The sequence below is a fragment of the Rhineura floridana genome, chromosome 15 (genome assembly GCF_030035675.1).
Source record: "Rhineura floridana isolate rRhiFlo1 chromosome 15, rRhiFlo1.hap2, whole genome shotgun sequence".
NCBI classification, from domain to species: domain Eukaryota; kingdom Metazoa; phylum Chordata; class Lepidosauria; order Squamata; family Rhineuridae; genus Rhineura; species Rhineura floridana.
Window position 1 is genome coordinate 17,553,755 of NC_084494.1, and position 288,358 is coordinate 17,842,112.

The window sequence follows — 288,358 nt, forward strand, 5'->3', positions numbered from 1 at the left end:
TTCTGCCATCCCCTTTTTTGCACTCTGCCACCCACTTTCTCTCTCGTTCTGCCACCTTCTGGCCCCACCCCCCACAGCCTGCTGGAAGACAGACAGATCACTCTTTCCATAGGTCCGATCGGTTGCAGGGGGCTTTTCTTTTCCTCCACCACTCTGTTTACATATGCGCTCCCCATCACCACCTCCTTCATAGCTCTCCCCACCTACATGAAATGAGGGTGAACTTACCCATCCAGCATTGCATGCGCCTGGCCTCTCATTTAAACTAGGGATTCAGCTTCCCCCCAGTTCCATGTATAAAAGCTGACCAGACTGGCGATGGAAACTTACTTCAACATGGACAACTGGGCCACATCCTCCAGCGCACCCGAGGGCAGCAGGCTAGCTTAGGGGGTGCAGGCCAGGCCATGACGTACACACTGCTCTGTGCCTATCAGCATCTGCTGCCCAAGGAAGCCACCTCACTCTTCTAATGACAGGGCTGGCCTTGCCTCAGCTGTTGCACATGTAATGTGGGCCTGCCAATGCCAAGGGTTTGGGTTCTTGGTACACTAATGCTGCACGTGCAAATGAGGGGACCTGGTTTATCGTAGAATCACAGAACAGTAGAGTTGGAAGGGGCCTATAAGGCCATCGAGTCCACCCCCCTATTCAATGCAGGAATCCAAGTTAAAGCATACTCAACAAGTGGCTGGACCTTGCCACACTGCATGGGCAAATTTTCCTTGCTTCTCTGCCATCATATTTTACATTGGACTTTGAGCGTGGTGTATGGAGGTGGGCGAAGGCATCAGCACAGTGTAGGGATGGGCAAATGTGTCAGTTTTGGTTTCTCTCTGTTTCTCATGTTCCTAGTCTTAAATTCAGTTCTCCACTTTTCTGCATCAGTTCGTGATTTTTCCCCTGAAGTCCTCATGAAAATTCATCAGAGATTTTTGTGTACATTTCTCCAAATACAAACATTTTTGTATGCAATTGTGCCAGATGCTTCTCACACAACATTTCCCCTGACAGAATACATGTGCCTTTTAAATTAAAACCTTCTCCCAATAGATGCATTTTTGTACACATTTTTGGGTAGGAGAACAGCATTGCAAAATTCAGAGAAGTGCGAATTTCAAAAGATAGCCGTGCTTTTGTACGTTTCAGGGAAGTGCAAATCAGGCAGGCTCATATTAAAACGTGAAGTGAATTTCTCCCCCATTCCTACCGTAGTATAAACACCTGTGTTTGGTTGGAAGAAGTTAGCTATGCATTCATTGCCTCTCTCTCTCTCTTCTCCACTTGCACGTGTTGTGCAGTTTCTGCAACATGTTGGGCCCGTGGTAACTCCTGTCTGATTACAGAGCATATTCCCTGTGGAGACTAGCTGATGGCTGAGCATTTTCCAGAAGCACCGTTCTATTTTGGGGCTGACAATGGGTGGGGGTGGGGTATGAGAATGAAGCTTGTAGCATGTGCCTTCTGCGCTGGTCTCTGCTGCTTGTTGGGCAGTGCAATCGTATTTCATATATATACTGGGCAGTGAGTCCTGCTGAGTTTAAGGGGACTCACCCTCAAGTTAGTGTGCATCTTGCAGCCTGAATCCCTTGTAAATGCAAGCTGTTGCTACCTAGGGGAGAGCAAATGGAAAGGATAAAAGGATCCAAGAGGCAAATGAATAAATGGCCAGCATCTCCAGAACCTCCTTTGAGGGTTTTACAGTGGAGGAAAATATTGTAACTGTGAAGGAGTCTAAAATATTGCTTCAGACTTGGGAATGCAGACTGAGGAAACCAACATGCTTTCAGGAAATGATTCTATCCCCGTCTGATCATTGCCCAATGAGATTCATCCATGCTGAGGAAGCCAATGAGGAAGGAGCTAATCAGCAGGGCAAATGTTAATCCCTGTTGTTGTACCATTGCTTTACCTTGCTGCCAATCACAGATTAAGGTCCTATGCTCCTATTCACAATGGTCTGGTTCATGTGATACCATGGCTTACTGGAACTGCTAAGTGTGCAAGCTTCCAGAGAGGAGCTCGCAACCACTTTGTTCCTCTCTGGTCCTCTTACTGCTGCACTGTGCTGAGCTAAGCCAAGGTTTGCCTTAGGGTATCATCCAAATGGAATAAACCTTGGCTACAGCCTGGGTCCAGATGACACTCTGAACCAAACTTTGACTTAGTTCAGAGTGGCACAAGAGCACAGTGGACCGTAGAGAAGCAAAACAGCTTTAAGCTCCTCTCTGAGAGTCTGCATGCTTGTGTTATCCCAGTAAGCCTTAGTCTGGCTTCCTGTGTCATGTGAACAAGGTCACTGTGTTGCAAACAGCCTCCATCCCAGGCTTTGCCCTGCTGTGCAAGCAACCTTTGGTAATGCCTAAATACCCCCGATGGGTAAGGCAGATGTAACATTTGAAGAACAGAAGAGCATAAGAAGAGCCTGCTGAATCAGGCCAATGGCCCATCTAGTCCAGCATCCTGTTCTCACAGTGGTCAACCACATGCCTCTTATGGGAAGCCTGCAAGCAGAATCGAGGCACAGGAGCACTCTTCCCTTCTGTGGATTCCAGCAACTGGTATTCAGAAGCATATACCATGGCCAGTTGGGAAGCAACCTCATCCCATGCAACACAAATGTACATCTTTATGTCTCAACACAAAGTCTGAAAATCCAGCTCTGGAATGTTTGTTGTTAGGGTTCAGTATGGATCTAGGAAAAGCTAATCATGGAGGGCACATGTTGGGCAGTGCCACAGTATCAACAGTGGTACAGCACATGCTTTGCATGTAGAGAGCCCAGCTTCAGTCCTTGGCATTTCTAGGGAGGGATAGGAAAAACTCTTGTCTGAAACTCTGGAGAGCCACCACCAATCAGGGTGGACCAGAGAAGGAGAATCTGTGGTCCTCCACTTGGTGGCTGGATCACAACCCCTACCATCCCTATAGGCCATGACTGGGACTGATGGGTTTGGGGAGTGCAACACTTGAAGGCCTATAGGTTCCCCATCCCTAGTAGAGACAAAGCTGAGCTTGGTAAACCAGTGGCCTCAGTAGAAGGCAAATTCCTGTGTTCTGACCCATATTGCTAGTGTTTTTGGGCCGTATGTGTGTAAACTGAAGGTGACCAAAGACGCTTCTGAATAGATGTGACATGTCTGATTTTAAAAAAAACCAGCCTGACACAGGAGAGGCAAAACTGATGGCTGAACCAGTTTGTGAGCATGTAAGACAAGTTTGGATCCAGGCTTGTGATATGTTTTCTTCCTTTGGAGGGGAACAGATATGCTTGCCATAGTTATTCCACACCTTACGATAAAGGAATTGGGCCTTTTGTGTGGTGGCACCTACTCTTTAGAACTCCCTACCGTCACACATCAGACATGCGTCATCTCAAATGCCTTTTTGTGTCTGTTGAAGTGGTGATCTTTATCCCAGTCTTTATCTGCATTGGATTTGAATCTGATTTTAATATATTGTTTTTGATTGTTTGTATATATGGAATTTATACATATGGAATTGTTTTGTTTACATATATGGAATTGTTTTTATTGTGAGTTTGCTTTGAGATATTTTATAAGAAGCAATTAATAAATGGTGCTTTATAAATAAAGCCTGTCCTGAAGAGTGCATCTGCTGACAACTCTTTGCTGCACCAGTGCCCTGCTTGCCTGTCAGCCCACATAGCAGGCACTGACATATGAAAATCCACAGAGAAAATCTGCTGGCAGCCACTGTGAATTGCAATAGCACAAGCAACAAAGGCTACCTGTGCGTTGTGAAGACTCTGGATTAGCACAAAAATGCTGGACTGTGTGTGTGTGTATGCTGCCATCTTGAAGTGCCCTTCAGTTTCCTCCCAACAGCAAAGCATTTTTTAGGGCACCTTGTCTTCCAACCACAGTGGGAGCAATGGCAGATGAAGTTGCACAGACAAGGCTTCCTGCTTTGAAATGCAGGCCAGAATAAATCTCATCCACCCCGCCAAACTTATTCTGGTGCAGAGGCCTCTCAGTCGAGAAAAACAAGCGAGCTATTTTCATGCCGCCAACAGAGAGGCTGGCAGCCTCGAGCCAAGTGCCAGCAAGCTGGAAATCAGGATCCTACAGAGCTACAAAGAGCAAAAGCTTATTCTCTCAATCTGATGATGTCCTTTGTTTGCAGCCCAAATGTCAGGATGGCAGCCTTTGGAACCCATTATGTCTGGATTTGGCTTTAGAAGTGCCCCTCCCACCCCCACGCATAACTTAGCACAGCCATCTTGAGCACATGAGCTAAGCATTAGTTCCAACCCCTCCCCTCCCGAATCCCCAAGTGCTGGCAACAGACTCTCCCTAGATACCCCAGGCATCCATTCAATTGCCAACAGAAGCACACAAAGCAGCCTCGTCACTCAATATATAGGTTTCTTTTAATATAAAAAGTGTCTATTAAAAATTCCTTCCTAAATACACAAAAAGACCAGTTGGGGAACAGGGAAGGTGGGGGGAAGCAAAAAAGGGGGGGTCTTTAGGGGTGTGTAGATGAAGGCAACGTGGCCTGGGGGTAGGAATCAAGCAAGCAGGAGCTTATATTAGCTGTGTTCTGTCTCCAATCGAGTACCAAGTCTGGTATATTTAGTTGCACAGTTCAGATCAGTAATGGATTACACAGAACAGGGATGGTGAGTCTTCCTTTTTTTTCTTTCTTTTTTTTGTTTTGCACAATCCACAAAGCTGTACATAAATTTCCAAATGCAGGAACAGGAGGGAAGAGGGCAGGGCAAAGGTGAAAGAGAAGTCACACGCACGCACGCACGCACGCACACACACACCCTGAGCTCAGCACTGGCGCAATGGGGCACACACGGAAGAAATACTAGTTTCGGTTTACAAGTGGCCAATGAGAACTCAGAAAATGCCATTGCTCCTCTCCCTCTCCCCAACAAAAGAGGGTGTATTTGCTTGTCTTTAATCTTTTTCCCCCTAGTTTTTCTTTTTAATACAAATTTGGATCTTTGGGTGCGTACTGCCAAAAAAAAACAAAAAAAAACATTTTTTTTTAAAAAAAAATCCCCCCCACATAAAAAAAGCAACTTAAAACCTCAATGAAACCCATGCTGAAATTTGCACATCACAAAACCACAGCAGATGTACAGATGCAATATACAATACACGATTTATAATAAAACATTATATACAATAAATAGCTTGTTACTTTTTGTCAATCAATCTGCAAATAGATTTCTCAGTGCATATCTGACACAATTAGCTTCTCTCCTGCTTTGACTCTCTCTGGACTTTTTTGTCTCCTCTCAACACTTGTTTCTGATTTTGAAAACGTGCGTGTGTGTTTTCATTGTGTTTGCTCTTTTGTTTTTTATTTTTATTTTTAATATTTTTGAAAAGTATTTACAATTGCTGGTTTTGTGCAGAAAGAAAAGCCCCATTACTCCCCCCCCCCGCTTCTCAACAAAGGAGGCGCAAGCATCTCAGTGACAACCCTGGGACTGGGACAGCAGGGCAAGGGAGGAAGGAACATAGAGGGCTACAGTAATATGGGGGGGTGTAGGGGGCGAGGACAGGGAAGGAAAGGCAACATGAGGCTTCCGTCTTCTTGCTGGGATTTCTCCGTAGATGAGAATTTTTCTAGGGGAACTCCACCTTCTCCCCCCTCCCCCGAAGAGAAGTAACGTCAAGAGGAGCCGAGGAGGATGGCTGTCAGTTCCTTGCAAGAGCATAGCCAGTGTGGTTGGGGGAGGATCTTCCTGTTGGTGGTGGGAACTGGAAACAAAAACAAAGGGAAAGAATTAACAACGTGAAATGTGAGCCAGTGTCAGGGAACATGGTGCTGCTCTGATGCTGCTGGAATTCCAACTCCCATCAGCCCCAACCAGCATGGCGCAATTTTCAGTAATGATGGGAGCTGTAGTCCAGCAACATCTGGAGGCTCACCACCCTGATGCAAGTAGTATCAGTGTGACAGCAACTGGCCAATGCAACCAAGTGGCTCCCAAATACCAGTTTCTCAAAACTAACCTCAGATTCAGAATATGAGGTCATTTTAGGGGGGCCCTAAACATATATGGAGCATTTGCTTTGAACATGGAAAGCTTCCTTATACCAAGTCAGTCCACCTGGCTCAATATTGTCTCCTCTGATTAGCAGTGACCCTCTGAGTGTTGCGCAAAGGCCTTTCCTAGCCCTGTGACCCAAGATCCTTTTAACTGGGGCTTCCAGGGATTGAACCGAGGGCCTTCTGCATGCAGGGCATGTGCTCTACCACTGAGCTAGGGTATCTCCCTATTGTGTCTGGTCTGTCTTTCTTTCTAGAGTTATCTGTAAGCATCTTTTGGCCATAGATCTGCTATCCATTTTTAAAAACCCTTTCCCCCTGGGGTGTTCCCAGTCTGGATTAGACTCTCACACTGACTGTTTACATTGCAAAAAGAGAGAGGTCACATTTATTAATGGGATATCTTTTGGGGTTTTTTGCAAATCAAGTTGTCAGTGCAGGGCCTCTAGTTCAGATCAGGATTGCAAAAGGAGAAAGGGTTAACAACACCCTACCCCTTACAACAATCTGGAATGGGGTCTCCACACTGGCAATTTGTGTGTGTGTGAGGAATACTGCACTCAAAGTCAGAACTATATAGTTAAGGTCACATAGTTTAAACACATACAATTTGGCCCTGAAAACAAATGGGAGGCAAGAGACTTTACTGGACCTTGGGTGGATTGGTAGAGTGCACTGCAGAGTGGGCCACCTTCCTTTTGAAGGAGGGCTTACCTGAATGTTTGCATAGGGGTAGAAGGGTTGACATACACAGAAGTTGGCCTTGCAGCTCTGCACCTTAAAATCTGAAAATACATTCAAACTGATTGTCATTACTCAGTACTGAACAGGGCTGGCATCAAGGATTGGCATGGTTGGGCACCTGCCAAGGGCCCACACCCCAGCAAGGGGCTAGCAAGAGTCCTCTGGGTCTGTTGCAGCGAGGAGGTAAATTCATGGAGGGTGTTTTGCCCAAGGATCCTCCAAAACATGGAGCCAACACTGGTACTGCAGTCACTCGTGATTAGAGACTTAGATTATGTTTTTCAGAGGTGTTAATATACATATTTTGGGACTGAATCCAGGCTCAATATTTAGTCCTGGTCACACCATGAAGGACTTTCACTCCATGACTAAACAAAAGCAGACAGGAGCTCCTCCTGGGCCCAAAGGGCCTGGCTTTGTAGTTCCAGAGGCCAACCCACGTGGGGATCAAGAGACATAAAAATGCAGAGGAATTGGGTGCTTAACCCTCCCAAGAAAGATGTTGGAGGCCCTCAGGCAGAAGAAACAGAGTGACAGGCATCCTAGGGAAGCAAAGGATGAGGAGAGTTAAGGGATCAGTTGTCATAGAGACTGTGACTGCTAGACTTGTTCAGCTTAGTTAGCATGGGAGAGCAGTAAAAGGTGCCCATTGGACAGCTATTGTTGAGAGGCTCTCAGAAGTGGCATCAAAATGGATGCCAGTAGATAAAGTCTGAAGAGGAAGAGGAAAGGGAGTGGATGTGCTGGTCACATCTGTCCTAGTAACACAGGTTTAAAGGTGGGGAAAGGGGGGAATGCCCTGGTTAAGGCCTGCTTCTGAAATCTTTCTCTCAACTCTGCCTTTTTTATTTTAAAAAATCTTGGTCCTGGGCAGGAGTAGAACCCTGGTGGGTTCTGACAGAAGCTGTGCTTTTTTGTATTGCAAACCCAACCATGACAACCTTTGATACCAGCCGTTTAGTACAGCAGCGCTTCCCAACTAGTGAGCCACCAGATGTTGTTGGACCACAATTCCCACCTTTCCTGACCATTGGCAATGCTGGCTGAGGCTGATGGGAGTTGTGGTCCAACAACATCTGGTGGCCCACTAGTTGGGAAAGGCTGGTACAGAGTAATGATAGCCACTCTGAACACAGCTTGAGACTTTAAGGTGCAGAACTGACAGGCCAGCTTCTGCATATGTCAGTCCTCCCACCCTAACATGCTCAAGCATCTAGGTATTCCCCTCTAAGTCTTCCTTTCTGTCAAAAGGATGTTGACCACCGCCTCCCACTCTGCAGTGCAAAAGAGCTTTCAGTTTGGTCCTGTGGCTGCTGCCAGATCATATGGCGAGCAGTGTCTGTGCCTGGATTTGCATGTGGGATGAACAAGCTGTTTATGGAAGTGGATGTGGGAGCAAGCCCACAGTGGCCACACGCCAGTCACCATTTTGCTTTGCCATCACCAACTTGGCCTCTCTCAGAGAAAGGGAACTTGGGTGGCAGGGACAACTAAAGAGGAAACTCTCTCTCACTGCCAAGACCCAGCTTGCTACCTGGCTCCCGGAGTAGATATCAGGGATCAGCACTGTTGGGACCCTGCTGAGGCCCATATACTAAAAGGGGCCCCACTGCCTGCTGGCCTCTGGAACCTGCAGGCCTTGCTGAAACTCTTCCTCTTTGCATGTCTAAGCATGCAAGCAATGTCAGGAGAAGATAGAGCAGCATCCCCCACTTGTCTTATGCTCTCAGCACCCAGAAGGCCAGAGCAAGCAAATGGGTCTCAGTGAAGAGCAGCAAAGAGGAAGTGAGCCCACTCATAGAGTGGCCCTATGATGGCAACTTGCCCCAAAGTACCCTCCCACCTTTGAGCCTGCCCTGTACAGTATACCCTGTGGGGGTGGTTCTCTCTGCAGCATAGACATGCTTGACTGCTCGTTATTTTGATGCTACAATGAAGCCATATAGGGAAAGGGGACAAATCTCCAATGAGCTGCAAGCCTCCCATGTTCCTCTCAGGGCCCTCAACTGTCACATACTGGTTCATTGTTATATCACTGTTATATCATTGTCAAATAATCATTGTTTCCTTCCTACTGTCCAACTAGAGACATGAAAAGCTGGGATGAGGAACAGGAAAATGAGTTAAGGAACGATGCCCTAGAGCCAATGCAAACAGTGCAGGAAAAGTGCATGATTTGTGCAGTGTTCTGGGATTTTCTAAATTAAGAGTGGCCTATAATAAATCAATCAATCAATATTCAGAATGTGCCACTTCAGAGTGTTGACGGAAGGCTCATTTGTATGTTCACCTAGGTCCAAAACGTCTTTCACATGGAAAGCTAGCATGTCCAGGAGAAAGACAGGCCAAAATCCTTCTCTGTGACTTGCACAGTTTATACAAATTAAGCAATTTGTATGTATACCCTTATTTTGCATCATTTGTCCTACTGCATGATTAGGAGCACAGAGCTATGCAGGCTGCAGAAACCATGTGCCCTGACCACTGGGAATCTGATTCAGCAGGCTCCCCTCTGGCTTTTGAGCTTTGCTCAGCCCACACATTTTCCATATAATCTTCACAGCCTTGAGGGATACATAAACATGCTCTTACAAAAAGAGAAGGAAAAGAGTGGAGATTCTCTGAGTGCTGAATTCTACATCCAATGCCAGTTTCTGCATTTGCACTGATGGTGTCATGGAATATACTTCCCCCTTCCCCAATTGATTATTTGGTGGTTTATATCAACTGGAAATGTATTTAGGCAGGGCCTGTCCATGTGTTCTGTACAGTGCCTAGGTCTGTGAGGAGGGGTTATAGCTCAGTGGGAGAGCACCTGCTTCACATGCAGATCCCAGGTTCAGTCCCCAACATCTCCTGGTTGAGCTGGAAAAGACCCCTGTCAGAAACTCTAAATAGCCATTGCCAATCAATATAGACTATACTGAGCTAGGTATACCAATGGTGGTCTTAAGACCTATATGGTCTGCTCTTAAGCAACAACCTACTTCCCTGATTTTTTTTTTTAACATCACATTTTCAATAAATAGTGTTCCGTGGATTCCTGAAAACTCAGTCCCAGAGATAAAGGGATAAACATTAAGGAAAGGGTTAAAGAAGTACACAGACCCATCTCTCCCCCACCCTTTCCACTGAATGGGTTTAAATGAGCACTTAATGTGACTTTAATATGGCTGTTTCAGTATGCTAATCCAATATCGATTGATTGTAAAAAGGGAAGCCCCTCTCTGAAATTGAACAAGCCAGTGAGAAACAAACCTGGCATGCAATTAGTGCCAAATTACCCAGCCCCTGATGGCTTTTGAGTACATCCTGATTAGAGCTGGAAACTCATGAAGAAAGGGGCAAATTCCAGACAGACACCTGCACTCCAGAAAAACACTTTCTGATGGTGGCAAACTCTCTGCAGGGAGGTGTGCAAAAGGTGTAGCAGGCTAATCAAGAGGATTAAAGTCACAGGTGTGTGCCTAGACATGGCACAGCCAGAGGAAAAACTGAACAAGGGTTGAGTGGAATGGGAGTTCAGGATGACCAGAGGCTGGAGACGGACAATCATTTTTAAGAGATAAAGGTGGTGGCAAGACAGTGGCAAACTTGCTTGTGTGAGTATTCAGCCATTAATTTTTGTTCCGATATAGCCTTGGATTCAATGCAAGGCTATCTTTAGGTAGAGTAAGGTGGCTGCTCAGACAATGAGTGCTGAGGGCAGTGGCAGCAACTATCCTGACCTTTCTTCCTGACCTCCCCCCGATGTTCTCCTCTGCTGGAGAATATACCTAGGTGTGGCACATAGCCTCCTCTACCCCCTAAACTAGCTTGTGGTCTTCAAGGTGGTAGGGAATGTTATGCCATTTCTGGTGTTGTTGAAGTCAGACTCAACTGCCAGCTTAGTCAGCTTTTGTATGTAGAAGCTTCTTGCCCTTCACTTCAAGAAGAAAAAAAAGTCTCAGGCTGGCCAAATGGGTTTTTGAAACACTAGAGAAAAATTACGAAAAACACTGGAACAAGGGGTTGATCAGTTGGGGTGATATTCTTTCCCAGTCCTACTCAGAACAGACTCAGTGAAATTAATAGAGATTTAGGTTCATTTATTTCAGTGGGTCTGCTCTGAGTAGAACTAAGTTGAGACAATGCTTGGTCCCAATGCTACACAATCATTGCTCTTCCAGTATATGTTGCATATAAAACTGCAGTTGAATTTCCACTTTGCTATGTTCTGTCCACACTAGTGGTTGCAATAGCTGTATGACCTGGGGAGACACTACTCACCTAGTAAAAACCGTATTTTAAATCATATCTTAAAAATCATTTTTAAAATCAATTTTTAACATTGGTACTAATGTACTTTTCACTAAAATTAATGAAGCCAGTCTTGTCCATCCATTTCAATGGGTCTGTGTTGCGTAGGATTAACATTGGACACAAACTTTAAGCATTTTTGAATGATTACTCCAGGAACATAAAAAAAGTTTTAAAATTTTACAGACTGTTTTAACACAAAATCTGGAGCTTCGAAAAGGCTAAAATTATGGTGACAGAAATAAAAATTTAAATCAGCACTATAACACTATTTCTTTTAAGCACTGTTTTGCTAATGTTTTACCTTTTTACAAAAATTCTAGCCACCCAAACCACTTTTAGCATTAATTAAAAGATTGATTAAAACAATTAAAAATATTGATAAAATGGTACAAAACAGAAAAGTAATAGTTAAGGCATGTCAGTGAAGCTCACCTGCACAAAATGTCATTGCAGATGTCAAAAACCACATCTCCAGTAAAAGGACAGAAGTCAACATATACCTCCAAGTGACTGTGCTGCTGGTCCATTATTTCTAAACCCGCCCCCCAAACTCTCAGATTTTCTGTGATCTCAAAAATGAAGGAAGCAGCATGGGAAAAACAGAATGACAGCAATTGGATGTTGATGCCACATAGGACCCCCAAACCCTGGATCTTGTACTTGTGGGTGGGCACTAGTTACACGATTAGAGCATGTTCAGTATGTAAAAATAATGATGCTGTTATTTAAATTCTGGCAGCTGACCCAGATATTTTAAGAGAACAGCCTGGTGAAGTTTTTTTCTGGTCACTCAGCAACCTTACTTATCCCTCCTGGGATTAGGGCATTCCATTTCCTATCTTCTTTATGGGACAAACTCCAAGCAAAGGCAGATTTCAGGCTTTGGAGATCTATTTTTGAAAGTCCACCAACTAGAGACAGGTCATGGTGCAAAACAGTGAAATGGGGAAGAGCCAGATGCAAAACAGAGGGTAGCAGCTGTTGTGACTCTAGCACTCCGAGAGTGGCCACCACCGACACCTATCCTGAACTCGCTTTAGTTTCCCCCCATAATTGCTGGCATTCTCATCAGTACTCAGTGTGCCATTTTAATTTCCCACAAGGCCCTGAAGGGATGTTACTCTGGTGGTGTTGCGGAAAACTGAAATGGTGGCTCCTAGCCACTTGGTTCCAGTTCAGAGTGCTGCAGCTGATTTCTGCCATTGCCAAGGTCTGGTAAAGTAGAATGGACTGACGCAAGGGCCCTTTGTTGAGGACTACTCTCAGAACTGGAGCTGGCCCTGCCTTTTGGCAATTTCCAATATGTTATCACTATATTATGAATAAGGGAGCAATGAAAGGCATTGGGGGTCAAAAATGCCAATGAGACAGAGATTGTTACTTACTGGGAGATGATGGTATCTCCAAGGCCCATTCACAGATTTGTAAAATTTTCTGGGCTCTCCAAAGAAATTAAGCAACAACAACAAAAAATTTTTTTTAAAAAAATGCAAACGACTTGGGAGAAAAATAATAATAATAACAAAAAAACTGCACAAAAGGGGGGGGGAGAAAGAGGAGGAGGAAAATGCTGACTCTCCAGTCTTCATTACTGAGTTTTGAGTTCACAGATTAGACGGTTCTCTTTTCCCTCTCCCGAAAAGAAGCAAAAATAAATTTCCCCTTCCCGTGGCTATCCATGTATGTTGTCCATTGCCTTCCGGTGTGTTTCTTATACGCATGCTGTAGGTGGATGATGGCGGGCTTCACGGGAATCCCCCTGGCTCTCACACTCCACGTGGACAGTGGCTGTGACTGTTCGATTGTCTTTTAGCTGGACTGCAGGTTGGGAGGAGAGGAGGGCTGATGACATGGTCTGGTTCAAAGATCGTCTCCACGCCATTCTCAAAGAAAGCAAGTTTTATTTTTTTTTAATATATTTTCTTTTTTTTAAAAAAAGAGGGTATTTATCTCTCTCATTTTCCCCTCTTTTCCTTTTTCTCTTTTATTTTTTTTTAGAAAAAAAACCCAAAAGAACCAACCAACAAACAAAAAGATCAGTTTTTGATTTCCATTAAATACAGAACTTGAAAAGTGTCCCAGAAAAAGTGCTGGCTAAAGTAGCTCTGAAAGAGAGAGAGAGAGAGATGGAGAGAAAGGAAACAAGATAAAAGAGACATGTATCAAAACATCGCCCATTCCATCAAAGCCTGTGTATTCATTTTGGAGCATGGAGCCCAAGGGACCAATAGCCTTTTGTCCGACAAATCTCCTTATTAGAATCTGCAGTTTAGTAGCCCTTTAAAAGCACCTGTTGTTGTTGTTATATGCCTTCAAGTCAATTATGACTTATGGCAACCCTATGAATCTTTCTGGACATATCTATAGGGTTTTCTTGGTAAGAGGTATTCAGAGGTGGTTTACCATTGCCTTCCTCTTTAAAAGCACCTACTAAACATTATTTGGTATATCCATGCTGCCTTTATAACAGAGGTGGATAACTCTTTGTCTATACCAGCAGGGAGTGGGATGGGGCGGGGGGAGAGACTTTGGTCTTCCAGATGTTACTGGACTTCAGCCAGTGTGGCCAATGATCAGGGATGACGGGAGTTGTAGTCCAGCATCATCTAGAGGGCCAGAGGTTCCCTATCCTGGTACTAGATATTATGGTGGAGAGGAGAAGATGCGGAGTCATTGCTTTTGGTAGCAGACACCACTGCAACATCAGTTTCCAGTCTCTCACTGCATATTTTGTCAGCAACAGCCAGGCTGACATATATTCAAGAATTTTCTCTCTGAGGTGGCAAACTTATGTGTTCCCTATATCACGTTAGACTGCAGGAGAAGACTTACATGACCGAATCTTCTTGCATATATCAGGTGTGGGGAACCTTTGTCCCTCTAGATGTCGCTGAACTACAACTCCCATCATCCCTGGCCATGGAGCATAATTTTTATGTGCAGGGTTTTTTTAAAAAAGAAATTGGGATAGAGAAGTATGTGAGCTTCAGTCTTCAGTATGAAGTGCTGGTCTTCTTGCAGAGGTTTACCACCGCAATAAAAACAAGACCAAGGATGGCATTATAGAGCAGGATCACGAGCAAAACAAGACTTCTGAGCTGTAGACCACTGTCTGGAAAACAGAGAGAGCCCTGAAAACAGAGAAGTTGGCTGTTGCTGATTTAATAGATAGGAAGCTCACACAGAGGCTTGCTCCTCATTTGCAGCCACACAATTAAAATCAAAACAAAGCAAAACGAAGAAGGCAAAGGGGGGGATTCAGATCTCACATTATTGCCCTTCAGTGTTGGCAACCACCACCAAATAAATGAGATGTATTTGCTACCAGCTCAGTGAACAATGCACCTCTCAGAAAAAAAACAAATCTGTCTGGTTTTCCTGGTCTTCTGTCTGGTGACAACCATTGGCACAAACTGCTAGACCAGAGAGAAGGGAATAGACCTGCCAAAATGTGGAATAGCTTCTAGCTCTGTGTGTGCGTGTGCACGTTTCTTTATTGTGTTGTGCAAAGAGATATACACTCACAATCATGCTGTATCCCAATGAGATTTGCAAGTGAAAACCTTCTACCCTCATTGCACAATGCTTTGAGCAAAACAGAAGCATCCTACACTTGTGTTCCAGAGCCCTGCCCTTGCTTACGTTAGCCTTTGGTGACAACCTATCCAGCACTAAAACATTATTTATTTCAGCTTACATCCTAACTTTCTGCATATAGCACCCAAGGTGGCTAACACAGTAATAACCAGCCTCCTCCCTAACATCACCCCCCCATCTTCTGTTAACAATTTGCACCTAAAGAGCTTGAAGAAAGGCATTCTCAAGAGCTGTCCCACATATATGGAGCTTCTTTCCCCTGGAGGTTCTCCAGAGCTCTGGTCGAAGCATATTTCAGTAGTGAAAGACTATTCAAGTTTGAGCATGCATCTGGAATCTGAAGCTAGGTACACATAATTCCTATATTTGTAGTATTTGACTTTTTTCCAATTTGAGGGCTGATTCACAAGTTGTAGTGAAACACAGGTTGCTATATTTCTACTCCAGCATGACTGCTTCTTTTATGTAATATCCGAAGGGTGTTTGTGTGTCTGAAAATGTGTGTCCAGGAGCCTCTGCTGACCATGGCTTCCTGGAGACAGATACATGAGCAGAAAAAGAGCCTGGTGGATCAGGCCCATCTAATCTAGCATCCTGTTCTCAGAATGGCCAACCAGATGCCTATGGGAAGCCTGCAAAAAGAAACTGAGGGCAACAGCACTCTCCCCACCTGCGGTTTCCACCAACAGGCATTCAGAAGCATACTGCCTCTGACAGTGAAGGAAGAGCACCCTTCAGAAGTGGAGATGGTGGAACACCCTTCAGAACTTAACAGAAATAATGAAACCAAAGTGGAGCAAAGACACAGGGAACTGCATTTTGCTGTTACAAATCAAGCAAGAACAGTAGGGCCCCGCTGCTCGGCGTCCCGCTTTTCGGCGTTCCGCTAATACGGTGCCAGCGGGGCGATCAGCTGGAGCGGGGCCTGGAGCTCCCCGCTCTCCAGCTGATCTCGCCGGAGGAGGGGAAGATCAGCTGTAGAGCGCTACAGCCGATCTCCTCTTCTGGAGCAATCAGACTTCCATGCTCAATCTGATCGCGCCGGAGGAGGGGAAGATCGGCTGTAGAGCGCTACAGCTGATCTCCTTTTCTGGTGCAATCACGCTACAGCTGATCGGCTTTTTGATGGGGGTCTGGGACCTAACCTGCCGTATGAGTGGGGCCCTACTACATTCACATTGCTATCCACCCCAAATCCTGCAGAATATATGCCTGTTTACATTAATACAATTGCATGGAGTTGTAACATGTGTATCAGTGTCATACTAAGGTCCCATCTCTATTTGGGAATTGCTTGCAAGCAGACACTTTTTAAAGGCAACTTTGTACCTCCCTTTGCCTACAATCTGGGGCTTCAAGATCTGAAAGTCACATCTTTCTCCCCTCCCATAATGCATCCTGCCTTTGATATCCCCCCATGGCATAATGTGCCATGAAGCCCTTTCCAGCCACCCTCTCTCCCCAAAGCTTGCCCCCTCCCCCTCCTAGCTTTCCTTTTTGTACCTACCCTGAAACAAACCCTCGTTGTCTGGTTGGCACTTCAGATGACACTACAATGAGGTGACTGTGAATGTGTCCTCGGGATGTTGCTCTAGCATTGGACCCAAAAACCCACTCTTCTGGGCTGCAGCCATGATGGGATGCCCTTGTGGTGCAAAGCTGGGGTACCTATAGTTGTCCTGCAGGGGCAGCATAGAGTCTCTTGGGACTGGGGAGATATTCAAGTCGTTCATCAAGGGGCAAATGTAAGCCCCTCGGTGGTGGGCCCTCGCCATGTCCATAGGCTCCTTCTCGCTCTTGCAAGGGTTGGTGCTGGGGGGGCTGGTCAGATGGGGGTTGAGGCAGGCGGCATCTGGGCTTCTCCCCATGAAGTCCACTAGCATCCCAACCCCGGCTTTGTTGTCGTAGGGAGGGCTGCGAGTGCTGGAGGTGGGGGAGTACCAATAGCTGGGATTTTTGCAGCTGGGTGAGTCATAGTGTGGCTGGGACATGGGCAGGTCCCGGCAAGTCACGTGTGCAGCTGAGTGGGGCATGCCGCCGGCCCCTTGCATGCTGTGTTTGAGTGAGTCGCAGGCCGGAAGCTTCCGGATATCGCTGGGCCGTAAGTCCTCTTTGAAGGCCAGGGTCGGGGAGCAGTTGGGCGAGAAAGCTTTCTGTAAGCTTGCTTCAAACACAGCCTGCTGAGGGGGAGGGGCAGCAAGCTGGTGGGGCAGGGCAGGGAAATGCTTGCTTTCCAGGTCTGTCTGCCCTAGGCCAGGGGAGTCACTCTGGAATCCTTGCCCAAAGGTGCCGTCCGAAGGGGTGGAAGGGTTCATAGAGTAGGGCCCGGCATAGTCACAGGGGTCTCTTTCACTGAGCCCAAAGCCCCGGGACTGGGAGGGCAGTGGGGACATGCTGCTGTCTCCACTATAATAGTCCAGGCCCAAATCTGTACTGTCTTGAAACATTGGGTTCACCGGTTGGGATTTGGTAGGGAACTTGGTTTTGCCAGTGCCTCTCTCCTTCTTGGAGGCACAGGCACCTCGGGAGCCCCGTGGCTGCCTGGCCCCTGTGCCCCTCTTGGAGGGATATGCACCCGTTGAGAAATTCAGGTGGGCAGCGTCAAATATGTCCACTTTCTTCCGCCTGCCACGTCCTGGCTTGGAGCTGCTCTGGAATAAGACACTCTGGTTCCAGTTGTAACCTGGGGCCGAAGATGCCTCGTTCCAGTCCATCATCAGCTTCTCCAGGCTAGAGAGGCTGGACTGGCCCTCACTCGACGAGGCCTCGCTGTTGGCTCTCCGGTAGCCAGTTGGCTGGTTGAACTGGGTACTGTCTGATGAGGATTCAGAAAAGGTCTCAGAGACTGTCTGCTGTTTGGCCTTCTGGGGTGTGTAGTTGGAGATATCCAGGATGACGTTGGGCTCATTGATATGGCAGTCAAAGCCTGGGTTGTAAAGCTGGCTGAAGGCCTCAGAGTTCCAGTCCAGATTGTTGTAGCCTTGCCGGAAAGCCCACTGGGAGGCACTGGGAAACTGCCGACAGTTCTCAGGGGAGGGCTGAAAGGAGACAGAACCCTTAGGAACCATGTAACCACCTGGGGACACAGTGCTTGCCCGGCTGTCACACCTCATGGGCGTGTGGGAGGAGGTGGAGAACTGGCTGGGATCTGAGCTGTTGAAGAAGGAGGCCTTATTCAATGGCAAGCTGGGCCCCGAAGTCTGCTGGGCATAGCTGGCACTATGGGCACTGCCTGGTGATGAGGGCAAGCTGTTGCCACTGCCGTAGGTGAAGCTGCAGTCTTTGTTGTTGGAGCAGTCCTGCGTGGCATGGTATGGCTTCCCTTGCTGGAACAAGCTGGAAGGTGTCACGCTCTGGCCACCGCTGCTGCTGAAGCTGCCATACTGTGCATAGCTGGAGGCTGCTGTGGAGTGAGCAGTGGGCGACCTGGAGACAGCTGAGAGTGGCGCCAGCTTCTGGAAGGCATCTGTGCTGCGGCATTCTGAAGAAGCCTGAGAAAGGCTGTATCCTACTGACCTGCTAGGAGGGAATGACTGCCTATTTGTCATGACTGTGTGGAAAGGTGCCTCAGTAGTAGCAACAGTGGTGGTGGAGGAAGGCGTGACTTTACCCCCTCTGCTTGGGTAAGATGCCATGCCCCTCTGGGTGGCAATGGCATTGGGAGGGGCTGTGTAGGAAGTAGCGGATTTCCGTGACTCAGAGCGTGTATTTGAGAGGGCAAAGTCTAGCAGGTCAGAGGAGTCATCTGAATCTAGCAGGGACCGGAAGTAGCCAGTGAAAAGGCTCTGTCTTTCCTGGCTTAGCTCAGACTGTGATGATGGATTGCTTCCACCATAAAAACCAGTCCTGCTGGATGAACTCGTCTCCAGTGTTGAAGAGTGGAAGGTCCGAGAGTCTTGGTAACTGCAGTTCCTGTTGGCTTGGCTGGAGAGGTGTCCATGATGGGACATCCAAAGACTCTCCTTGTCTCCGCACCATTCAAAGATGCCATCACTGAAGTTCTGGCCGAGGTTTTGCTCTGGAAACAGTACCCCATTTTTGCGGGATCGCCTCTTTCTCTTCGGCTTGTCCATGGAGTCTGGCTCTGGCCGGCCCCTTTTCCGTGGGTGAACAGGGTCAGCATGCATCGCTGTTCCTGGGGCTGCCTTCTTCTTCTTGCCAATGCCCTCAAAGAAATCACTAAAGGAGCAGCGAGACGACCGGGCAGAGTGGCCCCCTCCCCGCCCAAACCCACCTCCTTTGCCACCACGCCTGCGGAAGCCTTGGACCCGATGCAAAAAGTGGGAGATGCTTTGAGTGTCAGGAGCTTGGTGGATGGAGTCAGGCTCGGTTGGGGTCCAGCAGCGAGGCGGGGAACAACGAGCTGAGCACTGGCTCTGGCGGTTTAGAAAGGCTAGTTTTGCTAGGACATCAGAGTAGTCAGCTTTACTGTCATTGGTGTCAGCAACATAAGAGGGCTGTGGTGATGCTAGTTTCTGTTTCCTCCTCCTCCGTTTTTTCACTTCTGGGGTGGGCTCCTTGGGTTTGCAGGGTCCCAGCATCAGGTTTTTGGGGGGTCTTCCCCGCTTACGCTTCAGGATAATGGGCATTTCACCTGGAGGGAAGACCACTACCACGTTACGACCATTGTTCTTCATCTTCAGCAGCGGAGTGGGCTCCATTGAGGTGCAGGATATCAGCTCTTTACCTTCCAGGTTCAAATTGCTGTTGAGGGAGGATACTTTGTATGTAGTCTTATTCCTCCTCCCAAGGGAGACGGGGATCTTGGCCATCTTCACTACCATCCTGCGCACTCCACGGCACTTGGGCTTTGGGGCCTGCGGGTTGGTGGCAGGTTTCTGTCCATCCTCAGGCTCCAGTGGAGAAATGATGGGATCCACCACTTCTTCCGGTGCCACGGCTGCCACTGGCATTCTGGGCTCATCTGGTTGTGCCATCACCACCTCCACTGGTGCAGCCATGGGGAGGATTCTGGTCTCAGCTACTATCTCTACGCGCCGACCCCGGCCTCCCCTCCGCCGGCGGCAGAGCATCTTTGGTTTATCTGTTCTACGCAGAGCGTATTTCCTATGATCATCCCTTCCCCGCCCTGCCCCTCGCCTGACTACTCCTCTCAGGGAGCAGCCTCCAAGACTGGGTTCGGGTTGTAGTGAATGTGACCCTAGGGACTCCTCTGTCCCCAGCTGGGGCTGGGAGTCTAACAACTTCGGTAGGGAGCCTAGCAGCTGGGCCTCTGGATCCAGAAGCTGGGCTTGGGAGTCGAGCAACTGGTGATCTAGGGTCCCTAAAGACTGGAGCCCTAGCGGCTCAGAAAGAGGTTCCAAGGATTGAAGTGATAGTGATTCAGACAAGGGCTCCAGGTTCTGCAGCTCCAGATGCTCTAGTGTCTGCAGCCCCAGCGGTGCGGGCAGTGGCTCTACAGTCTGTAGCGCCAGCGGTTCTGGAGGAGGCTCCAGAGACTTAGAGTCTACTAGCTGAGGCTGGTGTTCCAGAGACTGTGAACCAATTAACTGGGGCCTGGAATCTAGACTCTGGCTTTGTAGCAACTGGGAGTGGGGCTCCAGATGTTGATGATCTAGCAACTGGGGGCCTGGGCATGCCAAAGAAGCCAGTTCACTCAGGATATCTGTATCAGCCAGCTCGGTATAATCAGTGGTATCAGACTCTGAGCTGCTGGCTTCATCTACACTGCTGGGTGCCTTCAAAGCAGGGCTACTTTGGCAGGGTGGGTACTGGGCACCTTGGGTGTCCCCCTCTGACTCTCCTACACCAAGAGCAGTGGGCTGGGTCTGCTTGGGAAGCTCAGGTTTGGTGCTACTCTGTGCCGCTAGCTCCTCAGGGCTACAGATGCTGTTGGCCAGCATGGGTGAGGAGTAGAAGCTGTACTGCAGGCCCTGATCCTGGCCTTCCTCGCTGAGTGATGGGGGACTGTTCAGCTGTAGGCCGCTGCAGTCCAGGTGAACGCCACAGCTCTTCAGGTCCTGGGAGAGGCGGTTAATATCCTTCATGATGTCTATGAGCTGTACTACAGGGTAGAGGTTGATCCGACCATTTCCACACTTGCTCTTTAGCAGGGAGATGATGTTGTCAATGTTGCACCTCCCTGAGGCCAGAGTGGCATTGGAGAAGGTCTTGGCAGCTCTATCGTGCGTGGCAGTCTCATCCAGGCCCTGGGCATCAACAGGGCAACCCAGAACATTGGCTGGCGGCAAATCCTCTGCCTTGGTGCTGCCCTGGATGTGAAAGCTCTTGTACCGGTCCGCTGTCTCAGAATGTCGCAGTGAGCCAGACTTGTGCTCACGGCCTAATGCTGAACAAGAACCTTCAGGAAAGCTGAGCATGCTGAACGACAAGGCTTTCTCTGCCAGACACGCCGAATCCTTTTGACCAGGATGCCCTGCCTGGTAGAAATTTGGCTCTTGGGAGTAATCAAGAGAGCTGTGGATGGCGCCTCCTGTTGGTGGGACCGGCGGGCCCTGGGATTTCAGGCGTTTCCTCACTTCATCCTCACTGGCATGCCTCTTGGCAGAACAGTTGCTGGGATGGACTTCTGCAAATGTGGAACCTGGACCTGGAACAGGCAAAGAGGAGATGTTAAGTTTCTCCTTTGCAGTTAAAGAAGTGTGCGATGGGATTCAAAGATGGCACTCACTTTTGGGGCTCCATAGGAAAATCTCTTACGATACAATGACAGGTTAGTAGTGACACAGAAATGCCACCAAGGACAGCATACTCACATAGAGTTTTCCTCCTTTCTATGTAAAGTGAATAAACTCTTGCCTCATGTTGGGCTGTCACCCCCATGGGGTGCTCCCATGCCCTTACTTTACCTTATTAGCTGCTGCTGTGGGGGCACAAAACACAACAAGGGATGACATCATAAGACAGGGTTATTGTTCCTACACTTTATAAGGGGAAAAAGAAAAACTCAACACAGGGACACAGCCAAAAAAAGAATCCCCCCTGTTCTCCATAATATATAGGAGCCTGACACAGGAGTGCTGGTTTTGGCAGCATCCTCGTGCCACGCATAGTCTAATTCTAGTTTTTCATGGCGAGACTGATAACGGGTTTTTTTTGTGGCTGGTGCTAGGCTGATTTATCCCCATCTTGCAGGAAAGGAAGGGAAAGCAACATCCTGGCAATTGTTACTCCTCCAGCCAGTGACTGGGGCCCTTTATAACCACTGGGAAAGTGAAGACATCTGAAGTTTCTCATTGGGCAAAGGTGACAGGCCTTTCCAAATGCTGTTATCCTCTCCAAGAAGACTTGTGCAGCAGTCTCAGATGATGCTACCTAAGCAAGCACTTCCGTTTATAGTGCTAAAATGTAAATGGCTGGAAAACTTGCAAGTCTTGCCCCAGAGAGAGCAAGCAGCACACACAAATTCTGCACTAGTGCCAGTGATATTACTGTGAAGCATGTCACACATTTTTCCACCCCCAACTCCCCGCAAGTATGAAATAAATGAAATAAAACCCAGCTGGAAATAAAGTCCAGGTTTTCCCTGGCAAAGCAAAACTGATGGAACTTGAGCCTGCAGTAGGGCTCAAACTGGTGATTTGATGCCAGATGGGCATTTAGCCTGTGCGCCACCTCCCAGCTATGGCCAAAGGAGGGAACTGCAGGGAGACCAGCTCCACTAGCCAAGGAAGCCTTAGGCCAGAGCTGGTCAGGTGATACTTCATGACCTCTATAAAAACTTCCGGGTTGGGCTTGATCACTGATCTGAGCAACTAGGAGGCTTGTTTTGGTTGGCCTCATGTCGTCTTCATCCTTCCCTCAAATTTATCTGTAATGGCTTCTAACCTATAGAATGCTCTGCCAATTGAGGCTCCCCAGGCTCTTGTCTCTTTATAGCTGTAGGAGGCTAGTTAAAAACTTGATTATTTAAGAAAGCCTTTGGCTGAATATTTCCAATTTATTTTTTAAGTGTTTTCATTTTTTTGTCTCCTACCCCTAGGTATTGTTTGTTGTTGTTATTGTGCTTATATGGATGTTTTTATTATTGTTTTAGCTTTCCTTGATTTATTAGCTGCCTTGGATTCCCCCCCCCCAATTATGTGGCAAGGAAGAAGACACTTCATGTGGCTCAATCTGCTAAACTATATGAAAAGAGAGAGAGAGAGAGGGTAATGCAAACATAGCCTTGTGATCTGTCAAAATGAAGTTCAAGCACATTCTGCATTCAAGACTCCCACGTGTCCTTAATCAATGCCAACCAGAGGTGGCCTTGCCATGAAGCATGGTAAAGTGGATTATGGGTGTCTTTGAGGGTGACAAACACAGCTTTGAGGGTGACAACACAGCTTTGAGGGTGACAGCACAGCTAGTCATGGCCAGTATTGGAGACAGTATGTCTCTGCAGAGATTCCCTGCGGAACATGATTGCTTTTGGGCTTCTCATAGAATTCTGGAAGGCCACGGTGAGGACAGGATGCTGGACTAGATGGGCCTTTGGTCTGCTCTAGCAGGATTACTACTACTACTACTACTACTACTACCAACAACAACAACTCTACTGATATTACAAAATGGTACAGGGTTCAAAGGGGCAGTTGTGTGACTAGTCACTAATCAGATCACAAGAGATCCAAAATGTGCCCATGATTCTTGCACAACTGCACTCCACAAAGCATTCCCCACAGCAATGGACCACTGTTTTAAAAAAGAAAAAATATATACGCTACAATTCCCTCAAGTATAAAGGTTTGAGTGCTGAGAAAATTTGATCTCTCCACAACAAAAAATGCAACAAAGCCCAATGCAGGAGAACAAATGTGCATTTATTGCACACACACAAATGGACTGTTCAGAGGGGTCGTGAGGCCCTTTTCTTTCACTGCTGCCTTGCAAGGGAAGAGTGGGATGGAAACACAAAGTCTACAGTGCACAACTCACCTTCTGCTTTGCTGTTCCTGCTGTTACACTTGAGTTCTCTGTGGAGAAAGGGGGAAAGGGGGAGTTTAGCCTGGAGAACAAACAGAGCCACCCTTTGCAGTCCTTCCTGCTAGTGGCTCAGTCAAGAGCAATATGCCAATCTGTATCAAGAGTCTCCAATCTGCAGCTGAAAGCATCATCACACAGTCACTTGGTTGTACAAATATCCCCTTAGTTCTCTGCTTCCCCAGTTCTCTGCATACAAGCAGAGTGGGGGTGTGAAGGTGAATGAATGAAATAAAATAAGGCATGGCTGGCTGGCTGGCTGGCACCCTGGACAGGAGCACTCCACACTGCAACATTCTCTTGCAGGTCTCACCAATGTTTCTGATTAGTATCCCATCTCTGCAGGGAACTCTGCTGGCTGTTTGACTCATTGCCCCTCTGCCTTTTTACCTAAAACCAAAGCACTCTTCTGAGAGGGTCATTCTCACTGGTGTATTTAGGCCATGACAGACAACAAATTGCTGTAACATCTTTATTCTTCACCAAAACCTCTTGAGGACAAAAACAGATGTGACGTGGGAGACCTGTGACTGTTTGGACTGGAGCGGACATGCTCAGGGAGGGAGAACTGAACCCTCCTATCTGCTGTTTTCCCGATCGAAACATCCTCCCAAACCTGCTATTCACACTACAGTAAAATAACGAAACAAAAACAAGACCAGCTCAACACAGGGATCTGTATTTTTGTTCTGCTGTAGTGCTAACAGATGCTTGGAGGGGAGGATGCTATTTAGATTGAGAAAACAGCACTGAGGAGAGGGTTAAACACCCAATTATCCCATGGCTGCTCTTTAGACCAATAAAGAAAAAAGTTGGAAGATCTGGTCATGAAAGTCATACATTATGCCTATTTTGATCCTGATTCTCACAGGGAACAAAACAGGCCATTGTCAGATTCCACACTGTTCCCACGCAAGGCTGTTTCACATTGTGAAGATTTTGACATTTGTTATGTCCCATTGAGCTCAATGGGGCTTACTCCCTGGTAAGTGTGTCTAGGGCTGCACTCTTAATGTGGGTTAGGTATCTCTTATGACCTTGGTTGCACTCACATTCAGGCTGGTTAAAGAGTTGGAGGGTAGGGAGAGGAAAGGATGCTCCTGTTTCCCCGAACAGAGGCCCTGTACCAAGCTACTGACAGGCAGAAATTCAGCAGGTGCAGTCACGGGAGGAAGGGAATCGTTTCCATTTCTGTCTGTCATGTAAAGGCTCAGAGCCTCTGTCCAGGGTTGTAGTGGGTAACTCTGACCAAGAAAAATGTGGATATTTCAGATGCATGCCAATAGGTGAAATGGGAACTATAAAAAGGGATTGTATGAAACTGGAGGATAGCAGATATTCCAGATGTATTAACAAGAAGTAACCAGAGTGTCTTGTGTATTAGTGCAAGTCACCTTTGGCTACAGGCTCTTGCAGCCACATCTCCACTAGGTGTCCCTGATGAGCTACAGATCCCACTTTGAAGCCGCCATGTCTGCTAAATGGTTAAAAACCCCTCCCAAAATTATTCCCACTTTCCGTTTAAACTTTCTGACCCGGCTGTGCTACTTGCCTGACAAAAAGCCCCCTTTGTGCAGGTCCCCTTTTTGTGCGACAGTAGCCGAGCACTTTCCTTGACGAAAGCCAGGTAAGGGAACGCGCACCTGGCACGAAAAACTTTTTTAAATGTATCAGTGACACCGTCTGTGCCTCCCCTCATCCTGGGCCTAAAAAAGAAGGCTGAAGGAAGGAATTCCTTTGTCAGGGGAATTGGGGGTCTTCTAACAACTCTCAGCATCCTTCACAAACTACAGTTCCCAGGATTCTTTGGGGGAAGCCATGACTGTTGAAAGTGGGATAACAGTGCTTTTAAATGTATAGTGCAGATGAGGCCTCAGTCTGAGGCATCTCTAGGCTAGCTGGGAGAAGCCTTCCCTAAGAGTGGCCGGACTGATAATTGGCCTAGGGTGAGACTAAGGGAGCAATGAGTACATGTGAGGCAGAACATGTGCATTGTCCAAGAGATTTTGCTGCCGGAGGCAAGCAGCAAATGGTGTTTCTGTTCTCTGCCCCAACCCCCCAACCCCACATCAAGATGCAGAGCACCCAACGCCAGTCAAACAATTGTTGCACCTGAGGCAGAAAACCTCACAAGTGCCTCTCCCCGGCAGTAAAATAATTTAAATAACAATTTGCTGTCCTGTCAGTTACACCAAAAACCAGCTGCTGCACACTGCCTAATGGTAAGGACGGGGGCCCTAGTTCTCTCTGAGGTGGTCAGCATTTTGGCTTCCCAGAGGCATCAGGTTGGCCACTGTGAGAACAGAATGCTGGACTGGATTGACCTTTGGTCTCATTCAGCGAAGCTCTTCTTTTGTGTGGACTGTATCATTTTAAGCGACAGGCAAATGCTCATATGATGGTATGTTCCTTCGTACAAAAGCATTCCCTGCTGATAGAAACCTAGCATATCAGGGCGATTCTTATCTAGCCTGCTGCTTGACAGCTACTTATCTGTGCACAGAGGGTTGTTTTATATGGAGGAGCATTCAGTCATCTCTATTTGGAGTTTGAAGATATACAATCCAGACTCCTAAAGGAAACTTGATCTGGTTCTAACCAAGCTATGTGGTACGTGTGTTACAGACCCTATACACAGAGACTGCCCCCCCCCGTCCCATCTTGCCAGACAAATAAAGCTCTTGTGTTGCTTGGGAGATAACTTGTTTTTTAATGTGACAAACACTGTTTTTATCTGCTGAGCTTGTCTCCATTTTATACTGTTTTTATATTTTGTTGAGATTGTGATTTTTGATTGTTTTAAGACACCCTGAGTCATGCACATGCATTAGAAGGGTGGAATATCATTTTCAAATATATTTATATATTTCTATTTCTATCTATGGATAGATAGAAATATGAAGAAAGAATATCATGTTATAGTCTAAGGTCAATAAAGACACCTGTTTCAAACACATTGTATAGCATCCATGAGCTTATGTGTAGGAATGGGAGGGATGGGCCATAGCTCAGTGGCAGAGCATCTACTTTGCATGCAGAAGGTCCCAGGTGCAATCCCCAGCATCTGCAGTAGGCCTGGGAAGCCTCCTGCCTGAAACCCTGGAGAACTGCTGCTAGTCAGTGTAGACCAGGGGTGGTGAACCTTTGGCACTCCAGATGTTGCTGAACCACACTCCCATCATCCTTGCCCATGGGCCATGCTTGCTGGGGATGATGGGGATTGTAGTTCAGCAACATCTGGAGTCCCAAAGGTTCGCCACCCCTAGTGTAGACAGTACTGAGCTAGATGAACTGATGGTCTGACTCAATATAAGGCAGCTTCCTATGTTCTTAACATGTGGGGTCACCAGTGGATTTGTGACTGGTGAGGATCATGTAGACAGAAGCATCCATTTTATGATCATGTAGGGCAGGTGTGGGGAACCTTTGGCTCTCCAGATGTTGCTGAACTACAACTCCCAACAGCCCCAACAAACGTAGTAAATAGCCAGGGATGTCAAGAGCTGTAGTTCAGCAACATTTGGAGAGCCAAAGGTTCCCCAAACATGATATATGAACTATGCACTGAAATATGTGTGATCAGTCACAGTTGCTCTTTTTCAGATTGTCTATTGTGCAAATCATGGTCACACTGCGACCCTCCTTTCGGCGCCACACACTCCTTCAGATGAACGTGTGGGTGCTGCTGAACATTTGCTCTTGCCCTAAGAAGTGCCTCATGTATTTTTTTTTAACAGATGCAAACTAGTTTATGTTGGCTTGGAAAAAAGCATGTATGTATGCAGTAAATATTTTATCTAGTAGATTTATCATACAGGTATTTATGTAAGGAAGCCGAAATTAGCCATAGCTCCCTGTTGCACGCAAACACTGCTGCCACATGATGCATCCCTTAATGTGCCCCCAGCAGCAGTCAGACGTGTCTTGCTCGCCAAACTCTGGAACTCCTTTCCTTATGAATGTTTACCAAAGTCTCTGGATCTTCCAGAGGCAATGTAAGAGCGGTTTGGTAAGTATAGGAAAACAGGAAGCTTTCTTACACTGGTCCAGGTTATTTAGCCATATTGCCCAATATTGCCTACTCTGGCTGGTAGCAGCTCTCCAGGGGCTCAGAAAGATAGAGGTCTTTCATATCACCTGGGCCTGATCCTTTTAACGAAAGATTCTGGGACCTTCTGCATGCAGAGCAGATGCTTTATCACTGAGCTACAGTCCCTCCCCACTTATTTAAGTGTCCAGAGGAAAAAAAACCCCAAAGGTTTATTATAGCAGCACAATCAACTTTAGCAAAACTTTTAACAAAACAGTACACGTTGAATGAATAAAAACACATTTTAAAAACTTACTGTTTTATAAGTGAGGAGTTTATGTAGCAATATCTATCCTTAAAAACACACACCAAGGGTGGCATATTGAGCTCTTATGGGCAGGACAGATTATGAATAAAAATCAGATGGTATAAAATGTAAAATAAAAGATTGCACAAGGTATGCAATGCATACCTACAATGGCAGACTGAGCCATTAGGGTTTTTAACCCTCCCCCTTGAATATTGACATGGCAGATGACCAGGAAAAGGAGGAGTTGGCAGTGAGGATATAAGCTGCTCAGTCTCTTCTCTGGCAGATGACCCTTGCTGGGTTAACAGCTGAGCTCCTTAGTGTCCAACTCACTTACTTAGCTCCAGAAATCCCTGGCTGACCTTCTGCTCCCATCTGTAGGTGCTGGTCATAGACAACAGCACAGTCTATAGATCAGCCTTTGTCAACCTGGTGCCATCTGGATGTTTTGGACTGTAACTCCCATCAGCCCCAGCCAGCACAAGGTTGCTAAAGATCTTCTTCCCTAGTCACCCATTGTGTGGACATACACACACGCCAATGAAGAACTAGATGCTTTGCTAGGGAACCTTGCTTCCAGCTTCCAGGACCATGAACCCATTTTACTTCCCCATTTATAAGGCAATTGAATATCATCAGGGTAAGAGTAACACTGGAAGCACTTTGTTGTTGTTGCTAGATTTATATTAGCGGCAAGGGAAGCAAACCAGGAGCCCAAGTTTCTGATGGCATATAATGGTTAAGAATGCAACTGGTTAGATTACTTCCAGTGATAATCAAAGTTTGGCTGCTTAGGCCTTAGCTTTCACACACTGCCACAAACCACTCTACACATGTGATGCTAGTAGTATTCCAAAAGCCAGATCAAGACTGAGTCCCACATGTGCCAGCTGGATCTTTTCACAGAGTTGCTACAAATGTGGCTGGAAGTCGCAGAGGTTGGCTGAGATGTCTGAGACTTCTCTTTCAATTCATACGGTCAGAATGCACAAAGGAAGCACATTCCCCCTTTGCCCTTTCAAATGTATGTTTCCATTTTTAAAAACCAGCTCATGCATACTTATTTGCTTTTACATCCATTCTCCACCTTCACCTGCCCCCCGCATTCATAAAATATTATTAAAATCTGCAATACTGTTGGGGGAACTGGGGTGACAAAGGTGTGTTGGCCATGTTATAGGTGTTAGCCAATAGGCACCTTCTGCAGCTTCCTTCTCCCCAGTCTAAATTCACCATGCTGGAAATTTGCAGAGCCAGTTTTGCGGAGGTCATCCCTCTTCCAAAAGAGGAAGTGGTGTCTTTGGAATGAACGGGGTATGTGTGTGTTTTATCCACAGTGTTAGATCTGTCCTCATCCTGAAATAATAACCAGCTTAAGTTATCTTCCACATTTCCCATTCGCTTCTAAGGAGGTTGTGTAGAACAAGTCCCTAGTGCTCCTTGAACAAGAAGGTGCTTAAATCTGCATCTCACCCCCCGCTCCCCGCAAAATGTGTCTGACTTCTCCCACCTTTACAATTCGATCCACAGATGTACATACCACCAGTTCAAATACTGATTTGTTATTTGTTTTTCCCCTCTCCCCATATTTCAGACTATCCACCTTTTTATATAAAGTCCAATTTGTATGTTTATACTAGGAAACTTCATTCAAGTTTTTCTTTTTTTTAAAATAGCAGAACTATTTTGGGAGGATAGGAAGGTAGATTCATATTGTCACAAACACTGGACAATCAATGTTGTGCACAGCCCACTTCTGCTGCAAAGTGGCAGAACTAATTTCACCTAGGTTTGACCTGGGAGAAAATGGGTTTTGTTTAAAACCAGCTGTGGCAAGTGTGATTCCAGAGTGGTCCTACTGCTCGAGCAATGGTTCATTATTATGCACTCTGTGTTTTAAAGGCAACTAGCCCTGTGTGCACCCTTGTAAGATTATTTAACCCTGCTTCCCAAAAGCGGATAGTTTCTCTTAAAGCCTCAATGAGTGAAATGAGGAACATACTGGCTTTCATTTTTAACAAGGTATGTTTCCAGTCCAGAGACTTCCAACTGGTGGGTCAAGATTCCACCAGATTTGTAGTCGTGCATGGTTCCCCAGGAACCTCATTTAATGAGTTCGGGTATTTATACTTTACTCTGTATATTACACAGCTAACAGCATATATTTTAACTCCAATTCTTTTGTGTGGTTCTATCATTTCTTTTATTTGTTAAAAATGGAATAGAACAAAGAATCCACCAGTTCAATGTGTTGCAGAGACTTTCTGTAGCAGCATTCACAGTGGTAGGCATTGGGACGTTTGCCCCATAAGTGCTGCAGGAACAACTTGTGATTCCCCACGTGGAGCAAATGCACACAGATCCAGCAGTTCTTATCAGTTGGGGACTTCTAGTAGGGGTTTTGCAGTGTTAAATTATGGAATTAGCTCCCACAGGATGTAGTGATGACCACCAACTTTGATGGCTTTAGAAGATGATGAGATAAATTCATGGCAGATAAAGCTACTAATTACTGCTAGCTATGATGGCTATGTTCTGTCTTCAGTGTTAGAGGCAATAAGCCCCTGAATACTAGTTGCTGGGACTCACAAGTGGAGAGAGTGCTGTTGCACCTGGATCCTGTTTGAGGGCTTCCCATTGACATCCCACTGTGGGAACAGGATGCTGGACCAGATAGGCCTTTCGCCTGATTCAGCAGGGCTCTTGATATGTTCTAATTTTCTTGTCAAGTCTTCCAGAATTTAAATCAGGAACCTAGTGGAGTGAGCCAGGATATGTTCTCAGGACTTAAGGGTCCTGCAATGTCAAATCCTGCAATTGGTAGGTAGTACAAAGCCTCTGAACTGGCCAGTCCTGATATAAATAATGGCCTCCTACCCTTGCCTGGTGAATTTTAGCTCCTACCTAGCAAGTGACCTCAGGGGTCCTAGGCTGGAGAATTAATTATCCAGGCCTACATTCAGATAGATTCACTAAGCCAGCCCTGCCTTGATGCTTCCCATTGATACTGTGGTTCAATATTGTAGTGCACAATTGGGAAATATAGGGAAGTATTGAAGAAGAGGTTATCTTATGGCAAACATGAGTAGACTATGTGGGCTAAGAGACAACAACCATCTAGTGGACCCTGTGCACAAAGGGTTACTGGGTCAACACTTTGCACTCCTTGGAAGCAGTTGAGTGACTTAGGATAAATATTAACATAGCACCAGCCTCAAATACAGATGACCTGATTGGAAAGCCCATTCTCACCCACTCTTCTAGCTGAGATTTGTTGGGTTCTAAAGAAGCTGCTTTCATTCCTTTTCCCACTCTCACAGACCCACCAGCCAGCTAATCACCCACCAAGTGATTGGTCTATTTGCAAGTCTGTTCCACGCCATGCTTCTTGGTAAACTGTGGTTTCCATTACGTTGCTACTCACCTTGCTCACACCCCACCCTAACACCTGGCTCAGCTGACTCTTGACTGCATTCCCCCTGCCCTCCACCACAGCTTGGGCCACCAGGCTTTTGCCTTTCCCTTCCTGTAAGCATCAAGGACGTTCCTCTTTCCTTCCTTTGAAACCTGCTATTTTGAAGATGCAGAAACATTTGCTCCAAAGCAATGCTGGGAATGAGAAATCCCATTTGTTGTTGTAGCATAAACTATGGTCCCTGTTCGGTGTTGTTCATGACCATAACCTTATTGAAAAAAGGTGAACCTTACAAGCACACCTGGTCATGAAAATGCACCTTGAAACTTGTGTTTCCAGCAGACCCATAATGAATTTGCTTCCAGAAAAAGAAATGCAACTCGCCATTGTGTCTGACACTAGTAAAAATGAGCATATAATTCAACAGGTTGATGGAAGGTGGGACTATCAGTAGTTATTAACCATAATCACAGCTAAGACTGGGACTGCCCTTGAACTTGCTACATAGTTTTCATGACCAGATGATGGGGAAGAATAACAGGAGATGGCTCTCTCTCTCTGACATATCTTGCTTGTGGTGTTCCCAGGACCATATGGCTGACTATGGATGCAGACAAGAGTGCTGGACCAGATAGACCTTTGGTGTGATCCAGTCTAGGCAGGTCTTACTTGTCAAACAAAACAGCTTGATTCTTAAGAGGACTGCAGAAACCTTGGAACTGGAATTATGATCTATGCCTCTCACCAGAGTCCAGCATTCCACCAGAGAACAGTGCGACCAAGCAATGGAGAATAAGGCTATCAATAGCTACAAGCCAGGATGGCTATGTTCTACCTCCATTGTCAGAGGCAGTATGCTTCTGAATACCAATTGCTGGGAATCACAAGTGGGGAAAGCACTGCTGCACTCAGGTCAAGTTTACAGATCATTTTTCTGGGTGGATTGTGCCAGTTGCAGAGACTGAATGATGCCCCCTACCCTGCAAAGTCTGTGATATAGACAAATGGGGGATTGGCACAGTTGCCATTCTGAATGAGTGCATCCGAGCCCTGACAGACAATTGCCATGTGGTCATGCCCCGAGGCTCCAGTCTAACGGGAAGCAGCTCCAGGCTTGCAGGCTGTGCTTAAAGAAGGCTGAGGGGGTTCCAGGCCTGGTGCTGGAGAAAGAGGCTGAGCCACAGCAAGGGCAGAAGGGCAGGGGCTTTCCCTTGAGAACAGCCCAGCCCAGCTCAATAGTGTGTTCCCCTCCCCTGATCTCTGCAGTCTGAAAAGTTTGCAATGCACATCATTATCTGTTTTTAATTTACTGCCGCCTTCTGTGTTATGAAGTTTTAGTTTTGCATGCTGCTCTGCAGGTAGAAGATGCAATGTGCAAATATTTTAAAGAAATAAAATTGTCAGATATATCCTATATACCAGGCTGAGGAACTTGTGGATCTGTAGATCTTGTTGGGACTCCATCAACCCAGACAGCATGGTCAGTGGTCAGGGATGATGCGAGTTGCAGTCAGCAACATCTGGAGGGCAGATTCCATGCTCCTGCTGAATACTAAGAGCAAACTCATTCTCCAAGTGCTTATCCTTTTGTAGCCAAAATGGCTCCACCACCCCCCCAAAAAAGAGAAGTGTGAACAAAAAGTGCAGATGTACAAAAAACCTAAAAGAAAAAGAAAAATCTGCCTCCAGGGGAGGGGAGGAACTTCCAGCAACATTTCAGTGAGGACTGAGCATGTTGCGTGGGCTGATGGGACGGTATGGGAAACTAGCAGGGAGGGGAAATAGAGAATTCTGGAAAAGGCTATCATAAGGCTATTAATGGCTACTAGCCATGATGGCTATGCTTTGTAATATGCTTCCAAATACCAGTTGCTGGAAACCAGAAGAGAAGAGGGTGCTCTTTGCAGGCTTCCCATGGGCAAATGGTTGGCCACCGTGAGAACAGGATGCTGGATTGGTCTCCTCCAGCAGGCTCTTCTTATGTTCTTATGTTATGTTCTTTAGGACATGGGTGGCGGGCATTTTGAACAAGAGCACACTGCAACATTTTCTTGTAACTCCCACTTGAAAAAAAGAATAACCAGAATAGTAGTTGAGCACAGCTCAACAATAACATATTTGCATCGTGATACAAATATTGACCAAAACATATGGATGCATGGGCAAATAATCAGGTGCAACCTATCTTGATTCCCCCCCCAAAACAAAAAACTTAATCTGTACAACGGGGCACAACCCAGCATAGTTAAGCATATTTTCAAGTCCCATGTCTTTCAATATGGGGATTAAAGTGTGTGCTGTTGAAATCTCAGGACTTTACAAAAAAATGCTTAACTTCTGCTGGATCATGCCCATAGTTTTCAAAATAAACCTCAGCCATCATGCTAGGCGATGGGCAATCTGAAATACAGTAGGGCCCCGCTTTTTGGTGTCCCGCTTTTCAGAGTTCCGCTAATACGGTGGTGCCAGCAGGGAGATCAGCTGGAGCATGGGGAGCTCTAGCTGTCATGTTCCAGCTGACAGCAATTAGCACAGGGAGCTCGCGCGCTCCAGCTGATCGCTGTCAGCTGGAATGTGGCAGCTGGAATACAGTAGGGCCCCACTTTTCGGCAGGGGCCTGGAACATAACCTGCTGTATGAGTGGGGCCCTACTGTATTTCTTTATATTCAGAAGGATGCATCTGTTAAAAGGGAGTAACGCACTTCTGCTCATTTATCCAGGATGTCTGCACATGGAAGGGGGAACACATTAATGGCTTCAGCTGTGCACTAATCCTTATGAAACATGAGGCATAAAGAAATGAAGGCAGGATCCGTATTGTTACTCAGAGAGGCTCGCATCATGTTTGGAAGTGGGGAAGTCAGGGTCAGCATGAGTCTCTTCAACCGGGAGTTTGGGAAGGAGATGGCCCAGGCACCTTCCACATTCTCTTCCTCAGGGATTGGGCTCGTGGGAGTTGTAGTTCAAAAAAGTAACTTTTCCAAGCTCTGGATTCACGTGGTGGTGATGAAATGCCTTGTGCTACCATTTTACTACAGTAAATTTGTTATTACTAGTTAATATACATTTGCCATTTGTGAAGGAGTCAGAGTCGGAGTCGGACAGTAGAAAAATAGAGGAGTCGGAGTCGGAGTTGAAGGTCTGGCGTACAGACTCCACAGCCCTGCTTCCCATGCCTGCACGCTCAACCCCACACACCCCATCTTTCACATGTTGTTTCAGTGAGGTCCAGCCTCTTCTTTCTCCCCTTCCCCCCCAGGCTTGGCACCGATATGTTTTCCATTGCAGGCTCCAGCCAGCCAGCCAGCCAGCCAGCGCGACAAGGCCCTCCCTCCCTCTTGTTCAGTTCCAGGAGGGCTCTGTGGCTCAGAGAACTGCTGCAGGAAGTGACCTCAGTTCTTTGGCAGGCTCTACTGTGTTGCACACCTTCAGGAGCCATCTGCACCATTCAGCAGGCTCCTCTCCTCCTCCTCCTCCCCCCTCCCTACCGTTTGCAAAGGATCATCACCCTTGCATCCTTGACGTCCGCTCGGATCTTTTCAAAAGGGCTGTTTTTGTTTCATTCACTAAATTCTCTGGCCATTCCATTCTCTGACCCCAAACTTCCTGACACTGTCCAGATAGGGTAAGAAGGAAGGCCTCCAATGTCTGCTGCAGACCTGGCTTTCCTCCTGACTTTCCCTGCACTCCCACCCTGTTCCTGTGAGAACACTCCTCCCTTCCCTTCGCTCCTCTGCCTCATGCTGCTGTTTCTAAGCAACTCTTGGCCAGATGTGGAGTAAGGAGGGTCAGAGAAGCAGTAGTAGCACACAGCAAGGAGGGAGGGTGTCGGAGGAACCAAGATCTCTTTCTCTCTCTCTAGCACTTCCTCGGTTCCCTCCCACTTTCTATCTAATACGGCTGAAGATAACAGGAGGGAACTGGTGATCCTTGGCAAAAACAGGGCTGTGTGTGTGTGTGTTCCACAACTGCACTATAAAAGTAATAAAGCTAGTACTACTGAGCATTCAGAATCGTCAGACTCTGCTCGCTTTTTCAAAACAGCAACATGCTTCTAGTCCTTAAGGCAGGCAGGAGAGACCTAAAAAAGCATGGGGCCATGGATGGGGAAATTTCTTAGCTGAAGCCACACCAGGGGCAATGCAGGACTTCTAGTGGTCACAGCACAGGGTTCAGTGCCATGTATAGCTATGTGACCCTTGATTAGCAGCAGCAGAATAAATTATGCATGCAAATGAGTGGGCTCCTACTGGGAAGAAGGGCAGGATATAAATAAAATAATAAATAAATAAATATTTATATATGCACACTCCCACATCCAAATGCATAAACATGCCAGAATCTGACTTCTCTTGGTGCAGAATCCGATTTAAAAACAGAGACTTTACAGCCCTGGCTACAGAAATTCCATACACTCATTGCTCAGGATCAGCGTAGGAAAACTCTAGATGCCCAGATGCCAGTGTCATTCAAAATCCTTCTCCTCCCTCCAGTGAGACAAAGTTCCTCCTCACTCTGGCATGTTATTTTCACAACCAGCCTGTGAGGTAGGTTATGCTACAACTGCCCCAAGGTCGCCCAGTCAGTTTTGTGGCTGAGTCGGCATTAGAGTCTCCCCAGTCTAACACTCAATGTAGAGCTAAGGCAAAGTCACTTAGTGGTGTACTAGTTGCGCTAGCAGAATGGCTTGTACCAGAGGAACATCCTTGTGCAAGAGCAGGCACAGGAAGCCTATTGGGTTCTGATGAGGTTGTCGTGCAACAGAGTGTTGTAGCCCCACTAGTCCCTGTAGCGCAATCTGTTACACAACAAGCTTTTGCTAGCACAAATGCTGCACTGGATTTTGTGCTGCAAAACCTTTAAATTTGTCCTTACACCAGCATAACAGCCCTTGTGCTGACAGAGACTTTTGCACAACATATTGATCTACAGGAACATATTGAGCTACAGTTGGCACCTACAACCCTTTATTTTCTGCAGTGCCTTATTCTGATACCTCTTTGCCCTCCAACCTCTCTTGTGCTCCTTTTTTCCCCTTCTTCCCCGCCCCTTCTCTTTTATTATTATTAGATTTATTTATTGTTTGATTGTGCTGGGGTTGTTTTCTGCCACTGTTGGACATTATGCCTGTCACTATATGTATTTGAAAACTTTTACAATACAGGCGGGCCCCGCTTACACAGCAGGTTCCGTTCCGGACTGCCGCTGTAAAGCGGAAATCGCAGTAAAGCGAAACCCATTGAAAATAATGGGCCACGTCATGCAAAAATGATGTGAAAATGTCACAAAAGCACAAAAACGGCCTTAAAACGGGGAATTTCCCCTCGTTGAAAGCCGCTGCATGAGCGGAACGCCGGAAAACGGAACGCCGGTAAGCGGAGCCCTACTGTAACCATATTTTTTTTGTTTTTATAAAAAGTAGGCACCTACAAATACGATAATGACAACACAGGAATTAAAACATATTCCCTGCCCTGAAGGAGAACCAGGGAATTAAGAATGTGTGTGTGTGTGTGCGCATGTGCACGCTTATTTCTCTGCAGTGCTTCCACTTCTGGTATTCCTTCACCTGGTCTGGTTAAGGGTCAACTGATGTGAGCAAACTGGCATGGCGAATCGTGCAGAGAGGCAGTGGCACAGTGGCTTTTCAACAACATACACAAGCCTTCAATCAAGTCAATATTCGCTTATGCCGTGGCAAGGCAAACACAGGGCCAAGTCATGAGATGGCTGTGTGGTGAAAGCACCATGATGTCACTGCTTTGCCCCGGGCTGAGGATTGGTCTACGCATATTTGCAAAACAAAGAAATGGCAACATATTGAGGTGGTTGGATGCATCGCACCACTTCAGACAGCAGGCAAGAGGGACGCCTTTTTGTTTGTTTCTGTACACTAAGATAAAAAAAAACAACCTTCTTTATGCACAGAAGACTAGCATAGCAGGCAAAGGGATAGACGAAACATCTCTCTCTGATCTACTAGCTTTCTGTGTTCAGGAAACTTTGCATGTACATGTGGGTGTTTTAAGTGCTGGGGAAGGCCATTCAAATGGGCATCCCTCCCTGCAGTCTGGAAGCGGGAGAGCCCAGTCTACCACCTCCACATTAAGCCACTGCTGCAGGTTTAGACTGAGCCTGAGTTTAGGCCTCGTCTACTGAGCCACATTCTCCACATATCCATTCGGCTGGCCTGCCCAACTTAATCTAAAGTTTTCAAAAAGTGGGTGGGGACCTCGGGGTCTGGGGTTGAACGCAGCCCTTCAAGCCTCTCTACCTGACCCGTGGGACTCCCTAAGCCACACCCCCTAACGGTCCTGCTTCACACCCTCCTTGAGCGCTTTTGCCTGGCTGGAAAGTATCCTTGAACTCTGATCGTGCCTCTTGCTTCCCTGGATGAAGGACAGAAAGGAATATGTGAGTGCGTGTAGTAACTTAACCTACTGCGCAAAAGTGACATTTACGTTTCATCTGCGCAAAAGTGACATTTACATTTCATTGCTCCACCTACTTTTGCCTTTGCCCCCACCCACCACCGGTGTGTGGCCCCTGGACGGTCGCCCAGGAGAGAATTGGGTAACAAATGATTCCCTCTCCCCCTCCCCCCATTTCAGAGGCACACAAGACCATAATCCGCATACCGGAAGGGGACAAACAGAAAGGGGCAATGGGCCACTCTCACAACCTTACCTGGGCCGGCCGTGCTTGCAGTGGAGGTTCACCCTGCAGTTTCTCTCGCCCCCATCCGCCTCACTGTTAGACAGCCGCAGCCCTGGGCCCTGACTGCGTGGGAACCATTCAGCTGGAGGGTTGCCTCCGTTTTCCAGGCCAGTGGGCTGGCAGGCAATGGAGCTCCCATCTGTAAAATGGAAGCACAAAGGCCCGGGCGTGAGAAGCAATGACAGAGCAGGCAGAAAGCAGAAGGCAGAGAGGGGGACAGATTAAAAAAATTAATCTAGGAAATTCAGGTTCAACGGGAGTGGTGGGCAGTGAGCCTGCAAAGGCCAAACAGCGCTTTGGCCATGAATGGATGTGGATGTGTGGATGCGTGAGTGTGTCTGGCTGCAGGCAGGGCAGAGGTGGTTGGGTTAGGGAAGAAGGGTGGTGGTCACCCTCCAGTCTTGTAGGCTTTTAGTAAGCTGATGCTGTCTCTGTTTTCCTTGTGTATGGGGGGGGGCTGGAGGAAGGGGAGGTATGTAGATGGCATCTCTAAGTGCAGGAAGACATTTTGCTGAATTGTACTGTGCCCTGCCATCCTACGAAAAGCAATGACACATATACAGGACGTTTGGGGGTTATTCAGTGTGTGTGCGCACATGTACATTGGTAGGCATGGACAGTAACATGCAAATTCATGCATCTCTCCTTCACCCTGAACCCACAATGTCCCAACTTTGATTTGAAACCAGTTTGCACCAGGGATGCAGCCATGAGGTGAGGGGAGGGGGGTGAATCTTGTATCTCTGTCCAAGGCTTGACGGTTCTTGCTCAAGGTCACCAAAAAAGCAAAGGAGAGGGAGAAAGGCTTGGCTTTGGTCTAGAACAGATGTGCACAAGGAGTCTGGCACCTGGAGAATGCAATCCCACCTCGCCCCTGAGGAATTACCCTGTGGGTCAGATATCTCTGCAGCCCTGATAAACAAACAGACAAAATGTCTGTTACATGCCAGGCCCAGCTGTCACTCATCAGATCTGCCTCATCTCCAGCCCAGGCTCTCTTGGCCTTTCCTTCCTTGTCTGGCTCCCCTCCCCTCTCTCTCTTCCCTTTTTGTCCATCTCATCATAGCCCTGCAGGGGGATCGGCCAAACTCTATTAGCTACAGTCATCCTGCTGTCTCAAGCTGTGTTTGTGAGTGTGTGTGTGGGAGAGGGGGAGGCAGTCATGCTCTGTGCATGTTATCTGTTTCAGTGACTAAATGCTGATGGTATGTAGCTTTGCACCTTTACTTGCATGCTTTGATGGATGCTATTTTGTAGGCACACATTTGTTTATCAAACAAGCCATAAAACTCTAACTTGCTCTGCTCCACGACTACCCTGCAAGGTAGATCAGGAATGACCTGGGGGCCAGATTCAGCCCCCAAATCGATGTTATCATGCCTCTGATAACTGTACCAAATATTGAATCAAGATGTGGTATGAACTTTGGCCAAGAGTTTGATGTATGGAGGAAATGACAACTGATCTCAGAAGTTGTAAGATATATAGACATTCTACGCATGACATGAAACATTCCATTCTTTTGTACACACTGTCTTAGCTAAACTTGAGTTTATATGCTCTATATAACCTTAGTGTTTATAACGTAAAACAAACTCCCAAATCAATGAGCTGAGGTTATAAAGACCAGTTGTCTTCAACCTTTTCAGATCCAGGGTCCACCTGTAAACCCACAATACATCATGGAACTCCATTTTTGTTTTTGATTTTTTACATTTTTTGTTTGCCATGTAGTTCACTTTTGTGCTTCTGCAGATGCAGATAATGCCCCTGTATCTTTCACTGATTTATAGAACAGGGAATCTTTGCAATTGCAACTTCTTATGGAGCAATGTCAAAATTATTTCATCTGCACAAGTATTAAAGGTAATGGAATTCATCCATCCATCACTTCTGATCCCCCCCAATTCCTTTCCCTATTTCCTTCTTCTCTTAAAAGATAAACAAAATCCAAAATAGCAAGAAAGAAAAATGTTGGTGGTGCCATTGGGATGACCCACCTTGGGTGCTATCAGGCACCCGCTCAGCAGAATGACAGGAGGGCCAGAAACACAGCCATGCTGGCTTACCATATTTTGAAGTAAGTATAGTAATGCACATTACCATCTAAAGAGCCCACCCTATAAGACCATTCCAAGTAATTTAATACGCACCACCATCTGAAGCAGGGATGGCTAACTTACGTGCCTCCAAAATGTTGCTGAACTATAACTCCCTTCATGCCTGGCTATTAGACATGTTGGCTGGAGCTCATGGGAGCTGTAGTTGTGGCAACATCTGGAGGGCTGAAGGTTCCCCACTCCTAATCTCAAGCAAGGATGGGGAACGTGTGGTTCTCTAGATGTTGTTGGACTACAACTCCCATCAGCCCCAGGAAGCATGGTCAACGGTCAGGGATGGTGGGACTGTAATCCCAACACCATGAGGAGAACCAGAGGGCTTTCCATTTCTTATCTAAACAAAGGGTCCTGGCACATTATTAAATTACCTAAGTGCACCACTGTCCTGACCCATCAGTTGAAAGTCCATTACTTAGACCCCTAAAACTACCACAGTTTGCCACAGGTTTCCTATTAAATCCAGGAAGGAAGTCCAACCTGAAACAAGGTGCATCTTGGTAGTGTGTCCAGCAGTATTATAAAGCTTACAGATGTGGGGAATCTCCCTCTCACACACACACTTACAAAGAAAATAAAAACCCATTTTTTTCAGAGAGTGAATATAGCATGGAGTTACAGATGCAATTCTAAAAAAGAAAGTATCTGCATATCATTTCCTTGTTCTCTGGCATTTGGCCAAAGCAGAGGTCTGACTTGTTTTGACAGTTCCAGGTTTTAGGTCATAAAGCAGCACCTTTGGCACAATCAGATGCAATACCCTAAACAGTGTTGTGCTAGAATATTCGAAGGATCACCTTCCCTCACATGAGCCTGTCTGATCCACTGTGTTCTTCAACTGGTTGTGAGACTGAATCAGCCTTGGTCACCCTGATGGATGACCTTTATCGGGAGGAGGACAGGGGAAGTGCGACCCTGTTCCTCTCAATCTCTCAGCAGCTTTTGATACCATTGACCATGGTATCCTTCTGGGTCGACTTGGTGAGATGGGTATTGGAGGTACTGTTTTAGAGTGGCTCCGATCCTACCTCCAAGGTTGGTTTCAGAGAATAGCATTGGGTGATTGTCTTTCGGCCCCCTAGCAATTGTACTCTGGGGTGCTGCAGGGTACCATCATGTCCCCCATGCCATTTAACATCTAAATGAAGCCCTTGGGGGTGGTCATCAGGAGATTTGGGGCAAGGTGTCAGCAGTACACTGACGATACCCAGTTCTATTTCTCTGTAACATCTGAATTGAGAGAGGCCATGCAAGCCCTGGACCGGTGCCTGAACTCAGTGGTGGGCTGGATGAGGGCCAATAAACTGAGTCTGCCTGGGCCTTATCAGGAGGAGCTGCAGGCTGAGTCGTGCTGCTGCAGGGATGAGACTGTGCTGGGACCTTCAAGGGGCAAGCATTTCTACCTGCCTTGCCCCCCACCCCTGCTCTTAGTGACATTTGTTTGGGGACTGCCCTTTACCAGGAAGATGAATGTTTTTGGTTTGCTGTTCCTGTTTTTTTAGCTTTTCCGTTATTGTTAGTTTTTATTGTTAGTCTCTTAATGTTTTGATGGTTGCATGTTCTGCTTTGTACGTCGCTTAGAGTGGCTGACAATTCAGCCAGATAAGCGACTAATAAGTCGAATAAATAAATAAATAAGTCTGAATTCTAGCAAGATGGAGGCACTGTGGGTTGGTGGTTCCTGAGTTCAGATAATTGGTCAGTTGCTTGCTTTGGATGGGGTTGTACTCCCTCTGAAAGAGCAGGTCCGTAGTCTGGGGATGCTCCTGGATCCATCTTTGTCACTAGAAGCCCAGGTGTCTTCAGTGGCTAGGAGTGACTTTTACCAGCTTTGGCTGGTAAGACAGCTGTGGCCATTTCTGGACCGGGATAGCCTGTCCACTGTTGTCTATGCACTGGTAACCTCCAAGTTGGATTACTGTAATGCGCTCTATGTGGGGCTGCCCTTCAGGCTGGTCTGGAAGCTGCAGCTGGTGCAAAATGTGGCAGTGAGACTGCTCACTGTGGCAGGGTATCGCCAACATGTCACCCCACTGCTGAAAGAATTGCACTGGCTGCCTATTAGCTACCAGGTCAAGTTCAAGGTTCTAGTTTTGGGACCAAGATACTGAAAGACCGTCTTATCCCTTATATACCCATTCAATCACTACGCTCTGCAGGTGAGGGACTCCTGCAGATACCATCTTATCAGGAGTTCCGTTCTGCACAACACAGAAGCGGACCTTTAGTGTAGTGGCACCTACCCTTTGGAATTCCCTCCCCTTAAATATTAGACAGGCATCTCTTTTATCTTTATGGCTCCTACTGAAGACCTTCCTCTTTCAACAAGCCTTTTAAGTAGAGACCTTGTCCCAGTCTGCATCTGTGTTGGAATTGCTTTTTAATATGTTTTTAAACCTTCTTTTTTAAAAAAAAATGTTTTCAAACTTTTTTAAAGATGTTTTTGAAGCTTTTAGAAATGTTTTAAAGATCTTTTCTTTTAATATATTCTAAAGCCTGTTTTTATGATCTTTTAAAGTATTTTTAGTGCTTTTGTTTGCCTCCCTGGGCTTCTATTGGGAGGAAGGGCCGGATATAAATCAAATAATAAACAAACAAACAGACAGACAGACAGATAAACGGAGGCTTTCTTCTGTGTCCTGCAGTCATGTGAAGCCCAGATGGGTGGGGCATAGGACAAGGTCTTTCCGATTGTGGCACCCACAATGGCTGATGGCTTTTCAGTGTTAAGACCTCTATTTTTTGCCAGTTCTTGGGACTGATGTACAAATTTTCCACTCATCTACTGCTGGGAGTTGTTTTAGTTGATTAGTTTCTAGTTAGTTCTTTTTATTCTTATTATTGTATTGTTTCACTAGAAAAGACAATTAATGCTGGAAAAAACAGAAGGGAGTAGAAAAAGAGGAAGACCAAACAAGAGATGAATTGATTCCATAAAGGAAGCCTCAGACTGGAACTTACAAGATCTGAACAGGGTGGTTTACAATAGATGCTAGGAGGTCGCTGATTCATAGGATTGCAGTAAGTCGAAATCAACTTGAAGGCACATAACAACAAACATTGTATTGTAATATATTAATATTCATTATTTATTTTGAGGACCTCCAGGATCACACGTTCCCTCCTCCTGTGCACAATTCCAAGATACTGGCTTGAGGCAAACCACAGTTTAAGGATACTTGAGGATTTCATTAGTTGTGAGTTGCAGTATGAACTGATCTGGATGAATGTGCAGATCAGAACAGTCACCCTTCCATACTTCTGTGAGTTTGTGATGTAGTTATTGCTCATAAAATGCATATTTTAGGATAAAATACATTTAGAAATGTGTACTTTGAGTGAAAATACATTTAGAGATCTGTTTTTCTTAAACAAAATTATAAACATGCAAACAACAAAATCATACAAAGTACACAAGAAATTTAAAAAATATTTTGTGAGGAAAAACTATTTAAATAATAATTTTCATGAGGATTTAAAAAAAACACAGAAATGAATGAACACATGTGAAATTGACACAGACCAGAAATAAGACTGATCCGTCCATCCCACCACAGTTTGCCCCTAACCCAGCAAGTTATGGCTTGCAGTGGTCCTCTGAGCTAGGATCAATACCCGCCCCCCCAAAAAAACACCCTAGTTTGTGATCCTGGCTCACAGGTGAGCACAACCATGATATGACTGCTTGGATGAAAAGGCAAACTATGGTTTGTCCCACACTAGGTTTGGGAGGCAGGTAATTACTGCACACAAGTCTGGAAAGTCTCAAGGCTCGTTCACCTAGAACCAAATTATGGTTGAGCACAACATCTGAATAAACCCTTTGGGAGCAAAGAATCCAAAGTTCCTTAATTTGAAGGAATATAGCCTTCAAAAGATAGCTTCCACGTATCTATACAAACCAACGTCTCCATTCTTCCTTTGTCTTTCCTATTTGCCATCATAAACTTCCACGCTCAGGAAAGGTGGGTGACCTCACAAATAAATGAGGGGGCTTCCTGAGCCAGCGTTGAACAGATTCTCGTGGTCAGGGTGGATAGCAAAATGAATTTCCTCCAACACTAAAACCCAATTACTATGTAGATCTCAAAACATAAATCCCTTAGGAAAAACTACAATTCTAACGAGATCTCTTGGCACTTCAAAGAAATAGGTGAGACATCAAGATAAGCTGGGGGTGAAGTGCCTGATATAAACGTTCATTTACATTTGACAAACATATCTTAGAGTCCTCTGTCACGTGACATCTCAGACAAAAGGAAAGTTGGCATTTCCACAGCACCTACCACCCAACAGAGTTAAAGAAAATCACAGTGCTTAATTTCTATTATTAGGATTTCTCCCTGCATTGAGAAAAAACCCCACAATCATCTTATAGCTACTGTATCATGGCAGTAATGTATAAAACATTGTAAAGTACTTTATACTTTCTAAGTGTTACCGTTTATAGAGCAGGCTACCTGTAAAGTGCCAAGTTGGTATGCACTGGTGGTTACTGCTCATTGGGACTGGCAGGGCAGAAAGCAGGGAAACCAGCAATAGGTGAAGCCAGAGCCAATGACAGGCACAGCCAGTCCCTGACTGGCTGTAAGAAGGCAGGCAGGTGGGGGCTGGCTGAGGGCAGAATGAGGTTGGAGGGGCAATGCCCAGTTTGCCCTCATGGGCCAGCCTCCACTGTAGGTGTGTCTCTTGAATCAGGGTTTCCAACAGCCAGGCCCCTGTGCCTTGGCAGATGGAGGAGGAATACTTGGGGGACTAACTAGGAGTGATGTGGGACATCTGTGAACAGGCTCTTTCACTGTTCCTCTTTTAGATCAAAGCAGCTAGGGGAGGGGGGGAGTCTAGATCTGGCGGATGGCAGTGGAAGGGGTGTGTGTGTGTTTGTTAACCCTGGACTCCAGCCCTGAGGTCCAACCCTAGTTGCACCACTGAGCTGGCTGTCCCTAAAGCAGACCAAACAGATTCCCATTTTATAGATGGAGAACTAAGGTTAAGATGTAGCAATCGAGGCCACATGTACAACTATTTGTTTTTAGAAGCTAGCTGTGCTTGTGCAACGTGCCTAATGCAGGCTGGTCCACAGAGGCTATGGCATACATCAGCGCTGCCCTTCTGTGTGACTGAAGGGGGCAAGAACAGAGCTAGTGCAGATATTGAGGTCTGCAGAGCTGGCTCTTTGTGTTTGGCACTGGGGAGTCCTGGGAGGAGAGGTCCCTGCTTTTCCCCCCAGAGAGAAGTCCTCTCTTTCCAGCTGAATGACATGGCACCAAACCAGGAGTGTGAGTAGCTGCTATGCAGATGTGTATCCTTACATGCCAAGGCCACCCAGTAAGCCTTGGCCGAAGCAAGGTTTTGATCCCACACCTCCCAGGTTCAAAAGCCAATGCGAACTCTGATGCAAATCATGAGCCACAATCCAGACAAAAAGTTAAGCATTTCTAACCCTTGTGGATGTCATTGGGGCTCTGAAATATAATTGTAGGATTTTACAGTGCTGAATTTTGACAGATTATGCCCTTAGGATTTTGGAGGGTTTTGTTTTTTGTGGCGGCATTCGACATTTTGGACAGCTCATGTGGAAAAAAAATCTGAAGCCGTTTCAGGTATTTTGCTGCCAGCTGAACCGGATGTTTATATGACTGGTACGTTGGAAAGATTCTGTCAGGAGAAGAGGAAGCAAACTGGCTTAAAATTTATTAACAGCTGCAAAAATGGGTGGCAGATTCTGCAAACAAGAAATTAGCACCATCTGTTGCACTTTGGGGGCTGATGCGGGTATGGGAAATTATTGTTATTAATAAACAAAAACCTTCCTCCCAAAGAGTTTAGGGAGGCTAACATAGTTCTTCCTAATTTTATCTTTATAACAGTCGGGTGAGGTAATTAGGATGAGAGATAGCAACTGGCCCTAGATCACCTAGTGAGTTTCATGGCTCAATGGGGATCTAAATTTGAATTTCTCTGCTTTAATCACTACGTCACACTGGCTCTCTGATCATAATTGTTATAGGGTCACACTGGCATATTCTGCCGAGTGTTTAAAGATGGCCAACAGAATTCTGTCAGGTTTAAAATACAAATGGTTGTTCTTGTTCTTTAGTCTGGTTGGGAGGAGGAGAAGGAAGAACTTAAGGGAACTTCCTGAACATTGCCAAAACCAACGCAAAATTATGAAAATCACAGGCCCTGTCTGATAATCCAGCCCTAATCAAACAGCCTCAGTTTCTGTCAGGGAAAAAAAAAAACATGTGCAGGGCCACCAGCTAAAGATATTTGACTGAGCTGCAACTTTCCATGAACCACCTGAATGGCATTCACAGACCACCAGTGGTCCATGGACCACAGTTTGAGATCTTTGGGTCTACCCTCACTGGAAATAGCTCTCCAGGATCTAAGGGAGAGAGGCTTATTTCACATTTCTTGTTACTAAGATCCTTTTAGCTCAGAGGTGGGGAACCTCAGGCCTGGAAGCCAAATGCGGCCCTTTTGGCCTCTCTATCTGGCTCTTGGGATTCTCCCCAGGCCATACCCCTCATTAGCCCTACTTTATACCCACCTTGAGTGTTTTTGCCTGGCTGGAATGTGTCCTTGAACTCTGATCATGCTTTTTACTTGCCTTATGTGTGTGTGTGTGCAAAATTTACACTTGTTGCTTCACCCAATTTTGCCTCTGGTCCCACACACCACTGGAATGTAGTTCAGATAAGAAAGTGGCCCTTGGGGTGAAAAGGGTTCCTTGCCCTTATCCTTACTGGAGCTGGCCAGGAATTGAACCGGAGACCTTCTGTGTGCAAAGCACATGCTCTGCCATTAAGCTGTGGTTCTTTCCATAACAGAGGAACCCGGCAGCCTGCTATTAATAAGAGAATCTGAGCTTAACCAGACCTTGGCCTGACCCAGGTAAGTGGTTCTACATTTGTGTGTGGTCAGGGATAGGGAACCTGTGACCCTGCAGATGTTGCTGGACTACAACTCCCACCATTCCTGACTACTGGCTGGGTCTGACGGGCGTTGGAGGCCAACAACATCTGGAGGGCACCAGATTCTCCATCCTGGCTTAGGTGATTTTGGGTCAGCAGTTCTAGTAAAATTGTTGCCATGTTCTGTTCTCTTAAATTACTATTTAAATCCTTCCTGAACTGAGCAAGGGTCTCTTCTCGCCTTCTTCTCTTCTGCCACACCCAATGAGCTTTCGTGCCACTGTACTGAACTGAAGCCATCGCTCTGGATCCATGTGTGGATTTGTCATGACAACCTCCTCTTTATTCTGGCGTGCATTCACCCTTTTGTACCCCACCGCCTCTGCCTTACTGTCAGAATGGCCCTGCTTCTACCAATGCGCTTGTGTTGTTGTGTGCCTCTGTCCGTCTCCTAGCTCGCCTCCCTGCGCACCTCAAATCCCACGAGTCAGCCTGTTCTGTGTGCCCAGATTAGCATGGCAACTTATCAACAACGCAGGGAAGAAGAATTCAGAGCTGTCAGTTGTGGAGCCCACCTCCCATCCACCCCCCTTCCCTCTCCCTGCAGGCTGGCAAGAAAATGCAGGCACACCATTCCCCACCCCCAGCATCCGTGGGGAGCTGCTGTTGCAGGCTGGGAGGGTGTAGAGTTACACCAAAGGGCAATGTGGAACAAGGAAATAGTGCTAGAAAGCCCAGTCTAGTCTCAGCTATATCTGCTCATGTGCCCAGAGCTGGAAAGAGACAGACAGACAACAGAGGCAGGCAAACTCACAGAAGACTTTTCATTAAAGTCTGTGGATCCTCAACACCCCCCTTCCCTCCCTCCCAACTTCCCTTTTAATTCAAGTGGAACGTGGAAAGACTGAAAAAACAGTCCAGACCCCAGGAGTCTTCCTTTCTATGGGACGAAGGCATATGGGACGAAAGCAAGGGAAGGATAGCAAGTCTGCAGAGAGCCTTTTGGCTTCAACTCACTCAGTGCCTGTTTACATGGGCGGGGGGGGGGAGCTTGCAGAATCTAAACAGTGTTCAAATGTATACCAGCTACCCAGAGACTGGCACACACATGTGCATCCAGAAAAACACACACATTCAGAAACATCCCTGCCCTGTTCTCCTCAAGGTGCACAGTCCACAGTGATGTTACAGTTGCAAGCGTATACTCACACATACTGAAAGCCTTGCACAGGTATATGCATGCGTGTCTGCAGAAGCATGCACCTGGCACCTATATAATAGACTAACACACAAAAAGAGAGATACATAAGGCTCTGCTGGAAGGTTGGCATGCACTGGTGTGAAGAAATGGAATTGGGGGTGGCATGTCCAAAGGGGGTGCATCACAACTACAACACCATATGCCCATAGAGAGACTGCGCACACAGGACATGCGTGAAAAGATTCACACTCAAACTGTACACACATTTTTGCACTCACTCATGGACCCAAATTCTCTCCCTCTCTCTCTCTCCCTCCGTCTCTCTCTCTCACACACACACACGCACGCACAAACGAAAAACAGTGTGCGAGTACATAACCACACAGAAGCATTCATTCACAAACACAGACCCCATACAATTACAACTGTCCACTGTTCTGGCTGCCCCTCATAATTTACAGCAGGGGTGGGGGATTTTTTCAGCCTGACAGCTGCCTTCTCTCATGGGCAGTGTTCAAATTTGGGGTGGCCATGCAGAGCTTGGAAAAGTTACTTTTTTGAACTACAACTCCCATCAGCCCCAGCCAGCATGGCCACTGGATTGGGCTGATGGGCGTTGTAGTTCAAAAAAGTAACTTTTCCAAGCTCTGGGTAGGACTAGAGCCGAAAGGGGATGGGGCAATGGATCATGTGACTCTTACCTTTGTCCAGTCAGCTATACTCTCCAGCCATGCAAAAGTAAGCGGTATTTATACGCATCCCTCCTTCCAGGCAAACAAGAGGCATTATAACATTTCAAGGACACAGGCCAGCCAGACAAAAGCACTCATGGAGGGTGTGTGTGCAGGACCAATGAGGGGTGTGGCCTGGTGAAAAGACTGAGGGCCACACAGAGAGGCCTGGAGGGCCACATTCGGCCCTCGGGCTAGAGGTTTCCCACCTCTGGGTTCAGCTTGGGCTCCTTCCTTGCCCACTTCCTCTGATGTTGCAACAAGCTTATATCCCTGTTGGGTAGCTTGTAACTCCCAGCTCCTCTGCTGCTTGCTTCTAAAGCCATGCACTCTGCAAGGCAGCCTCAGCAACTATGAACACACAGAGGGGTGAAGAAAGCACCCCTGCTTTCTCCAGCCCCAGAAGACAGCATGAGTTTTGCAACAGTGTGGGGTGGAGTGAGTGAGGATTCAAAGAAGGGAAACTAGGGCTGTTGACCCCAGTGCACAGCAAGGACCTTGAAGGAAATGGGGGGAGGGGGAGGGAGCTGTTAGTCAGGGTGCCAAATCCAAGATGCTTCTCCCCACCCCGTCTTCAAAAATTGTCTCCTACATCCTGAACTGGCTTAATAGTGCCTGTAACCTCACATACATTTGGGGCTTGGGCTAGTCATTCCTTCAGCATAGACTTCACAGTGAACAAGGAAGAAGCAATAGTTCAGTCCAAGAGGGCACTCCGGGCAGGCCCAAGACATTTCTTGTTCTTTAGGTGAAGAATTCAAACACACACAAATTCCCAACAGATCCACTGGGAAACTCTCCTGGAGAAAAATGGAAATGGACTGCCTTCAAGTCGATTCCGACTTATGGCGACCCTATGAATAGGGTTTTCATGGTAAGCGGCATTCAGAGGGGTTTTTACCATTGCCTCTCTCTGAGGCTGAGAGGCAGTGACTGGCCCAAGGTCACCCGGCGAGCTTCAGGGCTGTGTGGGGATTTGAACCCTGGTCTCCCAGGTCATAGTCCAGCACCTTAACCACTACGCCACAGTGGCTCTCTCTCTCCTGGAGAAGCCTCACTGAAATGCCTTGTGCAACTCTGCTCTTCTTCCTGGAAAATTGTGCCTCAGGGGTCAGACCTGTCTGTCTCCCATTAAATGCCCTTAACCATGAGAAAAATCTGACACATCACCTTGCCACCTGGGGAGGAGGATGAAAGCAGTGAGACTACCCCATGATGTGTGATGATATAAGAAGAGCCCTGCTGGATCAGGCCAAAGGCCCATCTACTCCAGTGTCCTGATCTCATACTGGACAAGAGCCCTCCCCCCACTTTGATTCTCAGCAAACTGGTATGGTAACTTTCCCCAACCTGGTGCCCTCCAGGTGTTTGGAATACACCTCCCATCACCTTTAGCAGTAGGGCTAATGGGTGATGGAGGTTGGGAGTTGTAGTCCAACAACATCTGGATGGCAATGTATTGGAGAAGGCTGTGCTATGGTGTGGCCCTAAGACTCAGAGGGCCCAGCCTTTCTGTGAAGCTGTGAGCTTCTCTGGAGCAAGATTAACCTTGTATAATATGACTGGGCTAAGTTCAAGGTGCTGGTTTTGGTTTATAAAGCCCTATACAGCTTGGGACCAGGATACCAGCTCTGCAAGTGAGGGCCTCCTGCAGATACCATCAGGATATCCATTCCACACAACATAGGGATCGGGCCTTTAGTGTTGTGGAACCTACCCTTTGAAATTCCCTTAAATACTAGACACACACTGTTCTCTTTTCGGCACGTACTGGAGACTTTCCTCTTTCAACAAGCCTTTTAAGTAGATACCTTTATCCCAGTCTGCATCTGTATTGGAATCGGTTTTTAAGTTTTGTTTTTAAGATGCTTTAGCGCTTTATCATTTGTTTGCTACCCTGGGCTCCCTTTGGGAGGAAAAGCGCAATATAAATTTAAATAAATCAATAAAATACTTCATACCACAGAGCACATGTATGCCTTCCCTGTACTTTGGGACCTCCTTCTACTGCACCTTAACACTTCAGCAGGTGAACAGCAAGGCACAGACAGACCCTGCTCCTACTTCCACCAGCCTAAATGCAGCCATGTTTGGTAGCAAAAAGGCCTTCTGCGAACCAGGCAAGAGCCAAGCCTACAGAATAGGCCAGTGACACTCTCCTGCCTCGTGGAATGGTCCTTGTGTGTGGAATTAGGGGGCCAGGCTGATCCCTCTTCCTCCAAGCCCATGCATGGTTTGCTTGCTCCAAGGGAGGAGCTGGAATGATGGGCTGCCATTCTGCCCCTGAAGCCCAGCCTGGGATGGCCCTAACTCCCTCCATCCGCCCACTCCTTTGATGGGAACTGCCAGGACCCAAGTCCTCCACTTCCCAACCGCCGGAACCCAGTTGTGCCAAGCATTCACTTGCTTGGCCCCAGAAAGGGAGGGGTGGAAGAGGACCACAGCAGAGGGAGGGAGGAAGGGAAGGCAGTGGGTGGCAGGGTGGGCCAGCCGACAAGCACTCTCGCTCTGCACTGCATCCACTTTCACCTCCCCTGCTCAGCCGCAAGCAGCTGCCACATGTTTCACATCAGGACCGCTGGACTTCACCATTCTTGGGGTGTTAGTCAGGGGTATTTCTTTCTCTCCCCGCACCCCAAGCCCAGTCACAAGACTCTAGCAGAGACCACACAAGAGATGGGAAAGATGCTTGTGGAAGGGGGGGGAGAAAAGGATATGGTGGGGGTGAGAATTAGGGAGGGAAAGACTTAAAAGGAGAGTGGGCAGCAATGCAGCTTACATGAGATTGCAAGGGAGATGGGTAGGCACAGGCAAGAGCAAAGCAACAGATACAGCAGGAGTTGTGTGTATGAGTGTGTGTGTGTGAGAGAGAGAGAGAGAGAAAGATTGCAGTCACCTCTCCTTGCTACGGCCTGACCCCTGGAGCCTTGGAAAGATAACAGCCCCCAAAGAGTGCTGACTTGCCTTTCAGAAATCCAATATCCTCGCCTGGTGAACTAATCGACTACCTGGGCTCGCAATAACCACCCTGCAAAAGGATTAATCCTGGCGCTGAAAATCTTTAATTAGTTTAACAGTTTCAGGCTCTGTAGAGGCAGCAAATGGCAGACAGACACAGGCGCCCCTGCCTCCCCCACCCCTTCTCCTCTCCCCCACAACTCAAGAACCGGACCTCCTGGGAGGCTGCTTCATTCCCTGGTTGAGACAGGAGGAAGAGGCAAGAATTTCCCACTCAGAAGGGGAGAGGCGCTGGAGAGGGCAAAGAAGGGCAGATTCTTGTTTGCTCTCTGCTTTTTAAAAAATATAAAAGAGAGGGCGTACTCCATTGGAGCACTACCACCATGGGTGGTAGATATGATCAAGAAATCTCAATCTATTATTAAATGGCAAGAGGAGGAGGACAGTGCAATACAGAGCTGACTTCTTTTTGCACATTATAGCTAGAGGGACTGGGTACTGCACAAGTGCGGAACCTGGTACTAGGTATAGACTCCAGCATTGTGAGACTCTCAGCTTTTGCTCTATATAATTCAAGTTTCTAGTTATTAAGATTCTGAAGCTTAGGGTAGAAAATGTTTTGGCAGCGCTGAAACAGCAGGCAAACCAAGGGGCAATAGGCAGCGCTGAGCCTAAGAACCTTTATTGAGCAGGATTTCCACATCCAAATTCTTCGTGGTTTCTTTTGCCAGGGTAAGGGTGAGGGGATTTTATTGTGCCACCTTTGCCCTCTGGGGATCCATGCCCCTCCTTGGAAATAAAAGGGGAACAATGTTGGAGTATGATACAAAGTCAGACACAGGTGCTGGAACAGATTCTAGTGTCTGGAGACCCATGAGGCCCTTGGCTTAGTAGGAACCAGCACAGCCAGTTCTAAGATTGAAAACTACCCCCTCTCAGTACCTTGCAGCAAAATTGTCCTGCATCCTTCACACTGCTTGGACTTATCCTGCTATTTAATCAAGAGGAAATGTCCATTAAACAGTCCTTGATGACATTATAAGAACATGAGATGAGCCCTGCTGGATCAGGCCAAAGACCATCTTGTCCAACATCCTGATCTCATGGTGGCCAACTAGGTCCCTATGGAAAACCCACAAGCAGGACCTGAGTGCAACAGTGCAAGTCCCCACTTGCAAGTCCCAGCAACTGGTATTCAGAAGCATACTACCTCTGACAGTGGAGGTAGAACATAGCCATTGTGGCTAGTAACCACTGATAGCCTTATCCTCCATTATCTTTCCACCAAACGTCTCTCTCTCCGACCGTGCATCAGCAAACAAGTAGAGAGGTGATGGGGAGGGTGCCAGCTTCTTTAAATGGAAGACTGTGGAGTAAGGCAGCAGCTACAGAAGGAGGTGGTGGTGTGCCAATACAGTGTGGCTCAGAGAAGAAATAGCTTTTGTGGCAAAGAGAGCCATGCACCTGAATGGCAGAATCCAGAGTGGTATGAGGATACCCTAGAAGGTGTGGTGCAGGACAGCCAGAGAAATGCCAAGGGGTCAAAGATGCATCACTGCTAAGAAGCAAAAATAAATAGGGCATAAACCAATAAGGGGGTCATAAGCCAGCAAGTTCTTCCCAAGCTCGGAGGGCTGCAGGATGGGATAAAAAGGTCAAAGAGTGAAGATAAGGTCAAGTGATAAGGCCGCAGGAACACTTTGGCAAAAGAGATACTTGTGCACTGGGATCATGGCAATAACAAGCAAATCAAGCCCAACTGCACAGAGAGGAGGTTTGCTGGGGTCAGGAAGTTCATATCCAGGCAGTAACCAATATATTGGAAGGCTGATGCTCACATGCAACAAGGAAGCACAGAGCTGCACAGTAAACAGAAATCCTCAGAACCAACCAAGGTGCTCACTTCCTTCCGGTTCATCAACAACAACACGCATATCAGAATCCATCAAACACAGTGATAACCAGATAATTGGATCATTTGCATTACAGTTGTTGTGCAATGGATAATGGGGTACAGTCTCCAGTAGTGTATTCAAAATCTTGAAAAAGTAAAACATTCAGGCTTTCTTTTAAAGCCAAAGTTTCTAGTCCTCAAGAGGTGTGTGTACATGTAATATAATTTCCAGATGCTATGCAGAGATTGATTTTATTATCAGATCCCAAAGTGTGATATCCCTAGAGGAAGAGGGAATATCTTGATAGAGAATAACTCTTCTGCTGTTTACTATTTTTGGAGGTAGGCGAGTGTTAGTGGATCTCAGTGAGCAGTACATACCTACTTTTCATAGCAGGAGAACATCCAGCCAACCTTAAGAAAAGTTTCTTGAAATGATGGACTAGTATGGTGTGGGGAATTTAGCCTTGCTTCTTTTCCAGGGTGTTTAACACAAAACAAAACAGACGCAGGAGAATGATTATAGACTGGGGGTACACATGCTTTAAAAGAGAGCGATGGGATTGAAGACAGAGTATAGGATTCCTTCTCTAAGCATAGGAACATAGGAAGCTGCCTTATACTGAGTCAGACCACTGATCCATCCAGCTCAGTACTGTCTGCACTGACCAGCAGCAGCTTTCCAGGATTTCAGACGGGACTGAAACACGGTAGAAGTGGTTTCAACATGCATTCTCTGCCATTTCAATGCATTTTTGTCTGCCTGTTGCACACCCTAAGACACCTAGCCTTCCTTAATCCTGAAGCTGTGCTTTATATATGGAACCTGGACACTGACACTGGTAGATGCAAGATAATACAATCCATTAAGCTTGGACCACCCGAGTAAAGCCTTTAGAAGCAATCCCCCACAGGTCTTGCCTTTCTTACTGCTCTTCCACACTCACCCCTTTCTTTGCTATTCCCTTCATTTGCTCCTTACTACTTGCCAGAATAACTCTTGTTTTGCATTTATAATTAGGAGACAAAACAGATGGCAAGTGATTCATCTTAGGTAATAGGTCCATGAGAGTCCCCTAAGCTGCTGGGTTTCCTTTGCTGAAGCCTAGAACTTTAGGCTGGTGTTTCTGTGGTGTGTGCATATTTCTCTCCCACCCACCCCCAAGTCAAGAACTGCTACCTGGCAAACATAAATCCAGCAGCTGTTTGGGGAGGCTCTCCAAAACAGAGACCACAGTTCTGTTTGACTGGTGGCAGCAAATGATGCAGAGAGACACAAAGCGTGGGAGATGCCCATGGAGCAAAAGAGGGGGGCTGGGCTTCTGGAAATTCTGTGGTTGACAAAAAGCCATTTTTGACACTGTTCTCAGACCCAAAGCTTCATTTGGCATGGCGTGCTGTGGTGCATTCTAGGATAACAATACAGGTAACCCAGTTACATCCCTATCAATGTACAAAGGCTAGTTTTTAGGGTAACATCTAAACATGAAACATGGCAATGTGCAGTAGGAATGGGGGTGGCAGTGGATGGGCTATCTATACTGACGGAGGACCATTCTGGGGTTGGGAACTTGCCCCAAATAGACAACTATACAATATAGAAAGTGTTGTGCGGGGGACCCCCAGGTGTTGTTGGATTCCAGCTCCCATCAGCCTCAGTCATCTGAAGGCAGTTAAGAACATAAGAAGAGCCTGCTGGATCAGGCCAGTGGCCCATCTAGTCCAGCATCCTGTTCTCACAGTGGCCAACCAGGTGCCTGGGGGAAGCCCGCAAGCAGGACCCGAGTGCAAGAACACTCTCCCCTCCTGAGGCTTCCGGCAACTGGTTTTCAGAAGCATGCTGCCTCTGACTAGGGTGGCACAGCACAGCCATCACGGCTAGTAGCCATTGATAGCCCTGTCCTCCATGAATTTGTCTAATCTTCTTTTAAAGCCGTCCAAGCTGGTGGCCATTACTGCATCTTGTGGGAGCAAATTCCATAGTTTGACTATGCGCTGAGTAAAGAAGTACTTCCTTTTGTCTGTCCTGAATCTTCCAACATTCAGCTTCTTTGAATGTCCACGAGTTCTAGTATTATGAGAGAGGGAGAAAAACGTTTCTCTATCTACTTTCTCAATGCCGTGCATAATTTTATACACTTCTATCATGTCTCCTCTGACCCGCCTTTTCTCTCAGTTGTAGTCCAAAGCATCTGGAGAACACCAGGTTGATGAAGGCTGGGGTTGACAGGAGTTGTTGTTGTTGTTGTGTCACTTTTTCCCAGAAACATGAACTCAAAGTGACATACAAAAAACAAACATTAAAAACAAGTGTAAAAACAACTAAAATGCACCAATAACATATGAAAAAGAGCAGATCCAACTGACTCCCACCCCATCCGTCAGCTGATTTCACAGTGCCTTCCCTCTGTTCCCTGCCAATCCTTAGTACCCTCTGAGAAGGTGAAGGGGTAGCACAATAACAAATTATGTGGAAGATGAGCTGAAAAGGTAAAAGATAAGTAGAAGCTGACCTGAAAATTAAGGCTCAAAGGCGTGTGTGAATAAGGATGTCTTTGCCTAGCGCCTAAAAACAGATGGTGATGGCGCAAGGCATGTCTCCCTGGGGGAGCCACCACTGAGAAGGCCCGTTCTCTTGTCACCACCCTCCACACCTCCCTCAAAGGGGGCACACCAAGAAGGGCCTCAGGTGACATATGCAGGGTCCGGGTTGGTTCATGTGTGTAGAGGCGGTCTTTGAGTTGACTCTTGCTTATGGTTTGTTCTGTAAATTGAGCCCGAAAAAACTCTTACACTTCCAATGTGAACACTCAAAACTGGTTGGTTCCCTTTAAACCTTATGGGCTACCTGGTTCCCTTTAAATCCTATGGGCACATCTTCCCTTCAAATTTCCTCCTCTCCCTAATACATTCACAAATTAAGAAAAAGCCCTCTATCCACCCATGGCTTAGAAACTCGCCCATTTTAATAGTGGAGGATCTGATATTGTTTCAACTTTATTCTTTGTTGTTTGACATGAGCAGCCCAGAATAATTTGCATCCTGAAAGGTGGGAGAGCACCTGCTTTGCATGCAGAAGGTCCCAAGTTCAATCCCTCACATCTCCATGTAGGGCTGGGACAGACTTCTGCCTGAAACCCTGGCGTGCCGCTGCCAGTCAGTGTAGACAACAGTGAGCGAGATGGACCAATGGCTCCGACTCAGTATGAGGGAGCTTCCTATGTTCCTCCTAAATGCCTATTCGAAATCAAGTAAAAGTAGAAATACTGAGTCGTAGGATTTGAGGCTTCCTGAGTCACATGTGAGACCGGCTGGAAAAGAGAACTGAGTGAATCCCACAAACGCTTGCAAACACAACCTCTGCTTTCCCGAGAGCAAGAGAGTTGGACAAAACCCCAAAGATGTATCTAGTGCAATCATAAGACTGGCGTGGGATGTCACCTTTTTGTGATGCTCTCTTGCTAACATGCACACAACGTGCATGCACATGCCCTGCAATAGTATTTTATCACCCTCTTCACCTTCTGAGAGGGTACTAAGGATTGGGAGGGAACAGAGGGAAGGCACTGTGAAATCAGCCGACAGATGGGCTGCTGAAACAGTGCACCTCAGCCGGCTCAAACCAAAAAGCTGCAGTTCATAAAAGAGCTAGCAGGGAGACGGGCTAAATTTAGCTGCTTTCCAGTGCCAGCTTTGTTTCCCCCCTCCATGCAGCAGGGGGGGGCGGTGTCTGTGCTTCTCTCTTCCAGCAGATCCCTGTCCCATCATGCTTTGCGCCAGCTTCCTCCAGAGAGGGCCACGTTGATGTCTAGGTCTGCTCTCACTTCCTCAGCTGGGGACTTGCCCCACCTGCTTCTTATTTGTATTTCCACCTTCAGGATCAAGCCTCTCTTTCCTGGGATGGCTCTGCCTCCTCTCCTCTCCTTCTCTGCCAGCAAACACCAAGTTACTAATGGGCCTGACGTAAATGCCACTGCTCCCTCAGGCCAGGGACGCTGGCTCTGTCACATTGTTTGCAGCTGTTGAGACAGGCTCTCTGCAAAAGAGACCCGCCATTTCTACGCATCCACAGAGACCAGTTTTCCTCGCCCCAAAGACCTGCCTGCCAAGGCCTTGCAAATAAATCCAAAGCTAGAGAGAGACAATAGCGGTGGGTGTGTTTTCCCCTCAAGAGAGGTGGTTTGAAAAAGGGGGATCATTGCTCAAAGTGTATATGCTCATCCCAGTTTTGCCTCTCATAACTGGGGTTTTACATTGTTTCAAAAAAGCTGGCTTGACCAGACACAGCAGTGGGAGAAAAGAAATATGTGCGTGCACAATGGGAAGTGAAAAACTGCTCTCAACTCAATTTCAACTCTCTTTAAAAATATTACTGTCTTCTTCTAGCCCTTGAATTCTTTGGCTTGCATGAATTGTCTTATTAATTTCTTGGTCAAGGTAGTTGGACAAGAGGGAGTTCGAAAGCTGCCTTACACCAGGTCAGATCATTTGTCCAACTAATCCAGTTGTGTCTGCTCTGACTGGCAGCAGCTGCCAAGGTAAGAATGGAGGAGAAATGTGTTCAGCCCACATTCTGAAACAAATCAAATTAATTTGTTGGTCCCAGACTTATATACAGATTGGAATACAGCTATCAGGGAGCATATGTCCCTGACCTCTGTTATGTAGTTTTGGGTTTTTTTTTTTTTAGGAATGCAGACAAAAATGTGCATTTTATTGAAAAAATGTATAAATATGGAATTTTAGGGGGGAAATGCATCACAAAACACACAGAAATGTGCTTTTAGGGAAGAACGTGTATAAAATGCATACAATTTAAACTCAAAAGTTTAAATCTGCAAAATCTAGGATGGAAGGGACCTATTACTGAGTGAATGTGAAACTGACAAGAGAATGGAAACAGGCTGACCTCTGTTATCCAGAGTCTTTGGGCAGAGGTCTTTCCACTCACTCACACACACCTTGACTTTTTATGGATTGAATCGGGAACCTTCTGCATGCAAAAGCAAATGATCTAGAATGGAATTGCAATGCCTCCCCAAATTTTCAGAGGGGCCAGGGCCAGCTGTCTCTCAACACTGGCCGGCCTTGAACCAGGAACCTTGCGCACCTTCCAGCTCTAAGTCAAGCCATGCAAAAAGAAATAGGAGAGGTCTTCCCTTCCCTTCCTGCCCCCACCCTGCCCTCTGCATGCTTGCTGCTTGTGCAGTTCTCTCTTTCTCTCTCTCTGCCTACAAGGCTGAAGGACGCAGAGAGTTAATTCAGCAGCACAAGCTGGTTGCTGGGCGGACATGCTGGAAATGTGCCCGTCCCAAGGTCTTAAGAGCTGAACAGGCATAATGCTTTCCAGCACGAAGCTGCTCAGGGACGGAGAGGATGATTTAAAAAAAAAAGAAAGGAAGGTGGAGAGAGACTGAAGATGAAAAGGGAGGCTCAAGGGTCTCTCCTGAAGTCCCTCATTGGCCAGGTGACAAGGGAGTAACTTTCTGGGCTCTCAGTTTCTGGCACAATCTGCCCAGTGGAAGGGGGGTGGGAAGCAGGAGGATGGCGGACAGGCTCTGGGCTCAGTGAGACCAAGATGGAGCTCTGCAGACAGAGTAATCACCAGGCCTCGGTAATTTATACCGTGTCAGGTGTGGGCGCCAAAAGGCTCAAGTGGTTGACAGCAACACTCCCAGGACTTTTCTCTTCCCCTCCCGAATCCACACTGTGTTTGCCAGAAGAAGCATGTTGCCTTTGTCGTTCCACATCTGTGAGACCCAGCCCTACCCGAGGGGAAGACTTTGGCAGCTAGCGAGGCCAGTTCTCAAGGAATGGTTATGCTGGCAAAACAGTGGGAAACGGAAGGAGGGGAAAATGTGGTGCATCTGCTTCCCTCCCATTGGTGCAGCAGCCTGCCCAATGCAACAACATGCGGTGCATCAGGTCCAGCCCCTGTGAGGCAAAAGTGGCCCATAAGACAGTAAGAACAGATCTCCCAGTTGCTTAGAGAAGCAAGCCAGCCTGACCTAGAAGTGTTTAAGAAGGGCCAGGGAGTATCACCTGATGCTCTCTAGCCTATTTGTGCAGTGAGGCTTCCATGGCTGCTGTGGGCAGTCATCCTGCAATCCCACCCTTGGACCAGAACTGGATGGTGATACCCGAGCTGGATCCCTCTGTGAGATTCCTTGAGCCAGGGGTGGAGAACCTGTGGTTCTCCAGATACTCCTGGACTCCCACTTCCATCAGCCTCAGGCAGCATGGCCAGTGGTCAGGAATGGCAGAAGCTATAACCCAATAATATCTGGACACATCTGGAGGAGCAGCAGTTCCCTACCCCTGCCTTTAGGTCACCAGAGGAAGACCTGTTGTGAACTCAGGGGCTGAGGCAGGAACACCAAGAAGACTCATGGTCTTGTCTTCAACAACAGGGGTAGCCAACATGGTGACCTGCAGAAGTTGTTGGACTCCAGCTCCCATCAGCCCCAGATAGCATAGCCAATGGTCAGGGATGATGGGAGTTGGAGTCCCACAACATATGGAGGGTACCATGTTGACAATGCCAGTTCTAAAATGCTGCAAAAGTACAAAAGGGGAATGATGGGGGAAAGGAAGGCAGATAAGTATGTATAGCAATGGATTGTCCCATCCTTTCCCTCCCGGAAATACTGCAAGAAACACAAGGGGAAGCCAGGGCTTGCAATAGAACTTAGCCATGTGCACAATAGTCACTGTGCTTTGTACAACTGCACTACAGAAAAACAGAGGCCCCATCTGGATTATTCTATCTTGGCTTATTAAGAAGAGATATACACAAGCCTTTTGCCCTCTCACACTACCCCTTTCTGCTTTAATATCCTGGCTTCTTCTGAAGTGGGTAACCATAGTTTCCTTGGATGACAGGGGAAACTATGGTTAATTAGAGGCTTCCTGCTTTAATAGCAGCTTGCAACAAAGGGAGTGGTAAAGGGGTTTGGTGCGCAAGCAAAAGCTTCATGCATATCTCGGCTTAAGAAGCAAAGATATTATTGTCCGAACAGGCTCAGAAACTGGTACTGGGCATAGAATTCAGCATGTCAGGAATCTCACTGCATAAGTAAAGTTTCTAGCTCCTAAGGATTCTTAGGTAGCTCTGGAAGTACATGGTCAATGGCTGGCAGATCTTAGAAGTTTTTTTGAGGGACAGTGTTAGAACTGATTGAGCAAGGCTTCCAGGAGTTAGGGAGCAGGGCTTACCTACCCGTAACTGTCAGAAGCAGCCTACATTATACAGTTTACTGGTGCAGATCACAGGATTCAGCTTCTCCCCTTCTAGTACTGTAGTGGTGGTTACTGTGCCAACATGCTGGATACATATCTACTGAATGCGCAGGCCTCAGTCATCTGCTGTAGGTCATCTATTCAGCCACTTCTATAGCTCGTTCAGCACCTAGCAGAAGAGTCCTGCTGGATCAGTTCAATTGCTACTAGTCCAGCATCCTGTTTCCAGCAGTGGCCATGCCAGATGCTGCTGGGAAATTTATATGAACAGTCCTCCCCTGTTCATCCTACTAGCACAGGGGTGGGTACCTCTGGCCCGGGGGCTCAATGTGGTCCTCCAGGTCTCTCCATCTGGCTCTTGGGACTTCTTCCAGGCCACGCCCCTCCTTTCCAAGCCACCAGCCCTCACCAACCCTGCTTTGCGCCCGCCTACAGCGTTTTGCCTGTCTAGAATGTGTTTTTAAGCTCTGATAATGCTTCTTGCTTGCCTAGATGGAGGACAGAGAGGTGTGAGTAAATTAACATATGTTGCTCCACCCACTTTTGGCCACAGCTAGCAAGCAGCTCTCAGAGGGTTGCCTAGAAGGGAATGTGGCCCTCAAGCTGAAAAAGTTCCCCATCCCTCAATTAGCACATCTAACTGGAACCAGAAAAATGTTCAACAGTTGCCCGTGTCTCTTCTTTGCAATCCCTTTGCTTCTACTGAAGAGGAAAAGTGGTTCCTTCTCCTTCATCCTACCCTGTTCCCCAACTGACATGAAAAAGGAGGCCTGTGCTAGGTGGATCAAAGGACCAGCTGTCACATAGTTTGGCCCTTTTCTTCAACAGGAAAAAAAAATTCTTTGAGTATGGATTTTTATATAGCCAAAATAGTACCATTATCCATGCACAAGAACCTCTAGTTTGCAGAAGTTCTAGTTGCAGAAAACACCCCACCCCACTTCAGGGGGGGGGGGAACCAAAGGGGAAACTAGCTTAGTAACAACTGAGAATGAAGTAGACACAGAATGCTGTCTTGCTGGTGGGGGATGGAATAGAGTATGCTAGCTAGTTGGAACCCTGAACTGGAGCACTCTACGCTGCAAGATTTTGTTACAGGTCCACATGCCTATTTAGTAAAACCACCTGTCTACAATCTTTCACCCCAGGAAGATTTTACACACCCCTCCCTCTCTCTCTCTCTCTCTCTCTCTCTCACACACACACACACCCTCAAATTTCTCCTGCTGCTCTAAGGACTTATCAGAAAACACTCCAGAGAAGGGGCTGGGGAATAGCACACAGAAAGGAGAGGCAAGGACAGAGGTGGCAAGGGCTGTTCCAATTTTAGAAACTGGGTGGACAAGAAATGTAGAATCCAGCGGGCAGAATGGATTTATGACCCAACACTATCTGCTACCCTCACCCCACCCCACCCCACTCCCTCCTTCCTTCCTCCTCTCCTGGGAGGTACATTAATTGAACGAGAACTCCTGGCTGAAGATTCTGTTTCCTGGGAGACTCAGACATTCATGCAGAAGGCTAAGAGCTGTCTACAGGGATGGAGAGGAAGCTGCCAATGGAGACATGTTGATGCACCAGAAATCAGAGGGGGAGGGAAGGAAGCAGCAGCAATGGCAAACACCCAGGGAGAGCATAACACATAAGCAGCACAGATATTCCAAATAATGATTCCCCCATCCTGGGGTTTTTCTTGGAAGGCTCCCATTGCTCTGCCAGGCGCACACAACTTTTGGCTCCTGGTGAACGCCTACAGTCCCAGACTATGACACACACGTTTCCTTCTTATCTGGTTGCCTTTTCTGGCCTGGACCCAGAACCAGCTCCATCATCCCATTGGCACCCCAGTTCCTCAGTCTGGGATGCCTAGAACTATGACTGATTCACCCCATGGAAAAGAACAGAGGGTAAGTGGGATGCAGCAGAACAAGTGTTGAATGTTGTCTGGAGAGACCAGGATTCAAATTCCCACTCTCTGGGAAGCTCCCTGGGCGGCCTGAGGTCAACCACTCTCAGCCTCTCACAGGGTTGTTGGGAGACTAGAATGAGATAATCCCTAATTATGCCGCGCTAGTTCCTCAGAGGGAAGGCAGTATATACAAAATATGCTTGATGGTAGATAAATGAATAAAGTGATCATTGGCTACTAGTCACAGTGGCTATGTTCTACTGGCTGGATAAGAAATGTAGAATCCAGCAGGCAGAATGGATTTATGACTCAACAATATCTTCTACCCTCAAAACACCCCTCTCCCTCTTTGAGTGTGGATTCTTATGTAACCAAAGCAGTACCATTATCCATGCACAAGAACCTCAAGTTTGCAGAAGTGTAAAACACACACACCCCACTTTAGGAGGGGGGGGGACCCAAAGGGGAAACTAGCTCAATAAGGACTGAGAACGCTGTATGTCCCTGAACATGAGTTGCTGGGAGAGCGCTGTTGCACTAGGTCCTGCTTTTGGGCTTCCCATAGACATTTGTTTGGCCCCCGTGACAACAGAATACTGGAATAGATGGGCCATTGGCCTGGTCCAGCAGGCTCTTCTTATGGTCTTGGGTTCTTATGGATCTAATTTATCTAAACTTCACTCTGTGAAGTGTAAATGACATCGTGGTAGGAAAGCCTCCATGTATGGCCATTCCAGCTGTAAAAACAGAAAAAGCCCTTTCTATGACTCAGAATTAGGAGCAGCACAAAAAGATTCCAGCCAACCTAGGGCCAGCCCTACTATTAGCCAAAGTGAGGCAGTGGGTGCTTGGGGGTTGGCAGTGATGGAGGACACAACTGCATATGCTACATGGTCTGCCCTGCCCTGCTCCCTCTAAGCTAGCCTGCTGCCTTTGGGTGCCATGAAGGATGCTGTCCTGTTGCCTGCATTGAAATAAGATTCCTTTAACTGCCATTTGTATTTGGAATCGAAAGGAGGGGATGTCATCTTGTCCTTTGCCTCAAGCAGCAAAATGCCTTTAGATGGCTGTGCCGCAGGCCAAAGTAGAAATGTTTAAACTCGAATCTACTCTAATTACTCATAAAGCAGGAGGCAGGATTCCAAATTTTAGACTGACCATCAGTGCTTGCAAAGCACTGCGCACTGGGCTTTGCAAGCGCAGATGATCAGCTGTTTGCTGTGCCTTCACCTGCATGGTTTGGTTTCGAACCCTGTGGGCAAAAAAGAGTCAGCTAATGCCATTGTGACGTCAGGTGACTGACAAGTGGGTGGCCCAATCCATGTGTCAAACTTGGCCTGTGGGGCAGATAAGGATGCAGCCGGCTGGATCAAGTCCCCCACTTCTGTTTTAGAACAAAGGGTGGCTCAGGTTGGAAATCCAAACCTTTCCTGTACTCACTACTTACTTCCCTGCAGTCCATCCCTGCCAACAAGTGGGTTTTTTTGCAGTCAGGCTCACTTCGGATCTCAAAGAAATGCCTCAGCCCTCTCCTACTGCCAACGTATTCCTTTTTGAAAAAACAAGAGATTTACCACCACCTCACACATTTTTCCTACTTTACACACAAGAGAGTCCCCCCATTTTAAACTAAACAGACCTGTTACCCCAACTTCTACTTTTGCTCTACATTTTTATGCTTCAAAGACAGTCCAAGAAAAGGGAGTTAAGGATAGGATGCAGACTCCGTAAAAGGTTAGTCAAAGAAAGTGAGCTTTTAAGCCCTCACCAGGCTTGCCATTTAAAGCTGGGATAGGGAACCTGTGGCCCTCCAGATGTTGTTGAGACTGCAACTTCTACCCCAAAGCTTTGCATTTTGATGTTTGGACTGTTTGTTTAAACCACTTTGGGCACAGCTCACTGTGGAAAGATAGCATATAAATAAACTCAATCAATCAATCATATCTCTCTTCAGGCAGGAGCTATTCCCCATTAACAGCATTTAGTGTCACTGGTCCCAAGCATAGAAATATAGGAAACTGCCTTATACTGAGTCACACTATTGGCCTATCTAGTTTGGTACTGTCTACACCGACTGGCAGCGACTCTCTAGGATTTCCAGCACCACCTGGAAATGTTGGGGATTGAACCTGAGGCCTTCTGCATGCAAGGCAGATGCTCTACCACTGAGCTACGATCCTTCCCCATTCTCTTCCAGCAGCGATTTGGCAAGCATCCTTGCTGCTAATTTTCAGACATCTCTTCAAGGCCTTTTTATGCTAACAGGTCTTAGTTGCTTAATTTTCTTCAAGATCAGCCAGTCATTTTTAATGATTATTTTGTATTGTTTTTATGGTATTTTACTTGCATATTTTGTTGCACACTGCCGTGTTATTATATATGAGGAGTGGTCTATAAATATTTTTTAAAATAATAACAAAATACTCTAACCACTGGCCATGCTGGCTGGTGCTGATGGGAGATGGGGGTCCAACAGAGTTGGACAGCCACAGGTTCCGCATCCTTATTTTAAAAGGTTAGTAGCAAATGTGGCACCCTCCAGATATTGTGTACTGCAACTCCCATCAGCCTCAGCCAGCATGGCAATTGTCAGAGAGCATCTAGAGAGCACCACCTTCATTACCCCTGGCTTAGGCCAAGGAGCTTTAATGATCCCTGCTCATAGGTAGGAGTTATTCCTCCATAAGCCATTTGGTTCTATAGCCTTTGACTGGGAGTATGAGACGAGTCAACAGGATTTCCTACTGATCAGCAAAGAAAACATGACTTAGCTGTTTTTACTTGTGTGTGTGCATGTCCTTCCCTCCCTCATCCTTTTTATTTGCATTTATTTAAAATATTTTATGCCATAAATTCATTAAAACACACAACACAATAATCATTATAAATATAATCATAATAATCAATGATAATATAAAACAAGCAAGTAAGCAAACATAAAATCATTTAAAAATAGCTGTTAAAAAAAACAGCCCACAAAAGGTATCCAGAGCTTTGCTTAATGTAGATGATTAAAAAGCCAGGGTGACTTCAGAGGAAGTTCCATGTAAAATGCATTATTGTAGTCTAGGCAGGAAGTTACCAGAGCATGGATTACTGTGGCCAGTCTCTTTCAGTCCAAGAGAGGTCACAGTTGGTGTATGGCACTCTGAGTCATGGAGGCCACCTGAACTTCCTGAGCCATTGCTGTGTTGAGCAGTATCCCCAAACTACAGACTTGGTAAATCAGTGGAAGTGTAACCTCATCCATAGCACGATGAGCCTCAACTCCATAGTCCAATGAACCACCTACTGATTCAGCATTTCTGTCACTTCACCTAAATATGATAAGGACAACCAGAGCTGGGTGTCATCAGATGCCGATGACACCTCACACTAAATCCCCAGTTGACCTCAAATCAGTGGTTTCATATATGTTAAAAAGCATGGAAGAGAAGATGGGAGTCCTGTGGCACTCCACAGAAAGAACAAAATGGGGCTGAGCTGTAGTCTCCTCGGACTACCTTCTGGAATATGCCACCCTGGTAGAATTGGAACCACTGAAATGCAGTGCCCCCTCCCCCATCCAGAAGGATACCATAGTTGATAAGCCACCACTGCCAGAAACCATTCCAAGCTCCACATCTCCCCTCCCTAAACCTACTCTGGGATGTGCCCCTCATACCCTATAATATGTTATTTCAAGAGCTAGCAGAGGCAAGTTTTCTGCTGGGACTCCACCATGCAGCAAGTTAGTTCTGTGAGCTGCAACCCAAGAGGTTCCCCCATCTAGCTGAAGCAGCCTGCTCACAAGCACAGCCAGGATACAATGCTGCTTCTGTACATCCAGTCATGTAAATTGGACATGTCTGAATGTGGCCAGAAGGCAGAGGTGGGGAGAGGATGGCTCATCTTGAGAGGAACACTCACTCACAATCTGCTATCAGCAACAACATAGATTTTTTGAGCAACCCAGCTGGACAGGGCGTGGGAGGCAGGGGAAGTAGCTGCTTACCCTTCTAGGGGGGTGTTATATGGGGCACAATCAAGCCCAGTCCCAAAGTACTTGATCTTAAGGGCCAGCGGATGGCATCTCCTCCCCCAAAGTAAGGTGAGGAAAAGCCAGAGAGGTCCACAACAACATGGCACCGCCCTGTTCGGATTGTATTAGGTATTGCACAAAGCTACTCCCAAGGCTGCAGGTAACCAATGTCACATGAATACTGACTGAGGGTTTTCTAGGCATTTTTTTTGTTAACAGTATTTTAACCTACTCGGCTTTCTTGCACAGTGTGTGTTCTGCTGACTGCTCCCTCCTCTAGCTTTATATGGAAGGAAACTGGAATGAATCTTCCGGCTGTCTTTCTTTCTTTCTTTCTTTCTTTCTTTCTTTCTTTCTTTCTTTCTTTCTTTCTTTCTTTCTTTCTTTCTTTCTTTCTTTCTTTCTTTCTTTCTTTCTTTCTTTCCTTCTTTCTTTCTTTCTTTTTTGGCAAGAAGCAATAAAAAGGCGGTTTGAGAAAGGGACACTGAGAAAGTATGTATAGACCATTCTTATAATAAGACTTGGCCTCTCCTCCCCAAACACCAAGCATTGCATATATATGATGTGCTTATGCAACAAATTTTGAAGATCCTGGACACTGACCCAGTAAGATGGAACTGCTTTGGAAGGGTTAGACAAGACCAATGGCAATTAGCCATGATAGGTAAGCAGAACCTCCATGTTCTGAAGCAGTATAACTCCAAATACCATATGCTGGGAAGATACAAGCAGGGAAAGGGGCTGGTGCCTATTTATTTATTATTTATTTGCACTGTTCTTCAACCAAAGATGCTACTGGTGGCTTACAGATCAACAAAATCAAGACAGTCCCTGTCCTCAGGTTTACAATCTAAAAGACATGACACAAATGGAAAATGGATTAGGAACGAGGAGAAAATAAACTCGGATGCTAGTTCTTGATTACAAGTTCCTTATGCTCTGCTTGTGAGCTTCTCAAAGGCACCTGTGCTGATCACAGACAGAAGCAGAACACTGGATTAGATTAGTCTAATCAAGAAGATAATCCTTAAAATAACTTCTCAGGGAGTGGAGGGAGGACTCCCTTCATCACCATTATTCCTCCTCCAGCCTCTATCCTCTCCAAATACTGCTGCCAATGACAGTTACACTCCCCCCTCAGTCTCAGACCTTTTGCGGATGCCTGCTGGAGATACCAGTAATGGGGAAGGGGCCTCACTTGCAGCTGTCAAAGGGTTCTGTTAGCACAGAGGTGGAAACCCTTTTTAGCCTGAGGGCCACATTCCCCTGTGAGCAGCCTTCCAGGGGCCCCATGCCAGTGGTGAGTACAGCCAGAAGCAAAAGTGAGCACACCAACAGATCTTTGTACAATATACTACATTTCAGCCATGCAAAAGCCAAACGTCACTCACTCACTCTCTCTCTCACACACACACCCCTCTACATTCTCCATGCAGGTAAGCAAGAGGCATGATCACAGTTCAAGGACACATTCCAGCCAAGAAAAAGCACTCAAGGAGGCCATGAAACAGGGCTAAGAGGCATAGCCTGGAGGGAATCCCGAGGGCCAGACCCCATGCTCCCCACCCTTGTTTTGATGCAAGGAGGTGATTATTGCAGGCTACCTCCTGATGAAAAGTAGCTCCTTCAGGCTGCAAAGGGGAATGCAAAACTCATGAAGCTAGTCATCACAAAGTTGTTGTTGCTGTTATGTGCCTTCAAGTCAATTTTGACTTACGGCGACCCTATGAATCAGCAACCTCCATAACATCTGTCGTGAACCACCTGTTCAGATCTTGTAAGTTCAGGTCTGTAGCTTCCTTTATGGAATCAATGCATCTCTTGCTTGGTCTTCCTCTTTTTCTACTCCCTTCTGTTTTCCCAGCATTATTGTCTTTTCTAGTGAAATGTCTTCTCATGATGTGTCCAAAGTACGAAAACCTCAGTTTCATCATTTTAGCTTCTAGTGACAGTTCTGGTTTAATTTGTTCTAACACCCAATTATTTGCCTTTTTCGCAAAGCTCTCCTCCAGCACCACAGTTCAAATGAGTTGATTTTTCTCTTATCCGCTTTTTTCACTGTCCAACTTTCACATCCATACATACAGATCGGGAATACCATGGTCTGAATGATCCTGACTCTAGTGTTCAGTGATACATCTTTGCATTTGAGGACCTTTTCTAGTTCTCTCATAGCTGCCCTCCCCAGTCCTAGCCTTCTTCTGATTTCTTGACTATTGTCTCCATTTTGGTTAATGACTGTGCCGAGGTTATTGATAATCCTTGACAAGTTCAATGCCCTTGTTGTCAACTTTAAAGAGGACTCACCAAAACAAGAACAATAGGGCAAGGCTATGACCTCATGGCTGTGTGCATGTACCTACATCACCAACAAGCAACTGCTCCCTTAGATGATGACTGGCCTAGTGCTAAACCACTGGACTCCAATAGATGATGCAATATGTGAGCATCCCCACCTTCCCACACAGGCACAAAATCCTTTAGAAAACTAAGCACTTAAGATTATGAGATTTTCACACACAGGGATCAGCTTCTCTTTATGTATGTAAGTTGTTGTTCCTTCATCCACTCCCCGCCCTACTTTTGAGGGATCAAAACAAGTTTTTTAAAAAAATATGCTGAAGAGCTTTCCAGTATTCGGAATGGAAAAACACAAGGTGCCGGCAGAGCCCCTACACTGATCATATGCAACCTGTCAATCAGCCATCAGTCTGTGGATGCCCATAAACTGCTCCATTACCTCTTCTAATTGAGAAGAACGCAGCTGCTGAGGGGTGGTGGCAGCATGGCTTTTAAAAAAAGAAGAAAAGGGATGTCTTAGATTGGTTTTTGAATGTGGATTCCCAGAATGCTGCCACCATTGCTGCAAGGGGGAAACCTATACAAACACACACACACCCCGCCAAACAAAAGGATATGTTATAGATGCAGAGCAAGGTGGAACCCAATCCTGAACTCAAACAAGTGAAATTCTGCAAAGGAAACCAACCACTCCACACCCTGAATTCTGCAGCTAGAATAAATTATGAAAATCTGCTTAAATGGATTTGGATTTTCCATTTTAGGAATTCAAAATGTCTTGAGCCATCCTTGCTCAGTTCTGATCGCCCACTTGCAAGCCATCTCTGCGTGTATCTGGATTCAGGCAATGCACCTAAGGTTTTTTTTCCCCCATCTTCCAGATGCTAAAGAGCTGGCATATGGGTTGTAGTAGTCAGATGGATGCTCCTTGAGATAACTTTGCTGCTGTGACTGCTCTGAAAAAGTTGGTGAAATATGGATTAAAGACATTAAGGCAGTGATGGGGAACCTGTGCCCTCCACATTTTATTGGGCTACAGCTCCCATCACCCCTGACTACTGGCCATGCTAACTGGGACTGATGGGGCTTGGAGTCCAACATTCCTGCATTAAGGCATCACAAAGAGCACTGGAAAACTCTCCCATTTTTAAACAGCTCTTGAGGGAACATTTGCTTATTTGTTTAAAATCACCCTCATTCATAATTACTCTCAATGTTATTATCACACAGCAGAAGTGGTGGTGCTGACCCACATCATTTTATTGATTTGTTATGCCAGTGGTTCCCAATCTGGAGGCCGTGACCCTCCAGGGGCCCACGAAGTAATCCGGGGGGGGGCACGAACAGTAAAGAAATGAATTATCACTACCTGGAAGCTGTCTGCTCTCCACTGCCACTGCAGATGACGCCTCCCCCTTACTTCAAACGAGAGGGGAGGACTTTGCTGAAGCACCAGAGAGTATTTCAGGAGCGCCAAGAGCAGGCATTTGCCTAAAAAACACATGGCAGATGCCAAAGGAGTCTGAGGGTGGAGCTACCAGGAAGAAGAGGGGATTACTATCACTGACTCCCAACTCCTCGCACTGCCACTGCTGACGATGCCCTTATTCAGAATGAGAGAGGACTTTTTGTGAAGCAAAAAGAAACAAGGCTGCAAGGAAAGGTGGCTTTCCCCCTTCCTTCCTGACAGCCAGCCAGCCTGCCTTTATTGACGCCTGCTTCGCTGCCCAGGGCTGTGCAGTCAGTACACCAGACCTTCGACTCCGACTTCTCTATTTTTCTACTGTCCGACTCCTTCATAAATGGCAAATGTATATTAACTAGTAATAACAAATTTACTGTAGTAAAATGGTAGCACAAGGCATTTCATCACCACCACGTGAATCCAGAGCTTGGGAAAGTTACTTTTTTAAACTGCAACTCCCATCAGCCCCAGGGATTGGGCTCGTGGGAGTTGTAGTTCAAAAAGTAACTTTTCCAAGCTCTGGATTCACGTGGTGGTGATGAAATGCCTTGTGCTACCATTTTACTACAGTAAATTTGTTATTACTAGTTAATATACATTTGCCATTTATGAAGGAGTCGGAGTTGGAATCGGAGTCGGTGCATTTCTACCGACTCCGACTCCACAGCCCTGTCGCTGCCACATCGTTTAAAAAATTATTCTTGTTTGCGAGGCCACCCAGATCTCGCCTTTGGCCTTCACGGAGCCAAGGAGCAGTGAGGAAGCTCAGGACTTGCTCGCCCCCCCATCTCTGAGGCTGTGTGTGTGCCAGTGTCCCCCCTTTCTTCTACCTACATTCCGCCCCCCCCCAACCTCTCTCTCCAAGATGCTGCAGGAGCTGAGGGTTCCCCCCCCCCACATGGTCAAATTCATGCATGCCTGCAGATGCTTGCAGGAGGGGCAGGTGTGTTTGTGTGTGTGCGTGCACTGATCTGTTTTCAGCTCTACTCTCATTCCCCAAGTACACTCTAACCAAGTTATCAGTTCTGATGATCATCCCAAGGTCTAAAAGCACTAACCCCCCTCTTCAAACTATCCACCCCTTTGTCTTCACAATCTAGCATCCCCACCACTACCACACTGCTGCTTCTTGAGGGTGATGATGATTTTAAAAAAGTTCAGCGGGTTGGTTGAGGCTGGGGTCCACATACTGCAGCTGAAATGCATTTATTTATTTAATTATTATTGCATTTATAACCCACCTTTCCTCCAAATTGCTCAAGATGGTGCACATGGTACCTCCCCCCCAATTCCATTTTTTCTTTACACAGACCCTGTGAGATAGGTCAGGCTGAGAGACTGTGTCTGGTTCAAAGTCACCCAGTGGGTTTCATGGCTGGGTAGCCATTTGAACCTGGATCTTAACCCCACACTGTAACCCATTGGTGTTGGGAGACAGGACTGTACATCTTCGGACTGTCGGGGGGGGATCCCAATTTGATTGGACCTTTGCATTAAGAAAAGAAAGCAACACCTCCCTGTCTGCAGGGAGCTTTTAATGGAAAGGGGTATTAGCAGATGTGATTTTGCCACACTCCATTTTTTCAATTAACAGAGACTAAAATTACAATTACTGGGGGGGGGGGTCACAAATTTTTTTGAGCTTACGAAGGGGATCCCATACTCATAAAGGTTGGGAACCACTGAGTTATGCCATCATATCAGATACAGGAGTTATGGCATCATTTGTCTACTACATGAGATCATCATTTGACAAAAGAAAGGAGGAAATAGCCACTGCCAGCAGAAACAATGGCATCAAACTGGCTCTGATGGTGGTGGTGGTGCGGAGGCAAATATTTGTACAGCCTAAAGTTGTTTAGGGAGGGACTTTTTTACCCAACCCCAATCACTGATTTCATTCCCAACACTGAAACTACTGAAAGTCTGGTGCAGATAAGGTTTAAATTGCAAGACAGAGACTTGGTTGGAAACTTATTGATTGCTGCCGGAACAGCACTTGCAAAGCAACAAACCCATGACTCTATAGATTGACTCAAGAGGTCATGGGATATAGCAGCGATGAACAAATTAACCTCTCTTATTCATATGTGAGGAAGAGAAATTGGAGTGAACACTTCAACACATGGTTGTATATTTTGGGACAATAAATGAGGGAAAATTCTATAATGCAAGTTTTAGAAAATACCAGCATTGCTTTTTATTGGAAGCAATGCAACCTTCCCCAACCTGGTGCCCTCCAGATGTTTTGACCTACAACTCCCATCAGCCCCAGGCAGGTCAGGGAAGGCTGCACTAACATATTATTTAATTGGACAATAGTGTGGATTAAAAACCTTTCAGGTAACAGCCTGAATGAAAAGGTAGCATCATATTCAACCCGTATGGTAGCAACTGGGCACCTGCAACCGTCTAATGCAGGAACAGCCAACATGGCACCCTTCAGATGTTTTGAACGCCACTCCCGTCAGTTCCAGCCAATGACCAATGATAAGGGATGAAGGGAGTTGTAGCCCAAAACATCTGAAGAGCACTACATTGGCTACCCCTGGTCTAATGGCAGAAAGAGCAAGGAAAGGGTCCAGGTATATCTTGCTAAAATGCACAGTGTAAAGTTCAAAACTAAGTTGGCTAACACCCTTACAGTAGGGCCCCGCTTCCTGGCGTTCCGCTGATGCGGTGGCTTTCGTTTTCCTTTTCAAAGCCGATTTTTGCTCTTTTGCAACGTTTTTGCGTCATTTTCATGTGATGGCTCCATTATAGTCTATGGGTTCCACTTTACGGCGATTTCCGCTTTACGGCAGGGGCCTGGTCCCTAAACCGCCGTATAAGCGGGGCCCTACTGTATATAGATGTATGGGGAGAGGCTGGTATTAGGCCTTTAATTACTGTAACAAGGCATGAAAATATGGAAAGGGATCAATTCGGACACAGGGGGCCTAGGTTCAAATCCCTTACTGACCATGAAGCTTAGAGTATATTACTGACATATACTTACATTACTAACTTGTAGTGCCGGCCTCCACATATATTCTTAGATGGAAGCCCCAATGTATTTAACAGGACTGTGTATAGGCCTTACATAGGTTTCATCATCAGTTAAACTAACTTCCCCTCAAGAATCCTGGGAACTGTGATTTGGTGAAGATACCAAAGATCTCCTCCCCCCCCTCGCCCACACACACACAAAGAACTAAAGTTCCAAGGGCTTCCTATAGAGAAGAAATGACTATTAAAACCAGTTTGTGTCTATGCTCTATAATATATGCTCTCCCTGTATAGCCCTGGGTAAGATACTGGCTTTTATTCCGCTCTCCCTTATAGTTTGGGCAATAAAACTGTCAGGTGATAAATAGTAATATACTCTCATGCAAAAATGTATTTAGAATTTGGCGTAAAAGTGACTCAGGTTCTGTGCTTATAATTGTGCTGCAAATGGTGTTCAAAGGATGGGTACCCCATAGGGCTTTGGGGGGGTGCAGCTCAAGATGTCCCAATAAAAAGGGACAGAGCTGTGCCCCAAAGGAGGCGAACCTGCCAGCTGTTACAGAACACTAATCGTGCAGCATGGATGCTGATGCAAGGCCCTGCCCTGTTTGTGTGTCATGGCTGCTGCTTAGGGCAACCAGTTAAGATGGCTTTAAAGGGGGGTGAGTCAAATATGTGGAAGACAGACCCATTACTGGTTATTAGCTGTGATGGCTAAGTGGAACCTCCTTCTTCAGAGGCAATTGGCCATTCCCCACCAGAGGCTGAGGATAAACACCAGGAGAGGCCTGCTACCTCCATGCCCTGCTTGTGGGCTTCCTAGAGGCATCTGATTGGCCATGGTCAGGAACAAGGATGCTAGCCCAGATGTACCACTCTTCTTAATGCTTTATGACTCCTCTTTACGTCTCTTAATGCATCACTGTAGGTAGAGCAGTAGCAGCCAATGTGGTGCCTTCCAGGTGTTGCTAGACTACAGCTCTTATCTTCCCTGACCACTGGCCATGTTGGCTGGAGCTGATGGGGGCTGAGAGTCCAACAACATTGGGAGGGCACCGTATTGGCTATCCCAGAGCAGAGTTACTCAAGCAAACACCAGCACACCCTCTGTCACCATACAAGCTCCACGTCACATTGCATGACGACCCCTTTTGTATCTTATGAGTGGAACTGCATCCAAGGTCACCATGGTGTTTCTGCAGATGTATTTTTTTTCCTCCTATGTATTTTCTTCTCTTTCTTTCTTTTTTTAAAGAAACAGAGAGAAGGGGGCTCTAGGCTCCTGAGTCTTGTCTGGCAATGAAGCAGCTGTCTGCAGCCCAGCATCCTCCCTTTGGAGGATACAACAGCAATATTTACTGTACTGCAGACCTAGCTGGCTGCAGCCCAATGCACTCTGGATTCAGAGAGTGGATTCGGCTCTGGGCAGGGCAGACACAAGAGCATTTGGGTGCAGAACAGCATGATGTGATACAGCTTGGGGATTAGGAGGCAAAAAAGAAGGGTGCTTTTTGCTGCAGTAAGAGCACGAGGAAGGCAGAGCAGAAATACAGGCTAGTTAGCATACACAACACTATGCTATGGCCACTTTGGGAGGAAGGTTGGAGGAGTGGGGGAGAAGGAGGAGGAAAAAGAGAGAAGGAACACTGGGGGGATTTAATACCAAACATTTTCAACCTTCCTTCCAAATCTCACTCGAATGGAAAATTTTCCAAGCAGCTCCACAGCTCATCCAGTGCCTGCTGGAGCCCTTGGGCAACAGCACTGTGGGATGCCAAAGCATCCATAATCCCCACAGAGAATGCCATGTTTGTCCTTGCGGCACAAAGTACAGGCACCCCTGGCTCCCCACCCCACCCCACTGCAGAGAGGTTACTGTCCGGTGGTGATGGGGTGAGCCTTGGTCTTGCAAACATTCAGGAAGTCACCTGTGATGAAAAGACTGCTGGTCTCAGCAGTACTGCAAAGGCAGTCAGAATTGGGGGGAGGGGAGGGGGGCACACGAAGTTGCCATTTATTCCACTCCCTGTGCCATGGGAGGCAACGAGCAGGAAGATTGATGCTCAGCCGCAAATCAGCACACACACACACACAGAGAAAGAGAGAGAGAGAGAGAGAGAGAGAGAGAGAGAGAGAGAGAGAGAGAGGCTTTTCTTCTTCCTCCTGCAGACAGGCAGGAAGAACGAGCCAGCCTTTAAAATGGGGGACAGGAGTTTGGTGTTTACAGAAGCTTTCCAAGGGTTTGAGTGCTTCTTCTACCCTTCCTCCTCTCCTGCTTTGCCCCATGCTGCATTTCGGGGCAGGGAGGGGGCTCACACAAGGAGCAGGAGAATGGATGAAAGCCAAAGAGACTTAAGCCTGCAGAAAAGGGAAGCAGAAGCCAAATCAGGTTTAAAGCCCTGAAGGAAATCCAGAGAGAGCAGGTTGGGAAGGACAGGAGGAGGGAAAGGAAAAGAGGGTGGGGGGGGAGAAGAGACATGAGGAGGGGGAGGAAGACAGCAACAGAAAGGAGGGGAAAAGGAAGGAGCAGATGAGAGTGTGTGTGCAGCGGTGGGAAGGCTGGAATGTCAGCTGGGGCAAGAGGCTAGCAGATGCTGAGGGCTCCGGTTACAGCTAGGGGGCAAGTTGGCTGGGAGCAGAGTGTGGGAAAGGGGTATGGTTTCTCCACCCGCTAGAGAAAGGCTAGGAGCATGGTCAAAAGCCAGCTGCAAAGACACAGCAGGAGGGCCCCACAGGATATGGAACAAGGTTTCCGCTTTGGCCTAGAAACCTAGTGGACAATGTGTGCAATCCTGCTGGCTTTTCTAGGTGCTCAGTAGTGGCAGTGGCAGGCCATGTCAGGTATGGAGGAGACAAACCACGCCTGTGAGAAGTGGGAATCAACGCACACGGTTGTGGTGTGCAACTCACCTGTGGAACAACCACCTCACAAGGCTCTCTTAGTGGCCCCGGGCAAGCCACTCTGCCCAAGCCAGGCACTCACCAGAGGTGGGTGACAAGCAATGCAGACTTTCGCTTGCTGAGGACCTCTTGGGCATTTAGGTGCACAGGGGTCATCATCAGGCCGCTCTGTTTTGGAGTAATCTACAATATTAGCTCAACCTGCCTGACCTTGCAGGATTGTTGTGAGGACGAAAGAGGCAAGAATCTGCAATGCACTTCATGGATGCTGGCAAACGCAATGAAAACTATTCAAATAATTAATTTATTAAAGATTAATGATGAGGGGGCTACAACCTTTAATTGATGCGTCAGCTAATCTAAGAACCTTTTTAATTGACTAAAGAAGGGATCTCCAATTAATCAGGCAACACTTTAAAGAAGTGGGCTTAATTATTCCCCCCCCTCTCTCTCTCACACACACACACACAGAGGAATGCCTCTTCTAAGATGGTGAGATATTTGCACACATCACACAAAGTATGCTTCTTCCCTTCAAAACTATTGTTTTAGATCCACATAAATCTGCATGTAACTAATCAATAATTACCTGATTGATTAAATGCATTCTAAATGACGAAGATTTCTTTAATCAGGCAACAGCCTTCTCAATTATACAGCATTAAGTACTTGGGTGCACCCATGCAAGGCAAGGAAACAAGAGGTTGGTTTCCTTGCATTTATATTCCACCTCTGCTTCCATCCAGGAGCTGAAGGCTGCAGTATATGGGGGGTAATCCCACTTTATCCTCATAACAGCCCTGTGAGGGCAGGCTGCTCAAGACCACCCAGCGAGCTTTGTGCTTCGGCAACAGCTGGATCTAACAGCATCCCCAACTCCAGGGCCGGCCTCATAAAGCAGTTGCTTTAGGTGGCACAGTCCAGATTAGGAGCTGTTTTGACTGTCCCTCCATTCTCTCCCAGTGCATCATTTAAAAACAAACCAACCCAAAGAACCGAAGTACCTGTGTGTTATTTTGACTTTTCACTTCCTGACTGCCCTCAATGGGGAAGGGAATGACCCTCCATTCTTCCAGCAACTGAGGGGACTTTGCAGAACTGGTTCAGGCTGGAGAAATGCCATTAAGCTGCTGGAGAGAGATTGCAGGGGGTGGGGCTGGCAAGCAAGCATGGAGAAACAAGAGGAGTCAAAAGAGAGGGAGACTGGAAAAGAGAGAGCCACACTGTTCTAAATCGAGTTCTGCAAGGATGTTTTTTTCCCTGGCTTTCCTTGGTGACCAGGCAGGCCCCTCAAACCAGGGCTATGATCTTATCCTGAGGTTGCCTCAGGGCAAGAACCACTGCAGAGGTTACATTGTCAAAGTGCTCCCGTAAAATAAAATATTTTGCTATGTAAAATAGAAAAGTGTGTGAACGCAACAAAGACATGTGTTTTCAAACAGGGGTCTTATGTGGGTTCACTCACCACAATTTTCTGCAAAGTATACACAAATGCTGGTGATGAGGCCTATCTACAGGGCTGCCTTCGGAGAACTCACGAGAGAAGAAGAGATCAGCGGCCTCTGGGAGATGGCTGGGGATGGCAGAGAACAGAGAACTGGCTGGCCACAACTACTCACCACTCAACTCTTTAAAACATGGGTCTCCATGTGGTGGGCTGTAACCCACACATAAGAACATAAGCAAAGCCCTGCCAGATCAGGCCATTTATTATGACATTTATATCCCACCATTCCTGTAAGGAGCTCAAGGTGGTATTTATGGTTCACTCCCATCCCATTCTGTCTTCACAATAACCCTGTGAAGTAGGTTAGGCTGAGAGAAGGTGATTGGCCCAAGGTCACCTGCGTGGGGATTTGAACCTGGGGTTTCCCGGGCTCCAGTCCAGGAAATTGGTGCCCTTTAGATGTTGTGGACTACAACTCCCATCATCCCTGACCACCGGCCATGCTGGTTGAGTGATAGGAGTTGTAGTCCAACAACATCTGGATGGCACCATATTAGTTACTCCTGTGCTAGTCCAACACTGTAACCATTACACCATATTGGCTCTCAATTTTTCAAGTGAAACTGCGCAGAGAGGCAGATGCCACCCACCTCCTCTTTGCCCTGCCCTGCTCTTGGAAAGCAGGCGCAGAGACCAGACTGAAGTGAAGAGGTAGCAGGGCAGAAACTGCCTGGTTGGGAAGCCATGATACCCAAAAGCTACCTAGCCAACCTCTGCTGCAGCATATACTCGCTCACCAGAACTGAAGCTTATACGGCAGGGAAAGGAGAGGAAGAAGAGATATATGCTGGGCTGGATGGGGATAATGGGTACTGTTGTCCAAAACATCTGGAGGGCATCAGGTTGGGGGAGGCTGAGTTACACAAGCCCCCAGAATAAAGAGGTGGAGTCCAGAGTCATCCTCCAAAAAAAAGGGGGTGAGTGGGGATATAGTGAAATCTGTGTTGAGCTTCTACCACTAAGCTGTTTTCTCTTTCCCATTTGAAGGATGTGACAGAATATCACCTTCTTTAATTTTAAAGAGCTGTTCTTTAATTTTAGAGGATTTAAGTTACTAGCCCTTATGGTTGCAGAGGTAAGAATCAGGAGGCAGAACTTCTGAGCATTTTATGTGGCCATTCAGCCTTTCATTTTGGCCTCCAGTGAATTTTCTATTAAACAAAGTATAAATGAGGGGGGAGAGGCAAACACCTCTGTCCAAGAGCCAGAGAACTGGATGGAGCATTTGAGTGCAACCTTCTCCAACTTGGTATCCTCCAGATTGCGGAAGGCTGGTTTAGTGCAGCCCACTATCCTGAAGCAGGACATTCTGCACCTGAAGAATTGCCAGCAGGTGCTTTGGTCAGGTCAGCCTTTGCGAAAAAGCATTTGGGAAAAAAATTCTACCGTTTCCCTCTGTACAGTGCTGCAGCGGGGCACAACTCTTTGCTCTGAAATGTCGGACATACAGATACCTCTCTGCATGCTTAAAACCCGTGCATGTTATCCTAGACATACTGGCTCATATGAACAATTGTGGCACTTTCTCCTCTCACTACTGCAACTCCATTCATACAAATAAAAGTTTTCCTAAATTCTTCTACAAAAGTTCAGTTTCTGCACAGTACATGCATATTGGAAATGCTTTGTAAATAAACTATAACAGCAATAAATAGCAGCAGCAGCAAACACAAATATACACATTATATCTTCTGAAAATATTTATCTCAACCAAAAGTTAGGGGTTCCTTCCCATACAGTTGTGATTTAATTTATTTGGACACAAGACAAGAACAGATGTCAGTGTCACACTGTCCACTAACCCATGGTGAAAACAGAATTAAAATAAGACAAAATGCTGCAATTCCGTGCACGCTTCTCTGGAGGTAAGACCCACTCAACTGAGTGGAATTTACTTCTGAGTAGACATGTATAGGATTGCACTGTAAATCAGGGATCCAATCCAGAGAGCCATGCAATAAGCCATTGTGAAGAAAGAAAAACTATGTACACTGATGCTCATATCAACAGGGAAAAACACTTGGGCTGAGAGGTGGATAGGAAGGAGGTTCTTCTTCTATGCCATGCAGAGTGACGTTGGGAACAGCACTGCATGGACATACTCTCCTGCTCCATCAACAGAGAGTGGCACACAACAGGACCCAGGAATGCCTATGAATATGGAGGGCAGTCAACTTCTACATTGGCTTTGTGTTGCCCTGGGTTCCAGGGTGGTTTTGCTTTGTGATTCTGTTACAAAAGTGGGATTCCCACAACAAAATACTGCAATCCATCCCCAGCCTCAAGAGTGTTTCTGTTCAGGATTCCAGCAAGCCTGAAGCTTATCTGAAACCTGAGTGTGGACAAGGGGAGAGAGAGATCAGAAGAAAAAGAGGTATCCTTTCTTCCCCATCCCTTGATACCTTCCCTGCTGTGCTATAAAGTGCAAAAAGGCTCAGGTTTGGGGCTGGCTGACACCTTGAACCAGAGTAGCTATTGCTATATATGAGAGAGGGAGGTTTCTGAACAGTGGGAAAGGGGAAAATTATCTTTTCTCCCTTTCCATTCCTTCCTGAAATATCCCTGTATAACACAGGGAGGGGAGGTTTGTTTTTTTAATTTCATGGCATGTATTTCCCCCTCCCCTCAGACTCTAATCAGCAGGATTCTTTTATTTTCTTCATCAGATACCTTTTAACATTCTATGACACAATAGCTAGGAAGCATATACTCCGGAAATCTAATTGGTCTTTGGCTGTTTTTTTGCATTTTCCCAATTTTCTTTCTTTTTCATTTACAAACTAACGTACTTCAGCACACCTAGGAGTCCCTCAAGTATGTAGAACCACTACCTTATTTGGGGATCACCCTATTTTGCTCCCAGACTGAGCAGCACGTGACCACCCAAGTTTGATATTAGAGGGAGCAATGCATTATTTTATGTAGGGGTGGTTATATTTCATTCTTTTCAGTACATTACACTAATCTATGTAGCATTCCTGAGCTGCAACGAGATCTATAGAGGGACCGCTCTGAGGAGGAGATGGGGGACAGCCGCACCCTCAGTCTCTCATCCAGCAAAGTCCTGTTGATACAGCCACTAATGACATATTCTCTTGCCACTATGTTGACATGTACATGTGTGTGCATATACATAGTTGGCAGTTGAGCCACGAGCGTGAGACAGTCGTCTTCCTTGTCACTCAGCACATCATGCAAAATGTAGCAACAGGTGCTCAGACACACCAGCAACTATGTTCTACACATTATTATTATTATTTATTAAATTTATTAGTCGCCCGTCTGGCTGGATGTCCAGCCACTCTGGGCGACGTACAAGATAAAACAATACATTAAAACATTAAAATTTAAAACCATAACAGTAAAAAACCTAACCCACCCCAAAAGCCTGCCTGAAGAGCCAGGTCTTCAAGGCCCGGCGGAAGCTTATCATAGAAGGGGCATTAACATCATTAACATCGGCAGTGGACACATGTTCTGGGAGGAGTGTCACATTTTCCCCAGGTACAAAATATTGCAATTTGCACGCTGGTAGAATGAGACTACCTCCATGTCCGAAAAACAACCTTGATGGAAGACACAAAAACGGCATGTGACGCACAAGAAACAAATTGCGTATCTATTGCACAGTGCGCAGGTCCAGAGGAGTAGCCTGTAGAGATCCCCGTGAGGATTGGCCTTCGCAAATTGCTCAAGGGGTGAGAGGGAGTGGGACCAATTACAGCTCACAAATATAATGATTACAGCTCACATAAACAATATGAATAGGGTGAATAAGGCAGACTGCTGGAGCAGCCCAAGGCCCCCAAAGAGCATCAGCACATACTTTTTATTCTGTCATGCTTCTAAAATGAACGGCATTAAAACTAAGATTGGTTGATCTGGTGCTTGGCCCACCCAACCTCACACAGAGACATTAACAGCCAGTATGGTGTGGTGGTTAGAACGTTGGATAAGGACCCTGAAGAGTACGGTTGGAATCCCCACTCAGCCATGAAGCTCACTGGGTGACTTGGGCTAGTCACAGTCTAACCTACCACACTGATTAGTTGGGATGATGAAATAGGGAGGGAATAACCATGTATGCCGCCTTCAGCTCTTTGAAGGAAAGGTGGGATATAAATGTAACAAATAATAAATAACGTGAGCATCAAACACCAGAAATGGTAAACTCAGGCCAGACTATTCATTATCTAAAGCACTGAACTTCAGCAAGAGTGGGGAGCTCTTCCTTTTGCCAGGGAGCCACGCTGGTAACTCATTTTACACTGGCCACACGTGAGCATTTTCAACATCCCAGGCAACCCCCTCTCCAGCAACGCTGGTAGAGGTACAAAAAGTTTTGTATCTCAACCCTCCTCCAACTGGAAGCCCAGGGTGGCTAAGAACCAGAACAGATAAAACAGCCATACAAATTAAAATGGAAGTTTAAAGGTGCCGTTTTTGGGTGGGATTCATATGCTGGCAAATTCAGGTTTTGCACTTGGAGCTGATTCAGCGGTCTTATGATACAAATCTGCTTTCCCCCAAAACCGGACTTTGTGTAATAAGAAAAGTGAGAGGGAAATGCTCTGGAAAATGTGGGACAGCAATTGCTTGATGCAACGTCCTGCAAGCTCCCTGCAAACAGTCAGAATTAAGGCTCAGTAAATAGGTGACTTTGTCTAACTTCCCTGCAAATGTTGTGCAAACAGAGCAGGATGAATACTCAAACAGGTTTTCTGGAAGTAACCCAAAATGACAAAATTATAGTAAACCTGTAAGAAGAACAGAAGCAACAATATCAAGAAAACCACACCCAGTAAATAATTGACCTCACAGTCCCAAAGCCTGGCCAAATTAAAAGGTCTTAAGCCTCCTTTTAAAGATCTCTGCAGTAGAGCCAGACCGAATGACATCTGGAAGAGAATCTAGACTAGAACTCATCCTTAAAATAGATAAATAAAATTCAACACTGAAGAATGGAGCAGAAAAGGTACCTTCCCTACATGCATTGTGCCCTGTAAGCAGACTGCTTTATGCTGCTTTATGGAAAGGACAACCTGGATATGATCAGCTTGGCATAATCAGAATCAGACCACAGCAGAGATGCCAACACAGAACATGACACCCAGTTATTGCTAAGAGTGTTTCGTCATGCAAGGAAACCACAACCCAGACATCCTAACCATCTTGCTCAATCACTGGGCAACCTCTCTTCCCTGACTTAAGGCACGTTCTGGACTCTTGATTGGGTCTTCATTTCAGCAGAAAACTGCGGCATCTTATGGAGTGCTTTGTCAGATTTGCTATGGAGCAGAAACTGATGATGGTTTAGAACAAGACAAGAGACTTATTACCAAGGAGTGGTTCTTGCTTCTGCAGGAAGTAGGTGGGATGCATGGTGGGGGGGACATCTAAAAACTGTCTTTTAAGGGAGTTGGGAGATTGTGAATTCAAACTGAGCAATCCTGACATCAGACTTCTCCATGGGATCCAGTTTCCACAGCAACCAGAGGCCAAAGGCCAAAGAGGGGAGCCATCTCCTCCAGTCAGAATTCCAATTGTTAAGTCTCCGAATAAACAGCTGAAATAGCCGGGGAGTGGGAGTGGGGGAGGCTGGAAAGCAGCTCAGTGTGGCGTTGTCAGCGAGATGTCACTAATTGTCTGCAGGAACAGCAAACTCTCAATTAACCCTTGCAGCACTGCTGCCACAGAAAAGCATTGGGAGCCTGCTCTTTGCACGGCAATTCAAATTGCATTCCACCCCAGCCTTTCAAGGGCTCCTGAAACATCTTGCAATCTGGAAAGGTAATTGGGGGTGGGGGGTGTCTGCATTACAAAAGGTATCTAGAGATCATATACATATGTGTGTGTACATATATGGACAGCACAGACTCCTACCTTCCTTCCTGTGCTCTGAAAGCTAGTTACCTACAGAGCATGAAAAAGGAACTGGACATTTATATAGTCCAAAATTGCAACATCCTGTTGCTTAAGCAGACACAGGGTGGAAGTTCTCTGATGGGTTAGGCACAGGCCAATGACATTCTGCCACATGAGAAAGCCTCGCTCACATTCTACACTCCAAAATCTCAAAATTCCACTCTTAACACTGTTAAGTCAGTGTCGGGAAACTGGCTTATTTTGCCCATTCAATGCATTTCGAAGAATCAAGATTTTCAAATAAGAAGTATTCTTTTAGTAAAGAGCAAGGAACACAACTGCAGAAGAATTGGGAGCATGGAATCTTGAGTCTGAGGTGCGAGTTGGGAAGCAGGGACAGGGCATAGTAGTAGGTAAAAGGTGGCAAAAAAACTATGAGCAGGAATCTTGAAGCCTCAAAGCCTTCTGGACCAGCAGAGTTCTGCTCAGGTTGGTTTCAAGGTTTTCTTTGCAGCCTGAAGGTTTTAAACTTGCTTTCTCAAGAAGGACAATGAAACCTGAGATTAGAGGCATGCCAAATTCCATGCCAAGGTATCACATTCTAGATAGCTACTCTGAACAGAATACATGCAGACAATTTAGGAAATGGTGTATAACCACCCCAAAAGGAAAATCCTGGCTCTTCTTCACCCCGTAAGTCCTCCAGAGCTTCCATTCTCAGCAGCTGATGGAAGCTGGAAAAGCAGAATCATAGGCCAACGTAGAAAAAGAGCTGCTATGAAGCTGTTCCAGTTATCTCCCACCACTACTATGAAACCAGTACAAATAACAGATCTGTTCTACATGCGTCTGGTTAGCCACTGTGAGAACAGGATGCTGAACTAGATGGACCTTTGGTCTGATCCAGCAACCAAGCTCTTCTTATGGAAGCAACATCTAGCTTGTAACCAAGGATGCTCAGTAGCTCAATTTTGGTTCTCTGACAAGTGTACCAATGCATGTATTTGCAACCATGTTTGTTGCATTCCAACTTTAAATAGTAGGCATACACAGAAGGTATTGCCTGTACATCCAGAGCTTCTACTCTACCAAGTGACAATTAGTGCCACAGCAAAGCCTAAAGTCTGACCTTATTATCCTCAGTTGGAGTATACAGCCCCAAAGCCTGCATATGGGAAGGCATTTCTTCCTCCATTGGCCACATAATGTGAAAGAGAAGCATAAGGCAGCAATAGGCCTGCCAGATGTTGTTGGGACTACAACTCCCGTCAGCCCCAACCAGCATGGCCAATGGTCAGGAATGATGGGAGTTGTAATCTGGGAGGGCCACAGGTTCTTCATTCCTATCATAAAGCAACACATTACCTATGTGCAAAGCTGAGCATCATTAGCACTGGCCCCTCCCCTCTTCCAAAAGCATGACCAGTACTACTGCAGTCAGCGTATCTCCATTTAGGTATCAAGTGTAGTAGGCACCAGTTAGCTGGTTGGCACCCATCATAAGTAATAACCTTTCCCACCTAATGCATGGAACACTTTTGGAACTATTCCAAGCTGGTGTAGCCCCTTTCAAACCTGCAGAATTGTAATCTGAAGTGCAATTGGCAACACCACAGAAACTGCTTGCAATCTAGTCTAGTCCATTTTACCACTCCACCGATCTGTATGGGTCAAGAAGCCGCTGTGGTGTGAATCCAGTACAGTTACTTGATACACTTCAGATTTACACAGGTCACCAGGAGGAATGGAACTCAGAATCTGAGTGCAGAGTTTCAATACAGTACACACACACACATACACTTCTGCATTACCCACACAGTGTAGCAAAATATGTTGTACATAGTTATTTAAATAAGCTTTTTACTGCCTTTGCTGAGCATTGGTATTTTATTGGTTTTAGGTAGTGTAAATAGTCTTTTCCAACCTAGAGTTCTCCAGATGTCTTGGCCATCAACCTCAGCCAGCAAGAAGGGAATGATGGAAGGTTGTAGTCCAAAACATCTGTAGGGCACCAGGTGTAGGACGGCTATCATTTGAGTTGTTCATGCTTTGCTGTGTAAAGCAGTATGTATGTACACGGCACTGCAAATAATAATAATAATAATAATAATAATTTGTACATTGATTATTTGCATGAGCTTTACTGTGAATCTTTTTTGTTGTATGCCACCTAAAAGTTCTTTTTTAATACAACGTTAGGCAAGACAGAAATTTTATACAATCAACTAAGCCAGCTGATTTTATGGCAAGGACATATATACATTAATTCATGCATTGCACAAAGAGCATCATGGGACTGGTTCTGGTCTAGGCTCTGCTTGCACTAGTACATTATTCTCATGACTCACTCTGGGCTGAGGTTGCAAAGAAGACATGAGCACATTTGGAAGCAGGATTTTATTCATTTGCTAAATAAAGCAATGCCCTAAGGCTCTAACCTAGGGATGGGGAACCTGTGGCCCTCCAGATGTTGTTGGACTCCAACTCCCATCATACCTATTATCTAGATCCATTTCAATCGGGTTTTAGGCCCGGTTTCGGCACTGAGACAGCCTTGGTCGCCCTGTATGATGACCTATGTCGGGAGAGGGACGGAGGGAGTGTTACTCTGCTGATTCTCCTTGATCTCTCAGCGGCTTTTGATACCATCGACCATGGTATCCTTCTGGAGAGGCTCGTGGAGTTGGAGGTACAGCTTGGCAGTGGTTCCGCTCCTACTTGGCGGGTCGTCTTCAGAAGGTAGTGCTTGGGGAACATTGCTCGACACCGTGGGCTCTCCAATGTGGAGTCCCGCAGGGGTCAGTTCTGTCTCCCATGCTTTTTAACATCTACATGAAGCCGCTGGGTGCAGTCATCAGGAGTTTTGGAGTGCATTGCCATCAGTACGCTGATGACACACAACTCTACTTCTCCTTTTCATCGTCTTCAGGTGAGGCTGTTAATGTGCTGAACCGTTGCCTGGCTGCGATAATGGACTGGATGAGAGCTAACAAACTGAGGCTCAATCCTGACAAGACTGAGATGCTGTTGGTGGGAGGTTTCTCTGATCAGATGGTGGATATTCACCCTGTTCTGGACGGGGTTACACTCCCCCTGAAGGAGCGGGTTTGTAGTTTGGGAGTATTTTTAGATCCTTCCCTGTCACTTGAGGCTCAAGTAGCCTCGGTGGCACGGAATGTGTTCTACCAACTTCGGTTGGTAGCCCAGGTACGTCCCTATCTGGACAGGGAGGACCTCACCTCAGTTGTCCATGCTCTGGTAACCTCTCGATTGGATTACTGCAATGCACTCTATGTAGGGCTGCCTTTGAAGACAGTTCGGAAGCTACAGCTTGTGCAGAACGCGGCGGCCAGACTGATAACGAGGACCAAGCAGTCTGAACATATAACACCTGTTCTGGCCCGCTTGCACTGGCTACCAATATGCTTCCGGGCCAGATTTAAAGTGCTGGTTTTAACCTATAAAGCCTTATACGGTGCAGGACCGCGATACCTGCTGGAACGCCTCTCCCGATATGAACCTGCCCGTACACTACGTTCAACATCGAAGGCCCTCCTCCGAGTTCCGGCTCATAGGGAGGCTCGGAGGACGGTAACAAGAACTAGGGCCTTCTCAGTGGTGGCCCCCGAACTGTGGAATAGTCTTCCCGATGAGGTGCGCTTGGCAGCGACGTTGTTATCTTTTCGGCGCCAAGTTAAAACCTTCCTCTTTTCTCAGGCATTTTAGTTTAGTAGTTTTTTAGTTTTTAGTTTTAAATATGTTGTAATTGATCTTAGATTTGTGGATTTTTATATACATGTCCCTTGCACTGATTTATTGGATTTTATTGTGTATATTTATATTCTCTGTTGTACACCGCCCAGAGAGCTATGCTAGTCGGGTGGTATAGAAATTCAACAAATAAATAAAATAAATAAAATATACCTGACCATTGGCCATACTAGCTGGAACTGATGTGAGCTGGAGTCCGACACCATCAGGAGGGCCACAGGTTCCTACCCCTGCTCTAAACAAAACTTGCCTGGAATATGAGATCAGGTTAAAGCTATTATTTTCAAGTTGTGCCCTAGGAAAACCAAGTGTTTTTTGGAAACTCATCAAGGAATCCCTTCCCTCCCAGCAAGAACACTAATAAGGATGAGAAAAGCAGTTAAGTTCCAGCTATCAGACAAGGAACCGTCTGCTACTGGGAGCGCAGGATTTCCTCTGCTCTCACTGTCATCTGCCTTGCGGGTTGTAGAGTAGAGAGGGAAGGTTCTGCTCACAGTCCCTGGCCAAGAGACAAAGGACCCTCCCTGGAACAACACCAGCAAGGGAAGATCAGCCTGGCTCCAACTGGATCTAAATGCTTGTTGAAAAGACAACTGATCCTGACACTCTTGCGCTGTTCTTTCTCTGGTACTTCCCCTCCATTTCCAGCCCTTTTAAGCTTGAAAGTTTGAGGGAGGGCAGGGTCTCCTCATCATTATCATAAGAGATTAGGAACAGCAAATCAACTTCCCCGAAAGACAGGACATCCACCAAAATTTTATTTGCTTATTATATTTTCATCCCTTCTTCCCAAGCTCATGATGGTGCATGCAGTCTTCCTCAACCCAGCTGAATCCTTTCAACAAGCCTGCAAAGCAGCAACTGGCCCAAGGTCACCCCATGAACAGGGATCTGAACCTGCGTGTCCTTAGTTCTTGTCCAACACTCTAACCAAGGTGTGGGGAACCTTTGGCCCTCCAGATGTTATTGAACGACAACTCCCATCAGCCCTAGCAACATGGTCAATGTCCAGGGTTGATGGGAGCTGTAGATCACCAACATCTGGAGGCCAAAGTTTCCCCACACCTTCTCTAGCCACTAGGCTCATATCAATTTTTCATTAGCAGTGCAACTGCAGGGGTGTATCACGCATGCATTCTCAGACATGCTCTTCATTCACTGTGGGGCAACAAGCCTGGCTTGTGCCCTGTGTTAATTCAGTGTGTGGAGAGACAGCCAGATTTCAGGCTTGTCTGATGTACTTTGTTTCACTCTTTTGCTAGAACACCAGATCTACTAATCAGATACAGTCTTTAAAATATAGATAGAATTAAAAGGGTGCCTCCAAGCATTGTCTGAGCCTAGAAGCTTGCTTTCAGCACCAGAACTGTATGGAGCTTAACGTCCTTTCACACAAAAGCCCACACCTGGCTAGCTTTCTTTGTTTCAGCAGCCTAATTTAGGTGGGAAAAGCCATTTTGCTGTTGCAATTGGGAGTCAGAAACTTGCCAATCTACTGCAAGCCAAGCCACCCAGAGATTTGCCAGAGGATCCTGACCTACCTTTTGCCCACCCCACCATAGTATCTACTGCAGCCTGCAGGAAGCCCTCTGCAGACTAGCTGGATGGGGGGAAAGATTTCCTGAAGACAGAAACCGAAAAGTACTGGGTTTAGAAGGGAAGGCACACGCACACAGGCAACACAGGCTTCCCAAGACCTTTCTGTGAAGGAAAAAACCTGGATTCCCCTTTGCCTTCCCCACCTGGCTCACAAACCTTCCTGGCAGTGCACTCAAAGGAAGGGTGAGACCTGCAGGACTGCTGAAGGATCACAGTGGGAGGGGAGCAGTCAGCAATGTCCAGGGTCAAAGAAAAAAAAAGCTCTTTGGCTCTGCTCACCCCAGTCCATGGCACATTAGACCTTTTGTTCCTGCTCTTTGCATTTGGAGTGGCCTCTCCTCCAGTTTTCCAAGCAAACACGGCATCTCTCTCCCTCTCTAGTTCTCTCAGGCCCTAAACGATGCAGAGGGTAGAGAATGGCGGCGCCATTAGCAAGCATGGGTGGAGAGTAAAAAGGGGAACGAATCCCCTGGGGAGGGAGAGGGAGGCTACAAGAGGCCTTTTTCCTAGCTCCATCTCCTTGAAAGGGCAGCTTCCTCTGTCTTTGCTTACCCTTGCTGAGCTAAGCGCTCTCTCACTCACTCTTTGAACACTCTTGCAACACAGAAGCATATGGTTTGGGCTATGGGACCTTTGGCCCCAATAGCTTACAGATCTGATAATGAATTTGCCAGGTGGAGGGCTGTTTTAATTAGATCAAAGCAGATTATTTTATTTTATTTCTGCCAAGGGTCATCGATCAAAAGGGTTACTATCTTTGGCCAAGACCATGCAAATAAAATGCAAGAGATATGCTTCTGAGCATGCATAGAGTGCCATTCCTTCACTTACTGAGCACACTTGTACGAGCTGGGTCCTCTTGTTTCAGACAGCCATCCATCTATAGGTCTTAGGAAAACTAAAGATTGAGGGGTTCCACATTACTACCAGCGTTTTCAGCCTAGAACCAAACCTATAAACTGCCCTTGTGTGCGTGTGTGGCTGGATAGGCTGAAAGTTCCAGGTGCCTGTGGGCTTCCTTGTGCACTGGGACTGCACGCTAACACACTACTGGGAGAAGGAGGGCACTAATTCATTGTGCAAAGCCAAAGCCAAAGCCAAAGCAGTTGTGCTTCTGTGGCCTGAAGATGCTGCAGTTAGCAAAAGGCAGGTGCGTGGCCTTTCTTCTCACCATGCCCCAATATCACAGCTCTTTCCCAAAGCACTGCATGTAATCCTCATAATCTAAGACTATGGATCATGCAGGGTGGAGAAGATGGGAGTTGGAGTTCAACAACAACTCGAGGGCCACAGGTTCCCCATCCCTGCCTCACAACTACCATGTACTAGCCCCATATTATAGATGGGTAAGTGGGACAGAGACATAACAGCTTGCCTAAGGCCTCCCTGTGAGGCCATAGGTGGGGGGACATTTGAATCAGGGACTCCTTGGCTCATAGCTCATTATCTTCTCTATGCTAGGCTCCAAATAAATTACATTGGAAGGGGGTTGGGGAAGCATCACATTTGCAGTGTGGGGAACCTTTGGTCCTCCAGATGTTGCTGAACGACAACTCTCATCAGCCCTAGCAAGCATGACCAATGATCAGGGATGATGAGAGCTGCAGTTCAGAAATGTATGGACCAATGGTCCCACGCACCAGCTCTAAAGGAACTTGGATCAGCATACATGGGCTTATCTGTTTGAACAAGCAGAACTAGCCATTTGAGGAAGTGTGCCTGTCCAAGGCTACCTAGCAAGAATTTGGCATTGTTGGGCTGAAGATGGTCTTGTGTCACTTTTCACAAACATTTTGGCTCCCCATGAAAAGCAACCCCCCTCCCCACAGTTTTTCAAGGGGTATGAACAAGGGTGAAAGTGTTATTAAAAAAAAAGGGTGAAAGTGTTGGGCTGTTTCTGGGTCCAACTTAAAATGCTGGTTTTAACTTTTAAAGACTGTAGCAGCTTGGGGCCAGATTACCTTATTCCACATATATGTACCTGGACCTTTAAGATCCTATTCAGAGGCCCTCCTCTGTGAGCTCTCGCAAACCAAAACGAGACAAGGGAAAGGGCTGTAATAGTTGAGCGGTAGAGCATCTGCTCCGCATAGACAATCCCAGGTTCAATCCCAGGCATCTGCAGGCAGGGCTGGGAAAAAGACTCTTGTCTGAAACCCTGGAGAGGTGCTGCCAGTCAGTGTAAACCATGCTGAGCTAGATGGACCAATGGTATGACTCGGAATAAGGCAGCTTTCTATATGCTATTGGGAGAACCTTCATGAACAGCAGACCCTGGCTATAGAATAGCCTCCCCAGAGAAGCTCACTTGGCACCTTCTCTCTGTTTGTTTTGGCGCTAGGTGGAGATCTTTTTATTCATGTAGGCCTTTTGAATATCTTTTGAACTTCTTGCGTTATTTAAATAAAGTTTTCAAGGTCAGAGTAATGCTTCACTTTAATCTGCTAATCAGTTTCATTTTTCTGCTGCCAGAAAGGATAGTTTTTAAACTATGTTTTACTGTTCTTATTATTACTTTTTAATGATTGTATTATCATAATATTGTGTTTTCTTCTGTGAGGTGCCTGAAGAACTTATTTGTATGGCTGACCATCAACATAATGAAAATAAAATAAAATAGCAGCACTGTCACATAGCCAATGATTCAACAGGCACGGTGACAATCATACTAGCTATGTGACATCCCCTGCCCTCTGATTGACAGATATCCTGCAACCAGCAATATCAAGTTTTTTGAGGGAAAACATTACTGAAGCAGCATCCCACGAAGGTTGTGAACAGGCTGTGAAAAGTAGCAAAAAGTGTGAGCATGGATGGTTCAGAGAATAGTTTTTCACAGCAAACACATTTGCATGGAAATTTAGTGCAGCACTAATCCCAACATCTAAATCTATCTCGACACTCACACTTGTTCTCAATAATGTTCACTCTCCCCACATACCAGTTGTGGGAGCTGAGGACATAGCCATTACAGGACTGGTTTTCTCCAAAAGAGAGCTCCTTGGTGCCACTGCAACATCTTTGTGACACTCCAGGCATGTTCACATGTGCATGTGTATTATTGATTACTCAAATGGCAAAAGATGGCCTTACACAAATCACTTGACATGAGAATTGCCTGCATTGCAAGTTGATATATCAAGAAGCAATATGGAGGGCTTATCTATGATATTTGATCTAGGATACCTCTTTCACACTGGCAAGTTATCACTCGATGGACATAGGTGAACAAAGCCTGTGGCTTTTTACAAATGCACAGGCTGAACAGTTAGTACTGTGCTGCGACAAGCAGGCAATCCCAAATGTATTTCATGCCAAAATTCCAAATTCCAACAATCCTACTTTCTTTCCAAATAACTAGCAGAGTTACAAATATACAGGCTTGACATCCCAGCACAGGTTGTGACCACATTCACATGTAATGATAAGCCACACTTTCTGGCTCATTGTTTTTCCCATGAATGAGCAAGCTTCCTGATTGCTCCTGGTTCACACCTCCCTTGGAAGCAGCAGAATAAACAATCCAGAAAGCCTTGGATTCCCATTATGTCTGAACCAGGGACCATGTTGTTTTGTTGCTTCCTAATCACCCATATTGCTAGCCAACCAGAAGCCATGATACTCTGTTGGCTTGCTGATTATGGTTGTTGTGGGGCAAAAAAAAATAATGATCCCTGCCTGATTCAGACGCAGGGCCCGTCTTAGGGTGGGTGAGCCGGATGGTCACCCAGGGCGCCAAGCTGAGCTCAGTGGCTGCATTTTTGGAGTGTACTATCTGCAGTGAGCTAGGGTGGCAAAAAGCAAGTACAGTTCTACAGGTTGTTTGGGTACTAACTTTGAGGAAGGGCCATAGCTCAGTGGTAGAGCTTCTCCCTTGCATGCGGAAGGTCCCAGGTTCAATCCCTGGCATCTTTAGGTAGGGCTGGGAGAGACTCCTGCCTGAAACCCTGGAAAGTTGCCGTCAGTCAGTGTAGAGAGTACTGAGCTTGATGCACCAATGGTCTTATTCAGTGTAAGGCAGTTTCCAATTTTCCTATGTAACTACAAAAATGATCTTCCTTCAATTAGTTTTAAAGTGTGTTTCTTTATCAATTTCTACTTTGATGTCAGTTGCGCTAGGCAAAAATCAGCAGAATACAGCTTTACTTTGAGGCAACATTACCAAGCATTTAGCACTTCAAATACTATGAACACTACATAAATAAAAATTAAATAAAGCCATAAGCTGTAAGAGGTTAGCTGGGTACCTCTTTTATTTATAACTTTTCTTTATTATTTTTAAAGGTAAGAATAATGGATATTCTAAAATAAAAGATGCTTACCAAAAGATGGGGACTGCTATATATATATATATATTAAAAGTAAAACCTGTGAAAGCTGAGGAAGGACTGTTGGAACTCAGAGAGGACAGCTTGCAGCAGGAGCCATTTGTGTGTGTGATGAACATAAGTTACTTTTTTTGAACTACAACTCCCATCAGCCCCAGCCAGCATGGCCACTGGATTGGGCTGATGGGAGTTATAGTTCAAAAAAGTAACTTTTCCAAGCTCTGATGTAGGCCTACAACTCCACAAGGTCTACAACTCCATGAGAGTCATCCTTTGAGACCCAACCACACCACGTAACAGTGACTTCATTAGGATCATAGAAATGGAGCAGGAGTGCATTGAGAGCAGAGTAGCAAATAGGAGGTAGCTTGCTCTGAACTTTTTTCATAGTGATTGCTGAGGGAAAGCCTTGAAGTGCAGGGACTGTTACACTGCTATGTTTTGCAATTCTTCATACAACCTGGCAACATTGCAAAGCTCTGCCCAGAGGGCGAGAGCCACTGGATCAATTTGCCCCAGGCCACCACAAACCAAGGGATCCTGCCTCAGTTCCTGTGCGTACCATTGGCCCCTCGCCTGACTCTGCCACATCGCTCACAAGAATTCTATCATTTTGTTTATAAAGTTTTCAAAAAAAAGAATCACAGCATAGTAGAGTTGGAAGGGGTCCACAAGGCCACTGAGTCCAACCCCCTACTTGATGCAGGAATCCAACTTAAAGCATACCTGACAGGTATGGTATGTTAAATGTATAAGATGGCACTGAATCTCAACATGTAATTGTGATATAATGGGACCTCTTCCCTGCCATGAAGAAGTAAATATTTTTCATAGTTGTGCATGAAACGGAAGCAATGCTGAGGCTTACACTGGTTGTAAAATGTGTCATTGGGAGGCTAGAAGGCAGGGGCCTGCCTATTAGCTAGGTCTGCAGCCCAACTATAAGGAAGTCTAAACCAATCATGGTAAGGTAAAATAGCTATTATCTGGGCAGCAACAGAACAAGCCATCTGCTCTGCCACAGAATCCCTCCTTAAAGCCATGCCTGTTTCTTCTCTCACTACAACCCCTATAACTGGAACTACTCAGCCTGGGCCAATCATAAGTCTGCCTGACCAGTCTTAATTCTTGTCACAGAAAGAACTACAAATCCATGGGGGGGGAGTTCAAGTAGTGAGTGAGAGAGTGAGTGAATGCTACCTAAGATTCCCAGGGAAGATGCCACTGAAAAGCAATTTTCTGTGGCAGTTACCACAGGGGAAGATGTAGGAATGGTGAGCGGCCAGGCCTTAAGAGAGGAATCCTTCCTGAGTGGGTAGCAGCAGAGTTGGCCAGCAGCAAGACAGAACTAGAAAGAGGTTCTGTCAGAAGGGCCTTAGAATTTGGAGGAGGTACTCAGGAGAAGGACAACCAGATCTTTATTCCCTTATCCCCATGTAAGAAAAAATGAAGCACATGTATCATTCTGCCTGATCCCATTGCAAGGAGGAGCTGCAGGTGAGAATTCTCACATGTAGTACATGCGTGCAATAATTCTCATGAAGTCCCCAGCTTTGTACATATATGTATGGGTCCTTGTAGGGGGCAGCAGCAGGACCTCCAACAACACACCTACACCGGATCCCATAAACCCTCTGGGTGGCCCTGCAAGGCTGACATGGGGCCTGGGGGCACTGAAGGCACTCCTCATCCAGGGCGCTATTTATCCTAGGAATGGCCCTGTTCAGATGTAATGGGAAGTCAAAGCTTCCTGGCTTGTTTATTCTGCCCATGCCAATGGAGGATCAAAGCAACAGTGCCTGGGCGGTATGCATCATCACTCTGCTCTTTCACAATAAAGCACTATAAACCAGTTAGTCTGGTTTATCATCATTATAAACCAACCAGCATGAATCAATCTGGACCCTATTCATCACCTGCGGCCCTTCTTCGTGTGTGTCCTCTGAGGGAGGTGTGGAGGGTAGCAACACGAGGATGGGCCTTTCAGTGGTGGCTCCCCGTTTATGTAATACTCTCTCCAAGAAAGCACGCCTGGCACCATCACTGTCTGATTTTAGGTGCCAGGCAAAAAATTCCTATTTACCCAGGCTTATGGCTTTTAATTGAGAGAGTAGGTAAATTTGCCAATGGCCTTCACTGTGCCCATCCTTTAAGTGAAGTTGGTAGGACTTCTTCTTTTTAAATATATTGTTTGATGAGTATTTTAGTTTTTTTGTTTATTGCTGTTTTTCAATTGGATGTCAAATGTTTTTGTAATTTTTATTATATAAGTTGCTTTGGGGCATGTGAGTGCAAAACTGACAACAACAACAACAACATTAACTATCTTCTGTTGGTTAAGTAAATTTAAGAAAGTAGCACCCTAAAGGAAACAAGGAAACTACACTGGTCAACGGTATCACCATTTTGGGAAATTATCTTGGCAAACATCAGATAGAGCATGACTTTTTCTGAGAAATGTGAGCGTTAATCTGTTAACCAGTAAACTGGTAGGAGCCAGTAAAAATTGGTGTGGAAGAAAGTTACAGGTGTACATGCTGTTCTCCCCATCCACTCTGCCCTGACCCAGAATTCCAGTTCTAATGAATTAAAAAGGAAAATTGAGAAGATGGACTTTCCTCCTACCAAAAAGTGGTAGCTTCATCTCAGCAAAGGGACCTTTATAGAGGGTTTGGTAATATGCAAAATGTATTTACATGTAATTGATTAATTGGCTGAAATACAGAGGATTTAATCAACAGAAATGTCTTCCATCAGGTTTTAGACAGAGCTACATCTGGCAACCATCAGGTGGGAAAAGGAGAATGAGGTCCAAGTGCAAGAGATGCAGTAGTCAGTGCATTATGTGTCACTAGTCCTGACTAAAACCAGCTCTATGTCTTCACCAGGTCATATGGCATAGTACAACACAATCAGCTAGTACTACAGCCAGCATGCGTTCGACTAGCCACACTTTTGTGGCTCACCAAAAATGTCATAGTTCCTCCCGAGCAATGGTGGAGGGGGTGTCAGAATGGTCATCTGACTTCACAGTTAGCTAACATCTTTTAAAAATAATTTCAGTGACACACGGGTTGGGGGCAGGTTTACAAAAGGGGGCTTAAAAAAGCAAAAGGGTGTAGATTTTTCCATTCCCTCTGTTCCATGTATACAGAATAACTATCTAAATCACTTTAGAACTGCCTTCCCCAACCTAGGGCCTCCAGCTGTTGGTGGACTACAGCTACAACTGGATCCTATGATCGGTGGCTGAGGCCTTGTTGGTGGTGGTGCCATCGGGCTGCCTAGTTAGCACTAACCTGTGACAGGGCCTTTTGAGCAGCAGCTCCCCACTTGTAGAATCCCCTCCCCAGTGAGGTGCATCTGTTTCCATCACTATTGGCTTTTAGGAGGAATCGGAAAACATTCTGGTTTAGCCAGGTATTTGATGGCTGAAGAGGACTGCGCCTGGCAGCCTAGATATTACTGGGTGAAAGAATGTTTGTAACTGTAATTCTGTTTTTAGAATATTTTCAACTGTTTCGAGAATGCTTTCCTTTTTGTTATTAAAATGTTTTGTTGATGTATTTGCCGCCCTACGCTCCTTCAGGAGGAAGGGGGTGATATCAATTCAATAAAAAATAATGAATAAGAAAAAATAACAACGCAGTCATCTCTGACTATTTGTCATGCTCGATGGGGATAATGGGGGGCCAACCACATCCAGGGACTAAAGCTGGGGAAGGTTAACAGCTCCAGTTTGAAAAAGATATTGGCTAACAATAACATGAAAGGAGACAACAATAACAATCCTCAACCTGCTCCCCACCCTCGTCCTCGTCACATACTGTCCCAGCACCACCGAAGAGCTTCTTTGGCTCAGCAGACTCACAAGCAGGACTTTCCCAGAGATGTGCCGGCGCCTTTGGCCACCTCGACACCGCTGCTTGAGATCGGGCCCGCTGGAAAGAGCTATAGCAGGTGGCTGGTGGAGACTAAAAAGCGCCTTCCAAGCTCCCAGCTGGGCCGGCCCAAGAAGAAGGGCTCCCCAGAGTCTTCTCGGGAGGCCCCTGCTTTGAAGAGAGGACTTTTTGCTGCTAAAAGGAGTGAGAATGCGAGTAACGTCATGGGTGGGGCATTTCTAGGTGCCAAGTTGAAACTGTCTTAATTTTCTTTTATTTTTGCCATATTGCCAAGAGGTGTAATGTGACCTGCTAAGGATTGTAATGTTATATTTATAGTACTGAAATGGTTTTTGTGTTTGCTGTGACATTTGTTGTTTTATTACTGTTGTATTATTTTATTATGAAATTGTTTTTATAATTGCTGTTTGCTTTTGTTGTAAGCCACTTCGAGTGCAGTTTTTTTGTTTTGTTTGGGTTTATTTGTAAGTCACTTTGAGTTCCATGTTGGGGAAAAGCGACTAATAAAATTCATTAATAAATAATAAATAAAATAAAATAACAGGTCCAGGAGACAGCCCTGCCCAAGGCACTGGAAAGTTGTTGCCAGTCAAAATAGACATTCAAGGCTAGAAGAACACAACGTCTGACTCGGTATAAGGCAGTCTCCTAAGTTCATAGTCTACATTAGTGTTAGAGCATACAGTCTAAAGAGTGGTAGTTAAGCTGCATGGCATGATCTAAAATTCGAAAAATGCTTTCCCCATCCTTGTGCACTCTAGATACATCACCAATGGCCAGGGCTGGCGCCAGAGGGTGGCCAGGTTGAGCCCTGGCTAAGGGCTCCTGAGGCCCAGAGGGGCCCTGAATGAACCCTCCTTAGGGTGGGATGGTAGCGCTCCTATTCTGTGATCCATGGCAGCGTCAGGTCCTACAACCGGACCCTGCCACGGATTGCTAAGAGGAAGCTCTCAGGCATTCCCCCAATACAGACAACACAGGCTTCAAATAAGCACACACACACGTCCCACCTACCTCACTCGTCAATGTGCATGCCGTGCACACATGTCTTCCATCACTCAAGATGGCGGCAGGGGCTTCCCTAAGGGGCTGATGACCCCACCACCATGTTTGTTGAGGGGAGGTGTGTGCATGCGTCATTCACACAACACAAGAGGTAGATGGGGGCACGGCAGAATTATTAGCCCCACGCCACCCGTATCGGTGGGGTGTTGGGCTATTGTGCCACAGGCCTGGGCAGACTGCTGCCCAACAGCCCAGTCATGTCTGACGCTGGCCCTGCCAATGGCCATGCTTGCACACAACAATAAGCCAGACATTCTGGCTTATTGTGATTTTCTGTGATTGATCACTGTGGAGTGCACACTCCATTTGCTTGTGCTTTGCCCCCCTTATGGTGTGAACAGGACAAATCAGGAAGCTTTGGCTTTCCTTTATCTCCGAACCAGGAATCATGATTTGTTGCTCCATTACAAGCCAACAAGAAACCACGATTTAAGGTTGGCAAGTGATCATAAACTATGATTTCTGGTTCAGAAATAGGAAACCAAGACCTCCTGGTTAGTTTACCCCTCTCACATGGGGGATTGGGCTACATGGAAGAGCATGCTTGCTTGTTCATGGTAAATCAAGATAAGCCAGAAAATCTAGTTTATAGTAATGTGCAAACATGGCCAAGGATTTGGAAAAATGGTTCAGAATGTGTCTGCTGTGGGCCCCAGGACCAACAAGGAGCCTCCTAAGAAGGTCTTGGGAAGTGGATGAAACAAAACAAAACAAAAAACGGTTCAAAGTGCACCACAGGGCACTTTGCCGTTTCTCTTAGCCAGGCTTGCTATTGCCCTCAGGTGACACCAGATGCCACACTACGCATATAGGAATTGGCCCTTTAGCATGGTGGCCCCTACTCTTTGGAACTCTCTCCTGTTATACATCACACAGGCACTGCGTCTATTGTCTTTTCTATGCCTGTTGAAGACCTTCCTTTTTCAATAAGCCTTTTAAGGAGAGACCTTTAACCCAGTCTCTATCAGATTTGATTTTTTTTACACATGAAATTGCTTTTGTTTGTGTATATTTGTTTTTATATAAATGGAATTGGTTTTATTGCTTATGCTTTCACTGTGAAATCGCTTACGAGATATTTTATGGGAAGTCATTCATAAATAGAATCAAATAAATCAATGAACCAATCGATAAGTGTGGCTTCTGCATGTCTAGGCAGAAGACTCTGAGCTGCCCCCTTAATTTGCCCATCCACCATATGCCACTGATGTCCTTTTGTCAGGGATGCCCTCGGCCCACAAATCCTGAAGCCAGTCCAGAGGAGACAGAAAGCTGCTATAGTTCAAGCCTCCTTCTGGGTTTCACCAGCATTCAGGTGTTCCTGGAGGCAGCAACCAGCTAGAGGTCCAGAGGCATTTCTTGTATTTTACTTCAAATTACAGAACTACATAGTAAGTACGGATAGGAACAAAAAAAGGAAAGGGAAAGAGAGCAGCACGCCTGAATTGAAGCCACAGGTTTATTTACCTTGCGAGCAAGAAGCTTCTGCCTGATTCAGGATGGAAGGTTCCATAAAAGGGCACTGCTAACTCAGCCTCAACACTAAGGCACATGGGAATAACTAATAAATAGTGGAAGCAGACAGAGGTGCTGCCCTCTTGTGGTCCCACAGGCAGTATTTATAAAGCTTGCACAAGCTTTACATTCCCTCGTATTACTGGGTTCTGCTTTCTCTCATTTGGGCCTATGAAAACAAGACATCTCACAGCTAGCACAAGGAAGAGTACAGGGCTGGCTCCTGCTCCAAGTTATCTCAGCCCAACTGTAACTCCACCTAAGACAGGGAGTTTACGCACAAACGTTGAACATCTGCACAAAATCATTTGGAGGGTTAGGGTAGATTTTGGGCTTCGCAAATAAGGAGAGATAATAGAAAGGGAAGGGAATCATGCTTCTTTTGTATCCTGCACGAAGAGGGCAGGAGATCTTCAAGATATCCAGAATTCATGCATCTTTCCATGGTACAGCTGCACCCAGAAAATAAAACTAGATTGAGTTTATATGGGTTTTTTTTAACAGAAAGGATTTCCAAAATTTGTCCTGTTTAAACAACAACAACAACAAAAGACAGACGCACTAAAAACTTGGCAGCAGCAGAACAAAGCCAGCCTTCTATTACTAATACAGATTGGGGGACACAGTTGTGCTCAGCATCAACAAACCTTTATGGCCAATCCAGTTCCAAGCTTCCCATCATGTTGCCCAGGGATGCCTGGGCTCACTTAACCCTTCCTTGCAATGGCCTGGATTTGTTAAGTAAAAACAGTAAAGCAAGTGCTCTGGACTTTAGAACAGCCTTCCCCAGATGTTGTTGGACTACAAGTCCCATCATCTCCAGGCAGCATGGCCAATGATCAGGGTTGGTGGGAGTTGTAATCCAAAAACATCTGGAGACCCACGGTTTTCCCATCCCTGCTGTAGAGCACTGCAAGCATATCTGTGACATTCACACAAATCTGGAACTAAGGGGGAAGTCTCAATACGAAATCCACAGCTCAGAGGGTATGTGGACCAAGCAGGCATAACCCTCTAGCATCTCCCATAGACTAGCAGAAAGAAAATACGTTTTTAAAACCCTATGGCGGTGTAGGCATCTCCCCATGAATTTGTGCATAATACTAAAAGAACTGGGAGGAGGTACAGCGCTGAGATCACCAAGTGTTGCTAAGTGGAAGCCAAATTCAGAGAGGCATGGGCACACTTCTGCATGCAAGGCACTGCACAATCTCCCTTTGTGGACAATGGAGGGCACCTTCCACCTAAACTTCTTTCTAAAAGAGTTTTTCAACATTAAGTGGGGAAGTAGTGCTATACAGTCTGGGACCAGGATACCTGAAAGATCAAAGAATAGTTGAGTTGGAAGGGGCTGGTAAGGCCATGGAGTACAACCCCTGCTCAATGCAAGAATCCAGGTTAAAGCATACCTGATAGCTGGCTGTCCAGCTGCCTCTTGAATGCCTCCAGTGTTGGAGAGGCCACCACCTCCCTACGTAATTGGTTCCATTGTCATACTGCTCTAAGAGTGTTTTTCCTGATGTTCAGCCAAACATCTGGCTTCCTATAACTTGAGCCCATTATTCCATGTCCTGCACTCTGGGATGATCGAGAAGAGATTCTGGCCCTCCTCTGTGTGGCAACCTTTCAAATACTTGAAGAGTGCTATCATATCCTCACTCAATCTTCTCTCCTCAAGGCTAAACATACCCATTACTTTCAGTCTCTCCCCACAGGGTTTTCTTTCCAAGCCCTTGTTCATCCTTGTTACTCTCCGTTGAATCTGTTCCAGTTTGTCTGCATCCTTCTTAAAGTGTGGTCTAGAACTGGCTGCAGTACTCAAGATGAGGCCTGCAGTGACAAATAGGGGGGAACTAGTACTTCTCACGATTTGGAAACTATACTTCTGTTAATGTAGCCTAAAGTAGCATTTGTCTTTTTTGTAGCTACAACACACTGTTGATTGTCTGGCCCCTTATATGCACAGTCGACCCCTGCATTCTGCTGGTGAGTGCCTCTTGCAGATATCATCAACATTCTGCACAAACTTAGGAATCGGACTATAGTGTTGTAGTACTCACACTTTGGAATGCACTCCCTTTGCATATTAGACAGGTGCCATCTCTTGTCTTTCTGGTATCTACTGAAGACCTTCCTCTTTGAACAAGCTTTTAAAGTAGAGATCATTCCCAGTGTGCATCTGTTTTGGTATTTTTTAAAAATGTAGTTTTGTTTTTAATACGTTTTTATTATTTTAACACTTGCTGTTTGGCGCCTTGGCTCCTGTTGTGGGGAAGGTGGACTACACATTTTATAAATAAAATGTGCATGTGTTTTTCCTTCCACTGCTCAGCAGGGCACATGCTTTGCCTCCAAAAGATCCTAGGTTTAATCCCCACCATCTTCAAGTATGACTGGGACAGTCCCGTATTTGAAATCCTGGAGAGCTGCTGCCAGTCACTGTTGACAATACTGAGCTAGATGGACCACTGGTCTGACTCAGTGTAAGGCAGCTTCTTATGTTTACCAACCCCCTGGAAAGCACAGAGAACACAAGCAAAGCCTGCACCAATTCTTCCTATATGCTGCAGAACAAGAAGGGAACGTCATTATTGGGTGGGGACAGAGAGAAGGTACCATATTATGGTGTTTTTTCCAAAGAAGTGCTACAACTGGGAACTTTACAAAAACCCTCGAACTTGCTTCGAAGTTGCCTCTCCTGCTCCTCTCCCTGAGACAAAAGACAGACTCTCTTCCCCACTTTTTGCATGTGACAGATGGATCAGGTCTCCCTCTCGCATAGGTGGTTGTTTGGCTGAGTTAAGTATATTTAGCGCTTTAATTATTCTTGATAACAGCCATCTAAATCATCTTTGTTGCTTCTCTATGTGAACCTGAGAAGCTCACTGAATGTAGTGTGCCAAGGCCCGGGAGGAAGAGCTCATCCTGTTTCCTCTCACCCACCTACCTGATCCATGTGCAAATACTTCTAAAAGCATATGGTCTGATCATTCACAGTGGCCTTTTGTTTAGGCTCCCCCATCCAGATAAGCTGCAAATCTGCCCAGGAGTTGATGGAGTGACCAGATGCAGAAGCAGCAAGAGCAAGGCTAAAAGATGGGTGGGCAGTGTTCTAGATATTTGGAGAGAGCAGGACAGGGGTTCAGGAGGCCCATCTAGCTGTTGGTGTCACTAAGAGGCACATGCCCTCTCTCAAAAAGATATTTCTTAACACCGTGAGAGAGCAAAAGGTTGAAAGTAGTTGAATGGAACAGGGCAGTCAAATCAGGGGGTTACATAGTTACCAGGGGTGTAGTCATCCAGGGTCTCAGGGAATCTTAGACCCTTTGTTTTTTTCGGGAGCAGGGTCCCAGCAGGCTCCTATGTTTCCAGCATCCTACAAGCCAATCAGCATGAAAGGGGAGTGTATTAGCCACTGAGAAGAGTCTTCTAACATGCTTCCTTCCTACTGATTAGAACCAAAGGAAAGAGTGAAAGGAGGTGAGTCAGACACTGAGAAGATTCTTTTCAGAAGCTAACATTCTCCTCTTCCACACATATTGGCTCCTAGGGATGTCTGTTGTTGTGGGAGAAGGCGCTGACAAGGATCTCATTCTCAACCCCACAAAAAGGGGGGGCAGGGCTGTGACTTACATGAAGGGACCTTGCACTCCTGAATTCGCCATTATGCTACTGGTAGTTACAGGCTGGAACCACATTATGCATCTCAGTGGTGTCCACAAGCATTGTACAGAGGCCCACACTGTTTAGACCAAAGGTAGCCAACATGGTGCCCTCCAGATGTTGTTGGACTCCATCAGTCCCAGCAAGCATAGCCAATGGCTAGGGCTGCTGAGAGCTGGAGTCCAACAGCTGGCAGGTACCATGTTGGCTATCTTTGGTTTAAACCATAGGTTCAACTGGTGGGGTAGAAGGGATCCACCAATGGAGCGCAGCCTGAACTAAGGTGGATCACAGCAGCAGCACTATCACAATAGAAATTGGTTGTATAAAATTAAGAAGTGGGTCCTGAAATGCATGTTTGGATTAAACATGGCTCCTGGGATTATATTCATTTTTAGTCCTACTCAGAGCAGACCCACTGAAATTATGAACCTGTCTATTAATTTCAATGGGTGAGTAGGTAGGACTAGAATTTAATGCCACCCCCTGGTTTAGACAATTATCCACTAGCTTATTCCATTCAGAAAACCTTTGATCAAAGAGCACCCCTGCTTAGTTCAGGGGAAGAGATTTTTTAACACACACACACACACACACACACACACACACACACACACACCACACACACACCACACACACACCACACACACACCACACACACACCACACACACACACACACACCACACACACACACACACACCACACACACACACACACACCACACACACACACACACACCACACACACACACACACACACACACACACACACACACACAGACTCTCCTGTTTCCCCACTATGAAGCTGCCTTTTTCTCCCTACACTCGGCAAGCAAGAAGAAAGCAGTCAGACAAGTCAGAGCAGAGGTGAAGAACCTGTGGCCCTCCAGCTGTTGCTGGGCTACAATTAACCTCATCCCTGACCATTGGCCATGCTAGCTGGGGCACGGACAAGAATTGGGAGTCCAACTTTATCTGTAAAGTCACAGAGTCCCCATCGCTGGTTAGAATGTAAAGGGATCACACTGGCTGGAAAGGGCACCAGCAGAGGTGGGCAGGCATAGAACCACACCCCAAGAAAAGAACTTCACACGCAAACAAAAACTAGTTTCTTTGAAATCCTGAGTGCAGAATTACAGCTAATATGCTTCAGCATGCTCTTCCTCTTATATTAAAGGCAACAGTGACTTATTAAATTACAATGAAAATTCTTTCAAAATTATCGTTTTTATTTATATGCAAATCCATGCAAATGTAATCAATTAACTAATCAATTAAAATTCATACAATTAACTACAGTTTCTTTAATAGGACGACAGCCCTATTTTTAAGCAATGAAAAACATCTTCTATTCCCACATCTGCATCCTTCGCCCCTTCCAGGTGCAAGGAGCTCTCAATAATTGGGGGGGGGGGGCTTTCAAGCACGCAATCCCCAGTGGCACTCTGAATGGGCACAGTCCAAGGAAGGCCACACATGTATGCACAGACAGACAGTCCAGCTCACAAGGCCTTCATACACACTATCTCAGGGATTCTTACAACTGCTCTGCAAGGTTGGACAACACTATTCATTATTTCAAATGTATAACCCACCCTTTCTCCTGAAAGGGAGCCCAGGGTAGTTCATATTAATAAAATTAGTTTCAAAAACAATTTAAAACAACACTGTTAACATTTAGCAGACAGCAGTTAGAATCACCAGTGTAAAAACTTCATCACTGGCCTAAAGCCTGGATAAATAAAGAAGTCTTTACATGTTCCTGAAGGGAGGAAAAGAAAGGATCACCTGATTTCCACAGCCGGGATGCGACCACTGAGAATAACCTGTTTTGAATCCCTGTTCTTTATGCTATTCCACTGATATGATGAGTAGGGCCTCTTCCTAAGATCACAAATTTATCCCCATTACAGAATGTAAGGGCTGTGTGAACTAAAGCCGTGAAGCAGTACATGCCCAAGTCAAGATATGAACCCAAAGCATGCTCATGCTCCGAGCACTACCCTGCTTGGGTTTGTGGTGTGAACATCTGCATGCTTAGATAGATACTATGCATTAAAATATTTTCAAGGCAGTGGCCTTAAAAACATAGGCAGTGGCCTATGAAGGGCTGTTGATCCACAGGAAAAATCAGTTGGGCGGGGGGGGGGGGGGGAGGAGGACCTGATGGTAAGTAGAGCAACAGCTCAAAGTGGATGGAGTTTGCAGCACAGCATAGGGCTCTTTCTCTCTCTCTGTGCCACCCTATCGTCCATCTTTCCATCAGGTTCAGATCCTCCCCCATGAACACAGATCTGAACGGATCACATGCAAAGAGCCACAGGTTTTCCACCACCACTTTAAAGGAATGGCTGAAAGAGGTACAAACGATCTGAAAACACCTTTGGAGAGCAAAGGAGGTCAGCAAACATCATCCATTTTCTTCCCCTCCCCAACTCCGCCTTATTCCCAGTCTCATTTATTTGCCTCACAACCAAAGATGAAGACACTAGAACACAGGAAATGTGCATTCTGTATTTTCTTATAGATTGGAGGGCAAACAGGTGGAGGGGAGAAGAAGAGAAGAAACAAAGAAAACTATTAGAAACAGCAGTCTGATTTGGAATAGATAAATCATAAGCAAACAAAGTACACAAAAGTTCAGAACTACCCCCAGAAGTCATTAGGACATAAGTGAAGTGCATTTGTGGCTCTCCAGATATAGCTGGACTACAACTCTCTTTCCCGGTGCAGGTCCCACTGATTTCACTAAGGCACACTCAAGACAACTCTGTGGTGGATTGTGCCTCACAATGCATCAGACTAGTTTTCTTCTCTGCCAACTTTCATGGTACCTGAGTTCTACCACCTACAACAGGGGTGGGGAGTCTCCAGCCAGTGGGCCTAATCAGCATGCCAGGTCTCCCCATTTGGTCTCTAAGGCTGTTTTAGCCAAGCCACACTCGACCTTCTCCCCTTCACGTGATGTCATATATGATGTCAGATGTAAGGCAGGTAAAGACATGGCTGGGATAAAGGGGGGTTGCGCAGACAAAAACAATTCACTTGACCATCACTGTGATGTCAAGGGTTGACAGGTCAGCACCCCACCCATCTGTCAAACCTGGCCAGGTGGTGGTGGTGTGAGGAGAGATAAGGATCTGGCCCACCAGATGGACCTAGTTCCCCACCCTGACCTAGAAGTAGCCATTTCCATTTTGCCTCACATTAGGGTTGCAACCAAAGAGGTAAACAGAACATGACTGCATGTTCCCAGGACTCTACACTGATGGGAACATAGTTTTCCATTTATTCCTGAAAAGCAGAGAAAGACAAAGTGTTATGAGGGCCATTCATGATCCAGAAAGCACGACAACAGAACAGAGGAGCTGCCATCTTCCCCCACCAAAAAAGAAATACGGAGTCCCAAAACACAATCTCTAAGAGTGTTTGCATGTTATGTTCTTCACATGCACATAAGCAGACTGTATAACTGGCCTGCAGGTGGAGAATGCAGTTTTTGAATGCTCAGTTCTGTTTCAAAACAAAACAAAAAACTGCCCCACCAAGAAAAGCAGCACAGCAGGCAAAGGGCTGGGGAGAATCTCACTCTCCATTGTACTAGCTGCTTAGCTGCAGGGACTTACACACATTGGTGGGGATTTTTATTTTCAAGGAATTGTTTTCACATGAGACTGCATAGCTCCAGTCCTCTCTAACACTTTAGGATTCTATCACAGCATCCTGCTGAATGTGCAAGACATCACCTTTATCTACACACAGACACACGTGTGCAAGAACAGCCTGCGCTGGCTCCTTGTGAAAAGTCGGGAGGGCAAAGACAGTGAGGCTTTTAGGGTGCAGGATAACCTTGACACAGTTGCACAGTCACTAATAGGAGGCGATGTGCCTTATCTTGGGGGACTGTTGCAGTTGCTAAGATACTGGCAGCCGTGTGAATGGAAATGGGTCAGTAAACCTGTGGAGAGACAGTGTGACACTCTAGCCACCGCAGCTGTTTGAGCAGAGATCTAAATCCCACCCTTTCAATATTTATCACCCTCCGCCTTCCGGCTCTTTCCTGTTAGCAATTTTCCACTTTGCACCTCCCCTTTCCCTGGGCAAGAATTGAAGCCAGAACAATTTAGCAGCAGCAAGCAACTGCTACCTAAAATATACCAGTCAACCTACAAACAGACACACACACAAAATATTATTTGCAAATTAAAACTGCAATCCCAGAAAAGGTGAGAAGTGAAAGGAGTATAAGAAAGGAGAGGGGAGAAAAAGGGTTAAATAACAATCTCTCCCCCCCCCAGTGCTCCCCCCAACACAAGATGCATTCCCCTCTCAAGCAGGATAGAACTGGTTCTTGAGGAGATTTAACAGGAAACAGGCTCTAATCCCTTGGTAGGAAAAAGGGTTAAAAGGTCAATTTACTTCTGTCCCTCACTTAGGCACTGTGGTAAAATTACACACTAGCGGATAAATATTTTCCCATCCCTCTTCACAACATGCTCTAGGAATAAAAAGCACAAATGCAGGCAAGGGAGCATGGAACAGACCCATGGGGAAAGAAAGGCTTCACTATACTTTTTTTTGGGGGGGGGGGGGAAGGCTGACCACAACCAAAAGAACGAGGTTTGCCTTTTTATATTTTTCAGCGCAGGCACACAAAGAGGGTGGGTAAGCTGTGTCACCTCATTCATGTGAACACACCATGTTCCATGGGCACTACTACTTGGGGGAGGGGAGAGTCCTGCACCAGAGCAAGTCAGCTGAGTTCCAGCCAAGTTAGCGTTCAACAAGAGAAGGGGGAAAAAGGAAGGAAGGTTAGGTTCTCTGCACGGCATTTGCAAAGACTGGGCTACAATAAAGCATAATTAGGTGGTTGCCAGGTATAGGTTTGTGGATACTTGCGCAGGTCTGCCACTGAAAATGATCCGGAAACTTCAGTTACGTTGAGAAATAGCTGTGAAGATACTAATTGGGATTGGGCAATAAGAGTACGTCATGCCACTGCTTCACCACCTTCACTGGTTCCCAGCCTGTTCCGGATCCAGTTTGAGATACTAGCATTGGCCTTCTAAGTCCCTTCATGGCTTGGTACCAGAGTAGCTGAAAGACTGCACACATACCTACCCAGACCTCGAAATCTTCTTTGGAAGCCATTTCCCAAGAACTCCTGCCAGCAGAGAGGGCCTTTTCAGTGGTGGTGCCCCAGCTGTGGAATGCTTGCCCCCGACAGGCTTGCCTCGCACCTACCTTGGTGACTTGTCAGCACAAGAAGACCATCCTCTCTTTCTCTTAGCTTTAAGCTGTTTTTAGGCTGTACTTATGCTGTTATTGTTGCTTGTGCTTTTATTATTGAATTTTAGGTTGTGAACTGCCCAGATAACTTTATTATAGGACAGCCTACAAATACTGTGAATAAAGTAAATTAAGAACTGATATTTTGTGTAAAAAAAAATCTTAAGAGTTATATGTTGAAACACTCCCACTATATTATCCAATCTGATTCTTCTTCTCTCTCTTCTCCAGTTCTCCTCGAAAGATTGCTTTCCTCTATTCCAAACAATACCTGCTAGGCATTTTATCTGATTCTTTGGATTAAGATGGTGGTGCTGTTAAAACACAGGTGGAAACAAAACAGAAAGGCATGCATAACCACACTTGGAAAATACAGGATGGGTGCATTTGCCTCACTAATTTGATGATCACATTTGCCTCCTTCCTGTGCATCTGACTGATCCTTACAGCCATCCCATGCAGTAGACGAGGCACGGAGACAGCGATTTGCTTTATGTCTGAGTCAAGTAACTCTGATCCTAATCCAATAGGAAATAGCTGCACTACAAAACATACAGAATGTGGAGGTAATAGAACAGATTCCAAGCGTACAAAACGGACACAACTTTCATTTTATTTTGTTTGAAGCATACAATTACAATCACAAATCACCCCTTAAAACATGCTTCATAACTTAGCTGTCACAGCATCCCCTACAGACTCCTGGGAATTGTAGTTACAGTGTCAGGGGCTAGGGATGCATAAATCCCATGGCTTTGCTGGTCCCAGGGTATAAACTATTCTGCAGTATAGAGATATGCCCACTCTATCCACTAAATTCTGGATTCATACAGAAGACGTTTCCCCTGACGCCATTCCTATTGCAACTGTCACTGGAACACAGGAAGCTGCCTAACACTATCTGCCTAACACTATTGGTCCATGTAGCTCAATAATGTTGACACCGACTGGCAGTAGCTCTTCAGGGTTTCAGTGCAGAAATCTTTCCTGGCCCTACCTGGAGATGCAGGAGGTTAGACCTGGGATCTTCTGCATGCAAAGCATGTGTTGATAGCAGCGTTTTATTGGAAACTAATTTGCCCCTCCCCCAATCCTATTAACCTCTGCATCTTTAATTCCAACACTGTGCTAAGTGGTACACAAAAACACAAGACACAACAGTGTCTGCCCCCAAAGGCTTATAATGTTACCTGTCCGGTGTCCGGAGGGAAAGGATAATAAGGAAAGTGGCATACAAAAGAGTAGCAAATTAAGGTGAGTCTGAGGGAGTGGGAGTGGCTAGAATGGGCTTAATTAGGAAATCAAGGCAGGGCTTTGAGGAAAAGAAAATAACATGATAAAACGAAGAGAGGGAAGAAAATACAAACTATTAAATTCATTTTCTAACATCCTGCTCTCCTCAGATTAAGCAAGCCTTATTTGCAATTATGCACATTCAGCCTCCCAGATTTCTAATTATTAGAAATCATTCTTCTTTTGTTAATACCTGTGAATCTACATCCATTCATCCCATTTAGGTATTTCCATGTGGGAAATGGCATGATCCCATCCCATATGGATCCTGTCCTGTGTGTCCACTTATGTCCACATAGTGGGGGCATTATGTGCATCCTATTTATAGCCCAGAAGTGCTTTCCAGTGTGAGGACTGTTTACATTTACAATTGCCCTAAAGTCTATCCCAACTTTAGCTTTTCTTCCTGGGGAGAGGGGAAGGGGGTGCCAAGCTATGTTGATCACACAGCAAATTCACATCTAGGATTTTATCTCACTTTATGTGGAAGTGACTCACTTTACTTATCTGGAGGCAATGGTTAATTAAAGCTCCACCTTCTGTATAAAAATTCATCCCAAAGAACGAGACTTCTGTTTGCTATGAGACAGGGAATGTTACGCCTGCACTGGCCCCTTGCAAATTACAGGATCCAGTACACAGCCTCGCTCCTTTGTCAGGGAGAGGTGGATGTGGGAAGGGAAGAAATGAAAAAAGGGATCTACCCAGATCTTATGAAAAGTGGAGCTCCTTGTGTAGAGGCAAGATAAACATTTTCTCTTCTGTACCTTTTTAACAGCTGTGCAGAAGAGAAAATGTTTATCTTACTTCTACACAAGGGGCTCCACTTTTCATAACATCTGGGAAGATCCCATTTGTCCTTTGCATTTGGACTGGCCATCCTAGCATGGGTAGAACTTAGTAATGAAATTAACCATCTTGACCTCACAGCCGGCAGGGGGAGACCCTGCTGGTGGTGCCACCGCTTGGTGCTGCCAGGTTGCCGTTAACTCGTGATGGGGCCTTCTTGGTGGTGGTTCCCCCATTGTAGAATGCCCTCGCTGGTGAGATGCACCTGTCTTCCTTCATTATTAACATGCAAGAAGAATTTAATAATATTCATGCATTTGGTAGCTGAAATATACCACTTCTGGCAGCCTTGAAATTATTAGCTGTGACAGTATGTGGTTGTTTTAAATATTTTTAATGTTTTAAATATGTTTTTATTTTATTTTCAATTGTGTTGTTTTAGCACTTTTGTGTTTGCCACCCTGGGCTCCTTTGGGAGGAAGGATGGGATATAAATTTAACCATGAATAATAAAAGAATAATAATGAGACCCAGTTTGGGTAAGCTTTCAGCTAGCTAAGGAACAAGCCCAACTGATTTTTAGAAGCCAGCCTTGGATGGAAGAGATGAAGCTGGCTGCAAACAGCTCAAGCTTCTTAATAGAATGTCTCTGGAGCGCCAGCCACTAGATTACCACCCTTTTTACATTCCCACCCCACCGTGCAGGTGGTTCGAGCAGAACGGTTGATATGGCGACGGGGAAAGCAGATGTTATCTAAGTAAGGTGACATTCGGACAGATGCCGGGCAAAAAGATTTGCTTGAATCCAGCATCCCCACTGCCACTTCCTTGTGATCAGTGCCAAGGATGAGGTATGAGGGAGTATACGTCAAAGAAGTCTTATCAAGCTCAGAAGCATCAAACATTTCTTTAAACACACACACAACAGGGGAAGACAAAGCTTTGGATGTTCAGTACTGTAAGTAGCACAGCCTCTCCCATCAATAGCAAGGGGCGGCTATTACCTTTATGCCCTGATTATTGGTCTGGCTTGAAGCATCTGGTTGGCTGCAGGATACTGGATAAGAAAAACCTTTAGTGTGATTCAGCAGGGCTCTGGTTATGCCCTTAGCTATCATTGTCCAAGAAAGAGAGGATACTTGGCTCCTTCTGGGAGGAAGGGTGGAATATAAAATAAATAAATAAATAAAAATTATCCCAGTGGCTGTTACAGCCACCCTGAATGGTTAGCCAGAATTGGCCAACTACCAAAAATGAGTATCTTAAGACCATCCAAAGAGTTTACAGCTGATGTTACATTTGAACCAGGAAGTATCCAGTGCACAGCTAACGTCCTCAACCAGTATGCTACATTAACCTCTCTCTCTTCAGGGACAGGGTTCAGTTACAAATGACTGTCATTTTATCTAACAAAATGTATATACCGCTTGATTGTAATAAAAACCTCCAAGCGGTTTACAAAAAGTATTAAAATTATCAATAAAAAAGTTAAAAACAAGCAATTTAAAAGATAATTAAAATTAACAGCAAGCTAAAAAGAGATTACAACACGTCAACATCCGTTATGGTGGGTTAATATGCAAGTGTGAGCAAGCCTGATGGATTAGGCCATGACTGGTGGACAAGTGTTATTTTATATTGCAAAATAAATAAATAAATAAATCAGCACACAACCTTTTCCCTAGCAGCTAGCAACAAAGCTAGCGCTCAGCTTGGCTGGGCACCTTTGCTCAATGCAGAAAGACTGAAAATCAGGTCTCACAAGTCTCAGAAGAGCCAGGAGTAGAGAGGCAAGCAGAAGCAGGGTTGCAGGAGCGAGGAGAGGAATGGAGAGTGACTGTAGCTCAGTGGCAGAGCACACAGAAGGCAAAACCTGAGAATCTGGATAGCTAGGGCGAGTTTAAATAATAGTAATGTCAAGGCTAGGTGAACTATCTCATTATAAGAGAGCTTCATATGCTTGTATGGCAGGTGTGCAGCTTCAGAAGGGATGGCTTGTGTGTCTGTTTAAGCTGGGAATTAAGAGCCCCACCAGATTGGTGTTGTAGGTTGTTTGTTTTTTTTACAGGTATATTCTGCAATAACTCACTAAGGCAATAATAGTGTATTAGTGGTGAATTTATACTGGACTGTCCACATATCATTCCGTTTTATTAACTGTTCTGCGAGGCTTCCCCCCATCCATGTTACAACATTACTGCTGTCTGAAATGGCACTCTTGTGTAACAAGAGTACACACAACAAGAGTAACAAAAGTGGGACAAAAAACCCTCTGAACATTTGTGGTATGAAAGGTTATGGGTTTGTAGCAGGAAGCTATGGGGCAGGCACTGATTGGAAAAGAAGCCACATACCTGCCCTGAAACTTTTGCAGATGCAAATAGCATTGAAAGCAGCATCACGCATAACCCCCTTGATATCGCCATAAGCACAATAATCATGAATGCAAACTAAAAAGGAAGTTTGGAGCGGGCCTAAGTCTGAACGTGGCTAGAAGCATGAGCTACTCGCATCAGCCCCAATTCCCTCCATTGTTTGGAAAAAAACCACCTCTTTTCCTTTCCATGCTTCCTCCTTCACCCACCCTTTTCTTCTACCTTTCCCCCCCCACCACCACCATCAACACTTGGAACAGCAGAAGGTAGTCAGCAATTAAAGACCGGGGGGGGGGGAATGAAGTCCATCTTCACATGGATACTGCATCATCTCCCAGTGCCAAGATCAAAAGGGGCATCTTATGGATCGGCAAGCAGGGGCAAGAGAGATTCCTGTCACGATTACAAAGATCCAGGAGAAAGACTTATGTAGCACAACACAAGGAAGAGGCTGTGGCAACCAGGCCACTCCTGTCCACCAACCCATTGCGGCAGGAAAGGAAAAGAGAAAAAACCAAGACTACATGGCTTGAAAGTCACCACCCAAAGTCAATCTTATCAATATCCTGGAGAGGAGAGAGCCTCACCTTCCATCTCCTGTTTTCTATTATCTGCAGCTTCTCGTATTGGCAGGGGCAAGAGTCAGCCTCAGGATATCCTCTTTGTTCCACTTCAGTTTCAGCTCTGTGGTCTTCATCTGCCATGCCAGCAATATCCCAATAGAGAATCTATTTCCTTTTGCTTTACACATACATACACACGATCCAGGCTATCCTTTACCCACACTGCGATTTTCTTTCCCTTTTAGGGTACATAAATACAATCGATTTTAACAGGGATGGCCATCCCCATTCAATGCACATTCCACAGTCCACCTGCATAACATCATCCCTGAGCTGGCCACATGCATCCACCGAGTAGGACTGAGCAAAGAATAGCAGAAGGGATTTCCGCCTTTTCAAGCTAGGGTACAGCCAGAAGACTGGGAGAACTGCTATCTTGCTGTGCCCTTAGAAAACACTGCACTGTGCAATTCACGGCGTCTGAAGCAGTCGATTATTATTAGCATCAGCCATTTATGACTACTGTATAAAGTTCAGTGCATATTAGAGCTAAACAGAATCAGGAAGAGAGAGTTCCCTGCCCTGGGAAGCGTACTGTATAACTTTATACATGGTCAGGGGTTGTCCATACTTGGTTCTTTAACCGAAGAGTAAAAAAAAGGTCAGTGATAAAAAGTAACCCAAATTTTGTACCACGCAAATCCCAGTTATGCAAAGCAAGCAGAGACTTTTGCACAACTTATTCTGTGGAGGGGCAAGAAGGAAACTAAAGTCCCTGCCCTAGAAAACGGGACATCCTATTTACTTTTCTGGGCTTCTGCAATTTCACCAGGCTTTGCCCATAAGTAACTTTTGGGTGAGGAGAATTTTGAATTGTTAAGCAATAGCATGAAGTGAAGGTAATAAAAGAGGGGGGAAGGCATTATGGTGGTATAAGGCAAGATTATGGTTCAAAATAATCTTTGCATTGCTTTAATCAGGGTTGTATTTTGCTTTTTTTAAAAATATGTCACCTTGGATGTATTTTTGATACACCAAAGATGTTTCTAATACAATCGCAGCAGCACGACTGATAACAATGATGGCCATGCCCTACTTTACCAAGGACAGTCCTCTATTTCAAAGCATCTGTTTCAAGGATAGTGAACCTGTGGCTCTCCTGATGTTATTGGACTCTGCTCCCATCAGCTCCAGCCAACATTGTCAGGGATGATAGGAGTTGTACTCCAACAACATATGGAGGGCCACAACTTCCCCATCTCTGGTCTACAGTGACTGGTAGCAGCTTTTCAGAGATGCTAGGCACTGATGCTTAGGGTACCAATGCATCTCCCTATGTAATTGTCCAACTTTAAAAACACTCTGCTTTTTTTTTAAAAAAGTTGGAATACCTTGAGTGCCTTAGCAGGTAATTTATTCTCTGCATGCATATCTCCCCCCCTACACACACACACACGCTACCAATTGATTGTTTTAAGCCAAAGGTTTCCGAACGGTGGTCCGCAGACCGAGCTTCATGCTCGTGGTCCGTAGTATGTTTTGAAGAGTAGCAGCAATAGCAGCGGCTACTCCATCACAATGTAAGCCTGGGTTTTTGCACATGGCCAGGGCTGCTGACAATTGTAATGGGTAAATCTTGACGCACACCCCTGCAGTTTCAAAATGAGCTAGCCTACCTGGCTGCTCTGAGTCCCTGCCTATCAGTGAAGTCTGAGCTGTGGGCCTGGGGTCCAGGAAGTGCTAGGAGCCCTGCATGCCTTCCTGCCAAATGCTAATTGCCCCTATTCAGGAAAGCCAGTAGCGGAGGCCGTGCCATTCTCCGCTCCTCCATGATGCGGTGAGCTGACTGGTCAAATGGGATCTTTTCTCCATCTTTATTCCTCCTTTTTTCCCCATGCATGGCTGGCTGGTGGTGGTAGGAGGAGGAGCAGGGTAGACTGTCCTGAGTGGTATTGTTTGGGTGAGGAAGGGAGGTAGGATTAGGGTGTGTATCAGGCAGTCTCCTCTCCCCTCCCCCACTGCTTAACAAGAGGGGATGCTGGCTTATGCTGGAGAGTTCCCAGGAACGAGTCATCTCATTTGCTTTTCATCTGTTATCTTGCCTTCCTGTTCTCCCCCCCCATCACTGCTCTTGAAACTTCCCCATCACTGCCCAAACCTATGCCATGTTTGCTCAGAAGTAAGTCCCACTGTATTCAATGAGGCCTACTCTTGGGTAATATAGGATTGCAGCCACAATCTTCGGGAGAGGGGCTTCAGCTGCTAAGTTTCTGTTTGTTATGTACCCATTATGTTAGCTTGTAGCTTTCCTTCAAGTAGCTCAAGGTTCTCCCCTCCCCAATTTGTGGGGTAGGTTAGTCTGAGAAAGTGTGACTGGCCTAAGGTCACTCAGGGCACTTCAGGGCCAAGTGAGGATTTGAACTTGTCTCCCAGGTTGTAGCTCACTTAAAATCATTCTATCTTACTTCACATTCTTGAAAAGAAGATGCAGAAGTGAACAAGCTGGCAGGATGGGGTGCTGGAGATACTCTTTCCCCCTACAATTGGAAGCTTACTTGGCCCCTTGATAACACTGCTCTGTAGCAAGACAATTTAGGCTGCGGTCTTATATGCACATCTACCACTGATCTTGGTAGAGTTTACTTCGGTAGCAGAAGTCCCCTCTCTTTCTATTTAGAGTGTTGGACTACGACCTGGGAGACCAGGCTTTGAATCCCCACATAGCCATAAAGCTCACTGGGTGACCTTGGGCCAGTCACTACTTCTCAGCCTCAGAGGAAGGCAATGGTAAACCACCTCTGAATACCGCTTACCATGAAAACCCTATTCATAGGGTCACCATAAGTCAGAATCAACTTGAAGGCAGTCCATTTTCAAAACCAATAAAGATTACTTGCAAGCATCCTAGAGAACACAGGCTTCTTTTTGAGTAAAGGTACATGGGATCAAGTTTCTAAGGCTGCAGTCCTATGCACTTCTACCATTGATCTTAGTGGGGCTTACTTCTGAGTAAATGTGCATGAGATCATCTGCATGATAAGGTTGGGGAGAAAAAAGACAAAACTGTGATTAAGTCTAGAAGGGGAAGGGCAGAAAAATAATAAAGTGGTCAGCCAGGACCTTCAGCAGTTTTCAAGCAATGCATGGGAAAAAAAGGTTTGGGAACCACCGTTTTAAGCATTCTATCCCACTTTTCAAGACAGTCTCCACAACGCAGTTTGCAATCAACAATTTAAACACACCACCACAAACAAGTAGACAACAGTCAAAAACTGAATAGCAGCTAATACAGTGGCCAGCATGAAAACATTCCGGGAAAAGCAAAACAAACACAAATTAGGCTCTCCATAGTCCATTTGAAAACGTGCAAAGTATGTTGACACAGCGCGTGAGGGGAGGGACTTCCTGAAATATGGGACTACCACTGAAAAAGGCCTTGTTCATGGCAGCCTCCAGCCTGCTCTTTCCTGGAGGCAGTCTAGACAGCAGAAATTCCCAGGAACTCCAATTCTGCATGAGACGGACTAAGCAAAAGCCACTCTCCAGTTTTTGCTTCCTCATTTGCAGCTATCAAAACGGTTGTGATGGTGATGGGAGGTTCATCCATTTAGGGAGGACTTAAAAAAATTATCAGACATTCGGGGACCATCTCTCTTTGTAGCCAGCAGTGACAACAGAATCTCCCTCTTTTAAAATTTAGATTTCTTCCTTAAAATTAAATTTTAAAAAGGAGAAGGGAGGGGAGGAACTAATTGGTACTGCTGGCTGCAAAGAGATGAAGGCCTAACATTTTTAAGGAAAAAATATCCCCCAGTTTTGGGGTACTTCTTCCCCTCCCTGCCACCTGCATTCCAAAAGCAAACATTCTTCTTGAAAAACATTCAGCTGAGCTCTACATGAAGCTCAACCCATCCACCCTGCCCCAGAATGATGGCAGATGGTTCCCAGGCAGGAATGATTCTTTCTGACATCACTAGTTTATTCCCTGGGTAGAAAACATTCACTAAGGGAGTACCTAGAAGGGGAGGAGGGCTAGGATCATGCCTGGCAGATGGTGTCATCTGGGATCATATCCCTGCAGCTCATGGGAATGGGATGCAACAGTCAGAAGCTCACCCAGCCTTAAGCATCATCATGCAGCAGCGACAAATTCTTTACCAACAGCAATGGCAAGGTTGTGCAAAGGAGCAGAGGAAGCAGGCAGCAAGGAAAGTTTGTGCAGCAGAGTGGAACACATCCAAAGTGCATTTTATGAACTGGAGCAGGGGGAGGCTGTGAGGAGATGGGGAGAGAGATGGAGGGCATTTTCATCCTCCCCTCCGCAAAGACCAACTAGACTGAGGAAGAGTTTGCCCAGTCCTGCCCAATAGGCAGGAAGCCACACCATGAGCAACCAAAAACAAAACAAAAACCACCCCTACAGAATAGAGAGGTTGTGCTCTGTGTCAGAATCACCTTAAGAGAACTGGACAAGGAAAGCATGCTCTGCTGTAGACCTGGCTGGGGAGGTGAAAAGGGAAGGGGAAGGAATGCATACATACAAGGAGAAGCAGCCGCACAGCTTGCAATCATCTTTAAAAAACAAACACCAATTTAAACAAATGGAGTGTATGTTGTGAGAAAAGCCACAAGATCCAAGGAATGCCATCAATGCTCCATGAATACTTCTTCAAAAAACCAAAACCAACCACTTTCCCTTCTCTCTCTTCCAAAAGTTTCTAGTGGTTACAACAATGCTCATGAAATTTCATGTTTTCCTTAATTATTATTTAAAGTTTGCTCTCCCCCCTCCCCCTCCAGCAGTCTCTCTCTCTCTCCCTCTCTCTCTCTCTCATATTCTGGCATTTGGTGTGTTCCCCAGCTGCAGGAAATTCCTAACGCTCTCCATCATGTAAAGTCTGCTTGCAAAGAGCCCTCTTCCTTTGCCAAGTCTCCCCTAAAGGACAGACATGTGCTGGGCATTCAAGCACACCCAATGTCATGGTTTCTGTTCTCCCCAGTGCCTGACATAGAGTTGGATTCTCTACCTCCCTTTCTCCTTTTTTTTTTTAAACACACAACACAAACCCTATTAAGTTCTCTGAGAAGAAAGCCTCCTTTTCCGAGTAGTAAGCCTTGGTGTCAACTACATTTGCAAGAACCCAGAACCCTGGATCTTTCCTTCTCTCTCTCTCTCTCTCTCCCTCTCTCTCTGCCTTTCTTTTCCCCCATTCCACACTTCTTTCCAAGATTGCTCCTGATCTTATTTTAATTCGTCTCAGACGGTGTTGGGGAGTGTTATTTTAAGAGAGAGGATATGCACAGACATTGTGTTTTCTGCTTTTTTTTTTCCTGGCCCCGAGCCAGTCTCTCTGGGCTGTCAAGCTACCCACTGTGCTGGAGTCACGTGTGGGAAGAGGCAGCCAGCGCCAGCTTCAGAACTCCTGGTAGCAGCATGAGAATCAAGTGTGCACTTTTATTCCCTCTGTATGTGTCTGTATTATTAATAGCATCTCTCTCTTCTCTTCCCCACCACCCCCTGACTGCATGAGCTATCCATAACATGTCTTAATACCTGTCTATGGATGCTGTTGAAGGGGATGCTTATCTGGGTACCGTATACCCACTCCGGTACACAGACGGAGGTGGGAAATAAAGGGTTGAACTGCATCCACAAAGCTCTGCTAAGGACTTGATTTGCAAGCTGCCTTCCCTGCTGGATGGGTTTAACATAAAACTGATTCCTGTCCTGTAGACAGAAAAGCTCATTTTCTGCACAGCTATGTTGTGATAGAGGCACAATTTGCACACAATGTTCCAGAAATGAATCTGGACCATTTATTAAATTGCAGAGGATCCAGGCATTTGTTGAACAGTTACTAGTTCTTATGATGGCAATGGGAAGCTTTAGAATGGGTCTCAGTGAAAAATCCAGTGGCCAGCTTCTCATAGCTGCTTTGTCTTCACTCACAGATTCCGGTTTCCTTTTATCACATCTCCTGACACTGAAAAGGCATCTCTGGGATGGAGAAGATACTCCTGATATAATGAGTAGCCAATAAGCTTTATTATTTGCTCTGAAATCAGGCAATATCTACATAATATTACATACACCACTGCCTGATCTCCCCCCCCCCCCGAACACCTCATTAGCTGATAACTGGAGCAAAGCACAAAATGGACTTTAATGGCAAGTATTTATGTAGCTTTAAGACTACAAAACCATGATGCTGTACAACCTAAAAGGGAACTGTGCATTCATGTTTTTAGATATGTTGTTTGATTTTTATTGTAATGTTATAAGGCTGATGCATTTGCCGCCCTGAGCTCCGTTGTAAGGAAGGGCAGGATATAAATAAAAATATGTGAATTAAAAACATCTGGGGTCTTAAATTGAAGTAAGTTATTGACAATACTGAAGAAATGGAAGCCCAAACAAGCAAGCAAACATTGAACTGACATTTTCTACAGAAGTCCACTGGCTGAGGACTCTGAAAATGAAACTCTTGCAGGTGTCATTCTCATACTGATATGGAGCTGAATGCAGATTTTGCAGAAATTCAATCACTTTAATCACACTTAGAGAGGGTAGCATAAAAGCAATATACACCCAGAAATCAAGAACAGCACCCCTTAACTAGCACCAGGACTGACTAAGGAGATTATACTTCTTAAAACCAGTGGATTGGCAACTGTTCAGAGTGTTTGGGCTAGGAAAGATGTCTTGCTTTTGGTGACATGACGACAGTGGGACTGTATGTTCTCAGGCACATCATCAAAGGCTGTAAGAAACTTGTGACTCTCTCTCAAAATTACCAATGCAATGCACATTTCTGCTTATCCCTCAGGGACGGAGGGGAGCTTGCACCACATCCCACCTCTACTATCTGAAACACACCTGGAACACACTGAAAATCCATATCCAGCTATCAGAAAAAGAGTAAGGAAATAGATAAGCTCTGTTTTCCACAACTAGAAGGCAGGCTGATCTGACAACCAGCATGTTTTCATTTTTCTGTACAAGTTCTGGCTTTCTCTCACAAAAAGGCATTGTTTGCCTCTTCTTAAAAAAGGATTCTTGACTAAATCATGGATGGTGAAAACTGTGACCCTCCAGATGCTACTGGATTACAACTCCCATCAGCCTCAGCCAGCATGGCCCATGGTCAGGGATGACTGGAATTGTAATCCAGCAGCGCCACAGGTTTCCCATCCCTGGACTAAATCATATGCACAGTCTGTTGAAGAGCATTTACCAGTAATTTACTTTTTTTATTGCATTGATATCAATGTATCAAGAATTGTCTGATCCCTTATGCTCCACCTTGATCACCAAGATCATCTGATGGGTTATTTCTTGTGCTTCCCCATGCCCCAGAGGTTTGGTCAGCCTTTACTAGGGCCTGAACTTGTAGTGTGCCAGGCCCTGCTCTGTAGAACTCCCTGCCAGTAGAAGTTAAGCAGGAATAATTCCAGCCTTCTTTCAGACATCGCCTAAGGACAGTTATTTAGACAGGCCTTTGAAATGTGAATTAACTAACCAGTATTTATGAATGTTTTCCTGTTTTTATTGTTGTCGCAGTTTCTGTATGGTGTACACAGCCTTGTTATGTTTTTACAAAAGTGCTGATATATATATATATATATATATATAGGTCAGCAGAGGCCGCTACATGGCCATGGGGACATCCAGTCAGTTGAATCACAAACTCGCAGGAAAGGTTTTATTTGACATAGGGTTACATCACCTACCCCTAAAACAAGGTAACTGAGCTTTGGAACAGAGTTGTAACATGCCAAGATGATACTCATCTTTAAGTGACATCCAGCACCATGCAGCAAATACTGGGTATAGACCTGCACAATATTGGCTCAAATTACAGGTTAGTCATGACTTGTTACGACAGCCTGGAGCATGCCTTCGCTTAATTCACCATCCATAAAATGTGGATTAGGATGGCCTACTAGGGACATTGCGATAATTGTCACAAAATGTTATCTTGCACACCGCTTTCCAAATTCCTCCCCCCCGCAATATACTTGCAACACAGAAAAAAATGTAATGTATTACCCAAAGAATCTTTCAGATGCAAGTTACCATGTTACTACTAAATATCATCAGATTATCAACAGCAGATTTTTTTGTTTTTTTAAAAAAGTTACAATGCAGTGGGGCTACTTTGTTTGGCCTTGTAATGGGGAGGGGAGAGGAAAAAATGGCTGCCATGCAAGTATGAATTCGATGGGCTGCTGAAAATTCCAGCCGTGGTGTTGCTCTCCAGCCTCCCTACGGTGGCCAGGCAGGATGGAATTGCTAGCAGCACTGTCTGGAACAAGTTAGCTCATTAGCCTGCAGCCCAGCTGCTGCCTGAAAACCAAGGTGGGTCCAAATCTGTGGCTGGTTTTGGAACTTGACGCTCACTCGCATCCCTCAGAAGTCAGCCAGCAACTGAAATAGCCAAGAGAGAAGCTTTGCACCCAGTTGCCAACAGCTTTTCTGAGTGTTTTCCAGAAAAAAGAGGGTTGAAGTAAAAAAAAAAGAGGGGGAAGGAAGAGGGAGAAAAGGGAGGAGAAATGGGCTAAGGTCTGCTTGATGCTCTTGCCAGTTACACACACTCTCCATAGAGGAAATTTGGTCCTAAAGCAAAAAAGCTTTTCACTAATCTCCCCCATCTGATGTCAGTTTCCTTGGGGGTGGGGGGGAGAGAATGGGAACTGGAATCCAGCAACTGAAATTAACAGGAGCTTCAGGCTTTGCAATTCTGGATTCTGGTTCCCCTATTTCTGCTCCCGGCTGTTGTTTCCATGGAAACTGGCATCAGACCTGGGAAAATAAGGTTAGGGTTTTCAAAAGGGAGGCTCTCTTCCAGCTCCCTCTCCCCCTTGATTTCTGGCGCTCCGGCCCCCTGTTCCACTGAGAAAAGCAAAGTGAGGAAACAGCAAGCAAGATTCTCTCCCTGGAAGATTGCAGCTGCCTGCTGAGATGGGGTAAGCTACGATTTTCAGAACCCAATACCGATCTGCAGTGCTAAAAAAAAAGCACAGGGAGGGGGTGGGGGAACATTTTAATTAGTAAGTGACAATAATAATACCTTTGTGCTTCTCCACTGCCTTTCATCTGGGCATCCCACAGCGCTCCGCAGACATTCATTAATTTGGAAATGCATATCAGCATCCAGGCACCTCTGCCAGGAGAAGGAGAACTCGATCACTCCCCCTTTCCCATTACCCAGGAGATAGCTGTGCCTAAAGTCCCGTAGTCAATCAAAGGGCAAAACCAGCAATGGAACCCAGAAGTCTAGACCAAAGAGCTACAGGTCCTCCCCACACCCCTAGGATCTTAAGATACTTTAAAGAGATGAGACACACACCAAAAAAAAACTTCACTGATATAAAATCAGTTGCATATTTTTAATAACTAAAATGCTCCTCCCTGAGGAAGGATGCTATTCTTCTTCCAGTGCACACAAGCCTTATACTGGTTTGGGCACTCAAAGTAAGGGGGCCAGAGGGAAGATATACTCCAGATGTACAGCAGGGGGTTGTTTTTGTTGCTAGCTTCTGTTGTCATACTCCTGAAAACACAAGCGACTTGGGCTAGTGACTTCTACCTCCTTGACACAAAGGGAAACTGAGGCAGGTAGAAGAAGCAACAACACTATAGCAAGAGAGCAAGATATAAATCTTCACAAACAGATCCTTTTTCAAGGATTATGAGTGGAGTGGAAACATGCTGGAGATTTTAGTGTGTGTACGTCTAAAGAAACACATACACACTATAAAACACTTCACACAATGCATAATTAAGTTGTGAACTTTGCTATGGCAATATATTATGACAACTGGGTTAACTGACTTCAAAAAGAGTTTAGACAATTTCATGGGGGAAGATGGATCAACCAACAGCTACTAGCCAATATAACTAAATGGAACCTCAACTTTCAGAGGCACTAGACCACTGAATACCAGCTGCTGGGTAGCAATAGCAGGGAGGCAGCCCGCAAGCAGTCCACACCCTGCTTGTGGACTTCCTGGAAGCATCTGTCTTCTGGCCATTGCAGAACAAAATGCTGGGCCTTTGCTCTGATTTTAGGAGGACTCTGAGCACAGATGTGTACAGGGATGGGAAACTTTTTTTGGCTCCAAGGGCTGTAGTTGGGGGTGGCCACCATTCACATATGTGCACCGATTCACCATTCCCTCCCACAAACATACATGCACACACACACACACACACACACAGGTTTACACTGAACATACACACACAATCTTGTGATTTTTATCCAGCATATATTATAGTTGTGAATGTTAGCATTTTATTGTACTGTATTAGTTTTTATATAATATATCATCTATTATATGTAGTAGTACACTGCCCTGGAATCCGGTTCGATGAAGGGCAGTACAGAATTGTTTTTATTTGTTTATTTATTTAACACACATGCACAAAAGATGGAGACAGTCCCTGGTCCAGGTATCATTGCCTGTAATGTGGGCACTTTAAAAGCCTTTAATAAACAGGTATGGCAGGTTTCAAGTATGGTTTTGTCAAACTAGTTTTGTGGGGTTTTGAATAAATTCTAAGAAAAACCTGCTGAACTTGTCTGAACAGAGATGATACTGGACCAAAAGCAACATGCCTTTGAAATATAGCAATGGTGCAGTTTTTCATACTATTTCCAACTCTTGAAAACATATCACGCATGTACCCGATGTGTTTTAGCAGCAGGGGTGGGGGGAGATTTACATCAGGGAAGCAGTGTGAGGGGGAGGCTTAAATTCCTCCAGTGAAGTAGTTCTAAAACATTTCCAGGCGAAAGAAACTTAAGGATCTGGCCATGGTAGCTTGGCCCTGCATCTGCTTTGGGGGGGGGGGGGGAGTTCTACCAATCAAAACTTAAGGGTTTCACCTCAAGGAGGGTTTGGCTTGTTTTTACTTTAAAAAAAAATACTAAAGGGACCAGAGACGTTTTATAGCTTAGGACCTCAATACAACTAAGCACCAGGGAACGTGCATGCACCCTCACGGACATCTTTTTAATGCAACTTTTCTCATCAGACTAAGGCACTTCTCAGGCTACTTTTCTGTCCTCAGATGCTACCTAATCCATCACTCCCAACAAGCTCAAGACTAAGCTCTCAGAGTTTTTCTCTCTGTCCCCTGCAGCCACTGGTATACAAATAAGCATACACTGTGTATAGAAAATGTTTTAAAAGATATGAATATAAACAAAAATAAATATAAACAAATATAAACATAAAATAAAATTCCATTAAATACACAGGTGCATTGTTTTGAAATGAAAAGTGGAAATGGACTGCCTTCAAGTCGATTCCGACTTATGGTGACCCTATGAATAGGGTTTTCATGGTAAGCAGAATTCAGAGGGGGTTTACCATTGCCTTCCTCTGAGGCTGAGAGGCAGTGACTGGCCCAAGGTCACCCAGTGAGCTTCATGGCTGTGTGGGGATTCAAACCCTGGTCTCCCAGGTCGTAGTCCAACACCTTAACCATTACACCACACTGAAATACTTTCCCATTAATGCCCATATCCTTATGATTTGTACTGATGTAGCATTAGGTTTTACAATGTTGGTGATGAAGCAGACGTCAGAGAATGGGCAACAAGTCTTGCTTTGTTCTATTCAGAGTATGCAACATTTAAAAGTTTCCTAAGTATCTTTAATGATTCCTAAATATCATCAGTGACAAAATGAGTTTTAGAACTTGTTTCATGGGAGTAAACTGGCCCCAAATTTATTCAATTTCCACGGATTCAAGCAGGAGTTAAGCACATGCTTAGCATGCTCCCAAGATCCTCCGTGGTGCAGAGTGGTAAGCGGCGGTAACGCAGCCGAAGCTCTGCTCACGGCCGGAGTTCAATTCCAACAAAAGGAGGAAGTCGAATCTCTGGTAAAAGGGGTCGAGGTCCACTCAGCCTTCCATCCATCCGTGGTCAGTAAAATGAGTACCCGGCCTATGCTGGGGGGTAAAGAAAGGCAGGGGACGGAACTGGCAATCCCACCCCATATATAAGGTCTGCCTAGTAAACATCGCAAGACATCACCCTAAGAGTTGGAAACGACTCGCACTACAAGTGCGGGGACACCTTTACCTTTACTTTTAGCATGCTGCCACTGAAGCCTTGGGATCAAAAAGCGCTCAGCCTTCAGTGGATTGTTCCCTAAGCATAGTGTTTCATTAACAGCATTCAACAAACACTCAGCAGCTATATCTTTGCTTATATATAACAGAGACATATACATGATCCAGCATGGTGCCAATGGAGAGCAAGATTGAACCAAGTGCTTGGAGGCCTTCTTTCAAAATTCCGGATCCCATACATATTCACCTTGGGGACATTAGATTTTTAGCTTCTCTGAGTAATACTGGACAAAGAGGGGCCTAACTTGAAGGATTGTTGTGAGAGCAAACTACGGTATATGAAAAACCACAAAAGCAAGACTGTATGTAATGAATTAAAAATGAGTTAAAAACAAATTTCTATTATCTGCATAGATTATAACATTCATATTCATTTAGGGGGGCCCAACTCCACTCTACATGCATACATATATAAACAATCTGATGCCTCCTTTCCACATACAACCCTCTGCTGTGGGAGGGGCCAATTTGGATCAGAGAAATGCGAGGAAGGAATGATTTACCTTTTACTGTCCAACTGCTTCTCCACTCAGAGTCATCCTCCCTCAAGTGGCTTTTCATCCATTTGTTGTTATGTGCCTTCAAGTCGATTATGACTTATGGCAACCCTATGAATCAGCGACCTCTAATAGCATCTGTTATAACCCACCTTGTTCAGATCTTGTAAGTTCAGGTCTGTGGCTTCCTCTATGGAATCAATCCATCTCTTTTTTGGTCTTCCTCTTTTTCTACTCCGTTTTGTTTTTTCCAACATTATTGTCTTTTCTAGTGAATCATGTCTTAGGACCCTAATTTTAAGTTGCATCTTTGAGCACTAACAAGACCAACCATGGTAATCCAAAAAGAAAGAACGATTTAACTTCTTTTGCAGGACAAGAACAATTAGAGTTTCCCAGGAAGAAAAGTCAATGAGACTTGGCTCTTAACTCATTTGCTGGGCTCATGTAAAAACATTTGCAGCAATATTTAATTTCTAGGCATTTAGTGGGCTAGGACTGCCTGCATAGAAGCCATGTTCTCTGCCCTCCTGGAACTGCTCATTCCTAATCCCAAATATAGGGAAGCCAGTGGGAAGACTAACTCAGGGTTGACAGAATGGCACTCTGCACAACCTCAGAGGTCTCCTACTTATGACACTTCAGAAGGCAAGTATCAGGGTTAATCCTTGGCTCCATCCTGCAGCATTCTTCAAAAATGTACATGTAGTTAAGGAATATTTTTTCAATTTAAAAAACAAAGATAAATCAGAGCTTCTTAGCAATTATCTCTGGTTTTCATCTGCATACAGCCAGTGTGAATACATTCCCACATCTCTCCCTGAACCATCTGCATTAGGCAGAACCTGAAACTTCACTTTGGTGGATTCTTAAGTAGAGGACCTCCTTGTATAGCCAACAAGAAACTGTTGTGTTCAAAGATCCTCAGTAATGGCCAACATTTCTCTCATTCATGCAATTGGGGGGGAATGAGGACAAGGAACTGGATCTAGACTTTGAGGGTGCACATTGCATAAATATCTGCGCTTCGTTTCAGTCTTTGTAGACCGCCAAAGTACACAGCCACTAAGAAGTCAAAAACAAAGAAATGGAAGAGACTTGCTGGGGGGAAAAGGGACAGAGTGACAGTTGAGGGAGGGGGCAGAGAGAGAATAATCCTCATACTCAGCTAAGCTACACAAAAAGCAAACAGGAAAGATAAGATAACTAGACGGGTTTGATATTGAGCTGCACTGATTTGTTATTGGATTGTTTGTTTTTGATCACTGATAAGTTATCATGTTTATTGATATTATTATAGAGATCTGTTTGTTGTTGTGAGCCTCTTTGAGATCACCTTGGAAAAGTGGCATACAAATCTGAAATCAAACCAAGAGTATCCCACAATTTTAGGATGATCTTGGGTCTTTCTGGCAGCATCGTTGTGGGCCAGGGATGGTGAACCTGTGGCCCTCCAGATGTTCTTGGACTACAGCTCCCCTCATCCCTGAGCTTTGGCAATACTGGCTGGGGCTGATGGGAAGGCCAGATTGGGCTCACCACAAAATCAGCCTTTAGATTCTAAATATCATAGAATTTGAGGAGGGTAAAAGAATAAAACCCATTCACCATATGATCAGACTGGCTAGTGGCATTGTACTTACATAATTTTGGCACCCTTCCTGGAGTTACTTTGAACTATCAGCTTGGCAAACACAGCTTGGATCTCCCTTGCCTTTTGCTTCAGTTTTATGGGCTTGCTTCTACAGCAGGCCATAGCTTAGTGGCAGCACACACCCTTTGCATGCAGAAAGTCCCAGGCTCAGACCCCGACATTGGAGATTTAAAATTATCTTGGGCAGCAGAGCTGGAAAGTGCCTCCGGCCAAGGCAGTATAGAGCAGCCTCTCTCAAGCATGATGCCCTCCCAGATGCTTTGGACTCCATCTTCCATCAGTACAGCTGTCCTGGTGGGGACTGATAAGAGTTGGAGTCCAAAACATCTGGAGGGCACCAGCTTGGGGAAGACTGGAGGACAGCCAATGCCAGGCAGAATACTCAGTACAGGGCTAGGTGGACCAGTGATCCAATTCCGTATAAAGGCAGCTTCATATGTGTGTATGGCCCAATGGGAAGATGATCCAGATCCAGCTTGGGTGGTGCTGAGGGCAGAGGGAAGGGGAACTGGACAAGGACCCTTTGGCCTGGTCTACTATAATAAAAAAGTTATTTGTTACATTTCCTCTAAGGCAGGATTTCCCAAACGGTGGTCAATGGACCACCGATGGTCTGCAAACTTTATTCAGGTGATCCATGGTATTTCTGTGAACACTTACAGCTTGAATTCTACACAATTCTATGGAATTCAAATTGTAATACAATAAAAGAAATAAAATATGCAATAAAAATCATATCGTATTTAGCATAGTGCATAGCCAAAACAGGCAGAAACAAAACATTCAGTGGTCCTCCAAGACCCTCAGCGATTTTCAAATGGTCCATGAGGAAAGAAGTTTGTGAACAGCTGCTCTAAGGAGCTCAAGGCAGCATACAAGGTTCTCTTCTCACCTTCCTTTCCCCCTCCGCACAACAGCTCTGTGAACTGAATAATACTGAAATGTTAATGGCTAGCCCAGTCACCCAATGAGCTTCGTGGCCGAGTGAGAATTTGAACCTGGGTCTCCCTGATCCCAGTCCAACACTAACCTTGAGGTAGCCAACACAACGCCCTCCAGATGTTGGACTGAAACTCCCATCACCCAACTACTGGCCATGGTTGGAGTTGCAGTCCAAGAACATCTAGAGGGCACCACATTAGCTACCCCTGCTCTAACCACTACACTATACTGGCTTGCCCTACAGCTCAGTGTAATCAAGAGCTAGTTTCTGAGCTGTTGAGAGCAGTTACAGGTTGATCTGATGTAATTAGGCACTATGGCCACTCAACACCAAGATCAAGATCACCAAGAGGAGACCAAGATCATCTACCATCTGGACAAGCAGGAGACGCCATACCTGGTGAAGCTGCCCATCCCGGCCGAGCGGGTGACGCTGGGCATCTTCAATGCGCTCCTCAACCGGCCCAACTACAAGTTCTACTTCAAGTCTATGGACGATGATTTCAGGGAAGAATCTGATGATGTTGGTGAGTGAATCCTTTACAACAGCTGCTCAATGTTTGAAGACTAAAATTCTTGAAGTGGCAGTACTACATTTTAAGGACAGATTATCTCCAGGCCTTTAAATAACCTTGGTTGTTTTTAACAATGTTAATATTTTGTTATTTAAATTTTTGTGCAGTGTATTCTTTTCTGATGTGTATTTTGTATTTGTGTTTATTTTGTTTTTTTGTGAGCCGCCTTGAGGGCCTTTTGGCCAAAAGGTGGCATAGAAATAGAATAAATAAATAATAAATAAATAAGCACAGCTGCGTGCGTAGGGTGGAGCCTGGCTCCAGAGCTAGTGTTATTTAATTAGGTTATCGAACATGACTTATTCACCGCTTAATCAACAAAAACCTCTAAGCAGTCTACATAAACAAAATAATGGGAGCTGTCTATTTCCATGAAGTCTTTCCTCCTTACACGATGCAGAGATGATCCCATCTCATACAACCAACTAAAGGAAAGGTTCTTACAGATATCGGAAGGGAACAGTAAAACACAAGAGAGAGAGAGAGAGAGAGGTTTTTAAAAATTCTTAATACTTAGTGGAAACAAAACCGCCTTGGGAACAGCCTCAAGCCAAAGCAGAGCAATGCAGTCACATCTCTGTTCCAGAAAACCCAGGACTTCCAGCCTCTGCATGGCAAAGTGGGCTCAGCTCTGGTTGTCTGTGAGAAGCATTCCTGCCCATCATCCTTGACCCGGCTGGAGACGACACAATAGTTTGGAAGCAGCCTCCTCCTCCTCCAATCCTCTCTACTCTCTAGAGGTGATAATCTTCTCCCCTCCCAAGCAGTATCCATCTTCTCTGCTGGGTCAACAAACAAGGAAGAGGTTTGCAGGAGAACAGGCAGCCTCTGTGCTTTTTAACGTAGCCCTCTGCTCTTGCAGTGCAATGCCCCCCCCAGACCTTAATCTCATTTGTGAGGAGGTGCCAGCTGTCTCTTCTTGAAAAAGAAGTGGGGGGAAGAGAAGTGAAGGTGAGAAAAAACAGATGCTGTTTTTGTCAACAAAATGCCATCCTCCTCCTTCTCTAATCCCTCGTACATTCACTCCCTTGCTAGTGTGCTGCAAATGAGCCATAGGCATGGACTGTGGGGGAGTCCTCCTGGAGGAGAACCTCCTTAGGCCAGCTCCAATCACTCTAAAGCATTAGCTCCTTTCAATTACAAACATAATATCCCCTCAAGAGCTCCGCTCTACCTGGTTTATTAACTGCTCTGAGCTACCTCTGTCTTCAACCTTCCTTCCTTCCTTTTATTCATTATTATTTTCTTAGCTTTTGTCTTTAGTAATGATTTTTTAGGCTCTTCCAGAGGAGACTGCAGTGGTAGTGGTGGAGGGTATTTACTGAAAAGGAGTTCAAAAGATATTTGCTTGGGGAAGAGAATGGGGACGCTTTTATGGATATGTATGAAAAAACAAAAATAAAAATCACATCACTAAATTGTTATAACGATGGGTTACCTTATCTTTCTCTGGTTGCATACTACTTACAGCACACCTTTTCACAAGCAACCATGACCAGGCTACATCCACATGTTACTCTGTTGTGTTCAGTGGCACCTTCAGAATTTGCTGTCACTTCTGCAGAGTTCCTTTGAGATTAGCTGCCTCCTGTTTTTCCACACTTTGCTCCCCAATGCTAATCTCGTATCCCCTTTGAGAGAGTATGGGCAACAATGCTGCATTGGGGCACGCTACTAGCCAACTATTTATGTTCAAGAAAACAGGAGCAATTACTCCTCAACTTCAAAACAGTTTTCCCTGCCTCTTTAATGCCAGTTCCCCAAGGATGCTTGGAACTACAGCTATCAAATTTAATCTCAACCTCCAATGGGAAAATTGGTAAGGATATTTTGTCATGGAAGATCCAACTATAAAGTATTAATTTAATTGAACCACCACTGGTTGTGCTGTGTGAATTCCAGCAGACATGAACCTAGTTTTAAACACACAGACAGACAGACAGACAGACAGACAGACAGAGAACGAGAGAGAGAGAACGCCTAGGTGTTGACCTGCCTGCCTACAGCAAATCCTGTTTTGGATCTGGCTTGGCAGCACACACCATAAGGGGCTTTTTGTGTGTGGCGCAGCTGGGAACGCCTGAGGCACAACCCACAACCCCCTCCACCCTATATTCACAAGTGTTCTGTACCCATTCAGTTCCACATTCCATTGCTTTACTTTGGAAATTATTCAGTCTCTCTGCTCTCAAGAGCCTGCTTGGCACTGTGGGATGGGCTTCCCACAATGCACTGCAAAGGTGTGCAGCAAACAAAGGAGAAGAGCACAAGCAACAGCTGGATTGCATGAGCTGACCTGAGGCAAGGATAAAACAAGAGGAAGCCACCAACATCCCAGCAACCGTGCCCTTGCCGAGGGTAAGCCCACCATTTGCACAAAAGATCCTGTTCCCTGATAAAGGGAGAGAATAATGCATTCCAAATTAAATACAGCTGGGCACAAAACTTGCAGGGAAGAGCCAGTCCTCTATCCCCAGAAGGGAACTTCAGACTCCCTACCCTTCCCCCCATACCTTTACATGCATGGATGAGAACACAAATTTGTTTCCTAGAGAAAACGGGTACTCTCACTGAAACAGCGTTCAAAACGCAGTTGTGCAAGCTTCTGACTTAGGCTGCGTACACACCATATTTTTAAAGCACATGACTTCCCTCAAAGAATTCTGAGAATTGTAGTTTGTTAAGGGTGTTGTATCTTTGTGAGGGGTAAACTACAGATCCCAGGATTGTACGGGAGAAGCCATGAGCTTTAAGTATTTGGTTTCATTGGTTGGAAGACGCCTGTGCGTGAATTTGTTTTATGTGGGGAGATTGGCGCACAATGATCAACACACAATCTTGACAGAAAAAGGCTTTGGTCCAATGGCATGGATACCACAACGATTGGAACTCTTTCATCTGCTGCAGTCTTCATCCGCATTGTTATCCTCTGTCTGTTCTGCTGTTGAGGACATTCTTGGATCGTTCTTTGTCTGGTTCCTCTCCCTTGACCTTACCACCATGGGTGACCCTGCTGGGAGTACATGACTCCCGACGGCATCGCTCACAGGGTTCATTGGAACACGCAAGCCCACTCACCACTACAAGGTGTATATGCAACCTTACTTAGAAGCTCTCCTCAGGCTGAATCAGTGTTCTAACTTGGACTCTGCTAACTACTCTAGTATATATATATGATCCTCCTTATATTGTGCACGTATGTCTCAGGGCATGGTGCTGCAGACTATTGCCTTGAAGAGGATACTGGAAGCGGTCCACAGCTTCAACTTCTTATAAGCCTACAGATGTAAAGGCCCAGAAAAAAATGGGAAAAATGGGGGGAGGGAACAGTTTTTTTCTTGAAGCCCTTTTTGTTTTTACAAAAAATGGGAGGGGAAACTGAAACAAATAAGGTTTGTTATTTTCCATTTTTCCCCAGGCCTTTACATCTCTTTATAAGCCAAGCCCCCAAACAAAGCAAACCCCAAGGGAAATGGCTAAATTCAAGGTGCTTTCGACACAGACCAGGTTTGCTACCCAACCTCAGAAAGAGGCTATAAAAGAGGGTATCAGACTACACCTAAGATATTACACAAGAGAATCTGATTTAGCATCTTAAGTGCTGTCGGGAGCTCTTCAGATGTTTGAATTCCAAACTCTATGAGCAGTGAACCCCCCTCATTTTGGATCAATGATCAGTGGGCTTGGGAATGGTGTCTTACTGGTGCCACTCTGTTTATTTAGTTATTACTTCAATTAGTAATTAGTTATTACCTATCCATTGTTCTCCCCCCTCCCCATTTTATCCTCACAACAACCCTGCAAGGTAAGTTAGACTGAGAGGCAGTGACTGGCCCAATACCGCCCAGGGAGCTTCACGGGGATTTGTTGGAGGCGATACGTTTCTGAATAATAGTTGCTAGAAACCACAGCAGGAAAGAGCCCTGTTGCACACAGGCCCTGCTTGTGGGCTTCCTATAGGCATCTGAGTGGCCACTGTGAAAACAGGATGCTGAACACAATGGGCCTTATTCAGCAGGATCTTCGTATGTTAATCCTGGCCTCCCAGGTCCTAGCCTGACATACTACCCATTGCATTACATTCACAAATGCACATTCACACATTCATTGCACTGTAAGCACTATCTGGGCTTCTTCACTCCCATGTTTCACAACACAGGAGCAAGGAATGGGATCGCGCCAAATAGCCCTGCACATATTACTGTGGATATAGCACAAGTATCTGTAGAGCAGGGGTGGGGAACATTTCTCAGCCTGTGGGCTGCATTCCCTTCTGAGCAACCTTCCAGAGGTGGGTGGGGCTGGAAGCATCAGTGGGTAGAGTAATGGATGCAGTTATCACCTTTGCACAGCGGACTAGTTACACACACACACACACACACAAAACTCCATCCAGGCATTGCCAGAGTTCAAGGACACATTCCAGGCAGGCAAAACATACACAAGGAGGGTGCGGCCTGAGACAGTCTAAGGGGCCAGATAGAGAGAGGCCTAGAGGGCTGCATTTGGCCCCCAAGCCCAAGGTTCCCCACCCGCTGCTGTAGAGAGTGACAATTCAGGGTTCCATATTCCAGGGAAGCCTTCGCATGAACAGCTAGATGTATGAAGGCCCGCTCTTTACAGATGAAGATGCTGTACATGCAGTCATCAAGGAAGGTGAGTGTTACACTGGTGGTGTGGCCTGCTCCTTTTCCCAGTGTTCTCTGAACATGGGAGTGAAAAACACCCAAACTGGGCTTGAGTCTTTCAATTAAGATACCAATGGAGGCTGGCCCATTAGGATGGAATGGGGCACCGTGCCACCAACCTCAGTCTAAACTCAGCCAGCCCCCACCCATTTGTCTTCTCACTTAAAAGCGGTCCAGGGGGTGCCACTGACTGCCAGCTTCATCCTCAGTCCCAAGGCTGGCTTTATAGAACTCATCGGGGAGGAGGATGGGGACTAGAATTAGTTGGCTCCACCTGCCTTGGCTCTAGCGCCACCTACTGTTGGCCTCTCTGTCTTCCGCCCTACCAGTCCCAATGGGCACCACCTACCACTGTAAGATACTCAATGCTTATGTGGCTGTGGCAGCATGGTTTATTAATTTAAAATTTGGCTGAACAGTGGGGAATCAGCTCTTCTACTGATTCAATGTAAATTTATATCATTTAGCCCTCAGGGTCCTTCTGGAATAGTTGTAATTCCTAATATTAAGAATAAAATAATGTTTGTACATACATTGCATGCACATATATACATGTCAAAACACACCCACACTACAAGATGTCATCTTTTCCAGGTGTTTTTTTTTTTTGCAGTCAAGAATCCTTTAATTTTACTTTTTGTTCCTGTTCAAAGAGCAATCACCATCCATACTGGATGGCTTAACTCTGCCAGACCCTATGTCAAGAGAAATTCAACAGCAGGTGTGCCTCAGCACTGTAGGAGGTTCACACCAGTGTAATTTCCTCAAACTCACTCTCAATCCAAGCACATCTGTTACCTTCTACAAGGCCTCTACTCACCCTCCCTCTCCACCCCCAGCCATCCCTTGTTCTACAGAGTTCAGAAATCTTGGGTTTATATAAAACATATCTGCACACATACAGCCATCAAATTATATCTGAAACGTTTTAACTTGCCAGTATAAAAAAAGTTCCTACAGCCTCAGCTGTATTAGTTGCCAGGTTCACACATAACACTAAGCCATGGTTCATTAAACCGTAACTTATGTGCGACCCTTTAACTATGGTTTACTGCCAACAAACCATAGTTGGCTTACAAGCTTTGGCTTGTTTTAAGTATGGTTTGGTGTTACATGTGAACTCACCACCCTTCTTAACCATGGTTTGTTCAACTACCCCAGCCCAAATGCATACCAAGCTATGAAGGCATGAAACAAGAGCAGATGGAAAACAAATCACATTTTGGAGAAACAAGCCATGGTTTGATTGCTTGTGACACAACTCATGGATAACATAGCATTATGTGTGAACCAGGCCAATGTACATACAGAGATGCTTGTGCTTAATACAGAACTGTGCCTAGCAGATAAACCAGCACAGTAAGCAGGTTTATACACACAAGAGATGCAGCACAAATTCTCCAAACAACAACAAATACCACATCAGCATTCAAAATGCTGTTAAGGTTATCACAAAGAAATTTATGCAGATGACAGTAGAAATGAATTGCGTATTATGATTCAACACATCCAACAAATGCATTTCAGTGATTTAAAAAAATATATTGTAGGCCCTGATTTAAAGAGATTATCAGTCAGCAGGAGTGATAATAGTTTGTTTAAAACAGTACATTGCTGGAACAGCATAGGAGAAAAGAAGAATCAGAGTCCTAATGTTAGTGAGCAGTACTTAAGAAACAGGGTAGGGCTCCATGAGAAGAACAGGAAGTTGTGAAAGGGTAAAGAAATCCCCCCATCATGATTAGAAACTCTACCCCAAACCTCCACCAATCTTATTGGTTAAAAATTTCTTTGCTTCCCTGAGGACTAGAAACTTGATTTAAAAAAAGAATGGGGAAAAGTATTTTTAAGACTCTAATGGATGCATTCAGTTACATACTATTAAATGTAATTCTGTAAAGTGACTGTTTTAACAAGACCGTTCAGTTCTTCCTCATCACCAACAACCTTACCTCATGGAGACCTTGGCGGTTATCTTTTTCGTCTACTTTAAAAAGAAACTAAGAAGTTTCCCTACTGCTTAAGTGTTCAGCAGGGGGTTGTGGACTTGATGGACTTATAGGCCCCTTCCAACTCTAGGATTATATGATAAAAAAGCTCCATTGTACAAAGGCATCAGCATAAAGACTGGCCAGATGAGAATCTTTGCAACCCTGGCCCACTGTGAAACCAGAAAACCAAGGTCACTGCTTACTTGATTTTCTGCTTATAGCTTAGTTAAGATACCACTGTCGCCTCCAACCAAGCCCTTGTCATGCTTTCCAAGACTTCTGTTCATGCCACCAAAGCACAACTTTCAGTCAGCCAAAGCCAAAAAGGTGGTGCCAGCATTAGCTGCCCCACACTTATCTTGTTTGGGAGACACCACACATTTTCCCCGCAGTATCGCTAACCCACAACTTTTCAAGCAAGGGAGTTAAAGCTGGTAGAGAGAGTCTTTAGACCTCCTTCTTAAGCTATTACCTGTTATGGAGACTATACGCTGCTGTTCCTCTGTTAAAAGCCTATGTGGTAGTGCATTCCCACACACACTAGGTACTCCTCCAGTGGTGTAAAAAGTATTGAAAGTGATCAAGGATTCAAAGCATGCTTTTGAGCAAATTCACACACATTTCCTTTCATGAAAAACAGATATAGTGATATTAGAGTTATGGAAGTCTGTACTGTTTCCCCTGTCCCTTTAGCTTAGGAATTGCCAGCTCTTGAATAAAGAAATCCAGCATCTGAGCAGGGCCCCCAGAAAGTTTTCCGTTCATCATACAGCTTGGCCACCAAGCAATATTATTCATGCATGGTATCAGGTTGCCAAAAACCAACTTAAGATGTAGACTATTACAACTGCATCACAAGCTAAAAGCAAGAACTAAAGGTGAATGCAGAAGAGATTATTCAAGCAGGTAAGCCCAGCCCCAGGCTACATATCAAGATGCATGTATATGTGACATGTAAGAGTTCAATGTTCAGAAGACACTCTACAAAGAAAGTAGAACAGAAAACATATATCCCCATTTTGATATATAGGGAATTCAGAGGCTCAGATTAGCCCCACAGAAACCAGCGAACCCATAGCAAAAAACTGATCCACATGTAGAGCAGATGATTCAAGGACATGAGTCAAGCCATATCCAGCATACAGCCAAGAAATTAAGCATGCAGAATGTATTTCCCCATTTTACAGATGGACAACGCTAAGGTTGAGACTAGTCCAATGGGTGGTTCTGCCTGAACTTTCAAACAGCTTTTGGCAAAGTCCTTCACCAAAGATTCCTGGGTCCTCTTAAGGAATGTTAACTGGTTAAACAGGAAGCAGAGAGTGGGGTTAAACTGACAGAGAGGAGTCTGCCAAGGATCTGTATTGGATACCAGTTTTGAACTTTTAAAGAAATGTGTTAAGGGTGAGCAGTGAGGTGGCCAAGTCTGCAGATTACTGAGGATGGCCGAATCCCAAGCAGACTGAGAAGAGTTTCCAAATGATAGCTCCAAACTAGGTGAATGGGAAACAAATGGCAAATGAGGCTCATGTATAAAGTATAAACACACCAGGGAAAATCTACCTAATTTCACATGTGCACTGATGGGATCTGAACCAGCAGCAACTAACAAGGAAAGAGAATTGGGGAATGTGTGTGTCATGGTGACTGGCTCAGTGAAAATGGTGACCCATCGTAGGGATGAAAAATGAAGCTTCTAGTATTGTAATGTTTTTAACACAAACCTTTGGTACAGCCACACTAGGAATACTGTGTACAGTTCTGGTCACTGCACCTAAGAAATGGAAAAGATGAAGGTGGCAGCCAAAACGATCAGGGCACTGGAACAGCTTCCCTACAAGGTAAGGCTGAAGCATTCAGAACTTTTAATTTTTTTAAAAAAGGTATAAGAGGTCTGTATGTGTGCATCATGACAAGTCTTTATAAAAATTATCTGCTTTCTCTATATAGACACACATTTTTCTCCTTCCTTCATAACACTAGAGCACAGGGTCATCCAACAGAACTGATGGATAGGAGACTCTCAGACAGACAAGAAAAAAGGACTTCCTCATATGGAAATGGAAATGGACTGCCTTCAAGTTGATCCCGACTTATGGCGGCCCTATGAACAGGGTTTTCATGGTAAGCGGTATTCAGAGGGGGTTTACCATTGCCTTCTTCTGCGGCTGAGAGGCAGTGACTGGCCCAAGGTGACCCAGTGAGCTTCATGGCTGTGTGGGGATTCGAACCCTGGTCTCCCAGGTCGTAGTTCAACACACTAACTACTACTTAAACTTATAAATTCGCTGCAACAAAATGTGGTGGCAGCCGCTAGCTTAGATGCATTTTAAAAGAAGATTAGGTAAATATATGGAGGATGAGGCTATCAATAGCTACTAGTCAAAATGGCTACATGGGCTCCAGTGTTCAGAGACAGAATGACAATGAAATGCCATTTGCTGGGAAGTAGTCCTCTCTTGGAATTATTACCTTCATGCTCCGCTTGTGGGCTTTGCAAAGTTATTTCAGTTGGCCACTGTGGGAAACAGAATGCTGAACCAGATGGACCTTTGGGTCTGATCCAGCAGGGCTCTTATGTTCTTCTGGCAGAGAGCTCACACCTTCTTTTGCTGTTAGTCCCTTTCAACAGTGGACAGCACAGACCCAAACACCCATATCGTGATCTCTCTTATGCACATAGCACCTCGCACAATAACACACAAAACCCAGTTCATACATATGGCACCTCCCTTTCCCATGCACATGAAAATATACAGTCACTCCCACAGGTAACCTGACTGTACTACTTCAGACTGCAGGTGGGAGCTGACATGACAAACAAAAATCCACATACACAGAATGACCTTGTCAGGGAGGAGGGTAGCCTAGGACCACCTGCCATCAGTGGCCTGATCTACAGCCAAGCAACTAAACTCCACAGGAACCAGCATCTTATTGCCAATCACTGCTTACCAGTCACCACTACCACCTCCTCTTCAAAGTAACCAGGGGTCTGTGAAGCCAGCAGCTCCTCCTTACTACCACAACCTAAAAGGGGGTATCCAACATAGTGCTCTCCAGAAGTGGCTGGACTCCAACTCCCACCATATCTCATCATTGGCTATGCTGATTCAGGCTGATGGGAGTTGCAGTCCAACAACATCAGGAAGGTGCCACACTGACTACCTGTGGCATAAACTTATTCATCCCCCCCTGCCCCACCAGCTACTTCTCAACACTAACTGTTGAGGCACCACTATCCCACATGCACTTCAGAGATAGAAGAGAAACCAGGCATCAATTATGGTTTTTCATGAATGGCACCGTGCACACAGTCACAAATATTTTATTTATTTATTTATTACATTTATACCCCACATTTCTTTTCATGATAGAAACCCAAGGCGGCTTACATTGGTCTGCCATCCAGGCACTGACCAGACCTGACCCTGCTTAGCTTCAGCAGCGTGCTGGCGTCGTGTGCCTTCACCAGCACCTAGTCCTTGAGACATACATCATATACACTTAAAAAAAATTAAATAAAGGGGTGGACACTTAAGAGTCCTCTCTAAGGAAGAAATCTGATATGCAGCCAGCCTTGAAATCCTAAAAACACATCAGGCCAGCCAGAAACGTGTCTGTTGGCAAGCCTTCTTTAATGGAGAAGGACCACAGCTCAGTGGTAGAACACCCCATGTCTGAAACCCTGGAGAGCTGCTGTCAGTCAGTGTAGACAATACTAAGCTAGATGGACCAATGGACCAATTTGGTATAAGGCAGCTTCCTATGTTCCTAGTGCCAATTCTGTTGGGATGTTCAAAACTACAGATGAAACTTTTAGTAGTTCACTAAAATATTTGATAGCCACATATAATTGGAGAAGCTTGAAACATATGGGGTAGGAGTATTTTTCAGCAGTAAAAGAAAGACTGCATTCACATTAGCACAAGAAAAGAAGGGGTACAAAGAGAAAGTACCTATCCCCAAATAACAACACTGGTCCTAGGAGTGGTTTACGCCCTCTTAAGTTCTTGGGAGCAAAGCCAAACTCAAAACAAGGAGAGGAACATCCAGAAAGCATCAGCTCCTATTTGCTGTGCAGACCAACTCCAGAGATTTTGAGGGCCTCTTCAGGTATTACTTCCACCTCAGGATTCTATCCAGAGTAAGACAGGAGGCAGGGCCATCCTGGGAGCAAAGTAATATCTCAAACAGGCCTTGATAGTGAGATCTGTCACATCATGGATGACCAAGTCTTACATGAGGGCACAGTAGACAAAACAATTAGATGTCAATATCCAGTCTTTTTTATTTTCTTTTTCTGCACTTTAAAGTTGTACATAAAAATACTTATTTCCCAGTAGGACTTTGTTTTGAGATTCATCAGGTTAATCCCCCAACGTTCCATCTATGAGGGTGAAAGCTCAAAGCCTGGTTTCCAAAATAGACCTTGCAGAATCGGGCCTTCAAAAAAGAGAGAGAATGAAATATCACTAGAAGGTACCCACACTCTAGGGGGGAATGACTCAAAAAAAGGGGAGCTGTAAAGCAAGTCCAGACAAGCCACTGAATTTCCTTGTCTTACCTATAGATGTACTGTTCCTGGATCTCCTGCACACACTGGTTTAAACTTTTTAAGCTGATATTTTCTTCTTCCTACTGCCCTCCACATCACCTCATTCTGCACTTTAACTCCTTTTTCTCATTCTTTCCCTTAGCTCTGCCTCTATTTTTTGCCCATGACCCAGTCCACCTCCCATCCTTCATACTCCTTTCTTAGGCTGCAAAGGTGTTAAGGACCACCAGCACTCACAGCTGCACAACCAAGTCCCCTGGTGCCACAGGGTGAAGGCAGGAGTAAGATGACTCTCAAGCCAACCAGTAATATCTTTTCCCAGATGAACATATTTTGGCTGTATTGATACCAAACTATTGGCAAGTCTGGGATGCACCAGTTTTGCATATCCAATTGACCAAAGCCACACAGCAACTGCATTAGCCCACATGGGCAGACTGTGCGGGATGTGTGGGTAGCAGAAGTCAGACAGGAAGCACTGAGCAATACTCTATTCCACACTAAATGTGGTACTTTCCCCCCGTTCTCCCAGGTGCTGCCTGATTCTTACATTTAGGATTTCGAGAGGCCACTTAAAAGGAAACGCATCACCAAAGCAAACAACAAAAACACGGCACTTATCTGCATATTACTGGCATATCCTAAGTATATGCATTGATGCAAATTTAGAAACAATTACTATAATTTAAATAGAAATGCAATACACACAGCAGGGAAGACTGTGACCAGGTGACCTGTACACCAACTCAGTCTGCAATCCAGGTGTTCCTAACTGTTGAAAGGCAACTTCAAGAATTCCACCAATGAGCAACAGATCCAACAGAAGGCCTTGCTCAGCCTGCTCTTCTGTGGAAAGTGTCTATTGGGAGGAGCTGCTCTATTGTAACAGATCTGACATTTACCGTTTTGATTTTGTCACACTTACAGGTGTCTATAATTCTGATTTGAAATGCTATGCTTTTCCTCTTGCTCTAGGATGACTGTTAGCACTAATCTTGGACATTGGTTTAGGGCCAGATGTGAAGTTTTGTGTGAATGCAATTAATGTGCTCCTTTTGTTATATATAAACTTTACATTTTTAGCCTATATGAAATAGTTTATACATTTTGTTCATTTTTGTACCATTGGGTATATAACTGCCAGTCTGCCACACAGTGACTGCTGGCAGTATTACTGTTGATATGCAACTGCATTCAAATGTTTATTTTATTTGCCATTAATTGATACATTTTAATGATAATTTGATTATATGAGCACTCTAACATTGTAAAGTCATAAAACAAACCGAGTTATTTGATGGATTGTTGTGTTATGCTTTGAAATGGTTTAGTACTTGATTCTTATTATAATGAAGTATTGATTTGCATATTTGCTTTGTTGTAAGCTGCTCTGAGCATTTTTATACAGAAAAGCAGCATACAAATCTTAAAAATAAAAATAATAATGATCCCTGCTCTCCCTCCTTAGGGTTCTTTATTGTTAAACCAAACCTGGACCAGGCAGCCCTTCAAATAGAGCGCCTCTGTAAAGAAGGACATATGACCATCCTATTAGGGTTTCAGCACTGAAATGGTGCAACAGAACACCTGGAAGAGTCCAGGTACCTTTACTGCTGTGGTGGCAATAAAATGGCAAAACACCAAGGGTAGGTTAAAAATATCTGAGGGTGGAAATACCCAAAAATTGCTCATTTGCATATAAACTCATTTAGATTTGGGCTGACAACAGATTAGTCAACTACAAAATCTTTAATCTTGTGCCTGTTAATCAATTAAATTAAAGCAAGGCTGATTACCACCAAGACCTACCATTCACTGCTATATGGAAAGGGCATTTTTAATGATGGTGTTTTTAAGTTTATTTACACCAGAATCAGAATCATTTATTTATTTATTTCAGAATAGAGTTTTAAAAACAAACAGATGTGTCTTTAATGCTCCGTCCTAGCATTTAAAATTAGCGCTTGCGGGTTAAAAACTGATTCACCCTCCCCAATAAAGTTAAGTTTAGCTTGTTATTCAACTCTTAACATGAACTTAATACAGCCAGTACACGGTATCTATTTAGCAATAATGGTCACTCTTAAGCATGTACAATACATACATATACACACACACACAAATTAACAGTTAAAAAGAAACAGGGAGGCTGGGATTAAAGGACTAATGGGAAGAGCAGGAATGACGGACACCAGTTAAGAGGGGACAGAATATCGCGGGAATAGATCTACTTTTTAAACCTTGGTTTATGGTATATTGTTCACTCCAGATAAACTATGATATGTAGTCAAGGTTTGTTCTTGGCTTACCAGTCACTGTTTATTTGGGCTACCATTCCTCACTTGAAAGGGAGAAGGGTTAAACCTTCCTTCCTCCCTGCCCCACACCGGCATATGCCAAATGTTTTTGACCTGGAGAAGCATTCAGATATAAAATTCATCACCTGCATACAGAGGCAGTAGAATTTTCAGAGGACTGTACCACATGCTTTCTCTGAAGATTTGAATTAGGGCTACTTTACAAGCTGTACATTTGCTACCCAGAGAATGCTTCTTTGTAGGGAACCTACACACAGATTACCATGTGGGCCAACTGCCCATAGTTGCACATTGAATATGATGGTTATGATGATTGTCACATGTGGCTTACACACCATTTCTCACACAGAAGCATTTTTCTATTGTGCATATGATTAAATGTGCGAAGCAGACCTAACCTAACTGGTTTATAATGGTATGGCTAGAAGAATTATCTGTCTCATGTCATTCCCTGTCATAGTCAGTCATTTTGGTGGAAGCATCCCAGGATTCCTTCCATTGCTACCCATTCTTGCTGGTTACATTTATTTTGTTATCTTTGTACTATGATTGGTTTTGTTCCGTTTGATTTTTAGGGAATTTTATTTCGATGGTGTTCCACTTTCAGTAGCCATATTGGAGTCAGTTCATCAGCTGCATCCCAAACAGGCGTTTCATGCTGTAAAGACAACCTCCGCAATTCATTCAATCATGTTCAGCATCATATCGTCTGCCTGGGCCTAACTTCCCCTCTGCCTGCATTCACCGAGGGCTGGGCAGAGGGAAGGCATGTGTGGAATATATATTCAAACCCAGGGAGCAAGTCAAGACTGACCCTAGTGTCCAAGTCTAGTTAAGCATTTTTATTTTACACCTCTTGAGACTGCCCAAATTCACACCATGGGCCAACATTCTGAGTTTCTTCTGCTGATCCACGTCACAGAACAAGCTGCTTCTGCGTAACCAAAAGTTGCCTCCATTTTCTTTCACAAAGGCACACAGGAGTCAATTATCCCTGACAGGAAACCTCAGCAAACAGGTGTTCTGCTCCGAGCAAGTAGGCCCAAGCATCTTACAAGCACAACTTCCCCCACGGTCCTCAAGCGGCCCCCTCAGCCAAGCAAAAAATAATACAATCTCACTGTCTTACCTTATTCTTGTCCCTTCAGAGTTCAATTCCTACTTCTCTCTCTCCTGCTAACCCTCCGTCATCGACCTACATCAAGCTGCTAGGGACCACAAATTGGTGTTCGTTAACCAGCTCATAAGCCAACTCTAACTCCAGCACATCTGAGCTCCTGAGGGAAGGTTGTCTGAAGCAGACCCTGCCTCAGTTTCCCTCTGCCCACTTGCCCAGTGTCACTGAATGGGCTTCAATTACTGCCCCAGACAACTCTGCAATAACAGAAGAAAAACAAGCAACTCGAGACCAGAAAGAATGAACACACAGCACTTTGGTGTGGACATTCTACTACTAGTCTTACTAGCTTTTTTCTTTTTAATTGCATATCCCACTTCTTTTACCATTTGAAGCAAACATTGTATACAATTGGTTTTTAACAACAACCACAGCATCAGTCAGAACTTAGACACAATTTGGGTTTACTTCTCTGATGGTACCAGTATACCCAGTAAAGCAAAATAGAAAAGAGTGATACATGATAGTGATTTAAACTGATGGTGGTTTATTGTTATTAGTATTCACAGATTGTTTCTTTTTTATTATGTTTTGTTTGTGTACCTTTAGTATTTTATTTTACGACATTAATTTTAACTTTGTTTTTTCTTTCCTTTCCTTGTTAAATTTGCAAATAAAAAAGAAGAAAAAAGCATAAAAAGAGAGGTACATAGATGGCAGGGATGAAATAAGGGGACGCTCTATGTTTAGCAATTGACACCTCCCGTCCACACTTTGCTCATGTATATATGAGTGCACTAGGCCTCAGTTTCTCACTGTGCAAGCCATGATCCCACAGGGGCTGCTGGAAGGGGTAAGTAAAGTTGCAGGACCATGGCCACATTCACACCATACATTTATTCCAACATTATTCCACTTTAAACAGTAATGGCTTCCCCCAAAGAATCCTGGGAACTATAGTTTGTGAAGGGTGTTGAGAGGAGTTAGGAGACCCCATCCACCTCACAGAGCTACAATTCTCAGAGTCCCTGGGAAGAGAGATTGACTGTTAAAACCACTCAGGGAATTGTAGCTCTGAGGGGAAATAGGGGTCTCCTAATAACTCTCAGCACCCTTCACAAGCTATACTTCCAAGATTCTTTGGGGGAAGGCATGACTCTTTAAAGTGGAATAATAGTGGAACAGATGTATGGTGTGAATGTGGCCCTTTACTGCTACAACACATTGATCTCAAGTTCAAGTGATATACAGCGTTGGGGTGTGATTTAATGCAAGCATGAGTTACATGTGTATAGATATATATGTGCAAAAACACACACACAGAGTGATGAGGGCACAATTTCATAACGTGTCAGAGGGCTGGGTTAAATAGGTATCTAGGACTCTGATCATGTAAAAAAGCCCAGAGTCACCACAGCATAAAATAACCCCATGGGTAGTTTAACAGGAGATACTGAACTCATAAAAAGGAAGCCTGTGAGCAAGGTGCATTGGAACATCACTGGATTTTGCATGGATTCAAAGAGGACAGCCTCAGACACATTGCCAACAACCTGGGGGAGGGAGGGGGGGAAGGGGGGGAAGAAATGCAGAGAAAGATCAACCGTTGGAAGTGTATCTGTCCCATCCAAAGATTTACGGGCCTCATTACAAAGCACCTATCCATTAAGATTCCTCTCAGGCACCTTGCACACAGGTAAGATTGAGGCAGGTGGGGAGTGTTAGGGGGGAAAGTGAGCATTTACCACCTGGGCTACCTAGCCTCATCCATTCCTTCCACCCCCGCCACCACCACTCCTTTCCAGACTCCCTCCAGCCCATCCTTCCACTCGAGTTCAGCAATCACAGACATCTGAAAGTAGCTTGGGAGAAGGTTTAACCAGCAGTTAATTAAAGTAAGCATCAAATTAAATACAGCAAAATTAAAATAGCTCCGGAAATTAATTTCCAGCATTAAGAGAAGAAGAAAAAAAAAAGCTACCTGGTAAGGCTAGATATTATTTAAAGAGTGAAAAGGAACCTACTGAGGCGGGAAAGACAGAGCTGAACGCAGGCTCCAAATTCCCTTGCTGGCCCCCGCAGTGAATTACAGGTTAGAGATACAGACAGTTCTCTTCTCCTATCCACCTATCTCCATTTCACTGTAGTACTGTCCCCAAGCCCACTGCACACCTGACCACTACCTGCCACTCACAGTCCCTTATATAAATGCCCACCATCCAGCTCCTCTGAGCCACGTGGGTGGCCCACATTCTCCCTTCCTTCTTCCCCCATTCCCAAAAAAGCCATCAGCCTGCTGACACAGACAGTGTTCAGCAGGTAATTTACACTCTTATAGCACTGTGTGCACAGACAAGCAAGCAGTAGAGGCAGCATGGAATTTTTTTATATATATACACATACAGTATATATACACACACACATCCTAGCAGAGCTTTTGCAAACCTGCACGCAGTTTTTTTATAATAATAAAACTAAAAGATACACTAAAAGTTAAAACGTGTAAGTTGGCTGAATATCAGACCAAAGCTTCGTAGCTGGGGGGTAGAAGAGTTTTTAGGAATGAAGTCCTTCTAGGAGGAACGTTGGAAGCTCTCTGGTTTGCATTATTCAGTAGATAACGGAGGCCAAAATGCAGGGGTTGTGCATAACTCATGGGGAATTACATAGCAGACCACAGTCTCGGGATCAGGTATGCAAACTAAAATGTGAGAGAGGGGTGTGGGTGCGGAAATTGCAAACCAGTTGCCCTTATGGACACTAGTACTTTTGCTTATGTCAGCACCCACTGCAGACCAAGAAGGGCTTCTGCATATTTCATCACAATGGGTATAGATCACAACTAGGCAACAATATTCAAATTTACCACTGCAAACATGAGGGCTAGAAACAGTATTTGCAATTTGTTTTTAAAAAGTGGGATTCCCAAAATTCTAACGCGCATTAAAACATGGACTAGGGATGACAGCCAATAACCCACACCTTGTTTTCATGTATGATAATTAGCCAATTAGATTTTTCCTTTATTGAGGGAAGGGGTCATTATTTCATCTTAAGACAAGAGAACTCCCGACTTCTACAACAGGTTCTTGTGATTTAAATTTTCTACAAATTATCCTCTTGCAGTGGGCCCAGCATTTACATTATTATTAATTATATTTATTAGTCACCTTTTTTTGCACTCTTGTGCCTTAAAGCACCTTACACAATCAAATAAATTAGGACAGACATTAAAATCAGATAGAAAAAGCAATACACAAAAACTAAAATACTCAACCAAAAATATACTTAAAAGGAAAAAATCCTACCTGCCCCACTTAAAAGATGAGCATAACAAAGGCATAATGGTACTTGTATGTGGGTGAGGACACACGTTGTGCTTGACTTCCTGCTTGCACAAGCATTTTGTACTATTAATTGATTGATTGATTGATTGATGCAGACCAAATTTCTCAGGGCGGAGCTAGCCATCATAATTAACATAAGGCAAATACCAAAAATTGTGGCAGCAATGCTATGGTCAAGCCCCCCCCCCCGCTTCCAAAAGTACATTCCACTGCCCCACATCACTGGTGGCAATAGGGCTATACCCATCCTATTATAGCTGGTGTAGCCATTGTCTCAACCATCTCCTTCATAATCCAAACCACACCGTGGTAAATTTGAGCCTGATTGCGTCCAAGCTAGTCAAACACACATTGCTAACTTCATCTGATTTTTGAAAAGCTAAATAATCATCCCCATTGACTTTTTAATTAAGGCTCAAATGACAATTACTACAGAACATATATAAATAAAAACCCCATAACACGTTGCTATTTAGCTCAAAGTTCTTGGCAAAATTATCACCATGCATAGTAATAACTGTGCATTGCAGCAGCCACCAGTTCCAAAATCTCCCAACTTATTTCCAGGCAGACTAAAACTCTTGAATGTAGGGCTACTCTGCAATCCTGAAAATGAGCTCCTCTCAGCATCCTATGAGAGCCAGTGTGGTATAGTGGTTAAAGTGTTGAACTACAACCTGAGAGACCAGGGCTCAAATCCCCACACAGCCACAAAGCCCACTGGGTGACCTTGGGCCAGTCACTGCCTCTCAGCCTCTGAGGAAGGCAATGGCAAACCCCCTCTGAATACCACTTACCATGAAAACCCTATTCATAATATTTATTTATTATTATTTATTTATTAAATTTATTAGTCGCCCATCTGGCTGGCTATCCAGCCACTCTGGCGATGTACAAAACAAAAACATACAAATACATTAAAAATCTCAACAATAATAATAAAACCTAACCCACCCCAAAAGCCTGCCTGAAGAGCCAGGTCTTCAAGGCCCAGTGGAAGCTCATCATAGAGGGGGCATGGCGGAGATCATTTGGGAGGGAATTCCACAAAATGGGGGCCACAATTGAAAAAGCCCTCTCCCTAGTTCTCACCAGTCTAGCTGTTTTAACTGGTGGGATAGAGAGAAGGCCTTTTGAGGCTGATCCTGTTGAGAGGCATCCCTGATGATGTTGGAGGCGCTCCTTCAGATAGACCTATTCATAGGGTTGCCATAAGTCGAAATCGACTTGAAGACAGTCCATTTCATCATCCTATCTTGTCATTTCCCCCTCCCCCTTTAAACACATTGCATTACATTTTAGAACATGCATATCTACGCAAGTCAATGTTTACAAATAAAAGTTCCAACTATGACATTTGGTTAAGAACATAAGAAGAGCCTGCTGGATCAGGCCAGTGGCCCATCTAGTCCAGCATCCTGTTCTCACAGTGGCCAACCAGGTGCCTGGGGGAAGCCCGCAAGCAGGACCCAAGTGCAAGAACACTCTCCCCTCCTGAGGCTTCCAGCAACTGGTTTTCAGAAGCATGCTGCCTCTGACTAGGGTGGCAGAGCACAGCCATCACAGCTAGTAGCCATTGATAGCCCTGTCCTCCATGAATTTGTCTAATCTTCTTTTAAAGCCATCCAAGCTGGTGGCCATTACTGCATCTTGTGGGAGGAAATTCCATAGTTTAACTATGCGCTGAGTAAAGAAGTACTTCCTTTTGTCTGTCCTGAATCTTCCAACATTCAGCTTCTTTGAATGTCCACGAGTTCTAGTATTATGAGAGAGGGAGAAGTGGTTGGGAGGGAGGGCTGTGCAAAAAGGAAACACGCAAAAGATTTTTTGGGGTCAGCATGGAATCAAAAAGTGAAATGAAATACCCATATTGATGTGGACTCAGCCCCAATGAGGTATTTTTATGCTACCTGGTTTTGCACAATACACATCTGCTTTCTATTCCGTTGCCCACATTCCACACATCTCCTGTCAAGACAGCATTTTAGTTGGAGGGTGTGTCCTGCACTGTAAATTGCAGCATCTGAGAAAATGCATTACTTCACCCTCAGGTTACTGCACTTGTTGCTATGTTGATCGCCACATGAGCCACCAGTTACATAAACGCCACAAGCGCCTATTGGATATTGTTTGTGAATTCACTGGCAAGGTTTGGCAAAACGCCACTCCAATGCCTACAACGCTGTAATGTTTTCATTTTGGTAGCTGTGCACTCCACTGCTCCAACACTCCTGCAGAGGAGGGCATATCTACCAAGTGGTTTTTAAATACCACAGAACTGTACAGTGCTTCTCTCTCCCCACTCCTTCTAATAAATGCAGAAAAGAGGTAGCCTTATTGTCACTGCAGGTAAAATTCAACTGCAGAAATATTGCACAATGTCAACATGTTTGTGGCATGCTTTCAGAGTCTGAGCAAAAAGGCCTTTAGAGAAGCAAGGAAAAAGGAAAAAAAACAAGGTGGACAGCCCATTCCAGATGGGAAAGAAACCAACTGCTTTGTCCCAAGTCCCAGCCAGGCCAAGCCATGTGCACAAACTTGCTGTCTTGCCCGTTTCCTGCTCAACAACCTGAAAGCAGCTTTAAGAATACCAAACTCAACGCCCAGAGGATTGCCATAACATGAACTGTGAGCCCAGGCTGCACCAAACCTTGAGGTGGGGCGTCCCCAGCCATGGCAACATAGAGGGTGAAGCAAGGCAAGACAAAAGGGTGTGCCATCAGTGAGTGGGGAAACTGAGCCACAGAGGCAGCCTGCAGCTTGCATACAAAAGCTGCAATGTTTCCAGGGCTTGTTTTGACCTTCCACAACTGGAGTACCAGGATGATTCAAGTTCTCCACCTTTTAATCGCTGCATTTCTTATCACTTGTGCATAATGTTTTAGATGCCCTTACTCGCTCATCTTTACTATTAACATAAAGTAGGCAACCATGCTGCCTACAGGCACACACACACCCATAGAGATGTGTTACGCAACTTCACTATAGTTTCCAGTGAATCCTGAACACATACCTCTTTACCCTAGCCTTTGACACCCAAGATGTATATTTTTAAGACCCAACCTATTTTTTGTGATGTTTGCGATTTTGTTTTAAATTGTTCTTAATTCTGTAAAACACCCACTCTGGGACCTCAGGGTGATGGGCAGGTAATAAATAATAATAATAATTTCATTGTACAAAAATAAAATAGGTGACTAAATTTGTATTTTACAAAAAACAAAAGTAGCAATTGACTTGCCAAAGGCCAAACATTTAAGTTCACAGCAGAGTCAAGACTTGAACTCTTCCAGATGCAAGGGGAAAACGTAGTAAATCCTAATTATTTTCTGTGTAAGATGTTAAGGACTTTTTAGTTTAGAAAGTTGGGGTGAAGAGGAACAGATGTCACAGGAGTTCATAAAATTATGCATAATGTGGAGAAAGCCAAACTGCCATTTTCCCTTTTTCTCTCATGGTACTAGAATGCAAGGTCACTCAGTGAAAATGGTAGCAGATTCAGGACAGACATTATAAAGTGCTCCTTCACACAACACATAAATTATGAAATCTGCAGCCACGAGATGCAATAATGGCCACTAGCTGAGATTGCTTTAAAAGGAGGTTAATTAAATTCATGGAAAGATAGCTACCAGTCATGAAGACTATATGCAGTCTCCAGGTCCAGAGGCATTATACTACCAAATACCAGCTACTGGGTAGCTACAGAGGCTACTACTAGACTTTCCAAAGGCATTTGGTAGTGGTGGGGGGCCGGGAGTGTAAGAATAAATAAAGCAAGCAATCCCTCCCCACACAGTACATAACTTGCACAAACCTGGAGGCAGAGACATGTTCAGTTTGTCTCAATCTAAGGTTGTGTTCCTCAGATTATGGACTATGAAATCTATAATTTTCTATTTATTTATTTTTTTAAATCCTCTTCCCCATCCTCCACCCCTCCAAAAGGTTATTCAGGGGACAAATACCAAGGTGAGGCTAAGAAACAGAAGGCAAGGACATGCCTAAGGGCACACAGCAAATCAAAGGAAATGTTGTCCAAATTTAACACAGCCCTTGCCAACCTGGTGCCCTCCATGTGTTGTAGACTACAAGTTGAGCACTAACCGGGACTGATGTTGTAGTCCAAAACACCTGGAGGGCACCAGGTTGGCAAAGGTTGTTCTAATCACTGGGAAGGCAAAAAGATCTTCCTTTTCAGGTGTCGATAGACAAAGTAGCGGCTGCCTTGCAAGCTGTTATTTTTTGCGGGGAATGTTTTTGTCACAAACTGGGGAGGCTCCAACAACTTTTGCCTTACCCTGAAAGGTTAGATGTGTCGCTGGTGCTTCCCTCACCTTCTTGTTCCACCCCCAGCTGTGCTGTTCTGTCATCTACTTTTGAAGATTGCCTCTTTCCCCACAGAGGCAGTCAGACTCTCTTCTCTGTGATGAACTCCAAAGAGCGTGCTATAAAACTTTTGCAGCACTTCTCCCCCCCACTCCCTCCCCAACAGTGTGCCTAAATCTGTCCCTGACACTTTGGCTGAGTATCATTTTATCTACTCTCCACCCCACCCGCACAGGGCACACACACACACCTTCCTGTTAGATGTCAGGATGATCTTGGATCTTCGCCTAGGCAGCTCCAACGTAGCTTTCTCCTTCATTTGACAGCACCCCTGCCAGGAAAGGACGGTCAGGAGGAAAGGGGGAGAGAGGGAAGGATTTGGAGGGGGTTTTTTTCCAGGAGACACAAGGTGGTGGGTGTGTGTGGAGGGGAATAAGAGTCTGCAGAAGGAGGAGGGAAGAATGTGCATCCTCATTGTGCTTTTTTTAAAAAAGCTAGCTTGCTTTCCAGCCATAGGATCTGCCCCCCCAATGCCCCCCCAATTCCATCCCTCTCCAGTCTCTCAGCGCAGGCCATTTCAATCTTTCAGCTCTGGGTGGCCTGGCCTTCTTCATACTGCTCACAGATGGCTGTTTCTACTCACTTGAGCACTTGACCTAAATCTCTCCTCTCCTGATCCAGTGGCACTGCAAATATCTTACCAGTGCAGCTCAAGGCATGGCAGGGGTTGTTTTTTAAAAATAAATAAATTAAAAAACAGGAGGAGGAAGATGTGAAGAAGAAGAGTACGACAACAGGATGTTTGCTGCCCCACAAAAAGCCCCCATCTCAACTCTCCATGCTAGAAACAGACAGAAGGAGAAGAACTCAGCCCACAGCATCATCTTTTGCCCTATCATCTGTTCTGCGCCGCAGTCTGAAAACTGGGTAGCCACACATCCGGCCCCAATCTTCCTGATAAACCTCTCTCCCCCCCCAATCAAATCCCTCCCTGCAAGCTCAAAGAAGTTCCACTAGCTCTAAAGTTTCATCAGTGACTCAGCGGCTGGCTGTTTCAGCCAGCCAGCCACACACACACACACACACACACACACCTCTCAAGGGAAATGGAAAGAGGCCTTCAGCCCCCAGTTGCTGATGCGGTGGGTGGTGCAGGAAGGCCGGACGATAGCCAGGCTTGAATTACAGTGTGTGCATCACAGGGAAGCGGCAGGGAGGATAGACTGTAATACTGAGCATTTATTTACCACTTTCAGATGTTCAAAGTGCTTCCCATATATTGTCATAAACCTATGCCATTCTGGGCCCTTACTGGAAGGAAGGGAGGAATATAAATGTAATAATAATAATAACAACAACAACAACCTCACAACAGCCCTTTAAGGTTGGTCCGTCAGTATTACCCTATAGCTGTAGTTTGGTGAGGGTAGGGGCTTACCTAAGGCCACCTAGTTCCTGGCAGAAGTGAGATGTGAAATAGGGATATCCCTATCTGTGGCTCAGTCTCTCACCAATTTTCCTCCATTACTTCCAAGAACACTCTGAATATACGGGTGCTCTATGGAGGGGCAGGAAAACTACAAATTATGGAAGAGAAGCTGCTTTGCACGAAGAAGGTCCCAGGTTCAGTCCCCAGCATCTCCAGGTAGGACTGGGAGAGACCTCTGCCTGAAACCCCGGAGAGCCACTGCAAGTCAATGTAGACAATACTGAGCCAGACGAACCAACGGTCTGACCCAGTATCAGGCAGCTTCCTGTGCTCCTACACACACTTCAAGAAATGAGTGGGGTATGTGCACATGAGCCCTTCACTTCTTGGGCCATGAACTTAACCAGCAGAAGAGCGGGGTTACATTTAAAAGAAGAGCCACAAAAAAAGCCCCTTCCCCAAACCAATCCCCTTCCCCATCAAAGAGATTAAAGTGGCGCACACAGCCATTCCACAGCCCTGCCTTCCTTCCCCAGCCAAGGCCGTCTGCAAGAGCCCATCATTCGTTCCACCCCCAGCGCCAAAGCACTGAGCGACAACAGAATGCTTTTAAAATCCCCTACGCGGCGTGACTCACTGCAACCCCACATTGCCCAAAACAAGCTCCAACAAGGAGAGGAATGGAGAGGCAGAGAGATCCTGGAGGCGGGGGCAGGAGAGAGAGAGAGGCAAAAGGAGGGAGGGAGACAGAAGGGGCAGAAAGAAAGAGAACAGGCCGGAAAGAACAGGGGCTGAAACTCTGCCTGCTGGCTGGAGGCTAATTGGTTCCGGCAACAGCCTGCTCGGCTTGGCAACGCTTCCTCCAAGTCTGCTCCAAGCCACTGCAATGCTGGCCCTGGAGAAGGGAGAACATTTCTCCAAGCTCAGGGTTGGACACAGCCCTGCTGACATAGTGGGGTGGTGGGGGAAGGGTGAGAGGCAAAACCACTAAGCAAAAAAAGAAAGAAAGAAAACCGCCGCCAACGCGGCTTCCAACTTGCACATGGTGTGTGAGCACTGCGCATTCGCAAGCGTGAACCCAGTACTGATGAATAGAGCAAGCCAGCTGGGGGCAGCAGAAGCAAGAGGACCTGGGACAGGAGAGGCTGATATGTGTATCAAGCCCTCTCTCAGCCCACAAAGGCCACAGAGAGAGAGAGAGACAGATGAAGGTAACCAGGGAGAAGCCAAAATTCTCCACTAAGGAAAGCTGAATTCTATAACCCATATATGATTACGCACAGTTAAGGCAACTGACTCATGCCTGCTTATTTTGCATTCTTTGCTTTATTTGTGGGGGGAAACATATAGAGCTATGTGGGACCCCCAAACAACACACACATTCCCACTGCTGAACCCAAACACTATCCCCCTTGATATACACACTGCCTTCCAATATTTCCCCAGGTAACACCCACAGAATTTCAAGCTGAAGCTTCTAACCACTAAGGCTGAAACATTTTGTGTGGCCTTTCATTGCCCCAGCTGTCCCAAACTGGCATCAAGAACCCAATCCCAGCTAATTCAAAGCACAAGGAAGCTCTTCTCTGGGCCTTTTTTAGGCTGGGCTCTTTTAGTCACTGCTTGCTCCAAACCCAGAGCCCTTCAGAGTATTTATAAATTACAGAAAGGAATGCTGTGCTGAACAGAGTCCCCCCAGGGAAGCCCTAAAGATAAGCAATCTGCTTCACTTCCTTACTAATGCTGGTAAATGTATTAATTTCAGAGGCTACACTTGCTCATGGCCTGCTGGAAAATCGGTACAGGAGTCAAGCGTGGGTTTGAACATGAAATGCAGAACTGCCCCCTAAATGGATAACACCAGCTTCAATCCAATAGCTCAGCCTCCAAAGATAATATCAGCATTACAATATATTTTTGCATTTCCTAAGCCTTATTCTCCCTCTCAAGTATTTTACTCTAGCATCATAAAATGTGGCCCCATGGAACCAAGTTTCCCTGCCCTGTTTCTTCTTTTGTAGGACTTCTTGCCACTGTACAAGTCAATTTCACATATGTGGCAGCGAACCTAGAGGGTTCGGCAACCTTGCAAACCGGAGAAGCCCCACACAGTGTCCCACAAACATGTGCAGCAATATATTCTAGTGGCTACAACAGAATGCTTCCTTCAAGCTTAATTTCAGCAGGGGAGGGGAGTCCCAGGGAAGGCCTCTTTGGTGCAAGCACACCCAGAGACACAATGCCGGCAACCTCTCACCAGACAGCTGCATCCATTTCTGGATCTCCATTGAGGGTACCAATATACAATATGTTTTCTGAACATATCTTTGTCTCGCAAATAGTTCTCAGCATTTCTGTGTGCAAATGTTAAACACTCAACAGTCTTACACACGTATTGCTAGCTGCATGGAAGCCCAAGAGTATACATGCTGAAAAACCAAAGCCGATTTGGCCTCTCAGCATGTGTATATATATGCTGCAATACACACCCATGTACCATCGTTGCACATTATGAACAACAATTGAGTGTCCTTGGAGAAACAGGCAGGACAGAAACTTACAAGGGCCCCTTTTGGGAGGAAGGGTGGGATATAAATCTAACAATAAATTATTAAATAATATCGTCAAGAAAGAATCTCCCCTACAGGAATTTAGGGAAATGTCCAGTGATCCCACATTGGATCTTTTTATATATGGACAACCTGAGCACTGTTGAAACAAGATAACTCTGTGGTACTAACTTGTTGCTTGACTGGTACCCATGGTCAAGTCTAACCTAAGATATGCTGGCCCAAACTAGGTGAGAGTATACATTTTAATAATACAAAGTACAGCACTGGGGTGGGGTGGAGGAGACTGATACTTATTGGAACTGCAGGAGTCAGGAAGGAGAGTTTCACCCTTTCCTCCTCTGCTAGAGTCCCAACAAAAATCACTTATCTTAAGTTACTAATGTGCATTAAGACAAAGTCTCCCATTGATACCAATGGGAATGCCTCCCAATACACACAAGCAGCTTTGGAGAAATTATTTTCAGCAGAACCACAGGAAGGGAGGGGCGATTTAACTCCCTCCTTCTCCACTTGCTGTGATCCCTAGAATGATCAATTTCTCTCCTCTCCTCATCTCACTCAGGGCTATTTGTATTTTTTAAAACATGCACATTCTAAATCGTGTCAGTTTCGGCCCTTAGATAGTGCCAACTCTGTAGTGCATATGCAAGTTCCTATAACCTGGGCCGTGTAGACACCAGAGTGTTAAATGTGCACATGGGTTGCACAGATCTGATTTCTCCAGGTGAATTTTTGTGCAGGTTCATCCACACATGAGCACTTTCAACTGAACTAGATCAATGTTTCCATTCTAGTGGATGGTGTGTAGTGGGATGTGTTGTTATCACCTCCCCTCAATTAGTACTTCCCCATCCTCCCTGAGTTCAAGAAACTAGAGGTCCACTGCGAGCATGCACGCAGGTACTGTATTTACTTGCGGGCTCAGTCAATTTTTAAAATATTTTTGAGATACAAGTTTTCCAATATACCAGCCTTGCACAACAGGTTAAAAAAATGTGTGTGTGTGTCATGCCCAGCCGCATCAGCAGCCCACCAAGGACCTCCTTGCCAACAGAAGTCGGGTGTGCGTTGATAGACAGCACCCAGCAAAACATCACCACACACATAAAAAACCTGCCCACACAATGCACTTCAGTACATCCAGTTAGGTAACATGCGCTTTTATGTTGCTGGTGTTTTTGCTTACTGCATTCTCTGTGGATTGAGAACATCTGAATTAAATGGGGGGACATGCAAACTGCCACTTGGAGGTCTATGTTGTATGCACAACACAACCCCCCCCATGTACACATGAGATGCATCAAATCCACTTTAAACTGCCACGTGAACATAGCCTTGCAATGGCTTTGCTTTCAAGTCTAACAGGCTGGAGAGGAGGCAGCAGCACATTGCTAGTGTGCCTGGGAGGCAGAAGAGCCTCAACACTGGTTACCAGCAGCATTTTTAGGAGTTGGCCTGGGGCGGGGAGGGGCAGATCTTTTGCCTGGTTAAAAACTTTGCTTTTAGGGTGGCTGGGTAGATTGCAAATTGCACTGCTGGTAAGACCCCAGCCACTTACCATCTTAATTTCCCAGAGGTGCCTATAAAAGTAAATTAACATATGGAAATTTGTATCATGGGTCTATGCTGTGCCCTGGGTTCTTTTAAAGCACCTAGCAATGCCCCTGCTGGCAGTAGCCATGTTCATGGGCTACACAGTCCTGTTTTGCCTGCGCGGCAAGAATGCTCACACTCACTCGAACCGAGGGGCCAACAAACCAACAGAGTCAGCAGCCTACCTGCTGTGGGTTGAAGCTTGCAAGCTGGGTTGCATGGACGATGCTTAACTGGTCCATTTTCCAGAGCAGCGGTGGCTAGCTGTGACCCTTTGGGCGTTGCTGGACTCCAGCTACCATCAGACCCAGCCAGCGCGGCTGATTTTCAAGGACGATGGGAATTGGAGTCCAGCAACACCTAGATGGCTAAAAGTTCCCCAGCCCTGATCCAGAGTTAGTCCATTAGGGGATCCAGACTGAAAACTATCAGAGCAGCCCTAACTCCCTGGGTAGCCATTTAGCATCAAGATTAGGGCAGACCCAACCTCAGATGGTTAAACAGAATCCCCAGTCAGTTTGAAGAGTGGGCTGAGAATAAATCAGGACCTGGGGGATTCTATTGCTTGCTTTACTGGCCGAGGATCTGAAGCGGCTAGGTTTCTGGTACTGTGCAACAATGAACTCTTTGTTACATGTGGTGCATCCCTTAACAGCTGGTGCAGCTGCACTTCATCTCATTGGTAACATCCATGATCAAGCCTCAACTATTTCCAGGCTTTGTCACAGCAAACTCTCTATTTTAAAAGTAGTACTAAAGTGTCCCTCATGGGGTCTGGGTATTGCTCTCCATCCCTCAAGCAACCATCTTGCCACATTTACTTCCAAATACACTAATATATGTATGGGCGCAAGATCATGCTCCTTGAAATGGCATGATTTAGTCATTGCTGACACAAGAATAAGAGATGAGGGACAAGAAGGGGCAACCTGAAATGAAGAACTGCATCAGAAGAGTCCTTCCGTAGACATGCCCTTTCTTTATCAGAGCACAATAACCAGTGTGGCATAAATGGGGGTTCTTGCATGGCAGTGATCATGTCTCATGGAGTGCAGAATATAGACTCTTCCTGCAGAATCAAATAGCTACTGTGAATCTGAGCTTTTATTAAGAAAAGAGTGCGAGAGAAAGCACAGAGGGTAGTTTTGAAGCTTTAGAAGAAAAATTCTGGAAGCATGTGGGTAGTTTGTTAGAAACCAGAAAGATTAGGATGGCGGATTTTTTTTTTTGCAGTGTCTACCAATCTTTCTTGCTATGCCCGTTAACCCTGCCCCTCAGCAGCACCAAAACTGTGGGGTGGACCGTCCTCTTTTCTGTGTACCTACTGCCCAAGGTTGCTGAAGGAACCTCAGCCCCATCTATCAACACAGGGCTTGTTGCACAGTTTCAGGACCTGTAGGTAACAGACAGCTGGTGGTTCACTGGATTCAGAGAATAAGAGATGCAAGCAAAGGCACTGACATTTGCTGGACCAGCCCCTGTTAGCATAGGAGTATACAAGCTTTAGAGAAGCAAAACTACTCTTGTTTTTGCCCCCCACCCCCACACAAAAGGAGTTCAGTGTAACTCCAAAGACTGCATACCATTACATCAGCAGATATTTGTTCATCAAGGCCTAGATTCTATCTTTTTGCACTACTTGGACTAATATTTCCATTTTCTTTTGTTTATTAAAGCACATTTCTATCCTTTTGAAGAGCCCATGGCAGCATACATGGGGTTCTCCCACCTTAACCCAACCTACCTCACAAGGCTGTTGTGAGGAAGATGTTTTGGAGAAAATAATCCTGTCTGCTTCACTATAGCAAAGTGTGGATTTAAATCTGGGTTTTGGTTTACCATCTCCAAGCCCACCTTTGTGGCATACAAGGCTACCAGCAGTTGTCCTGACCATAACACTTCAGCATTCTAAAGCAGAACTACAACTCTCATAATCCTGGCAATTGACTATGCTTGCTAAGGAGGATGGAAGCTGTAGTTCAGCAACATCTGGAGGGCCAAAGGTTCTCCACATTTATTCTGAAGTGTAGATTCTTCTCGTATTACCTTCATTTTACAGAAAGAGAACTTTATTCCTATTGTATAGACTGGGGAAGGCGGCCATACCACAGCCATTTGCTCAAGGCTGCATAAGTCCTTGGGCTGAGTAAGATTATGAAAACAGGGCTAGAGACAGATCACTTTCAGCTCTCTGAAAAATGATGGTCTCAAAAATGCTTTGCTCCACTTCGCTTCCCCGTTACTTGGGTCCCATTGCTGCTTTTGGTCAAGCAGAGCTTTGAACTAACCCTGCAAAACTGATTACCAACAACCAGTACTGCAGTGGTAAGTTCAGAAATGCAGGGTCCCTTCATGATAGTCACAGCCACACCCTGTCACAGTCATGCCCCCTTCGAAGATTAAACAAACCTTCTACATTTATAGAATAATCCAGCCAGGCTTGAATGCTGCTTTCTGCTTCACTTTCACTATCACCATTTGACTGTCATTTCTAACTGTTGGAGATATTGCTTGAACAACTAAATTCAGTATCTACACATTTATCTCCAGCTGCTACCAAAATGCTTGATGATATAGATGGGATGCTATCATCAGGATTCACTCTCTCTTCTGCAATTAGAGAATTTTCACAACTTGGCTTTTTGAAGCAGGAACTAATAAAGGCTTGCTTGCAATTGACACTCATTGGGGCTCATGCTGATTGGCTTGCGGGACACTGGGATCTGGCTCTTAAAAAGGAGGTCTAAGACCATCTGGGAACTGAAAACGACTACACTCCTGTTGACAACCCATAAAATTTGGTTAGCAAGAATATAAGATAGTAAATCCCTGCACAAGTAGATACCTCTTTCAGGATGCCTTCAATTGGGGGGGGGATCTTCTATTCTGTCTCTAATGGACTATGTCATTGTCTGCCTAATTTTCCCAAAGACACAAAATTCTCAGCCGCAAATAGAATCTCCTGCTCTGCTTCTCACAAAGACTGAGTCCAGACATCTCCTGGGATCTCCCTCACTTCTCTGGCCAGTCCTTTAGGATATTCCACCCTGCTGTACCACTCAGGGCAAAGAAAGGAACTTTTGACAGTGCAATCCCTCACTAATCCTAATTAGGGTGTGGCTAGTTTGTTCATGTGATAGTTGCTGGTCTCTCTCCTGCTCCAAGACACAACACAGGCCACTTCACCTATGACAACTGAAGTGGGGAGGGGGGCAGAACAGGGATGCAACCTAAAAAAGAAGTTCAATTAAAATATAGTAAAGACGTCTGCAGAGTTAGGGGTTAGATGCCTAGTGGTTTTTTGAAAGGCAGAACGGGAGGGCAGAGCTGTTTGTGCATGTAACAAGCCCCTCCCCCATTCCTTATCTGGAATGGATTAATCAGTTAAGCAGAAGGCCACTGAGTAACTTGGTGCTCTATGGGCAGATGGCAACCCATAAAACTGTGACATTGGTAGCTGGTTTATTGCCAGCCAGCATATCTTCATCCATTTAAATGGAAGCAAAAGTTCTTTTAAAAAAACACTGTCCGCTGGAATTGAACAGAGTCAATCTCCTTTTTAAAGAAGCCGGTTATATTCCCCTCCCTCCTCCACCACACACCCCTCCCTTTAAGAGCGTAAGCCTCATTTGTTGCCGAGCAGTTTGCGAGATGCTGCTGTTTGTGCTACCCCCCACCCCACCCCGTGCCAAGGGTGCTCTAAGCCCAAGCCCCCCCCCAAATAAATACAGCCCCAGACTACACTAAGCAACCTGCTTGAGCAAAGGGCCAAACAGGCCCCAAGGCCGCCAGTCCCAGGACGCTAGCCAAGAGTCAGCAGCTTTGTTGCAGGTGCCTGTTCACTTCTTTCATTAGGCTAATGGGATGTGGATGCATTACTCCATTCCACATGCTGCTAATGAAGCACTCAGGCCTGTGTGTTTGCATTAATGTGTGCAGCACTGGCAGGCGGGCAGGCGGCAAGCGGGCGGGTAGAGAAGAGAAGGAGAAGAAGAGTGAAGAGGCTGCATTTGGTCAGACTATCTAGCCCCCCCCCCGCCTCCCTATTAATCATCCTAGCTGCCTTCATAGAATTCCTCCCGCCTCGGCCTAGATGCCCTCCTCAAAATCAGGTTTATGTTGCACACCGGGCTGGACAAATTCTAATCTGCCCAGGAAGAATTCCACAGCACATTCCACTACACATTAAACAAGGCCCTTTGCACTGGGCAGTCTCAGGAACAAAGCCGCTGGCTAGGGAAGGGCGGCTACACCTACCTCTTGCTCTCCGGAAGGGAAGCCTGAGAAACAGAGCTCTGGGCAGGGCGGCGGGAGAGGTGGGGGGGGGAGAAAGAAGACAGCTGCCCTTTCAGAACAAGCCAGCCACTCTCAGCAATCCAGTTTCCACACAGGAAACAGAGCCACATTCCCATCCCGCCACCCTCTACCCTGGCCAGCAGTGCCACGGTGACAGGAGCAGCGCAGGCAACGCTCCCAACTTGGCCACAACATTTGCCATCTCAAAAACAAAATGCCCAGCTGCCCCCTCGCCTTTTCGGCGCGACAGCCACGTCCATGAACTGAGGAGGGGGGTGGCAGCCTCTCCCCGCTACAACCACAGCAACAGTATTTGTAAGCCTGCCCAACCCCTTCTCATTCAGCAATGCTCCTCACAGCCAGATGGTAGCCAGTCCGCCATCCTCAATCTCTTACAGAGAGAGAGAGAGAGAGAGAGAGAGAGAGAGATGTGCCCAGCTCCTCCTCCTCCCGGCTGAACAGCATCTGTAAAACACTGCCCAACCCTGCCTGCCTTTTAGACAAGGAACTCCTGGCTTCAGTGTCTGCCAATGGTGCAGCCAAATCAGGCAGCAAGGTCCCAGCCTCACAGGTGTGCTTGTTCAGAAGCTTCACAGCGTCTCTTTCTTCAGCACAGAGAAATATTTGGATCCCTGAAATTCTCTCTTGCATCACAGGTTTCTAGTCCTTATTGTTGCAGGCAAACTAGAGTGAATACAAGAGCCATCGCCAAAAAAGAGGCAGAGCTCCCATGGCACAGTCTCCAAGTATGAACTGTCAAAGGAGACCCCCTCAGCTGGCACATGCCCCCTAAGGTGGTAGGTTTAGATGTGAGAAAACCAGAGTCTTATGGCACCTTGAAAACGGAACATATTATGATGTAAGCCTTTGTGGATTCAAACCCACTTCAACAAACGTCCTTGAATCTGACAAAATAGGCTTGAGCCCACAAAAGCTAGTGCCGTTATAAAATTTGTTAGACTTTGAAAGGTGCCACAAGATTGTTGGTTTTGCAGCAAAAAACAAATCCTAACCATGTTTAAATTGTATTTGTTTTTAGTTATTGTAAACCGCCCAGAGAGCTTTGGCTATGGGGCGGTATACAAGTTTAATAAATAAAAATAAATAAATGTCTACTCAGAAATAAGTCCTATTGAATTCAGTGGAGCTTAAGCTCAGGTAAACGTGGCTAAGGATGCAGCCTAACACTGCTACTCTTTTGGAAAGGTCTTCATTGTGAAGCCTTAGTTAACTTACCATCTCTAATTTAATGCTGCCTTTCTCCTCTTTCCTTCTGTGTGTTAGGATTATGGAATTGTTTTTATTTTATTTTATTTTTATTGACGTAAACTCCTCAGGGGCCTACTGGCAAAGGGTGATATACAGAAGTCTTACATAAAAACAGTGAATTGGCAGGCACATGGAGAGGGCCTTTTCCATGGTGGATCCACCCCTGTGGAATTCATTGCCAGTTGACCTCCAGGAAGCTATTATACTTCAGTCCTTTGGAAGAAATCTGAAGACTTGTTTCAGGGTGTCTATTATGTGCACGGTATTTACTATCATGCGATGCTCTTTACAATGGATAGATCTGCAGAACTGTATTTTATATCATGAGCTGGGTAGGTGGTTGTGGGTTTTTTTTTTTAATTACTGTTGCTTTACTAATGTTGGGGGTGTTTTGGAGAAGTTGTAAATTTCTGCTCAGAGAGAGGGATATACCGTACTCAGGAAAGCAGTCTAGAAATACTTTAAAATAAACAAACAAACCTAATCTTAAAAGGCCTGCGGAGGTAGGCTAATCTGAAAATTAGTCCAAACTCTTTGGAGGAAGGTGTCAGATAATAGATTCCTAACACAGCTATGTTCCTCAGCAAATAATTAAGTATCACACAATTTGGGGCTGGGGCACAGAAAATACTGAGGGATGGTTGTTTTTAAATCTATTTAATAGCAACTAAGCTCCCCTGGGCTTCTTGAAAGTTGGGGTATAAATTTAAGTAATAAATAAATACAATTCAAGTGCAGGTAAACTTGCAAGAAAATCATTCTTAAACATTGATCATCATCTTAACTCATGAGCTAGAAAAGCCCTTCCCACTGCCTGTGGGGCTGAGATTTTATTTACAACCTGGGAGACCAGGGTTCGAATCCCCACACAGCCATGAAGCCCACTGGGTGACCTTGGGCCGGTCACTGCCTCTCAGCCTCCGAGGGAGGCAATGGTAAACTACCTCTGAATACCGCTTACCATGAAAACCCTATTCATAGGGTCGCCATAAGTCGGGATCGACTTGAAGGCAGTCCATTTCCATTTTTTTCTTTTCATGACTGAAACCCAAGGCGGCTTACATATGGTTCCCAGGCAGTCTCCTATCCAGGCACTGACCAGACCTGACCCTGCTTAGCTTCAGCAGGGAGCTGGCCCTAGGAGCTTTCAGATCATAGCTTTTCTTTAATTTGCCACACACAGAAAGCCTAAAACTGGGCTTAGACTGACACATCAGTACCCGGAAAGCAGAAGATGAGAGAGGGATAACACACATTGATCACCCCAATCCTCCCCACCCCTTTGCAAATGCATGCAAAGCCAGAGCCAAGTAGCTGTCCATGCTCCTATGGGAGGTACATGCCAGCACCCTCCACCCTCCAAGGCCTCAGGAACACAAGGCAACACCCAATTCTCAAGGATTCAGAAGATCCCACCAAGCCGAAGCAAGTAGAGCTCTCAGCTGTTTCAGCTCCCCAAAGGCATCAGAAAGGCAAGTGACCCACGAACTGGAATTCAAAATCCTCCAGCAAACACATCCAGATGCCTGCAACCTGATCAACGCAGAGGGGAGGGGAGAGGGAGAGAGAGAGCCTGTGGGTGCTCCAGGAGGGTCAGCTGCAACACCCACCCACAGCTCAGTACAGATCCTCCCAGCCATCACACACACACACACACACACACACAAAATTACTTCTGGACTGCTAATTAATATACAGCCAAATAAACTGAGCCTTACTGATGCTTCTCAGCTCTGCAGAGCTGTACTATACAAGAAGAGACCCTGGAAGGCTGCGTGCACATACACAGAGGCTAGGCCACTATTTAGCCAGGTGCCAGGGAATCCTGTGCCATTGTTCCAGTCTTAGCTTCTCACTCAAGCCAGCTAGGCAACAAGCTTACAACACCACCACCCCTCCCTGCATGCCTTAGCAAACGGCCAGGCCAGGTTTTCTTTTCTTCCTCCTCCCTCCCCCATCTCTCCTCCTCCCCCAGGAGAAACAAAAGAATGGAGTCTTCCCATTTGGTCCCATGTGGCTGAGCGCACTCTGTGTGGGGGGGCTGGCCAAGACTGGCGCACCTAGCAACACTGAGAATATAGCAGAAGAGATGAAGGAGGAGGCAGCCTATCCTGCCATCCAGCATCTGTGGAGATACTGTTGCGCTAGCGAGCCATGCTGCACCAGCAGGCAGGCCTCTACCCCATGGACACACTGCCATCTCCATCATGCCAAGCCAAGGGGGCAAAACATTCCGCTAGGCATTCCCTCCCACCTTCTTGATGCAATACAATCTCATTTGGAGAAGGTGGGCCCTGAGGTCTGCTTTGCACAGGGGATCAGCAAGAACAACTCCTCATCCCAGAGATTCAGGCCATTGGAATTATGCCGCAACAGTGTCTCTCCAGCCATCTCACTGACTCTACATGCCGATGGACCATTGCTAACTAGGCAATTCAATAGACCTACTACAGAACAGACACATGTCCCTAAATACAGATCCCTAATCCTTCCAAAATTAAGGGCTGGGTATCCATCTGTCCTATGGTTATCACGTTGCTATAAAGTCAGCCTTCTTGAACCTGATGCCCTCCAGATGATACAACTTCCGTCAACCCCAGCCAGCACAGGAAGACTTGCGTATGCATCTCTCTCTGTGTGTGCGTGTGCCACAACAAATGTCATTGATACACACTGCATCTTTAAAACAATTTGTCATTACAATCCTAAACAACTCTATTCAAAAGTCGGTTCCACTGAGTTCAATGGGACTTACTCGCACGTAAAAGGGTGGTATTCAATCCTAGTCCTACTCAGAGTAGACTCATTTAAGTGAATGGACAGGACTAACTTAGGTTCATTAATTTTAATGGGTTTACTCTGAATAGGACTTAGTGGAATACCACCTAGCGTGAATAGATTGTGGCCTGAATCTTTGGTATATCCGACAGTAGGCCTTGCAAAGAATCTCATTTCTCACTTGCCTCCAGTCTGCAAAACTAAAAAATTAGAACAGCACCCAGGTGCTATAGACTAAAAAGAAGGAGGGGGAATTGCAACAAAAGTTGAATTTAGTAGCCTGTATAAATTATGCAATTGTGCATAATTTATAATTTTATATAATTTATTCTTATCTGGTAGTCATGAGGAAGGCTGAGCAACTATGGAAGGCCTAAAAGTGACCCCTCTCTGCAAAAAGATAGACATTTCAGCCCTTCCCGAGCCAGCACTTGATTTTAGCAAGTATTGCCCACAAGCTTTCATGCATATCCTTGCAGCCATAAGAACTAGAAACTTCTTTTTAAAATGGTTGTAAAAAGCAAGTTTCCCAAGCATGTTGAAATCTGAACCCAGAGACATCCTGCATTTTGTCTATGCCTCCACCATTACACGTGGCACCCAAACACCTAAGGGAGCAGAATTTGAAGGCTGTCTGACATGGCCTGATGGGTTTTGTCCAGTTCATCCAATGGAATTCAGACCAGCTACATATTTATGCAGTTTGTATACTGCTTTTTTTGGAGAGGGAGAATCATCGATGCTCCCAAAACAGCTTACTGGCCTGGAAAAGATAAGGTATTTAGGGCTCATCTAAAGAAATCAAGGAAAGAACTGAACACAGTTGTTGGGGAAGGGAGCTCCTTATTCTACAGTATCTAAGTGCACATGGATAACAACAGGAGGAGGAACTGAGGCAAGAAACCCCAGTCATCCTACAAGATAAATCCAAGGCAGGTGTGCAAATGTCCAAGTGTTTGTATGTGAAGGAGAGCAAAGGCAGTGGGGGGGGTGCGTATGTGTGTATCTGGGTTTGTCACAGATTGGTGAGCAAGTTAATCTCAGACTCCCTGACACGTGGAATAAAATCATGATCCCGTAATGGAATTCATTCGTCTTCCTGTCCAGGGAGAGGACAACCCCAGCACAGCGTGCCTGAACGGAGGAGAATAAAACATCAGGACACCACACAGGGCAACAGGACACCACACAGAGCCTGGAGGCAGGAGGCGGGAGGCACTGGGGTTGGACTGGACCTCCCCCCACGCTGCTCGTAAGACAGGGAGCGTTGGGGTGTTAATTTTCAGCATGCTAACGAGGAAAAAACTGGTAGTCTCACTTCAGAGCACCTCAGAAAAAATAGCAGCCTTGTTTAGGACCAAGCTGCCACCTCAGTAAAGGGAATAGTGTCTTGTTTAAGATGCTATTTAACACAAGTGAGCCAAGGCCATTTCATACACTACACAACAGTGGAAGGTGGTCTACTGGACACTGCTCCACCTCCTGCCAGCCCACACCTGCCTGCCTTCTTACAACCAGTCCAGAAGGTGGCCCTGGCTGTCAGCTTTCTCCTCCCTAGTCTCAGTGTTGCCCTTGTCAAACTCAGCAGAGGGGAGGATGGGAGACTAAACTAGAGTTAGTTGGCTCTGCCTGTCATTGGCTCTGGCTCCACCTACTGTTGGGCTCTCTGCTTTCCGCCCCACCAGTCCCAATGGGCACCAGCCACCACATAGCAACAAACCCAGGTCTGCCACCCAGTGCACAATGAACAGCAAATTATAGCCAGCTCAGGCTCTCTGCAAACACATGCATCATGCACAGAAATCTGTCAAACATCTGTTGACTGCATTCATACATCATTTTTAGATGTGCATCGCCAAAATGTAATTTATGAAGTAGCCCCTAGACATTCCATACAGCTCTGTTCTAGGGGATGGGAAGCCTGTAGTCCAACAACAACTCACGGCCACAACTCCTATCCTCCCTGACCATTAGCCACGTTGGCTGGTGCTGATGGGAGTTGTCCAACAATATCTGGAGGGACACAGGCTTTCCATCCCTGCTTTAAAGTAAACTCACAAGAGCACATGACACCATAAAATCATTCAGTGCAAGTCTAACTTGGGGACCTTGTTTTCAGCACTGCCCAGTGCTGGCATATTCCCAAGGGATGGCATGCTATGGGACAGGTGGTTTGCACCCAGCCTTTACATTGGTTCTCCTACTGCCTTTCTGCACCTCAGGGCCCAGGGTCCATTCCTGATACCTTGCTCAGCTCCCAGCTGAACACTTTGGGCACATGGCAAATACACTCGTATTCTGCTTGCCTTTTCCATGTGAGAAATGCCATCAGTTTTGAACAGGAAACACATAAGGGAAGTGGAGCCTATACAAGAAGGGCAAAGGTTACTAGCAGCTTGGGCCTCAAACACCCAAGAAATCGTCTCCCTCTTTGTATCACTAAGATACATTAAGGATGCCCTTTTGAGCTTGCCAGTCATGTACTAGGAAGAGGAAGGCAGTTTCATGACAGCTCCTCTATTACAGGGCTCTCTTCCCCTCAGACATGCTGACCCTCACATGTACCTATTTCAAGGCCCTTTTGAAGGCCAGAGCCAAACCAATATGGGACAGCATTTCTACTGTTCATTTGTTCGAACACATTTGTGTTTTTAATCTATCGCCACTCATCCTGGGCCTTTGATACTGGGGCAACCAGCTGCAATACAGTGGGCGGGTGTGGGGAGAATGCACGTCAAGAGCTACTGGTAGATCCTTGAAGTAGATCAGCAAGAGTTCCTGACTCCCAATTGTTGAACAGCAGCAGCAATGAAAGGACTCCCCTGCCCAGTGCCCTAAATTATACTACTGAAATTAGGTACACTTGGGGGAAACCAGGAGTGGATTTTTGTACCAACGGTTGTGGGCTCCATCCAGTTCTGGTACTCAAAGCAAATCCCTGGGTTCAGAATTTTTTTGACATGCATATATTAAATTTGTTTTAATGACTGTAAATTAACATTTGTCTCTATGCCAAACAGTGTTTATGTATATAATATAGAGACCACTGAGGAAGATCAAGGTTGAAATGCACTTGGGTTTTGTTGATATTTTGAGAGTTATAATTGTTCACATTGTTGATATTTTGTCAGTAGACACTAATTATATTTGGATTTTTCTGTTTTTGAAATGACTAGGTACATACTGTCTGCTTTTAATTGTCATGAGATTCCATACAAAATTAATTTATACATTAGATTTGTTTGTTAGTTTAAGAGTCAATTCTGTGATCCCAATCTTTTTTTAAAATCATGCTTTCAGTTTGTTGGAATGTTATTTCCTTTTGTTGTTTAGCCCATTCTAGTAAAAATTACCGAAGAAGATCCTGCAACCCTGAAGTTTGCCCAGCCAGACAACAGAGCATAGGGTGTATAATCTTTAATAATTATTCAAAAGAAGGGACTGGAGCAGATGTAGTTTGCCTGTCCACCAGCACCGCTATCATACAACAAGCTGGACCTGCCGAAATTCTCTCTTTTACACAACCATTCAAAGTACATGAGGTCTGCCCTCTATTGCATCAAGCTACCCTAGGTGGTAAATCACTGGTTAGGAGCATCAAAGAGTGGTCACGTACACAAGGCCTTAAATGGCAACCAAGAAAGCAAAGATGAGGAAGGGGACAATAATACAACTCCTGAACTGGAGCTCTTAGCATCCCCTAACTGCTGATCATAGCATCTGTGGCAGGTGGGAGTATGAGTCCAAGAACATCTGGAGGACGCCACATTGGCTAGCCCTAGGGCTAGAGTGCTGGGCTTGGACCAGGGAGACCCAACTTTTCACATCACTGCTCAGTCATTCTTGGGCAAGCCTATCCAGACACAGATTCTGATGTGTTTTAAACGTTTTAGTTTACTGCTATTTTAATCATTTTCAAGATGTTTTTCATGCGTGTTTTTTGATAATTTTCATGTTTCTTGTAAACCACTTAAGAGTTGTTGCAGGGTTTTTTTTACGATCAACAGTATATAAATTTTGTTAAAATAAACAAATTCTGACTCAGTCCAACCTACCTTGTAAGATTGCGGTGGAGATTTTTTTTAATGGAATAATTCCCTCTATTCGTCCTGTCTTGAGTATCTTGGAGGAAGTTCAGGATGAAGATGAAAACAGTAAAGTTCCATCTGCAGTATACATTTAAAACAGTATCATAATACTTTAAACAGCTTCCTCCCGCCGCACAAAGAATCTTGGGAACTGTAGTTTGATATTGGTACAAGGTGTTGTAAGTAGACCCCTATTCCCCTCACAGGGCTACAGTTCCCAGAGTGGCTTAACAATCAATTCCTCTTACCAGTTTACTCTGGGAACTGTAGCTCTGTGAGGGGAATAGGGGTCTCTTAACTCTCAGCATCCTTAACTACAGTTCCCAGGATTCTCTGGGGGAAGTCATGACAAAGTGGCACAATACTGCTTTAAATGTATAATGCAGATCGAGCCTTGTGCAAGAATGAAGGGAAAAAATACACAGGGTGTCCCTGTCTACCAGTTTCCACCAGCAGAGGAGCAAGAAAGCGGTTCTAATAAATTCTGCATGTGGATTTTCCATTGAAGTGCAGACCTCTCTGAAGTGAGGGGAACACCTCTTTTGATAGCTATACTAAAGAATCCAAGCCTGTTGCATGCTGGGACAAGTACATTCTTCCTTATCTCACGCCTAGACTCAAGCAATGCAAACAGACTAGCAAAGCAGTATTACCATTTTCCGGTTATTGCTCTGCAAACAGGACAACACATAAAATGGCAAGGGTCTGCGAAGCACTGTGCGAGAGTTGGACTAAATAGAGCTGCGAGACCAGGGTTCAAATCCCCACTCATCCATGATGCTCACTGGCTGATCTTGGTCCAGTTGCTGTCTCTCAGCCTAACCTATCACGCAGGATTGTTGTGAGGATAAAGTGGGGAAGAGAACACCATGTATACCACCTTGTGCTCCTGGGAGAAAAAGTTATATATAAATGTAAGAAATAAAGAGCAGCAACAGAATGTTCTGTTCTTTCTTTGGCTGAGCAATTCTGGTTTGCCAATCCCTATTGGAAATCTGGGCCTGGGGGTAGGTGGGTGGGTCAGGAAATGCAGCTTGAAGTATGAAGCAAATGCGCTCTGCAACCACCACCACCCCTCCTTCCACTACCACAGGGCTGGGAACTTTTTTCCGCACAAGGACCACATTCCCTTTGAACAACCTTCCAAGGGGTACATGCCAGTGGTGGGCAGGGACAGAGGAGCCATGTTTCTACATGCACTCACCCACCCCTCTCTAGCCTCCATCCAGTCAAGCAAGAGGCATGATCAGAGCTCAAGGACACATTCCAGTAAGGCCACTCAAGGAAGGTGTGAAGCAGGGCTAGTAAGAGGTGTGACCTGTGGAGTTCTGAGGGCCAGCTAGAGAGGCCTAGAAAGCCACATTTGGTCACAAAGGCCTGAGGTTCCCCACTTCTGCACTACCAGAAACCATTTCATATGCAATGCAAACCCAAAGGTTGAACACAGGCTCAAAAAGATGCCCACCCTTTCCTGCATGAAAAACCATGTGTTTAAGAAAGTTATAAAATTTGTCAGATTTGTTTACTAGTGTGCACTCCCAAAGCAACTCAAGAAAAGGCAATTAGTGATTTTAAAAAACAAACAATGACATTAAGCACAATTAATGCTAAACACATTGTTAAACACAATTTGAAGGCGCACTAGCTTAAAATGTTCATTAAAAACGTTAGAATCAATATTGAATGCTACTGCCCGGCTTGTGCAATGCAATGTCCCCTTCCACCCCCTTGCAACCTCCCATGGACCCTCTGGAGCAAATGGGGGGGCAGAGACGAGAAGGTGGCAAAGTCCAGTTGCAAGAGTGAAACTCCACTTCCACAGTGATGGATACAACCCAGTATCGGCTGGAGAAAGCTTTTTAGCAGAAGGGAAATGGCTAAGCAAAGTTCTCTGGGGCATGGAGTTAGAGAAGGTGGGTGCCACACAAAAAAAGAGGTGTTACCCCAAATCCCCATTTAACCCCACTTTTGAGATGAAAGATGAGAGTGGGAAAACAAACATAGTTTCAGAGGCCCAAAAACCATTTGGTGCACTGCTTAGTTTATTAGTAGTTTATTTATTTATTGTTAGATTTATATCCTGCCTTTCCTCCAAAGGGGCACACATTTCTCCCTCTCCATTTTATCCTTACAACAACCCTGTGAAGTAGGTTAAGACTGGTCTAAAGTCACCCAGTGAGCTTCATGGCCCACTGGAGATTTGAAACCTGGTCGCTCAGGCTACACCACACTTACTATTAACGTTGCCTCTTCCCACAGGCACATCCAACATAAGTGCAAGGATGCGCTCCCTTCCACCATCAGGATCAGGCAACTGCCTAAATGGCCGCTGTTCTGGTCCAATCCCTTTTTTAGGACACCCCCTCCCTGTCCAGCTGCTCTCCTCTCAAGTCTTGCTTAGGTTACAATTACTCATACAAAGTCAGCCTAGTTAGTTCTTTGCCCCTTTTCAAGCCCTCTAAAGAGGATACGGAGGACGAAAACCTGATGTCTGAAGTGTACAAAAGTCAGTCTAAGGATTGTATACCTGGTGCTTTTATCATTGCTACTGTGTTTTATCAGATCCTCCATGGCACAGAGTGGTAAGCGGCGGTAACGCAGCTGAAGCTCTGCTCATGGCCGGAGTTCGATTCCAACGGAAGGAGAAAGTCGAATCTCCGGTAAAAGGGGTCGAGGTCCACTCAGCCTTCCATCCATCCGTGGTCGGTAAAATGAGTACCTGGCATATGCTGGGGGGTAAAGAAAGACCGGGGAAGGAACTGGCAATCCCACCCCATATATACGGTCTGCCTAGTAAACGTTGCAAGACGTCACCCTAAGAGTCGGAAACGACTCGCACTATAAGTGCGGGGACACCTTTACCTTTTTTACTGTGTTTTATTGGACTAATTTTGCATTGTATGCTGCCCTGAAATCCAAACAGGATGACGGGTGATACAGAAATGCTTTAAACTAATTAATTGCTTACTTTCAGGAAGTGGACAGGACAGAGAGAGATCCTTCCAGCAAAACGGACCACTTTGTGTCTGGAGCAGAGATACTCATATGCGCACATAACAGGCTTTTCTAGGGAGATTCCCTTATCGCTCTCAGTTGTTTAGATACCAACACAAAGATGGGAGCAGAGAAGCTGGCACTGACCAGCTTTATTCCCCCCTCCCCTCAAGCAAGAAAAAAAGGGGAGGGGAAGGAAAGGAAAAAAAGAGGATGGCCTTGAGGCACAGGCACCATGTATTGGAAAGGGATTGGGTTGTAAGACGGGCCAGGGAGGAGGGGGACAAGCTTCTACACAGTATACAAAGACCCTTTCATAGGGGGCTGAGACTGGAGCCAGGCAACACAGTGATTGTTCCAGAGAGTGACCTAGCTGTAGGTTATCACAAATATCGGGATACACTGCCTTACGGAGGTTAAGGCAGAGCATCGGCAGGCCAGATCCCTGGATTTAAAGTGGCCCTGTGTCCTACTTTACAGAGCACAGTCCTCTATATGAACTACATTGTCTAGTTCAAAGAAAAAAGGGTCCTAGGAAGGCAGAGCAAGAGGAGTCTTGAAGTTGCCCATCAAATAGTTAGCATTACCTGAACAGCTGACTCAGCAGGCACACAGGTAAGAGTCTTCCCTTGCTGTGGTGAGATGTATTTCTATTTAAATTACAGCAATTATTCCTAAATATGCACCTATATTTATTAATTAGCATATTGCCTTCTTTTGTCCCCCGCTTTCAGTGATGCATTTCAGCAATACATAAGGCCAGCCTATACACCTTTCTGGAAAGGGGTGCGTGTGTGATAGATAGGGTTAGCAGTTACAGCCACCCCCTCAATCATTTAGCCATGCCACTGTTAGAAAGTCTTTCACCAGTTTAACTGGCAATAAGAATTAGCCAGAGAACACATCTACAAGTTCAAGGCAAGCCCACGCCTTGGAGGGAGGGAGGAAGGAAGGGAGAAAGAGAGAAATAAATAAAATATAGCTATTTCCCCTTCCCACACCCCAATGATCACAGCTGTTGCTCACACATCTGAGTCAAGGTGGGGACAAAAGGAGCTCCAGCTAAGAATTATGGTGGGGATTGGGGGAAGAGAAGAAAGGGCCACAGCACAGTGGCAGAGCATCTGCTGTGCATGCAGAAGGTCCCAGGTTCAATCCCCAGCAACTCCATCTGGCGCTGGGAGATTCCCTGCCGGAAACCCTGGAAAACCACTGCCAGTCAGTGTAGACAGTACTAAAGCTAGATGGCCTAATGGTCTGATTCAGTATAACATAGCTTCTGTTCCTGATCTCCAGCATCTCCAAGTAGGGCTGGGAAAGGCCCCTATCTGAAATACGTGAGAGTCTCTGCAAGTTAGCATGACACGGAGCTGGATGGGCCAATGGTCTGGCTCAACAGAAAGCCATTTCCAGTGTTCCTATCTCACCTGACAGATAGAAGCACATTTTACACACCTGTCTTCTGTTTCTCAATTCCCTTGCACCAAGCCCCCCCCAAAAGCCTCCAATAAAAACTCTGCTCTCCTACAGTCACTTCCTGATTTTTTCTCTCTCTCACTGGCATCTTAATTATATTAATAATGAAAGTCTCCTGCATGAAAACAGGAGATTTGTTGCTTAGGCGCTCATCTGCTCCTGCTGCTTATTCTCCACTTTAAACTGTAATCCGCTGCTGGGGACACTACAATTAGCTGCCTCAGAGATGGTCGCAGTGTCACAGCAGATTAGGACTTCAGCTGGGTACTAAGCAAGAGCCTGCAGATGAAGCGCTAAGTAACTGCCATCTTACTTTCAAGCAAGAAATTGATAGCCACCCCCCAAAAAAAATAATTGGGGCCAGGGTGGGGAATAAGGAGAATGAAATCCCCCATCATAAACCCTGCAGCTGGTCTCCAAAACAAAAGACCTTGAACCACAGCCCTAGAAAGATTCCCGGGCCCCCAATATCTCATCTGCATTTCTGAGCACTTAAGATGTACTGGGCCTGGACTTGTTCAACCATCACCACCACCCGCCTTGTAAAACAAGCCCTCAGCACACCATCCACCCAAAGCCCAAATTGTTTGCTTAGCCCTGCTTTTAGTACAACAGAAACTTTGAAGGGGTATGTGGGGGTGGGTTAAGGTCAGGGAAGAGGGCTGTATTTTAAGGAAAGATAGAGGATAGCAGAACTTTTCCCCATGTAAGATCGGTAGTGCAGTGGCAAATTCAGAAGTGCAGGGTCCCTTCATGTTAGTCACTGCCACCCCCCTCTCGTTTTTGCTGTGGAGTTGACAACAAGATCCTTGTTAATGCCTTCTCCCACAACAACAGACATCCCTAGGAGCCAATAAAGGAGAGTGTTAGCAACTGAGAAGAGTCTTCTCAGTGGCTGACTCACTTCCTTTCACTTTGATTGCCTCCAATCAGCAGGAAACAATCATGCTGATTGGCTTGTAGGATGCTGGAGACACAGGAACCCTGTGCCCAAAAAAGTAAGGGGCCAAAGACCACCTAAGACCCTGGACGACTACACTTCTGAGTAAGATGCCATACTGCTGCAGCTCATTAAACCCCACAAAACATTCAATGGCTGAGCAAGTAAGCAGGATTTGGGAAGAGATCAGGGGAGCACCTCTGATTTGTAAGAGTAAATTCATTCCTCTAGCCTCCCTCACTGCCCCCTCTCCAAGAGCAAGCCACATTCCCTGTATGCACCCCTTCCCAGGCTTTCCATCTACAACCAGTCATGAACCCGCAGAAGCAAAGTCTGAATCCTCCTCCTTCCCCCTCACCATCCATCAGCTGCCACAGGGTTAATTCCAGCTCCACCAGGTTATTCTCCCCTCAGCACTTCTAACTCACACATGATGTGCAGGGGATACGAAGACAGCTGTAAAGCAGATACACAATCCATTTCCCCCCCCACCCAAGTCTCCCTGTTCCCAGCAGTGACTGCCTCCCTCTGTCTCCCCCCTCCTCCACACACACACACCCCTCTCCAGCCTCCGGATACACCTGTGCGTAGTAGGGAGAGCCATTAACCCCTTGCAAGCCAGGCTCCAGCGTCTTGGAACAAAAGCAGCAGCAGGGTGTGTAAGGCGAGGATGAAGGACAATGCAGGAACTTCCTTGCAGCTATAAGGAAAGCGAGAATCAGAAAGGGTGACTGCCCAAGCCTAGCTTCGAGCCCTGGAAAGTTTACACCCCAAAAAGCACACGGTATGTGGCTCTCCCACACACATACACCCTTCTCACAAGCTCTGCAGCAAAAGAAGTTTCACCACATCAACATGGGACCCTAGGGTCACAGCTGGAAGCAAATAGCAAGGAGGACGCTCTATGCATTGTACTCCCAAGTCTCACAAGGGATCAGGCAGCTCATTAGAGAAATCTCAAGTAGGCTGCAACAAAGCAAGGAAAAGGGCCTATCCAAGGACTTCTCCCTTTCAATGCTGCCGTCTCCCCACAGGCTCATCTTCTCTCTGCCCAGGAGAGCTTCTCCCACCAGTAAAAAAGGAGGCTACATCTGAAGACAATGCCTGGCTAAGACATTCAGCAGGAGGACATTTAAAGCAGTATCATACCACTTCAAACAGTCATGGCTTCCCCCAAAGAATCCTAGGAACTGTAGTTTGTCACGGGTGCAGGGAACATAAGAACATAAGAAGAGCCTGCTGGATCAGGCCAGTGGCCCATCTAGTCCAGCATCCTGTTCTCACAGTGGCCAACCAGGTGCCTGGGGGAAGCCCGCAAGCAGGACCCGAGTGCAAGAACACTCTCCCCTCCTGAGGCTTCCGGCAACTGGTTTTCAGAAGCATGCTGCCTCTGACTAGGGTGGCACAGCACAGCCATCACGGCTAGTAGCCATTGATAGCCCTGTCCTCCATGAATTTGTCTAATCTTCTTTTAAAGCCGTCCAAGCTGGTGGCCATTACTGCATCTTGTGGGAGCAAATTCCATAGTTTGACTATGCGCTGAGTAAAGAATTGTTAGGAGACTCCTCACAGAGCTACAACTCCCAGCACCCTTAACAAACTACCGTTCCTAGGATTCTTTGGGGGAAGTGGTGTAAGAGTGCTTTAACTATATGGGGTGGATATGACCTATGTCTGAGCTGAACCACTTCAGACAGGGGCACAGGTTTTGGGGGTTCTTTGTATGGAGAAACTAGAAAACAAGACAGTTAGGAAGATGGGTGCTAACCTGGCTTTCTCCTTGAACTCTGGTTTTCTATCTATCTTCAGAGAGCTTTTATTTTATTTATTGATAAGAATATTTTCAAACCATCAATTCATAAGAAAATGCCATTGCAGTGTAGAATAAAAGCATTAAACCATAAAATACAGAACAAAATGACCAACACTGAATCAAATTAATTCTCTAAAAATGCTTGGCAAAACACAAAAACATTTTAGATATATAAAAACCATAGCTGCTTGTCTTGTTTTATCAGGAACAGTATTCCAAAGTATTAGTTCCAAAATTATACCGTAGTTTGTGTAGAAAGTAAATGAATATGTGATAACCGTGGAACAAGTCAAGATAGCTTCTTCAGATGATCACAGTGATCTGGCTGTTGTAAGGGACAAGGCGGACTGAGGTCATATATTTAGTTTATTTTTTATTATTATTAAATTTATATCCCACCCAAAGGAGCCCAGTAATATCTTGATATAATATACACTGAAATATATTGAAGGCTGGATTACTGTAATGCTCTCTGCCCTTGAGGCTGGTCCAGAAGCTGCAGCTGGTGCAAAATGAGGCAGCACGACTGCTCACTGGGGCAGGGTATCGGCAACATGTCACCCTGCTGCTAAACAAATTGCACTGGCTGCCCATTACCTACCGGGCCAAGTTTCTGGTTTTGGTGTACAAAGCCCAACACAGCTTGGGATCAGGATACCTGAAAGATCTCCTTACCCCTTATATACCCAGTCGATCACTATTCTCTGCAGGTGAGGGCCTCCTGCAGATACCATCTTATCAGGAGGTCCGTTCCGCACAACACAGGAAGTGGACCTTTAGTGTTGTGGCACCTACCCTTTCAAACTCTCTCCCCTCAGACCTGGCATGTATTACGGAAACTTGGCTGGACAAAGCCTCTGCTCCAATTCTTGAGGCCATGTGTCCGCCAGGTTTCCGTTACGCACAGCAGCCGAGGGTGGGAAGGCGGGGAGGGGGTGTGGCAGTCATCTATCGAGAGTCCTTGGTTTTTGCCAGACCTCCCCTCCATAGGACTCAATTTGTTGATTGTATGTACTGGAGGTTGGGCCTGAAGGGCAGTTTAGGGATCTTGCTGGTGTACCGCCCAACCCGCTGCACAGCAGATTCCCTGGCCGAGGTGCTGGAGGTGGTCTTGGCTGTACGGGCATTGTCCCCAGAGCTGTTAGTTCTGGGTGTCTTTAACGTGCATGCCGAGGCCGCTCTCACAGGAGGCCGTTGGGATTTCCTGGAAACCATGGCTTCCTGGGAACTGTACCTAAGTAATACTGGGCCCACCCATGTAGCCGGTCATGCTCTCGACCTAGTATTTGTCCTGGGAGAGGAGAGAAGTGGTCTGAAGTTGGGAGTGATTCTTGCCACTCCTGTGTCATGGTCAGACCACTACCTGGTAAATATGGACTTCTCGTTGCCATGCCCCCTCCGCAGGGGTGAAGGACCTATTAAAATGGTCCGCCCCAGACGCCTGATGGATCCGGATGGATTCCTGACTGCGCTTGGGGAATTGGAACCTGCTGAAGGTCGCCCGGTCGAAACCCTGGTGAAGGAGTGGAACGTGGGGATCACCAGGGCATTAGACCGGGTGGCTCCGAAACGTCCTCTCCCCCTGAATAGAACTCAGCTAGCACCATGGTATACACCGCGGTTGCGTAGTCTGAGACAGGAGGTGAGACGACTAGAGCGCCGGTGGCGGAAATCCCGCTCCGAAGATGTCCGGACACAGGTTAGAGCAGCAGTAGCTGCCTACCAAGTGGCAATAAAGGTAGGAAAGAAGGCTTTCTTTGCTGCCTCTATTGCGTCTGCGGAGTGTTGTCCCAGGAGGCTGTTCCAGGTGGTCCGAAGCCTGGTTGGTCCAGTTGCTCAGGAACCCTTGGAACAGTCAAAGGCCTCCTGTGACTTATTAGCAAAACACTTCGCCGATAAAATCGAACACTTACGGAGCTCAATCCCGTGCGCCGTGGACACAGTGGATGAACCAGAGTTGGCCAGTTGCATGCCGGTAAATTGGGATCGGTTTCGGCTTCTCCCTTCTGAGGAAGTGGACAAGGTGCTTTCATCTGTGAAGCCAACCACTTGTCTTACTGATCCTTGCCCTTCGTGGCTCCTTGTGAGCTGCAGAGAGAAATTGGGCGAGGGGATCAAAGCGGTGGTAAACGCATCCTTGAAAGAGGGTGTGATGCCATCAGCCTTCAAGGAGGCAATTGTAAAGCCCATCTTAAAGAAGCCCTCCTTGGATCCCCAAGTATTCGATAACTTCCACCCAATTTCGAATCTACCATTTCTGGGCAAGGTCATTGAGCGAGTGGTGGCCAACCAGTTGTCAGCACACTTGGATGAAACGGATTATTTGGATCCATACCAATCGGGTTTCAGGATTGGTCACGGAACTGAAACAGCCTTGGTCGCTCTGGTAGATGATTTGAGGAGGGCATTAGATAGGGGAGAATCCACCTTTCTTGTCCTCCTCGATCTCTCAGCGGCTTTTGATACTGTCGACCACAGTATCCTTCTGCTTCGCCTGGAGGGATTGGGAATTGGAGGCACTGTATTACAGTGGTTCCATTCCTTTCTCTCTGACAGGTACCAACAGGTAGCGTTGGGGGAGGAGGTATCAGACCCTTGGCCTCTCAATTGTGGTGTGCCACAGGGCTCTATCCTCTCTCCCATGCTATTTAACATCTATATGAAGCCGCTGGGGGCAATCATCAGGAGATTTGGGCTGCAGTGTCATCAATATGCGGATGACACTCAGCTCTATCTCTCGTTTAAATCTTCACCAGAGTTGGCTGTGGAGACCTTGTCCAAGTGCCTGGAATCCGTGAGTGGATGGATGGGAAGGAACAAGCTGAAGTTGAACCCTGATAAGACCGAGGTACTACTTGTGGGGGACAAGAGAAGGTTGGGCAACATTGACCTGAAGTTCAACGGGGTGAGTCTACCCCTAATGGACCAGGTCCACAGCCTTGGGGTTGTGCTTGATTCCAGGCTGTCCATGGAGGCTCAGATTTCGGCAGTGAGCCGGGCAGCCTGGTACCAACTACACCTCATACGAAGGCTGCAACCCTACCTTCCTGTTCACCAGCTCCCACTAGTGGTACACGCCCTGGTCACCTCTCGTTTAGACTACTGCAATGCGCTCTACGTGGGGTTACCCTTGAAAACGGTCCGGAAATTACAACTGATACAAAATGCGGCGGCTCGACTACTTACGAATAGTCGCCGCCGAGATCACATCACACCAGTGTTGTTCGACCTACACTGGCTACCAGTTGTTTTCCGAGCCCAATTCAAGGTGTTGGTATTGACCTTTAAATCCCTACACGGTTTTGGCCCAGTTTATCTCACGGAGCGCCTTCAACGCCACCAATTATGCCGCCCGACAAGATCGGCCACACAGGGCCTTCTCTCAATCCCGCCAACAAAAACAGCCAGATTGGCGGGTACTAGAGAGAGGGCATTCTCAGTGGCGGCCCCCACTCTTTGGAACTCCCTCCCACAAGATCTCCGGCACGCCTCTTCCCTAAATGTGTTTCGGAAAGCCTTAAAGACCTGGCTCTTTCAGCAGGCCTTCGGGGTATCCGGGGAGGGTTAATTGTTATAATTGTAATGCCTCCTGCCCAGTTTTAATATTGTTGCTGCAGATGTATTGTTTTTATATTGTATTATTGTATTTTATCAATTGTATTTTAACAATTTTGTAAGTCACCTAGAGTGGCCATCGGCCAGATAGGCGACGAAGAAATTAAATTTATTATTATTATTATTATTATTAGCGAGGCACCATCTATGGTATCTTTCTGACACCTATTGAAGACCTTCCTGTTTCAATAAGCTTTTTAATTAGAGACCTTATCCCAGTCTGTATCTGCATTGGAATTGCTTTAAGATGGTTTTAAAAGCTTTTTTAAAAGATGTTTTGTTTTAATATGTTTATAAAGATGTTTTGTTTTAATATATTTTAAAGTCTGTTTTAAAGATGTTTTAGAGTGCTTTTAGTTTTTTTTACTAGCCGCCCTGGGCTCCTTCTGGAAGGAAGGGTGGGATATAAATTTAACAAATAAATAAGTAATATCTTGAACTTAGCTCCAGGTTTTGTATAGACCAGTAAGTCTTCAACTTTTTCAGACCCAGGGCCCACTTTTAACCCAAAAATACATACGAGTACCCATTTCTTTATTTGCTGCTATATATTTGTATGGCGGTGCTGCTGTTGTGACTCATCTTAGATCAGGGGATGACCTGGAAGTGGGCCCCAACCCACCAGTTGAAAAACAATGGTATGGATTCTCATTCCAACAGGTGAGCCGCACATTTTAAGTAGAATGGCACAGACACAAATTGATCAACCTAAGCAGGAACTAGTCCCAAGAGATAGATAACACGTTCGGTTACTTAAACTGCTCTGTACCATGTTGGCAGGTAAAGACTGCAGTAATGGGAGCAGTTTCATTCCAATCTGCTCAAGCAAGCATATTTCCATATTGAAGCAACCAAGATCCTAGCTGTTCACTCAACACAACCAACTAGCTGAAAATGTCTAAAACCACCCAATCGTCAATGGTAGCCAAGAAAAATAATGATTGCATCTAAAGAAGCTATGGGAAATGGTATACTTTGAATAACCTTAAGCCAAGATTCCATATATTTGGTGGTAAAACCACCCAATCTACAAGAAGCCTAATCTACCATACCACTAGCTTCTCTCATTACCAGTTTTACTCATTCTTTCTCGAGTGAGGCATTTTCCTTGAAATTCATGCACAAGGATACTGCTGGACTGCTTAAGAAGATACATTTACATTTTTCTTCAGATCCCCAATCCTAGTTTATTACAGTATTTTGTATAAAAGACAGAAGTCTCTTTTCAAAAAAAGGCTCAAACTTTGTGCATCTTTATTTGCCATCTTCAGTTCTTGACTATATGCCAATCCTTAATTTAAAAGGATTGAAACCCAAAAGCCTGCCTACTACTCACAACAGCTATTAATCCAAAATACTTAAGTCATTGTTAAGGATGCCTTAAGGAAGGGGAACCCATGTTGTTGGACTCCAACTCCCATCAGCCCCAGCCAGCATGACCATTAGTCAGGGATGTTGTAGTCCAACAAGGTTCCCAAACTGTGGTCCACAGCATGTCTGTAAAAATATAATTAAAAACCATACAGCATCTAGCATAGTACATTACTATTGCTACAATAGGGAGTAAAATTATTCAGTAGTCCACCAAGACCCTCAGCAGTTTCCAAGTTGTCCATGGGGAAAAGTTTGGGAACCACTGGTCTAGTGTAAACCACTGGTCTAGACTCTAGCTCCCATCAGCTCCAGGTAGGATGACTAATGGTCAGAGATTATGGGAACTGTAGTCTCAACAATAGGGTAAGCCACAGGTGTCCCATCCTGATTTACAATCATTACTTATTTGAGAAATGGCTAGACATTTCTTTAATTTAAAAATATAATTCCCAGAGCAAATTACAATAAAATCATCATAAATAATAAGACCAACCAATATTACCTAAAAACTCACAGCACCAATGCCACACATTAAGACAATCAGCACATCTGTAAGGGGAGGACCCCAAGCTCCACCTCCAATTAACCAAAAACCTGGGTGACTAGATATGCTTTTAGCTGCCACAGAAAAAATGATCAAGGTCAGCACCAGCTGGATCTGTGACGAGAGGGCATTCCATAGTCAGGGTACCAAAAATAAGAATGCTCTTTCACATGTTGCCACATAGCAGAAACCTGGCAAACATGGCAATGTTAACCATATTACCTGGACAACAGACAGTCCATCAAGTCCTAAGCTGTGCAGGGCTTTATATGTCAGAATAAGCACCTTGAACAATTCGGTAGCAGATTGGCAGACTGGGCTAAGATAATTTGTTATAGGACTGCAAATGGGGAAATGACCACACCAACTCAGCTGAGCTGGATCAGACCAAAATCCTGTCTAGTCCAGCATTCTGTTCTCACCGTGGCCAGATTGGAAGAGGAGAAGCAAGACATGAGCGCAATAGCACTCTCTGGGTTTTCTCCCAAGAGATGAAGGGTATGAACAACAGACTGCAAAAGCATTGGGTTAACCTGCTCCCTAGCTCAAGCAATGTCCCAAGCCAAAGGAATTTGCAGACAAAGCTCCCACAACCTTTGACTGTATCTATACCATTGAGAGCCATGGTATCTATTTAAGGAATGCATATATCGCAGAACAATGTTTCCAGTGCAGGTTACAAAAATACAACATAATACATAAATTATAAAACCAGTATCCCCCTCCTCCAAGCGATAGACCAGCAAATTCAAACAACTGGAATGACTTGGGAGAATAAAGAGTTCTTTGCCTGGAGACAAAAGGATGAACAGGTTCCTCCCTCCATCAACGGTTACCTGGCAGTATCTATGACATCAAGCTGTAAAAGTGAGGGAAGGGGAGGGAACTACGGCCATTCCATCAGCACAGCTGAGAGACCAGCAGCTCTCTGCTCCTGGCTCTCTTTTCAACTTCCCATCCCAGCTGGTCATTAGAAGAACTTGTAACCAAGAAGTTGTATCTGAGTTTGCTGGTTTCTTCTTTCCTCCCAGTCCATTTTCCTTTTGTGTTGTATCTTTTGTTTAAGCCTGAAGGCAAGGACTGTCTCGTCTGCAGTGAGTGTTAGGCCCCCTGTGATTAAAAGCAGGACAAAATCTATTTACAAATAAACAAACAAAGCAAGTGGCCAGGCAGGCCACCCTGGTGAGGAAATTCCAAAATCATGGTGCCACAACCAAGAAGGTTCTCTCTGTGTGTTTCCAGTAGCTATCCAAAGTGAGACAGCAAGGGCGCACAGAAGAGATGCTCTGTAGATGACTGCAGTGCAGACAGAGTGATACAGGATCAGGAGTTCCTCCAAGTACCTGGATCCCAAGCTGTGCAGGCCTTTAAAAGCACCAGCACTTCGAATTGTGCTCAGAAAACAGACCAGGAGGCAAAGGCCAACACAGCCCTTTCAGCACTTGTATAATCTATTCCCAGTATCCAGCCCCAATTAGCAACCCTACAGTAACTGCGGTTTGGAACAGTCTTCAAAGGCAGCCCCACGTACAGTACATTACAGTAATCAATCCTGGATATTGCCAGAGCATGGGATAACTATGGCCAGGCTCTCTTCTTCCAGGAGCGACACAGCTGGCACAACAACCTGAACTGGTGGAAAGCACTCTGTGCCACCAAGACTACTTGGTCCTCTCATGACAAAGCTTGATCCAGGAGCACCCTCAAAGCAGCTAACTTGATAAAGAAGGAGTTTCTAGCTTTTCCCACGTAGGTCGCAAGTACCAGGTTACTGCTAGGATGTGTTGTGGCAAGACAGGTTCAGCGTGATTTAGTGGAAGGGGATTACATCCCACAACAATAAGCATGGCAGGGCAGGCACCAAGCAAGCAATTTGGGAGCTATTACAACCCAAGCTTCCCTCTTGTCCACTACACTACGCTTTGCTACAGAGCCGAAGGGCATCCTCAGGCCCTCTCCTGGCAAGCTCAGCTTTCCCTCCCGCTGCAGAGCCAAGCCCCCTCCCCACAAGGATAGGATCATTAGAGGTCAGGAAGTTGCCATGCATCCAGAGGACGGGGCAAGGAGAGCTGTTGCTCACCCTGCCCCCCTACCGCCTGCTCCAGCACGTTCGATCTCCCCCACATGCTGCTTAAGCTGACACAGACATTCCACACAAAATCCCCTTTGATCACCAGAAATGCCTGCCCAGAGCTACAGTCTGACCTGCCTGCCAGCCATTATCACTTCTTTTATTTCCAAGAGAAGAGGCATGTTCTGTCCCCTCTGCAGTGGTACATTTAAAAAAACATATAACCCAACAATATGGTTCTTTCAGTCCCACTGTTCTATGAGGCTAGACCACCAAACCTACGAGGACAGGCTGCCAACCCCTGCTTCAAAGCCAAGCAAATGGCTGCTACCTTCACCTAGCAACCCCACTCCCATACACTATGAATCCCTCTGAGAAGATAACTGAAGGCCAAGTGTGGGCTCAGAATAGCCCAGCGTGCTAATTAGAAGTGAAAACTATGTGCATGACGTTGAGGGATGGGAGAAGAGAGAAAAGAGAAGAAAGTGTGGATAAAATGAGGAAAGGCCTGTCCGATATCAACAGTAACTGTTTGCTACCCCATGGGCGTCATGGTAAAAAAAATTTTTTTTAAGTCAAAGTGTCCAAGAGGCTACTTAATTATTTAGCTGGCATGGGCTGTATTTGCTAAGATGTCTTTTACCTCATTCATCCTCATGAGCACTCTGTATGACACTTGTTCCCATTTTTAGACAAGCAGAGAAACCTCTGCAGTTGACTCGGAGATTTGAACCAGGGCTCAGTGGACCTCACAGGACCTCCAGAGTTGCAAGCTAGAGTTTAATTACATTGTGCAGTGCTGTAACTCAAGAAGTTGGGGGGTGAGGTGGTTACCTTAGTACCAGCCTTCCCCAACCTGGTGCCCTCCAGATATTTTGCACTGCAGCACCAATCAGCATGGCCAATGATCTCCTCGTCCAACAAGCCTTTTAGGTCGAGACCTATCCCAGTCTGCGTCTGTGTTAGAATTGCTTAATATGTTTTTTTAATAATGTTTTTAACTCTTTTTAAAAGTTTTTTTAAATTGTTTTTAACGTTGTTTTGTTTTAATGTATTTTAAGATCTGTTTTTATGACGTTTTAAAGTGTTTTTAGAGCTTTGTTTGCTGCCCTGGGCTCCTGCTGGGAGGAAGGGCAGGATACAAATTAAATAATAAATAAATAAATAAATAAATAATGGGAGCTGTAGTCCAGCAACCTCTGAGGGGCACTAGGTTGGGGAAGATTGCCTTGTATCAACAGAGTCCCCCTCTCCCTTGAACCAGCTCCATGGTATGTAGAAACTCAACAGATGCAGACTCTCTTTGCTGTATCGGCATGTCTGGAACAGCTGTACCTGTTAAGATTCTGCCTAAGCAAGGCAACCTGCTAGAAAACAAAGAAGTGCCAATTCTAAGATTATGAAATTAACAGTGAAGCTAAGTGCTCCAAAGACACACACACACACAACAAATCAGCATATAAGGAGCTTTGGAGCACTCAGTGACCTCCTGCTTCTCACACCTGCTTTACAGGTTTGCAGTGGTGCTACTCTCTAAACCAAGCCATATGGTACCTCAGAGATGCCCTTGAAAGAAGGTGCTCGGGTTACAGTTATGTACAGAGTTGAGAGTTAAAATGCATTTGGGAACAGGAAGCAATGCCTTACTGGAGTAAAAAGGGAAGCAAAGCCTACAGTTACTCAGAATCATTTGAATGTGGTTGCAGCCAGTCATACCTTGCAGGATGATCCAATTGGGGGGGAAACTGAAAGGTGTGGGGGGGGGGGAGAGAAAGAACTTTCTTGTGTTTGATAACAGGGCTGGGCCTAACTGTATCTGACACAGATGTTCTAGCTTGTTGCCACACAGAGGATAGTCACGTATCTGGCAGATTTAGACCATTTCACATAGCTACTATTTGTGTAGCTGTCCTAGGTGGAAGAATATCAGCGGAGAGTTGTGAAGCTTGTCACTGTTCATTAAAGTTGCCAGCAGGAGGTGGGGGGGGAAGAAGCATGAAATCCTTCCACTCACATCACAGCTTAAACGCCTCACACTTTGATGGCATCTGATGGAAGCAGGGGCAAGAAAGCAACAAGAGGCTGGGGAAAGAGGAAGATCTTGCCTCTATTGGAGCAGTTTTCATTGGGTAAAGCAGGGAATTCCTCATTTTGAAATCCATGTTATTTCCTAAGCATGCATTGCCTACTACTTGGCTGTTATAGGCACTACAATATTGTGACTTGCAACTAAATAAAGCTTTTTGACAACCTAGGAACACAATCCAAACACTATGACCATGCAAATCACATGCCTTTTGCAGTGAAAAATTACTGCAAAGTAAGAGAGATTTCTGTTTTGCTCTGTGCACACATGCAAGGGTACTAAGCAAGATCACATACTTGAAAGCTAAGACCCAAATCAAACGTTTGAAGCACATCCAACACACATTTAAAGCACATTACTTCCCCTAAGGAATCACAGGAACTGTAGTTTGTTATGGGTGCTGGGAATTTGTAGCTCCATAGGGGGAAAACCACAGTTCCCAGGATTATTTGGGGGAAATCATGTGCGCAGGATGTGCTTTAGATGTATAGTGTGGTTTTGCCCTAGGCTACAGTCTCACACACATTTAACTGGAATCAAATTAAGAGGAGGGGCCATAGATCTGTGGTAGATCACACAAAAATTACCATGTTCAATCCCAGGGATCTCCAAGTAAGGCTGGGAAAGATCCTTGTCTGAAACCCTAGAGAACCATTGCCAATCAGTGTCAAGAATGCCTATCCCAGGCTATGGTCCGAAGGCACATGAGGCCAGCTCCCCGTTGAAGCTAAGCATGGTCAGTTCTGGTCAGTGGCTGGATGGGAGACCGCTTGGGAACTTTATGTCAGCCGCCTTGGGTTTCTAGCATGAACAGAAAGGCAGCGTATAAATGTAATAAATAAATAAATAAATAAATAATATCTAGATGGATCAATGATTTGACTCAGCATACACTATATACATGTCCCATTGAACCAAGTGAAACTTGCTTCTAAGTAAACATGGACAGAATTGGATACCCAGAACTTCATCTAGTAGTTCTGGCAAAACAGTGTTTCGCTATGGCAAGGAAAGTAAACACAGATGCTGTTTGATTGGCAGAATAACTGGCTCATAATTCAAGAACCAGAACACTGAAAAGCCCAGGCACTTGGAAGGCATAAAATAGGTCTTCAAATGACCTCCGGTGCATGCACGGCAATACCCTCCATCTTTTCTGTTTTGCCAGTTTATTGAACTGACAAACTGTGGTCTGCCACAAACCAGGAAAAAGCCATACACAAGGTGAGGAGGGAACGTGTAAGCCCAATGCCTCTTGAAGGTTTATCTCCAAAGCCCCAAAACATGGTTTGGCACTATTTCTGAACTACGTCAATCTGTTAGATAGATGGACCTGATTTAGTATTGAGACAATAAGCATAGCCTCCAATATTCTTGTTTAACATGAAATCTGAATTCATACATACAAGGTATTTTTAAAATAAGAGACAGCTAATAATTCAATTTCTTCAAACATCTGATTTAACTGGTTGTTAAATTATTGATTTTTATCTACAGTGTACAGTAATAAATGATCGTCCTCAGATTTCAAGTGCTACTAAAAAAAAATGCACTCACTTCATCAGCCCTATTCTCTTTTCACCTTTCCCTCCTGCCCCCACTGTAAAAGGCCAAGTGCAGGTTTTTTGTATATTTCATTCCACTCCATAAGGCTCCACATTCCACATCAAATGAAACCAAAATTCTGTGCTCAAACTAACTGTTGCATACTGGTTGGATTTGTGTATGTGCTTGTTTTATGTAAAATGTTTCTTCTCAGGTTTAAACTTCATGTTGGATCAGGATTGAGGGGACATTTCCTTCAAGATTTGCCACTTGCCGGGAAGGACTGGTGTGGCAACAGAAGTAGCATAGATGAGAAGGGGATATGAGCACATCCCCTGTGGGGTAGACAAAAACTCATCCTCTCCCAGAACACTGGACATGCCTGCAGAGATTCCATGCACCTCTTTCCCAAGCATTATCTCTCCCCCACCATGAAGACTAGAAACTTAAAGCATGATCTTAAAAATCCACCCTGCACCTGAAATTCTCAGCATGACTTCCATAATATGACATGGGAATAGGGCCTGTCCTCTGTCACAGAACAGAGGAAATCACTGGCCAAAACAGGAGTCAAAGGCTTCTAACATGCTTTCCTCATGGTCAACCCATTCAATTATGCTGCCCACAGATAACTTCCCATTTAACTATAAGCTCCAAGGAAGTCAAGTTCAGGCCAACAGTCGCAGGGAAGGGGTTGGGGTAGCAAAAGGGACTGATTTTTTTGGGGGGGGAGGTTTCAGTGTTGCAGGCAAAAGAAGAAAGCAGCCTGAGCTAATCATCAGGTGCGAGTGGCAGCTCATAAGAGAGGGGAAATCAGCCAACTGCAGGCACACTGCTGGCAGGGAGTCTCTACTCAATCTTCCTGCAGGTTTCAGGCTGTTAGACAACTAGGCCATAAGGCCTGAAAGTGCAATCAGCATTTAACCGCCAGGGCCAACAGCAATCACAGCAGTGGGAAGGAGTAGGCGGAGCAGCACCAGAGCCCCAAAGAAGGGGTGCAGTGACACACAAAAACAGCTTCAGCCACACCACACAGACCCTGTCACTAGAGCACTGCTGCTGAAGGAATAGCTGCCCTCATGCAGTGCACCAATAAACCCATTATGCGCTCCCCATGCATATGTTGCTGTGTGGCACAGGTCCCATCTGCTGGAACAACCATTACTCACAAGGAGCACAAGCCCCCTAAAAAAAAAAAGATGCCGAGATGCAGGGGCACGCTCCTGTTTTCACAAATAGCCACAGCCAGCCCTAAGAAGGGAAATTTGAACGCCTCCATCTGCCAACACATATTGCAGGGACTGAAAGCTAAGGTCACATACAAGACGGCACCAAAATATCAGAAAGGGGGGGAGGATATAAAAAAAGGACCTAGCCAGACTGACCTCTGTGAAAGTGCGGGTGGTGGTGATGGGGAAACTGTCCCTTTAACTCTTTCCTATCGGAGCCAAGGAAGTCTGAACTATACTCCCGCTTCTCCTGCCGTTGCAAGACAATTCTGCAATTTCCACACACAGCCCTGGGATTCCTGTCTTCAAATCTTGCTCAGAAGGAGCAAGAGTGCAGAGCCGAGGTGCTCATTAATGGCCGCTCATTAACAGCCCTCTGGGACTAGCAGGGTAGCCAGGGCACCTGCAACCTCCAACTAATGAGCTCCATTACTGTCCTGAAGCCTGGAGCACAAATGAGGGGGCAGAGGACCCTTTCCACAACGAATGCCGAAGCACTACAAGCCCCATCATCCCCAATTTTGCCAACCTTGCAGGGAGCCATGGCTGACAACCAGCTTGCACAGGCTATCGAAGCTTGGAAGAAAAGAGAGGGGGAAGGGGGGGAATCTCACATCCAGGTTGCATGCAAACCCCTGTTGCCAGGGGGTTAAGGCTCCATTAAGAAAGCACAGGGAAGAGCATTCTTTTTAACAGAAGCTTCAAAGTTTGGGGGGAGGGGGAGAATGATAGCATCTGGGTCACCACACCCTGGAACAGGACAGCGGCAACAGCCAGAAATTAGGGAGGAAATAGAAGCTCAAATTTGACTCATCGCAGCAATGGCAGAGCACGGGGGAGGCAGCAGAATTGCTGCTGAGAAACACCCCAACCTCACCACAAATGTACTGTTATGCACCCCCGACCCCCCCCCTTTGCCTTAGTCCCGTGACACTAACTCTGGGTGCCGCCAGCCACAATGGCTGGATGGCGTCTTACTGAGGGCTGTGTTCAGAATGTCAGCAAGGATGTGGGGAGGGCGCATACAACAGGAACGAGCCAGCCACAGCTTATCCTCCCCAAACGGCAAAGAGAGTCAGAACAGGCTCCGAGGGAAACCCTGGAAGGGGAGCAGTCAAATAAAAGGCCAGCTGCTCCAGAGCATATCTGTACATGTATCCAAGCTTTCCAGGGAGCAAAAAGCAACAGCATTTCCCCACAACCCACATCAGGCAAATTTCCTGTACAACCCTACACACTACCTGCTAAGCCCCACAGAGTTCAAAAGGACTGGAGCCTTAACACAAGTTCCAGACTACTCTAATAGTCATAGCTTCTTGCACACATCCTCCATCTTTAGGAAGTTTGGGAGAACTGGATTTGACAGAGGATTCTCACTAATCACGGAAACGAAAAGAAAAACTACAGTTCCCAGGGTTCCTGGGGGTGGGAAGGGGCAGCCTGACAGCTAAAGTTGATTTAAAACCCATTCACATTTGTAGTACAGATGTACCTCCAGGGTCCTGCCGCAAAGACAACACGGGATTCTTGTCCTTTAATTGGTCTGAGATCATTACACAGCCTCTGTTGCTTGTCCAAGGAGCTTAGAAAACCCAAATGTGCCAAGTAAAATATGTGGAGGATGGAGCACATGCTTCGGATCCCAGGACTGCAGAAAACACTGTCTGCGTGGGGGCAGCAGGGGGGAGACCGAGGACGACTTTGCCATACCAAGTGCTGTGATTTTTCTTTGCATCCAAAGAACAGCAAGAACACCCCCTCACTGAGCTGCTGCCATCACCAGCTACTTGGCAGAACCTGCCCATGTTTATCTGAGCCACACACCTGCATCAATGAGAGTGGCAGCTGGGTAGATTTTCTCCTGGCCTTCAGAGTGTTCAGATTAGCTGCTCCAGGGCTTCAAACCCTGCAGGAACCAAAAAATACAAACAGCCACCCCAGACTCCATCTCACTGATGCAAAAATAAAATAAAATAAAGATTGTTCACTTCAGCACCTAACATTATGGTCATAGTAGTCACTCCACAAGGAAATCGGAGATTCTGTTCCGGTGTACAGTAGGGCCCCACACATACGGCAGGTTATGTTCCAGACCCCCGCTTAAAAGCAAAACCCACCGAAAGCGGAACTCATTCAATAGAATGGCGCCTGATGCCCGAAAAACACCATAAAAGCAGAACAAGCGGCATATGAGTGGGGCCGTACTCTAATTGAAAGCCGCTGTATTAGCGGAACACCGAAAAGTGGGCTGCCAAAAAGCAGGGCCCTACTGTACTTCCTGTGCAAAGGGACAAAAAATTGAAGATTTTAAGTACCAAGGTTTAAAAGCAAAAGCCACTATTATAGGAACATAGAAAAGTGCCTTATACTGAGTCAGACCATTGGTCCATCTAGTTCAATATTGTATACGCTGACTGGCAGCAGCTCTCCAGAATTTCAGGCAGCATACACTCCCAGTCCTAGCTGGAGATGCAGGGAATTAAACCTGGGACCCTCTGTATGCAAGCCAGTACCCTACCACTAAGCTATGCATGTTACCCAATATCAAACACCAGTACTGCACCAAATATAAAGTAAAATGTAGAACCAATTGGTGATTCCTCCGTGGACTCCTGTGCACCATCCTTGTACCTTAGCTCCCCCATCTGTGAAATGGGGAAGAAATGCAGGAGTTGATCACTACTGTCTAAGATGAACCATCTGATGCAAAAACATTTTTTTTTAAATGCAGGGGTTTCAAGGTTGCTCATTCTTTATCCAATTGCTGGAATAGCACCCAGCAACAATGCTATGAGAGACAAAGCAGGAGCATCCAATCCATACCTGCTGGGCCTCCCCCTAAGTTGCAGCAATTAAAAAGCACAAACACCCTTTAAAGGCAGGTGTTGATAACTCTAGCCTAGAGCCTGTGAGTCAACACAGGGCTTTTGAAAGCTGCATCATTCTGAAGGCTCCCCCCTCCCTTTCCCCCCTCCCAAGCACACACCACACATTCTCATGTTGCCCACGAAGCCATCTTCCTCCCATCAAATGAGACTGACAGCCCCCGCAGGCAGCCTTGAGCTGGAGAGAGAGAGGGAGGGAGGAAGGGAAGGAGAGAGAGAGAAGAAAAATCCCCCAGCTTCTCACAGAGGACTCTGTAACTTCCTGGCTCCATGCAAAATCTCCACCCCCGGAGACCCACTCTAGGTGTTCCCAAGATACAAGGAAAGCAGGCAGGCTGCCCTTGCGCTCTCCAAGTACTCCTGCTCTGTGGACAGCTAGGAAAGGTGGGGGGAGGGAGGGGGGAGGGAGGGGGGGAGGGGGCTGTGGCTCAAACCCACAAGGGCTGCCCTCTCCCCAGAGAAAGGGACACTAACCCCACCGTGGAATTAATCCCAATCTTCCCTCCTTGGTGCTGCCCAGAAGTTGTAAATGGAACCTAGAGGCCCCCAGTTTGTCCCTGCAAGCTTTGACCACAGGCACTCTTGACCACAGATTTAAGCCCCCCTCCCCAACCCCCCCAACTGACCCCCCCATTCATGGAATGCAGAAAATTGCCTTAGCAAGGCCTTTGGTTCATCTAGCTCAACAGATGACTGGCTGTGGCTGGCTGTCCAGGGTTTCAGAGAAGGGGAGTCCTCCTCAGCCCTCCCTGGAGATGCTGGGGACTGAGCCTGGGATCTTCTCCATCCAAAGCCAGTGCCCTACCCCTGAGCTATGGCCCTTCCCAACATTGCCACCCTGGTTCACAGACGGAGGTGGATAAAGACAAGAGTGCATTCCAGAGTCAGTCAGCAATAACGAAGCAAGGTATAGCCAGAATGTGGATTGTGGAAGCCGCCTTAGGCTGTGCACTGCTCCAAGTCCTCCATCCCATTCAGGCTCTTGCCTCTTGTATGTAGGCTAGCAGCACTACAGGGGTTTTTCGGGGCGGGGGGAGGAACCTTTATCCTGGTTTGTCCCAAAGCATCACTCGCCTCTCAGTTCTGCTCTCTTCTGCAGGGCAAGTCTGCCCCACAAAGTCAGGCCCACAATTGGACAAGGCCTCACATCCAGCTACAGAAGTCAACAACAAGTGGTTTCTTTTCTCTTTCTCCCTCCTCTTCCTTGGTTACTCCAGCTGACACCCCCCTCCCATCTCCTGCCAAGCACCCCAGCCTCTGACCCTGAACTGCACAGGGGGTCTCTCTGTTAATGTTTACTCAGGCTAGTTTAACAACTGCAGGTTGCTATGGTAACCTTTTCACGCTGGGATCTACCAGGGTCCAGCTGAGCCATGGAGAAACAGAGAGGACACAATGGCCCCAGCTATGCGTGGGTGTCACTTTGGAGACTCCATGGGGTGCTTCTAGAACAGTGCTTCTCTATCCCCCCATCCCACTTTGGTATTCACGCATGCTGCTTCTCTCCCGACTCTTCCCGCACCCCCACCCCGCACAAACAGATGCCCTGATCCCCAAGGAGGAGGCTGTATTTAGTGGTAGGGACGCCTGTGGAAAGGTGGAATGTGACGTGATGTGATGTGTCAGGACTACAGGGGTTCTATTCCAGATTTTTGCAGAAAGGAGCATGTTTCACCATTGTCACCAAGGGATCTTTTTTGGGGGGGGTGTCTTATACCTTGTTCAAAGCATCCGCTAGTGGCCACAGCGGATGACTAAGCCTAGACACGTGCCTCCCAGTTTTCCCCTTGGCAACAACAGCCCATGCAAGGTCCTTCTCTCTGCATTGCCCACTACAGCCATCCCCATCCCATTTCTCTACCACAACCAGCCACCCATCACTCAGTGGAAAGCAGGGCTGTGGAGTCGGTACGCCAGACCTTCGACTCCGACTCCAACTCCTCTATTTTTCTACTGTCCAAACCCGACTCCTTCATAAATGGCAAATGTATATTAACTAGTAATAACAAATTTACTGTAGTAAAATAGTAGCACAAGGCATTTCATCACCATCACGTGAATCCAGAGCTTGGAAAAGTTACTTTTTTGAACTACAACTCCCACGAGCCCAATCCCTGGGGCTGATGGGAGTTGTAGTTTTAAAGAGTAACTTTTCCAAGCTCTGGATTCACGTGGTGGTGATGAAATGCCTTGTGCTACTATTTTACTACAGTAAATTTGTTATTACTAGTTAATATACATTTGCCATTTATGAAGGAGTCGGAGTCGGTACATTTCTACTGACTCCGACTCCACCCAAAATTGCTCCCGACTCCATGACTCTGACTCTACAGCCCTGGTGGAAAGCCCATATATACCACAGTGAAGACTAAAAGTAACTAACCTAGCTTTTGTCCAGTCAAAAGCAGCCCCCTCATCCCTCATAACAACATAACAGCAGCCCTGGTGCATCACACCAGAGGCCCATCTAATCCAGTGGCCAACCAGATACCAAGAGGAAGCCCATAAGGAGAACAATAGTGCTTTTCCCTGCCCCCCCCATGATTCCCAGCAACTAGTATTCAGAGGCACACTGCCGCCAACTGTGGAGGTAGAACACAACCTTATCCTGCACCCTCCCCAAAAGCTACCTCTCTCAGGTCTACAGTAAGGCCAACGAAGAATCATCTGACCAATACCCAGGGGCTACGGCTGCCCTTCTCAAAGCAACAGAAGCAATGTGAAACCTTTCTACTTTCAGTGACCACAAGGTTAGAGTTGCAGCGCCTCTTTGCCCCCCCCCACAAACCACCTCCGCTTAACCTGCCCCCCCCTTTGAGCCTGCTGCTATGTGTTGAAGGCTCCTTCGATCCAACTGTCTGTGAAGCTCTCTGCCAACACGCCTCTGTGCTGCATTATTTATAAAACAGAGGAGCAGAGGACTAGGCAACAGCTGCAGAGCACTCCATGGACAGCAGCCCTGCCCAGCTTTAAAGCGCCATGACACCATAGGGCATGTGGTATGGGAGTGGGAGCCGGGAGGAGGGAGGAAGACGGGGGGGGGGGGGAGAGAGAAAAGGAGAGACTTCCCCTGCTGCTTTTGCATGGAACAGGGCTGTCCTTTCCTGCCCTCTCCCATACAGGCAGGTCCAACTTCAGGAAAAGATGAAGTTGCGCATGGGACAATTCTCACAATCTCTGGAAGAGGGAGGGCCACGCCCTAGTAGGGAAAAGACAGCCTCTGCAGCGTATGGGTCTCTTTGGAGCCCCCTGCCCCCAAAAATCTGGTGGCACTGCAAACCGTATGATTGGTAGGTGAAGCGCTTTGCTGAAGCTCACCCATTAAAACACGAGGGCTCTCAACAGTCACATGCTGCTGGTCACAGAGGCCCACAGCAGAGAAAGAGTGGCGTCAGAAGCTCAGCACCCACCCCCATCTCTCCAATGTCACAATTCAGTGCCCGGGGGGGGGGGATGATCAAGCCTTCCCTTTGAAGAACAGGGCAGCCTCTCAGTATTGGAAAATTGGAATATGTGGGGAGAGAGAGAAGGAAAGAAGGGTGGGGGAGCAAGAAAAACTAAGGGGAAAGGCTAATGTGCAGGCTTGCACACAGCCAAAACCCAACTTCTTATCAATGCAAAGATGGCCTTGTTTCAGTGGAGCAAAATATGACGGCACATAACTTGCCTAACAGTGTGCACACACACACAGACACACACACACAGTGTTTGGGGATATGCCCGATACTGCAAACAAGTTCTTTTTCTCAGCCCTTGCAGAATTTGCTCGTCTCCTTCCTCCTGCAAGCCCCAGGAAGGCAGTATTAGAGCTTTAAATTTTTTATTATAAAAATTTCACATCCTGTCAAAGAGCTGCCTCTCCCCTCCTCCTGAAATCTCCTCTCTAGAAGATATGTACCGCCAAAGCCAAGCTAGGATGCCTATAGGATTAATTCTGCATGACTGCCCATCTCCACAGGGGTGTCTAAGACCCTCGGGCCTGCAGCAATCTTTAAAATTCCTCCACCCCAACTTGATTCCCCTTTTTCCTGCAGTGCCAGTGCATCTGCTGCAATCTCACACATGGATGCTGGTGCACACAGGAACACACACACACACACAATTTTCAGGGAAGAGTGGGGGAAAAGAAGCAGGCCAATTCTATGGCTGGCACACTCCGCTCCTTGCCTAGCACTGGACAGACTGGGCAGCTCCCTGAGAGGGGAGGAAAACACAGATCCCGAATCAACCCACCTCCTCTTGATTCAAGATCTGGAACCATTTGCTGCCATGTGCCACAAGAGAGGTCCCCAGTTCTGGTTTTGATTTTCCACACGTAACACCATCCTCTTTTCTGGCCCTGCCTCCCCTTTACACTGCACTTTTGTTTGAATGGCTTCTTACGGAGGATGGAGCATCTTACAGGTCAGCATTCCATTGGCTGTGCTCTAAGAGTACAACTCCAGACAGAGTTTTTTGTTTTGTTTTGTTTATGTTTTTTGCATGTGCATTCTGAAACACGTCGCTGATGCAATAATAGTGCATTAGTGGTCGATTCGTACAGCACCGTCCACACAGTCATTCAACTTTATTAGTCATTAGTTCTGAGATGCTTCCCGAATGTAACCACATTTTTGCCATTTGGAGGGACATTCCTGTGCTATAGCACAACAAAAACAGGACAACAACCATGGAACATTTATCTTCTAAAAAGTTACAGGATTTTAGCAGGAAGTTACAGGACCTGAAGCAGCATGTCCACCCCAGAAATGTTGCAGGTGAAAACAGTATTGAAAGCGAGATCATGTATAACCGCCCTGATACCATCACAAGCACAAATCATCGTGAGCACCCAATAAAAAGAATGTCTGGAGAGGCCCCACTGCAGTAGACAGGAGTTCTCCAATCCAAGATGTTCCAAGGCCTCGAGTGTTAGACCTCTGGTCTGTCACTAAGAATCATGTCTTTTTCGAGACAGGCATCTTATAACCTTGAGGCTGGAATTGCCCAAACTTAAATCACGTTAAATAGAGCAAGTAAGAATCTTGCAACATAATGAACTGGAGGGGGGGGGGACTGGATAGTATTGGATGAGAGAATAGACTGCTCAGAGTGCTGCATCGTACTACATAACCACTTGTGAAGGCAGCAGCAACTGCAGAAGCACAGGCTGTCCACATAGACTTGGAAGTCCCAGTCTGAGTCTGTGTTGGAATTGCTTTTAAATATGTTTTTATATATATATATATATATATATATATGTTTTTAACTTTTTTCTTTTTTAAGGTATCTTCAAAGCTTTTTTAAAAAAATTTTTAAATATGTTTTGTTTTAATGTATTTTAAAGTCTGTTTTATGATGGTTTAAATTGTTTTTAGTGCTTTTGTTTGCCGCTCTGGGCTCCTGCTGGGATTATTTAATTATTTGTTAAAATAATAATAAATAAATAAGTACAGTCAGAGAAAATATGCAAAGATTCCTGTGCATCTAGTGGTCAAAAGGACCAAAACATGAAATAGGATCCCAGTTAAAGCAGCAAGTCCATGGCAAAAGTGACACTGGCACACATTGACCACATCTGGTCAGTTGCATCTTGGCTTAATAAACCAGGTTAGGAAGGAATCTTTTAGACCATTCATTACAGCCCCTTTGCTCCTCTCTTCAAATAAGTGAGCAAAGAAACCATGAAGTCTACCATTACCTATGGTTTCCCCATTTCAACTGAACCAGAAAACTATGGTTAATAGCTTCAGAACATGCCAGGTTTTTAAACCAACTTCACACCATGGCTTAATATGACTGGTTCCAAAGCCATTAAGCATAATTTCCAGGTTCAGATTAAACGGGAAACTATAGACTTCCTGCTTTGACGACTTACGCAAAGGGGCTGTGTATGCAGCCAAAGGTCTCGTTCACATCCCAGCTTATTTAAAAGGAGAGACATGGTCATTCAGACACAGTTACTCACTCACAATCACACCTTACTAAAAGGTGGAGGGCTAATACATATTTCCATGTCAGCCGCTCAGGACCACATGCCACTTTTGCAATTTCCGCAAACATTTTGAGTCTCATAGCCAGTGCAGCATAAGCCCTTTTTAGAAAAAAAGTAACAGTCTTGGATGGGATCCACCTCAAACCTGGTCGTATGAAGTAGTCCACTAAGCATTTTGCTTGCAAGTCAAACCAAACTGCAATAAATTCCAGGTTACATGAGAGATCTCTTCCTGAGATCAAGTTGCCTTGCATCCCACCACATAAGAAGTCAAAATCTTCCTACAGCTGCAGAAAGCCAGAATCAGAAGGCAGCATGCAAAGACTACTGGAGTTTTAGGACAAGGAAAAAATGCAAGAATGCTGCCCCACAAAGCACAAGGAGGGTTTGGTGAAAAGCTGGTCACCTCCACAGTCTGGGAGCTCCAGAAACAGCAACTGATCTAGACAATAATTCCGAGGCCACATGCCTGAATAGCAAGGAGGCCGAGCCCAACCAGCAAAAGAACATCTCCAAATCTCCCAAATAATAAGGCTCCTCCCCTGCATTATAATCAATCAGAACAGCCACTGTCTCCAAACGATGACTGGAAACAAGCTACACTCCTGTGCTTCTACCTAGCATGTGGCTTCACTTTCAGTTTCCTGTACAGCAAAAGCCATAGTTTGTTCAGATGTCAGAATCGGCAAACTATGGTTTGCAGTTGGCCTCCAAACCAGAACTGGAAACCCCACTGGGAAGTCTGCTTTGATGCTTACCGCTTTCCCCTCAATTTCCTCATTCATGTGCCCTGGCAATCAACAGGTTGCATTAAACATTATGGAAGTGAAGACGGGAGGAAGGAGCGTGAGTGCCCACAGCTTGTTTCCAATAATCTGAATGAGGAAACTGAGCAAGCACAGATTTTGGAGGGTGAGCGAAGAAGCACTTGGGGACAACTCAAGAAAAATGAGAAGCTGCAGCTCATCTACTTTGTATGCCCAAGGTCCCAGGTTCAATTCCAGCATCTCCAGGTAGGGCTGAAGAGAACCCTGTCTGAAATCCTGGGGAGCTGCTGTCAGTCAGTGTAGACAATACTAAGCTAGATAGACCAATGGTCAGACTCAGTACAAGGCAGCTTCCTATGTTCCTATGCTCCTAAAAAGGAGTATATTAGATTTGCAGAGAGTGTGCAGAACAAGTAAGAGGGCATGCCCTGCAGAGCATTCCTTAGCCATGGTGTAAGCCTGAGCCGTTTCCCCCCCCCCCAGCTTTACAACATGAAATGACAGATGTACTAAATGGTGAATTAAATACTGGCTTAGCTGTCAGTCATGCCCCTCCCACTATGCTTTATGCAAAGCGGACCTGTTTAAGCGCAGCATGAAAGTTCTGGCATTCATTCATCACACCTTGTTTAAAAAGGAAATTTCTTTTCAAGTCTAAAATGCGTCTGGGGGTAACGGTGCGTATATTGCTTGGTGACATCAGAGGAGCCTAACCAATCAGCTTTATGCACAGCCAGCTTCTGCTGCCAACTTCCAAAACTGTCTTCCTTAACCCTGGAGCCCAACTCCAAAGTGACGTGAAATATCTACTTTTGCACAAAACGTGGCAAGGCCACTTCCAACCTGCCCATTCTGCTCTACGCATATCACAGCTATCATCTCCCACAAGTCACAAGCCCTGGAGCAGCCAACATGTTATTATTATCACTACTGTAATAATGATACTGTTATTCGTTATTATTGCCATGGCAATAAAGTTATTACGATTGTTATTAATGTTTATAACCCACCCTGCAACCTAAAGGCGCTCAGGGCTGTACACAATATTTAATTAAAGTACAAACATAACATAAACCCAAAAAACCAACAGATTGCACAACCAACAGTCAGGAGCCCAACAAATCAGGAAGGCACCACATTGGCTATTTGTAACTCTCTAGATATGTTGGACTCCCACTAATATTAGCCCAGCCAACATGGCCAATGGCCGGGGATGATGGGATTTGTAGTGCAACACCATCTGGAGGACCATGGGTTTCCCATCTCCAACCATTAAGTAATATGGAATTTATTGGATATACACTCTCCTGTGAGAAACACACACAGATCCTATAGCACCCACAGATCATAGAAGCACCCTTATACTGAGTCAAACAGTTGGTCCATTTAGCTCAGTATTATCTACGCTTCTGGTGGTGGCTCTCCAGGGCTTCAGACTGGGATCTTTCCCAGTCCTTCCCAAAAAGGCCAGGCAGTGAACCAGAGACCTGTTGCTTGCAAAGGATATGCTCTACTACTGAGCTATGGTCCTTCTCCTACAGATCAGACTGCAGGCTAGCTTTATCAATGGAAAGCATTATTATGACACGCATATATACAGACACAGTTTCTCCAGTATTCAGCCTTGCTGTCCTAATTCCCAAGGTATCTAACAGGCTTCCCTCCCAGCCATGTAGAGCAAGCAATGGTATTTGCAGAACCTTCAACCAGGACCATTAAAACCTCCAGCCATTGCAATCACCTGCATGCTAAGCCCTGTACAGGGCTCCTACTGGGAGGAAGGGTGGGATATAAATCTATTAGCTACCAGGCTAAGTTCAAGGTTCTAGGTTTTGGTATACAAATCCCTATACAGCTTGGGACCAGGATACCTTAAAGACCATCTTATTCCTTATATACTCAGTCGATCACTGTGCTCTGCAGGTGAGGGCCTCCTGCACAAACCATCTTATCAGGAGATCCGTTCTGCACAACATAGGAAATGAACCTTTAGTATAGTGGCACCTAACCTTTGGAATTCCCTCCCCTTAAATATTAGACAGGTGCCATCTCTGTTATCTTTTCTGTGCCTACTAAAGACTTTCCTCTTTCAACAAGCTTTTTAAGTGGAGACCTTATCCCAGTCTGTGTCTGTGTTGGAATTGCCTTTTAATATGTTTTTAAATCTTTCCTTTTTTTTAAAAAAAAAAGATGTTTTTAAAGCTTCTTTAAAAAAATGTTTTTAAATATGTTTTATTTTAATGTATTTTAAAGTCTGTTTTTATGATGTTTTAAAAGTGTTCTTAGTGCTTTTGTTTGCTGCCCTGGACTCCTACTGGAAGGAAGGGCGGGATATAAATCAAATAATAAATAAATAAATAAAATATGACATGCTCCTGGACCTAGGCCATACATCTAGATGCAGAATGGGTAAACTCTTAGGCAAGAGAGATTTGGCTTAAGTGAAAGAGACCTGCAGACCAATCCTGGTCATGTTTATTTAGAAACAAGCCAAACAGCTTGGGCATCCATGAGGACTTGCAGCCTTGGTCCTATAGATGAGACCTCTCTCACCATATTTATTTATTTATTGCATTTATATACCACCCCATAGCTGAAGCTCTCTGGCCAGTTTACAATCTTATACATGTCTACTTAAAATTAAGTTCCACTGAGTTCACTGGGGCTCACACCTAGGTATGTGGGTATGATTGGATCCTCAGTCTGCTTCTGCAACTTCCCAAGGTTAGCTCAGTGATATCTAAGCACCAGGAGATATTGCACATAACCACTAGGTTGCTCAATAGATTAAACATCACAGTGCATTGTTCTAGGACAGCGTTTCCCAACTAGTGGGCCACCAGATGTTGTTGGACCACAATTCCCATCTTTCCTGACCATTGGCATTGCTGGCTGAGGCTGATGGGAGTTGTGGTCCAAAAACATCTGGTGGCCCACTGGTTGGGAAAGGCTGTTCTAGGACAATGGTTCCCAAACTTTTTTCCTTATAGACCACTTGAAGATTGCTGATGGTCTTGGTAGACCACTTAATGATTTCTCTGCCTGTTACAGATATTGTAATGGGCTGTGTTAGATGCTGTATGATGTTTAATTGTATTTTTATTACTTCTTTCATTTCTTATATTGCATTTCATTGCATCACCATTTGCACTCCATAGAATTCAGATTGGAATACAATGCAAGAAATAAAGGAAGCGATACAAATAAGAGTTCAACATCAATATGAATATTTAATGCAGACATGACGCAGACCACCTCAATGACGCTCGTGGACCACTGGTGGTCCACAGACCACAGTTTGGGAACCCCTGTTCTAGAAGGTTGTGCAGGGCCTTTCAAGAGTCATTACAATCCAGAACAGAGCTAGTATTGGATACAACAGGGGCCAGGCTTGCAGGGTCTACCACAAAGGTGGGGAACCTCCAGCCTGGGGACTCAATGCAGCCCTCCAGACTATTCTATATGGCCCTCAGAACTCTTCCCAAGCTACACTCCTCCCTGATGCTGCTTCGCACCCTGAGTGTTTGATTCTCCCCCCTCCCCCTGGCTGGAATGTGTCCCTGAACTCCAATAATGCCTCTTGCTTGTCTGGATAGAGAGAGGTGAGAGTGCATGTATATACTAGCCCACTGTAGAAAGGTAACATTTACCTTTGTTGCTCCACCCATTTGTGCCTCTGGCCCTACCCGCTACTTACAGGTGGGCATCAGAAGGTTGCCCAGAAGGTATTGTGGCCCTCAAGTTGAAACTGGTTCCTCCATGCTGTGTAATAATGCTATCTCCATACCCACAGTGCAGCAACGTGTCTCAGATTTACAAAGCATTAGTGCATACCCATGATCTCTTAAGGCACAGCTAATCTGCCTTAACTGTGCCCTGCTGTTTGAAGCAAGAACAAACTGCCTTGCTGGACTGATGATAGACACTGCTCTACCTTCCACCCACACCTAAAAATAGGAAATAGTTGTCAGATGGAGAAAGCAGGGAGGATGAGAAGGCAGGTCAAAATACTTGTACCCAAGGGCACAGATATCAAAGAGCAACAGGTTATAGGCGCGCGCGCACGCACACACACACACACACTTTATTCTGCCCATCCCCTCCACCTCAGGTCTCGCTCGCTTAGTCATCTGCTGCTCTGCGTTTTCTAAACTGTGAGCTCCCTTCCGCAGGCCACCAATTTAATACTTTGCCGACTACATCCAGAGTGCCGTAGTAAGAACTCCCCCCAATTTTTTTGTTCCACACAGGGAGTGGAGTGGGGGGAGGGAGAGAGAAAAGTTATCCACAGGGATCAATTACACACGGGATCAGCTGCTTTTAAAGCCACCAGAGTGCTTAAAAGCAATCAGAACAATGGGCCTCCCAGAAGAAATGGAAAAAACAGAACGGATGGTTAGCCCAAACCCTCACATTCCCACAATGCACTGGCACCCACAAAGGAAGAGGCTAGACATTTCTTTGCACTTTGAAAGCTTAAAATCCGATCTAGCCTTGAGGCAAAGCTACTCTTCTGTGGTTGGAGTAGGAGGGAGCAAAGCAGCCCCCCTCCTACTCACAACATGGTCAAATCCCAGCTTCCTGTTGCAGAGCGGGGGGGGGGGAAGAGAAGAATTCCCCTCCCCATCAGTGCCCATGTTTTATCTCAGACAGGAGAAAAGAAAGAGGAAGAGACACTTCCCATCCCAGCTGCTTACAAAGCTTTAGATCAGTGCATTTTAAATCACTTATATCTTTTACCTTCTCCTGAGTTAGCTATGGTTGGTTATTTTTGCATTGGTAATTAGGGGGTGGAACAGATGGCAGAGGGCTCAATTAAAGTAACGCATCCATTAAAGTAACCTTCCCTGTCGGGCACTGTGTTCCACAAGGGCTGGTTTCATTTGGGGGGGGTCCAGAGGGAAGAAGGCAGAGAAGCAGGAACTGGCTTTTGGAAAACAAACCAACCAACCTGAGGCCACATCTGCACTATATATTTAAAGCTGTACCATACCACTTTAAACAGTCATAGCTTCCCTCGAAGAATCGTGGGAACTGTAGTTTGTAAAAGGTGCTGAGAGTTGTAAAGAGAGCTCTATTCCCCTCAAGGAACTACAATTCCCAAAGTTCACTGGGAAATGAGTGCAGATGGGCCCTGAGTCTTGAGTGGATGGAATCCATGCAGACACAAACAGCCGTATTCTTCAGCAGCTATAATGCACCAAATAAGTACGTACCTGCTTATACTGGACATTGGACAGGCTCAATTTTCTACCTGGGGGGGTTGAAGAGAGAAGAACCTACATTCTCCAGGAGTCTGGTCAGATCAATGTCCTTGTTCTAGCCACTGTTCCTAAAATCTCACCACATGCCCTTTGCTACTGCTCTCAGCTTGCTTTCCACACCACTGAAAGCAGTTTTATCCTAACCTGCTCCCCCCCACCCCCATTCAACACACTCACCCCTTGCGGGTGATCACACTTGAAATATTGTTTGAAAAAGCCCTGAATGAAGAAGAAGCTTTGTTACCAGAGTTAAGTATACTTCACACAACATTATGATCAAGATGTGCTTCTAGGCAATACAAATTCTGTGGCATGAAACAAAAGGTGACCTGAACATATTGTGCAAATTTGAAGATATCTTCTTGAATTTGCTTATTTTGGATAACTTATTTGGCTTTTGCTACCCATGGGAAAGGAAGAAGAATCTATGTATACTCATCACTTCCATCTTCTGACCACTGGAATTTCTGTTCAGTTCCCACTGCTACCAACCACCTCCAACATCAGGCATTGCCTACACATTTGCAAGCCTCTTCATAGACACTTGGCGAGTTTACTTCAGCCAAGACTAAAACCATGGACGCCAAATTCTACGCCGAATGTGCCACATGCTATTCTTGCATGGTACAGTCACAGAATGCGCACAGCCCTGAGTATCATCATCTCAATATTAGGGTGCCCAAAGCTTAGCTAGCAGGACTCTCCCAAAAGGAACAAGCACGTGCTCCTGAAATCCCACATGGAAATCTAGCATGATTGGCATGCCTCGCTTGGTTGGCAAAGCGGGTGCTAGAAGCTCCAAAAAACCCCAGAGCAACCTGAACCAAGCTGCCACATTCACCTCACAAAGGATCTGTGCCTGGGGTGGAGGCTTACAGGCTAACAGGTGTGATCTGGAAGGAGTCCAGCTAAAAAAGCAGAAGGGGGTGAGGAAGGTGTAGCTTTGTAATAACACTCTGGAGGTGGGCAATGATAGCCCTCAGGCCTTCATTTAGAAGAAAGCCAGAGCTGTTTAACACACTTGGAGACCTTGCAGCACTTCCAGAAACCAATTCAACGGCTAGAAAGAACCCTTGCCAGAGATTCGAGGGGTGTGGTGAAGGACACTGCCTGAGGGCAGCCACAAGAATCTTGCAATCCACTCCTCTCTGCTCCCCAACCCCAGCCCCAACCTGAGCGCCAGCTTCCACAATGGAAACCTGAGGTAGGCCTAAAAGGAACAGTTACCATTCCAGGCAGCGGCAGCCTCTCCTGTTTCAGGCTCGGCTCCCAGGAGAGCTGGGGCAGGCTTTCTTCAGGAATTGGAGAATGGGCCAGAGAGAGAGAGAGAGAGAGAGAGAGAGAGGGTCTCTGCCAGGACTTGTGTTTCATTCTCAAGGAATGCTGGGGAGAGGGAGCAGAGCAGGAAGATGGTCCCCCTGCCACCCCCAAACAAAGGGCTTTGGACGAGGGGCAGTGAGGGAGGGTTCTGGGGTTATAGCCTAGAAGAAGGTATTTAAGCTAGGGTGGATACAGGAGAATGGTTGATCTCTGCATGTAATTTTTAGCCAAACATTCACAGCTATCAAGAAATTTGCATATGCACATGGGAATACTGAAGGTGCATTCAGTTTTTGTCTAGTCCTCCATGTACATGGCACACATATATTGATGAGTAATTGCATCAGCTCTCTGTCAAAAGTTGCATGGGGCAAATTGCAGGGCACAGTTTTAGTAAGTCTTAAAGCACACTTCTCATGGGATACTGCCCTTCCAGGATTGGGAGGTGTGCTTATCACCACTTCCTATCCCTGACTAAGATATCTCTCTCATTTCACTTTCTGAAATACTTTGGTCATAGCAATAGCAATGATCACCAGCTAAGTCCCACAGAGCTCAGCTGAGAATGATGCATCCACAATTGTCAAAGTGTTTCATGCATCTGTAGCAACTAGGATGTTGGTGCAGCTGGGCAGTACTGGAGAGGATTCCAGGGCCTGCTATTGTGTGGCAGAGAACTACCTTTTTTTGCAGGAACAAGCATGAATGCAAAAGTAAGCAAGTGTCTCATTGCATGGAGGATAAGGCTATAAATGCCTACTAGCTATGATGGTGATTCTTTACCTCCGCTGTCAGAGACAGCATGTCTTCAAATACCAGTTGCTGGAAACAACAGGAGGGGAGAGTGCTCTTGTGCCTAGTTCCACCTTAAGGGCTTCCCACAAGAGGCATCTGCTTGGCCACTGTGATAACAGGATGCTGGACTAGATGAGCCATTGGCCTGATCCAGCAGGAGTCTTCTTATGGTCTTCATATTGTGCCAATGGTGGGGTATCCACATTACAAGACTGCAGGTGATCACTTAAAAGCACCCCCAAATCATTTTTCAACCAACTGAGGTACTAACATGCACTGTGGAAGTGAGACACTGGAAATAATACAAAGGACCAGTGTGGTGTAGTGGTTTGAGTGTCGGACTGGGACCTGGGAGACCAGGGTTCGAATCCCTGCTTGGTCATGAAGCTACCTGGCTGACCTTGGGCCAGTCATTTTCTCTCAGCCCTTCACAGGATTGTTCTTAGGATAAAATTGGGAGGGGGAGAACCATGTTGTACACCCCCTCGAGCTCCTTGGACGAAAGGGGGATATAAGTGTAATAAATAAAGGGAAAAGACTGTATTTATGCATGTGATGACGTGGGCTTTAGGGGACAGACTAAGTCACTATAAAATGTTTTTAGTCTCGTGAATTTATAAAGCAAGATTCTTGGTCATGTTTATGAAGATGCCACTATACTTCCTGTTCCTGAACCAACAGGAGTGGGCCCTCTTCTCCTCTCATAACCTCATGCTTTCTTGCTGGTTTCAAAGGGTTATGGAATCATAAGGAGAGGGGGCATTTTCTCAGAGCTTTGCATGAGAGCTGCACTTCCCTTGGTGCATTTGGAGGAAGGGTGTGAGAGAAAGGCGGGGGGGGTGATCCCACATTTGTGGAGTGTGCTTACTAGCTGGCTGCCCCATCTGTCTGTTTTACATAAGCTTCCTCCTGCCCCCACCCTTGAGAGGGAGGAGGATGGAAGGAAATAAATGGGGTGGGGGAGAGAAGAGGAGAAACAAACAGAAAAATTCCAACCCACCCAGTTCTGTTCAAATATTTAGTATGTGCTTGCTAGGTGTTTCTGCTGCCTTTAGGGTATCTTGGTGTTTGAAACTTCAGAGAGCAAGCGAAAGAAAAAATTGGTGGGGGAAGAGAAAGAGGGGGGGGAAGAATAGACCAGCAGAGAGAGGAAGCTTTATAGATTGTTTCCCTCTCCATTTGACTGCTGGCATTGTAAACACTAATTTATTTATTTATTGTACTTATTTATTGTACTAAAGAGTAGATATGGGTGCAGTACAGAGGGAAAGACTGAGCTGCATCTGTTCATGGAATGGCGGGTGGGGGAGAGCAGTTTAGAACAGAGAGAAGGACTCAGACTGCACCTGGAGAGCCTCTGAGTTGCACGGAGTGGGGAGAGGAAGAGAGCAGGGGCCTCGAATGAGGATTTACACATTGGCTGTAGTAGGGGAGAGGAGGAGGAAAAGGAGGAAGGAGAGGGAGAAGAGAGGGCCTCTGGAATTTTACCTTTGATCAGGCAGAGATGCCAGCCATGTGTCGAGCCACACACACCATCACTGACCCTGCAGACCCACATACCTTGTGCTCCAGGGAGCCCAAAGATCTAGGGAGCATTTCCATCCTGCTCTCAAGGAGATGGCAGCTTGGGTTACACTAAGCAGGTCCCTTCAGGCTTGGACCCTGTTCCATTACAGTTCACATCAGGCATTTCAGGAGGACACCGTGGGTGCACACACAAGCACACACACACACTCCAGCCTCACAGCAAATACCTCCCTCCCCTCCCCTCTCCCCCCACCCCCACCCCAAGTCCTCTTCTCAGCAATCTGTATTCCTCACAGACTCAGCAATGCACACACAGTTACCTCTGAGCTGTCCAATCACTCCCGAGTGACCTGGGGGACAGCAGGCAGCTGTGACATTTCAATAACCAACGTGAGCAGGAGGACTCTGCCTCGTTTTTTTACTAGCACATTAAATGGTGCTTTTCGGAGAGAGGGGTGTTGATGTCTGCCCTTGCTCTCTTCTCCGGCCCACCCTCCTTTCCTTCCAACACAGAATTTGACCCCTCATTCCCTGCCCATAGGATTGCTAGCCATTAAGAGCTTTTAAAAACCTCTGTCCAAAACAAGCTTCTTGCTTATTAGAAGCATGGTTCCCTCAGCATTCTGGTTGTTCTGCGAGTTATTTCTCCTGTGAAATAGAACTTGTCAAGGCAGAACCATATGTCTAAATAAACTCTGATCAATCCTGCCTTCGATCTCAAAAGAATAAATGCTGAGGACTTCTAGAGGCAGCAAAGAGCAACCATAAGTTCAAAACCACACACAAACTTTTTATTCCGTAGAATCATCATGCATAATGCTGTGATGCCCATTCTGAAAATGCCACGCAGAGAAATAATAGAGTAATCTGGTGCTCTCCAGATGTTTTGGACTATTGATGTACTCCAAAATATCTAGAGGGCACCTGGGTTGGCAAAGGCTGGTCTAACACAATCATTAGGGACTAGTGGCTTGTTTTTCAACTCGTTCCTTGCAATACTCAAAATAATGCAAATAGAGAACCATGATTACAGTGGGGTTACAATTACAGTTCTCGATCTCCCACACATTTTGCCCTATGGTAGTCATCGACTGCTTGTCCATCCAATGATTGCCACATTTTAAACATGGCACAGCTTGCTTCTATGCAACCGTGTTCATGACTACTATGAAAAATGTGCAGGATGGGCTCCTTAACAGACTGCCATGCGCTTATAGAGCTATGTGGCTCTGAAAGGAAAGGCATGCCCTTTTTTGCTATGTATGTTAGAAAGTAATACTGGAGAGGACAAGAAAACCCAGAGGACCAACGTGGTAGTTAACACCTTTTTTAAAGGCACAGCACAACAGAACAGAGTACCCGAGAGGAGCAGAACATTGCTCACACAGGCTAACAGACTGTGAAGGGAGAACAAAGCCCACAATGGAGGCAAAAAAATAAAATAAAACCCTGCAGAAGAAAGCAAGGAAGGGGGGGGGATTACAAGTGAAATTAGTTTTTAATCTCCCACACAAATTGACATTAAGGTAATGATGCTATAAACCCTAGGGAAGGCAGAGCTAGATAATATTGCCCCCAGTGTCAATGGGATGGGCACATAGCTCACTAAAACTCTGCATAGTTAAAACTGTGGGACTCGCTCCCACAAGCTGTAGTGATGGCCATTGTAACGTTCCTCCCCCTGGCACCACCTGTCAGGCTCCCACCCGTGGCTACCAGCAGTCAGAACATTAGTTTTTATTTTTTTTTCTTTAGCTCACGCTAGCACAGATCTCACAAGATCCCACTGCTAGGCAGCACCACCAGTCACTCCCTGTAAACAATACTGCTAGAGACTTTGCCTTAGTCTCCCTATGGCTTGTCACTTTGTGTCTGGGTGCCCTCGCTGTCCACAACCCCCTTGTATCTTTGTCTATAAAGCATACAATCCTGGGTTGCTCTGGATACTTGATGTTGTTACAATATCTCCCTTCACGGCTGCCACCATATGATACAGTTTCCCTTCAGCCTTGGTAATTACCCTGCCCTCCCTTCTGGTCTGTGCATCCCCAGCCAAGGATCAGGCTTTTGGTAAACCAATAAAAGTATTTATTTGATAACACCAGGAAATAACAAGATTACTTTAGGAATGTTCAACAAGCATATGGTTTCATATAGTGTCACTCTTTATGTTTCCAGTCATATATATTCTGCCTAAATACCAGCCAAATATAATCCAACCCACAATCAACTCCAATCCACATCCACAACCAATTGCCAACAACTCCCCCTGCCAAACAGAACCCTGAAACAACTCTCATCCTCTCATTTATACCTTCAGCCACTCAAACACTCAGCCAATCAACATACAGCATTCTAACCCATCTCCCCCCTCTAACTCAATCCACTTACCATATATACCTTAATAAACCTGCACTTACCATATTTACAGTCATAAACATACAGGGGCATCACAGCCACCAACTTGGATGGCCTTAAAACAGGATGACACAAATTCATGGAGAACAAGGCCATCAATAGCCACTAACCCTGACTACTATGTTCTATCTCCAGTGTTGGAGGCAGTGTGCTTCTGAAATCCAGATGCTGGAAACTGCAGGAGGGGACAGAGTGCGGATGCTTCCAATGGGCATCTGGTTGGGCACTGTGAGAACAGGATGCTAGACTAGTTGGGTCACTGGCCTGATCCAGCATGGCTCCTTTTATGTTCTCAGTAGCGGAGCACACACTTTTCATGCAGAAAGTCCCAGGTTCAATCTCTAGGGAAAGCATGGAAAGACCCCTGTCTGAAACCCTTTACAGTCACCTCCAGTCAGTACCCAACAGGGGTAGCCAATATAGTGACCTTCAGATGGTTTGGACTGCAATTCCCATCATCCCCAGCCACTGCCTCTATTGGTGAGACTGATACATCAAGAGGGGACCATGTTGGCTACCCCTCATGTAGAAAATACTGAGCGAGACAGGCCAACAGGTATATGCAACACACAGAGAACAGCAGGCTTGCATCTAGTTCTGCTAAGGTTCCCATCAGCCATGCAGTGAATTTCCACTAGCCATACTTACAGGAACTCAAATTCTCTATTTTCTTGAAAAAAGAAAACAAGAAAAGAGGATCAGGAATCTCCTGTATGTAGAATATCAACAAAGCACTTCCCCTCTACATGCTATTGCTGAAATCCACATATCCCCAACTCCAATCAATATCTTGCACAGCCCTAGGAATAAAATGTCCCACATGATTGTTTTCTGCCTGTCCCCATCTCATGCATTTGTAGCATATCCGCCCCTTCCCACAAGTCCTGCCGAATTCTTTCCTCTCCCTCTCTCTGCCACTACCATAAATAAACCCTTTTCCACACTTGGCTTGTGCCCTCTGCACTCTTAGCTCCCCACCCATAAAGTTCTACTTATTTAGCCTGTGCTGCTGTTCCCTCCTAACCTCCTTCTCAAGGCATCGTGGATAGCAAGAAAAATAGAGAAAGGATAATCAAAAGTTAATTCACTCTGGTTTGATCTCACAGAGGCATGAAGCTAGGTGAACTGACAGAAGAATCCAAACTGACAAATCATTAAAAGCCACAATGGTACCCCAAAACCCAGCTGGTCCCCCAACCCCCTTAACACCACAAACATTAAGAGTATGTGGAGCAACCTCCCTTCTGCAATGCATTACCAGCACCGGCTAAAAACATACTGCTTTTCCCAGACCTTTGCTACCACCGATACCAATTGCTGCTTTATTTTGGCTCTGCAATATTGATGCTGCACTTAGTATTTTAAGGCATTTTGATGTATTTTAATAGTGCTGCAAGCCACCTTTTGCGTGGGTTTTTTAAAAAAAATTATAAAGGTGTCCTAAAAATGTTGCAAATAGATAAATAAAATACATTGCAAAAAAAAGGGCACAGAGTCACAAACAGTGAGCTGCATAACCTTTCAATTCTGGGCAGGAAACCTTAGAGTCTGTAACTGCTAGCTTTTACTAAAAAAAATTAATGGGTGTAGGTACGATGGCTATGATCTATCTGTCGGAAGCAGTATGCCTCAGAATACCAGCTGCTGAGAACTGCAAGGGGAGAAAACATGTGTTACTTACTGGTTTCCCATAGGCTTCTGGGTGGCCACTGTGTGAACAGGATGCTAGACTAGATGGGCAGGGCCGGATTAAGCTGAGGAGGGCCCCTAGGCAGATTGGTGTTTGAGGCCCCCTATCCCCACGCTTCACCTACCTTTCCGTTGGTCTTTACTGCGCGCACAGATTTGCCATCAATCAAGATGGCGGCAGAGGTTTCCCTAAGGAGCTGAAGCCTCTGCCGCCATCTCTGTTGATGGCAGCAACACATGCGTGCCATCAGCCAAGATGGCGGCAGAGGCTTCAGCCCCTTAAGGAAACCTCGGCCACCACCTTTATTGATGGCAAATCTGCACGCCGCAAAAAACAATGGAAAGGTAGGTAAAGCGGGGGGATAGCGGGGGAATGGTGGTCCGCGGATGCTTCCACGGATCACGGAAGGAGAGCGGAGGGCCCCCTGTAGCTCCAGGGGCCCTCAGGCCAGTGTCCCAAGGGTCCCCAAGAGCTCCGGGCCCCTAGGCTTCAGCCTACTAAGCCTAATGGATAATCCGGCCCTGTGATGGGCCTTTAGCTTAACCCAGCAGGGCTCTTCTTTGAGTCATGGCTGTTATACCACCTTTTTCTTTCTACTAAGAAACAGTGCTAAAAGTAAAATAAGTTACAAACAAAAATCTCAAAATAATTTGACAATTTGAATTTTCTACTCTCTTTTTTTCAAAGAAACACACACAGAAGTATGGCCACAAGTTGAATGGTGGCAAATCAGGGAGGTGCAAGGGAGGGGGGAAAGAGAAGAGACTTGGCTTTCAGTGTTGTAGAACTTGTTCCTTTCTCTTTATTACCTGGTGAAAGTCAAATGTTGCTGTTGTGAAATCCATTGATGAAGCTTGTACACCTTCCCTCAAACTGCATACTTTGTTATAGGGGGAGGAAGGTGTACAAGCTTCATCAATGGATTTCACAACAGCAACATTTGACTATCACCATAATTGTTTCATATCAGTTTCTTTATGCTTGCTTCATGGTCTTTGATCTGCACCTTTTTCTTCTCATATATTCCTACTGGCACAGTCTGGCCCACGAGAGCTGGCACACTAGACCAGCGACTGGGGAAACCTGTGGCGCGCTAGGTGTTGCTGGACTATAACTGCCAGCATCCCTGACTACTGACCATGCCAGCTAGGTGCTGATGGGAGCTGTAGCCCTTCTGATGTTGTTGGACTCCAAGTTCCCCATCCCTGCCCTTTCTCCTCCTCCCCCACCTCACCTTACCAGATCAAAGTCTGGTCCACATATGCAGTTAAATCAAACAGTACCATTCTGAGGATAAAGAATGAACTGTGCCACTTGAGGCTGTATGTGTGGAATCATATTTCTGAAGATACCCCCAAGGAAGAGTTCATTACAGAGTTTTTTTCAAGAAAAACTAGCAGGAAGTGGACTGGGTGAAAACCTCTCTTTGTTATGTTAGTTTTTGGTTTGTTTTAATTGCAGGGTGTCCCCCACACCAAGGGAAGAAGTATTCAAATATGGATATATTCCCCCTCTCCCCCGCCACCACCTGCAGCTTAAAGTGCTGCAATCATTCTACCCCCTCATTCGACTGCATAGGTAAGCTAGGCCCTTATCTTCCATACTTTTCAGCCAATGGAGCTTGGTTATTCATGAGTTCCTTGCACATGTGATAAAAGGTTGGTGTATTTCCCCACCATCAAGCAAACTCCCCAATGGAAACACAACTTTGTTGTGTGCAGGTTTTTCTTTAAAAAAAAACCCACCTGCCGATCCCATTCACAGCCCCGTTGGGCAGCAGTGTAACCAAACACCAGCTCCCACATACCAACTGGTGGGTCCCATGTGGGAATTACTAGCAAGAGAGTCTTTTGCCCTTGCCCTTGAGGAATAGAAGCTGCCAATTCTCAAGAAACACAATCTCGGCCATTGCTTACGCAGAACCTTCTTGCCCCACTATCCACCTGGATCTGCAACACCATGGCCCTCCCTTTCCTGTGAAGGCAGCCCTGTCTTTCACTCTCTCATACCTCTCTCAAAAATACAAATGCATTCACCATCTTTCGGAGCAAATATACGCCATCAACAGATCTCAGGCTGCAGGGAGAGAGTGAGTGTGAGTGACCCCATCTGCACTATACATTTAAAACAATTATACCAGTGTAACATAAGAACATAAGAACATAAGAACGTAAGAACGTAAGAACGTAAGAACGTAAGAAGAGCCTGCTGGATCAGGCCAGTGGCCCATCTAGTCCAGCATCCTGTTCTCACAGTGGCCAACCAGGTGCCTGGGGGAAGCCCGCAAGCAGGACCCGAGTGCAAGAACACTCTCCCCTCCTGAGGCTTCCGGCAACTGGTTTTCAGAAGCATGCTGCCTCTGACTAGGGTGGCAGAGCACAGCCATCACGGCTAGTAGCCATTGATAGCCCTGTCCTCCATGAATTTGTCTAATCTTCTTTTAAAGCCATCCAAGCTGGTGGCCATTACTGCATCTTGTGGGAGCAAATTCCATAGTTTAACTATGCGCTGAGTAAAGAAGTACTTCCTTTTGTCTGTCCTGAATCTTCCAACATTCAGCTTCTTTGAATGTCCACGAGTTCTAGTATTATGAGAGAGGGAGAAGAACTTTTCTCTATCCACTTTCTCAATGCCATGCATAATTTTATACACTTCTATCATGTCTCCTCTGACCCGCCTTTTCTCTAAACTAAAAAGCCCCAAATGCTGCAACCTTTCCTCGTAAGGTAGTCGCTCCATCCCCTTGATCATTCTGGTTGCCCTCTTCTGAACCTTTTCCAACTCTATAATATCCTTTCTGAGATGAGGCGACCAGAACTGTACACAGTATTCCAAATGCGGTCGCACCATAGATTTATACAACGGCATTATGATATCGGCTGTTTTATTTTCAATACCTTTCCTAATTATTGCTAGCATGGAATTTGCCTTTTTCACTGCTGCCGCACACTGGGTCGACATTTTCATCGTGCTGTCCACCACAACCCCGAGGTCTCTCTCCTGGTCGGTCACCGTCAGTTCAGACCCCATGAGCGTATTTGTGAAATTAAGATTTTTTGCTCCAATATGCATAATTTTACACTTGTTTATATTGAATTGCATTTGCCATTTTTCCGCCCATTCACTCAGTTTGGAGAGGTCTTTTTGGAGCTCTTCGCAATCCCTTTTTGTTTTAACAACCCTGTACCATTTAGTGTCGTCAGCAAACTTGGCCACTTCACTGCTCACTCCTAATTCTAGGTCATTAATGAACAAGTTGAAAAGTACAGGTCCCAATACCGATCCTTGAGGGACTCCACTTTCTACAGCCCTCCATTGGGAGAACTGTCCATTTATTCCTACTCTCTGCTTTCTGCTTCTTAACCAATTCCTTATCCGCAAGAGGACCTCTCCTCTTATTCCATGACTGCTAAGCTTCCTCAGAAGCCTTTGGTGAGGTACCTTGTCAAACGCTTTTTGAAAGTCTAAGTACACTATGTCCACTGGATCACCTCTATCTATATGCTTGTTGACACTCTCAAAGAATTCTAATAGGTTACTGAGACAGGACTTTCCCTTGCAGAAGCCATGCTGGCTCTGCTTCAGCAAGGCTTGTTCTTCTATGTGCTTAGTTAATCTAGCTTTAATAATACTTTCTACCAGTTTTCCAGGGACAGAAGTTAAGCTAACTGGCCTGTAATTTCCGGGATCCCCTCTGGATCCCTTTTTGAAGATTGGCGTTACATTTGCCACTTTCCAGTCCTCAGGCACGGAGGAGGACCCAAGGGACAAGTTACATATTTTAGTTAGCAGATCAGCAATTTCACCTTTGAGTTCTTTGAGAACTCTCGGGTGGATGCCATCCGGGCCCGGTGATTTGTCAGTTTTTATATTATCCATTAAGCTTAGAACTTCCTCTCTCGTTACCACTATTTGTCTTAGTTCCTCAGAATCCCTTCCTCCAAATGTTAGTTCAGGTTCAGGGATCTGCCCTATATCTTCCACTGTGAAGACAGATGCAAAGAATTCATTTAGCTTCTCTGCAATCTCCTTATCGTTCTTTAGTACACCTTTGACTCCCTTATCATCCAAGGGTCCAATTGTCTCCCTAGATGGTCTCCTGCTTTGAATGTATTTATAGAATTTTTTGTTGTTGGTTTTTATGTTCTTAGCAATGTGCTCCTCAAATTCTTTTTTAGCATCCCTTATTGTCTTCTTGCATTTCTTTTGCCAGAGTTTGTGTTCTTTTTTATTTTCTTCATTTGGACAAGACTTCCATTTTCTGAAGGAAGACTTTTTGCCTCTAAGAGCTTCCTTGACTTTGCTCGTTAACCATGCTGGTATCTTCTTGGCCCTGGCGGTACCTTTTCTGATCTGCGGTATGCACTCCAGTTGAGCTTCTAATATAGTGTTTTTAAACAACTTCCAAGCATTTTCGAGTGATGTGACCCTCTGGACTTTGTTTTTCAGCTTTCTTTTTACCAATCCCCTCATTTTTGTGAAGTTTCCTCTTTTGAAGTCAAATGTGACCGTGTTGGATTTTCTTGGCAATTGGCCAGTTACATGTATGTTTAATTTAATAGCACTGTGGTCACTGCTCCCAATCGGTTCAACAACACTTACATCTTGCATCTCGCCATGGCTTCCCCCAAATTTAGAGAACTGTCATTTGTTAAAGGTGCTGAGAGCTGTTAGGAGCCCCCTCACAAAGATACACTTCCCAGAGCAGTTTAACCACCAATCAATTCCTCTTCCCAGGAACTCTGGTAGTGGTAGGTCTGTAAAGGGAATGGGGGGAATCTCCTAACAACTCTCATCACCCTTCACAAACTACAGTACCCAGGATTCTTGGGGAGGAGCCATGTCTGTTAAAGTGGTATACGAGTGCTTTAAATGTAAGGTACAGATGTGGTCAGAGAGAATGTGGTTCCATGATGATACTGAGATCATCTCAAAGCCACCAGTTCAGATCTCAACCCATGAACTCTCTAGGTGGACTTAGTGAAGCCACTGTTTATCAGCTCCCTCTTCCATCTACCACCTGGGGGATAATATTGGCCTGTTGTGCTGCATCCAAGCATAGGGAATTAACTATGCACTCTCCCCTTTAGCACAACTCAGCCTCTGGACTTCCCTCCCTTGGCCTTGGAAACGGGTAGCCAATCGGGCACCCTCCAGCTGTTGCTGGACTCAGCTTCATCAGCCACCGCCAGCACAGCCAATGGTCAGAGATTATGGGAGCTGAAGTCCAACAACATCTGGAGGTCCACTGGTCCCCCATCCCTGCTTTATTGCATTTTAAAGACTTGATTTTTTAAAACTTGAACATTAAATAAAAACTTCCAGCACAGCTTAAATAAAGAGGGATAAAATTAGCAAAGCAATAAAACCAAAATGCCCAAGCATTAAGAGTTTTAAGTTAATGATTGTCCAGAACCTAACCCTAATATGCTCTGCATTGTTATTTTCAACTCCCTTTATTTTGATGCTGTGCTCTATAATTTTTAATTGATTGTTACACAGTTTGATTTATTTTATGTTTTGTGGCATTTTATTTTTATACTATATCACCCCCTCTGGTATCTGTATAGATGAATGGGCTATGAACATTTCCATACATTTATTTTTCTTAGGTTGCCATCATTATAACAACATGACGACAGCCTCCTAAATGCTGCAGGGTTACGGCAGTGACAGCAGGCAAGGCAGGCCAGCAAGTGGGCAGGGCGAGGTGGTGGCAGGAGGGGGTAGCCTGGGCAAGCTGCAAAGCAACAGACGAGGCAGACAAGTACTGGAGGATTAGCAAGGGGCATGCCTGGTCTTCCCATTCCTGGGGTTAGGTAGAGGGGTTGGCACGCAAAACATGCAGGGCAGGGGCCCCTAGTAATAGCCAAGTAAGACCAGCATGTTTAAAGCAGCCTCCCCGTTTTGGAGAATAAAAAGGCCTTACGTTTGATGCCTATAGAACACCAACACTGATGGTTCATAAGGCTCTCTGGGGAAGAGTGTTCTGTAAATGGGGCAGCATCACAGAGAAGACTCTTGCACCGTCCACACCTACCTACAAGCATCCAGAGGAGGGCCTCCTAAGCAGATCTGAAAGATTAGGCAGGTTCCTATGGAAGAAGACAGTCTTCAGATGGAGAACTAGTTACATCAGGGCTGCGAAAGCTTAAGCCTTGCAGAATCTATTTTGCTTTTTTTTTTTTACTAGAATATCAGGGTCTACATGCTGTTCTTATCCAGGGCCAGGAGCAAATGAATGGCTCGGAGCAGACAAATACACGGAATTACAGAACTGGATGCCTGTGTGTGAGCACTGAACTCAGAGTCCTTTCACCAAAACATCCACTCCTCATCTTCACCTTCCCCCAGCTTTTTTTCCCCTTAGCAGCTTAATTTAGAAATACACATCTTGCTGTGGTTGCTACGGTCCAAAAACCCTGGAAATAAAAAACCCTTGCCAATCTACCCCAAATTATTATTATTATTTCCCACCCTTCCTCCCAGTAGGAGCCCAGGGCGGCCCAGATCACCACCGCATCCCAATTTATTTTTTGTCTACCTCTGGGATATTCTGTAAGAATCACCTAGGCCTGAAGCATCTCTGATTGACACCCATCCAACCCTTTTTCAAAAATAATCCAAGTACAACAGTATGACAGTAACTACAATTTTCTAGAGACAGCAAGTGACGTCATCTGTCCATTCCCCCACCCCCCAAACAGCCTCATAATTACAGCAATTATTTACTACAGTAATTACAGCATAGGAAAGAAACAGAAGTGAAGTAGTTATGGGGCAAAATCGTTCAGACGCAACTACTCTAGGTTTAAAAACAACAAAAGATGATGATGATGATGATGATGAAGGTATCCTGCTCTACGAATCTCTTGGTCAGCATCATCTTCCAGAGTTCATATGACACCCGAACAGACAATACGAAGATAGAAACAATGGAGTATTGCTAGGGCCGACCCTACCAGTAGGTAGAATGAGGTGACTGCCGCAGCTGATTTGGAGTATAATGCAAGGACAGCAAGTTGTTAGTTTTTAAATTTTTTATTATTGTATTTTTACTGCCAGGAAAGGGGGGGGAAGAGAAAAAGGTGCTTGTCTGTTTCTGTCTCCTGTGACAGAATAACTTGGCTGCTATTGGATACCATGCACCTTGACTCAGGTGAGCATTTGATGCTCTGTTTTCAGCAGCAAAATGTCTCAGGGCAGCCATAGCTATTGCTCCCTGTGATCTCCTTCCCTCATACAAACAATGATCAGACTTCAGAACATTAAAACTTCTTATACAAGAAGAGTTAGAAGATTTACAAGGCAATCCCAACCATGTGTACTGAGAAGTAAATCCTACTGAACTGAACAAGGCTTTCTCCCAGGTAAGTGGGGTTCAGATTATAAGCTTAGCGTATTTTATCCTGAAAGCAATCAATACTTCACAAACAAGAACATTTTGTGGAAATATGCCTCGAGACAGGAATCCTGTTTTGGGGGCCTAGTATCATAGAATTTGATAGAACAGATGACTATATTCAGATCAAAAAAGTTGGAACTAAGCTACCAAAACCATGTCAGTGTAACACCAATTGTTCATAGAAGTCTACCCTGTTCTTCCTCTAGCACAGGGGTGGGGAACCTATTGCCCTCCAGTTGTAGTTGGACTACAGCTCTTACCATCCCTGACTGTTGGTCATGCTGGTCAAGGCTGATGGGAGCTGGAGTCCAACAACATTCAGAGGGCCAAAGGTTCCCATCCCTGCTCTAACACAACAGGTACCAGAGATGCCTCTGCTCAAAGATTACTTCCAATATATCTCCCAGCTAATTCCTGTATATGACACCTTTTTTGCCAGTTGGTGAAGACTCTGCACAGGTTGTCCACAGAAGGACTCATACTTCAGCAGATCCAAACCAAGCCCTAGTACCCAAAACAGACTCAGGCCCCAACTTAAAATAGGTACCACCTAAACTGATTTCATGCTACAAGATTGAGGCAAGAACTAAACTAACACATTTTAGACCCAGCCAGACTCTGGAGCCTTATCTAGAGATGTAAAAGTTCCAGAAATCTTGAAGCCATGGGAAAAAACATTTTTTTCCAGAAAAAAATGGAATTTTCAGAAAAATTGGGAAAATGCAATATAACCACTTGTTAAAGATTGACAGTCACTTTGTTACTTCAGGAACATCAAATGTAATTATGTACAAGTTGGTTTGGCATAAAAGTATCACATTCGGTATGTTAAAAGTGCATTTTATTCAAACAATTATTACAAACTGAATTTACTTTTTAAATTTTTACTTTTTTTTTTATAACAAATGGATCTACAAGATCCTGAACTGTAGGGAACCCCTGAATTGTAAGGAACCTCTTTCATTTTGCCAGTCTACAAGGAGCAGGCAAAAAACAATTTAAAAAAAGAAAACACCATCAACATGAATAACAAAGAAAATTATTTATGTCTCCGCTAGTCTTCCACAGTGTCAAGACATAAAGCATCCATTCCTATAAAAAGAACTGAGAAAAACCAAGGTTCAATGAAACATTTTATTCATCATGCCAAAATAAAATTCCATAATCCATTTTTCTTCATTTTTTTCAATTTATCCAAATTTTCAGAAAAAAACAAAAAAGGCTTCAAAAAAAAATTTCCCCCCCAAAAAAATTTTTCCATTTTTTTCCTGGGCCTTCACATATTTAGCCTTATCACCCAGGAAAGCATCTGAGGGAAAGACAGGGACCTACCTACCCACCCACTCCCAAACAGCCATGTTACAGTCCCTAGCTGCTTGGTCCCTGCTAGCCACATGGACTGGCAGGGGTCTGCAGCAGTGTACATATCTTGACAGCAAGGACTGGGAGCACCATGTCAATGCACCCAATCCCTGGACTGATAATCTAGACAGGTCCTCCAAATGCTCAGGGCCATGCTTCTTGTTGTGAGCCAGAACAGGAGTCACAAGATTCACTGTGTAAGTTTCTTCACATTAAGTCCCCCACCGCTGCCAGTTGTTTCAATCATAAGAAGCTTGAAGGAAGGGCCATAGCTCAGTGGCTGGACATCTGCCTTGCATGCCAAAGGTTCCAGGTTCAATCCTTGGCATCTCCAGAAAGGACAGTCTGAAATCCTGGAGAGCCGATGTCTGTATAAACAATACTGAGCTTAATGGACCAGCCGTCACAGTATAAGGCGGCTTTCTATGCTACCTAGCCCATCTTCACTATAGTAGAAGAGGAAAGCCTGGATTCCAAAGCTGCTTCTTTTGAGTGAGGATGCACAGCATTAGTCACAACGTCATATCCCTTTCGTAACAGGCACTGAAGCCTATAGATTGCCATAGGAAGGACTGTAGCTCAGTCATAGAGCATCTGCTTTGCCTTCAGAAGGGCCCAGGTTCAATCACTGGCATCTCCAGGTAGGTCTGAGAGAGACACCTGCCTGAAGTGGAGAGCCGCTGCCAGTCAGCATAGACAACACTGAGGTAGATGGACCAGTGGTCTGACTCAGTATAAAGCAGCTTCCTATGCCCCTATGACTCCCAAAGCACCCAAGATCCTGTTTGCCTGCTAATTTGCAAAAGAAATGGCAGTAGGTAAATATATTGTAAAGCCTGCATTTTACAATAATGGGAGACAACTGTAAACGAACATATCTATGCTCCTGTGGGACTATATTGTGGTAGACTGCACAAAATACTAAAGTTTTGTGTTCAAGTGCCAATCTCAGAGAAATCCACTATTGCACGACACTGAGTGCAAGAGCAGGATACACATACAAGAAAGATCTGTAGGTCAGACATGGAAGAGGATCTGGGTTGTAAGCCCCATTGAAGACAACGGTATTTAATTCTAAGTAAACATGCATCACATTTCACCATTCATGATGTACAGTCCAGTCAAGCAGTTTGTTCCTTGAGACAAGGAATAAACATCCAATCACATGCATTTAATGGACGTTTTTGAGCACTGGCACACAACCATTGTCACAACTGTGCAATGCACTGGCATATGCTCATGTATAACAGCATTACAGAAAGCTCAAAAACACTGGGACATTCATCAGATTTCAGTATTATACAAAAACTGTATTTTATCTCCCTGCTCCTCCCCATGCGCATGCAATATGGATTACACATCATGGTCACTCTAGTCATGTCATTGGAAACAAGACATGATGAAATACTAATACATCAATGGCCTGCAGAACATTCTGTCAGTTTCCATGCAACAGGGCAGAAATGCCAATAAAAAGTGTCACTTTACTTGTTGAAGTGAACTTGTAAGAAAGCCCCACTCTGGGCAAAGGAGAACTTTGGAGGGGAGGGACGGTGATAAGATCAAGTATATTTACACCACAAGTCTCTGTAACTATCCAGAAGACTGCCATATTGCTTTTTTTAAAAAAAGGTGATGTTTGGAATGAAGTAGGTTGATTAGATGCTTCAAAAGTAAAAAAGGAAAGAATTTTAAGAGGACCACCTTTATCAGTACTGGCATCATACAGCAACTGCATGACGAGGAACTTGCAGCTCCAAGGGTGCAGATTATCCAAAAGTGATTCAATTTTACCCTTTTCTCCCAGAAGAAAAACACACATACACACAAAGATGAAAATGGCAATAGTCCTCTTCTGTGCTATTATCTATTGGTCCAGAAAAGGAAAAACTACCAAATGAAGAACTTTGCAATTCCAAGGTTGTGCAAGATATTCAAAGTGACCAGCAAAGTTAATCACTTCTCCTAGTAACCTCAACGCTGGGCCTAGACAACTTGCAACCCACCAGTCAAATGCAGAAGACTTGTCAAGCAGGGAAAAAACCCAGAGAAGATATATAGAGCCCTGGCAGGATGGCACGCATAGTTGGTAGAGCTATCCAGTTTAGTGGGTCACAAGTTGTGCAAGCGTACCTGACATCCACCTCCACCTCCATGTTATTTTTTTTCTACGTGAACATCAAGAACGGCATCTCTGAACTCTCCAGATATTGTTGGGTTCCAATTCCCATCAGTCCCAGCTAGCAAGGACAATGGTCAGGGATGATGGGAGTTGTAGTCCAGCAACATCAAGTCCAGGGAGGCTGCTCTAGAAGACTATTAATTATCACCATCCTAATTCCCAATCTCTATTTTACTGACATTATCAGTGGGGGAAGGGGAGGGAGGGAGGGAGGAAGGAAGGGAGGGAGAGCAAGAACACACACACTTTTCACCCCAAACATATTCCTACCACAAAGCAAAGTGAGGCAGATGCCTCAGGTAGTGATATCAAAGCACTATTAAGAGTGGGAGACAGACAGACCTAGCCCAGTCGATCATGGTCGCAATCTACTAGAAAGGTCTCCTACACAAGCTTACCAAAATTAGTCCTGCAAATTCTACCTCACTGTTTATTAGTGTGCACATGTGGAGATTTTCTGCATCGGGCTTCAAAATGACTTGAGCTAACCCTGATTTCACCCCTCCACCATATCTATTTTTTAATTTTATTATTACATTTATATCCCACCTTTCCTCCAAGAAGCTCAAGGTGGCATGCAAACATGATTCTCCCTCTCCCGATTTTATCCTCGCAACAAGCCTGTGAGGTAGGTTAGGCGGAGAGACAGTGTCCGGCCCAAAGGTCACCCAGTGAGCTTCATGGCCAAGCAAGGATTTGAACCCAGGGCCCAGTCCAAAACTCTAGCCACTACACCACACGGGCTCTCAATATAACTTTTTTTAAAACTTCTAATAACAAGAGCTTTCCATAAAGTTCTTCATGCTATGTGGATGGATAAAGTTGCACTGAAATAGCTTAAAATGTCTCTGCTCATCAGGATTTGTTTTAATAGTTCTGCCCAGTTTGACAGACCCACAGTAGCCTGCTAAGTTAACAAGTTAACCTTACACGATGCCTGAGCAACCAACACAGGTGACTGCACTGAACGAAACAGATTGTCTAACTTCAGGACAACCTTCCCCAACCTGGTGTACTCCAGCTGTTGAACTACGACTCCTGTCCTCCCTGACCACTGATCATGCTGGCTGGGGTTGATCAGAGTTGTTGCCCCAGACAAACTTCTGGAGGACACCAGGTTGGGGGAGGGGGTGGCAGAAGAAGGCTCCTTTAGAACTTCAACTAAAGGTCCATAGGTAGGAATGATGCCCAGAGGGCTTATTCATCAGGACCTGGAAGACAAGCCAGAGATGTTTTTAGATTAAGGTTCCCAATTCACTTGGCACTCCTTGCCCCCCTCACATTCTTGCCAGAGCACACATGCAGGGCAGTATAACCTAGACATTATAGCATACTGATAGAATTATGCTTCGGATAAGGCCTTGATGTGCCCATCCCAACCAAACAGGAAGTAGCTGTCTCTCCACCCCTATTCCCAGGCCCCCATTCCCCAATCCCAGATCTCATTACAAGTGCAGCCCTCCCCACCACACAGATCTGTTTATCAAGACACTGCTCTCCTCCCTCTCTCAAGCAGGAGCATTTTAGAGGCTGACACACACTATTTATAGATGCTTACCATTCTCCCAGATCTTTCTCCAGGATCTCAGCATAAATAGACCACCCCCAAGTCCCTGAAGCCACTCTCCAAGGCAGCTAGGGCAAGGACTCCAGCCAGCCAGCCAGCCCCCTCTAGACTGCCCATAACCACCTACGTGCTTTCCACCTCATCTCTGCCTGACTCCAGTTCCAAAATGCTCCATTATGGCCCTTGCCTCTGCCCAAGAGGCGCCCTAGTCCCCCTTCAGTGGGGCCTTTTCAGGCTTTCTGTTGCAGCCTATACATCTCTGGCATACAACCCCTAGGTTTTAAAGAGAGAGAAAGAAGGCTTCACTTAACAGAATATATATATATATGGCACGGGCAAAAGCTGGATTTGATCCTCTCTCAGGGCAAAATTGACCCAAAGACAAGCATAAGTAAACAGACAGACACACAAGCACAGAAGATATTATAGGATGTGGTGCTTTGGCTCATTAGTGCTGCACAGGTGCAACTGAACCAAGTTTGACTTGACAGCACACAGACCTTCCTCCCCGGAAGAGCCATAGCTGAGTGGCAAGGCGTCCGCTTTGCATGCAGAAGGCTCTCAGTTTGAACCCTGGCATCTCCAGGTAGGCCCAGGAGAGACCCCTGGAGAGCTGCTGCCAGCATCCTCAGCAAGATGGACCAATGGTCTGACTTGGTAAGGTAGCTTCCTACGTCACAGAGCCTATCCTCCCTCTAGTAGAGTGGGGAAGCCTGCCTTTCAAAGCACCACAGCTGAACTCAGAATTGCTTCTGCATTCCTTCTGTAACAGGCACTGGAGGCTCAAGTCTCTAGCAAGAAAAGCTCTAATTCAGTGATGAAGCACCAGCTTACCATGCAAAAGGCCCTGGGTTCAACCCCCGGCATCTCCAGGTAGCACCGAGAAAGATCCCTCCCTGAAACCCTGGAGAGCTGCTGCCAATCAGTGTGGGTAATACTCAGTTAGGTGGACCAACGGTCTGACTCAGTATCCAGGCAACGTCCTGTGTTCCAGTGAGCATACAAAGCTGCTTTATACCAATTCAGATTCTTGGCCCATCTCACCCAGCAACCTTTTACATCCCAGCGAGTGCTGCCTCTCTGTCGTCGCAGAGTCCTTTCCCCACCCCAAGACACAAGATTCTTTCATCAGGCACTGCCAAGGAATGAACGTGGGACCTTGGTCTGCATGCAAGGTGTGCGCGCTATCAACAGAGTGAGAGCCCCTCCCCAGTGAGATGCTTCTTGGCATCAACGGTAAGGAGACACCTAGGAGCTCATTAAAAACCACCTCCGTATCCACGTCAACCTCAGAACAGAGTTGCTCTGGATTTGCTTTACATCCCCGTCAAGAATTTGAGGATCCAGCTTCCGACCCTCCCATTTCCACCAGGAGAGAGATGCCCTGTGTGCTCTTCACAAACCACTGAACTCATTCCGGGGGCGGGAAGAAGAGAGAAGAGGCATGTCAAGTCTTAGGCAAGTGTGCAATATCCAGACGCTGCTCTCCCTTGTTAATGAAACTTTCTCCATGCAAAACTATGTCAACAGACCTTGACAACTAAAACCTCAAAGGCTTAATTCAAGTATCACCCAGTGCACCTCATCAGCCAAATTGTTGCTGCTAATTTATTCCTGCATGAGCCTGAGCGGTTTGATTTAGCTTCCTCTTCCAGACAAAGCAGAATATCTAAAGCCAAGAGGAGCAGAAGGAACAGAGAAAGAAGCTGAACTCTATCCTCTCCCAGAATCTTTCATATGCCCAATCCTCTAGGCAAATATTTCCCCACAGGACTAGGCACAAGCGCCAAGACAATGGTTGTAAGGGAGGGCACAATCCTACGCATATTTACCTAACAACAAATACTTTCAAGTCAACATGTATAGGACTACACTGCCAAAAAAAGTGTTCAAAATGCCAAATTTAGAAAAAGAAAATGGCATTCTTTGAGAGAGTCTGGAAAACGTCAGGGCTCTTTTCCCCCCTGCAACAGGAAATTCATCTGTGCAACCCCCCCTAAAAAAAATATAGGCTGCCCAGAGCTCTTCCAAGGAAGAGTGGGATTAAAAAAGGCAGTCAACAGACACCACACTTCAGACGCCTTGCCCTGTTTTGGCAGGAAGCAGCCTAGAACGTAAGAAGGCCCAGCACAAAATTACAGTTCGGCTGCAATCCTTCACATGCTTACCTGCAAGTAAGGCCCACTGAATGCAATGGAAGTTACTTCTAACTGAAAATTATGCCATGCACAGGATTGCACTGCTTCTCTCCCCCTCACACGGACCCTTGACTCAAGCCCATTACAGCTTTAAAGGGAATCAATCAGGAACTTTGGTGCCCTCCTCCTTTGACTTAAGCTAAACGGCACCTGCCTTCTAGTGGACAGAACCCTGCCTGGCAGCTATCAGTCAAGACTTATTTCCAGTGTGTGCAGGAAGAGGGATAAAAAAAACAAAACTCCCCGGTGCTTCATTCTGTCTACTGAAGGTATCGCGTCCTCTCCCCACCCCCGCCAATTTATCTGGCTGTCGGAGGCAATTGCACTACAGGTCAACCCCCTCTCCAAGCTTGCCAGCAAACGCCACGCTATCGAGGACCTGTTTTGCAAGACTCCCCTCTTCTTCCACCACCATCATCACCACCACCACCACCTTTCACCTCTTCCCCCTCCCTCCCTCCCTCCCTCCCTCCCTCCGTCCCTGCCTGCGTGCGATCGATGGCTCCTTCGCAAACTACAGGCACGATGATCTTGGGGACGGGCGCGCGCGCGCGGGGAAACTCTATAGAGACGAGGACGCAACTTTACCCTTTCCCAAGGAGGTTCAGCAGGGCGCTTCCGTCCCCAGCCGCGCCTCCCCGACAGTCCCACATGCTGGAATAATAAGGGATTGTTTGCCATGAGCCAGCTTCCACTCACTCTCTCGCCCCGCCCCCCCCCGCACAACTCCTTCCTTTTTCAAAGCATCTCCTCCCCCCCTCCTCTCCCACCGCCTCTCTCTAGCCTCTCTCCCCCCCTCCGCCAGTAAACAGATCCGCTTACGCCGAGGCTTCTCAAATGCAAACCCTCCTTTGCTTGCGTCGCACCCACCCGCGCACCCCACTCCCTCCCTCTCTGCATGTGCGAAGCCAGATTAATGTTTACACCTAAAGCGATTTCAGGAGCAATTTAAAGAACGGCGGGGAGTGGGGGGACGGAGAAAGAAAAGAAAGTGGCGGCTGATGATCACCACATTGCAAAGCGGGGGGGGGAGAGGGGGAGAGAACAACTGAAGAGGTATCGCTTGGGAAAAGGGAGGGGGGGAGGACAGGAAATAAAAAGAAATACAACCCTCTCTCTTGCGCTTCAAGTGTCTTGCTCCAACTGCCAAGGTTTTGCTTACACTGGGCGAGACAAAAGGCTGCTTCATACGGACTACACACTAGTTGGCTTTAAAAAAAAAAAGAAAGAAAACCATCCGTCTCTTGCTCTCCCCCCCCTTTTTTTTCCCAATCACTCTTTTCAACCCCATTGATACTTTGGGGCCCGCATGCACTCCGTGACGCTGTGGAGGTGGGTGGCCTGGTGCTCCGCTCCCCCCTCCAGAAAAAAAAATAGAAGTAGGGTGGGAAAGGAAATTCGGTAGCCATCAAGCATCCTGCACCGGGAGAAAATCAATAGAAGGGGGGGAGAGAGAGAGAGAAACAATTTTCTAAAAGGGGGAGTTGGAGATTTTAATTTTTTGCAAGGGTTTGGTTGTGGTGGAGGAGGGAACTACCGAGCCGAGGGCTGGCTGAGGAGAGGGGGCAGATCGCCCGAGTTACTCACCAGCCTGCTGCTGCTGTTGGGCTCCGATCCCTTCGGCGGCTGCCTTTCGGGAGAGACTTTTTTCGTCCAGAGGAGAGGACTGCGCGCTGCCGGGGAGACTGCCCGACCCTTCGGCGCCACTGCCAACCTTCAGCGACAGCATATTCATCGCCTCTTTGGCCGATCACATTATCCTCAACGCAACTCTGCTGGACATGAGCCGCCGCCGCCGCCTCCCTTCCCCCGCTCCTCTCTCCTCTTTCCTCCTCTGTCTCTTTTGCCTCCTTCCCTTCCTTTCAAACACACCACACAAAAGAAAAAGCCAGGAGGAGGGGTGGGAAGAAAATATGCAAGGCTGGGAGAATTTGCTCTCCAGCGCTCGCTCGAGCGTCTCTCGCTCGCTCGCTCTCCACCCCCTTCTCTCTTTGCTGTTGCTGGTGGGTGGGGGAAAGCGGGGGGGGGGGAAGGAAACGAGACAAACCAGACCCTTGGCTCTTTTCCCCCCTTTTCTTCTTCTGCTGCTCAGCTGCTGGTAGCGATTCCCCCCCCTTACTCGTCGCCTCCTCTTTCTCTTTCTCGCCTCCGCCTCTTCTCCTGCCGCTTTGCTGGTTTGCTTTTGCTTGGAAAGAGAGCGCAGGAGGGGGGGGAGAAGCTGGCTGAGGCAGACTCCCCCTCGGCTTGAGCTCCTTCAGAGCTGCTATTGCTGCCTCGGCCGCCTCAGAAGCTCTCTGCTTACCTTCGCTTGTCAGCGGCAGGAGCAGCATCCGGAACCCCAGGGAGAGACCAGCAAAGCATCTTGGGGGATGTAGTCTTTCCGCTGGAAAAAAGGGGAGGGAGGGAAGGAGAGGTGGGGGAGCGGCAGCGCAGCAGCAGGCAGCGCAGCAGCAACACAGACTTCGCGGGTCGGTGGGTGGGACGAACGCTGCCGGGCTGCGCAAAAGCGTGGCGGTGTTACTCTGGCTGCTTCCGCTCGGTGCGGGAAGCGCGAGGGGTGGGAGTGGGTACGTTTGGTAGGGTGCAACGCCAAGTCAACCCCTGTCTGGAGGCATGATTCCCGGTGCCACCGTGTTAAAATGAATCCCCGTTTCCACCGCACAGGGGAAGGCTGAAAAACCCAAAAAACAATTGATCAGCTGCAACTTCTTTTTGCGCTCTTGTGCCCAAACAACTTAAGGAAAAGTTTGACCCTTTTGTATTTTTGTCCATGGACAATACGCCCATGTATATAGTACAGGTATCCAAACCACACTTTGCAGGGAATGTCTGATGGGCTGAGGGAGATTTTTTTAAATACAACAAAAACCCCTATGATTAACAAACCAGTTAGTTTGTGTGTCATCAGTGCCCTCTAATGGTGGGAATGGGAACCGCTACGTTCTATGAGTCTTCAGCCCTTTACAGCTTTCTATAGGAGTTGGCGCCTCGTGACTTTGGGGCAGGAAGCGCGCATTGGCACTGCGGAGGTAGGAAGATTCTGTTGGCCATGTTGCCCATGCTCTTCCCACTGTCACTTCAGACTAAGTAGGTTTTGCTGTGTTTCACAAACCTGCAAAACACATTTGACTAGAGGGAGCCATTTTAGTAGAACAAAAGAAATGTTTATGGACCAGAAGCAATTATCATGCAGCTCTCTGCTCTCTTAAAAGGTATCCTCTGGCAGTAATGTAGTGGCAAATTCAGAAAGAATGCATTGATTACTAGAAGCCAACATGGATTTGTCAAGAACAAATCCTGCCAGATTAATATCATCTCATTTTTTGATTGGGTAAGCTCTCTAGTAGACTGTGGGAATGCTGTGGACATAATATATCTCAATTTCAGCAAAGTGCTCCATGATATTCTGATTGGTAAGTTAACTATATATGGGCCAGATGGAACAACTATCCAGTGAATTCACAGTGGCTACAGAACAGTACTCAAAGAGTGGTCACCAATGACTCCTTCTCAAATTGGGGGGAGGTAACGAACAGAGTACTGCGGCCCAGTGCTCTTCAACATTTTTATTAATGACTTGGATGAGGAGGTGCAGGGAATGCTTATCAAATTTGCAGATGATACAGAATTGGGAGGGATAGCTAATACCCTGGAGGACAGGAACAAAATTCAAAGGGATCTTGATAGGCTGGAGCACTGGACTGAAAACAGAATGAAATTTAACAGGGCAGGTTGTACACCAAGGAAAAAGAAACCAAATGCACAGTTATAAGATGGGGAATACTTGGCTCAGCAGTACTACATGCAAAAAGGATCTTGGAATTATTGCTGATCAAAAGCTGAATATGAGCCAACAGTGTGATGCAGCTGCAAAAAAAGGCTAGTGCTATTTTAGGCTGCATCAACAGACATATAGTTTCCAAATCGTGTGAAGTGCTAGTTCCCCTCTATTCGGCAACTGGTTAGGCCTCATCTTCAGTACTGCGTCCAGTTCTGGTCTCCGCACTTTAAGGATTCAGACAAACTGGAACAGGTTCAGAGGAGGGCAACAAGGATGATTGGGGGACTAGAAACAAAGCCCTGTGACAAGAGAATGAAAGAACTGGGAATGTTTAGCCTTGAGAAGAGAAGACTGAGGGAAGATATGATAGCACTTTTCAAGTATTTGAAAGGTTGCCACACAGAGGAGGGCCAGGATCTCTTCTTGATCATCCCAGAGTGCAGGACATGGAATAATGGGCTCAAGTTACAGGAAGCCAGATTTCGGCTGAACATCAAGAAAAGCTTCATAACTGTTGGAGCGGTATGAGAATGGAACCTAGGGAGGAGGTGGGCTGTCCCAATGCTAGAGGCATTCATGAGGCAGCAGGACAGGCATCTGTCAGATATGCTTTAACTTGGATTCCTGCACTGAGCAGGGGGCTGGACTCGATGGCCTTATACATTCCTTCCAACTCAAGAATTCTGTAAAGTGCAGCGTCCCTTCATGATAGTCATTCCACGCGCCCTCACTTACTTGCTCTCTGTCCTGATCTTCACACTCCTCAGTCCTTCTTCCACACACCTTCTCCCACAACGACAGACATCCCTAGGAGGCAATAAGCATGAAAGGGGAGAGTGTTAACTACTGAAAAAAGTCTTCACAGTGGGTGACTTACCTCCTTGCACTCTGATTGAATCCACTCAGCAGGAAAGGATAAGGAAGCATGTGAGAAGATTCTTCTCAGTGGCTAACACAATCCCCTTTCATGCTGATTGGCTCGTAAGACACTGGAGACACAGGGACCTGGCTGGGACCCTGCTTCCAAAAAATAAGGATTCTAAGACCCCATATGACTATACCCCTGAATTCCTTTTGTATTTTAGTGCTGTATCCATGCAATAGCACTTTCTCTCTCACACACACACACGTATATGTGTATGTATTATATGTGTATGTATATGTGCGTGTGTGTGTGTGTGCGCGTGCGTGTGTATATATATATATATATATATATATATTATATAACTAGCATATCATTTGCCAAGTGTAGAATCTTATTTAGCAACAGGACCATCCGTGCAAGAGGTACTTTCAGCATACTTGGGGAATCCTGAGGTATAAAGTACAAAAATAAAACAAAAAAACTTTAGAAAAAGATTTGTGACGGGAAGGACCCCAAAACAGCCTAATGGGACAGAACATACTCAGTAGGCACAGAATGTTGGCAAGTGGGATGTTAGAATGGAATATTCTGGAAGAGGGCATGTCTCACTAGCTACATCCCTGAACATGGCGCAGTTCACACTGCAACATTTTGTTGCAGGTTCCACTTGTTTGCATGCTGCTGGAACTACCTTGGACCGCATCCATCACTGACCAGTGCCTACTTCAGTGTGGAAGTGTGGTGTCATGCCCCGTGTTATATTTTAAAAATAATCTGTACGCTGCTGCTGTAATTTTGTTAATGGAACGTTTTAAAATGTTGTAAATAAATAAATGGAGCCAGCCCAGGTAGAAGAGGCAGAGACAGCTGTTATGAAAGAATTTATCAATGATTATTGAAGCCTATTGATCAACCAACAAAGATAATCTCATCAAAATACTGATAACCCATTTTCCTTGTGTATTTTGCTTATGCAGCCAAAACTGCACCTCCCACAAACAAGAGGAAGGTATCAACAGATAGGTTTATGGAAGTGCAAAAATATTTTTGTACCGTAATTGTTATAAGTCATTTTGCTTTGCAAGGAAAGCAATTAATAAATAAGAATGGGTATGGGGGTTAGTCAGGAAACACACCTCAAAAACATCCGCATAAGAAGACAATGCCACATGGAGTGTTGATAGGGGGAAAAAACTGTCAGCTGGGTGGGAGATGGGACTAGAATGGAGTGGCTAGAAAGAGAGAACACAGACACAGACTGAAAAGGGTAGAATCAACTGTTTCAACTTCTGTATAGGCCATTTCCTGGTTCATACTGAGAAACTATTTTAAAATGTCCCCAGGACAGAAGACAGAGCAGCAGCGTGTCTACCCCATCCTCCCAAAAATACCAAAAAGGGAAAGGGGGGAAAAACACTCCAAACAGCCCTATGGGAACTGAGCATGCTCAGAGGGCATGGAATGCCCTCAGACTGTGGGAAGGAGGGGAGAGGAGGTGGAACGGAGGGGCTGCAAATGAACAGAAGCACTCCACGCTGCAACATTCTGCTGGCACCTCACACTCATCAATCATCGGTTCCTTCCTACTCTGACTAACCCTCACACCTTCTCACTCTAAACTCGGGTGGGGAACGTGTGGCCCTCCAGATGTTCCTGGACTCCAACTCCCATCATCCCTCACCACTGGCCATCCTGGGTGGGACTGATAAACATCTGGAAAGCCACAGGTTCCCCACCACTGCTATGACTGAACCCCACTCTCTCTCCTTGCTCTCCCTCAAGCAAGCTTAACAGATTTTTAATTGTCCTAGAATGCTCCTGACAGCAGGGAATCTACAAACAAGAGCACTCCATGCTGCAACGTTTTGTTGCATATCCCACGTGTAGATGCTCATAGCAATTTCAATCATCAAAAGTGTCAGTCCTTACCTAGTCAAAATGGCATCATCTACAAACAAAGGGGAAGTAACAGATTCTAGGGAACCACCAAAATTTGCAGAAGAACAAATAAGGGAACCCAGAGGGAAAGGGGGGGGAACCATAAAGTGGAGGGAAGGGAAGAGACTCAGAACAGCCCACTGAGAACTGAACATGGTCAATGGCCACAGAATGCTGATTGATGGGGGTTGGGTAGAAAACCAGGTCAGAGGGGAAATAGAATGCAGTATGCTGAACAGAAGCCCTGCATGCTGCAACGTTTTGTTACAGGCCTTGCCTGTTATCTTGTAAAGCAAAATTTATCTAGATTTCACAGACAAAGATCCACACCCTACAAGGCGAGGCTTGCCAGCATAGGGGTTCTAGCATTATTCCTTCAGAATGGTTTTTATTTTTATTTGCAACTTAGGGTGCTTCCAGATGGGAACGTATTGTGGAGTCACTGCTAGTCATGAATGCAAGTTTTTCCACTTTGTCCACAAGATGTTGTCATCAAAATGCCAGGCTATCCTCTTTTTAAACATTTAATCAAGATTTCCCCTTACTGCAGAGAACTGAATACATTCATATAACGCTTTATAGATCCACCATTACTGCTAGTGTGGAAGCTCATGAGACTGGAGAGGAGGGAGGTTTATCACATGTGTGGTGATGTTTTGGTGGAGGGTCTATCATCACATCTGTACTTCTGTTTGATCCTCACCCGAGCACTACCTATTTAATTAATTAATATCCCACCTTTCCTACAAGGAGCTCCAGGTGGTATGCATTCACATGTCATCCTCACAACAGCCCTGTGAGGTAGATCAGGCTAAGAAACCGTGGCTGGCCCAAGGTCAGCCAGAGAGCTTCATGGCTGAGTAGAGATTTGAACCCTCATCTTTCAGTCCACCACTGTAACCACCACAAAACTTAGCCACTTTGTCGCCAGTGACCCTCTGACTCCAAATGGAGGGCACTCTAGTTCCACCAATTACCACGTGCTAAAGGCATGTCTGAATTTCAACAACCTCATTTGTGGAAGCAATTCTTTCAAGTTCTCACAGGAAATGTAGCGTGGATTACCTCAGACAACACACTCCATATATCAGACTTAAAATGATAATAACAGCAGCAGCAGCAACAGCAACAACGTCTTGCACAAGACCTCTTTATCATAAATCATGATTTATCGTTAATGACTGCACTGTTAATGGCCGAGATGGCCTACAGAGCACTCTTAATGTTTTTGGATATTACCATCCACCCCTGACCGTACCAAATGAAAAAGCAGATCAATACAGCCAAGTAAATATTACTCTTCTGCAACATCTTAGTATAAATTTTAAAAAATAACTAAAACAAAAGTGAGAAGGATATTGCCGCCTCCCCAGCTTTCATTCTGCCTATTCTGAAACACTTCACTTTTTTACACTATCGAATTCTGATAGAGAGGGCAGAATATCCAACACCCCAAAGGACCAAAGAAAATGTGTCTGTGGTTTCGATGGGATAGAGGATCTTCCGCATATTATGTTATATTGCCCAATTTATCAGAACCCTAGAGTAAATTTTTTACAGGAGTGGCTCAATTTCCGTGAGATGCCCATGGAAGAGGAAAAAATATTATTCTTATTATCTGATACAAACCACGAGATAACGCATAAGGTATCTCTTTTTGCGCTGGCGGCTCAGAAGCTAAGAGCTATTTTTATTCTAGGTTTACAACCAAATTAAATCATTTAATAAAATTTTAACTTAACTAACAATTAACTTCAGTTCTTTTATCATAACAATTTTATGTCTTATTTTTATATTGCACGTTGCATTGTATTTGTGTTGGCCTATGGCCCTACAATAAAATTGAACTTGAACTTGAACTTGAAACACAATAACTAAAGGCTGGTAATGTTTCCTTTTGCAATTTTTTGCACTTCCACTGATTTTTTTTAAGTGTACGCACAGAGAAGAAGAAGTACCTGCATTCATGCCAAAAATGAGAAAAGATAGTCAAGGGCCAGGGAGGAATGACTGAAGGGCAGGACAAAAAACCCAGCCTGGATACTTGCCCCAAGCTCCACCCATTGATAAGAATGGTGAACAGCAGAAAATCAGTGGGATATCCATGACTGGGAAACAAACAGAAGGTGCTAATTTACCAGTCATATAGACAGAAAAATGAGATCTGCGTCTGAGCAACCCATTCACAATATAAAGCCCACAGCAGCCGGCTTTTAAATCTTGCTGAGGCTTTTTTCACCTCCACTGTGAGCCCCCTACTTTTCTAGACTTTTCAACAGTATGAGTCTTCCATCAGTGGGAGGATCAGTGGCATTCAGTCCCTTCTAGTCGATGATGTCAGCTTCAAATTCCCAGGCTATTTTTAGTAGCTGATCAAAATCAATGTCAATCTGCATAGCCTTTTTCTCTCTCGCCAGGCTTTTGCATGGAATGAACACAACATAACCACTCAACAGCATTCCTGGTGTGCGCAGGACATGAACGCTGTAACAGGGTTAGGAGATGAGGAGTCAGGAGCACCTTGATCCCAAAGGAAGCCGCAAAGACCTTGCAGTGAAACATTGCACCATAAGTAGAATCAATTTTAAGTGAAGGCCCTTATTAATTTAATCCCCACATCTATAAAGGTGAAGTATTAATCAAAGAGGGGCTTAAAGTTGCCAAGATCATCTTTCAGACCAGAAGCACATATCTTTGGCCACCATAAAATAGCATTGTTTGGCTGCAGAGCTGCTCAGCATGGAATTGCAGGAATGGTCCATAAGCCATGCCTTTCCAAATGAGTTTCTACTCTCAACTGTACTACTTCCATCCCATCTCTTCCGGGTGGGAAACATTTTAAGTAGGTCAGCCCAGTGGTGGCTGGTGCCCACTGGGACTGGTTGAGGTAGAAGGCAGAGAGACCAGCGGTAACTGAAGCCAGAGCCCATCACAAGCAGAGCCCCCTCCTGACTGATTGCAAGTAAGAAAGCAGACAGGAAGGCAGAGGCTGGCGGAGAGCAGACTGAGATTGGTGGGGCAGCACCCCACTTGCTCTAGTGGACCAATTTCCACTGGGGCAGTTGTCCAATCCATTTGCCTTTTAGCTGACTTATTTTGACTATATTTATATATGCCTCTGAATACCAGTTGCTGGGAACAACAGCTGGGAAGAGAGCTGTTGCGCTCCAGTTCTGCTTACTGGCTTCCCATGGGCATAAAAAGATAGGAAACTGTCTCATACCGAATCAGACCAGGATTGGTCCAGTATCGTCTGCGCCAGTGTTCTTCAACCTTGGGTCCCCAGATGTTGATGGGCCACAACTCCCATCATCCCTGACCATTGCCCATTCTGTCTGGGTATGATGGGAGTTGTAGTCCAACAATGTCTGGGGACCCATGGTTGAAGAACAGTGGTCTATGTGGACTGGCAGTAGCTCTCCAGAGTTTCAGGAAGAAGACACTCCCAGCTCTACCTGGAGATGCCAAGGATTGAACTTGGGGCCTTCTGCATGTAAGACAGATGCTCTACCACTGAGCTGCAGACCTTCCCCTATCCGGTTGGCCACTGTGAGAACAGAATGCTGGACCAGATGTGCCACTGGCCTGATCCAGTAGGCTTTCCTTATGTTCTTAACATCACCCAAAAAACCTGCAGCACTCATGCCTTTTGGGGATACTGAAGACATTTTAAGGCAACCTTCAGTTTAATTAAGACAACCTACCACTCACACAGGAAGAGGTACTTCTTTGCACAATGCATAGTTAAACAATGGCATTTGCTCAAAAAGATGTACTGTTGGCCACCACCTTGAATGGCTTTAAAGAGGATCAGACAAATTCATGGAGGACAAGGCTATCAGTACCTACTAGTCACAATGGCTATATTCTACCAGGGCCGGTGCTGGCATGTTTGGCGCCCCCCTGCAAATTATAAATTGACGCCCTTACCTTTCATAATTTTTTGTTCATTTTTCAATTCAAATGTTAGTAATTTATTATTAATTTTTCCAGGCCTTTTAAAAAAAAGTTTCCGGGCTTAGAGGCACCTCTGGCGCCCCTCAAGCGTTGCGCCCTCCTGCCATGCTTACCTTGCTTACTGTGTTACGCCGGCCCTATGTTCTACCTTCACTGAAAGCCATTAGTCAAATCTGTGATAAAGCAAACATCCTCAGAAGTAAGACCCATTAAGGTTCATTAGGGTTTTCTCCTAAGTAAATGTGTTTAAGATGGAAGTCTTAGAGAAACAGGGAATCACTGCAGGAAAGGCAGTATGGGTAACCCAATATGTCTAAAGTTAAATTGTATCAAAAATTAATGCAACAATGAAAAATTAAAGGGGCTAGTGCTTGTCAGTTAGCTCATGTCCTTTGCCCCTATCGGCTACAAAACTGGAAGGCGGGAGCAAACTTATTTCTTAGCATGCTATTAGGTATTAGGGGTCTGGAATATCCTTGGGAGGGAGCAGCCCCCCAAGGCTATGACCATGACCACACATTTCACAGCAACAAAGGGAAGGGGAGACGGAGGCCACATCCACACCAGACATTTATTCTACTTTAAACAATCCTGGTGTCCCCCAAAGTATCTCGACAAGTATAGTTTGTGAAGGGTGCTGAGAATTGTTCGGAGAGACCCTATTCCCCCCACAAAGCTACAATCCCCAGAAGAGGGGCTGACTGTTAAACCACTCTAGCCACTGGAGCTCTGTCAGGGAAATAGGAATCTGCGAATAACTCTAAGCATCCCTTACAACCTACACTTCCCAGGATTCTTTGGAGCAAGCCATGACTGGGGCCAGCACCAGAGGGTGGCCAGGTTGGGCCCTGGCCAAGGGTCCCTGCGCCCCAAAGGGCCCCCCTTAGGGTGGGAGGGTAGTGCTCCCATTCTGCGATCCACAGCAGCTTCAGCTCCCGACTCTGCCACCGATCACGGAGTGGGAGCTCCCAGGCACCTCCCCCTCAAAATGGTTAGTGAGCACCATGCATGCTCCACCTACCTTTATCACTCTTGTAAAATATGTGTGCGCTATGCACACATGGCTGCCATCAACCAAGATGGCGACAGAGACTTCCCTAAGGGGCTGATGCCCCCACAGCCATCTTGGTTGATGGTAGGCATGTGCGCACAGTGCACAGGTGTCTGCCACCAACTAAGATGGAGGCAGGGGCTCTCCTAAGGGACTGACACCAACACCACCATCTTGTTTCATGGCAGGCATGTGCACATAGCATGCACACCATTTACAAAATCGATAGAGGAAGACGGCATGCACAGGGGGGTTATTAGTCCCACGCAGCCCGCATGGAGGGGTTGCACTCTGGCGCTGCAGTCTCAGGGCAGGCTGGTGCCCAAGGGCCCTGGCATACCTGGCACTAGCCCTGGCCATAACTGTTTAAAGTAGAATACATGTTTGGTGTGGATTTAGCCAGAAAGTGGTAGGGTGGCTACTTATGTTTTGCCAAAAAAAAAAAAAGAAAAGGTAGTGTGTCACAAAAAACAGAACACATTTGCATTAAATTTGCATATGCTACTTTATATGCATAGCTACAAATTTAGAAATAACTGCTATAATTTAAATGGAAATACAGTAAGTCTCACAAGACTGCGGCTAGGTGACTTGTTTGCCTTCCTGATCAATCGAACAGTTAATGGGCAACTTCAAGACCATTCCTCCTCTCCCTTCTTATGATTCTTTACCTTTCACCTACACATGAACCAACACAGACTTTCAAATAGAAGATTGTCCTCTGTAAAGCAGGACACATGGCCAATCTAGAGAGCAGAGAAGGTGCCCTGATCCATTGGGTGCCCTCAGGGGCTAGGCGGCACCAAATCTCAGAAGGGTCTAAGCCTCTCCCTTAAGTGCTTACCAATACAGACACAGTTTCTGATGCAGCACCACCCAAACAAACCAAGGTCAAACACCAGGAATCAGGATAGGTCCAACCATAGTCCAGTAGCAAGGTCAAGAAACAGTCGAAGATCAATATCGCAGAATATTCCACAAGGTACAACACGAAGGTAGACCACAGCAAAACAATGGCGTTTCTCGATCACTGCTGCTGCCTGTCATTAAGATGCTTTTAAAAGTCTGGTATGCCTGGTGGGCTATAAAATGACACCACCACAAGTCCTACTTTAGACCACCTCAAAGCTACTCAACTGTACCACAATGCAGAGCAGCAACGAATCAGCACAGGATAACTACCTAGACAACCAGAACCACAAGAGCAAGGTCAACAGTCAGTCAGGAGGACTGAGCAATTCCTCAGATAGCTTTTATAGTACCAGATCACCTAGCATGACGAGAGGAAGCATTGTGACTCCAGCCGGAGAGAGCCTCCTGAATTACCCCAGAAAAATGCAAGCTTGAAGAGTGACAAATGAAAAGCCAAAGAAGGAGAATATCCCCCAAAGGAAGCTGTCATCTATAGGTACAACACGGCAAAGAGGCAGACCTAGTATCAGGAACAAGGCACCAAAGATCTATGTCATCCCAGCAAGCGGAAAGCTCAAGGGGAAGACCTTATATGGCCTCCTAAACCACACCCTGACTACAGCTGCCAGCACTGAAGGTGTATCAGGAATTGCTTACTCATGAATAAACCAACAACTCTACATCCATAGACATACCGTGTCATTGTTCTTCAGCTAGGACTCAAAGCTCTTAGCACTGGAGCTTTCAAGGACTGGTAGGCTGCTTCCCCTCTCACAATTCCAAGGGCTCTTCATCAGGTATCAGCCAAAGGGCCCCTCAAGGGGATCCTCAGCATTCAATTCAAGGGGCCCTTCCTCCTCCTCAAGGTCCTTACCTGTGGAGCATCTTGTTTGTTCTTCAAGGACTCCCTATCTGGCTCCAGGGCAGGGCTAGACATGGTATTAGGGGACCCAAGGTTGAAGAACACTGCATAAATAACATACACACATGCTCAAATATACAAGACAAAAAAAGAAAAGCAGATCCCCTCAGACCTTCGGTGGTGGTCTCTCAGTGTCCTATTCTCACCAGGCTCCTCCAGGGGCAAGAGATTTCCCAGTGCTAACACAGTTGAGGGCAACACCAAATCAGAACCCAAAGGGCCAGTCCAAAGTTAAGAGTCCAAACAGAGACCACCACAACAATGGGCTCAGACAAAAAGCAAGATCAGGAGCCAAGCAGTCCATAGACAACTCAGATCAAGGACAAGGTGAGAGGGAGGTCTGGAGTCAACAAGCAATCAGAGAAACCATGTACCAAACTAGTATACAGACATTGCTGCAGCAGCTTTCCAACCTAGCACTGGGGTTTTTGTGCTGGAACCACACCCCAAGCCTCAGCTGACTCCTACAAATCACCTGCAGTCAGTTCTTTACTCCCAAGGAATCTGGGCCTTCAGTTAAGCACTGCTACAGATGGGCTGGGTCTCTAGCTGGTGTCTGAGGCAGCATCTTTCCCTTGGGCTTGGGACCCGTTCAGCCTTAACATCAGAGACCAAACTTGCCATGGGTGCAGTTGGCCCATCATGGGCCTCATCATATGACCCTGGCTCCTCAACCTCAGATGGAGCCTGAGCCAGGGCTGGGTCCAAGACCGGAGCCTCCTGGTCTTTCTCTGATGAGGACTCCTCTGGCTGAGACCTGACAGTCAAGAGCTAATGGCGTGAGCATCCTGGCTGAGGCCTCTCTCTTGCTTTCCCTTCAGTATAGGGGTCTTCAGAGGAGCCCCCAGAAGTTGAGGGAATGCCTGCCACAGCTGAATTCTCTCAGGCCATGACGGGTCTTTTCAGGAGCTGACAGTATGAGCTCTCTGATCTGGGACTTTTCTTCTTATACCTTTTCCTGAAGGCACACAGGCCTTGAAGTAGTTTCTGGAAAGTTGTGACTGTCTCAAATGAGGCCCATGATGGCCTCTTTAGAAGCTGGAAGGCCTGAGCTCCCTGGCCTTGGCTTCTCTGCATTTGCTTTCTGTAATGTTTTCTCTTCTGTGTGGAAAAATTATGCACCTTTTCCAAGATTATCATTATTATTTATTAATTTATGGATTGACTTGAAGGCAGTCCATTTCCATTTTATGTACCACTCAATGCCAAAATAGGTTTCTAGGAAGTGTAAGAAACTATGATACAAACATTATTATTATTGTTGTTGTTGTTGTTGTTGTTGTTGTTGTTGTTATTATTATTATTATATTCTGCCCTTCCTCCCAAATAGGGTTGCCAGGTGTCTGGTTTTCACCCAGAGCCTTCAGATTTTTGGGGTCCTCTCCAGGTCTCCGGGTAAGTCACCTTAGTCTCCGGACTCTCAGCTTTTATTTTTAAAAAAAGTTTCTAGTTGGTCTGATTCTCGAGATACATACCAAAATGTCAGCCGCCACCCTCCCCCCGCAACGTCTGTTAAATGAGCTCGTAGCTGGCTGCTCTATCCCCACCCTTTCAGGTTTGTAGTCAGTAAGGCACATTGCTGCCACACTAAAGGACTGATTTCTGACAAGAGCAGAACAAGTACTGTGTGGCACCTGTAGGGAAAGCACACCTTGAACTTGGCCTGATAGCAAATCGGCAACCAGTGATGATTTCAGAGCAGAGGTATTATGTGTTGATAGGGTCTCATTCATGTCAGCAATCATGCCACAGCATTCTGCACTAACTGCAGCCCCCGGTTCAAGTTGTGCTGCATGGGGATTTCTATGACCTTGGCTGACTGGCTGCTAGGATTTTTTTAGTTTTGGTTTTTGGTTAGGAATCCTGACTGGTTGTGGGATGCTGAGTGTTCTACCTTACTCATAGGAACTTGTTGTGGTTGGTATGGTAATGCATTTAGGAAATCATTACTGTCTTTTGTTTTTCTTTTTTGATTTGCATTTCATTTACCTTTAAACTTACTCCCTTACATCCATAGAAGCAACAACAGTGGTTCCACATGCTCAGCTCAACCCCCTTAAACCCACTGATTATGCACCTTGTTGGTTGCATGATGGTCTGTTTCTTGCCCAATAGTGGTAAAAGAGAATTCATGTACAGGGAAGTGTGGTTGCAATTGTTGTTCCCAAGCTGCTGCCTGTAAAGGTAGACCAAACCATGTGTGTTTTCTCTCTCTTAATTATTACACACTGGAATTGGGTTGGCTTTCAAAGTGAGTTTATAGCAGCCCACAAGGTAGACAGAAAAGGGTAGAGAATCTTCTTACTCTTACTCATTTCTCAGACTTATTTCTGAAGTGAAGGGTCTAATCTGTAAAGAGGTTTGAAGCAGCCATGTTAAAAGGTAGGGGCACAGTATTCCAGGCGAGGGGTTGCCAACCCTGCTTGGATATGGATATGTTTGCAAAGGATCCCTAATCAAGCTTTATGAACCATATCTACTCAAAAGTAAGCCCTATTGAGTTCTATGGGGCTTGTTGTTATGTGTCTTCAAGTCGATTATGACTTATGGTGACCCTATGAATCGGTGATCTCCAAGAGCATCCATCATGACCCACCCTGTAAGTTCAGGTCTGTGGCTTCCTTTATGGAATCAATCCATCTCTTGTTTGGTCTTCCTCTTTTTCTACTCCCTTCTCTTTTTCCCAGCATCATTGTCTTTTCTAGTGAATCATGTCTTCTCATTATGTGTCCAAAGTATGATAACCTCAGTTTAATCATTTTAGCTTCTAGTGACAGTTCTGGTTTAATTTGTTCTAACACCCAATTTGTCTTATTTGTCTTTTTCACGATCCATGGTATGCACAAAGCTCTCCTCCAACACCAAATGAGTTGATTTTTCTCTTACCTGCTTTTTTCACTGTCCATCTTTCACATCCATACATAGAGATTGGAAATATGATGGTCTGAATGATCCTGACTTTAGTGTTCAGTGATACATCTTTGCATTTGAGTACCTTTTCTAGTTCTCTCATAGCTGCCCTCCCCAGTCCTAGCCTTCTTCTGATTTCTTGACTATTGTCTCCATTTTGGTTAATGACTGTGCCAAGGTATTGATAATCTTTGACAAGTTCAATGTCCTTTTTGTCAACTTGAAAGTTACATAAATCTTCTGTTGTCATTACTTTAGTCTTTTTGACGTTCAGCTGTAGTTTTCCTCTTTAACTTTCATCAGCATTCTTTTCAAATCATTACTGGTTTCTGTTAATAGTATGGTATCGTCTGCATATCTTAAATTATTGATATTTCTCCCTCTAATTTTCACACCTCCTTCATCTTGGTCCAATCCCGCTTTCCATATGATATGTTCTGCATATAGATTAAGAGATAAAAAGAAAGAGAACATGAATATAAATACTGGTTCCTTTCAAAACTTCATAACCTCATATTAATACTATGTTATGGGACAAATTACTTGATTAGTTTGCGGGCAGACAGTATGCTAGCTGCTTGTGCAGTAGGGAAAAAAGCTTAGGATAAACCCTGCTGAATGCCAATTCTAGGGGACAGAAAGTCTGGAACTGGGTGGGTTTGCTGTAGGTGGTAAGCATTACTAGTGACACGGCACACTTAGGAAGCCAAGGTTTTTGGCCTATGGAAATCTTTCAGTAAACAGCTGTATATTCTGGTTGATTGAAGCAAATTACACTCAGGCCCGTTATCTGGATTTTAACACACACTACTGTACATTAGCATTCATTATACTCAAACCCATTATCTGGATTTTAATACGCAGGTTACTGTGCGAAAGCGTTAATTGCCTGGAGTGACATATATGGTGTTGTGTGAAGCATTGCATGTGGCCATTTTCCTGAGCGCAGAGGAATCAGTTTTCAGAGAGGAGGGTAAAGTCAGGATGCAGGAGCATTATTTGCATGCTGTACCTGTGTTGCTGTAGGAGGGAGGTGAGAGCAGGTGTCAGGAAAGATCACACCACTCCAAAGCCCATTAGTTCTGGTAAAGTGCCTCTGGTCTCCTCTTGTCAGCATCAGCAAAGCAAGCCACGCACGGCCAAGCCAAGGTGCCAACAGCTAAACCACTGGAGTCTTGGTTCTTGGTGGCTGCAGTGTCCAGATTCCTGTTCATAACCGTCCTATGACAAAGAAAAGGGAATATCTATTTTTTTTAAAAGCAAAGCCCGGTTACAGAGTTTGTTGTACGGAGAGAAGAAACAGGGAAGGCTTTAAGGAGGGATTCTGTGGCAGAGCAAGCAGCCTGTTCTTGACACACAAAGAACTCCATGCCCACCAGGGAAAGAGTTCAAATAGTGAGTGAGTGAACACCACCGAAGATTTACAAGCAAGGTGCCACCAGAGAGTAATTTTCTCTGGCATTTGCCACAGGGAGAGATGTAGGAGTGGTGTGAGGCCAGGCCTTAAAGGAGGAATCCTTCTTTCCTGAGTGATGGAGAAGGCCAGGAGCAGCCCAGAACCAGGTGTGAGACTGAATCTCAGGAAGCAGAAAGAAGCTCTGCCAGAAAGGGATTGGCATTTGAAAGAGGTTCCCAGGAGAAGCACAACCCAATCCGTATTTCCTTATCCCCATGTATGAAAAAATGAAGCACATATATCATTCAGTTTGATCCTAGGGCAAAAAGGAGCTGCAGGCGAGAATTCTCACATGTAGTCCATGCATGCAATAATCCCAGCATGTGGCCCCCAGCATGTGGCCCCCAGCTTTGTACACACATGCATGGGTCATTGTAGGTGGCAGCAGCAGGGTCCCCAACATCACACCTGCACTGGCTCCCAAATATCTTCTGGGTGGCCTTGCAAAGCTGATCATGGGGGGGCACCAAAGGCACTCTTCACCCAGGGCACTATTTATCCTAGGGCCGGCCCTGCCTGCTGTACAAAGACAGAATTTACATTTGTTGCTTCACCTACTTTTGCCTCTGGCCCTGCACACAACTGGCATTTGAGAGGCCCAGAAAATTGCCCCAAAGAGAATGCAGCCCTTGGGCTGAAAGAGGTTCCTCACTCTTGCCTTAGTGGTGCATCATCAACAGTACACATCTAAATGGGATCAACACGAATAGCAAACTGGTTTGTAGCCTTTATGGTTCACTCAGTATATGGGGAACACCACATCAAAGAGAAAGTTTATAGCTCGGTGTTCAGTACCTGGAGTCTTTAGTTAAAACAGTAGCACATGATGGAAAAAACTTCTCCCCCCCTCCACACACACCAAGACCCTGAAGAACAGTTATCATCACTATACATTTAAAGCAGTATTATACCACTTTAAATAATCAGGGCTCCTCCCAAAGAATCCTGGGAACTGTAGTTTATTAAGGGTGCAGAGAGCTGTTGGGAGACTCCTATCCCTTCCTCAGAGTGGTTGAACAATCAATCCCTCTTCTCAGTGGGACATAGGAAGATGCCTTCTCAGATTATCTGTCCATCCAGCCAGTATTATCTACTCTTAAGAAACAAAAGCTCTCCTGGGTTTCAGAGACCTCTCGCTGCCACCCCCCAATCCTTTGGAGACACAAAGGATCGACCCAGGGAGATTCTGCAGGCAAAGTATATGCTTTGTTGCCACTTTTGAGTGGGGAGAGACCATACTCCTGTGGTAGAGCCCATGCTTTGCATGTGGAAGCTCCTGGGTTCAATCCATAGCACCTGCCATTAAAGGGATCCTGCCTGGGACTTTGGAAAACTACGGCCAATGAGTAGAAAAAGAGTGGGCTAAAAGAGCCAATAGGAACACAGGAAGCTTAATAGTCAGACTATTAATCCATCTAACTCAGTATCGTGCACACCAGTGGGCCTCCAGATGGGCTGGTCTACAACTGTTGCTGGAGAGCTAATGTGGTGTAGTGGTTAGAGAATGTTGGATTGGGACCAGAGAAATCAGGGGTCAAATCCACATGCGGCCATGAAGTTCACTGGGTGACCTTGCGCCAGTCACTGTCTCTCAGCCTAACCTACCTCACAGGGTTGTCGTAGGATAAAATCAGGAGGGGGGAAACCATGTTTGTATGGCACCTTGAGCTCCTTGGGAGGAAAGGTGGGATATAACAACAGTAACAACTGCCATCATCCTTGACCTTTGTCCATGCTGGCTGGGGATGATGGGGGTTGAAGTCCTATAACATTTATAGGGCCACAGATTTCCCACCTTTGATTTATGCTGACTAGCAATGGCTGACCAGGGTTTCAAGCAGGAGACTTTTCCAGTCCTACCTGAACATGCCAGGGCTTGAGCCTAGGACCTTTGCATGCAGAACAGGTGCTGCAGCATTGTATAAGGCCACTTTAATCTTCATATACCTGTCAATGCTTTCCCAAAAGAACTCTGGGAATCATAATGCTGGATGAGTGCCATGACTTCTTTGTTAGTAAAACTAGCCCCTTCCCAGAACTACAGTTCCCAAGATTCCTTCATGACAGGCTTGAAATATGATCGCATTTGTCTTGTAGATATACTTTCCTTAGCTAGCAGCTGTTGCCTTTAACTTTCAAACCTTATCTCTGCACCCTGAGGGCTAGAAACTTGCTCTTTGTTTTCAAAGGACAGCTGGGCTGCTTAGGAATTTGCTAGGTACCCACATTCAGATGCAATGCATTAAACCTGCCTCCAACAGTCTATTAATGGTAAAGGCCCAGGCCCTGTTCTGGAATGTTTTTTGAGTCAGATCAAGCCTATGTTGGATAAATCATTAGTCTGTCTGAATACAGCTGTTCTCATGTCGCCTTGCTGGCTGGCTTCGGCAGGCAGAAATATAACCAGACCTGCCTGCTGCAAAACACTGACCTCCTTGGAGGCTTAATAAACAAGTCACGCTAAAGTGCTGCATCAGGTTCAGGCCCCTTGTTCCAGAGCGTCCACCTGCTCCTCGGATGTTGGGAGTCCAGGTCAGGCACTCACGTTGCATTAGCAATGCAGGCAATTTGCTAACACCCAGCACGTCATTCCCTCTGGCTCAGACCTGCTCCAGGCTACAAATCCCAAGAAGCAAGAGGAGGAGGAGGCCAAAAATAGCTCCCTTTTCTCTTGCCCTCCCCCCCATCCCTCTTCCGAATCAGGCCTGCTTTCTCACACAAGGAATGATAAGCTTCCTTGAGCCCTCTCCAGCCTTCCTCCAACCTCTGCAGTATTGATCACGATGCCAACAACCTCCATCATCCACAGTAGAGGCTGGTCCATTAGAGCAAGTGGGGCGCTGCCCCACCAATCTCAGTCTGCCCTCAGCCAGCCTCTGCCTGCCTGCCTGCTGCCTTACTTGCAACCAGTCAGGAAGGAGCTCTGCTTGTCATTGGCTCTGGCTCCACCTACTGCTGGTCTCTCTGTCTTCCGCCCCACCATTTCCACTCCCAGTGGGCACCAGCCGCCACTGATCATTCACCTTTGCCCGCCTCCTTCCTCACTTCCCTTTTTGTGTTGTTTTTCCTCTCCAGGCTTCAATACATCTCATCCATGCCTCTCCTCTTCTTTTGACCCTCACAACAAATTTGCTCTCTATTTTCTCTTCCAGAGAGACAGTGGGGGTTAGTGCAGAAGTTCCCAAACTGTGGCCCATGGACTACCAGTGACCCGCGGGCTTCGTTCTGGTGGTCCATGGCATGTCCACACTAAATATTCATATCCATTTTTAATTTTATTTGTATTGCTTTTTTCGTTTCTGAGGTTGTGTTTCATTATATTGCAGTTTGAATTTGATGGAATGCAAACTGTAATACAGTAAAATACAAGGTAATAAATAAAAGAAGCAATAAAAATACAATTAAAAACCATCCAGCACAGTGCACTACCGTTGCTACAACAGGTGGAAAAATCAAGTAGTCCACCAAGGCCATCAGCAATTCTTAAGTGGTCTGCACGGGGGAAAAAGTTTGGGAACCACAGATATAATCTGGGTAGAGTGGGCCTGGAGACCAGGGTTCAGATTCTTCTACAGGTTGAGAGACAGTGAGTGGCCTATTCATACTCATTCACAGCATGCATTTAAAGCACACAACTTTCCCCCCCAAATTCTGGAAATTAGTTTGTTAAGGGTACTAGGTTGTAGCTTTAGGTCATGTGTTTAAAATGTGCATTGAATGCACTCAGAATACATGGTATGGATCTGCCCATCACAGGGTGGTTGTGAGGACAAAATGGGCCCCCTCCAGACTGGCAGTTCTTGTGTGTGTGTATTCTGCAATGTGGCATTGAAACAATGATAGTGCACTGATGGTGGATTGCTACTGGGCCGTCCACACATCATTCTGCTTTGTTAGTTGTTCTGCGATGCGTCCCCATCCCAGTGTTATAACAATATTGCCATCTGCAGGGCACTCTTGTACTATATCACAACAAAAGTGAAAGCAATCAGCACCCTGCATCCCCCGGAACATTTGTTGTATAAAATGTTAGAGGATTTCAGCAGGAAGTTATGGGGCATCTATGGGTTAGAATCAAAGCAGTTATGTCCACCCTGAGATGCTTGCAGGGGCATCTGAGGGGGAGAACTGTGTACGTCCCCTTGAGAACTTTGGAGGAAAAAGTGGGATATTAATAAAATCATGTCATTTCTTTCTCTTAAAAAAACTAAGAAATGGCAGGGAAAGAAATTTTATTTTTTAGCCAACTGTTAACAATGAACCATTCACATTCACACCCTTTCATAACATACAGAGGGGAGAAAAAGCTCTTGTTGGGACACTGGAAGAGGGGGTGGATGTTGCTGAGGGAGATCAGGATTGATAGATTAATAAATCATTTCTTTATTATTATAAACAACACATGGGGAAGGGCTGTGTAGCTCAGCGGTAAAGCAGCTGCCTTGCTTGCAGAAGGTCCCAGGTTTCACCTCCGGCATCTCCAAGCAGGGCTGGTGGAGACCTCTGAAACCCTGGAGAGCCACTGCCAGTCAGTGTAGAGAATCCTGAGCTAGATGGACCAGCAGTCTGACTTGGTAGAAGGCACCTTCCCATGTTCCTAATTGTATTTCTTTATGGCATTTATATCCTGCCCTTCCTCCCAAAGGTGCCCAGGGAGCTCCTTGATAAGGAATCTTACCCGCCCTTCAACATAAAGTCCCAAGACATGTTACAAGAATACAATCATTCAATTAAACACAAGGAAAAGGTTTATACCTTTATAAAAACAAGTAGACAATTCCAGACAAAAGCAGCACAGTATAAATTAAACAAACCAGATGCAGCGGGTCCCACAAAAATACCTTTGTTGTCAAAGGCCAAGGTAAAGAGGTGCATCTTCAGCATACAGTAGAAGATACCCAATGAAGGTGCTAGATGCATTCTGTGGGGAGGAAGTTCCACAATTTAGGGACTGCCACAGAGAAAGCCCTCTCCAGGGCTGTCTTATTTCTGTGGGTGGTAGAACTACTAAGAGGGCTCCCTCTGCCTATCTTTATACTGGAGAGGATCTGCAGTCAGTGGAGACTGGTGGCTCCATGTCAATGGGGCAGAAGAATCCACTCCAGGTTTTTCCAGGAACTGTGTAAGCCAGACAGTTCCTGGAAAACCCGGAGTGGATTCCACTGCCCCACTGACATGGAGCTACCAGCCTCCACTGTCTGCAGGGATGGAAGAGGTCTTTCAGATATTTGGGGTGTAAGTCATTTAGGACAGTGGTTTCCAAACTCCCCCCCTCCATGAAGCACTTGAAAATTGCTGAGGGTCTTTGTGGACCACTTAATTATTTTTCTGCCTATTGAAGCAATTGTAATATGCTGTGCTAGATGATTTTAAATCGTATTTTTTACAGATACACCACAGACCACTGAAGCTCCACAGATCACTATTTGGGAACTCCTGATTTAGGGCTTTAAAAACCAAAATGAGCACCTTGAGTTGAGCCCCTTTAACAAAACAGGCAACCAGTGACCCAGGGCAGCAGTAGAGGTTATATGAATTCTAAATGGAACCCCAGGCGTTAAGTTGGGGCTACATTTTCAACCAGGTAAACTTCCCAAATTGTCTTCAAGGGATTTCAGAGCTTGGAAAAGTTACTTTTTTGAACTACAACTCCCATCAGCCACACCCAGCATGGCCACTGGATTGGCCTGATGGGAGTTGTAGTTCAAAAAAGTAACTTTTCCAAGCTCTGCGTTTCTCACAATCACTCCAATCTGGGTTCTGCATTTCATTTCATCACCGTCATCATCACCATCATCATAATTCAGAAGACTCGGAAGAGGTTCCCATTAAAGTTGTGTAAATGCTTATGAGAAGGCACTGAGAGAGTAAGGTTATAAGCACCGAGTTCTCCTGAGAAGAAGAGTTCATTCCCAGCATGCTCTTTTCCTTAGAGAGTGTCTGGTGAGCATCTATTCACTGAGACAGGAAAGTCCCATTCTGCAGCAGTATTGATAATGCAAGAGGAGAGATTCCTCAAGAGGAAGAAAAGCTCTTAATATTATTTGATATTGTTCTTAACAATCATAATAATCAGGCAATTGGTTCAGAGCAATTTATTCTCACTTTCTATCAACGTTGGGACAAGAAGCCCGGGAAGATCAGACCAACTTTTTATGTTGTATGGACCATAATTCCAGTTTCTTTGTGATATAGTTACCATGCCACTGGAAAGGCTTCTATATTAAACTTAGCTGCTCTCAAAAACCTGTGAGAAAATGAGAGAACTAGAAGGAAACCTGCAAGGAAACCTCTAAACAACAACAGATCAGAGCTGGTGATCTAGTCCTGTGTGACATCCTCCCACACTTTGAACTTTTCAAGGCTGGGTTTTCTCTTTAATTGGGACTGCTCACTGTGTTTCCGATTGATCACCCTTGTGCAGAGCTGGGTCTGACGCTACCCAAAGAAATCCATGAGTATCTCATATCACTCCTTCTAATAGTGAACTCTGATGGTGAGTGATGCCGGGATTGTAGCCAAAACAGGGCCACTGAGGGCCTAACTGAGATGTAGGGAACCTTTGATCCTCCAGCTGTTGCTGAACTACGACTCCCGTCAGTCCCAGTGGGCATGGCCAATGGATAGAGATTACTTGAGTTAAAGTTCAGCAATATCTGGAAGGCCGAACGTTTCCCACACTTGGCCTAACTATATGCTGTGTTAATTGCATGGCTTGCAGTCATGTCGGGGGATTTTTTTTTTAATGTGGGGGGGGATTTGAACATTTAATCCAGGCCTCTCCTTCAATTTATTTTAAATTTGTATATTTGTTTTTAATGTTTTTAGTTACTGTAAACCTCCCAGAGAGCTTCAGCAATGGGGCGGAATACAAATACAATAAATAAATAAATAAATCTATTGGGACTGCAACATGCAGAGAAGGAAAGTTAAAGCTTTCCCTCTCCAGCGATGGAACTCACCCTGCAATTAGACATAGAAAAAATATTCCATTGGTGCTATCTGAACCAACTGAGTAGCCCAGTCCTGCTTCTAGATCTGTGATAGGGATCAGTTTGGGATCTGTTGCCTCTTACTTCACCACTGTCACTTCTCCAGCCTCGATCCACTTCAACCACTTCTCTTGAATTGCAGGGATGGGGAACTAATGGCCCTCCAGATGTTGTTGGGCTACAGTGCCCCTGACCATTGGGTATGCTAGCTGGGGATGGAAGTTGAAGTCCAACAACATCTGGAAGGCCACTGGTTCCCCATCCCTGTATTACGATTAAAAAACAATACTCAACATTTAAACTACAAATGTTTGATCATGCATATTATGACCGCTGCTTGTTTGACAATTGCTCAGTTCTGGAGATCCCTACAAGTGGACTTGATAGAAATCTGGTTCCTGAAGGTTGAGATTTAGCTCTTATGGAGAAATTAACTAATGCAGTTAGGGAAAGGAGAATGCAGAAACACTCAGATATCCCAGTTTGGGTTAAATTTACTGAGTATGCTGCCAAGACAGAACATGGGTAGGGCACCTACAAATCATGGGTGTTTGTGGCGTGATACTTTTATTTGACAGGCGATCACTATGTATGTCTTGCTTTTGATTTGACGATGGCACACTCTGTGTGTGGAGGGTGGGGTTTTCTTTCTTGTTATTTTCTTTGTGGTTTTCTGAAAATCAATTAAAAAAATATTTTTTTTTAAAGTCACGAAATTTATATCCCAGCTTTGCTCAAGGTGGCATACGTGGTTCTTCTCACCACTCCCAATTTTATCCTCACAACAGCCCTATGAGGTAGGTCAGACTGAGAGACAGTGATTGGTTTGTGTAGAACCAGGATTGCCACAGCATTTGGTAGAAAACATGCAATAGTGATTAGCATCTGACAATGATACTTATGAAGTTTCATAAGTAAAGCCTGCCAAACTCTTAACAGTCCAGAGAAGTCGACACGTGTAAAGCATTTGGATTTTGAGTTACATTTTCAATATTTGTAAATTTTATTTATTTATTTATTAAATTGATAACCCACATTTTCTCCTAGAAGAAGCCCAGAGTGGCAAACAAAACCATTAAAAGCACTTTAAAACATCTTAAAAAGAAAAGACTTTAAAACATATTAAAACAAAACATCTTTAAAAATGTATTAAAACAAAACATCTTAACATCTTTTTTTTAAAAAACAACTTTACAAGCAACTTAAAAAGCTGTTCCAACACAGACGCAGACTGGGGTAAGTCCTCTACTTAAAAGGCTTGTTGAAAGAGGAAGGTCTCCATTGGGCGCCAAAAAGATAACAGAGGTGGTGCCTGTCTAATATTTAAGGGGAGGGAATTCCAAAGTGTCAGTGCCACAACATGAAAGGTCTGCTTCCTATGTTATGCGGAACGGACCTCCTCATAAGCTGGTAAGTCGTTCTGCACATACAAAGTGCATGGAAAGAGGAAGCATCAACTCAGTGACCCAGAGCATGTGCGAAAAGCTAAACAAAACCATTCATTTGAGGTTGGAGCCCCCAGCACAGCACAGCACTATATTTTCCCTGCAAAGGAGTAAAAGGCAGTTATATACAAGGCTTGAGGTTCCCTGGGGGCCAAATGCAGCCCTAGAAGCCTCTCCTACTGATCCTCAGGCCATACACCCTCCCAATCCACACCACTCACCAGACTTTCTTTGCACCCTCTTTGAGTGTTTCTGCCTGGATGGAATGTGTCCTTGAATTCTGATAATGCTTCTTTCTTAGCTCAATGGTAGAGCATGTTTAGCATGCAGGAAGGTCCCAGGTTCAATCCCCGGCACGTCCATGTAGGGCTGGGAGAGACCCCCTTGTCTGAAACCCTGGAGAGCTGCCATCAGTCGGTGTAGACTATCCTGAGTTAAATGGGCCAGTGGGCTGTCTTGGCATAAGGCAGCTTCCTATGTTCTTGTCTGAATGGAGAATAGAGAGGGATGCCTGACTGTGAAAAAACTAGCCTACTTACAAAGATTAAAATGTACATTAACTGCTCTACCCACTTTTGCTTCTGCCCATGCCCACCACTGCCAAGTGGCCCTTGGATGGTTGCCCAGAAGAGAATGTGGCCCCCGGATTCCCCTACCCATAATTTATTTGGATGAAAGGATATGCTGAAGGACTCTGCTACAGAGGAATCTGAATACAATTGAGCTACAGAGGGATCTGAATACAATTGAGCCGATGATGCATGGAAATAAAACTGGGCAAAGCACCATCAGTAAAATTTCTGTCTGTTAGGCAGAAGGATAAAGACAACCCCACTACCATCAATACCCTGAAGATTGCTGCTGTTTCAAAATTCATTTAGGAGACAAAAGTTTAGCATTAGTTGCTGTGGGATTATTAGGGATTATTGAGGAAGGGCCGTAGCTCCATGGTAGAGCACATGCTTTTCATGCAAAAGGTCCCAGGTTCAATCCTCGGCATCTCCAGATAAGGGTGGGAAGGACTCCTGTCTGAAATCATAGAGAGCTGTTGCCAATCATTGTTAACAATACTGGGCTAGATAAATCAATGGTCTGACTTGGTATTAGGCAGTTTTCTACGTTTATAGGGGTACCATTCAAATACCAGTTGCTAGGAGAATAGAATTTACAGTATGATTCAAAAGCAGGAGTAACTTGGGGGGGTATATAAAATAGTATTATTTGCAGCATTTTTTTACACCTAATAACTATAGCAGGGTTGAACTGTCAAAGGTTTTTCTTTTTTTTTAAGCAGACAGATTTGTGCCTTTGGCAAAGGACCCACATCGCCAGGCCGACCCATTTCATTGTTTATAACAATAGTCGCTCAGTGTGCAGAACTAGTGACTTGGCCAGAAGTACAGGTGCTCTTTGCTTGAGACTCAGTCATACATAGCCTGAAACAAGAGGCATTTGTTATATATGTTTTCAAGGTGGCTGCACAGCTGTCAGGGTGGCAGAGGAGATCAAGGGTTGGATGAGGACAGGGAAGATCTGGTTTCAAAAGCCCTGATCAGCCATGGTGTTCACTAGGTAATTTGGGACAATTTGTTCTCACTCAGCCTAACCTACCTCGCAGGGTTGTTGTGAGGATAAAAAAGGTCTATGTATGCCATTTACAGCAAGTGAGTGGGAAACCTTTGGCCTTCCAGATGTTGCTGAACTACAACTCCCATCACCCTTGGCTATTAGCCATGCTTGTTGGGGCTGATGAGAGTTGCAGTTCAGCAACAGCTGGAAGGCCAAAGGTTATCCACACCTGATCTAGAGCATTGTTGGGCAGGATCCTCTAAGGCAGCCTTTCCCAACTAGTGTGCCTCCAGATGTTGGACCACAACTCCCATCAGCCTCAGCCAGCACTGGTTGGGAAAGGCTGCTCTAAGGTCTGGGAAGTGGACAGTAACACACCATCATCCCATTTCCTAGTAGCAGCAGCCAGCATGGTCAGACATGTTCCAGGGCATTGGAAAGTTCACTACAGAAAAGCCCAGCATCCCTTTATTTATTTACTTAAAACAGGGGTAGGAAACTCCAGCCTCTGAGCCATCCATGGCCCCCCAGGGTGTTCAGTTTGGCCCACGAGGAGACAGGTTTTAATCCTAACATTGGCTACACCATCCTGTTCCCAGCAGGGAACAAGAATGCTCAGCCAAGGCAGTGGGGATTAAAGCCCTGCACAAAAGAGCTCTTCATAACAGCTCATGTACAAGAGTTACTTCAAATAGCATTTTTGCAAAGGCTTTAAGACAGCTCGTGCATTTCTGTCTACTCAAATGAGAGCACGGGCCAGTCTTAGCCTCCCTCCTTCCCCCTTTAAGTCCCTGATCACAGAGACTTAAAAGAGAAGCACGGGGAGACTTGGAAAAGGCTTTTGCAAGTCTCCTGTCTTTCTCTTTATGTTCCTTTTTGTCATGGAGACTTAAAGGGAAACATAAGGATTTTGACAGGTGGGTGTGTGATGTTCCTATATTAATGTATATATGGTGGTGTTGTTTTAGAAGATACATGGTAAGTGGAGTGAAAGAGGAGGGGGAGTGAATGGGCAGTAGAATGCGAGATGATTGGCTGAGTGTTTAAAATGGCTGAATGTATAAAAGGAAGAGTGAGAGTCGAATCGGGGGGGGGAAGAGAAAGAGTGGATTGCTTGGTGGGGTTTAGAGAGTTGTTTACCAGGAGGGAGGTGGAGTTCGGATTAGTATTGAGTAAAACCATATGCTTATGTGCCTTAAGAAGAAATCTTGTTAATCTTGTTAGCTTTGTTATCTGTAATAAATACTTAATTTGGTTTACCAAAGGCCTGATCCTTGGCTGGGGTTTCACAGACCAGAAGGGAGGGTAAGGTAATGACCAAGGCTGAAGGGGAACTGTAACAAATGGTGGCAGCGGTGAAGAGAATAACAATACCAGTATTCAGAGTCTCTGGGAATACTAGTATTGGGACGTTACTGGTGGTTGCCTAGCAGGGGGATCTGTTGAGATCTGTGCTAGAGCGGATAGGTAAACCAGAAGAGAGTGCGGTCCGGACTGGTGGAGTCTCTGGTGGTGCCTAGAGACAGGCAGTAACCACGCTCAGGTAGGAACCTGACAGGGAGAGCCAGGGAAGGACACCTCACAGGGTGCCCTGGCCACCTGTCAACCATGAAATGTCATAACAATACCATACGATTGACAGGTGGACAACCCTGCCCATCTGTCAAATTTGGCCCATGAGGCATATCCTGATAAAGATCTGGTTTGTGGAGCCAAAAGGTTCCCCATCCCTGACTTAAGGCATGACTCTAAAAAGAGAAACTACAGGAGAAGCTATTGCTACCAATGTCTCTCAGCCCAGTCCCCAAGATAGCATCCATTCCTTAGAGGAATTCTGAGCAAATGAAAACTATTATTTATTATCTTCAACGTATGTCCCGAGGCAATGTACAAAATATAATAAAAGCAGTTAAAAACAGCACAATCGCCCCACCCGATGAATTTAAAACTACATAAGTGGACACCCATGGCAGACACCCATTCACTGAGCTGAGAAAACCCATCAGTACAAAAATGTCTTCAAGCGTTCCTGGGAATGGGCAGTTAATTGGCACTTGTCATATTTCAACAGCTCCACTGAGCTGCTCCACAGACCAGAGGTGGCCACACTAAAAGCCCTGCTCCAAGATACTGCGGAGTGGACTTCTGAAATCTTTGGGGCTTTAAGAAGAAACTCTCCCACAGAACACAGTGACCTTCTGCATCGATAAGGAATAAGGGTGTCTTTCAAGTAACCTGGTCCTGAGCTATTTATATAGGGCCTTATTTGTTAGTACCAAAACCTTGAAGTTGATGATGGCTGCAGCTGCTGGACTCTTGTCGCTTCTTTTTTGTGGTGGGATGCAGGAGTACTGGGCAATTAGAGCTTGGTTGCTCTCCTTTCAGTGCTGCTGCCCATCTCTGCAGCTGTCTGCCCAAGATAAGCTCACTTTGGTGGAGACATCAGGATGATGCTGGGGGACACTCAGAGGGCATCTTGACCAGGGCCCCATCAAATGTGGCACCAGTCCTGATAGTCCCTCCATGGTTTCAACCACCAGGAATCGCAGGCTCTCCAACTGTCCAAGAGAACGTGCTTCAGCCCCGGTGACAAAATCATGTTGTTGCAGGGAAGAGTTTTTTCCCTGTGGTCCTGCACTGCACAATCTTTACAGCACAGATGCTGAAAGCATTGTACCTTTTTCATTTACCACTGCCATTTCCTCATATATACATATATATACATATTCACTAATAGGCAAAAAAACCCTTGCGGTTTAAGAATGTACCCATAGCCAACAGATATTTCTATCAAACTTTTAAAAGCAGGGAAACTGGGCAGCTATAGTGAATGCACCAGGGGAGCAGGAGACCTGACCTCCTCTCTGAGATATTGTACTGCCCTGCAAATTTGTAAAAATGCAAACACAATTTGGGTTGCTCTTTCAGTCTGTTGGCTATAGGTATGTTCTTGAAGTTAAACCACAAGGGGTTTTTTGCCTGTTAGTAAATTTCCCTGCTTTTTAGTCTGGCAGGTAAGAAACGGGATCCTGTGCAAGTTTGCTGAGAATGGATTGATCATTTGCATGCTTATTGAGTTCAATGGGATTTACTGCTCTGAAATCATGCTTATGATAGGTGAAACAGACCACAGGGGAGGGGGAGGGGAGGAAGAGGGAGGACACGGGTAGGGGAGGAGGAGGAAAGGGAGGAGGAAGGGCAGAGGGGAGCAGGGAGAGGGGAGCAGGCAGGAGGAAGAGAGGAGGAGGAGGGCAGGTTTGATCATTTGCATACTTATTGAGTTCAGTGGGATTTACTCCCATGCAATCTTGCTTAGGATAGGTGAAACTGACCATGAAGGAGAGTGGAAGGGCTGGAGTGGACAGGGAAGGAGGAAGAAGGAAGAGGGGGAGGGGAGGAAAAAGGGAGGAGGATTGGACAGGGGAAGGAGAGAGGGGGAAGGCACGGAGAGGAAGAAGGGGAGGGGAAAGGCAGGTCTGATCATTTCCATGTTTATTGAGTTCAATATGATTTTCTCCCATGCAATCATGCTTAGGACAGTTGAAACTGACCATGTGGGGAGGAAGAGAAGGGAGAAGGGAGAGGAAAGGAAAGGAAGGGGAAGGAGGGGTGAAGGAAGGGGGCAAGAGGGAAGTGGTATGAGGGAGGAGTGGAGGGCAGGTTTGATCATTTGCATGCTTTTTGAGTATAGTGGGATTTACTCCTGTACAATCATGCTTAGGATGGGTGAAACCATCCTGGGGGATGGACAAGGAAGGGGAAGGGGGAGAGAAGGGGAGTGTGTAAAGTTTATTTTTTTTGTAAACTGCCTCAGAGGCCTGTTCTCTAAGAAAGGTGGGATAGAAGGGGATCAAATAAATATATTTAGTGTCGAATAGCTTCACTCTGTGCAAGGTCGCCTTCAAGGGTTTACCACACACAGAAATAAGCAGAAGAAGCTGCTTTTCCCACCACCATGCCAGGAAAATAAAGTAATAAAATCACTACCATCTGCTAAATTTATGGATATATCCATACATTTAAGGGAACAGGAGCAGGGCCAGTAACAAAATAAAATAAAAACTGTCACCCTAATCAGCTGCACTTTGTTATTTGCATTATGTATGTGGGAGCGTAGCTGCTACTGTCTATATAGGAGAAACGGAGATGTTCTGGCCCTCCAGATGTTCAACTCCCATGTGCCCCAGTCAGCATGGCCTATGGCAGGGATGGGAACCTACTTCAGGCCAAGGGCCACATTCCCTTCTCGGCAACCTTCCAGGGGCCAGATGCCAATGGTGGGCATGCCACGGAAAGCGGGGAAAGCGGGCAGAGCAATGGATGCAAATGTTACCTTTGTACAGCAAGCTAGGTTCTACACACACATCCCTCTTTAGTCTCCATTTAGGCAAGCAAGAGGCATTATCAGCATTCAAAGTCACATCCCAGCCAATCAGAAATAGTCAGGTTGCAATGCAGGGCCAGTGAGGGGTGTGGCCTAAGGAAAGGGGTGTGTCCCAGAAAGAGTCCTGAGGACCACATCCAGACCCTGGGCCTGAGGTTCCCCATCCCTGACCAAAGCAATTGTGGGAGTTGTAGTCCAATATCTGAAGGGCCACAGATTCCCCATTCGTGCTCCAAGTGTTCTTCATCCAATAACTGTATAAGATTACATCTGTCTTAAGGCATCTGGTATGGAAAGGCAGGGTATAAAATTGAAAAATTATACAAATTTTAGATATTTAATGGAATCGTTCTTTAAAAGACAGTGTGGTGTAGTGGTTAAGGTGTTGGACTACGACCTGGGAGACCAGGGTTCGAATTCCCACACAGCCATGAAGCTCACTGGGTGACCTTGGGCCAGTCACTGCCTCTCAGCCTCAGAGGGAGGCAATGGTAAACCCCCTCTGAATACTGCTTACCATGAAAACCCTATTTGTAGGGTCACCATAAGTCGGGATCGACTTGAAGGCAATCCATTTCCATTTAATATAGCATGCTTCTTAGAATTCTTCTATCCTATGTTCTTATATATATATGCACGGGGGGGTGTATCAAAATGTTGCAGCATGGAGTGCTCTTGTTCAGGATACCCCATTCCATTCTCCCTCCCTCCCAACAGTCAGTAGCATTCTATAGCCACTAAGCAGAATGAAGTCTTCACTGAGCAGTTCTAGGCTCCCCACTCCATTAGAATGCCCCCTCCCCTATATTTTTGTATTTCAGCAAATGTTAGGGCTCCTGAAAGCTTGCGGATCTCTTCCTCTTCTGCACAGATGCTGCTGTTTCGCTGCATGACGACCAGCAGTTGGAGACTTCAAATAGCTGTTAGCATTAAACACTCACAGAGTACAAAATATTCATATCACCTTTTTATCTGAAAGGGTAAGGATATTTCAAAAACTCTCTTTGCACAACAGTCAGTCTATGTGTCCAGCCATTCCTTTTGAACATGACCGTAAGGAATTCACAAAGCTTCAGGAAGAAGGGGGGGGCGTTATTCACAGTTTCTCTCTCTCTCTCTCTCTGAGGAAAGAAAATTCAACTGTGCAACAGCCAACTGCAAAATGACCTCATTAGGCCCTCAGGGCAGACTCTCACCCAGATTTCAAGGACTCGTTTCCACAAGAGTGTCCTGGGGAAAATATTTGGAAGTGAGAGACTCCCACCGGAAAACTAATTAGTAAACCAGCCAATCACACAGTAGGAAACACCTGGGGAGAAAGAGTAGATGATGTTGATTTTCTTTTCATGGGGGTAGGAGGACAGTCACCTCTTAATTAGACCCAGGGGATTCATGCAGGATTCATACACCTTTTGGGGTCTTTCCTTAATTCAGTCCAGATGCTTTTCTGACGTCACCTGGGTTCTGTGTGGATCCCGACATATCCGTGCAGCACTGAAGCCCCCAATACGGTGTTCCCACTGTAAAACAAGAGGACAAGCTCCACGTTGCCAGCCTGAAATCTTAAGGCTTGCAACAATGTGTAGCTGGCCTCTCAAAGTGACAGTATTTGCTTGGATAAAGGTAAGAAATTACACACCATTTTTTTTTAACCTAGTGAATGCCTTTTTAAACAAGTTGAAACCCCTGCCCCAGCAGGAGGGGGTCGGCATTCTCTTCTGGTCAACCTTCCGGGGGCCACATGCCAGAGGCAAAAGTAGGCAGAGCAATTTATCGACATTTTACCTTTGTGCAACAGGCTAATTTCTACACGCCCTCCCCCACCCCTCTCTGTCCTCCATCCAGACAAGCAAAAGGCATGATCCAAGTTCAAGGACACATTCCAGTCAGGGGGGGAAAACCTCGAGGAAGTTGTGAAGTAAGCCCAGTGAGGGAGGTGGCTTAGGGAGACAGGGTGCAGCTGGAGTCTCAAGGACCAAACAGAGAGGCCTGAAGGGCTGCATGTGGCCCCAAGCCTGAGGTTCCCCACCTCTGTCTTACGTACCCCCCAGTCCTGTCCCCAAAAAGCAACAAAGAAGAATATCATGGTTAATAACATCCAAAGCCACCTGGACGTACAAAAGAGCCAACAGGCATGCACCCAGTCCATCTCCCAGAGAAGGTCCTCCACTAGGGTTGCCAGGTTCATGGCCTGAGGCTGATCCTGTATCTTTAGGAGGAGAGAAAGTCAGCCAAGTGCAGGTGTTCTTGCAACACTGTAATGGGAAAAACCACAAGGTGGAATTCTCCCTTTCCCCTGCACAACTTGTAAAGTAGAGAAGACCTCTTGGTTGCCAGGCCCAGCCTCCAAGAGGTCTTCCGTATCTTTAAAAGTTGTGCAGGGGGAAGGGAGAATTCCACCTTGTGGTTTTTCCCATTACAGGGTTGCAAGAACACCTGCACTTGGCTGACTTTCTCTTCTCCTAAAGATATAGGATCAGTTTCAGGCCACGAACCTGGCAATCCTATCCTCCACTGGGACTGTCCCCCTAACAGTTTGGGAGCCAGATTGAAAGCAATCAGGAGAGTCCATGTCACCCAAGAAAACCTGGAGCTGAGCAGCTGCCATCCACTCTAGCACCATCACAGAAGGAGATGAAGGCCACAGCCGCACTATACATTTAAAGCAGTGGTTCCCAGCCTTTGTGGTCTGGCAACCCACACATCCAGACTTACTAGGTGTAATGATCTATCAATGTATTGTCACATTAATTTTGGACCTGAGGTCTTTGGCAATCATCAGTTTCATGCATTTTAACTGAAGGCAGTGCCTGCACATCAGAGGCAAGCTGCAATCGTCACTCAAACCAACTCCCTGTACGAGCACCTTATGGAGGACTGTCACCAGATCTGCCACCAGCCACCACAGAGCAATCCCCAAGTGTTACAATGTAAGACTCAAGCCTTTCTGATGTTTGGTGACAAGTGTCAACGCAGCATTATAAAATGCCAACAAAACAAAAAATTGAAAGAGATATACATGATACCAGTCAAGGAGTAAAAGCAATAATTATGTTGGGTTTACTTATAAAGCCTGCGACCCACTTGCACAGGCTTCATGACCCACTTGTGGGTTGCGACCCACAGGATGGGGAACATTGGTTTAAAACACTATTGCATCCCTTTAAATAGTCATGGCTTCCCCCAAATAATTCTGGGAACTGTCATTTGTTAAGGGTGCTGAGATTTGTTTAGGAGACCCCTGTTCCTCTCAAAGAGCTGACATTCCCAAAGTGGTTTAACAGCTAATCCTTCCCAAGGAACGATGTGAATTGTAGATCTGAAGTGTTTGAATAGATGCATCACAATTATCCGCCACTAGTGATTAACCAGCCTTTTCCAACCTGATACCCTTTAGATGTTTTCGACTACAACTCCCATGCTGGCTGGGTTTGATGAGAGTTGTAGTCCAAAACATCTGGAGGGCACCAGGTTGGGGAAGGCTGGCTTAAGCCATTGTGCCTGCTCTTTCATTATCCCCACCTCCCGTGGCTCCTCTCCTTCTCTGCAATTTGTGGTCTGTTCTTTGACCATTAAAGTCTCTGGCATTCACATCCCCACAAGTGATACTGATTGACAGTCACACTGACACACATACCACTCTTGTTGGTTTCAGTGGAAACACAAGTAGCTGGATAACACAAAAAGTGCATTGTGTTGTAACTCCATTAGGTGTCAGCAGGAGGCACTGTTGCTTTACTTGACATTCTGTTGTAAGGCAAGGAGGAACTTTCCTTGCTGAAAGAAGCAGCTTCAAAAATGGCAGAGAAATATGGAAGGGTGGGATGCGATGGGCTGGTTTGTGTTTGGCAGGTGCGTTCTGTGGCTATTGCTCTAGAGAGCAGCAGTATTATTATAAGGGCAGGAACTAACCTCTCCAGTTAAAATAGAGGTTGACAAGTAATTGTACATTTGAGATACATCTTTCACACTTGCGGGGACATCTATTTGTTTTGCTAAATGAAACAATCAGAAGGATTAGGGCTGGGATATAGCCTTGCAGCTCCTATGGTTGTAAGCGTGTTCAATCATCAATAGACTCAAGCTGGGGACAGACTATTGTTGTTTCTAGGAGAACTGAAAGTAGTCAGAGATGCCTTGCACCCTTCCTCAGTCTCCTCTGGTCAAGCAGATTGTGCGGATTTTTGAAACAAAAACATGTGCAACCTGTTTGCTCAGAGAAGAAAACAGGAGGAGTGTACAAACTGTGAACAGCAATTTCTCTTTCAAACCATCGGTATGCCTTGGTAAGCTTTTCTCTGGACAACCATCTGGTACCCAAAGAGGGCTGCCCTTGAAGGCTGTCTGGAAGCGTCAACTTGCCCAAACGCAGAGAGCTGGAAAAATATCTGGCATTAGCTGCAGGGACCATAGAACACCTGTTCTTTCTTCTAGTTGTGGATTTGTTCTCATGGAAAACTCATGGTGTTGGTCTCACTTTTAAAATACCGTTAATGGTCTGGTTTCACAATTTTTAAAGCAGCAGCTTCTTCCATATCAACCTTGTTACCACTAAAATCTAAATATAAGAAACTTCTGGTAACCCTACCATCAGTTAAGCAGGTAGCCATCACTGCTGAATAAGCCATTTCAGTGTTGGCCCCTAAACTTTTGAATCATCTTCCCATCAGTCCTTAACAGATCTAGGAGATCAGGCAACCGATCTGCTGCCTTGCAGTTAAAGGTAAAGGTGTCCCCGCACTTGTAGTGCGAGTCGTTCCCGACTCTTAGGGTGACGTCTTGCAACATTTACTAGGCAGACCGTATATATGGGGTGGGATTGCCAGTTCCTTCCCCGGCCTTTCTTTACCCCCCAGCATACTCATTTTACCGACCACGGATGGATGGAAGGCTTGCAGTTAACAAGACCTTTATTTTTACACAGGCTTTCAGTGACCTGACCTGGTGTCTGGTAGCTGACCTGATGTCCTCTAGATGTTGTGGACTCCAACTCCCATGAGCCTCAGCCAGCATGGCCAGGGATGATGGGAGTTGTAGCCCAACATCTGGAGGGCACCACATTGGCTACCCATTTGATGGGGGCTGATTTAACAACAGCTTCTGATTTCATCTTGCCTTATTGTTTCATTTTCCATCACTTGAACCTGTTTTATTGTATCCCACTTTGAGAACTAGACATAACTAAAAAGTGGAGGAAAAGTAGCCTAGGTAAACAAATGAAAAAAGGAGAGTCTCTAGTTTAAATCATGAGTGAGAGAGAGAGAAACATTCCTCCAGACCGGAAAATGTTGCTTCTCAGTTCAGTGTAGAATATAAGCTGTAGAAACACCTTCAGTGAGACCTCAGGAACATAGGCCTATAAATCGTAGACATGGGGAGACAAACAGACCTCTGCTGCATATATCAGTCCAAGAGGATTAGCCCTTGAGGCATAATGAGGCCTTTGTAAAGGATGGCATCGTGAGCAAGCATCCGTTCCAGCCTTCCAGGCACCTGTGTGCAGAAATCAATGCACAACCCCATCCTTGCCCATGGGCATAATTCACTGTTTCCATGGTAGATACAGAGGCTGGAAGCAAGTTGCAATGTTGAGGTCATTCTTGGGCTAACTGGAGTCCTTCTCAAAGAGCTCCCCTGTTGCATTGCCACAGGAGGATTCTCATTCCAGAAGGGAAAGGGCTGGTTCCATCTCCCCCAGGTGCTGTGAAAGCAGGAGTCGAGCGTGGGTGGATGTTTTCCTTCACTGACATTTTTCTTTTATCTGAACATTTTCCCAGTTTACAGGACCTAGGTGGCCACTTTATACATCAAATCTCCCCTCAGAAAGGGTAGGGGAAGGAAATGCGGGGGGGGGGAGGACAAAACAGGACACAGATTTGCATGTGCTAATTCGTACGTATAGAAGCAGATTTAGCATTAACTATTATAATTTAAATATAAATACACCTCACTATGGCAGGAAAGACTGTGAGCAGATGACCTGTGATTTTGCCAGCTGTGGCTGGTGCCCACTGGGACTGGTAGGGCAGAAGGCAGAGACCCCAGCAGTAGGTGGAGCCAAACTCAATGACAGACAGAGCCAGAGCCAATCACAGGCAGAGCCAACTAATTCTGCTGTTGTCTCCTGCTTCCTCCCGGCTGAGCTATACAAGGGACAACACTGAGACTAAGGAGGAGGAAGAGGAGGAAGGTGACAGGCAATGCTACCCCCTTAGACTGGAGGTGTGTACACACAATACATTTAAAGCACATTATTTTCCCCAAAGAATCCTGGGAACTGTAGTTTATTTAAGGCTGCGGTCAATTGCAGCTCTGTGAGAGGTAAACTACAGCTCCCAGGATTCTTTGGGGAAGCCATGTGCTTTACATGTAATTGCAAATAAAAAGGCCGAGCAGTGCCCCACTCACCCTAATGGACCAGCCTCCACCAGTATTTGACCAGTCTCCTGTCCAGATGTTAACTTGCGATGGGCAACTTCCAGGCCCCTGCTGTCCATTCTAATGGTTCTTTATCTTTAAAGCAGACATGGGCTGGAAGGCCCTTGAAAGAGAGGACTGTCCCCTGTAAAGTAGGACACATGGCCACCCTAACAGGATCCCTTTCACAATTAGTTCCACAAAAGCCATAATGTGCAAGGGCTTTTGCATTCCAAGGGGATGTTATTTCACCCCCTTTCCTGGGTATTTTGGGGTCTCTGCATTCCGTTCTCCATGCAGCTACTTCATGAACTTGGAGTAGTACAAATCTTGTGAACCAAACTATACAAGAGGCAGGAGATGATGCACAGTAATATATCTCCTCCCATGGTCCCCTCAGCCAGCATGGCCACTGGATTGGACTGATGGGAGTTGTAGTTCAAAAAAATAACTTTTCCAAGCTCTGGCCCTACCCACACCTTTCATTTTTAGTGTTAAGCAGCCACTGGGGGCTCCAATTTTTGATCAGAGCTGCAATGCTGTGTGGAGAGGGGGGTGTTGAGTCCTTGGTCTTCCACCGTTTTTCCAGTAATTGACACTGGAAGTGGTACATAGCCTGTGTCATAACTCTAGAATTCGCAGACATCCAATGAAGCTGAATGTTGGACGATTCAAGAAAAACAAAAGAAGGTCCTTCTTCACACAGCACGTAGTTAATCGATGGAATTTCTGCCCACAAGAAGCAGTGATGGCCACCCACTTGGATGGCTTTAACAGAGGATTAGACTAATTCATGGAGGAAAGAAGACTGTGAATGGCCACTAGCCACGATGGCTATCTGCTTCCACTTTCAGAGGCAGCATGCCTCCAAATACCATTTGCTAGAAAGTACAGAAGGGGAGAGTGCTCCTATGCTTAGGTCTTGCTTTTGGGCTTCCCATAGGCATCTAGTTGGCCACTGTGAGAACAGGATACTGAACTAGATGGGCCTTTGGCCTGGTCCAGCAAGGCTCTTTTTATGTTCTTACAAGCTCCCATCAACTTCATGATGCACTGCAATACTGTAGGCCATCTACCTCTGCTTAATGCAGAGCTAGGGCACATCACTGCTATCAGATCCTTTAAGAAGTCGTGCCAAGGATTGAACCCGGGACCCTTCAGATGCAAAGCTATGGTGATGGCCAGATGGAGCCGGCTTGGATATTTCCCCCCCTGGGAATCCCACCATAAAGTTCTGGCTCTTAGCTCTCTTGGAAAATCTGGAAGAAGGGAGAGTGATCTGGGGAGGGAATCAAATTAGCCAGGACCAGATTCTGCTTTGATACCTTCTGCATTAGGGCTTGTAGCTCACATTACGTGGCAGTGGCACTGAATCATACATCAGGGATTTGACTTGCTGAAGCACATTTCCTTAAAAAGGAAGGCAGCTGTGTATATTCAAGTGCTCCACGTACACAACAGGCTTGTTTGCACATTACCCTAAACACAGGTACAAGCTGTCTCTACCCATGTACTTATGTAAAAGAGTGTACCCTTGTTGATTTGTACAGCTCAACACTTGTGTACACAGACTGTACACACGTTGAACATTACATGTGAATAACTGTACAAGTGTGCAGATTAACTATCTGTGTACTCAGCTAGTACACTTGTTGAATGTAATGTACAAACACCACTGTTGTCTTGATAACAAGCCTTCTAAATAGAGACCTCATCCCAGTCTGCGTCTATTTTGGAATTGCTTTTAAAGATATTTTTTAAGTCTTTTTTTAAAAAAAAAATGTTGTGTTTAAGATGCTTTATTTTTGTGATGTTTTAAAGATTTTTTTTATATATGTGTTTTAAGATGTTTTTAGCATTTTGTCTCACGTTGAACCTGGCCCCGTAGCGAATCAGCAACCACTGCAGGTCTCTCAGCAGCAGAGTAACATGTGGCCAATAATAATAATAACAACAACAACAACAACAACATTTATTACCTGCCCTTCACCCAAGATGCCAGGATGGGTTAATGGGTTACAATTTTAAAATATGGTGGATCCTAAAAATATACATCTCAGGTGTCAACGGCTAGGGTAAAGAGGTGCATCTTCAGCATTTGCCTAAAATTATACAGTGAAGTTGCCAAACGCACCTTGGTGGGGAGGGAGTTCCACAACTTTGGGGCGGCCACAGAGAATGCCCTCTCCCATGCCACCACCCACCTCCACAGCTCCTGAGGGTGGCAGAACTACCAAAAGCCTCCCCCCTCTGCTGATCTCAATACCTGAGAGGGTCTGTAGGGAAGGAGGCATTCTAATCTGCTCCTGTGAGCAGTCTGGGTGCCGCATTCTGCACTCATTGGGGCCTCTGGACCAGATGAGCAGTTATGCCCCACTGGCTTTCCAGGCACCATATTCACAGGCTGTCCAGCCATGCAGTCTGACTCATTTCAGCAGACCATGGCCTGATGTGTGGTGGTGTAGGAGGGTTAAGAAGATGCTGCTCTGACGCCAGCTTTCTGTATCCATGCTGACAGTGACAACAAAGCAAAGCCCAGATCGCTTGCTAGGAATATAAAAATAAAACCTAATCCAAGCCAGGGGCCACCTGGTGCTGGTGCGAGCGCCTACGTGCACAATGCACACCGATAGGTGTGTAGGTGTCTGCCGATTCGCTTGCATGCCACCTTTCCCAGGGCTGGGCTAAAACTTGAAAGTATCACAGCACCAGGCAGATGTGCCTGGGAAGGGATTCATCCGCGCCAGGCAGGTCTGGAGATGGGGAGTATTAATTAGGAGGCGGTCAGAAGGAGAGCAATTTCGAGGTAATGGTGGGAGGCAAAGGCAAGATGAGTTCGCAGTGTGATGCCAGCACTGCAAAGGGAGCAGGAGGCAGTCTAATTGGGGATGTGTCGAGCAAGCTGCTTGCAGACGGGAGGCTGCCTTTGGAGTGCCTTTTCTCTTTCTGCATTGCCCAGGGCGTGCCTGGGATTCTGTGCACAGCTCTGCTTTTTAAAGGAGGCAGAGAAAGAGAGAAGAGTTCAAAGGAGGGCAGATGGAGAGAGCCAAGGTGGGAGAACGTGACGGGAGAACATACTATGGGGTAGATGTGCAGGGGAGGGTGGAGGCAGGGAAGGAAGCTCACACAAACCGGATCAATGTGCCTTTTAAAAACAAAGAAAGGTGGGTGTCACAACGGGTTAGAATGCTAGCCTGGGGCTGCAACCCCTGCCCCCCACACACTACAAGCCAGGTTGGGGGGAGTCCACATGGTTTTTCCCCTCAAGAAGAACTCCTTCCCGTTAATTCCATCCTTATATAAGCCACAATGATTTACACCATTTTTTGCCAAGAAAGGTTCACTCCCTTTAAAGACTACAGTGCTACGCAGTGTGTGTCTGTGTGTGTGTGTGCGCACATGAATGCATGATGTGTGTGCATGCACACACTCATATGAGATCCTTAAATGCTCCTTCCAAAGTGCTCCAAGCAGCTGCCCCAGGTCTTGGTGAAAAGCTGGAGCTCAGCAGTAGGTAGCACACATGCTTTGCATGCAGAAGGTCCCCCGTTCATTCCTCAGCATTTCCAGATAGGAAAGACAGCTTCAAAGAGATTTTGCAACTGATCGGCAGATCAACCCGTTCCCCCTCCCAGATGTGGCTAATGGAAACGCTTTTGAACTGGCAATTACTGCGTTTACAGCTTGACTTCAAGGTAAAATACACTCAGTTTCCAATTTCCCAAGTTTTGTAGTAAAAAGGGGTGGAGTTTGACTAACACTGGGTGCCCCCAGTTTCAGAAAACAGAGGTGGAGATGAGCAGAAACAAGTAAAACTGCAGGTGTGTCTTCAGCTATAGATGGACCTATGCCTACGAATGGACTGCCTTCAAGTCGATCATCCCGACTTATGGCGACACTATGAATAGGGTTTTCATGGTAAGCGGTATTCAGAGAGGGTTTACCATTGCCTTCCTCTGAGGCTGAGAGGCAGTGACTGGCCCAGGGTCACCCAGTGAGCTTCATGGCTGTGTGGGGATTCGAACCCTGGTCTCCCAGGTCGTAGTCCAACACTCTAACCACTACACTACACTGGCTCTCTTATGCCTACGAAGGTGGCTTAAAATCTGCAATGCACCTTTTTCTCCTTGAGTCAATTCTTAGGCTGTCGATCAGGTGCAAAAACTCTTTGAAGCAGAATTTTCAAAAAAAAAGAAAGAATTGCACTCACGTTGCTTCCACCAGGTTTTACAGTAAATGGGCAGGTTTTGACTAGATCCTCTGCCCCTGTTTTCAGAGAGAGGTGGAGGTGCCCTGGAACTGGTAGAACAGTGAGCATGCTTCTACCCTTACTCAGAGACTGGGGAATCTTCCCTTGTGGTCTCTCTCTGCCTTTACTCTCCACAAACATGAACACATATCCAGTCAGATGTTGGCCTGCATGACATGACTTAGTGAGACACTGCAGTGCATATCACTCGTACAACATGGGCTGAGAGAGGTTGCATAGAAGAGCCCTATGCTCTGCTAACTAAAAATCTTTTTTGTGGAACTTCTCCCAGGCACAGAACCCGATGTCCATGTGCTAGAAAGTGGCGGGCAGAAGAAATCCCTGAGCATATGCAAACCTATGGAAAGGCAGTTGTGACATTGTCTTCAGGAAGACGTTGGTAGAACCCATCCAGACATCCCTTTCCCAGGCACTCCCAGTGCTTTGCTTGAACAAAGTGGTTGGTGAGCATTTATACCAGAGTGGTAAAGCATTGGCCCACCAAGCATTTTTTGTTAACCCTCCAGCCACTTACTGAATCTGGATGCATGAGTGCCCCCCCTCATGTGCAAATGCCTTCACCAGGGATTGTGACTTTTCAGCCTCAGACTGAGGCAGGGCAAATACCTGCAGGGGCATTCCAGGTGGAGAGGCCAGATATATTCATGACAATTAGAGCACAGCATCTTTCCTGTCTTATGTCTCTGCCCCTAGAGATCCCTCCAAAGCATAAACAGGGACAAGCACACTTTGGGGGGGGGAAGAGCAAGGGCTGCCTCTGGGGAGCAGAGGATGCTGGGACAGAAACAGAACAACTGCCATATTCCCTGCAGTGTCCTTCTGGAAAGCAGATAAGTGCCTTTTGATTTCGCAGTCACACTGCCTCCGTGGCTGGGCTGGTGATTAACATAAAATCAATCCCCCCCTTCTGAAGCAGCCAAGCAGCTTCTTACTGAGGGATGGGAAGCAATGAGCCTGTGCCACCCGATTAAAGAAAGCATCCCCTTTAATCACCTCCTGCCACTGTTGGGGCTTTCTGAGTGGGCTAAAAGCAGGTCGTGTGCCAGGGGGTGTCAGCAGCAGGTCAGAGAGTTAACGCTTCAGCTGTCAGGCAAAGAGGAATTGCAAAAAAGCTGAAGAGCAGAAAGAGGAATGGGGAGAGAGCAAGCACAAAGGAAGGCAGATCGAGAAGCAAGAAGGAGCCGCCCCGGGAAGCAGGTTCCTTCCACCAAGGCAAATGCCCCTTGCTGCCTGGTCACAGGGGAGTCTGTACACCCCCTCCCACGTGCACACACATAGATGGTGCACGCCCTGGAGTCGCCCAGGGTGATGTGGCATACATGTTTAGGTCAAGTTTGGGGAATCTTTTTCAGCCCAAGAGCCACATTTCCTTCTGGACAACCTTCCAGGGGCCACATGTCGTGAGGACGGGAGGATTAGGCAACAAATGTAATTTTTACCTTGGTGCAGTCAACTTGGTGCAGTCATCCCTCCCTCTCTATTCTAGGGATGGGTGAGAATTTCAATTCAGTTCCCATTTCAAGCAGAATTGATCAAATTTTCAATTCCCGAAAATATGAGCACCGAAACACAGCCATCCTTTGAAATTTGCACTTATTAGAGTGTTGGGATGCAGTTCGCCAACTAAGCAGCATTTACAAAAACGCATATATTAGGGGAAAGTGTGCATAAAAATGGATACATGAGTGAAAAGAACATGCAAAAAGGCATGAAATGATGAGAAATGGCTTGCAAAAATGTGTACCTTTGTCAAAACCACCTACAAAAATATGTTGGAGAATTTTCATGAGGATTTTTTTAAAAAAAATTGCAGATCTCTGTAGAAATGTAGAGAACTGAATTTAACATTGGACAAATGAAAAAATTGAGAGAAACGAAACAGACAGATCTTTCCATCCATATTCTCCATGCAGTCAAGCGAGAGGCCACTGAAGGCTGATTTCTTCGGGCAAATGGGGCACTGCCCCACCAATCTCAGTTTACCTTCAGTCAGTTCCCACCAGTGGGCAGATCCACACCATAATTTAAAGCAACACACATTTACATGCCTTCCTAAAGAATCATGGGAACTCTGGTTTCCCCCTCAACTTCCCAGCACTCTTAAACTACAATTCCCATGGTTCTTTGGGGGAAGTCATGTGATGAGCGTTGGATTTGCTTTAAATGCATGGTGTGGAGTGTAGCCTCCTCCTTAGTCTTAATGTCCTTAGTCTCAATGCTCAGCAGAGTGGAGGATGGCTGTCATTGGCTCTGGCTCCACCTACTACGTATACAGCTTATAAAAAGGACTGGGCAAAAATGTGTATATGTTTCTGAACATTTTTGGCTCCTGTGAAAAGCACCCTTTTTCAGTGATGAGGGGGTCTCAAAAGGGGATAAAGTGTTTGTTCATTGGATGGGGGCAGCTGTCAGGAAGAAGGAATGGGAGAATGTTCCCTCTGATTCAGAGTGAGGGCAATGAGAGTTTGTTCTCTATGACACCCCTATATGTAGGGGCACTCTGACAGCATGACACTGTGATCCATGGTTGGCTGAGATCTTACGGTGAGGAAGAAGAACCACCAAAAAAAAAGGCACCGGAGGAATAATATAGAGGGGGAACATAGCAGATTAGATCCAAACTAAGTTAACACTTTGGAAAGCAATGGAACAACTTAAGTCATGATGACCAACTTGAGTACTGTTGACTAACTTAAGTTCTGCTGATTTCAGTGAGACTGACACATGCCTGCTTAGGCTGCAATCCAATACATGTCTACTCAGAAGTAAGCTCCATTGGGTTCAATAGGACTTACTTCCAGGTAAGTATGTATTGCATTTCAGCCTTAGTCCAGATCTAATCCAGTGGCTGTGGACAAAAATATGGCAGTGTTTCCCAAACTCCTCCCCTTGGACCATTTGAAAATTGCTGAAGGTCTTGGCAGAACACAATGATTTTTCTCCCTGTAGCAGCGATTGTAATGCGCTGTGCTAGATGCTGTACGATTTCTAATTGCATCATTATTGCTTCTTTGATTTCTTATCTTGTATTGTATTACAACCAGCATTCCATAGAATTCAGATTGTAACACAATAAAATGCAATTTAAGAAACAAAAGAAGCATTAAAGATACAATTAAAAATCCAAATGAGTATTTAACATAGGCATGCTGTGGACCACCTAAGTGAAGCTGGTCCATGGGCCACAGTTTGGAAACTCCTGTGGTAAGGTATGCTTGAGGAAGTTAGACCCTTTATAGCTCCCTGTGTTAGCCTCCTTTTCACCATGAAACATTTTAATGGATGAACATTTGGCACAGCCGTACTTTAAACCACCATGTCCCTAGTTCCATGCACCCGCTAAAAACTAACCATATTCAGGTCATTCTAAACACAACAAGGCTTACATTCAAGCATTTCTGATCAATATCTAAATTTTCAATAAATACAATCTTTTAAAAAGAGAGAGAAAAGTGTTTAGGCAACCCCATCTCCTTCCTCATGGAAAGATCACATTAATGAAGCTCACAAAGTGACCTTGGGCCAGTCACTGTCTCTCAGCCTGGCCTACCTCACAGGGTTGTTCTGAGGATGAAATAGAGAGGGGGGAGCCATGTACACCACTTTGAGCTCCTTGGAAGAGATGTAGTATATAAATGTAATAAATAAAGTTAAATACATAAATAAAGTAATGCTGCTGGAAGCAAATGCTGAATCTGACCTGTGAATGAAATTAAGGGCACCTCCAGATGATCTGTTTATTGAGTATTACTTCTGATTTGTTTGCAGGGAGGTTAGATAACATCGCATTAAAGCAAATGTCATCTCACACTTTCCAGTGCATTTCCCCCATTATTTCCTCATCACAAAAGTACAAAGCTATGGAGAAGGAGATACGTTGCGCAAGACCTTCCAACCAACTATAATTGTGCAACCTGAATTTCAGTATGTGATAAAACCCAACTCAAAAATAGCAACAGTCTACAAGCGCCCTGCAGCTGCAATCCTAACCCCACTTATTGGGAGTAAGCCCCACTGAATTCAGTAAGACTGAGGACTGTCCCTAGTGGGTCTCAGGACACAGGATAAGTCACTGTGCCACTGCCCCCCACCTTCTTCTCTCACTTGCCTCTATTGCTCCTCCTCTTCATGGCAATGGTGGTCACTCTCCCCTCCCTAACACCAGTGGAGGCTGGTCCATCAGGGCAAGTGGGGCGCTGCCCCATCATGATCAGTCTGCTTTCAGCCAGCCCTCACCTGCCTACCTCCTTACTTACAGCCAGTCTAGGGGGTGGCACTGACTATCAGCTTCCTCCTCCTCCTCAATCTCAGTGTTGCCTTTGTAAAACTGAACAGGGAGGAGCAAGGGGACAAAAGCAGAACCGGCTGGCTCCATGACTCATTTGCGCCACATTCACACCATACATTTATTCCACTATTATTCCCCTTTAAACAGTCATAGCTTTCTCCAAAGAATCCTGGGAAGGGTAGTTTGTGAAAGGTGCTGAGAGATGTTGGGATACCCCCTTTCCCCCCTCACAGAACTACAATTGCTAAAGTGGTTTAACAGTCATTCCCTCTTCCCAGAGAACACTGGGAACTGTTGCTCTGTGAGGGGTACTGGGGTCTGCTGACAACTCTCAGCACCCCTCACAAACTACCCTTCCCAGGATTCTTTGGGGGAAGCCATGACTGCAACAATAGTGGGATAAATGTATGGTGTGAATGTAGCCCTGCTCTGGCTCCACCTATTCTTGGCCTCCTTGCGTTACGCCCTACTTTAATTAACATCAGCCTCCATTGCTTGCATGTCATTCTCCAGCAGGTGCCCTCAGGGTCTAGGATTCCAGTTGAGGGAGATACAAACCTCCTATCCAGAACACTCACCAAGGAAACCTGGGATGATGGCAGAGTGGGATCCAAAACAAATGGAGGTCAAACACAAGGAAGGCAACAGTTCAAAGTAAGTACCAAAGGGAATCCACTCAAGGCACAACAAAGAGAGACAACCAGTTTTAAGGGTCAAGAGACCTGTGTTGTTTCCAGCAACTGGAAGGCCTCCAATGGAGACCTGATAAACTCTGGCCTAACCCTAACCACAGTTTCTGGCGATGAAGGTGTTTCAGGGTTTGCTTGCCCTCGAGGAGATCTTTGCTCTCAAGACGTATGCTGACTCTTGATCTGTGGATGCATATTATGATGTCACTCTTCAACCAGGACCTTTTGGCTCTGGTGTTTTGTTAGAATAAGCAAACTTGTATGCTCCCTTTAAGGGATATTTGGGGAAATATCCCATGTACCTGTTTACCATGATGTAACTTCCTAATGGGTGGGGTTAGTTACCTGGTTTCCTCCTCCTTTGTCCTGGATATTAGCAGATTCCTGCATATCCGCCATTGCTACTGAGCTTTTACCTCTGGGAGAGGCAGCATGGAAGATGCTCTCTCCTGAGAGCAACATTACCAAAGACTAGTGGACTCCTAATCTTTCCATCTAAGCTAGAGCCCGTGTTTCCTGAACATATGAAAGGTCGTGAGTAAACGTTCTTTATCTTTTATCTAAGAAGATTGTGTCTGTTGTTATTTGTGACTGAGGGAAGAAAAAGGTGGGCTAGTTGATTCTCACCCTGCTGCTTACGTTTATATCTCTGCTAAGAAATAGGACCATGAAACTGTTCCTATTTCACATATTTTTCAAATACCAAATATTTTTGTGGGCTGGGGTGGCGGCGCACCTCCTCCTCTGATAACACCAAAGGTTCTTCAGCAGGTCCGATGGCTCCCACCTCAGAGGATTCCTCAGGGGGATCCTCAGCATTGGTACCAGGGTACCTTGCCTATTCCCAAAAGTCTTAGGTCTGTGGGATGTTCGATTAGTTTTCTGAGGACTCTGGATCTGGTACTGGGGCAGGACTAGAGTTCTCTGTCTCTCTCTCTGTCTGTCTGTCTCACACACTCACACGCACACACACAGGCTTGTTGTTGCCCCCACTCACATCAGATCAACTGCCATCATCCCTGCTTGCTGGGGCTGATGGAAGTTGTAGTTCAGCAACATCTGGAGGGCCAAAGGTTTTCCACATCTGTATGAGAGGATTTTTTTGGGGGGGTGCTCTGGATGTCATGACTGTAAGACAGGGGTTCTGTAGAAAGAGAGGCTGCTGAAAAGGTTAGACCACTCTCTTTGTTAAGTTAATGGCTCTTGCCAAGTCTGTTAAGTATCTCTTTGCACAACTGAAGAGTACCAGTGACAGGTTGCCACAGAAACTACTAGTTTCCAGAAAGGGGTGAGTGTAAGAGAACAATAGATTTGGGCCAGTCTTGCCTTGAGCTGGTTGCTGGAATGACACTTGCTCTCTGTGCTGCATCCAAAGCTATTTTTTTGGGTGGGGGGGAGCAGAAGCCTAATATGGGAGCAAGAGCAGCTGGAGTGTTAACGCTGTGATCCCTTCCATCTTGTGCTTGTACACGGATGCACAAATAAACCAGAGATCCCAAAGATACCCCTGGCATCTCTGTCAAGAACGCCTGGTTTGTAAGGTTGTCAGCTAAAATGGTTCTGTGGCAAGGAATTGTGGGGGAAACGTCTTGCCTGAATTAGGGCCTCTGGGAGGCCATAAGACTGTCAGTTCTCACAGCTGAACTCAGTTAATTAAGCAGTAAGCAAGAACACCTGCTTATCAGTCTGAGACAGGGTACCTCAAGGCCACAGGCCTGGGAAGTTTGGAAATGCACGTGACCGGTAGGCGTGAAAGCTCCAGAAGATTTCATCATCAGAAAGCCCCCTGACTGGCTAATTAATTCTTGGCTGCTGCTGGGCTTTTCCCCATAAAAATAGAAACAAGACATCAGGTCTTTGTTCCCCAATTTTTCTTGGTGCTACCTGATGTTGGGGTTCTATCTTCCATCTGTTATCCAGGCTATACACCCCTGGGGAGATGTAGAACCATGAAGTTACTCTGGTTTACCTGTATTGTGTGAGTATAGATTAGGCTAGACAGCCTTGTTATTTTTTACCTGTGACTTGAACTCTTTACCTTTTGTATTTTACCTAACTCTGTGGATGTTTGGTTTAAGGAATTATTTTGCTGCTCTATTTTTGCACTTATATTTTATTTTAATAAAGTTACCTCTTATTTACCAGTGTGTGTTCATTTCAGGGGGAAATTGGCTCTGAATCCAGCACTTTGGCCAATTAACCACAGACTACCATATAGTTCAGTATTTTTCCTTAAGGCTCCAGGACAAGAAATGTATTTTTGGCTCTTGTCTTTTGGAATCCTTGGCGGGTCTATTTCTGGCACTTTGGGTTTCCCCTTGGCCCAGAGTGGGTGACCAGTTTAAGGGGTGGTGGTAGTCTACCTACCTTGCAGTGTTGCTGTTGGTTTAACTCAACCCTGGTAAGGGAGGCATGGGTTGTGCCTGGCCAGGATCAATTGCCCTGGGCTTGGGAGTTGACTCTGGTGGGAACTTGTGAGTTCTTGACAATCTCCAGTGACCTTCATTCCATGGAAGTCAACTCCAAGGTATGTGCTGGTATCCCTGAGATCTCTCACCAACCAGAGATTGGGGTGTGCATGTGTGACACTTTGAACAGAAGGTACCTTAAGGACCACCTGACTCCTTATGTTCCATCTCGATCACTGGGATCTTCTGATGGGGCACTTTTGGTGGTTCTTCATGCCCCTGGGAAGTTCGGCTGACCTTAGGGTTACCAGACCTGTTTTTCAGCTGGAGACTCTGGTTTTTGGGGGTCCCCTCTGGGTCTCCGGGTGATTTATCTTAATCTCTGGAATTTCAGTTTTCATTAACAAAAAAGTTTCTAGGTGGTCTGGTTCCAGAGATATACACCAAAATGTCAGCCCCCCCCAACTTCTTAGTTGCTCTAAGTTCTGCTATAAATATTTCTTCATTTTTCATTTTTTTTGGTTTTTGGTTAGGAATCCTGACTGGCTGTGAGATTCTTAGTTTTCTGCCTTACTCGTAGGAATCTTGTTGTGGTTGGTATGGTATTACATTGAAGAAATCATCACTGTCTTTTGTTCTTCTTTTTCTGTTTGTATTTCATTTACCTTTATCCTCACTCCCTTTCATCCATAGAAGCAACAACAGTGGTTCCATGCGCTCCGCTCAACCTTCTTAAACCCACTGATGATGCACCTTGTGGTTGGTTTCTTGTCCAATGAATTCACATACAGGGCAGCGTGGCTGCAATTGTTGTTCCCAAGCTGCTGCCTATGAAGGTAGACCAAATCAAGTGTGCTTTCTCTCTGTCAGTTATATTCACTGGGAATTGGGTTGGCTGATCAAGTGAGTTTATAGCAGCCCACAGGCGAGTCAGAAAAGGGTACAGAATCTTCTTATTACTCAGACCTCTTTCTGAAGTGAAGGGTCAAATCTGTAAAGAAATTTGGATGTTAAATGTAGGGCAGGGCATTCCAGGCAGGGGGTTGCCAACCCAACTTGGATATGGATATCATTGCAGAGGACCCCTAGTCAAGCTTTACCAGCAACACAATCCAAACCATATCTACTGAGAAGTAAGTCCTATTGAGTTCTATGGCACTTAGTCCCTTAGTGTGTTTAGAATTGCAGCTCTTTGGGGGCATCCATCTTTACTCCTGAGTGCTCCCATCTAACATCTCCACAACACTAGGCTCCTTTCTTCCTACAATGCCCTTCTGGTGACTGGCCTGGCCTGGCCTGGCACGTGAATCCTTTTTGTCAGAAGCGAATTGGTAAATGTTCCCTGCCTGGGCTCCATCTTTTAGTTAAGATTTCTATCTTAATTTCCAATCAGATAAATGTTTTTGTATGAATTGTATGCACCAAGCAACTGTGGTTGATGCTTAATGTATCATGCTTAATGACATCACTTGGACCCACCCCATGATGTCACTCGGGCCAGCTCCCAAAATCTCAAGGTTTGGGATGCTCTGACCTGGCAACCTTAGCTGGGCTCCACCAGGGACCAAACCTTTAGCGTGGCAAGGCCCTGCCCTGTGGAGCTCCCTATCAATGGAGGTTCGGCAGGAACCATCCCTTCTCTTCTTTCAGGCATCTCCTGAAAACTGAACTTTTTAAACAGGCCTTTTCATATGAATTTTCTTTTCCATCCAATGCAGTACTTGTGGATACTTTTATTACTGTTTTTAACAATTTCTGCTTTGGTTTTTAACTCTATGATGTTTTTGTATGTGGATATGCTTTTATGAAAAGTAAGGCTTATAAATATTTTGATAAAATAAGTAAAAAATAAACAATGTGCCCAATGAGTACATCATTGCCCAAGCCTTTCTCAGGAAGTCTGCAGTGCTCTGGATGCCAGGTGAGGCCTTCCTTCTTCCTGCCTCCCTTTGCTTTACAGTTCTCTTTGCGAGGGCTGCTTGGCCATTGCAGATTCTCTCTGAAATACACCACCCAGTAGCAGCCGTGGAAAGCAGGGCAGCTGTTCTGCTAACCCCCCTCTTCCTGAATCCCCTCCCAGCTTTTGGCACAGCCAGGCCTCCTCCCAGCCTCTTCCAGTGTGGCAAGGAACTACTGGCTACAATCGAGCATGTGAGATGCTTCAAACGCCTGAGCGGCAACGTGATTGGCACCCATCCACTCCCTCTCCTCTCCTCTTCCATGAGGCTGAGAGGGAGCAAAGGCATCCTTCAGGCTCTCTTTGTTTCTCTGGGGACTGCTTTCCAGAAGATGACAACAGCTGGGCAGAGGTCTGGGTGTGGCAGAGGCAACCGTGCGGAGGGAAAGAGAAGCTGGCTGGCAGACAAGAGTGTGGCGGAGAGGGAGATAGAGGCTAGCATGGAACTTGCTTCCAGGCAGACAAGTGTGGGGAGGGAGCTTCTGCTATTCATGGGCAGTGGAGGCTGGTCCATGAGGGCAAGTGGGGCACTGTCCCACCAACATCAGGCTGTCCAGTGATGGCTGGTGGCTCCAGGTCAGTGGGGCAGTGGAATCTGCTCTGGGTTTTAGTCTGAACTTTCAAGGAGCTGTCCAAGGTCTCTTGCTCTCCTCCCCCTGCGTGCCCCCTCCATCTGTTTTGGGGTTTTCCTCAACCCTCTGGAGCAGATGGGGACTGCATGGGGCATGTGGGGGGGGGAGACGGGAAGTCCCATTGCACAAGCAGAACAAGTTCCAATTACACAACTATTTAGGTGAATACCACCCACACAGCCAGGGGTGGGGAACCTTTGGTCCTCTCAGATGTTGCTGAACTACAACTCCCTTCAGTCCCAGCAAGCATGGCTAGGGATGATGGGAGTTGTAGTTCAGCAACATCTGGAGGACCAAAGGTTCCCCACACCTGCCTATAGCATTAAAGAATTCTGAGCCCCAGAATTTGGCTTGTTTTCAACTAAGCCCTACTCTGAGTAGATTCATTGAAATTAATGAATCCAACTCAGGCATGTCTATTAAATTTAGTAGGTCAGTCCTGAGTAGGACTAGCACAGAATACCACCCTTTGTTTTGATTATGAGAACTGAACTGAGCTCATAATCCATCCACATAAAAATCCACTCCTGGTCACCTGCTACAGCGTTCTTTATTTCCATGGCATAATTTAGGCCAGGGGGACATTTTGCTGTTGCCATTGCATTTGAGCAGTGGAGGCTGGTCCATCAGGGCAAAGAGGGCACTGCCCCACCAACCTTAGCCTGCCCTCAGTCAACCCCCACCTGCCTGTCTGCCTTCTTAACAACCAATCCAGGGGATGGAACTGTCTGTCAGTTTCCTCCTCCTTAGTCTTAATGTTGCCTTTGTAGAATTCAGCAGGGAAGAAGATGGGGACAAAACCAGAATTAATGGGCTCTGCCTGCCATTGGCTCTGGCTCCACCTACTGTTGGGCTCCCTCCCTTCCGCCCCACCAGTCCCAATGGGCACCAGCCACCACTGCATTTGGGAATAAGAAATCCTTGCTGATCTATTTTCAAACTGCCAAGAGTTCTCTAATTAGATCTCTGACTGCCTTCTGCCCATCTTTGGAGTAGAAGAGTGAATTTCAGCAGGTGCAGGAGCCATGGCTTCTTTGCATTTGACCACCCTAGAAGCCATGTATGCTTCTGACTTCGAGGTGCAGCTGAGGTCAATCAAGAAGACGTGGCTGTCTCCATTATGCCTGGCTTGTGAGTTTGACGGCTTGGCTGGAGACAGAGTGCTTCACTTAGGGTTGCCACTTCCAGATCCAGAGATGATCTGATGCACTTATTTACTCTCATACTATAAAAGAATAAACCCAAGTTCATATAGGTGAAAACCAATGTGGTGAGAGTATTATGTTGGATTAGGCTTGGGAGTCCTGGGTTTAAATCCTCACTGGGCCATGACATTCATTAGATGACCTTGGACTAGCCACTGCTTCCCAGCCTGACGTACCTCACAGAGTTGTTGTGAGGATAAAAGGCTGTGTGTGGAAGTGAACTGGGTGCACCAGCCTGAACTGCATGGAGGAAGGATGGGATAAAAGCACAATCAAGTCACAACCAGTCAGGAACAATAGACTGACACTGGCTGCCAGGCTCACTAGTGAATAGGAAGCTGTCTTATATTGAGTCAGACCATGGTTCATTTAGCTCAGTATTGTCAACACTGGCTGGCAGCAGCAATCCAGGCTCTCTTCCAGATTTACCAGATGGTGCCAGGGATTAAACCTGGGATTAGGGATAGGTGAATATGAATTTCATTTTCTTTCCATTTCTCATTTTCCCAATGTTAAATTGTCTACATCTCTAAATCACATTTTTTTTAAAAAAAGTTCTCATGAAAGTTTGTCAGCATTTTAGTACAAATTTGTCCTACTATACACATTTTATAGGCAATTATCCCTAGTATGCATATTTTTGCAAAACAATTTCCCTAATATAATACATGTTTGTACATTACTTTCACTAATATAGTCATTTATATTTGCATTTGACCCTAAGATATGCATTTTGTGTTCACATAGCTGGAGTGGTGCATTGAAACAATTCAGATAAGTGTGAATTCTGAAGGATGACCGTGTTTCAGGTCGCATACTGTTTTGGAAAATGTGCATAAGGTAAGTTTGACTTTAAATACAAACTGAATTGAATTTCTTTCCCCCCCCCATCCCCATCCCCATCCCCATCTGGGACCTTTTGCATGCAAAACAGATGACCTACTACTGAGCTATAGTCCTTCCCCAACTATTAGTTCAACTGGCAGCCCCAGAACTGGCAGGATCAGCATGACAGTTGCCTGCAAAACTTGTGCTAGTGAATATCTCCTTTTTTTTGATACTTGCACGTGCACACACACCCTGTCCCTGATTCACTTTGTGTAGTGAATCAGAAATTGATGAGGTGATCAGATGCAGAAGGAGAATACAGCTTCTGTACGCTACCACACTGCGGTTCTTACACGGGGTGAGAAAAATGTCAGGAGCCTTGCTGGAGCAGAGCTATACCTGCTGAATTCTTTTCTGGCCAGCCACAGGAGTTCCGTCCTCCTTTGCATCTGTTCTCCCGAACCCCAGAGGAAGCTTCTGGGCAAGCTCTCCAAGAAAACAAGCCTACCTATTCCCCTCCCCCAAATGCTGGAGGATGCAGGCCTCCCAAGAGCTGCAAGGGCAGAAAAAGACCAGCTTTTCTAGACTCTGCAGGACAATCCCCAGAACTGTTGTTATGTCCCAGAAATCCAGGGGCTTTTGGTCAGTGATGTTGGCACAGAGGGTACTTCTGTGGAGGTAGGCCAGTGGGATTCTGCCTCAGTCTAAGGCCAGTCTAAGGCCTAGGCAAAGGGCATTCCTGTTTAGAAAGTATAGGAATTAAAACATCAGAATGTTGTTTTAAATCAATGATCTTAATGAGCCCTTTTTTGTGGTGATGTAAACCATGATTTCCATCAGTCTGCCTGACCTGAAAGGATGTTAGAGATTTCCTTTCCTTCTGCAGCTCCCTTTCTGCTATTTTGATGTATGTGTGCAGGGGCTGGGGGAAGCCGGGCTTAGACATGAATCTGTCCATTTCAGCTTTTCTCCAGTTCTCCGCTTTTTCAGTCTTAAAGTTCACTTCACACATTTCCACATCAGTTTGATTTTTTTAAAAAAAATGTGTTCACCAAAACTCATCAGAATGTAATGCACATTTCTTTTAAAGTATACATCTTTATATGCAGGCTTCCCTAACGTACACATTTATTGCAAGCAATTTCCCCTAATGTAATGCATGTTTTTTTGTTATTTTCACCAATATATACATTTGTAGGCATACTTCTGCTAATATACATGTTTGTATACAGTTTTGGGCTGTAGATCTGTATCACAAAATTCAGAAAAGTGTGATAGTTGTGTTTTTATTTGCACATTGTTTCAGGAAGTTCAGGAACCCAATTGATCATATTAAAATGCAAAGTGAACTGAATTTCTCCCTCATCCTTGCGTGAAATATATTCATTTAAAAAAGAAGTAAAGGTTCTTAGAGTGTGGCACCATTCATTGTTCTTCGTCCACTATAACAGGGTTTGCATACTTTTGATGCATTACAAAAAACTCAAAGATCTGTTTGACCAGAGATGAAGATGTAGTGGGAATGCAGTCTCAGGGCAACAGTGCCTCAGTCAAACAATTTTTAGCTCCCGGGGAAGGAGGGTAAATACTTACTGCTTGTTTCGAGGGATCCATAAATGTCATTGGTGCAATAGTGACCAAATTTTAATTTTGGTGACCAGCAGGGACAACCATCATTCTTATATTGTATAATTATATTCCACCGCAGGAGTGACAACTTATTAAAAAGCTGCTAGAAACATGAGGTGGAAAGTGCTTTGTCCCCAATGGTGCTTGACTGAGCTTTGTGCTGGGATATAGGATCAGGGTCATGCATTGGACAGGATGGGTTGCTGTAAATACACACAGTTATATCTGTGGCAGTTTCCTTATCCCCCCCCCTTTCCATTGCTCTGATGCATGCTGGATTGCTACTACTGTAATTGTCCACAATGCCCCAGAGTGTTGTGCTGTAATGCGTTGCAGGAAATTACTATGGTGGCTGCCTGACTCTCATTGCCTAACTCTCATCACCACCACCACCACCAATTACCTCCTCCTTCTCTGGAAATCCTCACTTGCTACTTGCATCTGGTGTATAGTGTACTGCATCATGTGGCAGCCCCTGCGCTTTGGAACTCCCTGCCTATTGACATTAGGCAAGTGTCTTCATAGTACTCTTTTCAGCACCCGCTAAAAACTCTTTTGTTTAGGCAAGCCTGCCCAAGTATGTAGAAACTATTATGCTTTTTATCTGTTTTTAACTCATTGATGGTTTTATTATTTTGCGTGTTTTCAAATACCTGTTTTTGCCAATAATTTTATTGTTTTAATTTCTTTTGTAAACTTTGAATTTTTTTTACAATAAAGTGGTATACAAATGTTGTAGGTATATGTGGCTTTAGCGTGTCAGTGAATGAAATGCTGCCCTGTGCTCTTCCCTGCCAGCAAATTGAATGCTGCTATCTTGTAAACTGCTTAGAGCTTTTATTACAATCAAGCAGTATATAAAAAGGTAAAGGTGTCCCCGCACTTGTAGTGCGAGTCATTTTAAATTTTGTTAAATAAATACAAATATATCATCTTGCTCCTCCCTGCTGGCTGAAATGATTATTGTGTCATAGCTAGGGATGGGCAAGCATTTCCACTCAGTTCACATTTAAAGCTAAATATATCAAATTCACATTTTCCGAAACAATATGAGAACCGAAACAGCCATCCTTTGAAATTCGCGCCTATCCAGATTTTGAATGCAGTTCTCAAACCAACCAGTGTTTACAAAAATGCATATATTAGGGGAAAGTGTGCATAAAAATGAATATATTAGTGAAAGTAACATACAAAAATACATTGTATTTGGAAAAATTGCTTGCAAAGATGTGTACATTAGAACAACTTACAAAAATGGGTTTATTTGGAGACAGTTGCACTAAAATGCTAGAGAATTTTCATGAATATATATATATATATTTTAAAAAGCAAATTGCTGCAGAAATGTGGAGAACCGAATTTAAGGTAGGACAGATGAGAAACTGAGAACCAAAACTGACAGATCCTTCCATCTCTAGTCACAACCTCCGCCTATTCCTCGTCTTGGGAAATGAAGCACTCCACAGCCGGTGTGCACCTCCCTACTCACCATCACTGCTGCCTCCGCAGCCTCCTCTCTTGGCACAGGAAGTACTTTGTAGCTGAGTGCCTGAGATGGAAGCTGTGTGCAGCCTCTTCCAGTCAGAGTCCGCTGGCAAGGGGGTCATTCCCCAACCAGAAGAGGCAACAGTCATCAGGCCAGATAGCCAGAAGGAACAAGATGTCACGGCAGCGTTCAATTTGCCGCTGAGCAACTGCTTCGTATACCTCCAAGAAGAGGCTTGTGAAGCTGTGAACATGCGTTGAGCTCTCATTTGTGGCTCCCCATCTACAGAATACTCTCTCCAGTGAGGTCCGTCTGGTACCTTCATTGTCAACTTTTCAGCGCCAGGTAAAGGCATTCCCAGGCATTTGATAGACTAAGACTAAGGTGTTGTTTGAATTAATGCACTGCCAAAGGATCGCTCACCTTATGAGGAACACACATCTTCTGTGTCTGCACAAGTGTGTCGTCATTGATCTGAATGTTACTCCTGACTGAAAGGAAGTGAGCCTTGAGAAGATAGAAGACAGGAGCCACCCCCATCTGAGGATGAGTTATCCTGCCTGCATCAGGAGCAACCAGATCATTTAATCGTGCCTGGTTGAGAGATGAGGCAGTATTTCCTACCCCCAGGAGAACCTGACTGAAAATAAGTGGTCTCAGAACAGTGAATCATGCAGAGTTGTATCAGGGCAGCCTCCTCTGTTGATTGTTGTTTGAGGCTTGCAGGAACCTTCATTCATTCATTTCTTTGTTGCAACTCTGCAGGTATGTAACAGGCCCTGTGTAGCATATAACTGTGTCCCAGCCTGCTGGCTCTGGAAAACCATTGTCTCTGTGCTACTCAGTCTCTGCCACAGCATTAGCCAAGTACATCATCTACCTTGCACTGTACCAGCGTGGCTGAAAAGGCCAAAAAAACCCACTTGGTGGCCTTGTTTAATTCCCTTTTGTGTATGCTCGTCCCTCCCTAGGCTTCTCTTCCTTTCTTCTAAGCAGAGGAGCCCATTTTTCTCCCCCCTGACCCTCCTGGCCCTTTGATCCTCCTACACATTTTGCTCAGCCAGCTGTCCTTGCTGGCTGGGTCAGCATAAAAAACAATTCCCCTGCAAGCTTTGCTGCAGGGGGGGGGGCTGCACCACATGGCCTCCACAGATGGCTTTGAGCAGGATTGCAAATACACTGGCAGGAGCAGGAGCTAGGCAGAGCTTTGCGGCCCGATCCTGCAGCTTGCTGGCAACATGATCTTGCTTTGTGGGCTGATCCAGCTTTAAGGCCTGATCCTGCAACTCGCTGGCAGTGGGATCTTGGCTGACGCCCGTCTCCAAAACCTGGGGCGTGCGTAAGGGAAGGCTGTGTCACAATGAGCACCAGCTGAACAGGGAAAGGGCAGGTGTTGGCAAGGCCTCTCGCTGAGCTGCACTTTCCTTGCCGTAATGAGCATTGGCGTCTTGGGTGCCAGCCTCCTGCAAAGCTGTTCTCTCTGCCTCTCCTTGCGCAAGGGGAATCTGCCTGCTCTGGAGGTGGGGTGGGAGAATGGAATTAGGAACTGGCAGAGGCTGCCCTGGATGGGCTCAAATTAAGCTACAGTCCACCAGGCTACGGTCCAAAAAAAGGGGGGGCAGTGCCAAGAAGCCGCACCTCCGGTGAATTTTTCTGCTCCATTCAACCCTGGCCAGTATTGAAGTACAAGAGGTGACACCCACTCTGGGTCTGGACCCGGAAACTCATTGTTGTTGCTATTTCCCTCCCATTCACCAGTATGTTACAGAAATTTAAAATGCAGGATTAAAAACAGTTAAAACACATTACATTCACAAGAGTAGGGTGGGTCCTGAAAATATGCCCCTTTAGTGCAAAGGCCAGGGTAAAAAGGTGCACAGATGGCTTCTGTACTTTTGTGTCTTTGGGGCTGATGAGAGCTGCTTTAGCCATAGGGAATTCAGAACATAAGAAGAGCCCCGCTGGATCAGGTCAATGGCCCATCTAGTCCAACCCTTTGTTCTCAGAGTAGCCAGCCAGATGCCTGTGGGAAGCCCAAAAGCAAGACCTGAGAGCAACAGTACTCTCCCCATGTGTGATGCCCAGCAGCTGGCATTCAGAGGCGCACTGCCCCTAGCAGTGGAGGCAGTGCACAGCCAGCATGGCGAGAAGCCCTTGACAGCCATCTCTGAATCTGCCTAATCTTCTTTTAAAGCCATCTAAATCGGTGGCCATCACTATATCTTGCAGGAGTGAATTCCACACTTTAACTATGTGTTGTGAAAAAGTACTTTCTCCTGTCGGCCCTGAATCTTCCAACATTCAGCTTCATTGGATGCTCCCTGAGTTCTAGTATTATGAGAGAAGGAGACAAACTTTTGTCTACCCACTTTCTCCACACCATTCATAATTTCATAATAATAATTGTATATATTTTATCATTATCGTGAATCTCACTGCCATATGAACCTGCAAGCATAAGCAAAGCGACACATAGGAGTGCATACAAGCATGTCAATTGCAAAGGAGCAGAGGTAATTTCACTGCTTTATAAACACGCGTGGGGAAGGGCCTTAGCTCAGTGGTAGAGCATCTGCTTTGCATGCAAAAGGTCCCAGTTTCAGTCCCCAGCATTTCCAGCTAGGGCTGGGAGAAACCTCTGCCTGAAACCTTTGACAGCCACTGCCAATCGATGTCGGCAATACTAAGCTAGATGGACCAACTGTCTGACTCACTATAAGGCAGTTTCATATATTCACATCCATCCTCAGCTCTGATGCAATCTCTTTTTAAACAACACCCAGAAAACAAGGTCTGCATTTTGACTTACAATAGGAAAGGTCTACCAGCAGAGGACATTTACTGCCCGATGCTGTGATGTTTCAGTGCTACA

General features: G+C 45.7%; 1 protein-coding gene, 1 long non-coding RNA gene and 1 other non-coding gene across 14 annotated transcripts; all 3 read right to left on the reverse strand.

Annotated features, from left to right (window-relative positions):
* Window positions 1-4,411: 4,411 nt before the first annotated feature.
* Window positions 4,412-241,307, reverse strand: AHDC1 (AT-hook DNA binding motif containing 1). Of its 12 annotated transcripts, none has more exons than XM_061596830.1 (9): window positions 241,068-241,307; window positions 240,874-240,965; window positions 232,012-232,083; window positions 229,083-230,166; window positions 38,069-38,237; window positions 23,581-23,618; window positions 16,187-21,250; window positions 12,468-13,187; window positions 4,412-5,744 (listed from the first exon to the last, which is right to left on the reverse strand). In XM_061596830.1, the coding sequence occupies exons 4-7, from the start codon at window positions 229,228-229,230 to the stop codon at window positions 16,230-16,232; spliced, it is 5,376 nt and encodes a 1,791-aa protein (XP_061452814.1). In that variant the 5' UTR covers window positions 229,231-230,166; window positions 232,012-232,083; window positions 240,874-240,965; window positions 241,068-241,307; the 3' UTR covers window positions 4,412-5,744; window positions 12,468-13,187; window positions 16,187-16,229. The 12 variants fall into 12 exon arrangements, with proteins under 12 accessions (XP_061452814.1, XP_061452816.1, XP_061452813.1 ...); XM_061596832.1 differs by lacking the exon at window positions 240,874-240,965 and having other exon boundaries at window positions 229,083-229,354; window positions 229,798-230,166; window positions 241,034-241,307; XM_061596829.1 differs by lacking the exon at window positions 240,874-240,965 and having other exon boundaries at window positions 229,083-229,878; window positions 241,034-241,307.
* On the reverse strand, window positions 122,026-152,745 carry LOC133370466 (uncharacterized). The gene is made up of 3 exons (XR_009759136.1): window positions 152,679-152,745; window positions 123,339-123,431; window positions 122,026-122,695 (listed from the first exon to the last, which is right to left on the reverse strand). It is a non-coding gene; the product is annotated as an uncharacterized LOC133370466 (long non-coding RNA).
* Window positions 237,536-237,601, reverse strand: TRNAV-UAC (transfer RNA valine (anticodon UAC)). Its single transcript has one exon. It is a non-coding gene; the product is annotated as a tRNA-Val (tRNA).
* Window positions 241,308-288,358: the final 47,051 nt, after the last annotated feature.

What these genes read in the sequence shown, in the direction of transcription:
- AHDC1 (XM_061596830.1), bottom strand. Translation starts at nt 229,230, where the DNA reads ATGAATATGCTGTCGCTGAAGGTTGGCAGTGGCGCCGAAGGGTCGGGC. An exon ending in TGCAAGCACGGCCGGCCCAG is followed by an intron (nt 23,619 to 38,068) that starts GTAAGGTTGTGA and finishes CTTTCTCCACAG; the next exon opens with AGAACTCAAGTGTAACAGCA. An exon ending in CAGGAACAGCAAAGCAGAAG is followed by an intron (nt 21,251 to 23,580) that starts GTGAGTTGTGCA and finishes TGCCTGTTCCAG; the next exon opens with GTCCAGGTTCCACATTTGCA.